General features: G+C 32.4%; 2 protein-coding genes and 1 pseudogene across 2 annotated transcripts; 1 reads left to right on the top strand and 2 right to left on the bottom strand.

Annotated features, from left to right (window-relative positions):
- Positions 1-58,901: 58,901 nt before the first annotated feature.
- Positions 58,902-219,996, bottom strand: LOC143195399 (lachesin). The gene is made up of 6 exons (XM_076402478.1): positions 219,771-219,996; positions 139,882-140,084; positions 117,796-118,012; positions 88,783-88,894; positions 83,512-83,687; positions 58,902-59,146 (listed from the first exon to the last, which is right to left on the bottom strand). Exons 1-6 carry the CDS (start codon positions 219,856-219,858, stop codon positions 59,028-59,030), a joined length of 915 nt encoding a protein of 304 aa, XP_076258593.1. The 5' UTR covers positions 219,859-219,996; the 3' UTR covers positions 58,902-59,027.
- A 23-nt stretch (positions 219,997-220,019) lies between these two features.
- On the bottom strand, positions 220,020-228,351 carry LOC143196377 (uncharacterized). The gene is made up of 4 exons (XM_076404040.1): positions 227,949-228,351; positions 227,394-227,664; positions 227,169-227,336; positions 220,020-220,081 (listed from the first exon to the last, which is right to left on the bottom strand). Exons 1-4 carry the CDS (start codon positions 228,198-228,200, stop codon positions 220,020-220,022), a joined length of 753 nt encoding a protein of 250 aa, XP_076260155.1. The 5' UTR covers positions 228,201-228,351.
- A 20,309-nt stretch (positions 228,352-248,660) lies between these two features.
- Positions 248,661-248,757, top strand: LOC143196775 (uncharacterized; annotated as a pseudogene).
- The last annotated feature ends 39,601 nt before the right edge of the window (positions 248,758-288,358 follow it).

Genomic DNA, 288,358 nt, shown 5'->3' with positions numbered 1-288,358 from the left:
TAAAGTCAATTTTGAACAAAAAATACAGCGTTTTCTTTGTTAGGTCCGAGACTTTTTAGCCCATGTTTTATTGGTGTAGTTTTATTTTGTATAGAGGTATGATATATATAGATGTTTAATGATAATCGTAGAGTAGCTATTTACTACATAAATTTAATCAATTAATCACTATTTCTCACTATCTCATATTTATATTAAGTTATACTTATTCAATACGGTCAATAATAGGCCTTCATATTAATAAATTTTCGCACTTACATCAAAATTAATATTAAATATTCTTCAAAAAAGAAAGTAAAAATTGAAAAATATCATTTATAGCAAACACACAGTAAAGTAAAATGCCGCCGGGGAAGGTATATACGCAGGAAAAAACTTTCCACATTCACGTGCAATCAATAAAACTCGTACCACCTCGTTGTTCTTGAATTTTGCTGCGCCATGACCGAATACGACGGACGAAGATCATTTGTATGCCGATGGAGTGTTCCGCAAACTCGCAGATAACGATATCGAGAATATGCGGAATCAATTTGCGGTTTTTTATTGAACGCCCGAAAGGGTTTTTGTGGCGGCGTCGCTAAGTTAATTCAGATATTTTGAGTATTCAGCGTCTTCTGTTGATAAAGCGTCGATATAATTAACTGGCGTATTCAATGTTTTGTTCTGTATATAAACGATTGTGCTGATATAGTGTTGAGATGTAAGAGAGAAAACAATAATGTATATAAAATACACTTTATATTCTTTTTTGAGTAAATTAATACCTAAACACAAGATGTTTTATTTAAATTAATAATAAAATATTATATATATATATATATATATATATATATATATATATATATATATATATATATATATTATACATATATATATATATATATATATATATATATATATATATACATATATATATATATATATATATATATATATATATATATATATATATATACATATAATATATATATATATATATATATATATATATACATATATATATATATATATATATATATATATATATATACATATATATATATATATAATATATATATATATATATATATATATATATATATATATATATATATATATATACATATATATATATATATATATATATATATATATATATATAATATATATATATATATATATATATATATATGTACATTTAAAGATTTACAGAAGAGAAGAGATCAAGGATATGATTTAGATCGAATATACCTACTGAGAACTAAAGTCAAAGTCTGGTTATAGATAATATTGGCAGGAATTCTACTGGGTTTGATTATCGATACTTATTTTATTCAATGTTTATGTTCGATGCGATTAAGAATACTTTCTTCAATTCTTCCAATAGTACTTTCGTCAATTCTTCTGACAATACTTTTTACGTTACCTAGAGTTTAACGTGGGCACCGAACCATGGTTCTCGTCATTAAACCTACCGACTGACAACTTTGAAATCAACCCAGAATGCATCGGATCTTAACCAGCCTGGTTACTTCGGATTATTTTCCTTCACGGATTTAACTCTCTTGCCTAAGGACAATCACAAATTTACGACTATGCCCCAGCTCCATTTGAACCCGCGACTATCGCAACAGTAGGAGAACCGTACTGTCGCCTTTACTACTGCGCCCACCAAGTCGCCGAATACAATACTCACAGAAGAATACTGGTGATGCCAATCATTCTGGCTCGATATAAAGGCTCTGAATTAGACAAATCAACTAAAATGTTCTAAATTTCTCTCACATATTCTGCAGATTTAGCACCCGAGAACTACTGGATGTTGTAGACCATCAAAAAAAAAAGTCAGTTTATTGCAATAATTCAAATAAAACTAGATAGCTAACAGATATATCACCCCTGAAGGGGTGATAAGTTAAATATAACTATAAAAATGTGATTAATACTTCTTAGATAAAATATATAAGGTTCAAATATAAACATAATGTACCATTTGTAACAACACTATGACGTATTTATTGTACTACCATTGTAACCCAGGTTCACTTAGGCCCCTCTCTGGTTATTCTCCTCAGTGTCCTTGCTTTCCATATTTTCTTTACCTATGTTGCATGTCTAATGCGCTAGGAGTGCCCCCATCAACTTAGTTGTCTACTTTCTGTGTATTCTGATACAGATTCATTATTGAGGTCTTTGGTTATTTCATTACTTCTATTTCTGTCTATCTTGTCTTGCAACTGAATGTATATAGTTTTGCCTTTTTATTAGTTAGTTTGCAATTTATAGTGAACTACACATTCATGGTTTTTCTAATTCTGGTAACCATTTCCATTTCCTGACTTCTATTACTTCCAATGGATTATAGAACCCAGTTACTTAAATGCATTTACTTGTTCTAATTTATATATATCACTCGTTATATCACTCATACATCATTCCATATTATCTTTGTATCATATTGCATCTATTTTTTATCAATTTCTAATATTACATAATTTGCAGAATATCCTACCAATATATATATTTATATATATATATATATATTTATATATATATATATATATATATATATATATTTGTTCCATATTTTATATCCTAAATCTAGCCCAGTTTTGCAGACTCTGTCTGCAGTGACGGCATTGGTATTTATATCATAAATTTCTTGATGTATCTTCAGTTCTAGAAATCTGAATCTAATCTAAACTATAGAATAGTCTTTCTACAAATAGTCTTTTGTGGGCAAAATACTAAACGATTATATATTTCTATGTACTAAGAACCTCATTTTTGTCTATTTAATTTCTATTTCTACTAAACGAAACTCAATAAATATTTTGATAGGTGTAAATGTTATCTGATAATGCTTCCATGTTGTAAAATCTCTTTGTCGTGTCTCTGTTTGAATATTACTGATGCCTTTTTTAAACGTGAACCATAATCTTTCCCGCAAAAGGAGAAACATCCTAGGAAATCTTTTATAGCAACGAATATCTCAATACGTTTCCTTCAAGCTGTTTTATATCCCTGGAAGATATTTCTCAATTCATTTAATAGACTATGTAAATTGTGCTTTACTGAACTAAGCATTTAATTGAAATGAAGTGAGGGGGAGTTCCCCAAGTTCCCCTAATCTTATCTGTACGAACTCGTGGGAAATATGACGGCACAGTCCTTCATTTACTTCCACACCAACATTAAATTGTATCATCAGTTTTAATATAGCATACATCGGTTCATTGAAAAATGTTTACATATCTTTCAACATTTATATTAATTTTTTTTTATTTCAATGTTTTGTGATTCAACATAATTTTTATTATGTACAAAAATGTTGTATTTCTTTAGTTTAGCTATAGAAATATATAGAAAAAATGCATTAACAATTGTATTAAAATTTCCACATCACTTTACACCTTAAACACAGGTTTAAAAAAGAACATGCAGATGCAAATACGAAACCGGTGTTGAGATATAAATTAATTATTTTAACCAACATTTACCTTGACGCATTATATCGCGACAAGGAAACGAACGGAAACTCCCGCGGAAGGCCCGAGAAAAGATGGGACCGTTGCCAGCTCAAAAAGCCAGTTTGCATATAAAACAACGCGCTAGGCTCGTCCTAATAAAACAGAATATGAATTCTTCATTTTAATCTTCACCGTTGAATCTGCATATTTCAGCTCGGGTAAATAGCGACGGATTAGTTCTAACGGGACAGGCGAAAAAGGATAATAAGTTGGATACATACGGATGCGGCCACGGACCAGTGGCTTATTCCGCGCCGGAAACCTCTAATTGAAATACCTACGTTTGCTCGGTCGTTTAATTTCGTATGTAATTAAGTTAATGAGTGTGAAAAATGAATTGGAAAAGTTGAAACCGCCTGAAAATGTGGTCGAATCCACTATTTTTGACTAAATTAAGACACAAGGAAACGTAAGATTATTTTTAATTAAAAGCTGATACTACGGATTAAACACTTCAGCTACCATTTTCTAGCAAGAATCTTAATTTAAAAATAAATGTTCTACTACTGCTGTTGTACTTGCATTAATAGACCGGCAAGGCGGGTGTGGGTGTATTATATTAGTATGAATCATAGAAAAAATAGACATTTCACGGTATAGGCGACCTTGGGGAAATGTTTTGTTTAGTTCAATCAACTGTAGCGCTGCGATCGCAAATTGTGATTGGCTAGTTTAAATTCCTGGTGCCGTCACAAACATAAAATGTGATTGGTCGATCAAATTGTGTGAAATCAGCATTTTCTATGGGCGTCCATTTTTATGTTTGTTGTTTGTAGGTTATGGTTTTTGTTTAGATCACGAAATTTTCGTTTTACGTTGCGCATATTTTCTGTTTTACATTAATTATTATGGAGTAATAATATAAAAATTGATGACAATGCGTCAGTGTAGTAAAAGATGTAGTGTACCGGGGTAAAATCCTACTACGGAAATTAGACATCGTTTCCCAAAGAATGATCTCGCTCCTTTCCAAAAATGGGTTGATCAAAGAGTAGTAAGTTACCTGGATAAACCATAATGCAAATATGTCAACGTCATGGTGTTTGTTATGGACATTTTAGTGAAAAATTTAGAATTATCCTTCCTTCACGAACAGGTATAAGGGTAAATGCATATGCATCATTGGTTTTATCAGGTACATATAAAATTATCTATCTACTACATGTCTGTTTATATATTGTTTGTTTACAGAAATTCAAAACCTTATGAAGATGTTAGTAGTAATAAAATTCAATTAATCTACCAAGTTGTTCATATGCTATCAGTGTGATGTCTCTACATAAAGAAGTCTTACAAGAAGGTATCAATTAATATAACTGGATAATTAGTAGTAGTAAATACTGCTTTTAATTGTAAAATATCCTTAAAATATTTGCAATACTTTAACTTTTTAGAACAATCAGTCTTCAATCATTTTATAGTAGAGGAATTATATATTTAAATTTGATTGCCTTTTTAAGAAAATATTTGTTATGGTGCCGTCTATAAATTTAATTGCTATTTTTAGGGGATTTATTACCTTAAAGAAATCTATTTTGTCTAAATTTACAAATAACTACATTTGTTTAACCAAGATTGCTTAAAGAATTTTGTTGGATCTATTAGAGCTCATGGAGGTAGAAACAGCATCCTTCCCTTAGTATGTTCGAGAAATTTTTAAAAGGGACCATCACTTCAATTTTTTCACATCATTCTCCCGGAGAAAATTGTGAAGAAGATGAACATTAGATAACAAGATAACAAGAAAGTTAGATATCTTATATTCTTTTTTAACGGGAGATCTAGTACCACTTGAGGTTGTTAAATCACCAGTTGAGTCTATATTTTCGGTTCCAGAGAATTTTGCTCTGAGGAAAACGAGTCTAATATTGTATTTTAGTCTTATTTCAGGCTATTTAACGAAACTTCTGAAAAAGAGACGACATGCAATATTTGTCTATATTCTATATTAAGTAGTTCCACGGATTAAATACTCTAAAATCTAAATATTTTAAAAAAACACATAAATTTTTAGTGTTTCAACTGTCCAATTCATTATGATTTTCTCAGTCAGTATACAATTAATATACTTTAACTGTAGGAAATTGTATTATAGAGTGTAAAAATTTTATGAGTATATATGTTATTGTTCAGAATATACACCAACGTTTTGTTAAAATGTATGAGGGGAGAAATAATACTCTTTTGCAGATATGATACATGCATTAAGGAGAATGCAGTGATTAAAAGTAGTTTTATCAAGAAATATGTATACAGGTAGTAACAGGACAAACTAAGGAGAAATATAGTAATATCAAAAGACTTTACAAGGAAACATTTTATAGAAGGGAACAAGAACTAATCATAAAAGGTGTTACATTTACTAAGCGCAAAACAATTGTTAACTAGGTGAATTAGGCTTCCAGGGGATACAACTACATAAAAATCGCGCCTAGAACTCTACCTATAGCACTATGGAAAAAATTTTAATATAAATATAATAAAGCATCTCTAACTTACACATTAAATTTTTACATACAACATTTAAACATATTAACACTACACTATACATCTTCGTGATTTGATTTGCTTCAATCTTCTGATTTCCTGCGTGTTGTCCAGTAATTTTGTTGCTTCCACCTTGCTGTGATTTAATAACTTTATTTCATGTTATAACGCGATGTCTTGGATACCTGTAACTGCATTTAATTTCGACATCGTGCAGCTGATAATTTTATTTTAACAGCGTTGGATTATTCGTTGGTTTTATGTTTTTACAACCCCATGTGTGCATCTCATAGCTCCAAAGTAGTAGTTAAATTATGTGTGCAAGATTTGACGTGTTTTAAGTTCATGTAGAGGATAATAGCAACGAAAGTTACTGGACTAGATAGTGAATAACTAGTTGTGACATATGCTTTTAAATAGAAAATATTCCATAATAGTCAAATAAATTTTAAAATCAAAAGACAATCGACGTTTCGAGCTAGATAAATCACCGAACTGTAAACGCCAAGGTGGCACCAGACCACATATATCTCGCGAAGATATTTACCATTGTTCGAATTCCTGAAACGATCCGAACCGAATTCCTCACATGTGCAAAACAGCGTCCAACTTCCTTGGCGGCAGCGGCGACGTGGGGTCCTGCCGCGCTCGCGACCATTCATTATGGTTTCGGCTGTCTCGCGAGATAAATAACGACGGGGAGAGTGCAAGAGGTGCACGTGTTTTCGGCAGAGGGCGTTTTTGTCCTTTATTCGGTCGCGGGGTATGGGTAATTAATCATGGAGATGAGGCACGCGGACCGGCTATTTTTCAGCTGGGAGACGTCGGTTTCGCGGTTTGACGGAATTCCCGTCCCTTATCCTCGTGAATTTAGTAATGAGTGGCAAAGAATAAATACTCTGCCCGTAACGTGCAGCCGTGAAAAGGATTTGTTTAATAACCTCTATAATACGTCTATATAACATAGTCTATTCAAAGTTTTTTTATATGTGCGTCATTGAAATTTCTGATGTCAAAACATGGCAATGTTGCCGCAATCAACTCTGAGCTTTAGTTCAGTTTGACTTTGACGTACAACAAAATTCTAATCTAATTAAAATAATTGAACAAGAATGTTACCAAATATAATTTATATTAACATTATAACAGGTCAATTGAAAAGTCCCCCGCCTACCATAGTAAAACACATATTTTTGGCAAAATTAGTTTCTTTTTATTCAATATAATTCCCGCCAAGGGTGATACTCTGATTTTCGCGACCCTCCAAATTTCGATGCCATTTTTGTAGTACGATTGGTCCTTTGCTTTAAAATAAACCTCCTGCGAGCATTCTTTTGAGATCTGATGGCAGGAAATAGTGGCTGGGAACCAGATCTGGAGAATACGGTGGATGAGGATGTAATTCGAGGCCCAATTCATAGATTTTTGCCTTCGTGTTCACTGACTTATGACACGGTACACTGTCTTTGTGAAGCAGCACTTTTTTTTCTTCAAATGCGGCCGTTTTTGGCGATTTCGTGCTTGAAGCAGTCCAATAACGCTATGTAATAGTCAATGTTGATGGTCCTTCCTTTTTCAAGGTAGTCAATTATTATTAATGCTTGCTTTGCTGCTGCAAAATTATTTTATGCGCATCCCAAAATACAGACGCCATAACCTTGCCAGCCGACTGTTGCGTTTTCCCACTCTTTCGAGCGGCTTCATCGTGTGCAGTCCACTCGGATGACTGTTAATTGGACTTTAGAGTGAAATAATGGAGCAATGTCACATATCGACGCATAAACTCGTGTTTATTACGCTTGATCATGTTCAAAACTGCTACGAATTATCAACTCGTCGTTGTTTTTGGTCAAAAATTAGCTCGAGCAGCACCCACCTTGCAAATCAATTTGTATTTTTTTTTAAATGTTGTCATCGGTAACCACCTCTTTTGATCATCCACACCCTTTTCGATGCTTATTTCTCCACGTCTAAACTTAGCATACCAATCCCTGATGGTTGATTTTCCTGGGGCAGTGTCCGGAAACTCGGCATCAAGTCGAATTTTTGCTTCAAGTGTATTTATTCCCTTCAAAAAGCAATATTTTATCAACACACGAAATTCCTTTTTATGCATTTTATCACAATAACAAAAGTTGCTTTACTCAAAATGCTATAATTCACAAACTAATGGTCCGCCAGCTGTTAAATTTATACACGCATCTTTTGAGGGTTAGGCCCAACTAAAGAACATATGAATTTAATTCTAGTAGCGCCATCTATGTGTCATGTCGTGGACTTTTTAATTGACCTGTTAATTGTGGTCGATTTTCGACGACCACAGGACCGAGCACTAATAAAGTAGACAAGGCGAGGGAAACAAATTTAGCAAAAAATAGATAGCTCAATTAATATTTCTGCAGGATGATATTATAATTACTATAGTTACAATATATAAAAACATTGTTCTTGATTACTTTAGAATACACTATGTTAAAAAATATATATAGTTGGCTGTGTTGAATTTCTTTGACACAAAGAGAAATCAAGTTTTGTCTGCCCTATTTTTAATTAAATATTACTGATGCTGTACAACAATAAATTGAACAACAGGGTCCAATAAAGAGTCAGACTTTACCAATATAGCCGCACTGTTAAAAAAAGGTTCGAAGACAATGGCGGGTTTCATTCGATTTATCCCAAATTTCGAATACTACAATACATTTAATTTAGCTTAATCTTATTATCTTAGCGAGCCCGAATATCTAAATTAGTTCGGTCCAGATTGCGTCAGGCCCAAGTCGCCATTGTGCCCGGACAATACCCCGACAAATTGTTGCTTTTCTTTCGATTCAAAACACGCCGCCCTTAATACACTGCTGGTGACCAAAGCCACAAATGTTAGCGCATAGACAGACGCAAGTGTGAGAGCAGCGTGTGGGTCTAATACAATAGAGAACGAAAGGCATTATAATTTCGTTTTGTCAGTTTTCAGATTGCTTAATTCTTATTTTGTCTGATAGTGAACGGACTTTTATTAAATTAGATTGTTGCTGAATTGTGGAAATGTTTGGCGTGGGCTCACATCACGAAAAACGTCGGAGATGGAGAATGTGTATTATAAACAATTTGATTTTCTTCTGTTTGAGTAAATATTTGGGTAACATAAACTGGCATGGCTTCAGTGTTGTTAAACTTTCGTATAATAACGTTTGTTTCTATATTAACTTGAAGCTTTAGCAGACAAATGACATATACTATCTTTCCACTAGTATCGGTGCAGATCCAGTGTTAATTAGCGAACGGTATTAAAGTAAATTTAGTTAGTAGTGTGTATTCTGAACAGTCTGTTACATTAATAAGGCATTATTGTTTATTCTGAGGAATTGGTACAAAATATATTAATAATTTTTCACAATTTTATCGCAATTTCTTGACGATACCATGTCAAAAAAAAGATGTTGGTTTCTCAGTAATTCTATAATAGATACATTTTCGCAATTTCTTAGTATTTTAAAACCGTGTGCAAGCAAAGTTGTTCTGGCAGCCAATAACAGTGTATTATTCACAACTTCTACGATCTCTGATCGAATATTGTCATGCAAGAGAACAACTTTGTGTCTGTTACTTGCTATGGCTGGTTTTTTTCCTGCACAAATACGTCGTTCAATTTACTTAAGTACATCACTGCAATTAGCAGGCGAATAATAATTTGAGGAATGTTATTTAAAAAAAAACTCTTATTTTACTTAAAAAAAACTGTTTTATTTTACGGAAAAGAGAGGTGACTGGTTGAACGGCGATACAAAGCGACACTGAGGGTTCGTGTCAATTAGAAAAAAGACCAGCCTGTCGCGCTCGTTTACCATTCAAGTAGTTTTTAATATATGTGGTCGGATAGTTAGAACCGTATAACTTAACATCTCCCTTTTAGGAAACGGCTACAGGTATATACGTGCTCGTTGTTCCGTCTGAAGAGCCTATAGTTACATAAATTGTATTTGAGGTTGGATTGTACCTTAATTCACAAATTCCTTTGAAGATCTTGGCAAAGACAATGGTGCTATACAAATTTCCATGGTAACCCTCTATATAATAGTTTTCTAAATTTTAGTGACCCCATGTTCCAATATTCTACGGCTGAAAAACCGAGATACTACAATCCTCCTATGGTGGCCTGAGACCTTGAACTATGATGCAAGTACCGGCAACACATGGACCTGGGTGATTCTTACTTCAAATAATTTATGGCTGTTGGTCGTCCAGATAATAATAGTCCAGAATAAAATGTTGCGAGTTATCGTCGATGCTCCATATTACGTGTCCACCGAGTATGATTCGGAGTGTTAGTGCGAAGTACTCTGGAAGACTATTAATGCATCCCAATGAACTCACCAAAGAGTTCAATGTGCGCGATGACAGTGTAGACATAATAGACACATAGATTGAGATTTAACAATCTCTATAATAAGTTATAATAGTTTTTAGAACATGTTAGCATAGACTTTAAAATAAATTAGAATAATATCTAGAATAAGATTTAGATTATAAGTTGTACGGATCACTTACTGTAGTAATCTTCTACATGTCAGGATGGTTATATTATATATCGGAAATCATATAATAATACTTAATGCCCACAGGCAGATTGTTGATGGTCTGACAGATTAATAAAAAAATCATAATAGTGTAAAAAAACATTAAGGAAACCAAACTACGGAAAATAATCAAACAAGAAATGACCTTAAATTAAAAAACTGTTTTTAAATATATTTTATCCTAAGTCCTTTTATCAACTAGGGTTTTATCCGGAATGAACCCACAGTTTAACGTGGGCTCCGAACCACAGTCCTCAGCATTAAGTCTACCGGCTGGGCGAGTGACCAACTTTAGAAATCACCCCAGAAGAGATCCGGCCTTACCCAGCCCGGTTACTGGCGTGACTGCGATTATTTCCCTTGTCGGATTTTACACCCTTGCCCAAGGCAATCACAAATTTTAAACAATCACAAACATAAATTTACGACCAAACGTTATCGTATAACGTTTGACGTTATCGCAAAAATAGGAGGACCGTCCTATCGCCTTTACCACTACGCCACCAAGCCGGCTAAACAATATTTTTATCATTACTTCTAGATCGAATTCAATATTAACAAGCATAAATCAACGTCAGCAAATTTTATAACAGAAGATATAAATCACGGCCGTGTACTTTAGCGACGGTGCCGACAAAAATGTTCCATATTGCCGCAATTCCCCAGACCCGTCTAACTTGGAAACTTTTTTTTTAAACGATTAAAAACTGTCTAGCCTGTTTTCCAATAAGTGTCGTAAATCCAAGACCGTTCCAGATTGATCTGGGATTGATAAAACTTTTTTAACACTTATAACGGAGACAGTAAAATAATTTAATTTAAAAAATTGATTGGCCTACAAAGTTTTCTAGCAGATTATCAGAATCTAGTTAGTTTTTTCAGTTCGTAATAGTCACAGATTGCCTTTCCACACTTGTCAATAATTAAATTATTCGTTCTTTAAAATTTCCGTTAACTTGTAACGTAACGTAAATCTCTATCAGCAAGTGATGACTATAAGTGGCTATATTATATATATACACATGGATATAGATCCTTATAAATTTTATTATTTGCTTGTATAGCAGCATCTCAATATGGACAGATAATTTAGATTTTCTTCAAAATTAACAATAATATCTAATAAACTTCTTTGTTCTTTATTTCGTAAGAAAACGCGTGGCAAAAGTCCCCTACCCTTTTCATTGCCTATCACTTCGCTCAAAAACAAGATAAGTAAGTTTGGTTTTCAGAAAAATTTGGTCCTTACGATTTCTTTTCGGTACGATTATAAAAATTATATCGACTAAATGGTAACCGCAATTTGCTATGCAACTTTCGGCTCTTTTTGAGAAACTTTTCACGATATCCTGCAACATCTGCGGCTGAATTTTTTCAATTTCGTGACGAATATTGTCTTTAAGATGTTGAATCGCTTGAGGATTATTCACGTAAACATTTGATTTTAAAAACCCCCATAAGAAGAAGTCTGGTGCTGTTAAATACGGAAATCTGGTGCTAAATGCTAAATCGCCCGTCATTCAATAATTGAATTATTAAACGCACTGTGTGTGCCGCATCTTGCTGACACCACATGTCCTCTAGTCCTTGCGCTTCCATTTCAGGCACAAGAAAATTTGAAATCATGTTCTGGTACCGTTCAGCAGTAACAGTAACGGCAACAGCATGGTAATTTTCAAAAAAATTGGGATCAATGATGTTTCCAGAATTGAGAGTTGTTTTTACTGGATGCAATAATAATTTATGAATTAATTGTGTATTATATGTTCCCCAAAACTGACTGTTTATTGATGTAGCCACTGAGAAGGAAATGAGCTTCATGTTATTACCAATTTCAACGTTAAATCTTCAATTTTACAGCCTTAGGATTGCATTACTGTACTCAACTTGTTGATCAGAATCTCTCGATAGTAAATTCGCGGTAAACTGCGTGCAGAAATATGTAACTAGGAACCACGTCTCCTCATTGATGATTGTGGAGACTCTATGGCACACCATCGAGTCATATTTTCCACATTCCACATCCATTGTCTTCTAGAACGGGGCCTGTGTGCTATCGTATTGTACATTAAAATAACGATAAACTGTTTTTTTTTGTGAGATTTTGGACGTTTATGATATTTTTTGCGCAATTTCCGCTGATTTGCAATAATGGAACGATTATTTTCCATCAATGTCGTCACTACTTCTTCTCGTTCTTGTTGCGTATATTTATACATAATAAAATTTGGACGTCTACACAATACAATAGTTAAAGCGAAATTGAACAAAATGATAGCAGGACTTTTGCCCCACCACTTCTTTATATAACCAAATTTTATATGATGAATCAAATCTTTAATATTAAAACATTACTGTAAAACATTTTACAAAACATAGTTTTATATTAAATCATGATACGTTGAATGAAACTTTATCTAGAGGATATCTAAATACACCTTAAGCGCTAAAAAAATGTAAAGGTAAATCCTCAATTAAATTTTTAACAATAATTATTGAAGATATAAAATAGATTAAATTAATACAAAGGCAAGTTTTTCAACTATTGCTTAATACCATCACAATTTTTGTCGATAACAAAAACATTAATTAAATGTTTTATTATTGGAACAGATATAAATATAAAACTAGCGTGGATTGAAAGGGTGTGCGTGCTCAGTATCACTAAATAGTGGGAAAAAGTTTTCTCATTTATGCTATGGGAAACTACATTACTTATTATTTGGCTGATAAAATTAACTTGATAAAAATTAAAAAATCTATACAAAGGTTTGTATTTTGTATAAAAATCTATACAAATCTAATATAAAGGTTCTATTAGGTGCTATTGATATTGGTCAATTATTTAGCCAGCCATAGTTGAACTTCTCTTATAGTTTTCTAATTTCATCTGTCCTGACCAGTTATCTATACACATTTATGATATGTTTTACACATTTTTCATTATATGCAAACTGTTGCTATATATATATATATATATATATATATATATATATATATATATATATATATATATATATATATGTATATATTCGTTCTACTATAACGTTCTCGAAGCCCAAAACAAAGACTGAAAGACTCATTGTATGAAAACCCCGCTCAGTATCTCAAATCATTTTTAAGCAGCTTAGTAATCGATAAATAAACTATTTTCAGAGATTCGTTGAGGACCAAAAGGAGAGAGAATAGCTACCACACGAAATACTGAAAACCGTATTCACAAAAAGAAGTATTCATTAGCTAGCGATTAAAGGGGGTTCGTTAGCCCTAGCCCTCCAAAGATGCGTATATTAATTTGACAGTTGTCGGATCATTAATTTGTGAATGATTGCATTTTGAGTGAAGCAACTTTTGTTATTATGAAAAGAAGAAATTTCGCGTGTTGATAAAATATTGCCTTTTGAAGGGACTAAATACAGTTGAAGCAAAAACTTGGCTTGATGCCGAGTTTCACCGATGTTCGGACACTGCTCCAGGAAAATCAACCATCAAGGATTGGTATGCTAAGTTTAGACGTGGTGAAATGAGCATTGAAGACGGTTAATGCAGTGGACGCCCAAAGGAGTTTGTTTCCGACGAAAACATTTAAAAAATCCACAAAATGATTTTGACTGACCGTAAATTGAAATTGAATGAAATAGCAGATATTCTAAATATCAACTGAACGTGTCTATCATATGATTCATCAATATTTAGGTATGAGAAAGCTCTGTGCAAATTGGGTGCCGCGCCAGCTCACTTGATCAAAGACAACGACGAGTTGATTGGGAGCAGTGTTTGAAGATAATCGAGCGTAATAAACCCGAGTTTTTGCGTTGATGTATGACAATAAATGAAACACGGCTCCACCATTTCACTCCGAAGTTCAATCGACAGTCATCCCAGTGGACTGCACACGATGAACCCTCTCCAAAGCATGGGAAAACGCAACAATCGGCTGACAAAGTTATGGCGTCTGTAGTTTGAGATGCGCATGGAATAATGTTCACTGACTACCTTGAAAAAGGAAGGACCATCAACAGCGACTATTGCATAGCGTCATTCACCGTTTGAAGGACGAAATCGCCGAAAACGGCTGCATTTGGAGGAAAAGAAAGTGCTGCTTCACTAAGGCAAGGCACAGTATCACAAGTCAGTGTAAATGATGGCAAAAATCCATGAATTGGTCTTTGAATTGCTTCATCATACACCTCATTCTCCAGATCTGACTCCTATTGAAAATTTCCTGTTCTCAGATCTCAAAAGAATGCTCGCAGAAACTAAGGCCTATTTTGAGGCAAAGACAAATCATAGTACAAAAATTGTATTGAAAAGTTGGAGGGTCGATATAATCAGTGTTTCACCCTTGAAGAGAATTATGTTGAATAAGAAAGACTAAATTTGCCAAAAAAATATGTTTTACTATGGTAGGCTGGGGACTTTTCAATTGACCTATTACAATGCTGAAGAAGGGCGAAAATGGATTGATAATCGGATCGCTGCCAAAACAATAAACGGAAAAGAGTTAAATTATAGAAAATACTTTTATTACTAGACATTGTACAAGTTGTTCTCAAATATTGCCTTCTTAAAGTGAAATAATGATCAAAATACATAATCTTCCAATTAGACAAATAACAAATTAGGGTTAAAAATTATAAGATTTCAAATAATATAAACAACAAACCAGTTTGTAAGACTAAAAAATGACGTTTAATCAGAACAATTCCCTATATCGAGCTTATTCGTCAGATTTAGCTCCCTCTGACATCTCTGTATGATTGTAAACTAAAAAGTTATTTTGGATTAAAAGTAGATATTAGATGTTGTACAGAAGTAATTTTCAGGCCGTACGTGCAGAAATAGTTCCAGAGTAATTGCAGGAAACTTGCAATAATTGCAGTAAAGAATAAAGTCACTTTTACTATTATAATTTTGTTTTTTCGTTTCTAACTTAATAAAAAATATGTGCTCTCTCAAAACGTGGCTATGTAAATGTGAAAACAAGTTTTAGAAATCGAAATTCAAGTGAATATTCATGAATATAACTTCGTATATTTTCTCAATGTTATATGAATATTTACTGATAGTTTTAACAAAAAGTGGCAAATAGAAACAGTTCTGTTTTACCAATTATTATAATTCACAATACAAAGATTAAACTCGTCATCGATCATAAGCCAGATGCCCGGCTACTGTAAAATAATAACGGAAATACTGACCAGAAAAATCCCCTCATCATCAAAATAAGGGCAATAAAATCGGCCTGCATAGCGATATTAAAACGAATTTCAACTGGTTGGATAATAAACGGACGTACGAATGCGGCAGGAAAAGATGGTTTTTTGATTTGCTCTCGATAGGAAAACCGTCGCAGGAACGGGTCCGGTCCTTTGTGGTCGAAGAGGCTCGTTAAATACGATTTGGGAGTTTTATGATTATTTGCGGAACTAAGCAAAGTAACAATGGAAAAGTTGCAATTTTTGTCACAGAAAATATAGCTAAGCCAGACGATGGGATAACAACTCTAATATGAAGAAAGTTATTTACGAGCTACAAATTGGCAATTATTCGTTCATTTAAAGGTATGGGGTATTTAGAAAAGATGATATAAGCTGTGTTATAGTTGCTCCATTTTTATAATGTGTTATTGCGTCAAGTGTACTTTGAATCCCAAATATTATTAACAATTTACTTAACAAATTATGACCTTTATTAACCAACTTAAGGAGTATTAAATATTTTGTTATTTTATTATGTTACTTTATTGTTATATCGCTTCTTACTCTAATAATCTTACTCCATAAAAATAATATATGAAAACTTAGTTCTAAAAATACCAATGATAATAAAGCTTCCTTCCAATCTAAGAAAGATAGAAATACTAGAGATAGAAAGAACGATGTAAATCTGCGTCCAACTTGGCGTGGTATAATGAATCTTTTATCTCTAAAGATGCAACACAAAAAATCCCCTTAAATATATACATATTTTTTAATTATGAATATGTGTGTTATATCGCGCGACTATCTAGTGCCCTGGCTACAAACAGTGATGTGGAATCAGCGTCTTAAGAATGGTGTATCGAGAGAGGTGTCTAAAAATAGATGTCAATAGATGCCAACAGTTATTTTTATATTAGTGCTGCATTTTATCACCGATCAAAAAGTCATCTTTTCTTTCCCTATAGTAATTTTTCAAGTAAAATAACAGTATTTGTATTTTAAACCCTTTCCCATTCTATAACTGTGACAATCGGTACTATTCTGGGGACAGGTTTATGCTATTCTCAGTTGAGTGCGTTCAACAAACCAAAATCAGATTAATTATCAAGAAAAGAACGCAGGTCGACATCAAATTCGCATTTGTTCCACAGTTACTAGAAGTATTTCTTGGGGAATGATAGTTAAGTATGTATCTGACAAAAGTATCGCAGCTGAAACTATAAGGTTACAGAAGGTGGAATGAAGGTGTTCAAAACTCCTAGCTACTACGTGTGAGAAATATCCATGATTCGAAAATGATCCTAAATCCGTGGTTTTTCGAAACAATTATAATAGCAAGAGTGAAAGGACCGCAAAGACGAACTGAAGTGACTGCGAATTAACGTAGTCTAACGGAATTCGGACAACAGTTAGATCCAGTCCAAGGTGAACTTCAATTAAAGCCGGACTGATTGATGTTGTTGCCATAATGCAACAGAAAATCATTGAATAGCAAATTCCTTAAGAAGACATTCCTGAAGCATAAATTAATAGAAAACAATGCAAAATATAACAGAAAACTGGGCCGTACAATGTAATTAAAAACTTGTAAATATAACTGAATTTAAAAGTTACATACCTTTTAATATATTAGGGGTTTTATTTTAAGAACAACCTTTTGTATTAAGGTCCTAAGATTAACAGAACAGAATAATAGAATATACAAGGGAGCCAAGCAAGACGAAGAACTTTGTACGCCAAGGCAAGAGTAAGAAAATAACTAGTAAAAAAACTAGTAAGTTCTATGTATCTGGAATATTTCGATTCCTCTGGCTAGGAAAGGACGTGAAATAAAAAGCGATTGCTTGCAAATAATAGAACATTTCAGGTTTTCTGTTTTTGAAAGTTTATATTAATTTTTCATTATTGCATTGTTCTTCAATTAATTAATATACTTCAAATATTAATATTATATAACCCGAAAAACTGAACTAAATGATACCACTATGAGAATTTTAGAAACGGAAAGGAGAGGGTAATAGCTATACGGTGGATTCACAAGAACTTGTCAGTCAATATATGTTTATTTTTACGATGCTATTTATTATATGTGTAGCCTAACCTTGTCTGATGTGATGAAAAACAACATCTTTCCTATTAATCAATTCTATCAGCTTTTTTAAATATATTACCTCAATTGCATTAATTGGTAACAGCAGAGAGTCTACAGAGAAATGTCAAGAGGGAAAGGAGCAAATTAATTTGGATATCGTTCTGCATTTTTCGGGCTCTCTCATTCTTGCTTTCCTTTTTGGGAAGTAAGAATGAAAATGTGGCCATTTTGGCCTCCTGGAGTCTCTATTTTTATACAAATTTTTCACAATACAAACGAATATTGCTTATAACTCTACATTTCAAATGTTGTTTACCTTTCAATAGCACTATGAGACGACTTCATTGAATAAGTCTTTCAATCACCCCAAAGCCAAAATATTATATTTCACCACTTTTCATGTACTAACCATATCAATTTTTTTCTCTAAAAGGTTCAATCTCCATTAGTGCGGCTCGTCTAAATTTTCTCTAGTTTTAAGTCACCATTTTTATTACCATTTATTACCCAATATTTACAAGTGCATCATGTAGAACATGGTACTCATAAGCATTAATGCTAAAAATTTAATACAAGTGGATCGATCTCTTGTTAAATAACAAAAACATGTTGAAACCAATTATTTTGTTATTAAATAATTATATTTAATAAGAGATTTAATTGATAATGATTTAAATCTGTGTATTTTACCGTATACTTTTCGGTAACCATTAAGAATAATGATATATATTATTTCCTAGTATTATCACCATCCGTTTTCTGAAACAAAAGAAACTCGAAACCGTATTAAAACCAGAACAGGTGCAGTATCCTGAAAAGGCGCACGAAGCAATTTTGACGGCGAGTGTATTGCAAGCGATGCCGTCAATAATTTACGTCCTCTGTGCTCCTGGATATTGTACTCTTTGTCGGTAAAGCAGATTGTATGATACCTGCATTTGGCTGGTAAGGTAAAATGCGAACAACGTAGTTGTGTTGACATTGCCAGCGTCTCGTGCCCTTATTTTACTTGTTAGCTTGGAGGGTGGACAAACAGAACAGCCGTACTACATTCTAATATATCGTCTCGTATAGGACTACTAACACACAAGCCCATCTGAATAACAAAACATCAAAGAACCGTTCGGTTTAGAGAGGTCCTCGGAATCAATAAAATAGTTAGACATAAATGAAGAATATAACAGAATATTAATAAATGTTCATAACTCAAAATATATATAGTCTATCCAAAGTAGCAATGAATACGCGTCATCTCATTCTATGACGTCAAGACGTCGTAATGTTGCCGCATTTAACTTATAATATGTTAGTTTGTTTCAGCCTTGATTAACAATATTCTAAAATATACAAAATAATGAAACAAAAACGCTACAAAATATAATTCAGATTAAAATTATGGTAGGTCCAAGGGATATATTATCGAAGGATTTAAACTACAATTAACTAAAAGCCTCTATAGTTTGTAGGTTAGAGTTAGTTCATTAAATTTACATTAACTCTTTCCTAAACCACGTATGGTATTCTCTGGCTTCCACCTAATTATGTGGTGATAATATAATGCTAGTGAATATTAGTAGGTAAAGATGTATATATATATATATATATATATATATATATATATATATATATATGATGAAGACTTCATTGTCCTTAATGTCATATCTGCACAACAGTTAGTATATTTGTCAGTTTCTTCTTCTGTATGTCTGATGGGGTTTATCCAAATCGAATGTTATTGTAGACAATCCTTTCCACATATCCAGACAGTTCTTGCTTGTATATTTTTCTCTACCTGCACGCTTACTGTACTTATCCTTTGCCACATCCAGTGATAGTAAATAAAGTATAATATAAAAACGGCAATAAAAGTGGCAATTTTAAATAATTCACTCTTTAACATGGCATTTTCGAAAACTTAAATTATGTTTTGCAAGCCATTACTTAAATACAGCTTATGCCGACCAATTGTTGGGCTATTTTTGATGGATTCCTCTTTTTAGTTTGAGGAACTATATATCTATAATAAACTATTGAAAATATTATGATTTACAAAACCTAATTAAATGTTATTTTAACTATTATCTTCTCCATCAACTTTTGTTGTCTTTACCTTCCTTTTATTAGCATCTTATCAAGGATGGCCTAATGTTGCATTGAAATACCTGTCTCTGTACATTGAAATAACAAGTCGGTCTTAATTTTATTATATGCTGTTCAAAACTATATTTCAAATATCTATTCTGTTGAAGGAAATGTCTGCATTGGACCTCTTCGTGGGTTATGTTTATACAATTTAAATCATATGTTTTTAGCAGTTGAGTGACGGTGATGAGTGACGTATATCCTTAAATAGAATCCAAAATTATATTGCTTTGTTTTTTTTTTCAGATATTTCTCAACTCAACTATTTCCATTAAAAACCTGATATATCTTAATATTTTATAGTGTCAAAAATTATCTGTCTAACATTTTACTTGTAAGAACGGGCCTTCATTCCTACAGATACTTAATCTGTCTCTGACTAACTATTCATTTGTCTTGAGCATTTGCAGCCAAAATAATCACAAATATTAGCAGAGATTTGAAATTTATCAGATCAAGCAAAGAGCCAAAACAACTTTTGCTGGTCTATAATCACTAGTATCTTGAATAATTTTGTAGCCATTTGGGAATCGAACAACTCTTGCAGGCTGACTCGGTTATATGTTCGAACGTATCAGACAGCATTGTATCTATTTTTAGGTAGAATAAATTGAGAAAGAAAATATTGTCTAGTATTATAACGAATTTATAATCTGCAATAGGCAATAAATTTTACATCTTGATGACGTAACTACTTTGTGTTTGGAATATTGTCTCATTCTTGTACCAAGATATTGTTTCCCATAACGACTCAATTATGTGAATGTACTGGTGAAAAAAATAATATTCGAAAACATAGAAATCGATAATATTCTGAAGACTGAAACTTTGCTGCGTTTGGGTGCAGTATTATCGTGCAGTTGAGCAATGTTTGGACTTTGTACGAAAAACTTCATCATTAGCTAGATTGAGATATCAATTTGGAGTAATCCAGCCAGTGATGTGAATGAGAGAACTGAAATACACCAACTTAATACAACTTTGTCGCCAGCAAAATCATAACGGAACCTCCGATAATTTTCCTTTAAAGGTTTCACCAAATAAAGCACAAAAATATTTTTTCTTCTTAATTAAAATATAAGAATAGTGAATATGATGCACGTTTGCACGTCTACATAGATCGCCATGAACCTATAATAACTCGGTACACATTTTTTTCATCTGAAACAAATGGTAACTATGAATTATGATTCACCACATCAATACTAAATCGATGTTAGATTTTAATAACTGTCATTTATATTGGAATAATGTCAACAAAAGGGTCTATAATTTTCAAAATATTTTTCAACTTTCGATATAACGATGCATGGGTAAACTTAGTTCCAATTATGGCAACAAAACGCCATTGTAAAATATTGTTTATTGATAGTTTGTTGACTTCAATCGCGGTGGCAGTTCGGTAAACAGAAAATGAAATTTGTACAGATCTGTTATGCTTTCCGGCAAATACGTGATGTTTTGTTGATATGTAATTTGTAACGGTGGTGTGGCAGGTATGTATTTTAGCAGGCGTGGCGCATATATAACATTATATGGTCGACAATCATGACGAAAATGAAACCCATTATAAATTAGCGTAAATTTCCTATATTTGAACCACTCTAAAATTGGTAATAATATCTTCTTAAACGCTGCTTAATCATCTTCAAACGCTGCTCCGAATAATCAACTCGTCGTTGTTTTTGGTCGAAAGTGAGCTCGCGCGGCACCCACTTCGCACGGAACGTTCTCATACCCAAATATTCGTGAATAATATGACGTACACGTTCAGTTGATATCTTTAGATTGTCTGCTATTCTATTCAGTTTCAATTTACGGTCATTCAAAATCATTTTTGTGGATTTTTTAAATGTTTTCGTCCTTAACAACTTCTGTTGGGCGTTCACTACGTTTGCCATCTTCGGTAAAGTTATTTACGAGCTACAAATTGGCAATTATTCGTACATTTGAAGGTATGGGATATTTAGAAAAGATGATAAAAGCTGTGTTATAATTGCTCCACTTTTATAATGTGTTATTGCTTCAAGTGTACTTTGAATCCCAAATATTATAAACAATTTACTTAACAAATTATGACCTTTATTAACCAACTTAAAGAGTATAAATATTTTGTTATTTATCTATGTTACTTTACTGTTATATCGTTTCTTATTTTAATAATTTGACTTCATAAAAATAATATATGAAAACTTAGTTCTAAAAATACCAATGACAACAAAGCTTCCTTCCAATCTAAGAAAGATAGAAATACTAGAGATACAAAGAACGATGTAAATCTGCGTCCAACTTAGCGTGATATAATGCGTCTTTTATCTCTAAAGATGCAAGACAAAAAATCCCCTTAAATATATGCATATTTTTTAATTATGTATATGTGTGTTATATCGCGCGACTATCTAATGCCCTGGCTACAAACAGCGATGTGAAATCAGCCTCTTAAGAATGGTGTATCGAGAGAGGTGTCTAAAAATAGATGTCAATAGATACCAAGAGTTATTTTTATATTAGTGCTGTATTTTATCACCGATCAAAAAGTCATCTTTTCTTTCCTTATAGTAATTTTTCAAGTAAAATAACAATTTTTGCATTTTAAACCCTTTCCCATTCTATAACTGTTACAATCGGTACTATTCTGGGGATAAGTTTATGCAATTCTCAGTTGAATGCGTTCAACGAATCAAAATCAAATTAATTATCAAGAAAAGAACTCAGGCCGACATCAGATTGGCATTTGTTCCACAGTTACAAGAAGTATTTCTTGGAGAATGATAGTTAAGTATGTATCTGGCAAAAGTATCGCAGCTAAAATTATAAGGTATATACAGAAGGTGGAATGAAGGTATTCAAAACTCCCAGCTACTATATGTGATACTATAGAAATATCCATGATTCGAGAAAGATCCCAAATCCGTGGTTTTTCAAGCAAGAGTGAAAGGACTGCAAAGACGAACTGAAGTGACTGTGATCTAACGTAGTCTAACGGAATTTGGATAACAGTTAGATCCAATTCAAGGTGAACTTCAATTAAAGCCGGACTGTAGTAGTTCAGTTTTTAATACCATAGTCTATTGCAATTCCTCGATATCATTTCCTCCGTTTTCGTCCTTAACAACTTCTGTTGGGCGTTCACTACGTTTACCGTCTTCGGTGCTAATTTTACCACGTCTATATTTAGCATACTAATCCTTGATGGTTGATATTCCTGGTGCAGTATTCGGTTCAATATTTTATTTACACGAGAAATTTCTATTTATCCATTTTTTTCACAATAACAAAAGTTACTTCACTCAAAATGCTATAATTCACAAACTAATGATCCGACAACTGTCAAATTTATACACGCATCTTTTGAGGGTTACGGCTAACTAAAAAACATATGGATTTAATTCTAGTAGTGCCAGTAGTAGAACCTCCCTGTAGACCAAGCGATATAGCAACAACTGCTAAATCAGCACGGACTTTCCAGTTGTATTTTTTGTTTTCAAGTTTAGTTTTTTGTTAAGCACAAAATTATTTTATTCAAGTTATAATAGGTATAATAATTAATTTTAAGTTTTAATACGTTTCTTTGGAATTACCGAATATGTAATAGGTGTGGAAGGATATCGGCTGGTGTTGTCGAGCAATGCAGCTTTTAAGCGTAAGTAATTTTCACACTATTACTAAAAAATTGTCATGTTAACATACCCGTAAAACATTTCTTTAATAATGGAACATGGAATTCAAAACAAGTAATTTTATTTATGTTAGAGAAATTGTGTCACACAGTATTACTAAAGAACGCTAACAATTTTTTTCTCTTAGCCAATATTATTGTAAATAGATCCAGAAAATATATTTCTAAAACGATAATTTTCCGTTTCTAATTTAACATTCACAATAGCATCTCGCCGAAAAGCGACTAGTCCCGAAGTAGTAATATAAAATGAGAAACCTGCCGATATTTGAGAAAATAGAATTTCCCTCCCAATCTAAGGAACTTGAAAATTATTCTTTTTATTCCTATTTTCCGCCCTAACGATTTGGCAGCTTCATTAGAATTTCAGTCTACTTGGTAAATAATCTCGGAGTAAGACGTTTCTTTCAGACGAGTCCCTATGTCGACGACGCTGCTTATATTAAATTAGTTTCTTAATTAAATGAGATAATATTGAACTGTCACGAGAAAAATACAATGAGTGGAATTTTAAATTAAAATGAACCTAATATAATCTATAGAAATATTTCGCTTAAGAAAAGATTTTCTATCGTCAAGAGAATTTGTTTATATTTTAAAAATATTTACCTGTCACCCATTTAGTGTACTGCAAAGTATTTTTATGTTCTTAAATTATTCTTGTTAAAAATATACAATGTTGTTTAGTGCGTCCGAACATGTTAGATAATCAGTCTATAAAATTCGCGTGGTTGACAAATGTTTTGAAAATATTAGTGATAATAAATGTTTTTATTATTTAATTATTATATTGTTACTAGTCGTAACCGACAGCTATAATCGCAGTATCATCAGCAAATGTAGCCATCGTAATATTCTCCATTTGTGGTATATCATAAGTGTAGAGTAGATAAAGGAATGGCCCCAGTATACTTCCTTATGGTACACCTGCTTTAGCTTCTTTTATAGTGATAATAATGAGAACCAACAAAGGTTATTTTGGAACTTTGCTTGTTTTAGTAAATATTAAGCAGAAAGAGATTGTGTCTCTAATCAGTTACTCTGAAAAAGAATGAGACAATGGAGCCTCTCTTGCCAGTAAAATGTATTATAGAGGTAAGTATTGATAACATTAAATATTAAGTTGCTATGCTTTTATTGGAAATATATGTTAGCGTTTTACGGCTGCACTGAATATTAGTATCGGCATGCTGAACAAAAATCGCTAATAAGAAACACAGTAATGAAGTATTAATCGTTCCCAATGAAAGCGCGCGATGAATCAAGATCACCTTAATGTTAGATATATTCGAGATCAAATTTATAAAATATCCATTCATAAAAACATCAAGTTATTTCAATATAAATATAATTTAATACATATTAACAGAGAAAACTGTCAGTCGGGTTCAAGTCATTAAGTCATCCTTTCCTAAACTATGAGGAAACATAAAATTTAAGTGGTATAGATGTTATGATGAATGTGAAGAATATGGAGAATAGTAATGTCCTTCTATCTGGAAAAAAGAATAGTTTTATATTTGGAGTTAAGTTGGTGCATACCTCCAAGTCCAAGGGCAACTACACTAAATTTTTATATTTTTATTTATTGATATTTATTGATATATTTTTGCATTAAACCCAAATATATATTTTTAAAATCGATATTGCTATCACGCCACTGTAGGTATATGTAAGTGATTCAAAAAAATCCTTTGAAAGCGACTCAATAGTGATATTTTATAGAAATGTCCACATATTGTAGAACTATCATTAAGAAAACGTACTACTTTGATTTAACCTTCTTTAATGTTTATGTGTAACTAACCAATTTCTCATCATTCTTAAGCTTACACAACATGTACTAATGTTTTCTTCCATCATTCGTCCGAGCAAAAGTAATTGTTTCATGGAAAGAAACAACTCGTAGAAAACCGAAGAAATTAAGTTTGTTTCATAGAATTTTTTTTAATTCGTTTGATATCCAAATTATCCAAAAAGTCCTTGAGAGCAAAGAGCCTCTCTTGCCAGTAAAATTTATTATAGAGGTAAGTATTGATAACATTAAATATTAAGTTGCTATGCTTTTATTGGAAATATATGTTAGCGTTTTACGGCTGCACTGAATATTAGTATCGGCATGCTGAATAAAATCTCTAATAAGAAACACACTAATGAAGTATTCATCGTTCCCAATGAAAGCGCGTGATGAATCAAGATCACCTTAATGTTAGATCTATTCGAGATCAAATTTATAAAATATCCATTCATAAAAACATCAAGTTATTTCAATATAAATATAATTTAATACATATTAACAAAGAAAACTGTCAGTCGGGTTCAAGTCATTAAGTCATCCTTTAATAAACCATGAGGAAACATAAAATTTAAATGGTATAGGTGTTATGATGAATGTGAATAATATGAAGAATAGTTATTTCAATTTGTGTATCTGTGTTCAATTATTGTATAAATAATGTTTTTCAGGCGTTTTGGTTGGGGATGTATGGTCCTTCTTGATGGAAAAAAGAATAGTTTTATATTTGGAGTTGAGTTAGTGTATACCTCCAAGTCCAAGGGCAACTACACTAAATTTTTATATTTTTATTTATTGATATATTTTTGCATTAAACCCAAATATATATTTTTAAAATCGATATTGCTATCACGCCACTGTAGGTATATGTAAGTGATTGAAAGAAATCCTTTGAAAGCGACTCAATAGTGATATTTTATAGAGATATCCACATATTGTACAACTATCATTGAGAAAGCGTACTACTTTGATTTAACCTTCTTTAATGTTTTGGGATTAATTTTCATCCGTAACTAACCAATTTCTCATCATTCTTAAGCTTACACAACATGTACTAATGTTTTCTTTCATCATTCATCCGAGCAAAAGTAATTGTTTTAAATTCGTTTGATATCCAAATTATCCAAAAAGTCCTTAGAAGGTAGTTCATTTATTCGCCGAATTTTATAATTTGGGTATATTTTGATAATAAAGAAAAACTGTTTCATTAAAAAAAAGCGTCAAAGAAGCTTTCTTTTTTGGAGCACTCTCTACTGTATATTTAATGTATCGTTGTAGCCACGTTAACGATAAAAATATGCTTTAAAATTTTTTCAGAGTATGGAAAAAATTACTGGATCAAATGGCACAAGTATAAATGTGGGGAAATCAAAATATTATTAATAGACTGGTAACTAATTAAACACTGTTCGATAGACTGTTTCTCTTTTAGTGATGGGAATTCCATAATTCTGTAAAAACCTTTTGCCTCCTATGGATCACCTTATTATTTGGAGCCAATTTAGATGTCCATTAATTACTATTAAAAACTTGGTGATGCTGCTCCGTCATATCCCACTTATCGCTTTTGATTTCAATGATTTAAACGTAATTATTCTGATGTCAAAGATTATAAATGAAACGAAACCAAGCCCTACTCTCAAGAAATTTTAGACAAGTTAATAATTGATGTATTAATTCTTTCCAGATATGTATATGTGATGGGACAGATCAATAAGTAAAGGAAATAACTACAAAATTAATTTATTTCAACATTCAGCTTTCTGTGGCACATTTTGTCTGGAGAGTGAACAGTGGATCCTACTGCCATTATTCATGTTTATGTTCAGGAGAGCATCTGCATGGACACTAAAGCAGAATATTATCGACCAAGAAGTCTTTCTGTACATATAGTGACCTCATAAAGGTGTATTGTATTAACAGATGTTTTGTTGCCGCCGCAGAAAATACGAATTTTTTCAAGTTACAACCTTAAGTAACTTCTATAAATTTAGGTAATATTGTAAATTAGGTTCACTACGTTGAAGAACTTTTACCTGATTTGCAATCTCTTATTTTAAAAATGGATAGATAATAATATGTCAATTGAAAAGTTTCCAACCTGACACATAGATGTCGCTACTAGAATTAAATCCATATATATTTTAGTTAGCCCCAATCCTCAAAAGGTGCGTGTATAAATTTGACAGCTGTCGGATAATTACTTTGTGAATAATAGCATTTTGGGTGAAGCAACTTTTGTTATTGTGAAAAAAGTGGATAAAAAGGAATTTCGCGTATTGATAAAATATTGCTTTTTGAAGGAAAAAAAATACAGTTGAAGCAAAAACTTGGCTTGATGCCGAGTTTCCGGACACAGACCCGGGAAAATCAACCATCAATGATTGCTGTAAATTGAAACGGAATGCTAAGTTATAACAGATTATTGACGAATATTTGGGTACGAGAAAGCTCTGTGCAAAGTGAGTGCCGCGCGAGCTTACTTTTTCCCAAAAACAACGGCTAGTTGGTGATTCCAAGCAGGGTTTGAAGATGATCAAGCGTAATTAACACGAGTTTTTGCGTCGATACGTGACAATGGATGAAACATAGCTCCATCATTTCACTCCGAAGCCCAACCGACAGTCATCCGAGTGGACTTCACATGATGAACCCGATCCAAAGCGTGAGGAAAAGCAACGGTCATCTGCCAAGTTAATGGCGTCTGTATTTTGGATGCTCATGGAATAATTTTCATTGACCACCTTGAAAAAGGAAAGACCATCAACAGTGACTACTACATAGTGTTATTGGGCTGTTTGAAAGACGAAAACTCCGAAAAACGACTGCATTTGAAAAAAAAGGATGTGCTGCTTCACCAAGACAATGCACCGTGTCACAATCAGTGAAAACGATGGCAAAAATCTATGAATTAGGCTTCGAATTTCTTCCTCATCTACCGTATTCTCCAGATCTGGTCACCAGCGACTCTTTGCTGTTCTCAGATCTCAAAAGAATGCTCGCTGGAAAGAAATTTTTGTCGAATGAAGAGGTGATTTGCGAAACTGAGGCCTATTTTGAAGCAAAGTACAAATCGTACTAGAAAAATTGTATCGAAAAGTTGGAAGGTCGCTATAATGTGTGTATCTCCCTTGAAGGGAATTATGCTGAATAAAAAAATAATTTTCCCAAAAAAATGTGTATTACTATGGTTGGCCGGAGAGTTTTCAATTGACCTGTTATGTAACATCATAATATATAATTATAAATAAAAAAGGCAATAAACTAGCCATTCATAAAATCTGATACACAGCCGACAAAGTGTAAAATTAACTGATTTCATCCCATTATTTTTTCATTCCCTTTTTTTTAAATAGATCCATTGTTGAGCGAATCCCAACAGCAGGCCGAATTGCCATCATGTCCCTATTCAAAAGTGTTGTTTAAAATGCGTCAGCGCGTTGAACGTCGACAAAGGCCCGGTAAGCCATTTAATCCTCACCAACTTATGCATCTATTAGTTTTCATTGTTTGGTAATACGGCAGCGGCGGTCGGTGGCTAGACGTTGCCCGGTGCGACGCAGGAATGTGAAAGTTTCACCGTTTGTTTGGTCGTATTTTTACCGTCTTGGGCGAGCGAGCGTGTATGATTTACGAGCCGAATTGTCGAGGGATTGTCAGCGCAGACGAAACGGACCGAATAAATTAGGCAAATTACTTTGTCCCCGTCCTTCGCTACAATGCAGTGGACAGTTTGCATTTACACCAACATCCGGATTTATTATCCTCGCATGTTACATACGTTTAAATCACGATCCCTTAATTTTTTTTCCGGAAATTTGTGAAAATGTAAATCTACAACTCGCGAAACAACTTTAGCACACTAGGGATATATTTCATTTAAACTTTTCTCTGACAAAAAAAAGTGGGCGAGAGCTCGATCAATGATAATCAGTAGAAGGCTACGAGGTTTTCAGACCACCTGGAGAGAATGTGGCAACCCCATAAAGTGGATGACGTTAAATCATTACCCTACGATTAGACAGTATAAGATGAAAATTACATTTATCAATTTGACCGAGGTTAAGAGTGAAATATATAATACGATTTTGATTTACCAACATATATTGAAACTAGTGTGGAGTTATTGTGTTCAACTCTGGTGTTGTACCAGTCAAAGCAAAAGAAATATTATAAAAAGATTTCAAAACAAGGTACTGCGAGATATTGTTGATACTCCATGGTGCATTCCTAACATCAATCTGCATAAAGACATGAAGTTATAAACTGTCGATAAAGTTATCAGGGACTATGCCTAAAGACATGAACGAAGGCGTCATCAGCACATAAACATTGACGTTCTCCAACTCCTAGATAAGGAAGACTTAGTCAGATACAAATCAGTGACAGAGATGTTAAGCCCAAAATGTCCATCGAAGAATAAATACTTTAGTTAGGCTTGTTTTAACTATAACGTTGTAAATATGAAACTGAAAAATGCAAATCACTTTGTTTATCTTTCATGCAGTACACAATTTCGCTCTAACTACTTCTATAACTACTTAATAGTATTTAATAAAGCAATAATCGTTTTAAAATTCTCAATAAATTACAATCTTAGATTGTTTTTTATCACATATATCGCATTTCGACGCAGCTTTAAATATTTTTGGCTTTTCTGTAAAAAATTCAACTGAAATCATTCCAAAAATACCCTTTTTACCGAATTTGCCTTTATTGAAGTTTATAATAAATGGATTTTATAATAGATAACTGATTCGCATTTGCAACCAAAGGTTTTATTATATTTTCGGATCAATATTTTTATCAATTGCATTCAATATACAATTTTGCCCGCTTGGTGGCGCAGTGGTTAAGGCGAGAGACAGGTACCCCTACTGTTGCGAGAGTCGCAGGTTCCTATCCTGCAGGGTCATGGATGTAATTTATGTTTGTGATTGTAGTTGTAAATATATTTATATGCAACAGTGGAAAATCGAACAAGGAATAACTATCCGAGTCACGCCAGTAACCAGGCTGTGTCAGACCGGAAGTTTTCTGGAATAGCCTCTAAGTTGATGACTGACCAGTCGGTAGGCTTAAAGCCGACGACTATGGTTCGGAGTCCACGCTAAACAGTCCAGATAAACTCTTTATAATCACTTCAATATTTTTACTGCTTTCAATATGCGGTTTTGCCGGCTTGATGGCGCAGTGGTTAAGGCGACATAGTGATTCTACTACTATTGCGAGAGTCGCGGGTTGGAATCCTGCTGGAATGTGGACGTAATTTATGTTTGGCATTGTAGTCGTAAATGTCTTTATACGCAACAGTGGAAAATCAGACAGGGGAATAACTATCCCAGTCACGCCAGTAACCAGGCTGGGTAAGACCGGAAATCTTCTGGAATAGCCTCTAAGTTTATCACTGACCAGTCGGTAGGCTCAATGCAGAAGACTGTGGTTCGGGGTCCACGTTAAACAGGAGGTCCTGTCCGGATAAACCCTACTTGGTAAAAAGGAGACTTTGTAATATATCCAAAATAAATATATACAGTCTTTAATTAATTTGGAAAACCAGCACTATAATGCTAGCTGATCAACACGGTTCCTTCCTTAAATCTCATTCCAAACTGAATTCAAACAGCACGATGTCGGAAGTACGTTCCTAATGAAAGTCGTGTATCGCAACCAATAAAATATTTATAAGAAAGCAAAATGCGGCTTATTTACCTCAAGGAAATTTTTCCGAAACAAACAACCTACGTAAATCAAGCGGCCAAGTTAACTATTCAAAGTTGACTCGTCGGAATTCCCCTAATTCTGACTTATTACCCCTTGAGGGAGAGCGGCACCATTAATATTAATTTGGTTTCGTATGCAGATCAAGTGGAAATCAGGACATTTAAAAGACCAGATGTGGCGTTACGGGGGTTATAAAAGGAGGGAGGGTGCATGTTTAAAGGGTCGCCGATGCGGTCGGTCCTGATAGATTTATTGGATTTTTATTTGGGACACGTGTTACGATAGCATTCGACTTGACATGGGTATGCGGAATGGGGGGCGCGCGCGGACTTTATAGGGTGTCTGCCGTTTGCTCTCTACCGAGGCTAACACGGAGGGGTGTTTTATTTTAAACCCACCTCCTTGTTTTATCAGTATTAACCATCATTACTTTCTACAGCTTTATTTTACACCACATTATTTATTTGAATGACTTTTAAGCGATTAACACAAAGTGACACCTCCGTTTCTATAAGGTACGGTGGCTAAATATCGTCTTTTTTAACCGTCTTCAAGGAGGTATATATATGTTACGCTGTATATATTCTTTTACATGTAGGTTCACCGATTTATCCTCCAATTATGAATCGATGTTCAAAATTCTTCTTTTATTCGAAAGAGTGCGTTTCCCAGGTGGTCCCATTGGAACCAAGTCAGGATCTGGTCGGGGAAAGGGGACAAATCCCTCTATTTCGACCAAACCAAACCAAACCCCCTAATTTCAAAGGCTCGTATAAATTTTTTAGATATTGTTTTATCTAAATTAATCAGATATTTGTGTATAATGTTATTGCTGAACTGATATAACGAAAAATTGGAAATAGTTCCGTATAAAAGCCATTCAGTTTGCTTTTTAAGTATTTTCCATATCATATGAAACGTTGTAGAGACATAGCTAGCAATTGTCTATGGTGTAATGGTTAGAATGTCAAGCGCAGAGGCATCAGATTTTTTTAGTTCGGTTGGATAATTCGTCAATCACCTAGACTAGGTAGTGAAACTCGGGGCCTGAGGCGTTCCTTATTTTCAGTCATTGTTCCTTTATTCCCATTTTTCCTTATACGGACTCCATTCTTGAGTAGCTATCCATTATAATACTTAATAAAATAATATTTTATTCAGTAAATATCTAATACTAAAAACAGAATAATAAAATATTTTTAATAAAAAAATTGAAGTGACTTCATAAAATAAATATGGAACTGACTAAAAATTAAAAAATAATCAAACTTAGATTTTTCGCACAAACAAAAGCGTTTTAAAATATGTACCTAATAATCGTTGTAATAACTAAACAAAATTATACATTATATTTAACCTATCTACTAAACATATTTTATATTCTACTATATATACACAATTTAGCTTAATACCTAACTAAACCTATTTATCTGTTTACAATAGTATTTTAACTATTACCAACTATTTAGTTTGATGTCGGTGTCGAGCCCAAACAATTTTTTGTTGTAAAAAAAATGTAGAAAAGAAATATTGAGTAAAACAGTAAATAAAACTTCAAACCTTAAGTACTTCCTTATGTATAAAAACATTTGTGTATCTATACGGATAGATCCATTGATTATGTGGGCGCTGCTTTTTTACATCAACGTTAATCACTTCCAAAGCTTCCCTCTCTACCGGCCATATTAACAGCTGAACTAATAGCGATCTACAAAGCTCCAAAGTTTGTACAGAAATAAATCTTATAGTGATCGCTTCCGGCTCGATGAGCTTTCTGCAAAACCTTAATTTGTTACAACCCCATCACCCATTAGGGCCACTCATCCCCTAATTGACTGAGAATAATTGAACGAGAGGTATCCTTATTGAAAACCGTCCTTTTCTGTAGTGGAGATTTAAAATATCTTACTGCTCTGCTCCTTAGGCAACTCGATCAGCTCGAATGGGACCTGATGGAGAACAATCAACTATGGGAAGTAAAGAGAGAGTTCTACTAGGGCCTTAATACTGCCAGTATTAGCAGACTGCCAATACCAACTATCTATATTTGCACGTCTTCGAATTAGCAATTGTTGGTTTACACAAAAATTTCTTCACTGTCATGCAATCAACGCGTAGAGCGGATCATCAATGACAGTTTGACATGTTGTGTTTGCATTGACTATTTTATATATTAAATTTTATAAATATATATATAAATATAAATATAAATTATTTTCCCTTATATATTTTACTTCTTTATTTTTATATTAATTTTTATATTATTCTTTTATGTCTATGTAGACTTCTATGTCTTATATTTGATAATGCTATACTATATTATGAAAGTGAGAATAGACCCTAAGTTATCCAAGAGGCTGATGTGGTATTAATAATCAACAATTTCGTAACTCAGTTACAAATTCTGTCAAAACAGTTTGAAAAACAAAGCACAAAGCCTACAAATATTTTTACTACCAAATTCTATCCCAGGAATAATATTGACATCATTATAATCACTAGGCGAAGTTAAACTGTTCTCATAAAAAATTAAATTTAGTATTTAGCATTCATGTTATAACGATTTAATCACACCTCTGTCAATTATTAGTATTAAATAATTATAATTTTCCAGCCAAGCTCAATAGGGTCTTTATTTATTTTGTATGTTTTCGTGAAAATTTGTATTAGCTTATGGTCGTTTATTTATTTCTATTGACATCATATATATATATATATATATATATATATATATATATATATATATATATATATATATGTATGTATATATATATATATATATATATGTATGTATATATATATATATATATATATATATATATATATATATATAATTTTGTTATGGTAGATTAAATTATATCTTCTAATCAACAATTTATTTTCCTTTTCTGTCCATTTCAATCAGCTCGCGCGTTATGCGGCCATCGGCAATAAAATTTGACCTCAGTGCCAGTCACCATCTGGCGCGTGACAATTTTGAATGTGAATATTTTATTATTGTAATCAGAAAAAACGTAGTCAGCTTCTAGGGTAAGTATTTGATCTCAAATCGGCAGAGAATTTATTAAGTAATTAAATGTCACAAAATAGTGGAAAGTGGGGACTGGATGGAATGAAACACTTATTTAAATGACTCATCAAGTTCATATACTTTTTCTAATATGTTTTCTCAGTGCTTTTTGATGTGCGCTCTTTGCAATAACAACAAAAAACCGTATCGTTCAAAAACAAAATTGGACGCTGGACATTTTGGAACCATTGTTTTTTACAGCTTTGTACGTGATCTGACAAATAAACCGTCGGTCCATTATATATTCAAACACTCGGCTTTGAGCTGAAAATAAACAGTTCAAAGTCAAATGCGCAACCCATAAAATATAATGGAAATGCATTTGCTGAAAATTAGCTCAGTGCAGATGCAAATCTCGTTAGGGTTCGGTTTGGCGGATTGGGCGATATTCCGAGAATTTTCGCTGTAATCGGAAAAGCTCGGCGGTTAATTACGAAAGGGAAAAGTTGAGGAAAATTCCGCGTTCACTTTTGAAATTATCGGAGATTATACCGTTTCGCAAATCATTCCGCTTCCCGGCGATTTTCATATTGGATTAAGATACTCGTTCTGCGAACATTAGCTTTTTTCTCCGCCTCATTACCTTACACCTTCTTAAAAGTAATTCGAATTAGCGGGATAAATTACGAATATTACGGTACTTATGCCCGTGTATTTCCTGAAATTTTTCATAAAATATAATGCGGATAATCAATTTCTTTAAAATGGAAAATACAACAATATAGGAACCATTCTTTAAACTGTGCAACACGTTATAAAACAGGTTTTAGTGGATTTTCCTTGTATACAGTGGAGAAAAGTCCTGCTACCATTTTGATTAAGCGCCATATTGATCATGTAACGTTCAGCTCAGTTTTGCTTTAACCATTATATTATGTAGACGTCGAAATTTTATTATGGATAAATATGCGCCACAAAAACGAATAGAAAGAGTGACGATATTTATTGAAAATAACCCTTATTGCCATTCAGCAGAAACTGCGTCAATGGCAGTGAGACTTTGGCACGACTCTATAAATCTAAAACATTATTACTTGTTTAACATTATTAAGTGACCACCCAAATATGTCAAAACACATCTCTAATCTCAAAAATATTTTTTTTAAATAATAATATAAAGACTATAGGTACATCATACTAAATACATTTATTTTTAAATTAAGTGGGATTACTAAGATTTTATCTATCACAACTATCAGAAATTTTACGAAATATTGACGTCACTTACCATCTCTTGATATTTATTTCTGCATTTCAAAATTTGAAGCTTTTGGCGCGCTTCGATTTTATTTGAATTACTTATATTTTACAGTTAAAAATTCCGTTTTGTGCAACCAAGGCAAAGAAAGCATAAATGATAAAAAAGTAAGTTGGATTTATCAAGACAAATAACCTTAATTTATCCCCAACTGATTCATCGACAATTACTGTATTGTATGACCGTAACTGAAACAATGATTTCAAAGAGAATACCTGAACTGTTTAGAATTAAGATAACTGAGTACTCCAGATACAGTTATTATGAAATGTCGTAGAATACTGAAGAATATTAAGCAAAAACACTATCACTATTAGCAATACTTGGCAAGAAAATTAATAAATAAGTCTAAAGATTACCCAATAATAGTACAATTGGCAACTTGGCAACTGTGAGAACAGTAATACTGAAAACAAGTGCCCTTTATTTGCTAAGAAGAATCAAAATTGTATCGACGATAAACCTGCTGAAAAGTTTAATGATGCAAATGTATTTGATACAGCTAGCTAAATATTGATTTTACTTACTATAACAATTAAAACACGAAAAGGATTAAGTTGAATACATTTGTTTAATATAATTTATAGTAATACTTTAAACATTTGTCAACTTTTAACAGCTCTGCATTGCATGCAATTACCCTTAAATATTTTGGCAAATAAAACGAATAATTTGTAATTTTGAAGTTGTTGTTTTAACGTATCAATTTATTCTATGAATTCTTAAACTAGATATCTGCTTAGTGTCTTTTACTGTACACGTAAATATTGTTCTAAATGTTTGAAATTTCTACTTTCCATAACACACGTACTAAGCTATAAAAACTTGATAAAAAAACATTATTCAATCAAATATGCATCAAGTATATCACATCGAACTACTTGATGTATAAGAAAGCACATATTGGTTATTGGCTTTTTCTAATCTAACTATGGTGGCATTTGGTTGAAATTTTACAATTTAGTTAATATTTTTGTTCGTATTTTAAGAATATATGGCCATCAAGTAATGAGCGACAGTGAATGTTCAGTGAGTTCAGTTTGAAGCCCATTTTACTCTGTCTAGTATTTCAATCTTATAGAAACATATACTGACTTCATGCGCAGTTATGCGACTTAATCATTCGCATTTGATAACTGAAAATAGAATAAAATTATTACGGACTTTTGTACATAATAAATAAAACAAATGAGGCCTAACCTCAAATGTTATTAACAGTATTATTTACCTCGAAAATACGTTAGTTACACTTTAGACATAATAATTGTTACTTAAAATAGTAAACGTACCGATGTCACGGTATGATATACTGGCTCATTCTTACCTTGCAAGATGTTTAGGTCTTGGGACGATAATACACTACTTGTTTAGGATTATTTGCACAAGTCGTGACACCATCGATGCACGATATAATATCTATAACACAAAATTATTAACCGTCCAGTGCAACTAAAACCACTACGTCGCGCGCAGGTTTGGAGCGTTTTAGAAAGTATTCAAAATTTCACAATTTCAAGCGTTAATTTTCCTTCAAAAATAGTCATCTAACCTATTTGAGGAAGTTTCATTTGTACAAAAATCAGACACTGCACAAATTCATTCCGAGAAAAGCTAAAGCTGTTTTAAAGGTAAGTTAGTAACTCTACACCTTATTAACGAATAAATACTGTATATATGTCAGAAGTTCCTATTATTTTGTTCGTCCCATGTATATTGAATCATATCGAAAAGATTACGCAGTATTACATTCAAAAAAAAAGTCCAATTCTATATACGGAATAAACAACTCTTTGTTCTTTATACGACCGCCGACAGTATATTATAGGAAACAACTGAAATAATACTGTTTAATACTTAATCACAATAATGGATGGTATTTTCGAATTTAACCTTATCATAACCTAATATAAGGACTGTATATATACCTTTTAAACAATATATTTATTGGCCAATATCGCGAATCTAATACGATAATAACCGTAATAGATAATGCCATAATAGCTAATTTATGTCCAAGATAATGACGGGAAAGAATAACGTGCGCTTCCCACGCAATCGTTTTTGATCGAAAGCCGAATATAAAAAGAACATAAAATGGATACTGCGGCATTTAGCGGTGGTGTTAAAGTAGACCGAAAATAAAACACGTTAATTGAATAAAAGGTTCTACTAGAATAATGAATTCATTTTGAGATATTCACGGTAGGCTAAGTGTTGCTAACAATCGTCGATTAAGGTTGTCGGCCAAGGAGAAAAATATCGAAATATCGATAGACTTTTTGCAAGAACCAGGAAAAACATCGGTATTAAAAAATCATCAGAAAACAAAAAAAAGATATATGGGACCAAGAAATATATAAACCGATATTTCAACTAAGCGTTAAAATTAACAGATCAATTAAAAAGTCCCCGGTCTGACACATTGATGGTGCTACTAGAATTAAATCCACATGTTTTTTAGTTAGCCCCAACCCTCAAAAAATGCGTGTATAAATTTGACAGCTGTCGAATCATTAGTCTGTGAATTATAACATTTTGAGTGAAGCAATTTTTGTTATCGTAAAAAAAATGGAGGAAAAGTAATTTCGCGTGTTAATAAAATATTGCTTTTTGAAGGAAAACATACAGTTGAAGCAAAAACTTGGCTTGACGCCGAGTTTACGGACACTGCCCCCGGGAAAATCAACCATCAAAGATTATTATGCTAAGTTTAGACGTGGTGAAATGAGCACCGAAGACGGTGGACGTAGTGAGTGCGGAAAAGATGTTACCGACGAAAACATTACAAAAATCCACAGAGTAATTTTGAATGGCCCTAAATTGAAATTGAATGAAATAGCAGATACTCTATTGATATCAACTGAACGTGTATGTTAAATACCAAAACAGCCTTGAATATTTAAAATTAAGTAACAAACACTTAATTTTCATGCTGTTTTATATACTATATTATTTATATTTTTGAAAAAATATCGATATATCAAAAATTTTTCAACATCTCAATTGCAAGCGTCACTCACTCAAAATTCATGTTAAATTCAGTATGTGAAGAAAGAAGTTCAGTATAGAAAGCTAGCCATTTCGCAGTTAACGCTAACTTGCTAAATATCAATAAAAATGCAGGGGTAGAGCAGTGATTAGACGAAATATTCTTCAAGAATGTCATCTAATATAATATTGTATAATTAATAATTTATTATATAAAAACCCAACGGCTGTTGAATCTCAAATTATGTATTAAACAACAACGTTAATCATTCTTCATAAGTAGAGCACATCAAAAAGAGATATTTATTGGTTATTTGGAAGAAGATTTAAATTATTCATATATAATGAGTCGCTAGTATAAAAGCAGTAGCCAAAACCTCTAAGGACGTTCGGAATTCAGTTGTGGAGATTTTCGGCGAATCAATATAATTCATGTATTTCTGAATAAAGTGCTGGGAAGTGTTGTGGATGTCAGGTTTTCTAAATATACTCATCAGCCACATTAAAAGTCAGAGTAAGAGCTCTGGCATCAGATTAATGATTGTATCTTTATATTATTATCTCTCTATCTCCTCTCTTCTCTATTCTCTTAAGCAACATATTATTTTATAAATTTAAAAAAGTTTTTCATAATTCATTTGTTATTGTGCAATTGATGTTTTGATTATAAATAGTAAAAAACTTCTGAAGCAGTTTTGTATGACGAGGCATATGAGGAAATGTCATCCAGGTCCGCGTATCCGTTCATGTTGTTATTTTAAATTAGCTTCAATTAGCTAATTAGGTAGTATTATATACCAAATTGATTATATTTTCGGTATAATTGAGCCTCTGAAAGTAAAAGTTCAGAGGAATATCAGTTGATTAGCTTTAGATGAGCCTAAATCAAAATCACAGCTCACTGATTATATAGGGTCATTCTGCATCATTAAAATTGGACAAAATATATTGCAGTGTGGAATGTTAAGTTATAAATAATAAATATTCTCATATATAAAATTCTCATGTCACAATGTTCGTTCCCGATACTCCTCCTAGATGGCTTTACCGATTCTTATGACAACCCCTGCTATTTAATAGTCATTTTAATAATTTTATCATTTTTTATCCCGCTCGATAACATCGGTAACAGCCGCCGAAATTGGTAACTCTGTCATTTTACCATCATCGTACGTAAAAAGTCCACGTCATATGCAAGAGTATATACAGTTTATTCAAAGTTTTTTTAGTAATTTTTAGTAATTTTATTTTAGTAATTTTTTAATGTTGCCGCATCAACTATGAGTTTTAATTCAGTTTGGCTTTGACATGCAACAAAATTCTAATCTAAATAAAATAATTGAAAAAAATGTTATCAAATATAATTTATTTTAATATTATAGTATATCTAATACATATATTATCGAATGACTTAAAACTACAATTAAGAACACGGGTATAATAGTTTGTAGGTTAGATTTGTTTTGTTTACATTGAACTCTTTTCCACACAATCCACGAGGTAGAGTTTCTAGGCGCGTTTTTTATGTAGTGTTATCCTCCTGGCGGCCTAATCAACCTATTTAACAATTGTATATCTGAGAAACGTATTTTACTTTCATTCCAAGGCCTATTTACTTTTTACGTTTAGTTCTTGTTTCCTTCGATGGTGTGTTTATTAGACCAGTGTTTTTTAGCTAATGTTAAGTCATCTTGGTATCACTGTATTTTTGTTTCTTCTGCTACTACCTGTGTACACCATTTTTTGTCAAATTAATCACTGAATTATATCTAATGTATTTACCATATCTACAAAACAGTTAGTATTCAGTTTCTCCTCATACGTTCTAACCTAATGCTTATGTTTAATTATGAACAATTACATATCTGTCATATCTGTGCACACAAAATTTTCACGCCCTACAGTACCATTTTCTACAGTTATATTCAATTAATTATGTGCATACCTTTAGTTAATTCCAGTCTCATTAGTCTGTGTCAGAAATTTCCAGCATTATCACATATCCTGAAAGTTTCCTTCAGTCAGATTCATTTTACGACTCACTGTCCAATTCAATCACTAAACTGTTAATTTCTAATCTGTCTAAAATATATTCATGATTCCACCATTTATCAATTACTTCCTTTGTATGTCTTATCGAGTTCATCCAAACCGAAGGTGTTATGTTTGACAATGCGTCTTTACACATATCCAAACAGTTTTTGATGGAATATCCTTCTCAACCAGCAAAACATCTGCAATTAACTATTAATAAATATAATGACCAACAAAACCCAATTGAATGCTATTGTAACTTTTACATTTCTCCATCAGTTTTTATTGTCTTTACATTTTTTTTGTTAGTGTCTTGCCAAGAGTGCCACACCGAACCATTTTCCAATATTCAAGTTCCTTATATTATTTTATGCCTTTAATTCAATTATTTTAAGGTAATGTCTGGAAGTCCCATTAAACTTCTCCGAGGGTTATCTTTACACCATTTAAACCCTATGCCCTGTAAGAGTGTATGAAAGGATATCTTACATCCTTCAAAAAGCTGCATGTCCCTAATTTTTTTAAGTATATTTTGGAGAGAGACAATTTTTTTTAAATAATTTTATTAAATTATGTTTATATCGACGAAATAGTTTGTGTATTACTGTTTTTAAACATTTCCTCAATTTGTGACACAAAATATCTATTGTCTTCGACATTTTTTTAAAATAAATTATAATAAATTAAGAAAATTAATGTTTTGTGTTATGTTATTTTTATATTCCCTCGTCGTTCACAGCGTTCGATGCCTTTTTCACTCAAATATCACATCCTTACACACTTCCAATAAGTTGGTTTTTTTTACACTAGAAATTCTCTAGAAATTATTTACATGGAAAACAACGTTTGCCGGGTCAGCTAGTATAAATCTATATGTATATAGGGATTGATAAACTTTAAAATTTAAAAAAAGCCTCAATAATGAAAATTTAGGTTATTTTGTTAATTCTAGATAGTATATTCTATATATGTTATATTCTTCAAATAAACGTATAATTTACAAAAACTGGCAAAGTCTCAATAACAAATTTGTATAAGCATACCGTGTGTCTTTATGGGTAGAGTCTTGTTAACAGACCCTGTACACATATTTAGTCTAGTTCAGTCAAGTAGATTACAGACTGGACTACAGATGCTTGAACTAAGAAAATCTAAAAAAAAATATTGCCGGCTCGGTGGCGCAGTGGTAAAGGCGATGGGACGGTCCTCCTACTGTTGCGATAGCCGCGGGTTCGAATCCTGATGGGGCATGGTCGTAAATTTATGTTTGTGATTGTTTAAAATTTGTGAATATTCTAGGCAAGAGTGTAAAATCCGACAAGGAAAATGATCCCAGTAACGGCAGTAACCAGGCTGGGTAAGACCGGATGTCTTCTGGGATAATTTCTAAAGTTGGTCACTCGCCAGTCGGTAGGCTTAATGCTGAGGACCGTGGTTCGGAGCCCACTTTAGGCCCAGTCCAGATAAACATATAGTTGGTAAGAGGAAACTTTAAAATATATATAAAAAAAATAAACATTAATATTTTTGCAGCTATATAATATTTTATGATGATACGAATTTATTATAGAATAATAACTATACAATTTACAATATCAATTGTCTTGATGAAATTTATTTGGAAGTGATTAATTAAACAAAGAGACGTTTTCGCTTTTATTTAATATACAATTTCATATCTCTCCCTAATATCAATCTCACGTCCTCTTCGTTGTTTGTTAGCAGTAAATGATGTTGTTATATTAAAGGCTGGCACAAAAAGCGTGATAAAAACGCGGTCATTAATAACGTTATGATAATCAGCGTTATTTTATCTGAATAATGGCGGAAAAGAATAACGCTCCCCTGTCATGCAATCTGTTCCTGACCGCGGCGTCCCGACAAAAAAGAAATATCCCGGTGTCCAGTTGCATCGAGTCACCCTCTCGCCGCCGAACCGATAATTTACATTTACGACCGAGGCAGAGGGGGTGTAATTGTGTCTTCTCATCTTGCGTCGCCCTATTTGTTCCACCATTAAGTCGACAATGGGCAGTAAATGTTGCTCTTGCAACGAGATGGGACCCGATCGAATATCTGCAAATGATTAATGTTGACCTGCTGCTATCAGCAACCGTAAAATTAGTGAAGTAACTAGAGTACTATTGTGGTTTATTTATAGTACAATGCAGTTCACGATTTAAAATATAATAATATTTATATAGCCCTGAATATATCGCCATTTGTTACAAAACTATCTGAATGATGAATGACTGAGACGGGTCGGTCTGTTTTCTAATAGATAAGAACCTACCGTGTCGCTTTGTATCGTCATTAAACAAGTCGTCTTAACTTTCCATAAAATAAAGAGAAGAAAGGGTTTTTGTTTTTGTTATTGAACCCCTTTCATGTATTATAACTGGCGTAATCTGTAGGATTTAGGGAAGATCATAAGACGGTTCTATTTTGAAGTCATTCAATTAACAGAAATAGAATTGATTACAAAAGAAGACGGAACTTGAAATTTGGACATAAGTTTTCAGTTTATTGTGAACGACCACCTAAGATTGATTGTAGTATCTTAGTTTAGCCTTTTTTTTTTGTTCTGGCCTAAAAACCAGGCGGTGGAATGCATGACGCATACCTGGTCGCTTGCCCTGCAGTGACAAGTTGGACCGGGTTATGTGGGACTGCCTCTGGGCTTACCAATACACTAAACCGAAACCGCCTCACAGTTGACCCCTGTGGATCACTACTGCTACTGCATTAAATTTGGGGATATGGCACCCGCTGATCGGGCAGCCGTTATTGGGCACGAGGGCCCGGCGATTCTATTGATTCGCAAACCTGAGTTAACACACAACTGGCTACTGTTGTATGGGGGCAAAAGTTATGACTGTAGCGACGGATGAGGTCGTTTCAGCCTGGAAAAGGGGGGAGCTTGGTGGTGACGCGGTGCTAAGCTCCCAGCATGTCGACCAGCTCGCGAACAAGCGCGTTTTCAGAAGAACTTGAACTGAGTTGTTGTTTGTGGAATTATTGAGATATGAAGTGCTTGATTTCTGGAGTGTCAGTTTCCCTACGAATTTGATTTTTTCTGACAAACCATGGAGCGTTTAATATTCTCCTGAGGAGCTTATTTTGGAAAATTTGAAGCCGTTTGACCTGGTTGGGTGTAACAAACTTGAAGTAGACAATAGATCAGTAGAGGAGTACGGACCGAATTAACATCTTGTAAAATAAGCATTTGATGGAAATGGGAAGTCTGCTAGAAGAATCAGAGAAGATAGCAGGTTTGCTATCCCCGAACCTTTTTGGATTGCTTTCTGGATTTGGGAATGCCAACCGAACCGCCGGTCGAAGTGAAGACCTAGGTACGTGACGTTATCCAGCCATGGAATTATTGCGGTGTCGATCTTAAGTTGCGAGACGCGCAGTGCGTAACGCTTCTTATGGAAAATGATGGCCTGGGTTTTCAGGGGGTTGATTTGCATCCTCCAGAATTTGAACCACTTGACCGCATGATCGAGCTGCTTCTGTAAACGTTCATGAATTGTAACTTCGAACCTAGCGGCCGTGAAGAAAGCAGTGTCGTCAGCGTAAAACGCGACATCAATGTGCTCTTTTCTCGGCAGATCTGAAATAAAGAGGTTAAATAAAGCTGGGGCCAGCGGGGAACCTTTCTTAGTTTAGCCGTAGACAATTGGAATCTAGAGCTACCAAAATTTGGAGACCCATTTTGTAAAGAGATACCATGCAAATTTGGATAGAGACAGTGCCATTTCGAAGATCTTCAAACGCAAACTGGCGGACGAAGGTACTCAAAAATTATTTTTATAATAACTATAATATATTTTTGAGGCAATTATATATCAAATATTGGAAAAAATATTGAGCGGACATTAAAAAACAAATTAGGAACTCACTAAAAATTAAAACATAATCAAATTTGGATTTTTTACACAAAAGAAGCAGTTCAAAACAAAATATGTACATAGTAATCGTTGTTATAACTAAATGAAAATAAACAAAAAACCATATTTAACTTATCTACTACACGTATTTTATATTCTACTATATACACACAATTTGGCTTAATAATATCTACCTAAACCTATTAATCTATTTAATCCTATTTAATCCTATTTAAAATATTATATTAACTACTGCCATCCAACTACTTTGAAGTCGGTGCCGAACCCAAACAGTTAAATTAATTTAGATTTGTTTAGTTCGTAATTAAATTTTGTGTATATGAAACAAAATTGCATTTATTATTTTTGTATTGTTTGGACTCGGTACCGACTTCAAAGTAATCAGTTGGTAGTAGTTAAAATAACATTGTAAATAGGTAAATAGGTCTAGGTAGGTATTAAGCTAAATTGCGTGTATATAGTAGAATATAAAAAAGTGTAGAAGATTACAACGTAGAAGTTATTACAACGACTACTATGTTTTATTTTATTATGTTTTTTGTGTTATGTATCCAAGATTGATTATTTTTTAATTTTTAATGAGTTCCTTATATTTTATTTAAAGTCAGTTCAATTTTTTTCTTAAAATGATTTCGTTTTTCTCTTTTTAGTTTTAGTTTTATTTAATATTACAATGGGTAGGCCAAGCATAAACACAGCCCGTATGAGGAAAAATAGGAATAAAGAATCAATGATTGAAAATAAGGAGCGCTTGTCCCTGCCGGCAGTCGAACCCGCGATCTCCGTTTGCGAGCTAAACGCTTTATCCATTACACCATAGAAATAGTTGCCTACGATATTTCTATGAGATCTTATATGCTATTGTTGGTGCTTAAAAAACAAACTGAATGGTTTTTGCATTGAACGACTTCCGATTTTCCGTAACATTAAGTCAGAAATAACATTATAGCCAAATATCCGTTTATTTTAGATAAAAAATATGTGAAAGCTTTGTACGTAACTTTGAAAGTTGAGCATTTCTCTCCATTCATAGTGCAGGTTAAACATGCGACGAAAGTATTTCTATTTGGAATGTAATTTAAAACATGTAGAAAAATATATAAATACTAAGTCATACCTAATTTATTAAAATTATCTTATATACTCCTATTTGCTCGTCGTTATACAACTTCCTTCAAGATTTTTCGTTCCACTTGGCTTTGGATGGTGTTAAACGACGCTAGAAATATCTAGTTTGAGTGGGAGAAGCTTTCCATTATTCGAAGAGATTCTATATCGTCGCCGAGTTTATGGGTCCATTGTAAACTTAATACTAGAACAAATGAGACGTAAAAACGACAAGAAGACACAATTACACCCTCCGCTCGGTCGTAAATGTAAATTATTGGTTTGTTTCGGGCGAGGGAGCCGATGCAACTGGACTCCGAGTTAATTTTTTATTTTCGGTCGCCGGCTGGCTGGCAGAAGCAGATACTGCACGACGGCATGACAGATAACGGCGTTCTTTCTGATCATTATTTCTTGCTATAAATTACCTTCTATTATCGTTTATGATGTTAGGAATTTGCAGCAGCGTTTTTAACATGAGAACAAGAACCCTAGAGACACGAAGAACTGAGATGTAAATGAAAGCTTATTATTGATAATTCATTGATCATCTTTTCCATATTAAGCAGCTCGTTTTTTTGTTATATTTTAACTCATGTGGGATCCAAACTACAGTCCTCGACGTTCGTCAACTTACCGACCATATCAGAAGACATCGGCTCTTATCCAGCCTGGTTACTTGCTTGACTGGGATCATTTTCATTATCGGTTTTGCACTATTGCTTTTTGGACAATCACAAATATAAATCTAAGACTGTGCTCTAGCAGGACTCGAACGCGCGGCCCCCGCAATGTCAGGAACACCCTCCCGTCGCCTTGACCACTATGTCAAGAAGTTTTTTGAAGAGTCACAATTTAAAAACCTTCAACAGCTTTTCTTTTGAATTAAGAAAGATGTTTGTTATATTCTGCTTCCTTGTTAAAGACAAGCAGGAGAAAAACTAAAAGCCAAACGAAGAAAGTGGAAGACAGCCAAAACATCGGCACTTTTCCTTATATGAGACTTCTACGATCTAAAATAATTTAGTATACGTATGAGATTTTTAATGTCTAACTGTTTTTACAAAAGCCAAGTATATTCTTATTTCTCTGATTTTATTGTTAGGTTTATATTTATATGTAATCCTCGTACTTTGTATAACCACAGCTCTACAAAATAATAGAATATCCTAGATATTCATAAGGACAGAAGCATTGCACAATTATATATTGTGGTTAAAATAACGATTGCTTTTCTTTCAATTATTTAGCCAATTTCAGTTTGTAGCGATATTTTATTATGGTTAATCCATAACCGCTAGTAGATACAAAACATTTTTCAAATTGTTTTGGTTAAGCATCCTAAAGCCAATATATTTATTTAGATACATATTCCAAGTACTTATTTTTAATTGATAGTAAAACACACGATCATAAATTTCCTTCATACTGAATGACTGGATCATTTTGGAATCTTAAATATCATAAATCCATTTTCTAAAGATAGCCGAATACTTCATCAAACGAAAACGATAATGCATTTCTTTACTATCTGTGTATACACAAGGCTTCGTAGATCGAAGATCCATTATACTTCTATTTCAATTCCGACTAATACGCTAATGAACTATTTCTTAATAGCTTAATCACTAAACCTCGCCAAAAACTAAACAGTCTCTTGCTTTCGTAAGTTACCCTAATAAAATATTTCTAACAAAAAAAATTAACCGACTTCAAAAAATAAATAAGGAATTCATTAAAAAGTAAAAAATAATCACACTTAGATTTTCAACACAAAAAAAAACATCTTAAAATAGAATATATAAATAATAATCGTTCTTCTAACTAAATAAAAATAAACAAAAACCTTATTTAACCTATCTACTACACGTATTTTATATTCTACTATATACACAATTCGGTTTAATACCTATTTAAATCTATTTATCTATTTACAGTACTATTTTAACTGCTACCAACTGATTATTTTGACGTCGGTGCCGAACCCAAACAGTTATATTAATTTAGATTTGTTTTGTTGGTAATTTAATTTTTTGTATATGTCACAAAATTATATTATTATTTAACACATTTATTATCAAAACATATTAAGAAACATCATTTGTTATTAATAGAACATAGAACATAGAACCACCTTCTTTTTCGAAATCGGATAAAAATGGTGCAAAGCAAATAAACGACTAATTCGACGAATATCGAACGAAATATCTTCGCGACTCAACATAGCGATTAAAACAAATAATAAGTTCAAAATTGTAGCATCAAGATATTCATTTATTCATTATTTTATCACCTATAACGGATACATAGCAAAGAACAACATACTCAGGAGGGACAAGACCTAAGTATATCAAAGAAACGTGGTAAAGTGATTCTTGTAATAATTTTCGTATAATTAACTGTAGTTTTTAGATATAGTATAATGTTAAAATAAATTATATTTGTTAACATTTTTGTTAAATTATTTTAGTTAGATTAGAATTTTCTTAAAGCCAAACTGAACTAAAACTAAGAGTTGATGCGACAACATTGCAATGTTTCGACGTCACAAATAACCACGACGCATTACTAAAAAAACTTTGAACAGACTATATCTCGGTTTCCGTAGCCATAGATCAAAATTAGCTAATTTATTCCGTTGGGCTCCTGGGCAGGTTCTTAACCATGTCGCCTTCTAGGTAAATGACGACAGGTGGACAGAAGGGGTAAATGTTTGTCATAAGAGGGATTGTGTACGAGTGTAGTCAGGATGAAATAAAACACAGCTGTTGCCTGTTCGGGTTAGGAGCGTCAACGTTCTCGCATCCCCATAAATGATAAATGTATTTGGTCTTTCCGTTTTATTGTCGAGTTTTTCCGGAGCGGTTACGCGAAATCTGGATAGAGTCGTTGTCCTATAGCCGGATGAAAATTTATTGTACCTTCCATTTGCTTGCAAGCCGACCGTTTAAAGCATTCCGGATTCGCTAGGTCTCGAAATTATTAATTAAACACCCACGAAAGTGTTTTTTGTTGAGGACCTTCGAATAATGCTCTATTATATAAAAGGGTTTTATTTTTGTCCTCAAATTTATTTATGAAAACTTGCTTTCGACATAAAATTAATTTTAACTAATATATAACTTTTGATGTAAAAATTAGCCATTACCATAACATTAGCCATAGTTCAATCTTCATATTTTGCATAAGAACATATAATTTTTTTATTGAAATGATTTTATTTGACAACATAAAGTGAATATAAATAGAAGTCACAATCTACGGTCCAATATGTCCAAATATGCTGTCGATTGGATTTTGTCCATTGTCACATATCGACGCAAAAAATCGGCTTTATTTCGCTTGATCGTCTTCAAACACTGCTCCGAATCATCAACTCGTCGTTGTTTTTGGTCTGCTATTTCATTCAATTTCTTTGCACAGAGCTTTCTCATATCCAAATATTCGTGAATGATATGAAGTACATGTTGAGTTGATATCTTTAGTGTCTGTTACTATTTCATTTAATTTCAATTTACGGTCATTCAAAATCATTTTGTGGTTCTTTTAAAATATTTTCGTCGGTAATAACCTCTTTTGGGAGTCGACTGCGTTCACTGTCTTCGGCGCTCATTTCACCACGTCTAAACTTAGCATACCAATCCTTGATGGTTGATTTTGCTGGGGCAGTGTCCAGAAACTTGACATCAAGTCAATATTTTGCTTCAACTGTATTTTCCCCTTTAAAAAGCAATATTTGATCAACACGCGAAATTTCTTTTTATCCTTATTTTTTCACAATAACACAAGTTGCTTCACTCAAAATGCTATAGTTCACAAACTAATGATCCGACAGCTGTCAAATCTATACACGCATCTTTTGAGGGTTAGGTCTAACTGAAAAATATGTGGATCTAATTCTAGTAGGGTGTTAGGATGGGGAATTTTCTATTGACGTGTTATGCCGATTTTTAATTACAAAACTTCTTACCATTGCTGAGTTTTATTTCCTAGAAAATATCGCATGTCCTTGATCTATCCGAATAACATTTATTCAGCCATTCATTTATTTTTTTATAACTTTTCCATGTAACCTTGAGTTTATACTAAAACATTAGTTATCGTATATTTTTAAACATTGACTTCTGACTGGATTTATATCATCTAAATTTCAACTGACATAATTAAAAAAACAGATAAATAACCTAGCTTTGGTCCAGGGGCTGGTAAAATATTTATGGGTTTTTATTTTCGTTTGTAAGCGGATACTCGAGAATTTATTTAGGAGACAACCGTCATCTCGCAAACACAAATCCCACTAGAGTTTTAAAGAAAACACAAAAATAACTACGGAAGGAAATACTGGAGAGGCATACGAAATATCGTCCTGTGGGACGACTGCTCTACCAAATATTATATAAAGAGCCGTCTGAGATAGTCGACTATTGAAGTGCCAAAATTGTTAGGTCGGCGAAAATAGATAATGATAATATATACAATATAATCATTAAACATTAATACTACAATTTTCCTATATATATTTTGAATTAAAAAGCACGTTGCGCATATTTTCAGTATGAAAAACAACTTTATCTTAGAAACGAAGGAATGACTCTGATATTTAAAAGCATAAATATTTGACCCAAAAAATTAAATATGAACAGCTGCACCTTATGGTGAGTGTACTTAAAATAACAAACGCCAATGCTCTTAACATCTGATAAAATAAGGTTGCGTACCTTTCCAAGGTACATTTCCATAAATTGTTTTTTCTATCTGTTTGAACTATATTACCAAATCGAATGATTTTAGGATTCATTTTCAAGGATTTTTGATATGATGACAATTTCTTAACAGTAGTCAAAATTAAATAACTGTATTTCTTAGGTGGAAAGTACACCCAACTTGAATTGACTTGACAACTTGACAAAGCCTATTTGCATCTTTAGAGGTGCTAATGTGAGGATACATATTAAATCAACGCTACCAAAACAAAGGTCTGCGATAAGCTGATAATGCTTACCATAACGCAACCAACGAAGTACTTCTCCATGACTTCGAAGTCAAATGGATACACGGAGTTACTAAGATTATTAGGTCTCCCAGACGACCTAACCGTTCTAATCAACTCCTATTTATCAGACACATCTTTCCATGTCAAGATCAAGAGAACACTGTCCAGTCGTAAAGAAATCGACGCTAACATAACTCAAGGTTCCCCGCTGGCCCTAGCCTTATTTAACCTCTTTGTTTCGGATTTACCAAAAAGAGAGATCATTGACGTCGTGTTTTACTCTGACGACACTGATTTCTTTCTGGAAGTTGCAAATCAACCCCCTGAAAACCTAGGCCATCCTTTTTCATAAAAAGCGTTAAGCACTGCGCGTCTCACAACTTAAGATCGACACCGCAATAATTCCATGGCGGCATGACGTCACGTACCTAGGTCTCCACCTTGACCGACGGTTCGGTTGGCATTTCCAATTCCAGAAAGCAATCCAGAAAGGTACGGGGATAGATATAACCTGCTATCTTCTGTGATCTTCCCTTTTAGCAGACTTGCAGACTTCCCATCTCCATCAAATGCTTATTTTACATGTTAATTCGGTCCGTACTTCTCTACAAATCTAATGTCTACTTCAGGTTTTTTACACCCCACCAGATGAAACGGCTTCAAGTTTTCCAAAATAAGCTCCTCAGAGGAAGCTTAAATGCTCCATGCTTTGTCAGAAATAATCAAATTCACAGGGAAACTGATGCTTCAGAAATCAAGCACTTGATATCTTAATCCTTTCATAAACACAACTCAGATCAGGTTCTTCTGAAAACGCGCTTGTTCGCGAGCTGGTCGACATGCTGTGAGCTTTGCACCGTGTCACCGCTAACTTCTTCTTTTCCAGGCTGAAACGACCTCATCTGTCGCTGCAGTTATAACTTTTGCCCCCATATGACAGAATCCAGTCGTGTGTTAACTCAAGTTCGCGAATCAATAGTTAGTTTCACTTTCTGCTTTTTCGCCGTGTCCTCGTGCCCAATAATGGCTGCCCGATTAGCGGGTGCCATATCCCCAAATTTAAAGTAGTAGCAGTAGCGACCCACGTGTGTTGGTAAGCCCAGAGGTAGTCCCACATAAGCCACAAGTCCCCGCCTGGTTTTAGGCCAGAACAAAAAAAAAAGATTTGGGTATGAGGCTTGATCTTACCTACCAGGATGTCAAAATGAGTTAAACCACACGTACTTTATCCAAACTTTATACAAATCAATAGCAATAATCACTTAATTTATCATTAAAATTATACTAAGCCTTTCTAATAAATACTATTATGTGAGATGCTTTATTTATGTCGTACGGAACGAAGTTGTTATTAACAAACACTATCAATACAGATAATGCGATTGCAAGTGGCAAAACGATAATAACTTAAGCATAAACGACATGCGCAGTTTTTCAACAAGCCAATACACAGCTAATTATATATCTTTCATACATATATGTATATATGTTTCATATATACATATATATGTTTATATGTTTATATGTTTCATGAAGCCAAACACTACAATGGTATGATTTATATCAACTGCCAATTTACATGCAAGAACAACAGAAGAAATAATTTATATATTACGAATATACAACAATAAGTTGACGAATAACATCAAAAGTTAATTGGTTGATTAACAATACATCCTGAATTGTATAAAATTAATTCACAACTAAAAATTGGCTTCAAATTTTGGACTTTTACAATGCTAAAACAAAAGCCGACAAAAGGCAAACAAGATAATAGGCGAACTCACAAAACGTTTCAAAAAGGTATTCCATTTTTTCAGGAGATGCAGAAGGACGTGACGTCCCTGAATGATAGTCGTGTGAGGAGGGGGAGAGGGAGAGCAGGAAAGAACGGTAGGGTCCACGCTCACGTCAGTGTCCACTCGTTAGCTTGAAAAGGGATTTGTAAACAGTGCATCAACGAGGCAAATTTTGATTTAGGCCGAGGAAGCCTCCTCCGAATCTGATTATCTGATTTCGTCCAGGTCCTAGATAAATATATTTGAGATATAGGACCGGTTTTGCATTTTGTCTTTTTATCAGTTCGTATCAAATTGTGGTCTGTTTGCAGATTCGTTTCAGAAACAAAATATATCGTTTAATAGTCAGCGTTACAATAATACAAAAATTATCAGCCTAGTTAGTAAGTTATGAAAAGTGAAGGATTTGAAATAACATCATTCTTTATTTCACTAATAAACTATTTAATTTTACGGAAAAAGCCGACTGTTGAATGATGAACACAAAAAGGGTTTGAATATATTCTAACGTAACATAACACTTATGCCTAGATATCTCACTCATAAATAGGGTTCGCCAGAATATTAATTACTTGTGATTTTTTAATTATTATTCTCTTAGAATTCCATAATCTGCCAAATGAGCAATGCGTATTTGATGAGATTTATGTTATATACCGATATGTAGAAGATTGTTTGCATAAGTGATGTTATATACCGATATGTAGAAGATTGTTTGCATAAGTGATCTCCTGTAGAAACAGATAATCTAGAATTGTAATTTGGAAACATACTTGGCACTACTAGAATTAAATCCATATATTTTTTAGTTAGCCCTAACCTTTAAGAGATGCGTGTGTAAATTTGATAGCTGTCGGATCATTACTTTGTGAATTATAGCATTTTAAGTGAAATAACTTTTGTTATTGTGAAAAAAAATGTATAAAAAGGAATTTCGCGTGTTGATAAAATATTGCTTTTTCAAGGGAAAAAATAGAGTTGAAGCAAAAACTTGGTTTGATGCCGAGTTTCCGGGTACTGCCACAGGAAAATCAACCATCAAGGATTGGTATGCTAAGTTTAGACTTGGTGAAATGAGCACCGAAGATGGTGAACGCAGTGGACGCCCAAAAGAGGTTGTTATCGACGAAAACATTAAAAAAATCCACAAAATGTTTGCGAATGGCCGTAAATTGAAATTGAATAAAATGGCAGACACTATAAAGATATCAACTGAACGTGTACATAATATCATTCACGAATATTTGGGTATGAAGAAGCTCTGAAGCTCTGTGTAAAATGGACGCCGCGCGAGCTCACTTTTCGACTAAAAACAATGAGTTGACAATGATGAAATGTAGTTGACAATATGTGACAATGGATGAAACATGGCTTTATCATTTCACCCCGAAGTCCAATCGACAGTCATCCGAGTGGACTGCAGACGATGAACCCGCTCCAAAGCATCGGAAAATGCAACAGTTGGCTGGGCAATGTTATGGCGCCTGTATTTTGGGAAGCGCATGGTATAATTTTCAATGACTACCTTGAAAAAAGAAAGCCCATCAACAGCGACTATTACATAACGTTATTGGACCGTTTGAAGGACGAAATCGCCGCTAAAACGGTCGCATTTGAAGAAAAAAAAAGTGCTCCCTGGGAAGAAATTTTCTTCGAATGAAGAGTTTATCGCCGAAACTGAGGCCCATTTTGAAGCAAAAGACAAATCGTACTAAAAAACTGGTATCGAAAAACTGGAGGATCGCTCTAATCAGTGTATCACCCTTGAAGGGAATTATGTTGAATAAAAAAAATAATTTTGCCAAAAACTGTGTTTTACTACGGTAGGCCGGGGACTTTTCAACTGTTCTGTTCATATTATATATCATAATACAGGCTTATAACTGAAACAAATATTTTTTGAACTTTTTTTAGAGAGAATAGAGACAATTTGTTTATGCAAAACCAAAATCATTTCGTTAAAACTAAAGTAAAGAATGCTTTAAAGAAAATCAACATATCTAATACACAATATATACCAAAGAGGTATCTTAAAAGTCATTAATATATAGAACACTCTCAATTTCAGGATTATTTTCCAAATTATCATCTTCCGACATAAATCACGTTTAATCTTATTTACACTTTTTTTGATCGCCCTTAACAATATTTAATCCTGTTGAGTCGCTTATAATCACGCTCAATCATATTTTATCCAGCTTAGTCCGGTTTAAACCAATTTAATCACTCTTGAGACAACACACCATATAAATATTGATTTATCGACCGCATTGGGTGTTATAGAGAGTCAATTGTTTTATAAATACGACAACTTTTTTGTGTACACTACTATATGTGATTGACAGGAGGGTAACTTAAGCGATATAGCGAGAAACATTTTTTGCATAAAAACAATAAACTTTAATAATTACAGAACTATGGCTACACGATCTGTAAACTAATTTTGACGCACTAACTACATATTAATTGTTATCTCTTTCAAATGTAAACAATACAAATAACAAATATAAAAAAATGGTTCTGTTAGTTAAAAGTAGTGTTGGGAACTATCGATTGAAATCGACTATCGCCTGGTTAGTACTTGACTACTTTTTACTATCGAATATTTCAGTGGATATTTTTGGTTCTACTAGTTTCATTCGACCGATTTTAAACGTTCTGGCTTTGTCGTCCTACTCGCAACCTTGACAAAAATGTACCTAATTTATGCTTACATAGATTTATATGTAATATATATAATATAAGCAATCTTCTACTTATCATTAACAGGTCAATTGAAATCCCTATTTTCTTTAGTTAGCCCCAACTCTCAAAAGATGCGTGTATAAATTTGACAGCTGTCGGATCATTAGTTTGTGAATTATAGCATTTTGAGTTAAGCAACCTTTGTTTTTGTAAAAAAAAAATAAAAAGGAATACCGTATGTTGATAAAATACTGCTTTCGAAGCGAAAAAATACAGTTGACGCAAAACCTTGGCTTGATGTCGCATTTCTGGACACTGTCCTGGGAAAATCAACCATCACGGATTGATATGCTAAGTTAGACGTGGTAAAATGTGCACCGAAGACGGTGAACGCAGTGGACGCCCAAAAGAGCGAAAACGAAAAAAAATATTTTGCATCACCGTAAGTTGAAATTGAATGAAATAGCAGATACTCTGAATATATATATATATATATATATATATATATATATATATATATATATATATATATATATATCAGGTCGGCTGGCAAGGGTATATTCAAGGGTCTGTATTTTGGGATGCACATAGCATAATTTTCATTGACTACCTTGAAAAAGGAAGGACTATCAACAGCGACTATTACATAGCGTTATTGGACCGCTTGAAGGATCAAATCGCCGAAAAACGGCCGTATTTGAAGAAAAAGGAAGTGCTGATTCACCAAAAAAATTGAGAGTGAGAACGATGACAAAAATCCATGAATTGAGATTCGAATTACTTCCTCATTATTTGCACAGTATTCTCCAGATCTGCCCCCCAGCGACTATTTCCTGTATGATCTCAAAAGAATGCTCGCTGAGAAGAAATTTTTGTCGAATGAAGAGGTGATCGCCGAAACTGAGACCTGTTTTGAAGTAAAGAGCAAATCGTAGTTCAAAAATGGTATCGAAAAGTTGGAGGGTCGCTATAATCAGCGTTTCACCCTTGAGGGGAATTACGTTGAATAAAAAAAACTAATTTTCCCAAAAAATCTGTTTTACTATGGTAGACCGAGGATTTTCCAATTGATCTGTTATTAAGATAAATTCTGAGTGTAATTGTGTTATGTAAGGATTTTGTTTATTTTTATTTAATTATTACAACGATTATTACGTGCATATTTTGTTTTAAAACATTTCTTGTGTGTTAAAAATCTAAGTTTGATTATTTTCTACTATTTAGTGAGCTCTCTATTTATTTCTTGAAGTCTGTTCAGTTTTTTGTTAAAATTATTTGATATGATGGCTTTCCTGGTTTAGGAAACACAAATATTTTAGCCGTCTTGCTTTTTCACAAGAATCCTTTAAAATTAATTATTTAACCAAATATAATAATAAAATAACGTTATATGAAACCTAAAAATGAAATAGTAAAAAAATGTATACATAATTAAAACGGAAGTAATTGAGATAAATATCTTCACGACCCGAACCTTTAACGTTTCCAATCTACCCTAATCAACCAAAAAAGGACTACAGCCATTTTCATCGTAAAATAATTGAGATGCCGAACGCACACACTTGAACTTACTCCCGAGAACCCCCAGCTCATTATTAAAGCTTCCCCTCAGTGTCATTTCTTCCGCCTGGTAAGTTTCGCAAAATGAAAGGCCCTCAGATATTTTCAAGTTTTATTTCCCTTAAAGACAGACAAATGTTTTAATCGTATAACGGTCATATCATCTACGAGATTGTTTGATTGATCCGATGTGATGTATTTAATATCTGCTTTTTTTACAAAAATGTACATTTTATATACAATTATTTTAATCTAAAACAATTGGCACATACAATAAATAATATTAACATAAAACACAACTATATATGGTGCTTTTCAAAATAAACAGGACTTCTATATGTGATATTCCATAAAAGATTGGAGGCTTAAATGGTTTACTAAAGTTCTCTCTAAAGATTTTTTAAATATTTTTTTGGTTAAATTCTAGAATATACTTTTTACCAACTACGGTTTGTTTCGACATGGGGTGTTGAACTACTGTCCTCGACATTAATCCTGCTGGTTGGTGAATAACCAACTTAGAGATCATCGAAGAAGTCGTCAGATCTTACCCAGCCTGGTTACTGGCGTGACTGGAATGATACTCCTCATCGGCCACCCTGGCCATATGGACAATCCCAATTATGAACAACCACAAACATAAATTTACAACCATGCCCCAGCAGGATGCGAACCCGGAAATATCGCAACAATAGGAGGGCCCTGTTTCCATATTGACTACTTTGCCAAGCTAGCAACTCATAATTATTTGACCACCTAAATCAAGTAAATGAATATAAACAAGAAATTCCTAAGAAAGGACTTTAGAAGCATTAGCTTTTCTGAAGAGGTATATTTAAAGAAATAGACAGATATTACTTAAAAATAAGCTTTTTGTTCTCTTATTTTTTAAATTATTCTGCAAGAATATTTTTTAGACACTTCTTATTCAAATCAATCCCTTGAATACAATATTTTATAGCGCTGAATCGAATTAATTTTATTAAGTATTCAACTTGCTACAACTACAATAAGTCCATGAATGTTCATATTAAGATAACAGCGAAGATGCCAAGAATGAGCAAGGAAGAAGCAATCAAAATATGTTGGAGCTTATAGAATATCTGTGGTTTTAATCGGTATCCTTACTAGTATCAACTTACCATAAATCTTATATTAATTTATTATTTAACAATTCATATGTTGCGACGCAAATTTATTATGAATGGTTGGAACAGCCCTGTAAAATGTAAGTTACTCTAATTGTAGAATTATTTCGGTTCTATTGTCAGAGGGTCTAATTTATTAGACCTTTTAAATGAAGTTTTTAATATTTATGACACGGAAAAGAAATATGACCTGATAAAAACATAACATTCCCAGTATATTGAACATCTGGTAAATATAGACAGGCAAAAAGATACCAAGTAAACAGAACAGACGTGTTCAACAAGGATGATTCCCATCGGCAAAGAATTGAATGAGCATTAATTGAAGAAATCGTTGTACTAATTTAAGTAATATTGAAAGCATACAATTCCTGTCTACATTAGCCAATCTACACTTTTCGGTGGGTTTATTGTAACTTGTGACAAGAAATAATACTTTATAGGTTAACTGCAGTCGATAAAAGATTTAAATTGCTGAATTAGTCGCTATCTCTTGAAGGAAATAAGTAAAATTTGTTCAAAGTAATATCGTGATTCTAGTTTTTATCACTTTTTAAATTTTAAATATCCTGATTATTTTAGAATGCACCTTAAGATCTACAATGGTATATGTTTCCCTTCTACAATGATTGTTCAATTTCAGTTTGCTTTGTGGTTTTTATCGAATACTGGAAACTGGTTTTAAGTTGCCCAATATCCACGCACCATAAAACCAAGGAAAATGTTCAAAATTTGATTGAAATATTGATTTATATTTATCGAATGTCGAGTAATTAATTGAAAAAATTACTGAGGAAAATGTAACATATATCTCGATTTATCAAAATTACTATATTTAAGTTATGTTACCATTTTAATGTATACTTAAACAGTCACTGTAGATTTAACATTTTATGTGTATAAGTTAGTAATGAAAAACAAATTGGAATTTTATGGAAAACTTACAATATTTAATAGCAAGAAGAACTATTTACAGAATAAAGATCTATGTAGCACTTCAAATATGGTTATATATATTTAGATCGTTTATTTATTATGACAAATTAATCTCTTGTTAGTATTAGACACTATTTTAAATATTAAATAAACGAGTTACTCAGAATAAAATGTACATACATAAAAATAAATATAGACAGGAAAAATATATAAAATAAGATGGTCTATGACTACATTCTGTCCATTAGTATGTATATAAATAAAATGCATTACTTAACTGAACTGTTATGTTATTTACTGGTATGTAGAAAGTCAATAAATTTCTAAATTTCCAATTTACCACATGTCAGAATGATATGCAACATTATTAAAATAAGTGGTAGAAGCCAGTATCCTGAGTGGATTGGAGTTTGATTGTGCATCATTGCTGCTGGATTCTCCTCTGTAACAAAAGAAACGTTTTTTTAATACACTAAATTTAATAGCGACGAAATTGCTTAAATAAGTATGTTAATTGTTTTATTGGTTTATAACATAAATCCAATATATTATTTTAAAAATAATTAATAGTTATGTTGATTATTATAGGTTAAATATCATAACGGTTATAGATCAGTAAATTTTAACATAAAAATATATACTTTGTTCCATAACAATCTTCAAAATTAGTGTTATAAAATGATAATATTTTACTAATAACTCATAACTTATACACTTATTTTCATATTATCTGTGGCTAATTTTGCCTATGAGATAATTATATTACCTGAACAAAATGTAAATACAAAATTAACCTAAAAATGACATCTAGGATATATTAGAACAAGTGCGCATATGTAGTCTTCTAAGGCCCGATCCACACACGGCGTTTTAGTCTGGCCTCTTTGTCACTATCAGCGTTGAAAGGTGAATTCTATCGATAATTTTTCTAGATACATAAAGTGTTGATAACTAGTTTGCTCGTTATATCTGCTTTTGTTGATTTCCTCTGATTCTAAACAACAGACGACAAAAATACCCTCATGTGTGATGCTTGCATTGCGACGAAATAATGAAAACTTAATTATATCACTGAATGGATGCCCGATTCCTCAAGCATAATCAATTAAGTATCTCGGAATCCATGTTGACGGTGGACTAAATTGGAAACAATATGTTAGACAAAAGGCAAAACACATTAGATACAAAATAAAACAACTATACTGGTTAGTGGAAAGATACTCTCAACTTGATCTAAAATCAAACAGGTTGATTTATCAAACAATTATAAGGTCAATTTGGACCTATGGCGTGCAAGTAAGAATTGCACTAAACATTCAAAACAACTAGTCATTAACATTGTCAAAGAAGGTTCTTCGAATGATCACATTCGAACTGCACGACGACCTGAAAATCAAATGGATTTGCGAAGTTATTCAAGATTTCGCCTTGAAACACGAAATAAGATTATTAAGTCATACTAAAGTGGAAGCAATACAACTGCTGGACTGCGCGTAGGATATCAGAAGATTGAAGTGAACCAAACCATACGAACTTATATGAAGTGTATACTTTTAGTGTAAACTATAGCTCAAGTTATTATAATTTTATAATTGAGGAATACATATTGATGTATTTTCTCGCACTCGTCTTGTGTTTGAATCAATCCCAAGTACAAATTAAATGTAGTAATAAATTAGATTATAATTAAGATTATACTAAGTGTATCTAATAAAGATGTTATCAAAAAAAATGTGTGATGTTTAGATAGAATTATAGAAAAACTAGCGACCCGCCCCGGCTTCGCACGGGTGCAATGCTGATACTAAATTAAATACACTACAGAAAAAATATGAACGTTGTATATAAAAACATAGCGGCCCGCTCCGACTTTGCACGGGCATAAAATATATATGTCTATGACACTCAATGAAAACAGGATTAAAATCGATCCAGTATTTTTGGTTCATTTTTGTAGACCTTTTTATGGTGTACAATACTGTAGTACATTAATTTGATCTAACTCGTAGGGTTAGGCAGCGTTTTTGCTAATTGCTAAATAAGCCTAAAAAAATAGGTTAATTTACGACATCTCTTTAGAAACCTCTAAAATTAGCAATGTTGCCTTAGTATATTATGCATGTATTATACATACAAACCTTCCTCTTGAATCACTCTATCTAGTGAAAAAAACCGCATCAAAATCCGTTGCGTAGTTTTAAAGATTTAAGCGCACATAAGGATATAGGGACAGAAAAGACGACTTTGTTTTATACTATGTAGTGATAACGACATATTGATTTTCGATAAAAGACCATTCTTAATGAAACTAAAGTTGATTAGTAAAGGAGCACTCTCCAAAATTTCTAACTTCTACTACCACGTAAAGTTCATTTAATATCGCCGCACATAAAGTTGGGATTGAAAAGAAAAGATGGAGTCTATTTTAAGTCAAGATTCTAATAGTGGGGACGCGCGCGCTAGTGCATTGTATTCAATCTACGGTAATTTTTAATGAATCCTAATGTCTTACGTGTCTTCAATTATAGAATGTTTTCGATATTGCATTCTGCACTCACTAATATAAATTGGTTTCAATTCAGTTAAACCTTTATACGATTCGTAAAACCATCTAATTCAAAGAACTACTTGAAATCAAAGCACCCTCCCGAAAAAAAAACCCTCCAGAATAACGGACAAGGTGAGTCTAAAACAGAAAATAAAAACCGGGCTAACTGCATTAGACTAAATTAGAAGTTCGGAAAGTTTCGACGAAACCTAACCTTGTAGAATCGAACCGAACGGCTTACTTATCCTTGGACAAATTGAATTCCGGCCGGAGAACACAAGTTAATCCTGCAGATATTCGGGTGTATCCTTCCTGCTGAGAGCAATTCGTCATTTGGTTACACACGTCAGACGGCCGAACGATGGTAGCGAGAGTCGTGGAATGGACGGAGGCGGGGGGAGGCGAACGGATGGGGGGTTGGGATAAATTGTTGGGTCGAACATTAAACGACGGACAGTGATGCTTGCGGCGGGAGATCGGGGGATCGGCGTGGAGGGGATGCGGAAATGCCCCGGTGGAGACGGCTACACGTAATTCCATTCCGTGAGGAAAGAAGACCTAATGGAGTTGCAGGAAGTTTCCGGGAAAGAGTTGAGTACTTAACTTGCGACAACCCGTTAATGTTGCACTTTTAATTTCAAGTGGATAAATAAAATTAGATGTATCTCTTTATGTATCTTATTAATTAAATCTCGATTATAAAGGTTTACCTCGTACTAGCAGGTAAATCGTTGAAAAGTCGATAAAATTTTTACACATATCGAAGCAGACCGACATAACGTCAATTGAAAAGTCCCCGGCCTACCATAATAAACACATTCTTTAGGCAAAATTAGTTTTTTATTCAACATAATTCCTTTCAAGGGTGATACACTGATTATAGCGACCCTCCAACTTCTCGATACCATTTTTGTAGTCTTCATTCGATGAAAATTTCTGCCCAGCGAGCATTCTTATGAGATCTGAGAACAGGAAGTAGTCGCTGGGGACCAGATGTGAAGAACACAGTGGATGAGATAGCGATTCGAAGCCCAATTAATGGATTTTTACCTTTGTTTTCACTGACTTGTGACACGGTGCATTGTCTTGGTGAAGCAGAACTTTATTTTTCTTCAAATGCGGCCGTTTTTCGGCGATTTTGCCCATCAGACGGTCCAATAACGCTATGTAATAGTCGCTGTTGATGGTCCTTCCTTTTTCAAGGTAGTCAATGAAAATTATTCCATGCGCATCTCAAAATACAGACGCCATAACCTTGCCATCCGACTGTTGCGTTTTCCCACGCTTTGGAGCGGGTTCACCGTGTGCAGTCGACTCGGATGACTGTCGATTGGATATTTCACTCCGAAGTCCAATCGATGCAGTCATGTTTCATTCATTATCACATATACATGCAAAAACTCGGGTTTATTGCGCTTGATCATCTTCAAACACTGCTCGGAATCATCAACTTGTCGATGTTTTTGGTCAAAAGTGAGCTCGCCTAGCACCCACTTTGCACAGAGCTTTCTCGTCCCCAAATATTAGTGAATGATATGATATACACGTTCAGTTGATATCTTTAGAGTGCCTGCTATTTCATTGAATTTTCATTTACAGTCATTCAAAATCAGTTTGTGGATTTTCTGCGTTCACCGTCTTTGGTGCTCATTTCACCACGTGTAAACTTAGAATACCAATCTTTGATGGTTGATTTTCCTGGGGAAGTGTCCGGTAACTCGGCATCAAGCCAAGTTTTTTGCTTCAACTGTATTTCTTCCCTTCGAAAAGCAGTATTTTATCAATACGCAAAATTCCTTTTTATCCATTTTTCCACAATAATAAAAGTTGCTTCACTCAAAATACTATAATTCACAATCTAATGATCCGACTGTCAAATTTATACACGCATCTTTTGAGGGTTAGGGCTAACTAAAAAACATAACTATAAACATATAACACATTCTAGTAGCGCCATATATCTGTCAGGCCGCCCGTGACTTTTCAATTGACCTGTTAGTTCATCTTAGAAATAGGCTCCGGAACTAAATGTCGACATTAAAATAGTTTTATGACCTTTATTTTACTACCTTCCATCACCACAATGTTAGTCCACATCCTTAGGGGGTAGGCAAAAACTTTAAGAAATTTTATATGAAATTTTTATGCGTCTACAGTAGAGTCTGAATCCTGTTCCGTACGTCTACCATTCGTTCTGATCTTTGAAAACTTTTAATTAAACATTCTATTTATTTTCTCAAAGATATTCTAGTGCGCCATGACAGTTTTTGCAGGAACATGTCAAAAGGACATATATCCTAATTATTAAAATATATATTTGTACATTCTATATACATTGTATATACATTGTATCTATTTTCTCTTGGTACACGTATAAATTTCGTCTATTTTTCTCTGTCACTGCTCAGCATTCTAGCTTCGGCTGGTATTTTATTCTCTTATGAAGTATTTCTCTAGTACTTCCTCCCAGATTCACTTAGGTTTCCCACTGATATTCTGGTATTGCTTCCTTGTCCTTACCTCCCATATTCACTACACTTTTGCGTCCTTCATTTGTTGCATATAAGTTTTATCGCCATTTCAATTTTCTGAGGCCTTTTTATGTATTCTTTCACTAATTAAATATCGAGATCTTTTCTTATTTATTTACTTCTCATCCAGTCCATCTGTCTTACAATCCAAAATTTCTGCTGCCTTTATCTTACTTTTATGTCTTTTTGACAACACTTCAGTCTTGAAACTGATAGATATTTTTGTCATTTAGTGTTATCATTGTATGCTTCCTTTTATCAATGAATTTATTATCACTACATAGTATAAAACAAAGTCGCCTTTTCTGTCCCTATATCCCTATGTGCGCTTAAATCTTTAAAACTACGCAACGGATTTTGATGCGGTTTTATTCAATAGATAGAGTGATTCAAGAGGAAGGTTTATATGTATAATACATGCATAATATACTAAGGCAACATTGCTAATTTTAGAGGTTTCTAACGTGATGTCGTAAATTAACCTATTTTTTTAGGCTTATTTAGCAATTAGCAAAAACGCTGCCTAACCCTACGAGTTAGATCAAATTAATGTACTACAGTATTGTACACCATAAGAAGGTCTACAAAAAAGTCCGCGATGGTATATGTTTATCTTTTAGGGATAACCCACATTAACCATTTTTATTGTTTACTTTTTACGTGAAAAAAATGGCTTATTTACGAAGCTATTTTAAGCAATACGGCATTAATCCTTATCGAATTAAGTACCTTAAATACAGTGTGCAATTAATATAGATCAATATGGTTCCTTACAGCATGTAAATTAAACAAATATTTTCGGAGATATTACAAATTTAAAATTTGCGTTTAAAAATGTGTAATGTAATAAAAATTGTATGAATTTAGATATTCCAAAGATAGCAGGAAATCTTCATAGTAAGTATAGGGGAAGAGGAATTGTTTTACTCCAAAGTTAATGCGTGCAGGCCAAGGACAGTAATGAATGAACCAAAAACACTGGATCGATTTTAATCATGTTTTCATTGAGTGTCATAGGCATATATATTTTATGCCCGTGCAAAGTCGGAGCGGGCCGCTATGTTTTTATATACAACATTCATATTTTTTCTGTAGTGTATTTAATTTAGTATCAGCATTGCACCCGTGCGAAGCCGGGGCGGGTCGCTAGTTTGTAATGAAAAACAAATTCGTCCATTCTAAAATAAAGTTCCTTCACCATTTTATTGCAAAATTATTCAAACTACTACCCGAATAAACCGTTACAAAGACACACAAACCAATTAGCGAACTTGAGCATAGTTTATCATCGCCGGCGTCAAACTTGCGTATTAATAATTGTGTAAGTAAATGCTTCTCTAAACGGGAAAACTCCATCTAATAATGTAGATACGAGTACGTCGTCGTCGTCGTACTTTGGTATGAACTCTCGAGACCGGGCTGCGTCTTGTTGCAACGGTTTTGGCATATTATTGAAAGCAAGTTTTGCAGTTTTGAGGGGTCGCGAAGCGCTCCAAGTGTTAGTCGAGTTGGCGGTAGTTGAGAACCGGCGAAGGAAATGTCTTGTGTCGTTTCGAGGGGTTTCCCAGATATCTTAGTTATAAGTACAAGTTTGACAGAGACTAATGCAGTGGGAGAATTATTAGTAACAAGTTTTAATATATCAGTAACATGTTCCAGTCGCCAACTGTTCGCAGTAAAATAAAATAGGAATATATCCCCAATACTTATATATCTTTGTATGCATAACATCATTACTTCATTACAGTTTTGTGACTTCAAGACCCTCTATGACTTTGTTACAATCTGAATTTTAATCACAAAATTGGTATATTAGGCGAAATAGTGTGAAATGATCTTTTGAAATATATTTATTATTTTTTAAATAGTAACTGATTGCCTAACTTGTTGCCTAATGCTTAATTATTAATAACATTTTCAGATCCCTATTTCCCGTGTCAATTAGTCAAAATTTCCTATATATGCCTTTCTTCATGTAATTTATTTCATTAGCATTCATTTTAATTTTTTCCCGTGCTATCTTTTATTACGAATGTGTTTGTGGCATTTGAAATCAAATTAACTATTAATTCGTTCTGGCAAACATAATATCATCAACGTATTATTATATGAAGCCACTGCTAAATAACTCTGCACTATTTCACATAATGTTATCTTTCTCCCAATCATGTTTTACACAATTTCACTTATAGTGCAACATGATTTAAACTAACTGAGTTTATAACAAATTAAAATACAATTTTTTTAAATTTAAATTGAAACTCCTCAATGTCACTTTCGTGAATAAACTTATCGAGCTGATTTTTTGGTACATAAACATTTATTTCTAAAACCTCGTTCACTATCACTTCGAATACAAGAACCGTCAATATTTTACATTATTTCGAGCATATTTCTTAGTATTAATAACACTAAATAACTCCATGTGTATGCCATTGGTTATACTAATTGGTTTAAACCAAATTTATACATCATTGTTACCTATTATTTAATAAATGATAAATTAGTGAATACGACAATCTAATTACTTAGTTATATTTAACATTGATTAATATATAAATAAATATATTAAAACAAGAAAACTGGATACTAAAATAGAGCATAGCATGGCGAGTATAATTGGCAACTAGGTATTTCATTGATAGAACGTTTTCAGATCCCTATTTCCCTTGTCAATTAGTCAAAATTTCCTATATATGCCTTCCTTCATGTAATTTATTTCATTAGCATTCATTTTAATATTTTTCTCCCGTGCTATCTTTTATTATGATTGTGTTTATAGCATCTAGAAGCAAAATAACTATTAATTCGTTCTGGCAAACACAATATCATCAACGTATTATTTTATAGCCACTGCTAAATAACTCTGCCCTATTTCACATAATTTTATCTTTCTCTCAATCATGTTTTACACAATTTCACCTATAGTGCAACATGATTTAAACTAACTGAGTTTATAGCAAAACAAAATACAATTTTTTTAAATTTAAATTGGTACTCCTCAATGTCACTTTCGTGAATAAACTTATCGAGCTGATTTTTTAGTACATAAACATTTGTTTCTATAACCTCGTTCACTAATACTGCGAATACAAGAACCGTAAACATTTTACATCATTTCGAGCACATTTTTTAGTATTAATAACACTAAATAACTCCATGTGTATGCTATTGTTTCTCTTAATTGGTTTAAACCAAATTTATACAACATTGTTACCTAATACTTAATAAGTGATAAATTGGTTAGTGAATATGACAATTTAATTATTTAGTTATATTGAATATTGATTAATATATAAATAAATATACTAAAACAATTAAACTGGATACTAAAATAGAGCATAGCATAGCGAGTATAATTGGCAACTAGGTATTTCATTGATAGAACGTGACCAGTTCTAAATTGACTAATTCCTTAAATTAATTCCCATTAATTAATACTAGTAACACTTAATAGATATTATTAGATATATTACTATCTACAATAAGATCTATATTAACATTTTGATTTTAATAATAGTTTCTCAAGCTGTCTTTACTACTATTCAGTATTGTTTGAGTAATCTATATTCAGTGGTTACATATATATTGATCATCGATTTTTATTAACCTGATCTAAACACTACATTTGTTGGTTTTTATATTTCTCTACATAAAATAACAATTTTTAATTTATTGTTACTGAGTCGTTCATAGCTTTTGTTACTTAATATTAAGATATCTGCTGGCAATGCCATTGATGTTGGGACACACTTTGTAATAGTTCTAAAAAATATAATGTTGCAGCTCGCAATGGAAGTTCTGCCCCACAAAGTATAATCATCAGGCATAGTGTTGAATGAATATGACTTGTTCAGATTCATTTAGTACAGCTTGATTGATACAAGTAATTTAAATTCTGAAAAAGGGAGAAAGGAAATTGATGATTGTATCGCTGCCAAATTAACATCGTTTACGTGCTTGGTTTCGATTTTTCCTTTATGATTCACATGTATAACAGAGTTGTATATGGCGGGAAAAACTACCGATATGTCAGGCCCTTTCGTCCTAAAGGTGGAAAAATAGATATGAAACGTGCCCTAACTTTACAACAAATATTCAGGCAATCGTATTTCAATTTACGACTTTGGTTTGTCTGTCATAAAAAGGTTCCTAAAGCTTCCGTCCACACCTACTTCCAAAGCTGTTATCAGCGAACATATTTTGAAAATACGAGAGGAAAAGGAAGCAGGAAACGCAACGAAAAGCAATGTAAAAACTGTTATTTACAAAAAGAAGAAAAGACACTATTTATGTATGCACTGCATGTTCTGGATATCCTGGTTACTATTGCGACTCCACAAAAATTAGTTATGGGTGACCTCTTATGACTTTTCTGAATAGCGTTTTTATTTATTTTATGAGTTGTAGTGAAAATGTGTATTAGTTTATGGTCATTGATTTATTTCTATTGACTTGAACTCAATTAGCTTGGTATATATAGAAAAAACGTCGTCGGATTCTAGGGTAAGTATTTGATCCCAGATCGGCAGAAAACGTTATTAACTCATTCTTGAGCTTGGATTATAATAACTAAAACAAAAAGAAACTTTTTTCGAGATAAACTGATGAGAGAGCATGACATTAAAACGTAATCATGGAATGTTTTATGTCTTTACCTACACTGCTCGTTTTTAGCCCCTGAGCCCTACATTTTATTTAAATCCCAATTATGAGGCTTTTTCGGATATAATTTTATAAATTGTCGTATTTTATCCCGAAATCCTCGCATTGTATAGTCCTGCTAAATAAAATATTAATCCTATTACTGTTACAGACCGACTGTAATTCCTTTTTGTACGTGCTTTTAGTAAAACAATTTATTTGCTATAAAATAATATTCAATAATATTTTTAGTATTTCATGCGATGCTGCCTTGGGTGATCGGAAAAAACAACTAATATCAGTCTGTGAAATTGGTGAATGAAGTACTTAGAACTAAGATTTTCATTTATATTAGAATATAATTTGGATTAATTCTAATTCTAATTCTACCAACAATTCTAATAAAAACTAAAATAACTATTTTACGATAAAACTAATTCTTTTAAAAGATTAAGGAAACTCAGTATATATAATAATCTATATAAAAATAGTATATATAGCAGGTTTGAGATGAGATATATGGTAATATAAGCAGAAAGTCGATATCGACTAAAAATGTATCCATTGAAACTGTTTTTGTAGTATTTGTGACATGGGAAAATGATTTGAAATAATATAAAATATCGTTTTGGATCGAATGTATGGTAAAGCCAGACCAAGGTAGCAATGTAACCGAGCAAAACAGAAAACACAGAGCTAACTAATATCTCATCGGCTCGTTGTCTAGTGTTCCGAATAATGGGAATGCAGACACCGGGGCTAGGCGAAACGTCTAGATTTAGTAAAAGAAACTTTATGGTGGCTATAACCATGAACTTCAAGATGGCCCGATATCGTTCCATGCGCATGAGAAGTTCCTAGTTGGAAGAGTCTTTCCCTCTCCGAAATTTTGAATGAATCAGGATAAAGAAAAAGGTTTTTTGAACCAGCCTTCTCAGCCACCACGTAAAGCCCGAGGGAGAAACTTTCGCAGTAAAACATGATGCATCAATAACCAAGAGTATCAAGAGTGGAAATCAAGAATCAAGAACAATCAGAACAGTCAAGAAGAGTGTTGTGAGTCTAGAATAAAGAACAGTCAGAATATTCAAGAACAGATAAAGAACGGATTAATATTAGAACTGAAACAAGTATCAGAATTACGAAGAATGAAAAATTCATCGATAATAATGAATAACCGAAACATAATAGTTAATTAGATAAAGAAAGAGCCAGAATAGAATCGACATTTTCATCAGACTACAATCTCATATCAAGAAGAACAGTATCGTTCTTATATATCGGCAACATTATCGGCATTAACCAACCAGACATACGATTTCGAAAGCCATTTCAATTTAATTCATAATTCTTTTCACTATTAGGTTTATTAACAGGTCAACTGAAAAGTCCCCGGCCTACCATAGTAAAACACATATTTTTGGAAAAATTAGTTTTTTTTTATTCAACATAATTACCTTAGCTTTTCGATACCATTTTTGTAGCATAATTTGCCCTTTGCTTCAAAATAGGCCTCAGTTTCGACGATCCCCTATTCACTCGACGAAAATTTCTTCCCAGCGAGCTTTCTTTTGAGATCTCTTGAGAACAGGAAATAGTCGCTGGGGACCAGATCTGCAGAATACAGTGAATTAGGAAGCAATTCGAAGCCCAATTCATGGATTTTTGACATTGTTTTCACTGACTTGTGACACGGTCATTGTCTTGGTGAAGCAGCACATTTTTTCTTCAAATGAGGCCGTTTTTCGGCGATTTCATCCTTCAAACAGTCCAGTAATGCTATGCAATAGTCGCTGTTGATAGTCCTTCTTTTAAAGGTCGTGAATGAAAATTGTTCCATGCGCATCCCATAATACAGATGACATAAACTTGCCAGCCGACTGTAGCGTTTTCCCATGTTTCATGCACTGTCGCATATAGACGCAAAAACTCGGATTTATTACGCTTTGTCATATTCAAACACTGCTCCAAATCATCAACTCGTCGTTGTTTTTGGGGAAAAGTGAGCTCGCGCGGGACCCTCTTTACAAAGAGCTTTCTCATACCCAAATATTCGTGAATGATATGATGTCCACGTTCTGTTGATATCTTTAGAGTGTCTGCTATTTCATTCAAATTCAATTATCGGTCATTCAAAATCATTTTGTGATTTTTTTCAATGTCTTCGTTGGTAATAACTTCTTTTGGGCGTACACTGCGTTCACCGTATTCGGTGCCAATTTCACTACGTCTAAAAATAGCATACCAATCCCTGACGGCTAATTTTCCTGGGGCAGTTTCCGGAAACTCGGCATGAAGCCAAGATTTTGCTTCAAGTGTATTTTTTCGCTTCAAAAGCAATATTTTATCAACACGCCAAATTCCTTTTTATCCATTTTTTTCACAATAACAAAAGCTGCTTCACTCAAAATGCTATAATTTACAAACTAATGAACCGACAGCTGTCAAATTTATACGCATCTTTTGAGGGTTAGGGCTAACTAAAAAACAAATGCATTTAATTCCAGTAGCGCCATCTATGTGCCAGACCGGGGACTTTTCAATTGATCGGTTATTTCTATTTCGCTTCTTTCATTTTATATATTTTATACATTAATCCTTCAAATAAATAAATTCGTCTATGCTCATTAATTTACGCAAAAAAAGAGATAAAATAAATTGTGTTTTATTTACAACATTGTTTTGTCTCCTTGATGCTCAATATTGACATTTGACTGCTTCTCCTGCTGAATATTTATGTCAAAAAAATGTATGACTACGCTCAAGCCATTTTTTGCTTAGCTAAAACATAACTAAAATAAACACGAAACATAACCATTAAAATACATAACACCCTGAAATACATTTTTAAATATTAAAACAATAAAGTAAAAATCTCAGCAACAGCTCTTTATTTATATTTATATTAAATAAAATAGAAATTATTGCTAATTGCAAATCACAATTTGTACATGTGTTATCACAACGTCCGTGTCTAGACCCTTTGTATACTTTGACTTCTCGTTCTTTGATTTATCTTAATATACGCTTAAAGCTACAAAAAAGTAATCAAAGGTTATTTGTACACCCTTTGAAAATAGACTTTACAGTACAGCACTTTAATTGTTATAAGTTTGCACCGGAGACACCCAAAACAACTTACAGATTCCCACCGACTCCTAACTTTTCGAGTTCTCGTAACAGTTAGCTCATTATAACATCCGACAAAACAGTCAACTTGTTCGATAAACCCTCAACCTACGTACGATGAGATGCATAATGCAGCTCCAGCAACACTGTCGCCCAAGTTTGCGAGAGGAAAACGCTCATTTCCTAATGCACTTCAACCTCCTTAAAGACACGAACACGTATTTCCATCTTTTCGTCCAACAAACTTACGTAATTACAATTCTACCAGTTGAGCTTTTATCTTAAATATGCGTAGTTATTTATGATGTGAAAGTAGCATTGTCAGTTTTTATCATTTACACTAGGTCGTGGAATATTAACAGTAAAATTTATAACATAATAATGAGTTAAAGGAAAATATTTTTGGTTTTTTTTTCATGGTTAAAGAATTTTTTGTATAACCCCACTGTAGATATTCTGTAGAGATAGCTGCGGGAAAAGCGCCGTTCCTATAGAACAATTCTAGTCGATTTGTTTAATTAATTAAAGTTTAATTAAGTTAAGTTTTGATTTATCGATTAAAATGCCTTAGATGTTGTAGTAGTAAACAATAGAATTAATTATCTAGCCAGGTTAGAATAGCTCATAACTAAAATTTCTGCCCACTCCCATCAAATACTTGTCAAACATCACTGCAGCCTTTGTAGTCCTTTCTTAGACCTTTAGCCATAACGCTTCGCGGCATTATCGTCATCGTTTCAAAAATAACTGGATTTCGTTTCATTGCAAAAGTAATTTACTAATGAAAACACGATTTATTAAATGTTTAAACATTTTAAACATTTTCAAAGAATTGGCTATCTAGGATGAAGGTCATTTTTGACATCAAAATTCGATAACAGATACACGTGAACCAATTATGACGCATTTATTGAAATACTCATCATCATAAAGACTGCATATATTTAGACTAAGACTGCGTTTTTTTGTCATTTTTGCATTGTAGTTTTAGAGTTCTATATACTATATGAATCTTAATCAGCGGTACCTATTGGTGAAAACAAGAAGCAAACATATAAGTAACCTAACCTAACTATTAAACTCGATCATTTTGACATTTGTCGACATAAAATATCAGTTTTGCATTTAGTATTATTAAGTTATGCGGTGTGAATTAGCGTAATTCTACTCTAATAAAATTGGCTATTCCGTTAGTTGAAGAGAGCCATCCTCATCGATATAGAAACGGACGTAAGGCAATTCTATCTGGTGATATAGAAATTTTTTTCTCAAAATTGATAATGAGCGGTGAAGCCCATTTTCTTCTTAGTGGCCACCAAAACCACCAAATTTTGTGGAACACAGAAATCTCAATTAATTGATGGAACGTCATTGCATTCTCTAAAAACAACTGTATGGTGTGGTGTTCATACTGGATAAATCGTTGGTTCCTATTTCTTTTTGAAAATGACCACAGTGTTGCTGTTACTGTTACTGCTGAACGATACCAAGACATGATTCGAAATTTTCTTGTGCCTGAAATGGAAAAGCAAAGACTAGACGACATGTGGTTTCAGCAAGATAAGGCCACAACACAAAGTCGCGATTTAGCATTGCCAGTCAAATCTCTGGATTTAATAGCACCAGACATTTTCTTATGGGGTTTTCTAAAATCAAAATTGATGTGCATAAGCCCCAAACGATTCAACATTTTAAAGACCATATTCGTCACGAAATTGAAGAAATTTAGCACCAGATGTTGCCGGATGCCATGAAAAATGCCTTAAAAAGAGCCGAAATTTGCGAGAGATCACCATTTAGCAGATATAATTTTTCGATCATAACAAAAAAAGTGGAGGGACTTTTGCACTACATTATACATTAAAGTCCCTAATAGAGAAAGAGTTATTGTTAATATTATTTCGCCATCATCAAAGGCAGAAAGACACAACAATAGCCGGAAAACGTCGATCTCCATTAAAAGCGCATTTTTAAAAGCCTTCAAAAGATATAAATCTTCCCCAATCCGCCCACACACGAAATCAGAAATAGAAAGCTTAGGCAGATAACGTCGAAATTATATTCGCACTTTACGGATCGCTTCTGTATAAAAATAGAAGCGTCAAAAGTTTCGGCCGAGGTTTCGATAGACCTTTTAGTCGTTTTTTCCATCGATTCGGTTCGACTGGCGTTAAAATTTTTCGGCCGCAGGTACGATACATTAGCCTTCTGCTAAAACTAGAAACTATGAACTTGTCATATCGACTTTTCTTTAAAATATAAAGCGAATGTCAGCGGCGAGAATATTTATGGAAATATAGCTTTAAACAGGGGCGGTTGGTGCATAAACGGTGTAGCGCTGCAGAGCTCCCAAAAAAAACCTAAAAAAATCCCAGAAAATAATTACGTAACCTCACTAAAATACTAAAATAGTTTCTAATATTCACCAAAAAGCAAATACCACATAGCATTCGCGAATTCTTGTAATGATTGATAAAAAAAACGGCTAGCTACGGAAGTAACGTAGACCTGTAGAAACACCGTCGGAAAGCTACTGACTCACCGAATAGCTATCACTATTATTGATCTGGACCACACGATCGTGCTCTGCGAGCCCCTTTGTACACCCGCGCGGCACTCCGCTTCCCACGTGTCCGCCCAAAACGGCCTAAAACAAGGCCGATATTTAAGTGGACATTTCGCTGCATACAGACCAGCGCTCTGTAGCTCCCATGTAATATTGGTTACCTGTATCGATATTTTACGTGACTTTCGGCCAGTTAATAATAATACTAATAACAGTGAATATGAAAGTGGTCTCTTTTTGAATTAATGTGAAGACTTTTTTTAAGTATTCTTACGAAGAAAAGATGGTATGTAGATATTATTATTAAAAATTTCGGTAAAAGCGGAGGGAAAAGTTACACCTGTAAAATTGATAGACACATTTATTTAAAAAATTAACGAACTTGTGAATGTAACAAAAAAATACGTTGAATCGTGTTTGGGGTCAACTAATATTAGCACTTAATTAGATTCTGTGTATTGGATATACAGAGACATAATGAAAGTGTGCCAAAGAATAGGTATGTTTTATCAAAACTCATAAATTACATAACAATTTGTGGATCGTCTGAATTGACCCTTTGGGGACATCATGAGAGCGATACTTCTATTTTTTTAGATGGCTCTAACCCTCAAAAGATGCATGTATAAATTTGACAGCTGTCGGTTCATTAGATTGTGAATTACAACATTTTGAGTGAAGCAACTTTTATTATTGTGAAAAAAATGGACAAAAAGGAATTCAGCATCTTGGCTTGATGCTGAATTGCCGAGCACTGCCACAGGAAACCATCAAGGATTGGTATGCTAAGTTTAGACGTGGTGAAATGATCACCGAAGACGGTGAATGTAGTAGACGCCCAAAAGAGGTCGTTACCGACGAAAACTCTGTGCAAAGTGGGTGGCGCACGAGCTCACTTTTGACCAACAACAAGGACGGGTTGATGATTCGGAGCAGTGTTTGAAGACGATCAAGTATAATAAACCCGAGTTTTTGCGTCGATATGTGACAATGAATTTCACTCCGAAGTCCAATCTGCAGTCATCTGAGTGGACTGCACACGATGAATCCGCTCCAAAGCATAGGAAAACGTAACAGTCGGCTGGCAAGGTTGTAACGTCTGTATTTTCGGATGCGCATGGAATAATTTTTATTGACTACCTTGGAAAAGGAAACACCATCAATAGCGACTATTACATAACGTTATTGGACAGTTTCAAGGACGAAATCGCCGAAAAACGGCCGCATTTGAAGAAACAGAAAGTGCTGCTTCACCAAGACAATGACCGTGTCACAAGTCAGTGAAAACGATGGCAAGAATTCGTGAATTGGGCTTCGAATTGCTTCCTCATTCACCGTATTCTCCAGATCTGGCGCCAAGCGGCTATTTCCTGTTCTTAGATCCCAAAAGAAAGCGCGCTTGGGAGAAATTTCCGCCGAATAAAAAGGTGATCGCCGAAACTGAGGCCTATTTTGAAGCAAAGGATAAATCGTACCATGAAAATGCTAACAAAAGTTGGAGGGTTGCTATAATCGGTGTATCATACTTGAAGACAATTATGCTGATTAAAAAAAAAACCAATTTTGCTAAAAAAATGTGTTTTACGGGGAGTTTTCAATTAACCTTTTATATTATGGCTTATTGTGTATATTGTGGCATCAGTGGGGCTTAGTACATTGAAACCCTATCATTCAGATATCTAAAGACGTCAGTTGAGTAAATTTAACAACATACTGTTGGAAAAAAGACAATCAATAAAGAATAACAGACGCAAAGTGAGAAGATTCGATCACTATCATTGAAAAAATATGTTAATTAGTTAATGTCTCTTTAAAGTTAAATTACTGGTGTCATAAAATAACTGTATTTGTTGTACCTATTTTGAAATTCTAAGCACTCGGATACCGAAACGAACAAAATTACAAAATAAAATTATGCGAATTACTTTCTTAATTTATTCAGGATATACTTTATACCCGCATATTATATCGCAAAATGAATTTTCATCCTTTTATTTCAAGTTAAATATTTACTATTCTCTCATCTACGGTGATTCGCCGCAACATTGTGCAAATTAAATCCGACCTCGATAATATTTCGTCTGATATTTTCGCTGTTTATTTAGTCTCGAATATTCGGCCATTAGTCGGGTATTTGTTTTTCAAATTCTTTATTGTTTAAAACCATTTATTAACCAAATAATAAGTGCTCTATACAAATCGATGGCTCAAAGAATGATCGACTTTTTTGACGATTTGTTATTCAATTTATATTTTGAAAATACTTTAGATATCATTTTTGTTGACAGAGACGTATCAAGATGTTATGGAGCTACATACAGGGGATGCCAAATGCCCTGATTGATATCAAATATTTATTTATTAATTACGTTTGTTATTCATTGCACCACTATCCTTTAATGTAGCTGAAATTCTTGGAAGCTACATGGACTATAGTCTCATTCTTGTACCAAAAAATTCGCCAATTTTTTCAGTGATGTTGTAGATGAACATTTATTTCCCTCTCTCTGCTCCAAAGCAGCCCATAATGAACAAATTATCTGAAGGTCTGGCAATTTTGTTCATCAGAGAAGAAGCTTGATGATATTCTGATGTTCGTCAAACCAAGACTGAACTTTTCTGGCTATGCGTTTGTACAGACTATCAACTTGGATCATGACAATGTTTGAAATATGCAAGGAATATGCTAGTTAAAGCAAGAACTTTACCACTGAAGATGTCGAACGGTTCATTCGCAGTAATCTGACCAACGATCTGAAGTTACGTGAACGACAGCACCACCTGAATACTACTATATTGCTCTCAAAATCTGAACGAAAGCAATCCTTGATTAAATATAGGAAGCAGTAAGCCTGAATCGTAGCCTAACTTCTACGGTTCTATTTGTATAAACACAGCCCTTTAAAGATAATATTTCAGTTGCCGTTATTATTGTTATGGACCATGCATCATACCTTAGTGAAAAAGATACCAGTAAGTTAATAAGCAAATGTTTTACTTAAGAAATGTTTTGTAATTGACTTTTTTAAATCTAAACCAGACATAATTACACGGTAGATCAAATGATGTAACAATATAGCCACAGACAGTTCCAAAAAAACAATGCAGGTCGAGAAAGATATACAGGCAAGAACGGTTTGGATATGTGAAAAGAAGAATTATCTATAATAACATCAAAAACAAGAAATTGACAAATGGCGGAATTGAAAACTAGTGTTCACAAGTTAACAAGGGAACACAGCAACTAATGATATAATAACTAAACATAGAAAGTTAAATATGCTCTCTAATGAAAGTAAAATAAATTACTTGGAAATGCAATTGTTAATTACGTAATATATTGGGTAACACATAGTTTAAACGAAAGACACACTGTCATTTCAGAGCGAAAATAGTTTCTCGCGTTCATTTAACGATACACCGTGGATATATTTCAAGTATTTTAAGCTTAAATCATCTGAAAAATGGAAGAAGGAAACATGTCTCGAGAATATAAGAAACGTTTTTCGGAAGGTCAGTAACAAAATAGATCATTTTACGAAGAAATAACTGAAATTCGCCCCATAAATGTTGGAATACTGTTCAAAAACCATCCGCCGAATACCAAGTTAAGTATCAGCAGAGGAATGTCGAGTGAAAGCTAAAATTGTAAAATAAAATCGCTAGGCACAACGCACCTGCATTCAAAGCGAAACCATAGTTCAAGAACGTCGTCGTCGATGTATCTGTCGTGGTTCATGTTTATTTGCAAGCGGATCGGATATCTATAGAAGTTGATCGTCGAAAATCGCACCGGGGAAATGGGGAGAGATGCAGTGATTACATCTAATTTTATCAAGATAAATGTACACAGGTATAAATGAAATAAATTATAGCGAAATATAGCGATATCAAAATAACTTATCAAGGGAACAAAGCAACTAATGAAACAGAAAATAACTATAAAAAAGCAAATAAGACCTCTAATGAAATTAAATTACATTACTTGGATGTTTAGAAAAGAGTTCCATATAAATATAATAAAACAAATCTAATCTACAAACTACTGTAGCTGTAAAATTAACTGTAGTTCAAGTCCTTCGATAATATGTGCACTCGATGTAATATAATGTTAAAACATATTATATTTTATAATATTATTTGTATTTCTTTATTTAAATTACATTAAAATATTGTTATATATCAAAGGCAAAATAAACTAAAACTAAAATTTTGATACGCCAACATTGCGACGGTTTGGTGTTCACTGTTTTCTTAGATAAACTATATACCGTATTACATATTAGTTAGAATTGTGTGTGGATGATTAAATGCAAGCATATTGGGTAACACATAGTTAAAACGAAAGATACACTGTCATTTCAGAGCGAAAATAGTTTCTCGCCTTTGTTTAACGATGCACCGTGGATCAAGAATTTTAAGCTTAAATCATCTGAAAAATGGAAGAAGGAAGCATGTCTCGAGGATATAAGAAACGTTTTTCGGAACGTAAGTAACAAAATAGGTCATTTTACTAAGAAATAACTGAAATTCGCCCCATACCTGTTGGAATACTGTTCAAAAGCCATCCGCCGAATACCAAGTTAAGTATCAGCAGAAGAATGTCGAGCGAAAGCTAATATTGTATAATAAAATTGGGGATAAAACAACTATCCCGTCGAAATGCTTTAATTGCCAGGTTTGTTTGACATAGAATAACGCAAAGCAAAACGCTAGCATCAGGAACGTCGTCGTCGATGTATCTGTCGGGGTTCATGTTTATTTGCAAGCGGATCGGATATCTATACAAGTCGATCGTCGTCGCACTTGGGAAATGGGGAGATTTGCCATTATCGTATTCGGATTTCTTACGAATTCGAAACTTCGGCATTCCTCTCGATAGTATTACTACAATAAATTGCATAAAGCCGTTTTTATTGTTTGTTTTGACGACGGAATATTGATTTTGTTTGTTTGTTTCCAGATATATGACAAAAATTAATATAATGTTGAAATAAGCTATTTTTAGAGGACTGATATATAATTTTGATTGTTAGAATGAAGAATTTAAAGTATTTATTGTAATAAATTACAATTATGTTCGTAACATAAATAATATTTCGTATTTTAAATTTCTTATTCCATTATAAAAAAAACATTGTCTATTGATATGTCTACATATCTATCACATCACGTTCCTCACTAAACCTGTATTACTGATGATCTTCCATATCTATTCTATATTCAGTGATTTAAAAAAGGAGGTATGAAAGCATGAAACTAATTTTAAACTTAATCAAATACGAAGAATCCCACTGTAAAATCTATGGTGATTTAAAATTTCTTGCTATATTGCTAGGACTACAGGGAAGTTCCACGAAACATTGTTTTTTCTCTGTTTGTAGGACAGTAGCGACACCAAGTAATCTAAATTAAAAGATGCCATTTTTGTTGGCCCACAAATAAGAAAACTTGTAAGAAACAACGAATTCGACGAAAATCTTACCGCGAAAGAGCTAGCGGCTTGGTTATCTCTGTAGAAAGTAATCCATTCATCTTGTTACCGACGAAATCATTAAAATTTTCCACAAAATAATTTTGAATGGCCTTAAATTGAAAATGAATGAAATAGCAGACACTCTAAAGATATCAAATGAACGTGTACATCAAATCTATCACGAATATTTAGGTATGGGAAAGCTCTGTGCAAAGTGGGTGCCGCGCGAGGTTACTTTTGACCAAAAACAACGACAAGTTGATGATTCGGAGCAGTATTTGAAGATGATCAAGCATAATAAATCCGAGTTTTTGCGTCGATATGTGTCAATGGATGAAACATGGCTCCACCGTTTCACTCCGAAGTCCAATCGACAGTCATCCGAGTGGACTGCACACGATGAACGCGCAACAAAGCGTGGGAAAACGCAACACTCGGCTGGCAAGTTTATGTTTTGGTATTTATTTATTAGTCCACTTTTTGGATACGCATTGAATAATTTTCATTGACTACCTCGAAAAAGTAAGGACCATCAACAGCGATTATTACATTGCGTTATTGGACCATTTCAAGGACGATATCGCTGGAAAACAACCGCATTTAAAGGAAAAGAAAGTGCTGCTTCACCAAGACAGTGGACCGTGTCTCAAGTCAGTGAAAAGGATTGCAATTGCTTTCGAATTGCTTCGTCATACACCGTGTTCTCCAGATCTGGCCGCCAGCGACTATTTCCTATCCTCGTATCTCAAAAGAATGCTCGCTGGGAGGACATTTTCGTGGAATGAAGAGGCGATCGCCGAAACTGTTTTGAACCAAAGGACAAATCGTACTACAGAAATGGTATCGAAAAGTTCGAGGATCGCTATAATCAGTGTTCCACCTTCGAAGAGAATCATGTTGAATAAGAAAAAACCAATTTTGCCAAAAAAATTTGTCATTCACACTGCCATTCTAGTGGGGAGCACTCTAAAAATAACTGAGTGAATTACCTAGAAAGATAAATAATTACATTTAATAAATATTATTTTAAATTCTATTCCAACAGTTTACTAAAACACACAGCAAATCTATTTCCATCTAGAGAAACATTACACTATCACTATTGTTCCAAATTAATCAGCGCCAAAGACTCTGACAAACCACTGACTCAAAAATTCTAAAACAAACGACTGAAATGTAGTGTACATACTAAAAAAAAAAACTGTTAATATTGGTTTGACGTTAATATCGTTGGTCTTTATGGTACATTATGCCCTATTAACAATTTTGATCTATATAGCATATTAAACAAATATTTGGTATTTATTTATTAGTCCACAAATATTATATCATTATATCATCTACTTTACTTAATTAACATGAAATAATATACTAATAGTCTAACGGACATTCTTTTTAGCATTTAGATGCGTCTTTTAGTATACTTTTTAGAGTCTTTTTAGATAATGTTATATGACACCATGCCATATCGATCGAAAACCCGAAATTTATTTTTCCATCTTATACATATTAACTAAAAATAATTGTTTACATGTCGTGCAATGCTTTGTCATACAAAGTCTTCATTAAATAGCATTTGATCCAAGCGTTCAAGTGTACTAATAAGGGGCAATTTCCGAACTAATGATTATGTGTCAGTCGGGCCATGACAACTTAATTAATTTCGATCCTTAACGAAACTATACCTGCCACTAGTAATTTAAATATTGTGTGAGTGGCACCACTTCATTCCCAGACACTACAATTATTTATAGTTTCGATATTAAGTATTATACGTAAACACTTATTTAAATAAATGTGCCACTTATTAATTAAATCTATAACATCTATATCTATCAACTTAAAAATTTGTATATCGCTACTGTAAAAGAAATTTCGTAGCTGTAAAAATGACTATTGTTGGTTATTAGATAATGCATTTTATTTTAATGATACATTTTTATTTTGAATGATATATTTTGGAAATAAAATAATGAAAATGTCAAACTATATTTTAAAAAATCCCAATATTCTATCAAATATATCAGATCGAAAATTGGTGTAAACAGTGCCATTTTTTGCTAATAAGAACATTTTAGCTTCTACGTTCGGTTTAAGATAATTAAACATATTTATAAAATTATGTTTTGATTTACTCTAGTAGTTCTTTGAGGCTTACGTGCAGCTCAAAGCTAAATTCCTATAGTGTTATATAGAGTTACTATTGTCTGTTCATATGCTACAGATGCCCCTTATCTTCCAAAAATAGTCACTTTTAAGTTCAATAAAATAACGATTATTAATCGTTAGGTTGATAATGCTGCTTAGTTAGAATATATTGGATATCTTTAAACCAATAAAGAACCCTTATTGACCAAACAATTATAAATAAAAATATTATTCATTATTGAAATTAAGCGTTCCTAATGGGTCAATTGAAACTTCGCTGGCCTGACATATATATGGCACTACTAGAATTATATCCATATGTTTTTTAGTTAGCCCTGATCCTCAAAAGATGTGTATATAAATTTGACAGCTGTCGGACCATTAATTTGTGAGGTATAACATTTTGAGTGAAGCAACTTTTTTTATTGTGAAAAAAAATTAATAAAAAGGAATTTCGCGTGTTGATAAAATATTTCTTTTTGAAGGGAAAAAATACAGTTTAAGCAAGACTTGGTTTGACTTGGTTGACTTGGACACTGTCCCAGGAAAATCAACCATCAAGGATTGGTATGCTAAGTTTAGACGTGGTGAAATGAGCACCGATGACGGTAAAGGCAGTGGACGCCCAACAGAGGTTGTTATCGACGAAAACATTTTAAAAATTCACAAAATGATTTTGAATGACTGCAAATTGAAATTGAGTGAAATAGCAGGCACTTTAAAGATACCAACTGAATGTGTTCCTATATCATTCACGAATATTTGGATATGCGAAAGCTTTGTGCAAAGTGGGTGCCGCGCAAGCTCATTTTTGACCAAAAACAATCACGAGTTGATGATTCGGAGCAGTGTTTGAAGATAATCAAACGTAATAAACCCGAGTTTTTGGGTCGATATATGACAGCGAATGAAATATGGCTCCATCATTTCACTCTGAGTCCAATCGACTGTCATCCGAGTGGACTGCACACGATTAAACCTCTCCAAAGCGTGGGAAAACACAACAGTCCGTATTTTGGGATACGCATGAAATAATTTTCATTGACTAACTAGAAAAAAATAAGGACCATCAACACCGAATATTACATAGCATTATTGGACCGTTTGAAGAACGAAATCGTCAAAACACGGCCGCATTTGAAAAAAAGGAAAGTGCTGCTTCAGCAAGACAATGCTCCGTGTCACAAGTCAGTGAAAACGATGGCAAAAATCCATGAATTGGGCTTCGAATTGCTTCCTCATACACCGTATTCTGCAGATCTGACCCCTAGCGACCATTTCTTGGTATCAGGTCTCAAAAGAATGCTCGATGGGAAGAAATTTTCGTCGAATGAAGAGGTGATCTCCGAAACTGACGCAAATTTTGACAAATCGTACTACAAAAATGGTATCGAAAAGTTGGAGGGTTGCTATAATCAGTGTATCATCGTTGAAGGAAATTATGTTGAATAGAAAACACTAATCTTACCAAAAAATATGTTTTACTATGGTAGGCCGGGGACTCTTGAATTGACCTGTTAGTAACTATAAGTTTAGATCAATTTTATTTATTAAAAGGGTTTTAACACTTTTCATCAGTAGATATTAATAATTAATATAATTAGTAACATAATAAAAAATATTTAGCACCAAATAACCAATTTAAATGAATTTTCATTAAATTCAGTTGGATCTTTATATTTGAAGTATGTTTTAAATATGTAATTTTAGACAAGCTTAATTAATTAAGTACCAACGAAATCACCAAGAACAATGATGAACGTACCTTCGGTGGCGTTTAGAACATGGACGTTGGCGTAAGCTGGTGTAGCATTTGACGGATAGCACGTGTAGTTGCCACTGTAAGATGGATCGACGTCCTCAATCCTTAAGGTGCTGCTGGTTCTGTCCGCCGTGACCAATACACCCTGGTCATGATTAATCATTCGTTGATTGTGATACCTGAAATACATATAAAAATATCTGATAAGTAATCTAGTATTTAAAAATAAATCCATTTTGTCTATAGAATCTATTTAAATATGTTTCTCATTCAATTCTAATACAACAAATGTTAGAATTTATAATATTAATGTTAATTTTGAAGTAAAATAATAAATATTGTCAATAACTGCATAGTTATATCGTTAAGGAGCAACCAGCAGAATTACAGTGAGTAAATTTAGTCAACCTAAATTCGTTGCAGATATTGAGGAAATCCTAACCAAAGGACAACACCACTTAATAATTTTTCTTAATTAAAACAAATATTTTAATTTTCACGGGCAATTTTATCAACCAACCAACGTGAACTACAAATAAATCAAACAGTGAAAAAAAAACAAATCGAAATTTATCCAAATCATCCTTGTGATACATCAGAATAAGAAATTCTCAGGTTTGGACCATGCCATAAAAAATCAACGAAGTCAAGAAAATGATTCTGAATCTTCATCCTAAGCTAAAATGGATATACATTCAAATGAGACTCGGCCTACCGATTACTTACTCGAAAAATAGAAGTATTTCTTGACTAATAACTTATGGACAACATAAATACTAATTAATTGTTTAATATGGTATATAGATAAAATATGTTTAACAAGATATATTGTAACATAAAGACCAACGAAATTAACGTAAAACCAATATTAACAGTCAGCGTTTTTCAGTGTATACACTTTGAATAGCTTAATTTAGAATTTTTGAAACATTTGGAAACATGGCGCTGATTAATTTGAAACAATAGTGACTGTCATATTTCTCTGAATGAAAATAGATTTTCTGGGGTCTTTTAGTAATCTTTTGGAATTAAAATTAAACATATTTTTTATTAAAAGTAAGTAGCTGCTTTTATAGAGAATTCAGTCAATAAGAGGATTAACTATTTTTACAATAGCTATACATTACAATCTACATTGTCGAGTGATAAGTGTTAGAGCTCAAAAAAATTTGGTTTAATTTTGGCTTTAGGAAATATATATTAATAAAATTAATATTAGTAAAATTATATTAGGTGATTATATATATTCTGATCATTTTTCCACTTTATAATGTCATTTATTGACAAAAATTGGTCTAATTTATATTAATCAATATATTTGACAATTTTGTCAATACAAATTTTCATTTTATAAAAATGTTTCCAAACTCTCTGACAACATGGAGATATCATATAGAAAGAATTTTGCAGATTTGGTATTTTTACATATCTTCAGTACTTTCAACTGTGTACCAATGGAGCTATTCTGCATCGATCTAGACAAATTGTACTCGGAAGACCCTATACCTGAAGAATGCGCTAGGTGCGCCAGGCGAGCAATAAATTGGATTTGTTCTGTTCGTCTTTTAATTCTGTGTATATGTCACCAAATTATACCATTATTTTTGTATTGTTTGGGCTCGACTCTGACTTCAAACTGATAAGTTAGTAGTAGCTAAAATAATATTGTAAATAGATAAATATATTTAGGTAGGTATTAAGCTACATTGTGTGTATATAGTAGAATATAAAATACGTACAGTAAACAGGTTAAATAAGTTTTTTGTCTATTTTTATTTTCGTTATTTGTCTATTTATTTTTTCGTTCAAATCTAATTAGTTTAATAATATTTTACTTTTTAGTGAGTTCCTCATTTATTTTTTGAAGTCTTGAACCGACTTGTTGTTGAACCATTTGCTTTTGTTAAAAATAAATATTTTTTTTTCTTTTAGTACTAGATACAATAACATATATGCTATACTATACTCAATAAATTACGCAGTTATTTTATTATGTATTACTATGGAAAGCCCAAGTAAAATTGCAATTGTATGAAGAAAAATAGGAATAAAGAAACAATGATTGAAAATAAGAAACGCTTCAGGCCCCGGGGTCCACTACATAGTCTAGGTGATTTGAGAATTGCTCCAACCAAACTAGAACAAGAAACGTTGCTGCCCCCATTGGAAATCGAACCCGCGACCTCCGCGTGTGAACTTAACGTCTTAATCAATAAACCATAGAATCAGCTGCATGCAATATTTCTACAACTCCTCACATGATATAATTAGTGCTTAAAAAGCAAACTGAATGGTGTTTTTACTGAACTATTACTAACCGATTTTCCGTCACATCAGCTCAGCAATCACATTATACCCAAATATTTGATTATTTTAAATAAAAAATTTTAAAATTTGTTTTCCTTCAATTAGCCTCCCTACTCCCCCCCCCCTTTCACGCATCAGATCCTGACTTGGTTTCAATAGGACCACCTTGGAAGGGCAATCTTTCGAATAACAAAAGAATTTTGAAAATCAGTCCATAATTGACGGAGAAATCGGCGAACATTCATTAAAAAAAATATGCAGCCGAACATAGAACATTCTTCTTTTTCGAAGCCGATTAAAAATGTTCAAAATGCCTTAGATTTCTTTTGTCCCCAATGAACTAAACTGTTTTAATTAACCATTCTCTCATTAAGAACCTAAAGAAAATAGAGTTGTAAGGTCCTAACGCAAATCGCCCAAAAGCAAAAATCGATAACCTCCTAATAATTATTATCGTATTAACTAGATTAGCCCGAATCTGTAAAACGTCGTGTTAGGAGTATCCGCTCGCCGACCGTTGGCGGATATAATTTTTTTTATCAGCATGTTCCCGTGGGAAACGCTCCGCCATCGATCCGGTGTACCGTTCCTGATCACCGACGTCGCAGAAATAGGCTAAAAAATTGCTTTACATCATGCGGTGGGGAGGGATGACGTGACTGACGGGGGGTAATAACCTTTGATGGAGAGGGTGATTTAGTGGTTGTTTCGTGATACCTAATCTCGGCATTATTCTTTGCGTATTCCTCCCGTATCTGCGGTAATAAAACGGGACGGGATTGATTTAGGCGAGGGATACATTAGTCGTACAAATATATTTACGCGCGTTTGTTTTGACCACTGTGTTAGTTTACGATACATTTTCAATATTAGATTTACTATTGGTTTTTCTGTTTTTCAGTTTTACGCAACTTCTCGCTAGCTAGACTCTTATATATTTTCGGCGAGAAATGTGGACAAACCGGAAATAAAAGATATGGACTATATGAATACGTAAATGAAATAATGAAAATATGTAGGACCTAAAATGAAACTAACTATATAATTTGCATAGATGGAGTGCATATGACGAATACAAGATATTACGAAATAATCGTTTGTGCTTTTTATTTTATTTTCTTTTTATCGCTCATGTCTACACAGTCCACCTATAAGAGACCTATGTGGGTATCGGGCACGTGACAATCACCAAAAAGCAGAAGCATTTGCTGAATATCTAGAAAAAACTTTCAAACCAAACGAAACTAATATTGAACATAATTTGCCGGACATAGAAGCTGAAACGTCGATGATTGAATTAGTCACGCCCAAAGAGTTAACCAAAGTTATTAAAACTGACATTAACCCCAGGAAATCACCAGGCTATGATTTTATTACAGGAGAATTATTACAAAAACTACCAAGAAAGGGAATTATAAAGCTCACCAACTTAATCAATACACAGGCACACCAAACGAAATAAAGGACTATAGACATATACAACTGCTTCCAGTAATATATAAGGTTTTTGAAAAACTCCTATTGAAAAGAATAAAACCGATCATAGACCGAAAAAAACTAATACCAACACACCAGTTTGGGTTTATTAACAAGCATTTAAAAACTGACCAGGTCCATAGAATAACAAATGTAGTTGAAAAAGACTACGAAAGTAAAATGCTCAGCCATATTCTTAGATGTAGCACAGGCCATCGCTAAGTTTGGGAATAATATCTAAGTTTGGCATGAAGTCTTTGTTCATAAACTACAGAAAATATTAACAAAAGAACTCACCGAACTACCAAAATCGTACATTAGAGCCAGAATGTTTAGAGTTAAACAAGAATAAGCTTATTGTACAATAAAAAAAGCTTAAGCAGATGTAACACAAGGAAGTGTACTCATGCATACGATATTTTATCGACTCTACAATTGTGATTACCACAAATGGAGAATATTACGATGACTACATTTGCTGCTGATTACAATGTAATTATATTTGTCGGACAATAGGGAACACGGAAATTACAACAAGCAAATGAAAACATAAATAATTGGAAACAAGGTTGGAAAATAAAAATTGACGAAAATAAATTTATTTATGTGCAGTTCACCTATAATCAGACCGTAAAAGCACCAATAACATTAAATAATATTATGATTCCATATAGCAACAACGCTAAATATCCCGTAATGAATATTGATGCAAAACTTCGCTGGAAGGAAAATATAAAGAAGAAAAGAAAAGAACTGGAATTGAAATATAGGAAAATGTATTGGCTAGTTGGAAGGAAATCACAGTTATCAGTACATAATACAGTGCTATTATATAAGTAAATATTGAAACCTATATGTATATAGGGAGTTCAATTATGAGGATGTTCTGCAAAGAGTAACATAAACAAAATATACATTTTTCAGAACAAAGTCCTGCGAAATATTGCGGGTGCACCCAAATATTAAAGAACTTCAGCTATCCACAATCACTCAATAAATCAACATAATTGCAAGGGCGCATGAGCAAAGACTCCATTCTCATGAGAATATTGAAGTATTACACTTTTTGGATACCACCAGAGCAGGACACAGACTCAAAAGTATCAAACCATCTGATCTTGTGAAATGTTGTGTAGTGAGATGCCTATAATAAAAAAATACAGCAGTGACATGTATAAATATTATTTCACTCCTATTTATATATCTAGATATAAAATTCCATAAGTACAAATTGTAGGTTAGTCGGAAACGACTAGCAATAATGTAATAATTAAATAATAACAATAAAAATAAAATTTCCTGTTACTTAACTTTCTTTCTAACTTAAATGATATATAATCATACTTGAAAATAGGTAATGAAATCATCTGTTACTTATATATTTTATTTATAAGATTTGTTTCAAAACTGTACAACAGCAAAAACGATAAAACATTTATGGGGCGAAAAAAAAACATTGAAACAGGCGGAAAGAAACTGGCGTGTCCTTACCAAAAAACGTAATCCGGCGGCTCGGTGTTATGACGTAAGCGGCACACAATCCTCATCCGAGAGCCTGCCCGGATATGAAGGTCCGGGGACCCGGAAATCTCCGCCACGGCCTCTGAAACAATCGGAAAGCTCTGGTGAGAAACGAGAAAGTTTTAATAAACAGTTAATATCGGAGCGAGAGCCCAATGGAAGAATACTATGGTTGGATTAAAATTAGACAGTTTCTGTCATATTGATAACGTGCAGAATTTAATATCAATAGAAATGTATTATAATAATGCTGCATATTACACGTTAAGTAATAGGGAACACAGAAACTAGCATTTTTATAGTATTTTTATAACATTTAGTAGACGATAATAGTGTTGATTATGGATAATTATAAAATAATTTTTACTCTTGAATTACCGAAGTAATATAATCGAGAGTGCTGTGTCCTAATAGGTATAAAAATCCTATGAATCCTTTGAATCCAATATTTTACTAAGTTTTGTACTGTGTACAGCATCTTTGTAGTATAATTCACTGATATAAACTGTGTTTTTAGTCCATAATATAACGGAATAATATACAGAATTTAATATAAATATAAATTTACTAAATAGGGAGATAACATATTTTTGAAAATATCGGGGCAGCGGACCTAAGGCTAAAATTATCAATTTTTTAAGACACTGGTATAGGTAGGGTTCTAGGAGCGTTTTTGTATGTAGTGGTATCGCCCGAAGGCCTAATCCACCTAATTAACAATTGTATATCGGAGTAATGTATTTTACTTCCATTAGAGATCATATTTATGTTTTACAGTTATTTTAAAATTTAGTTTTCTTTTAAAATAGAATAAAATGAAAAGGACAATATTGTCTAACTGTAAAATGAATTATCAACTTTGAACATACACATATTGACACACGTGTCACTACTGTTTTGAATTGACTATATGTATATTTATATAGTTAATTATAATTATTAATTATTTAAACAACTAAATATTGATGAATATAGTTTCCTTTCAAAATGAAATATAATTCTGAAATTTAATATTTATAGAGTCTATTGTTCTATAAACTGGATAGAAACATATTCCTCCTCGCCTCTATCTGTCTAACCGTCAAGTTCCATTACTATCAATGTACGATTTGTTTTAAAGTTTGGAACTTTCCACGAGCTATTCCTTAAAATTTACACCGCATAAAAGTTGTATTTAGTTCAAAGAAAATACTGTTAGTGCATTCTGCAATGAACTCGCTACAAAAGTTCGAGTATTAATCTTAGACCGACCAGAACTTTCTGAGTGCTAGATGTAGAAGATGTTATTTTGGTAAGAATTATCGTGCGTACTCGATTTTGTACCATTGTTACTTTCTTTCGAAAAATATATGGTCTAGTTTCTTGACGAAGCTACTGACGCTACGTCCGTATACTGGTTTAAATAATTATTTACTTATTCAAAATAGTTAACTCACTCTATTTTTTTTTGTGGGAAATATTTAAATTATATATCTGTTAAATATTTTCATTTTCGATTCAGTAAAATGATGCAATTTATTACGTTAGGAGCTTGGTGTTGTCTATATCAATATAATAACTACTTCAAAAGCAAAATATATAAAAAAATATACCATCATATTAACATTACAATATGAATGGAATAATGACCTCTGAGATATATATATATATATATATATATATATATATATATATATATATATATAGCACTAATAGTCTTTCAGAGTACTTCGAACTAACACTCCGAATCACACTCATTATGGGTTCCATGGGGTTATCGCGCTGAATCAGTTTGTTGGACACCTAATACGGGGCTTTGACGATGACTCGCAACACTTTAATCTGGAACCTCTGGAGGATATCTACGTTAGATTTGCTAGTAGTACCCCACAGTTCAATACCATAGGTCCAAATGGGTCTAAGTATTGAATTATACAGCAAAATTTTGTTATCTAATGATAATTTAGATTTACGCCTTATAAGCCAGTATATGTGGTTTAGTTTGAAGCCAAGCTGTTTGCGTTTTGTCACTATATGTCTCTTCCATGTCAAACGCTGATCGAAATGTATTCCCAGATATTTAAAGTTGTCTGATTACGAAAGTTAATGATTATTCAATTTTACAGAGGGATATTTTCTTCTACAAAAAGTGAATGTCAAATATCACATGGATAGATTTTGTCTCATTTGCTTTTATACGCCACGTTTTCAATCGCAACTTGACTTTGTTAAGATGAAGTTGGAGGTTTCTTGTAGATAATATTGGATCCTTGAGTGATGATAAAACCACTGTATCATCAGAATATATTACAACAGTAGTGTTTCTTGAGGTCGATAAGTCAGCTGTATACAATGGACATAATAATGGGCCAAGAACACTAACCTGGGGAACACCCGAATATATTGGATGTAGGTCAGTGTATTCGTCACCCTGTTTGACAATAAAATGTTTGTCTGTGAGGTATGATTTCAGCAGTTGAATGTGCGTATGGGGTAAAATCACCAGAGTTAACATTAAAATTAGGCCACCTCATGTTTACTTGATAGACCTTAAAACATAGGTTATACATTATTTCATTTATCAACTGTTAGTTTATAGCCTAATTTTATAAGAAAAAAATACGCATAGGTCTAAAATTAATAAGCCCTTCGTCAGAAAACCGAATCGCCATCGCGTATTTACGCCCGAAGTATCTTAAAAGAAATCATAAACATGCTCCGAGTTCATTGTTCACAAAATACCATTTCAATTAAAGTTCCGAGAAGTTATTAAAATTAAGACGTATCCATGCATAATATTTTTTAAGAAGTTTAAAATACTTGTTATAAAGTTTCCGTACTAATAAAGCTCCGAAACTCTTCGGGACTACGTGAAACTTTATCGACCTACACGAAACGTTACACGTCGTCATCAAATATGAGACAACCAAAGCGAATAAAAAATTTTGCATAGTTTAGAAACGAGAGTAAAAATAGTGGTTATTATTCGTATAAGGGAATTTTTTGTAAGTTCGATGTTGTTTAAGTAGTAAATATACGAGATTCCTGGACTTTTTTTGAAAAGTTGTTTTCAGAAAATAGCTACCAATACAGATTAAGGCTACAGAACAGTCCACCTACTGTTGCGATACTCACTAGATCGAATCTTACTGGGGATTGTAAATTTATAATTATGACTGTCCATAAAGTAAGAGTACAAAACTCAGGTGCCAATAAGCAGGCTGGATAAGACTGGATGTATGATCCAGCACTAGCTATGAGTTTATGAGAGATATGAATCTTTGACATAGTATACAGCCCAAAAAAGCCCTTTTCGAATATTTATATCGAGGCAATTCCAGAATTGAACTAAATTTGTCTTGGAGCTCTCGACTGGAACAAGAGGTAGTTAAGATGAGTAATGACATGATGGTTTAGTTCAGTTTGATCTTTCAATTCCACTCCTTCATGTATTTTCAAGTTAGTAGTATATTGTCTACGTTTGATGTCACATGAATCATTTTAAAATTGTTTTACTTCAGTTATCTTTATTATGTTACCATTACTTACGTTATACCGGCGCTTAATCGGTTCAAGGTCTAATAAAAGACAATATATTTTATGATAATACTTTACGAAGCCATCTTCATAAGATATTAAGGCATAGTACAGTATTTAAGTAGAACAAATTTTAGTGGATAAATCTATCAAATCTATTAATCGTCGTGGTATTGGGAAAATTGATTGGATAGAATACAGTTTATAAATCAGAAGAAGTAGTAAACTGTTTGAACATTATAGCGTGAACTGGTTGGGTGGAAAAAAACTTGTTCTTAGAAAAAAACATGATCGAACATTGTTATATTAACAAATTATTTTATGATCACTTGAAAAGAGTTCAATTTTATTTCAATGAACATCAATTGTTTATAGAGGAAAGTTCCTCTATGATGCTTTATAATTAATTACGATGTAGCTAATAGTGTATTTAGAAAAAATAGGAGATGAAAAGAATACTCAAAGATATATATTTGACGTAATGAATAATAGATAAGATTTATTATTCTCTAATTTTTTACAATTTAAGTTGCATAGGACTAAATATCTGCATTTTTTTTATTTCTTCATATTACTATTACACAGATTAAACCTGAATAGAACTAAAGTTTTATTATATAATTTTACCCAACGAAATTTTATTCCATTACACTGTGAATACTTTGCTTTTAGAACCACAGTTGATGTAAGTACTCATATACTTCTTCTTAAAATATGGTCGCAAAATGTCGATAATGCAAATTCCATTATCAAACTGAGAAACACAGCGAAGAACATTGATCTGAAGCAATTTGTATCTACAAAGAATTAGGACCTGTATTATTTTGAGTAATCGCTTAAAAACTGTTACATATATAATAAGAAATGTAAATATAGTAGCGATATGACAAAGATAATTTAATGTAGTAGGACTTTTCTACTTTTATATGTGTCTACAACAGAGAGGTTGTCTGATCAGCTAACACTTTTAAGCAGTAGATATGTGCTATACGAACCAAAAATAATGAAATTGCAAACCCGGTTGTTTGTTCTGAGATAATACTCCTTCTCGTCAATTGTTGTTCATTAGCACTCATTCAGTCATATTTTCATTAATTTATTTTATTGATACTGATTTTGGATCTACCTCTGAATCCACTTCTGCTACCATTTGAGATGGATTACCATTTGGATGGAATTGATTGAAATCCTTACTTCAGCGCATTTAAAACACAGCATACTTATGGTGAATTTGTAATAATATCCTAACCTCAAATATATACAAATTGGCAAAGTTAATCTTCGAGAGAGGTGAATTTTAAATTTGATCACCAGATGATCTATAGTGAATCGAACGTAACTTTGTAACTTAGATGTTTGGTCATCATATGAAAACTAAATTAATGCTACCCCTAACTATATTCTTAAAAATTAATCAGTATTATTAAAAGATTAGTTAATTATCTCGAAAACGCGAATCCATTTTTTAATATCCTCACTGAAACGTCCACTCATATATCCTGATAAACTTTAATGTAATCTTGGAGGTTTTTAGAAGCTATATTAGTTTTAAAACTAAAACAGGTACTTTCAACTCTTTTTCAACTGGGTGGATGCACTTTCCTTTTAGATACTTTCCTCGACTTAACTTTAATGGAACTGTTATTAGTGCGGAAATTTAATTTCGAACGGCTTAGAAGTAAGTCGTAGAAGCCGGAAATAATATAAAATTCCTGGTAATCCGACGAAAAGTAAAATGGAAATAATCGTATTTGTTTCATATATTACTTGATTTAAAGTTACATTTAATTAAACTAGCAATAATATGGGGTAACCGTAGATTTTGTAAATTAGATATTATTTCACTTATTTAAAATAATATCTTTGAGGCTTCACACGAGCTGTTTTTTAATATAGTCTCCTATTAGATCGATACACTTGACCCTGCGATGCTCCAAATTATTTACCTCGTGTGTAATATATATTTTCTCGAGGTCTGCAAAATGAGCCCCTCAATTCTGTCTGGTGAGTGATATTTTTAAGTTCAGTAACAAAAGGAAGTCGCACGGGGCCAAATATGGAGAATATGCCGATTGGAACGGCTGTGGCGAGTGCGGTTTTAGACGGTGCGTTGTCATGGTGGAAGAGCATGTCTTTCTTCGCCAACTGAGGCCGTTTTTTCTGCTACTCAGCATCGAATCGCCCCAATAATTGGGCATAACCTGTGACAAAACAGCCATGTGATCGTTTTGCCTTTCTGTAGGCAGTCGGCGCCGGTTATACCTTGTGAAACTCAGGAAACGATGGCCATCACCTTTCCGCCCGATAAAACAGTGTTCGCCCTCTTCGAAGCACGTTCGCCGAGTGAAGTACAATTTTTCGACTGTTTTCTGGTTTCTTGGTATCTAGACGGTCACGAAACGAGGCAGAAACTCTTTGTATTGCATCTAAATAGTGTCAAATAGTACTCCGAAATGGTCTCACGGTTGCACTTGTTGTTCGGAGTGAGCAAAAACCATCGTTCAGCCTTCTCAAGCACAAAATATTATGCAGGATATGACCTACGCGGTCCTTTGAGATGCATACTGTCTCAGCTATCTTGCGCACTCTCAATCTATGGTCCGCCAATACGAGATCGTCGAATTTTGTCATGTTATCCTCCATTGTAGTCGTTTTCTGGGAACCGGGAGTTACTTCATTAAACCAATTATTGACGGTCCTCATCCTAGGGAAGGAGTCACCGTACATAGCATCTCGCACTCTTTGATTTTGCAGCGCGATTTCCCTTCCTAAAATAAGAATCGATCACCGACCGATATTGCTCTTTTTCCATTTTTCAAACATTTAACAGTAGCCATCTAGAAAATGCACTACACGATTCTAAATTTCTCTTGCAATGGTAACGCCATCTTGCTGTGGAGCTAAGTACTTGTCGGACCGCGTCTAATAAGATCTATGTAATCTAAAATCTACTAAAAGCTGATTGTAAAAACGTTTTAGGCTAAAGTTACCACATATTACCCACAATTCTCTCACCATAGGAAATCGTGTATATAGTCCGTACAATAAAACAGTGAAACCATTCCTGTTTCCAACATGAAGAGAACTAATCAATTCTTATTTCAATGTTTACCTATTTCCATCGACTTTTGTTGTCTTAAAACTATTTTTATTATCATCTTGCTATAAGTGACCATTAGATATTTTGGTCCCATTCTGAAATATCCATGACTCATCTAAATACAAAAATTGATACGATAAGTCTTCCTTGATTTGATATATGCTTTTAAAAATTGCATTCTTTTAAAAACAGTGTCTGTTAGGCGTCTTCGTGGGTCATTAGGCCTATATTACACAAGAGCCTATGAGAAGATATTCTACAAGATGTTCCGTCAAAGAGCTGTATATCTCTAAGCTTTCTATGGATACTTTCCAGACAAACAGTTTCCTCTGAAATATTTGTACTAAATTATGTTTATATTGAAAGTACCCCTAACTATTTTTATACATTTCATATATTTGACTTCTGATAGAGCTAACATCAAGCTAATTTTGGTTCGTTACCCGCTTCCAATGAGGACGATTTCTTTTCAGTGAATCCAAGATTATACTTTTTATTTTTTCATATTTAATTTGATATCAGTAACCATTGTCATACTAATATTCAATGCATCTGTAACACGCTAAAAAAATGTGCAATACAAACAGCTGCAACTTAATATTTAACAGTAAAAATGCTTGCCCCTCTAAGGAATTTTACTGGCGATAGGAAACCCGCATTATCTTGTTCCTGTCCTAAGTTAACTGATTAGGGACGCAATCTGTTCTGTTTGGCTTCGGCATTGTCAATCAGAGTAAAAATTAGCAGCAATTTAAAGTTTATTAAAACAAGCAAAGCGTTTAAACAAAGTTTGCCGGCTTATAACCTGTAGTTTAATATTTCGAAGAGTTTTGCTGTTGTAGTTTGACAGACAGTTAGGACGACTTTTGTAGATTGTTATATGTTCGAACTCATCGGACAGAAAATATTGTTTGATTCTAAAGTGAATATACAAATTGCGACAGGCAATACATTAAACACTGATGGTTGACGACGTGAGTTCACTGTTATTTCGAATACTATACTATATGTTGTTATGTAACCATGATTTTATGGCTGCGTCTTTTATCGAAAATATAACTTCTGGAACGATCTATTATTTAACATAGGCTAACAGTAAAGTTAACAAAAACACTGACGATAGGAATCTATTCAAAACCGAGCCGTATCATATGACATTTTAAGGTTCAGTAACGAAGAGAAGTCGCACGGGGCCAAATATGGAGAATATGGTGATTGGAACGGCTGTGGCGAGTGCGGTTTTAGACGGTGCGTTGTCATGGTGGAAGAGCATGTTTTTCTTCGCCAACTGAGGCCGTCTTTTCTGCTATTCAGCATAGCGGCCCGCTCCGACTTTGCACGGGCATAAAATATATATGCCTATGTCACTCAATGAAAACATGATTAAAATCGATCCAGTATTTTTGGTTCATTCATTACTGCCCTTGGCCTGCACGCATTAAATTTGGAGTAAAACAATTCCTCTTCCACTATACTTACTATGAAGATTTCCTGCTATCTTTGGAATATCTAAATTCATACAATTTTTATTACATTACACATTTTTAAACGCAAATTTTAAATTTGTAATATCTCCGAAAATATTTGTTTAATTTACATGCTGTAAGGAACCATATTGATCTATATTAATTGCCCACTGTATTTAAGGTACTTAATTCGATAAGGATTAATGCCGTATTGCTTAAAATAGCTTCGTAAATAAGCCATTTTCTCACGTAAAAAGTAAACAATAAAAATGGTTAATGTGGGTTATCCCTAAAAGATAAACATATACCATCGCGGACTTTTTTGTAGACCTTTTTATGGTGTACAATACTGTAGTACATTAATTTGATCTAACTCGTAGGGTTAGGCAGCGTTTTTGCTAATTGCTAAATATGCCTAAAAAAATAGGTTAATTTACGACATCACGTTAGAAACCTCTAAAATTAGCAATGTTGCCTTAGTATATTATGCATGTATTATACATATGAACCTTCCTCTTGAATCACTCTATCTATTGAAAAAAACCGCATCAAAATCCGTTGCGTAGTTTTAAAGATTTAAGCGCACATAGGGATATAGGGACAGAAAAGGCGACTTTGTTTTATACTATGTAGTGATACCATACTATATGTTCTTATGTAACCATGATTTTATGGCTCCGTCTTTTATCGAAAATATAACTTCTGGAACAATCTATTATTTAACATAGGCTAACAGTAAAGTTAACAAAAACACTGACGATAGGAATCTATTCAAAACCGAGCCGTATCGACGCTGAAAACTGCAAAGCGAGTAGGCAAAAGTTCAAAGTTCATTCCGACCCCGACACGTACACTAAACAGCGACAGCTCCGCGCCTCGGTTTTCTTAAAATTACACCTGCAATGACGGATCTGTTCTCGGTGGCGGTAACCGTTCGAGATTGTTAATTTAGTTCTCGAAAGTTGGCGGCGCCCGAACCGCTCGATCGCTCTCCAGATCTGACACTAACAACGAACTAAATCGTTCGAAAATAAAATTAAGCCCGTTTGCGCGCGATAACGAAAACCCATCGAACTAAAATTGATTGTTTAATGAGTTGTTTGACAATTTATTTCGCCGATGTAAATTCGTAAACTTCGCGTAATTGCCGGGAGGAAGCCCGAATCGCTCCGGGATTATGTAAATGTTTCCCGTTTTTATGGAGTAGTTAATTTGGATCGGGCGTTGTTTATTAATGTTAGGTTGCATAGTCGCGAAGCTGGCCTTATTGGTGTTTTCGTGTTTTTTTTTCTCGTATTGCCTTCTAAACTGTGTTTTCTTACAAGAAAATTTTATATATTCGAAACATAATCCATGTTGTTAAAATATTAGGTGTAAGAATAAGTACTAGTAATCGCCCTATGGTCGATATTGCCCCACAATTTATTAAGCTAATGATATTTCCATCATAACAGGGTAAGGGCTATAATTTCAAAATGATATGTTACTAAAACTTGTTTTTGCAATACAGTATATAAATATCTGTAAACTAAATCTAATTTTTATTAAGTTTTAATAAACAACAATGTATTGATAAGTTAAATAACTACACCACTGAAAATTACAACAAAATAGCATAAGTAAAATTATTTTCAGAGCTGTAACTACTTCAGAGATCCACCGACATAAAAAAAGGGGGAGGTTCTATGTTCGGCTGTATATCTTCTTTTAATGTATGTTCGCCAATTTCTCAGTTAATTATGGACCGATTTTCAAAATTCTTCTGTTACTCGAAAGAGTGTACTTCCGAGGTAGTTCCATTGGAACCAAGTCAGGATGAGATGAGGGAAGGGGAAGAAATCGAGCATGTACAAAGTTTTCACATATTTTTTATCTAAAATAATAAGATATTTGTGTAAATTGTTATTGCTGAACTGATGTAACGGAAAATCGGAAGTCGTTCAGTGCAAAAGCCACTCAGTTTGTATTTTAAGCACTAACAATATCATATGGATACAAATACCGTAGGCAGCGGCTTCTATGGTATAATGGGTAGAGCGTTCAGCTTACACGCGATGTTCACAGGTTCGATTCCCCAACGGGGGTAACAATTTTTGTTGCTGTAGCTTGATTAGAACATTTGTCAAATCACCTAGGCTAGCTAGCGAACACCGGGACCTGAAGCCTATTGTTCTTCATACGGGCCGAGCTTTTACTTGATCTACACATTGTAGTATTTAATAAAATAATTACGCAATTTATTGGGCAAATATCTAACACTAAAAAGGGAAAAATCAAATAATTTTAAGAAAAAAAATTGAACCGACTTCAAAAAAATAAATAAGGAAGTCACTAAAATGTCACAAATAATCAAACTTAGATTTTTAACACAAATCTAAAACGTTTTAAAACTTTTGTTTTTTATATTATATATTTTTTACATTATATATTTTATATACATAATAATCGTTGTAATAACTAAACAAAAATTAACAAAAAAATTAACCGACTTCAAAAAAATAAATAAGGAAGTCACTAAAATGTCACAAATAATCAAACGTAGAATTTTAACACATAACTAAAACGTTTTATAACTTTTGTGTTTTATATTATATATTTTATATACATAATAATCGTTGTAATAACTAAATAAAAATTAACAAAAAATTATTTCACCTATCTACTACAAGTATTTTATATTCTACTATATATACATAATTTAGCTTAATACCTACCTAAACCTATTTATCTATTTACAATAGTATGTGAACTACTACCAATTGATCAGTTTGAAGTTAGTGCCGACCCCAAGAAATATAAAAATAATAGTATAAATTTGTGACGTATACACAAAATTAAATTACGAACAAAACAAATCTAACTTGTATTTCTGCACCATTCGGCTTCATTTGCAAAATTGAAAAAGCTACTATACTCCTTAACCTACTTAACTACCCAAGTCTAGTTTTTATATCAATATGTCAAAGTTAAAGTATCATTTTTAAAATAAATGCCTAATTGGTTTACTTTACAAGATTTCACTTGTCTGTACGTGATATATACTTATTTTGATCTCAAAGCCTTCCTTTTTCAGAAATGACACTTGTTTTGGACAAATGTAATACCTAAACATACCGTGGATAATTAGATAAAACTATTGTGACTGTGAACGTATGTTTCATATCATAAAACTGTGAAAATCCAGATAATTTTTTAAAATAGAAACATCACCTCAACAGATGTTGCTGCCTTTAACTATATTTTATTGACTGAATAGTAATGGTACCGCAAGAAATTAAGACTATTAACTATAAGCAAAGAAAAAATCTCGAAAACTAGAAACAATGCTGGGTCACGGTTTTGTTTTCAAGACTCATGTATTGCCTCATTGCTTTCATTCATTTTGAAAGTTTCAAGACCAAAAATTTTGCACAGGCTACTAATTACTAAAAACATCAAAAAAAAATCTGCTCAAATCTACAAGAATCCAGTAACATTATTATAATTACAAATATGTTGAGAAATAACTACATCATTAATAAATCGCATTAGTGTTTTGTTACCCCGCGATGAGACACATATTTCTCTAGACGCTCGTCAAATATTTTAAAACTTGATTTATCCTTTATCACATCCGACGTACAATATACTAACATGAAGCCATCTTTATCATTTTATTTTTCAACGTCATACAATAATTTTAACAAGATTATCGACTTTTGTATATTATTCTCAGTCTGGTAGATATTAAATTCCTGTACTAATAACGGTTCCATTAAAGTTAAGCTGAAAAAGGACCAAGAAATATACCATATCTTTAGAAAGAGCTGCATATACCTGTTTTACTTTTTAAAACTACTACAGCGAGAGCAACCTATAGGATTATGTTAAAGTTTATCAGCATGTATAAAGGGAGGAAAGTACACTTTAACGTTTATAAAGGATGGTAAAACTTTCTAATAGCATTATAGCTGTTTATTTTCTTATATATTTTTTGATGTAGATGGTACTTGAAAAAGGTCAAGAAACTATTTTTACCTTAAACAATTAACACATTTTTTTCTAAAGATATTTTAGAGGGAAATATAATGGATTGTAAAATATTTAATACATTATATATAAAATAAAATATATATACAATAAATTACATATAAAATATGTTATATGTTATGTAATATGTTATGTAATATGTTATATTATATGTTATGTTATATGCTATGTTATATGCTATGTTATATACTATGTTATATGTTATGTTATATGTTATGTTATATGTTATGTTATATGTTATGTTATAGGTTATGTTATATTTTATGTTATATGTTGTGTTATATGTTATGTTATGTGTTATGTTATATGTTATGTTATGCGTTATGTTATATGTTACGTTATATGTTATGTTATATGTTATGTTATATGTTATGTTATGTGTTATGTTATATGTTATGTTATGTGTTATGTTATATGTTATGTTATATGTTATGTTATATGTTATGTTATATGTTATGTTATGTGTTATGTTATATGTTATGTTATGTGTTATGTTATATGTTATGTTATGTTATATGTTATGTTATATGTTATGTTATGTTATATGTTACGTTATATGTTATGTTATATGTTATGTTATATGTTATGTTATATGTTAAGTTATATGTTACGTTATATGTTATGTTATATGTTATGTTATATGTTATGTTATATGTTATGTTATGTGTTATGTTATATGTTATGTTATATGTTATGTTATGTTATACGTTATGTTATATGTTATGTTATATGTTATGTTATATGTTATGTTATATGTTATGTTATGTTATATGTTATGTTATATGTTATGTTATATGTTATGTTATATGTTATGTTATATGTTATGTTATATGTTATGTCAAATTTTATGTTATATGTTATGTTATATGTTATGTTATATGTTATGTTATATGTTATGTTATATGTTATGTTATATGTTACGTTATATGTTACGTTATATGTTACGTTATATGTTATGTTATATGTTATTGTATATGTTAAGTTATATGTTATGTTATATGTTATGTTATATGTTATGTCGTATGTTATGTCATATGTTATGTCATATGTTATGTCGTATGTTATGTCACATGTTATATCATATATTATGTAATATGTTATGTCGTATGTTATGTCATATGTTATGTCATATGTTATGTTGTATGTTACGTCATATGTTATGTCGTATGTTATGTTATATGTTATGTGGTATGTTATGTTATAAGTTATGTTGTATGTTATGTTATATGTTATGTTATGTGTTATGTGGTATGTTATGTTATATGTTATGTTGTAACCCTATTGCTGATATCAACTTTCATATTAGCCAGGTTTTTTCTCTCTGACTTTCCCACACTCCACTCCTATTTCTATAATGAAATTTATAATGAAAATAGTAATAGCGGTAACATTCACATTATAAACTTTAAAAATTATCTAAAATAATAGAAACAAACCATCCATAAATTAAATTTTGATAACAAATTCAAACTGTGTTGTTCTCTATTTGATTATTAAAACAAACAGGAACCATTCCTTTCTTATGTAAATTAGGGACTCATTCTATTTGTGTGTATCGGTTCCGTACTGAAAGCAGTACAACGCACAGCGGCCGATGTGGAAGCGTAAAAAAATCAATTTTCAACGCCGACCACGACCGAACCGCATTAACGGCCGAAATCTTAACGAGACCGCCACAAAAGAAATCGCCGTAAAAAACTTTTCACTCTCCCGATAATAATAGGATGTAAAGGGTGGAGGTTGAGGGCTTAATGGTCTCGGACGGGGCCTAACAATAGAGATTTTTGCCTTTGTTTTGGCGAAAAGAAAGGCCGAAAACTGGAAAAATTGCTGGCACCTTTTCAGAAGACGGAAATCCCGATTGTTATTGGAGCAGTTTTTTCTTTATTTAGGTACTATTTTGAGCGGGAAATACTTTTTTATGTATATTTAAATGCGTAATGTACATTCACATTAGTCCTTATAATTGTTCGAAAAATATAAGCCTTAACTTAGAAAAGGTCAACAAGAAGTTTTATTTTATTTGTTATGCAAAGACATTTAGATAAGTTAAGTTTTAAATTAAAATAATAAAAATTTGCTTCATTTCCTATCAGCTGGGCCCATTTTTTATCACCTATTAAATTATCAAAATGTAATAATTATTGCCATAGTTATTTTTGTAATTAGAAGAAAGTCTCCATGAATGAGAAAGAGTACACTTCGATGACACTTCCTTTTCCTATAGAGCAACCAAATGCCAATAATATTTACCACAGTAGATCATCTATCATATCACTTTGATTTGGATTCATTAAGTATTACATTTCTTTTTTTTTTCTAAATTAAGAAATCAATCACTCTTCAAATAATTCCTTTTCAATCAAATTATGAAGGCAGATCTATCTTGAATTGTCTCAATTTCCCGTAATTGAATAACGTTTAAAGAATACGGTATATTAGAAATGAGAATATCCACAAATATTAGATGATAGGAACTGTCAGCGAAGTATCTAAACGGCTTGCGAAGAAACATCAAGACGGATTGCGTGAACATAAAAACGTGAAGGTGTAAGAAACCAAATCTCTACACTAATATAGTTAAATAATATCTTTAATTGATTGATCCATTATTGAAGCAACTGTTTAACTAAATAATAAATAAGTGTTTTGTATATATCAAATGTTAATTTTATATTATCTTCCGTATGTTCAAAGAATTCTTGGTTACACTGGAAATATGTTGAAATAGGTTGTTAAAATGTCATTGATGTAAAAATACTATCAAATGCTTAAACACTCCCTACTAGTAAATTCCTGGAAAAATGATGTATCTACTGTAAGACGCAAGATTATCTGGAAGTTTCAGGCAGAAAGGAGAAGTAAGAAGTAAGGGGAAAACGACAGTCACAACAAAATTAGCATGTATAACAGAATTAGGCAGCATTAGGAACAAAAGAAAATTCAAAACGGCTAAGAACTGTCGAAATTAAGAACAGTTAAAAGTCAAGTAGGAAAAAAACAATCACGATCAATGAAGTCAGAACAGTGTCGTGTATATAAGCATCAGTAAGGTCCGATGACGAAATTAATTTTATGCCAAACCAAATAGACTACTAATAAGTCATTTCCATCCAATTCATATTTCTTTCACCATTACGTAATAAGTCAATTGAAAGGTCCCCGGCCTGACACATAGATGGCACTACTAGAATCAAGTAAATATGTTTTTTAGTTAGCCCTAACCCTCAAAAATTCGTGTATAAATTTGACAGCTGTTGAATTATTAGTCTGTGAGTTAAAGCATTTTGAGTGAAGCATTTTTTGTTATTGTGAAAAAAATCGATAAAAAGTAATTTCGTGCGTTGATAAAATATTGCTTTTTGAAGGGAAAAAATATAGTTGAAGCAAAATCTTGGCCTGATGCAGAATTTCCGGATACTGCCCAAGGAAAACCAACTATCAATGATTGGTATGCTAAGTTTAGACGTGGTGAAATGAGCACCGAAGAATGTGTACTCAGTGGACTCCCAGAAGTAGCTGTTACCAACGAAAACATTTAAAAATCCACAAAATGGTTTTGAATGACCGTAAATTGAAATTGAATAAATAGCAGACGCTCTAAAGTTATCAACTGAACGTGTACATCATATCATTCACGAATATTTGGGTATGAGAAAGTTCTGTGCAGAGTGGATGCCGCGCGAGCTCACTTTTGATCAAAAACAACGACGAGTTTATGATTCGGAGTAGTGTTTGAAGATGATCAAGCGTAATAATCCCGAGTTTTTGCGTCGATATGTGACAATGGATGAAATATAGCACCCTCATTTCACTCCGAAGTACAATCGACAGTCATCTGACACACGATGGACCCACTCCAAAACGTGGGAAAACACAACAGTTATGATTATGGCATCTGTATTTGGGGATGCGTATGGAACAAATTTCATTGACTACCTTGAAGAAGGAAGAACCATCAATAGCCACTATTAAATAGCATTATTGGACCGTTTAAAGGACAAAATCGCCGGAAAACGTCCGCATTTGAAAAAAAGGAAAGTGCTCCTTCACCAAGACAATGCACCGTGTCACAAGTCAGTGAAAACGATGGCAAAAATCCAGGAATTGGCCTTCAAATTGCTTCCTCATCCGTCGTGTTCTCCAGATCTGGCCCCAAAGGAATGCTCGCTGGGAAGAAATTTTCATCGAATGAAGAGGTAATCGCCGAAACTGAGGCCTATTTTGAAGCCAAGGACCAATCCTACTACAAAAATGGTATCGAAAACTTGGAGGGTCGTTATAATCAGTGGTGGGACCTTTGAAGGGAATTATTTTGAATAAAAAAACTAATTTTGCCAAAAATATGTGTTTTATTATGGCAAGCCAGAGACTCTTCAATTGACCTGTTATGAATTTAGCATCTTCCTATTTATATAATCTATATATTATTGATTTAAATAAACAAACTCGTGCTTGTACATTAATTCTTATTATTTTCTCTTCTTAGCAACTTGACTGTTATACTGGAAACAGAATGGGGGTTAAAATATCATTGTTATAGAGGAAGTATCAAATTCTTAAAGGCGAACACTGGTAAGTTACCGGAAAAAGGTTACCCAAGCTTGGCCAAGACAGTAAAGCACCCATTTACAACATTTATTCAGTTGTAACGAAAATCACGGCCACAAAACCACCCTTAGTCTTATTACCCCGCCCACCACCATCATTATAAACAACCGCCCGAAGCCGTAGAAACGATTGGGAGTAATTCAAGCGACCGTTCGTATTTTCTTGACCCTTTTTTCCGCAGAATTGCGCATTATAAAAGGTGAAACGTCGGCGGGGAGACGTAAATATATCCGGGGATAGAGTGTTTCCGGAAATTCAATTACTCGGCCCGGTGTATCGGAAAGCACTAAGCGAGACAGATATTCTGATGCATGGCGGTGGGCCCCATGCCGTTTCGGATCCAAGGCGGGCGTACGTTTTGTGCGGCTCGGGCGAAAAACAACCCTGGAAATGGACCTTTCGGTTGGAGTTAAGACCGGTTTTACAATGCCTTTATGGACGGCGGGCAATTTTTGTATTATCCATTTATTCGGGAATAAAAGTTCGGTCTCGGGAAGCCTTACACTTTCGTTTCGATCGTTAACCGTCCGGTCAATGACCTATATAGGCAGATGTACAAGTTATTAGTGTACTGAATTTTTTTTTCTGTGCAAACTGGCTATCACTACATACTATAAAACAAAGTCGCCTTTTCTGTCCCTATATCCCTATGTGCGCTTAAATCTTTAAAACTACGCAACGGATTTTGATGCGGTTTTTTTCAATAGATAGAGTGATTCAAGAGGAAGGTTTATATGTATAATACATGCATAATATACCAAGGCAACATTGCTAATTTTAGAGGTTTCTAACGTGATGTCGTAAATTAACCTATTTTTTTAGGCATATTTAGCAATTAGCAAAAACGCTGCCTAACCCTACGAGTTAGATCAAATTAATGTACTACAGTATTGTACACCATAGAAAGGTCTACAAAAAAGTCCGCGATGGTATGTGTTTATCTTTTAGGGATAACCCACATTAACCATTTTTATAGTTTACTTTTTACGTGAGAAAATGGCTTATTTACGAAGCTATTTTAAGCAATCCTTATCGAATTAAGTACCTTAAATACAGTGTGCAATTAATATAGATCAATATGGTTCATTACAGCATGTAAATTAAACAAATATTTTCGGAGATATTACAAATTTAAAATTTGCGCTTAAAAATGTGTAATGTAATAAAAATTGTATGAATTTAGATATTCCAAAGATAGCAGGAAATCTTCACAGTAAGTATAGGGGAAGAGGAATTGTTTTACTCCAAATTTAATGCGTGCAGGCCAAGGGCAGTAATGAATGAACCAAAAATACTGGATCGATTTTAATCATGTTTTCATTGAGTGACATAGGCATATATATTTTAGGCCCGTGCAAAGTCGGAGCGGGCCGCTATGTTTTTATATACAACGTTCATATTTTTTCTGTAGTGTATTTAATTTAGTATCAGCATTGCACCCGTGCGAAGCCGGGGCGGGTCGCTAGTATAGCATATGAAATAGCTATAGGGACACAGTTTATAGTCCTCATAGAAATAACTATAGCGGAATGCCAAGCCAATCGATATTTAGGTACCTGAGATGTCCCTTTCCCCTTCTTAGGACGTACGAAAAGAAAGAAACATGTTCAGTTGAAATTCTACAAGCTTAGTGAACAGACTATAAAATATACACTGAAAGTGAACAGAAAATATACAAAATTAATATTAATTATTAATATTATTAATATATTAAAATATAATATAAAAATAATACATTAATAAAAAAATTGTATTTAATCTAAATGCAATGGCTGTTTCATTGAGTTTTAGACAGTATGTAGAAATTTAATTGTTTTATTTTCAAGTATATTATTTATATTATGTTTTCAATATTTAAAAAAAATAGTAATAAATAAATTTTAAATTGTTTATAGTAGAGTCACCCCCTCTCAGAGTAATAAAGATTTGGAGAAAACATTCGAAGGAGAAGAATGTGATGATGACTGCATGTTGGATAGTAGTGATGATGAATATTTTCCCCCGAGTCCGGCGGCAGCTTCGGATTGTGCTGATACAGGTAATTAACATTTCTATTTTCTCTTGTGTACGTTGATAGTTATAACGTATTTTATGTTATATAAATTGTATATTTTATTCATAATAGATAATGACATTTTTCTCAATAATGAAGATGAAGATAAAGAATGTGAAGATGGAGAGGGTAAGGATGAAGAAAGTGAAGTAGAAGCGACGGCATCTGGATGACAGCAAAAGATGGTACTCAGTGGGCTGGGATATCACCAAGTGAACATCAAGCTGGGAGGCGTAATATTGTTCGAGAGAGATGTGGACCTAAAAGGAACACCAACATGCTGTCAAATCTAGATACGTTAAACTAGAAAAATATGTTCGGTATGTGAGAACCCTATTTGTGACGAACACTGTATTACAACCACGACATGTGAAGGATGTACGAAATAATTTAATGTACTTGAATTTTTATATGGCACTGTATCATAATAAATAAAATAATGTAAATAAATAAATAGTAAAAGAATGGAAAACGATATTAATAAAATAAAATAAAACGGAGTTATGTATATCTTACTTACTTTTTTGTTATTGTTTAATTATTGTTTAAATAAAAAAAATTACAAACTATATTGTCTATTATCAATTTAAAAGTCAAATTAACTAAATACTTTAATAAGCAGTCTGTGACGTATATATAAACCAATCGTTCATGTTTTTACTATTATAATTTGGATTGTTTCTCCAATACATTCATCCCCTATCGCAAAATAATCTATATATAGTCTATTCAAAGTATTTTTAGTAACGCATCGTGGATTTTTGTGACCTACAAACACTACAATGTTGCCGCATCAACTCTGAATTTTATTCAGTTGGCCTTGATATACAAAAACATTCTAATTTAATAAAATAATTGAACAGAAATGTTATCAAATATAATTTATTTTAACATTATAATACATCTAAAAACCACAGTTAATTATACAGCCAAAATAATTTATAGGTAAGAGTTAAAACCTCTTGTAACCATTGTTTTCAAGAATTTTGCATACGTCTGTTAATTCGTTAATCTATTCAAGATTAAATTTATGAAGTGAATGAAAACGGTGAGTATTTTTTTAATTAAAACATAATTTAATATGATTAAATTCCTTCCTAATAAAATTAAATTAACTAAGAAAAATTCTTGTATTCATTATAGAAAAATGTCAGAACCAGTTTAATAATTATTTATATCGATAGTTCACATTTTCACCATTTTCATTATCTGACATAGCTGATTAAAATACATACAATGACCCAATGAAATATACTAAAACCATACCAACATCAGTAAATAAATATTCCTTAAATAAGCTCGTAGCAGTATTATTTCGACTAGCGATACCAGTATTTTACCAGCTGAAAATAATATCGGTATCCAAGAGAACGAAGAAAAAAACTAACAAAAATCGCTAAAATAAAATAGAAAAATATGGAAACTCGTACTCACGTACATCTTCATAACCTCGTTTCACATAAGGGGCAATAAATATATCCAGATGTCTCAAGTTTCCCTTTACGAAGTATATTTATTGGCGAGGAGGCTACAGGTGGATAAACTACGGGGGAAATTTGTATTTATTTATCTGTTGAGTCTCCCCTGGCTCCTCTTCGTTTTACATCGTTGTTTTTTCAACCGAAACAAATATTATGCCTGTTCGCGTAATACGCACTTAGTTCTTTTTGTTTCGCCGCCTCGGCCCTACAAATATGATATACGAGCCTGAGGACCTAATTGAATAATATCCTCGAGAATATTCTCCAAAGAAAAGAAGACTCCTGGAAATTTGAGTATGTAATAATACTATTTACCAAGCGTAAACTAAATGTATATACATACATATATGTATATTATATATTTTAAAAAATTTATTTGAAAAAAATTGAATTTTTTTATAAATACATCAGTGGTAACTATTTACAATCATATAACAGAATTAAGTTAATAATTCAGAAGGAGATTATTATAAAATAAGATTATACAATATGATTTCTTCGAAACAAGTATGGCTATGAAACTATTTTTAATAATAACAATAATAAAATTTTTAATAATAAAATATTAAGCAGAGTATGCCGCAAAAAATTGACTTATTTAGGTTAATTTTACGAAAGAGACTTTGAAATTACTACATTATGTATAGAATAAAATGTTGTTGATATATTAAGTTATATTAATAACACACTAACAAAAATACAAATATTAAAACATTTTATTCAGTCAACGCTTATTAAGCGTTATTTCAAATCCGATAATCTCGAACCGATGTATATTTAAAACATATTATTTACGTAGTAATTAAGGCATTGCCCCTTTGGAGCATAAACAGATCCATACCTAAACCCGACAATAGTGCTAGATTTTGACTTGTGGATAGAATGTCAGAAATAAATAATATATATATATATATATATATATATATATATATGTATATATATATATATGTATATATATATATATATATATATATATATATATATATATATATATATATATGTATATATATATATATATATATATATATATGTATATATATATATATATATATATATATATATATTATATACTTTATAAAAATTATTTGAAAAAAATTGAATTTTTTTTTAAATACATCAGTGGTAACTATTTACAATCATATAACAGAATTGAGTTTATAATTCAGAACGAGATTATTATAAAATAAGACTATACAACATGATTTCTTCAAAACAAGTATGGTTATGAAACTATTTTTAATAATAACAATAATAAAATTTTTAATAATAAAATATTAAGCAGAGTATGCCGCAAAAAATTGACTTATTTAGGTTAATTTTACGAAAGAGACTTTGAAATTACTACATTATGTATAGAATAAAATGTTGTTGATATATTAAGTTAAATTAATAATACACTAATAAAAATAAAAATATTAAAACATTTTATTCCGTCCACGCTTATTAAGCATTATTTCATATCCGATAATCTCCAACCGATGTATATTTAAAACATATTATTTACGTAATAATTAAGGCATTGCCCCTTTGGAGCATAAACAGATCCATGTCTAAACCCGACAATAGTGCTGGATTTTGACTTGTAGATAGAATGTCAGAAATAAGTAATAGATAGTCCAGCGTATATATATATATATATATATATATATATATATATATATATATATATATATACGCTGGACCCCACCTTGTATTGCAAATACATAAAAATGCATGTATATGAATTTTTTAAAATAATTTACGCCTCGGTTTTCCCCTTAAAAGTTGTTATTTTTTTAAGTTTTATCGTTAAAAAGCTAATTTAAATCAAATTATTGTTACCGGATCGAGTGGATCTCGGATTGTCATAGTTATGACATGGAGCTAATCTTGTATTGCATATGTATAAGGTATAGGATCATCAAAAACGGACTAAAGTTGATGTAAACCAACCTGTTTTACTGAAACTTCGGCAAAATCCTGCCACCAAAGGCGAACTGTAATACATCAATTGCTCAACTTGGCATGGATAAATTTGAAAATTAAACAGATTTGATGTAAATTAAGTATTTGTTTTAGATCCAACATTTCATAAAATACATATAGCGTTCTTCCTTATAATATTAGAACACTTCTAACAATATCAACAAAGCGGGTGAACAAATGTTCAAAATAAGTAGGATGACCTGAATAACCTAGAGAAACATAGTTTGATTTAGAATGATTTCTCAACAAAAGCAAATCAAACAGGCACAAAGACTACGTCGACATAAATAAGAAAAAAAGAATCAGAAAAATCTTTATGTAAAAGAAATTTAAATTATAATATGATAATCAGAATTAACAAGAAATATTACAAAAATAAATAAACTAAACAAAATTTAACATAGGTATAATAATTAGTATATCTCCCTGTAAACTTTAAAAACAAAACGCTTAACTGGAACAAATAAACCTACAGACAACGACACACAACACTTGACAAAACCGTCAAAATAGCAAGACGAGAGCTACAGAGGTGATCAATATCTGAAGATGATATGATACAAATATGATAATGATGAGTATACATGTTTATATTTTAATTCTTTTTTCCTTTTGATAGATAGAATATGCAATGAACGCATTTAGACTGAGATTTACTGGCCTCTCTTTTCGATACCTATCAACTTCCTTCATAAACCAAAAAAATCTATAATTCGAATCATTATTAGCAGATGATCATTCTTTCATTTATCGAAGATGAGCAGAAGATCGTTCGATTTTGTTTCATAAAATATTTAATTAATAAAAACAAAAATACCTATAAGGATAGGTTAGTGAAGACGAAGGTTTGTAGAATTATTGCTTAAGTCTATTTCAATATAAAATGACAACTTTGCTATATAAGTGTGTCTACAACATCAACATATTCTTTCATTTATTTTGTATGATATTTGTCAACATTTGAATCATATACACAACAGCAATATCCAGTGACATGAAAAAGGACTCCTGATTTGCAAGCTTTAAGGCGAATATATTGATAAAAAAAATACACATGTGTATATACTGAAGCTTATATGTACACTAAAACATTAAAGAATTGGAAACTTTACGTATCTTCAACAGTACTTAATATTACCTTAATACTTACCCTCATATGATTTTAATATCGGAATAGCAGGAATTAAGGTGGAAAAAAAGTAGGCTTATAAAAAAAATTACAATTCCAATATCGTAAATATCAAGTATATCTTCATGTATTTTGCAACAAATGACAAATATTTTTAAATAACATTCAGTTCGAATTTCTTCCATGGTAACTAAGACAGTTATGGCAAGTTTCTTTTCCTTGATATCGTTAAATACGTTTGTACCAGGCACAGAATATCATATCGAACGATTGCCTGTTCTATTCTCCACAAATATTTATAAATTTTCCAGAACTAGTCTTATAAATTTTTGAAATTCGACTTCTGTGACATTTATTGTTCAATTTTCTATATCTAATTTAGACTACGAGTTTATCTGATTGGTTGAGATATATTTATACACCCGATGTCATAAGGTATGATAAAGGATGGCATACGGGATTGCAGATTAAACTAAAGAAACTTCTCCCTCATCCCCAGATAATGAGCTACTAAAATATTACATAAAAGATCGTCATTTTACTGTAAAAGAAGGCAATGAACATATCAAATTACTTAAAATAAACTCAGAAATTCGGCAAGATAGTGTACTGGGTCCAGTAGTATATATTCTGTATAAAGACGATCTAGCCTCCTATTAATATCCAGCCACAGCACCAATTAACCTAAATCAAATTAATACAAGCCAACGATAAAAAATCCAATCATACAAAATTTACTCTCCGTAGAAGAACACCAGTCTAGGTCAATGATTTTCAACTTCAGCAAGCTGAGGACGTTAAATATTTCGGTATGCACATGTATATTCATGTTTCAAATGAAGTGATATTCCTCTAGAACTAATAACGAGTGTAATTCAACGTGTTTGTGTGAAGTACTTTAAAAAAGAATCAGTACATCCCAATGTACCTGCTAGTCAGCTAAATAGGCGAAGTGACTATGAAATACGTAGACTGAAACATCTAACACCATCCAATCTGATTATTGGACATATATAGACTTTACAATAAGCTTTAAAAAGAATAATTAATTAAGTAAAAATGCATTTATTTCTTTTCTGTTCGAAAAAAAACTAGATATGTAGAAAATAAATTTACAGACATTCGAAAACCCTGAGTTAAAATTGACATACCCGTGAGAAAATTACTATCAAAAAAGCTAAACAAATAATAATAAAATAGATTTATTGAATAAAATCCCTAAGATGTGATAACTGGGATAACGTTACAGTAACTATCAGGGAGGAGGTAAAATTAATAACATTAATAGCATTTGGAAAGGAACCTAAAATAATCATGATTCTCTAGTCCGAGAAATACCAAAAACTATAGCGAAATATATAATTACAGCATAAAAATACAAAAACGAAACTCTCTCTGATACCATATATCTAGTCATAAACTATAAACGGCATAAATAATGTTAATGCATAACTTCGACTAATATATCTTAATGATAACGATCAATTTCCATTATCCCTATCTCGATATTTACGAGGACTTCCGATTGAAAATTATGTTATAAATCGGGACCACAATGCTTCTAGGATGGATTATTCGCTGATCTGGATTAAATCCACCCAGCAGCTGAATGCATAAGCAATTAAGAAGATAATCTAGATTAGCTGCAATTAAATCCCTATAAATTCGAACAGTCTGATTATGATTATATTTATGGCACTCCAAACGATTGTTTAGTAAGTTTTACAGCATATTTTAGTATCAGTAATCTGTATAATTAACGGTAATTCTAGATATAAGGTGTAGTTAATTCATGGCGTTTTTATGGAATATAATTTATGTAGAAATTTTGTTTTAATTGTCCAATGGGCACTATAGATTTATGATCATAATATAGCACAGAAAGACTCTAAAAAATGTGATCAGGAAATAAAATCATAAAATTTAAACATTTACCATATTACGTCAAAAGAACCAAGAAACATTATGAAACATTTACGTCACAGAGTGTTTTCTAACCATCATTTCTGCGTCTCCACGTGTGAATATTTTGGGGCATTTGCATGGTTAATTTTTTATTTCACAGTTACAAATTTGGTTTTGTGCTACCAAGAGTAAAAAAACACATACGAAAAAATTTGGCTTTTTATTAATCCAATTTTCTTTACCAAATGAGACTATATTTATATGCTAGTATAAACAAAATAATATAATACTAAAACTATTAATAAAACTGAAGTGAGTGTTCCGGGCTATGAAATGTGGTAAAATATCGAAGAAAATCATGTACCAAATACTAATAGTATTACACTTGGTAAGACTATTTACATGTAAGAATACATCAATGGATTGCCAAAGAAAATTATGCAGAAGCTGACTGCATAAGCAATTAAGAAGATAATCTAGATTAGCTGCAATTAAATCCGTATCAATTCGAGCTGTCTGATTATGATTATATTTATGGCACTTCAAACAATTGTTTAGTAAGTTTTACAGTATATTTTAGTATCAGTAATCTGTATAATCAGTTAACGGTAATTCTAGATATAAGGTGTAGTTAATTCGTAGCGTTTTTTATGGAATATAATTTATGTAGAAATTTTGTTTTAATTGTCCAATGGGCACTATAGATTTATAATCAAAATATAGCACAGTAAGACTCTAAAAAATATGATGAGGCAATAAAATCATAAAATTTAAACATTTACCATGTTAAGTGAAAAGCACCAAAAAACATCATGAAACATTTACGTCACATAATGTTTCCTAACCATCATTTCTGCATCTCCTCGTCTGAACATTTTGGGGCACTTGCATGGTTAATTTTTTATCTCACAGTTACAAAATTGATTTTGTGCTACCAAGAGTTAAAAAAAAACACAAACGAAAAAATTTGGCTTTTTATTAATCCAATTTTCTTTGCCAAATGAGACTATATTTATATGCGAGTGTAAACGAAATAATATAATACTGGAACTATTATTAAAACTGAAGTTAGTGTTCCGGGCCATCAAATGTGGTAAAATATCGAAGAAAATCATGTACAATATACTAATAGTATTACACTTGGTAAGAATATTAACATGTAAGAATACAGGTAATAAGTATAAAAAGAACTTATCAATGAAGTGCCAAAGAAAGTTGTGCAGCAGCTGACTGCATAAGCAATTAAGAAGATAATCTAGATTAGCTGCAATTAAATCCCTATAAATTCGAACTGTCTGATTATGATTATATTTATGGCACTCCAAACGATTGTTTAGTAAGTTTTACAGCATATTTTAGTATCAGTAATCTGTATAATCAATTAACTGTATATCAGTAATTCTAGATATAAGGTGTAGTTAATTCATAGCGTTTTTTTATGGAATATAATATATGTAGAAATGTTGTTTTAATTGCCCAATGGGCACTATAGATTTATAATCATAATATAGCACAGAAAGACTCTAAAAAATGTGATGAGGAAATAAAATCATAAAATTTAAACATTTACCATATTAAGTCAAACGCACCAAGAAACATTATGAAACATTTACGTCACATAATGTTTCCTAACCATTATTTCTGCGTCTCCACGTCTGAACATTTTGGGGCACTTGCCTGCTTAATTTTTTATTTCACAATTACAAAATTGGTTTTGTGCTACCAAGAGTAAAAAAAAACACAAACGAAAAAATTTGGCGATTTATTAATCCAATTTTCTTTATCAAATGAGGCTATATTTATATGCCAGTGTAAACTAAATAATATAATACTAAAACTATTATTAAAACTGAAGTGAGTGTTCCGGGCTATGAAATGTGGTAAAATATCGAAGAAAATCATGTACAATATACTAATAGTATTACACTTGGTAAGACTATTTACATGTAAGAATACAGGTAATAAGTATAAAAAGAACTTATCAATTGAGTGCCAAAGAAAATTGGGTAGAAGCTGACTGCATAAGCAATTAAGAAGTTAATCTAGATTAGCTGCAATTAAATCCCTATAAATTCGAACTGTCTGATTATGATTATATTTATGGCACTCCAAACGATTGTTTAGTAGGTTTTACAGCATATTTTAGTATCAGTAATCTGTATAATCAATTAAGTGTATATCAGTAATTCTACTTAAAAGGTGTAATTAATTCATAGCATTTTTTATGGAATATAATTTATGTAGAAATTTTGATTTAATTGCCCAATGGGCAATATAGATTTATAGTCATAATATAATACAGAAAGGCTCTAAAAAATATGATGAGGAAATAACATCATAAAATTTAAACATTTACCATATTAAGTCAAAAGCACCAAGAAACATTATGAAAAATTTACGTCACATAAAGTTTCCTAACCATCATTTCTGCATTTCCACGTCTGAGCATTTTGGGGCACTTGAGTATTCCGGGCCATGAAATGTGGTAAAATATTGAGGAAAATCATGTACAATATACTACCAGTACTACACTTGGTAAGAATATTAAAATGTAAGAATACAGGTAATAAGTATAATGAGAACTTATCATTGGAGTCCCAAAGAAAGTCTAAGGAATTTTCAACTATATCAGTTGGAAGAGAGTACTATAGAAATCGAGTGTCTCATATTTACTAAGACATGTTAAAATTGTATCAGTGGCAAAACTACAGAAATATATTTTTGATGATAATTTTAAGATACAGATGGAAATATATTTTATAGGGCTACAACATGTTAATTTTATACAGTTTATAATGACTATAATACAAGAAAAGAAAACTTAGAAGAACTTTTTAAATTGAAAGAAAACATGTATTTGACGGTGAATATTTGACAATCTTTAAATTTTAGAAGTTCTGTTAAAAAAGTATCCAGTATTGTACCAAATAATAGTCCTTACAAATTTAGAAGAGCACATGCAACAGCAATAATACTCAAATTCTTTATAAAATCATTATTTAGAAATGCTTTAAAATTCTATTATCTTATGAATTTTTAAGATAAATCTGTGATTGGTTTATTTCGGTTTATTTATATTTATTAATATTTTTATTTATAGATGGTGGTTCAGTAGTGTTGGAAGTCAATTTTCTTCTGACTGGTTGGCATTTAAAACTTTTAGGAATTTCTTCTGACTTCATGCACACTTGTAAAACTAATGCTTAATGAATAAAGTGATAATGTAATTAAACATAATTGTCTATAGTGTTATATGATTGAAACAAGAACAAAATTATTATAAAATCATATAACCACAAAAATATTGTCAACAGTATTATATAACTTTGAATTACGCCAAAAAGACACAAAACACAATTAAAGGTAGTCCAAACTTACATGAAGATGGTCCTTAAAGAATTAAATTAATAATATTCAAGTTATACGGACTTGCAAGATGTAGCCACGTTCCTCAAATGATTTTCTGTCTTGAAGTGAAAATAAACAAAGATATTTGGACATTGTTCCAATGTATTATTACATTTATACTAATAATGCTTGTAACCATACAAACTTTCAGGTGTGGTGAAAATAACTACATCTAAATACATTAATAATTATACCTATTCTAGTTGCTATCTTTCTTTTCCCATATTACCATCTATGAGACGCGCAAGACGATATATACATAATGGGTAAATTCTATTGCTTCACACTATATAATACAAATTGGCAGATCAAATACGAACCTGTAACTTTTAAATCGATGAAAATACTGGTGGTGGGATGGGTCGAAACTTGACACTCGTAAGTTCCGGCATCTGACAACTGAACATGCTTTATAACCAAGCCCCAGTTCTGCAGATGGCGCGCATGTTCCACCAAAAAGCGCTCGTCGGCTATGTAGGTGCTAAGTCCCACCGTCAGTATTGTCGGCGGGGAGTCGTTTTTCCTTATCCACGAAACCTGGAACAATGAGACGGACTGTTAGGATCGAACTCGATTGTACTCGATGCAATAGAGAGAAGGGGACATTTGGACGGACCAATTTTGTAACGCTGTATTAATTCCAATTCAAATTGGATACTTATATTTTTGATACATTTGTTTTCAGCATTTCATTAGAGTAACAAAGAATTTTTAACTATCTGCAGTTGTTAACGAACATACCATGTTATCCTGAAAGAGACAGACTCTAATTTATGTTATATCATGTTGACATAATTTAAGCATATATGATTGCCAGTTTAATATTCTATAAGCTAAAAAACGTGTTCGATATAACTCCGACGATGCATACTCAATTATTCAAGCTAAAATTATGATATTGTATACAGTATTATACTATATAGTATAAAATACCTGCAGATATATTCAAAAATCAATATTCAAAACCTATCTAGAACAGGCTTGACAGCTAACATTTTGCGTGTAATAGATTAGTGCCTAGTAGTTTATTAATAACCCCAAATAATTGTGATTCAGTGCAGCAGTTTTAATTCTTAATAATAGTAACTAAAGTTATTTTGTCGCACATATAGGGAATTACAACAATCACATTTCATTCAGCACTGGAATTAGGTGCTTTAGTTTCCAATGCTACTAATATAACCCAATCATTCTTTTTGGTTACTTATAACTGTTATTTATCATCAACACGATAACATCAAAATTCTATTCTATAAACATTTCATTAACATATTTCAAATTGTAAAATATAACAATTAACCAGTTATCTAGGTCATAAAATAAAGACCAATGATCCAATTCTGTTATGTATGTAAGCAAGTTAAATTAAAAATTGTTAAATATGTTAAAATAAAATTATTTCAAATAATTTAGGAGCAGGAAATTGAATTTAGAAATCAACTGAAATTATTTTAGGTTCGCATAATTTAAGCAAATATGATTGACATTTATTTATTTTGATTATAAAATTCTTCATATTTGACAACATAATTCCGATATATATATATATATATATATATATATATATATATATATATATATATATATATATATATATATATGATATTCAGTTTAAATATTTTGATAAAACCAATTCAATTATCAATGATATTTTGTTGACATAATTTGAGCGTTTATGATTAACACTTCCTTATTTATTTAATTAATACTTCCAGTAATACGTCTGCTGAATAAGAAGATGTTCTTAACAAACTAAATATATATATATATATATATATATATATATATATATATATATATATATATATATATATATCAGTCAGTTTAAGTAATAATTTAGCTGTCAGCTGGTGGTGGCTGGTAGTATTTAAAAGGGATATATGTTTTGAAGAATTCGGTCAGCAATTTATTTGAAACCAAATCATATTCATTGACATTGTTCAAATATTTTATCACTAAATTCAAGTCATTTGGAGAGCTTAAATTGAATTACGAATATGTTCGTTTTTAGCAGGATTTATATTTTTTTGAGATATGGGTGTTTTACATAAAATAGAGGTTATAGAACATTTCCTGGGCTGAAACTTATAAATCAGAATAACCAGAACAAGTGTATTAAATTTTACCAACTTACCGAATAATCTGATATATCGTAATAAAATCTATAATTTAACGTAAAAGAGCATTCAATCTATATAAACATGATCGAATACAACTGTAAATGTTCTCTGCTGTTAAATAATTCCCATCAAAGCAATCGGAAACAAAGAACGCGAGGTTTAAATTACCATCACTAACTTTCCCATTAACGGGATTAACCGCGTATTAAACTTGCAACTGCTCCGGCTGCAGCTCGAATTACCGGCATTGTTCCTGAGGTGTCAAATCACCTCCCGACCCCATTTGAATACCAATAGCTTTGGTGTTAAACAATTTTAATACTAAAATACCATCAGTTGGTTTCGTTTGATGTTTCTAGTGAAATTGTACCTGTTAATGTTTTGAAATTATTGTCTACATCCTTCAATTTTCATATGTTTCAAATATTGTTATCAACCTGAACACCCCATTTATCTAATTCAAGAATCCCTATCTAGGAGAAGCACAGCATACCCAGTAGATCTTATTATTTTATTGTTTTTGAAGGAATGGCCTTTTTCGATGTGGTTCCTTTCTTCATCATTTCTTGTTTTCTATGCTACAAATTCGTAGGTTATCCCTTCAATTTTTAAGGACAAGAATCTTTACCACTCAATTAAGTTGTGCTGGGTGACAGTACACTTAGAAATGTCTTTGAAGGATGTAGATCTCTTGAAGCACTGTTAGAAAACATAAGTTTTAAATAGCGCAAAGATGAAGAGGCTAATGAAACTTCCGAAAATAGCATTAGCCGAAAAAAGAATCCAAATTCTCAAAAGCGCAAAATAAAATCAAGAAATATTCGTTAGTTAAATTTGTGTGTATAGAAAAACTGTTATTCAAAAATGGTATATTGGGCTCCCATAGCATAGTGCTAATAAAAAGAGTCTAAATATTTAACTAGGTTCTGTTGGTCATAATGTTTTTAATTTTTTTATTGCAGATATTTAAAGTAATTCCTGGAGCGTGTTTAGTATTTTCTTCCCAGTCCAAAGACGGCTATCATGCAGAAACCAACCGAGAAGGACATGTTTTTGTTCTGGATTGAAAATCAAGGGTTAAGGAACTTGGAGGAACCATCAGTTAATGGTATGAAAAATAAATGGTGCCATAGGATACTGGTGGAAAAGATCCCAAAAAATGGATCGCCGAACAAGTATGAAATTAAAAATAGCTAGCAAGACATACATTTTGTTGAAAAAGTTTTAAGGATACCAGGTTGGAGATTGAATTATTAAAAATATATGTAGCTATTTGAGAGATGTAGAACATTTATTCATACACTGTTGAGTAATATAGAATTTAAGTGGTGCAAAGATAACCCACGAAGGTGTTTAATAGAACTTCCAGAGATTGCTTCTAAGAGAATACAATTTTTAAAAACATATAACAAAATCATGGAAGAATTATTATATTAATTTATGTATTTAAAGGAGACATAAATATTTCAGAATGCATTGGGTTGCTCATGGCAAGATGAAAAAAATATAGTGTAAAGATAGCAAAAGTTGATGGAAAAAGGTAAACGTTGGAATAACTATCGGTTAGGTTTTGTTGGTCATAACATTTATTAATAATACATTGCAGACATATATTTATTCATCCTAAATGCAACAGGAATGGTTTAATTCCTGGTGCAGAAATCCGGTGTTTTCCTCTAAGTCTATATAATATATATATATATATATATATATATATATATATATATATATATATATATATATATATAAATATATAAAATATATAACATAGTATGGATCCCAACAAGGTTGCAATTAAGGCATGGCTTAAAGTACATAAAATAAGTTTCGAAGAAATCATGTTAAAGAATGAATTATTTCAAATTGGTATTCGGTAAATATATATGAAATATTTAATTGCATTACATCTAATTTACTTTTTTAGAAATAAGCCTGAGAAAACAACATGGCAGATCAGATTACTGAACGTTATGGCAGGGTATTATGTCATGTCTTCCTCTATATCACTGACATCACTCCATAGATATTTAGGTCGAGAAGGATATTCAAACTAGAACTGTCTGGATTTATGAAAAGAGGCATTGTCGAAATAACACCTTCGGATTCTGTGCGCTATATCAGACATATTCAAGAAGAACTTGAATGGTAGAATCTTGAGAAAGTTTTTAATGGGTTGGAAATAAACAGCTTAGTTATTAACTTGATTGGTGTTTCTGAAAGAGATCGTGATTGAATAAAACTTAATGAATGTTGGTTTATGATCCATTGCTGACAATTACCAAGACAGGGTGATGAAAGAGGAAACATTTAAAGGTCAGTATACAATTAATATACTTTAATTGTAGGAAATTGTATTATAGAGTGTGAAGGCTTTATGGGTGTGTGCAATATTGATTTTGTTATTGTTCAGAATATACATGAACATTTGGTTAATAGATACGAGGAGAGAAGTAATGTTTTGCATATATGGCAAATGTATTAAGGAGAATGCAGTGATTAAATGTAGTTTTATCAAGAAAGATGCATACAGGTAGTAACAAGACAAACTAAAAAGAAATACAGTAATATCTTAATGAATTTACAAGGATGCATTGCATCGGAAGAAACAAGAACTAAGCGTAAAACATAAATATGCTCTCTAATGAAAGTAAAATACATTACTCAGATATACAATTGTTAATTAAGTGGATTAGGCCTTGGCGGATACATGAAAAAACGTATCTAACCCTACCTATACTAGTGTGGAAAAAACTTTAATGTATATATAATAAAACAACTCTAAACTATAAATTATTGTGGCTGTATAATTAATTGTAGTTTTAAGTCCTTCAGTAATATATGCATTAGATGTACTATAATGTTAAAATAAATTATAATATCTAACATTTTTATTTGATTATTATATTTAGATTATAATTTTGTTATATGTCAGAGCCAATATGTACTAAAACTCAGAGTTGCTGCGGCAACATTGCGACGTTTCGACAGGTCTCCCATGTCACTGCTGTTTTGTAGTGTAACTGTACTGTAACTGTAAATCAGCAAAAATGAATGTCTAATTCAAATAGTGAGAGTGAGTGCTTGAATGGAAATTTCTGAATGTGGGCTAATGACCCAATACTGACAATTGTCCAGAAAAGGTGAGCAGAAACACCTAGGAGTGAGAATATAATTAATACTGAAATACTGTAGAAAAGCGTACTGAAAAAAAGATATAAGATTTATGCGCAATTATTTTGCAAATGAAATGTTATTTAAGTGTTTAATTCAAAATATGTAGAAGAAATATGTAAGGTTTTATGAAGAAATTTGCAGGGGTAGTAATAGACGAGAAATAAGAAGAAATACAGTGACATAAAAATGACCTGACAGGAAAACGTAAACGTAAAAGGGTAATACATTATCTCTAAAGAAAGTATAATATATTACTTGGACACAGAGATTAATTAAATGAATTAGGTTTCCAGAGGATATCACTACATAAGAAACGCCTACAAGTCTAGCTCATATGTTGTGTGGAAAATGTAAACAAAATAAAACTATATTTTGGCTGTATAATTAGCTGTAGCTTACGTCCTTCGATAATATATGCAAGATGTACTATAATGACAAAATAATTTATATTTGATAGGAGTACTTGTTTAATTATTTGATTTATTTTAGTAAATTGCTATATGGCAAAAGTCAAAATAAATCAATAGTCAAATTTGATGCGGTAACATTGCGACATGCTGACATTATAAAGATGTCTTCTTTTCGGACGAATATTACAAAACCTACAGCATTCTTTGAACAACGTAATAATTAAGGCGACAATTAATGAGATATAATAGGGAAATAATATATTATATATAATTGTTCATCACAAAATTAACAGATTTGCAGCTCATATCCACAGATCAACTTTGTAATGAGATAGCTTTCCAAGCTTATTTTTCTCTATCTGTACCGAGGTTTGTGAAATTTGTGGAGCTAGTAAAATAAGTTTTAATAAAATGAGAACGAATTTTTAATTAAATTACAATATCAATTGAAGAGAAACGTTAACATAAATAAAATAAAAAGCGAACGCGGAAACACTGTAACTACTGGACCGTCATTTGAATATATATATTACAAAATACATTATTAAATTCATTAGGACCTAATTATTACTAATTTATCATATAATATATATCTGTTAACAGGACTCGTTAAACAAAACGGATTTATTAATTTTATTAATTAATTTCTCGTTCCTTTGATCTCGTTTAATAGTTTATATGCAAAAAAGCGAGCTGCGAAACGATCGAGGAGGCTTTTATTTATATTTTGGCATTTTAAATTGTCAATTAACGACAGAAACAGATACGTACCTATATCGGAATATATGCAACAACAAATATCATATTACATATCGCTACTGTTTTTTCCTCTTTTAGATTGATACATTAAAATATGATTTATTTAACAGATGTTTAAAATAGGCAATCGTTTTGTAACAGCACCGAATGCATTTCAATGTTCCATTACCGTGATGCGACGAAGTCACGCAATGTTTTTGAAATGTGTTTTAGAAAATTGACTTTTTTGTCGGAAAAATATTATTTATTGTTAGTAAAATCAAAACTTCAATAAAACATAAAATCACGCTGACAAACTCACTATTACACGCCATGTCCGTTTGCATTTCAATATAACAAAATACCAGGTTTTTAAATAAGTTAATGACGAACCATGTGTTCTTCTATAGTGATTTCAATAACTGATTCTACTTATATTTTGTACATAACAACCGTCAATTTATATCTAACGACATACGGCTAATGAGATTTTACTGATAATAATACTAGTTAAATTATTTGCGGAATTATTTTTATCAATTTCTAAAAACTTCAACAATCCGCCCGTAGGCAATAAGCATTATTTTATGTTTCCGTTATACTATATAATTATACTGACATGTAGAAGATTATTTTAGGAAATCTTAGCCTAGATACTATTCTGACTTATTCTAAAGTCTATCCTAACTTACTCCAAACACTATTCTAACTTATTCTAGGGGTTATTATACCTCACCCTATGTGTCTTTTAGTTTGCATCTGAGCCTACGCACTTCAGTGTTATCGCACACATTTAACGATCTGGCGAGTACAATGGCATGCACGAAGAGTATTTCAGAGTACTCTGCATTAACACTTGGAATTAGTCTATTGACGTAATATTGAGCCACGATCCGCAACACTTTATTCTGGAACCTCTGAAGGATATCTATGTTAGATTTGCTAGTACTACCCCACAGTTCAATACCATAGGTCCAACTGGGCCTAAGTATTGACTTACACAGCAAAACCTTGTTATCTATCAGTACCGTGCTTATCAACCAGTACATTTGGTTTAGTTTAACCCCAAGCTCTTTGCGTTTTGTCACTATATGTTTTTCCATGTTAAACGTCGATCAAAATGCATTCCCGAATATTTAACATTGTGCGCTTGTGGGAGTTTATAATTATTCAATTTTACTGATGGACAAGTTCTTCTACAAAGAGTGAATGTCACATAGGTACATTTTGTCTCATTTACTTTGATACGCCATGTTTTCAACCACAATTTGACTTTGTTTAGATGAAATTGGGGGTTTGTTGTGGCTGATAATGGATCCTCATGCGATAATAAAACCGCTCTATCGTCAGCATATATTGCAACAGTAGTGTTTCGGTAGGTCAGCTGTATACAATAGATATAACAATAAACCATGAACATTGATCTGCGTAACAATTACATATATTGCATGTAGGTCATTGTATTCATCATCCTGTTTCTCAAAAAAATGTCTGTTTCTGAGGAAAGGTTGCGGGGAAACATTTTAATAAATATCGCTTATTAAGATATTTCCTAAGACCCTAATAAATATTTAATGCATTAAATTTAAATTTCGTTCTAAACGCTTTAAACTTTTGGACATGTAGTCTTCATGGTGGATTGATTACTAGTGGCTGACAATATTTTGACCACTATTTCATATTGTGTTAGAACAATCAATTCTAGAATTCACTAAAGTAACAATAATATGGATTTAGAATACCTCATAATTATCACGTTAATATGGTATAGATGTTATTCAATGGCATGTTGAAATCCATTTGCTGAGGTGCTATTGTACAGTATATTGATAAAAAGGTATAGAGAATATTTTGAATTTACTATTGATTTATAAAATTCCTTTTAAACCTAGACATTTTTTAGTTCAGTTACTTTGACTTTTATAACACATTTCGTTCCATAAAGTAAAATTAAAGATTCATAATTCTATTTAATGTAATATTTAAACAAATATACAGAATTGAAAGTTTGCTAGTTCCAGGCTATACATTTAAGAAATAATCATATAAAAGAGGAAGTACAAAAATGTTATACAACTGAATTTTCTTAGGTATTAAACATACCAATGATGAGTATATAAAATAAGATAAAATATAAAATATATAGTAAAAATAACACGGGGTTACCATGAAGTAATAAAGTAATTAAAATTTGTCAAATAGCGTTTGATTGCTCTTTGAAACTGAGTCCTAGAGTGTATAAAGCCTCTATTTTTGAGCTTACGACGAAAAATAGCTGCTTGATGTTTTAACCGAGTTTTTGTTAATTTGGTTGACTAATCTATGTATTTAAACAATAGTTCCGTGTTTATTACGGATGCCAAATTAATGGTCTGGAATAATATTACTCTCTTCTGCGATTATTTTGAGTGTGTAAATAACTCTTAATGTATAGTTTTTCAAAAAGTTTAGAGATCACAGGTAGAGGTAACAGGCTTATAGGACGATAGGATTTTAAGTAATATAAGTCTTCTGATTTTTTCCCAGATTTAAGAATCATAATGATTTCAGCTACTTTTCAAGTGCTTAGAAAGTTATTAGGTCTTAGCAGGGCATTAAATGTGCATGTTAGTAATTTAGCTCTTAAGATTCTTCCAGTAATTAGGTCAAAACCAGGAGCTATTTTAGCATTGATTTCTTTAACAATTGTTTGTTTTACTTCCTTAACAGTAAACTTCATGTGACAGATCCATTTGAAACGGATTATTAAGAAAATCAACTATGATATTTTCTTCTGTTGCGAATATTTCAGACGGGTACGGATTAAATACTGTTTTTAAGTATTCAGAGAAAAATTTCGCTTTATCTTTATCATTCCTAGGCCAGGTATTGTATACAACATCATTAAATTAATTGGCGATTTTGGTTCAAGATTATATCTATGTAGACTATGTTTTTTGTGTAAGATTCAGACACTATATTAATTAATTCTCTAAAGAATTGCAACTGTTCTAAAGGCTAATTGTGGTTCAATACCTTATTAATAAACAAATATTGCGTATATGTCAGATGTTAATATAATTTGATCCATACTCTTGTATTGTTGATAAAGATATTGATAAAATATATTATTACACATTTTTTGGATACATTCTCTATACACAAACGTCCGACATAAAGTTAGAATTTAGAGCCAGCATATTTTTTCCCTCGGAAAGAAACGCGATACCGTGAAATAAGTGGTATTCATATCCCGTGAAGCATCTTTTTCGATTATATATGAATAAAGACGATTTCTCTCGGCGGAAAAGTCAAAATAAAAAAGAAACAAAGCCCAACACTGACAGACTATTTATATGATAATGCCAATATCGTAGAAAAGGCGAAACAAAGGAAGGACCAGGCAATGAGAAAGCACGCGAATGGATAAAGGACAAGTGCGAGCAATCGGTTCCCTTTCTAGATGTTCCAAAAATTCATGGAAACTTTTCTATTTTGGAGTGGACCATCTTATTTGCAAAAAATTAAAGTGAAATGTTATGTTATGTTGGCGGGCCGATTTTATTTTATTTTATGTATAGTGGGATCTAAACAAAAGAAACCGTCAAAATAGCGAAAAAAAGCGAATTGGATAAATGTCAGCTAAAATACATTTTATTCTGGTATCGTATTTTTGTTGTTTTTATGTCGATATTCTCTTAGTTTTTGCCACTTTTACTTCATAACGTTCGGACAAATACTTAGATTTGACAATTTTTTTTATCATCTATAATATAAGAAGCTATATAAGCTGATATAATGGGTTGAAGAAAATGTATCTAAGCGCTTTTTTCGTATATATATATATATATATATATATATATATATATATATATATATATATATAATATAATTGGAATTGTGTAAGGTTGTATTATATGAGTGGAAAAGGCATGAAGCACTGTAAACGATGAGGGAATAAAAAAATAACAAAACACCAACCATTAATTTTTTTAATTTATTAAAATTTACTTTAAGTAATAATTATTTATACCATTAATTAATTACATAATATTAATCTCTTAATGCTACAGCGTGAACAATATGTTTTGTTAACCTATCTTTAACTAATTAAAACAAACTTGATGGTTTACCCACTCGAGAGCATGCAACGTATAATTGTCCGTGTGAAAAACATGGTGTGCTCAAATCTTAGCCAGAAACAGATATTTTTTGGAAAATTTACAGCTTCAGTGGCATCGCAAACTGTATCAATAGATGTATATGATCCCAAAGGGATAGTGTATTACAAAATTTTAAAATAGCATGAGCATGTAGCTGCAAAATGTACACTAACGGCAGTTGAACAAATTGAAAGGCGTATATACGAGACCCACCATACTTGCCATGCATAGCCCTTATAGACAATCATATAACCATTTTTTCTAACACACTGTTTCAAAAAACTAAGGAAAAAAATCGTTCAAAATCATCGAGTCAACATTGTTCTCTCAAAAAGATATAGTCATGCTGCCAGAGAGATGGAAGAAACGTTATACAAAATATTTTCCAATTTTTCTCAATAAATTCAAGAATTCAGTGAAAGAATACTTACAAGGATTTAATATTATATATTTATTTATCTGCGCCCTATAAAATATTAAACGCATTTTAATATAATAGTTTGTTTTTAATGCATTTATTTTAACTGAATGGCTAAAATTAAGAAGCAGAACAAATAACATTAATTAATATTATAACCTTTATTAATGGTGATTGTAGTATAATCTCTCTATAAATCATTAAGTAGATGCGCCTACAGTTAGTCGCGTTACTAACTTCAAAATATTCTTTGAGCTCAAAGTTGTTTTGGAGAAAAATGCATACGCGGAAAGACGTATCACGGTCGGTATTTATTGCCAGATAGCACGTATCCAGAAAATATCAGATGCTGCCTCTACGTCGCGAATAACGAATACGTGCGATATTGCCGGAAATATAAAAAGCGCAAGTTTCATTACAAAGGCTGCCGCTTCCCTTTATGCATTTCCCTTTGACTTGACACAGGTGTACTAGCTACAGAATCAACCTATTACTCTTACGTTACACTCGACGTGTCGATCCGAAGCCAGCTTTCAAAAGGTAAGCTAACAGAGGTGCTTTTAAATCATGCAAATCTAAAACACAATTATACCAAGTACAAAACGAGATATTTTCAGAAGTAATATTGTGTATGTGATACCTAGAAAATTTGAATAAGCACAATTAACAGTATTTATTTATATGTGTTTAGCATAACTTCTTGTCTGATTAAGTTCGCTATCATCACTATTATATCAGTATGTGTTAGATGTATTTACAGAAATATTTGGTTCGTATATTGCGGATTTTCAGTCAGTTATCAGACAGGGTGGAAAAATCCGAAAACTATCCAAAACAAGCTAAAGAAAAACAAAAATGAGTAATTGGCTCTTAAGAATTATAACATGGAAAGCAAATGGACCAGATCAAAAAGTCCGGGAACTAGAATTATTCATTAAAACAAGTAACATAGATATAGCTCTCGTAGCGGAAACATGTTTTTCTAAAAAAAATACATTAATAATCGGAGTTATGATGCTTACTGGATAATACACCCCAGCGATCGGGTTCGAGGCGGAACAGCTTTAATAATTAAACAAAATATACAACATTTCGAACAAGAATATATTAAAAATGAAGAAACATAAGCTACGATAGTTAGTATCGAATTAAATGGTGCTGAAATAAATATTGGCACTATATACTATCCAACAAGACATAAAATGATACAACAACAATATAAAGATACTATTGGTGGAGACTTTAATGTTAAACATTCAGCTTGGCGTTCGCGAATAATAACACCTGGAAAAGGAAATAATTAACTCAAAGCCATTAACCTTACCATTATCTTTCATTTACTTTATCATTCAGGGCGCGAACCCACTTACAAGCCATGAAATTTCTAACGTCAATCCTAAAAAGGCACCTGGAATAGATGACATTTTACTTGAACTATTGAAAGAATTGCCACAAAAAGCAATCATCAAGTTGACACATATATTTGATGCCTGTGTAAGACTGAAGCATGTTCCGGAATGTTTTAAGGTGACACAAATAATTATGCTCAAAAAACCTGCCAAACCTGCGGAACAAGTCGAATCTTACAGGTCTATTTCGCTGCTACCTGAATATCAAAAGTATTTGAGAAACTAATATTTAAACGTGTTAAAAATTTGGTAATAATACCAGATTTCCAATGTGGTTTTCGAAATCACCACTCAACGATCGAGCAAGTGCACAGAGTAACTGCGACTATTGAAAAAGCATTTGGGGAAAAGAAATACTGCCTTGCAATATTCCTGGATGTCTCGCAAGTTTTTGATCGGGTTAGGTATTTGGGATTAATCTATAAGTTGAGTAAAATGTTACCGCGTAACTATTGTCAATTGCTGGAGTCATATCTCTGCACAGGGCAGCAGAAAAAGTACAAGTGGCAGTCAACAAAACCTATAAATGGACGAGAATTTGGAAAATTCAACAAAATAGCTCCAAATCTGTCTCCATCCATCTTGACAGTAAATTGAATTGGAAATATCATGTTAGACAAAAAGCAAAACACATTAGAACCAAAATAAAAAAACTATACTGGTTAGTCGGAAGATACTCTCAACTTGATCTGAAATCAAAGAGACTGATTTCTCAGACAATAATAAAGCCAATTTGTAAAAACATCGCTCGCATCCAACGCTGTAAAAACAAAATTCTTTGATTAATGACCAATGCCTATCGCTGCATAATGAACAAAGATCTGCACGATGACCTGGAAATCAAATGGATTTGCGAAGTTATATAAGATTTCGCCTTAAAACACGAAATAAGATTACTAAATCATACTAATGTGGAAGCAATAAAACTACTGGACAACGCGCAGGGTATTAGAAGATTGAAGCGAAACAAACCATACGAACTTAACTCTTAAACCTACAGACAATCACTCATAAATACTAAGCTACCAAGCCCATATATTGAAATACCATTAGATAATTAGTTTAGCATTAATATAATTTTTTAAAACATTTAGCCCTTCTAACCTCTACACACTATTGAAGCGTTATCGCAATGAAGGGAAATCTATCAGTCTCCGGCAATTACTAATTTATAAATATAACTAAAATTTCTTGATTAAAATAATACTTCCCATATATTTTGAGGCTGCAAAAATTAATTGAAAGATCTTTGAACTTATCTTAATTATTTAGTAGCTCAGTTCGTCATACTTCATAAATTATGTGAACAGAGTTGATTCTAAACTTTATAAAAAATGCCATATATCAAAACACAAATTGTAAACAACAAACATATTCCGAAACAATATCCGCGAAAGCATTGCCTTTGCCATTTTCTCTTCCTTTTTTAGAAAACGCGTGTGGCCAAACTACTTCACGCAAACTTCATGTCAAATGCAATGTTTCCGTTGACAGTTATTAAGTTACATTAACTCAACACGCAGCCTGTAATTCGATTTATATTAATGAAAAAGTTATTAAGCCAGTCAACTGAAGCTGCACCAGCTTCGAATGGCTCCCAGTATGGTGTAATTTATTGCTTTAGGTAGAGGTTAAATTACCATAACATGAACCCATAGATTTTTAGTTCACCCAAACAGGATCGTGTAACACAGTCATGCAGAGCAATAGTCTATACACTGATTTCATTATTTTGGTTGCTGTTGTTCTATTTAGCTTTTTCATAACGGTTACAGTTCTTGTACATATTACTACCTTACCAACAGCCAAATTCATCACTCCAGTGGTTACTTTTATTTCATAAATTTCCATTATTCCCATTCTGAAAGAGATTTGCGATTTATCTTTCATTTATATACCATACAGTCGATAACAATCCACTATTATTTACACTATCGCCTGAACTCTCATATCTATTCTACTCTCATTATACTACCACAGTCAATCAGAAAAATTAACATTGTCTTGGCTAGTTCTATATATTTAAATCTGTATCGTTTAATGTTGATATAAACATAATTGTTAATATTACGCAATCTATAAAATTACTGTAGATTCTAAAACTTATAAGTTATCAGCTAATTTGATAACATCTTCTATTAAAAAAATTCTGCGACCAATGAAGCACATTAAAAGGAAAAAGACTGCATTTGAAATATTACAAATTAATTGGTTAGCTGAAATAAATTCTAGATTGCTCACATATAATAAGAAAATTTCATCCATATAGATTAACGCAATTCCAGCTTCTGCTTACAATGTATTGAGACATTCACAAGCAGCGTTTTTAAATTTATAATAATAACATTAATCAATCAATTTTCAATATTAAGAATTTCTAATAATTGATCTGTTCAAAACAGAACAGCTAATTGCTCTAATAGAGGAAATTGTAAAAGTTATTAAAAATTTTCTGTAAATTTTAGTATTAAATCTTAGTAAACTTCTAATAAATTTCAGGTTTCATTAATAATGGACTCTGTAACGAAGCACCAACGAAGAAATGAATGTTGCAAAGTATATTTACAATTATAAAATAGCTTCTTAGAATTTTCATTCCTCATTAGTTGATGAGTTGTTAGTTCCCATGTGGAAAACAAGTAGAAAGTGGTTCCTACAAGTGCGAGAGTCTCGAGTGTTATGTAAAATAACACCATGAAATACTTATATTTACTGACAAGAAGAAATATAGCAATATAATATGACAGAAACGAATTTAAAGGTCAAGGTCAAATTTTATTTAAATATTTAGGTTATAAAAGAAATTTTATTAGAAATTATTCTTTTATCAAATAAGTCTGGTATATTTATTGTTTTCCAATACTTAACAGTTCAATTGAAAAGTCCCCGGCCTACCATAGTAAAACACATTTGTTGGCAAAATTAGTTTTTTTATTCAACATAATTTTACTGATTTTACTCTCCAACATTTCGATACCATTTTTGTAGTACGATTTGTCCTTTGCTTCAAAATAGGCCTCAGTTTTGGCGATTACCTCTTCACTCGATGAAAGTTTCTTCCCAGCGAGCATTCTTTTGAGATCTGAGAGCATGAAATAGTGGCTGGGGGCCAGATCTGTAGAATAAGGTGGATGAGGAAGCAATTCGAAGCTCAATTCATGGATTTCTGTCGTCGTTTTCACTGATTTGTGACAAGGTGCATTGTCTTTGTGAACAACAGCACTTTATTTTTCTTCAAATGCGGCGGTTTTCGGCGATTTCGTCCTTCAAACGGTCCAATAACGCGACGTAATAGTCCCTGTTGATGGTCATTCCTTTTTCAAGATAGTCAATGAAAATTATTCCATGCGCATCCCAAAATACAGCCATATCCTTGCCAGCCGACTATTGCGTTTTCCCAAGATTTGGAGCGGGTTCATCGTGTGCAGTCCACTCGGATGACTGTGGATTGGACTTCGGACTGAAATTATGGAGCCATGTTTCATTCATAAACTCGGGTTTATTACGCTTGATTATTTTCAAACACTGCTCCGAATTATCAACTCGTCATTGTGTTTGGTCAAAAGTGAGCTCGCGCGGCACCCATTTTACACAGAGCTTTCTCATACCTAAATATTCGTGAACTATATGACGTACACATTCAGTTGATATCTTTAGAGTGTCTACTATTTCAGTCAACTTCAATTTACGGTCATTCAAAATAATTTTGTTGATTTTTTTAAATGTTTTCGTCGGTAACAACCTATATTGTGCGTCCACTACGTTCACCGTATTCGGTGCTCATTTCACCACGTCTAAACTTAGGGCAGTATCCGAAAATGAAAATAGCAATATTCATAAAGCAATATTTTATCAACACGCGAAATTCCGTTTTATCCACTTTCTCACAATAATTAAAGTTGCTTCACAAAAAATGCTAGTAACGCAATAAAATATGTAACAATAACACTGATTTTATTTTTGGGACTACAAACAACTGTTTTGAAGAATAGAACTTAAATAAATTTACATATAAAGGTCCCCTTTACTTTATCACATGTCTTACTATCTATATTCGTATATAATACGAAAATATCAAATTATGTATCGTTTATTACTTTTATGTAAAACATCCCTTACACTCCCATTTGCATATATATTATGAAATGCATTTGGAGAAAAGCACGCGTATTACAATTTAATGAATAAATAATCCGGACAAACACGAAATAAAATATCCCATATTTACTTTCGTAATATTTGTAAAATACATCGAAAATATATCAACTACAACCCCAACTATTTGCGCGCCATATTAAATTTAAAAATAAACAAATTTGCATTTCGAATGTTTCATCTGAAATAATGTTCAAATGGAAACACGCGAGGATGGACGTATTGTATTATATTTCGAGAGATCCAAGCGGCGTTTGTAGTATTGAAAATTATTTCATAAACGTCCATTCAAATTAATTTCAAAAACGATACAATTATGATGAATCCATGTGAGATAGACGGAAATATACATTGACGAATTCGAATGCATTTTTTATACAATCATATTTTTTTAACATTTCAATATTAAAATATTAAAAAGAAAATAAGATTATGAGAATAATTCCAGGGAGAATTAGTCCGAGATGTTGATGTTACAAGTAAGATAAGCCCAAACTTTAAAATTAAGTTTAACAAAACACAACAAAAGTCCCGCTACCATCTTGATTGCCTATAACTTTGCTCAAAGAAAAAATAAGTAAGTTTGGTTTTCATAAAAAATTCTTTCGGGTCCTTTTAAGGCATTTTTCATGACATCCTGCAAAATCTGAGGCTGAATTTCTTCAATTTCATGACGAATATTCTCTTTAAGATGTTGAATCGTTTGGGGCTTATTCACATAAGTTTTGATTTTAAAAAACCCCATAAGGAAAATCTGGTGCTGTTAAATCCGGAGATCTGACTGGCCATGCTAAATCGCCACTTTATTCTTTAGTCTTTGTGGAAAAACGTCATTCAATAATTTAATTGAACGGGCTGGCTGTGTACGCTGTGACCCCGTCTTGCTGAAAGTACATGTCCTCTAATCCTTGCTCTTCCATTTCAGGCACAAGAAAATTTCGAATCATGTCTTGGTACCGTACAGCAGTAACAGAAGTTGCAACACCTTGGTCATTTTCAGGAAAACTCAGGCCCAATGATGTTTCCAGTATACCACACCATACAGTTTTTTATAGTGGATGCAATAATATATCATGAATTAATTGAAGATTCTTTGTTCCCAAAAACCAACAGTTCTGTTTATTGTCGTGGTCACTGAGAAGGAAATTGGCTTCATTGCTCATTATCAATTTAGACGAAAAATCTTCAATTTCCCCAGGTAGCCTTAGAATTGCATTGCTGTACTCAACTCGTTGATGAGGATCTCTCGGTAACAATTTTTGGACTAATTGAATTTTGTAAGGGAATATTTTCAAATCAGTTTTCAAAATTCACCATAAACTGCTTGCAGAAACGTATAACTGGAAACCACGTCTCAGAATTGATGTTTCTGGAGATTCTTCAGCACTATCGCGCATCAAAGACAAATTTTCAGCGTTACAAGACGTCCGTTGTCTTCCAGAAAGAGACCTGTCTGCTGTCGTACCGTACTATCGAAAATTCGCATGTAAACGATAAATTGTGGTTTTATGAAGCACTGGACTAATATAATATGTTTGACGCAATTTTCACTGAGTGGTAATAACAGAGCGATTATTTTCAATAAATGTTGTCACTATTTATGCTCATTCTTGTGGCGTATATTTATCCATAACAAAGTTTGGACCTCTAAACATAATGGTTAAAGCGGGATTGAGCTAAAGGTCCCACAAATAAAATGGTAGCGGGACTTTTGCCCCATCTGTTAATATGGTTTTGTACAAGGGATCGACAAGTTAATATGAACACTGTGTAACATAATACATTTTCCTACATTTTGGCAACATTTATTTTAAAGTAAAGCTTTGTACAGTCTATCCAAAATAGCAGTGAAATCTCGTCATCAAAACGTTTTAGTACCAGACAATACTTTCCTTCTCATTTTATTCAAGTTAAAAATAGATACAATGCTGTCTGATATTTTTGAACATATAACCGAATCAGCTTGCAAAAGGCGTTCGGTTGTTATTCGGTAACAGTTTGGTTACTCTGGTTGAAAATGCTGAAACGAATAAGTAGTGAGTTAGAAACAATTTACGACTCTAATCAGTAACTTCGAACAGGAAAGAGGTAATATGGGCCTGTTCTTATCAGTAATATGCGTTAGAGAGATAAGCATTTATCTGCTAGGATTTTGACTATTAGTATTATCCATTATTTATTGGTAATAATTTCAGAGAATAATAAAGATATAAGTCACTTTAAACACTATTAGCAATGCAATTTCCAGAACAATGATTTTAAGAGAATACAATTTTTTAAAAGCTCATAATATACTTAAAGGAAACTGGTTATTTCAATCTATAGCACAGCCGTAGGTATATAAAAATGGAACGTTAGGCCACCCTTGGCAAGAGGATAATAAAAAAGTATAAAGTTAACAACAGTTGATAGAAAACGGTAAAAATTGGAACTGAATCTGACTAGGTATTGCAAATCATAATATTTTTTAATAATTAATTTTAAATATGTTTTTATTTATGCTAGAAATAATAAAATGTTTAATTGTGTTTTAAGTAATTTACATTTATTAATATGTTAAATGTCTGAACAATATGGCCACACCGGGTAATAATATGCTGTGAAATCGAATTACTGTGGGATGCGGTAAATATCTAAAATATATTTGAAAGTCGACAAAGATATACCTATACTTGTAGGAGGAAAGAATGACTACAACTATTATACAGATATGGTAAATTCATTAGGGAGAATGCAATGATTAAAATCTAATTTTATTAAGAAAAAGGCACAGGTAGTAACAGAAGAAACTAATGATAAATACAGTGATATCAAAATGATTTAACTGACTGAAGGAAACAAGAACTAAACATATAAATGTAAGTATGCTCTCTAATGAAAATAAAATATATTACTTGGATACACAATTGCTAACTAGGTAGATTAGGCATCCAGGGGATACCTTAGGTGATTTATAAAAGAGTTCATTTTATTTAGAATGTTGTTATATATTAAAGCTAAAACAGAATAAAAGACAAAGTAAAAAGCGACAACAAAAACAACAACTTTTTAACGTCATAAGTTGAAATGACATGAGTTCATTATTACTAGTTGGGTTAATTTCGTTAAATACTGGAGATATTAATTACTTATATACCTATAAATGTAGGAGGAGAGAATGACTACTAACTATTACACAGATATGGTCAATTCACTAGAGAGAATGCAGTGATTAAAATCTAATTATATTAAAAAAAGGCACAGGTAGTAACAGAAGAAACTAATGATAAATATAGTGATATCAAAATGATTTAACTGACTGAAGGAAACAAAAACTAAACATATAAATGTAAGTATGCTCTCTAATGAAAATAAAATATATTACTTGGATATACAATTGCTAACTAGGTGGATTAGGTATCCAGAGGATACCTTAGGTGATTTAGAAAAGAGTTCATTTTATTTATAATATTGTTGTATATTAAAGTTAAAACAGAATAAAAAACAAAGTAAAAAGCGACAACAAAAACAACAACTTTTTAACGTCATAAGTTAAAATGACATGAGTTCATTACTAGTTGGGTTAATTTCGTTAAATACTGGAGATATTAATTACTGTTTTATATAATTTGTATTTCGTTTAAAGTTAATGTTCAACTTTTTAGTTCGTGTTTAGGTGGCAGTGAGAGACATCGCCCTCTATACGTTATTTATATTTGGTGATTACAGAAGCAATATTTATTCCTGCTTTGTATTATATCGAAAACGTATTAAATGACAATAAGTTTAAAGTTGCGCGTATTTCATAGATATGAAATTCGTTGCACTAACAAACATAATTTTCGAAACAACAGGAGGGAAAAAACAATAAAACGGGCGTTCGACGTGCCCGGAATGGTTTTTGTCGCGGCCGAATATTGGACGATTTTTCATAGACGAATGGCTGTTTTTCGAACTTTTTTTCGAGAGCAGATACGTATTAGCGCAGGCAACCGTTCGATTTAATTTCGCTATTAATCACACATGGAGAGTCAGGATCGGTCGGTCTCCCGGTCCGCGGCGACGGTTCGGTACAAAAAAAGCTGCGTGTCCGATCGCGAATCGCCCGAATTATTCCGAAAATATCGTTTTTAACTGGTGGCGTCGCTTCAGAACATATTTCGACTCGTGTCGTTATCAAATTGAATTAATATTAATACATAAAAGTACTATAAATTATGTCCAAATGCTTAAATAAACAAAATTAAAAACCACCAGCTGATCTGAACGGTACAATATGGTACTGTTTAAATAATACGACGCTCATAACCGGACAATTGAAAAGTCCCCGGTCTACCATAGTAAAACACATATTTTTGGCAAAATTAGTTTTTTTATTCAACATAATTCCCTTCAAGGGTGATACACTGATTATAGCGACCCACCAACGTTTCGATACCGAAATAGGGCCCAGTTTCAGCCATCACCTCTTCATTCGACGAAAATTTCTTACCAGCGAGCATTCTTTTGACCTGAGAACAGGAAATAGTCGCTGGGGGGCAGATCTGGAGAGTACGGTTCATGAGGAAACAATTCGACGCCCAATTCATGGATATTTGCTATCCTTTTCACTAACTCGAGAAACGGTGTATTTTCTTGTATATTATGCTATGTAATAGTCGCTGTTGATGGTCCTTCTTTTTTCAAGGTATTCAATGAAAATTATTCTATGCGCATCCCAAAATACAGACGCCATAATCTTGCCAGCCGACTGTTGCGTTCTCCCGCGCTTTGGAGCGGGTTCATCGTGTGCAGTCCACTTGGATGACTGTCGATTGGACTTGTGTCATCCATTATCACATATCGACGCAAAAACTCGGATTTATTAAGCTTGATCATCTTCAAACACTGCTGCGAATCATCAACTCGTCGTTGTTCTTGGTAAGAAGTGAGCTCGCACGGCATCCACTTTACCCAGAGCTTTCTCATACCCAAATATACGGGAATGATATGATGTACACGTTCAGTTGATATATTTAGAGTATTTCATTTAATTTCAATTTACGGTCACTCGTAATTATTTTGTGGATTTTTTAAATGTTGTCATCGATAACAATCTCTTTTGGGCGTCCACTGCGTTCACCATCTTCGGTGCTCATTTTACCACGTCTAAACTTAGCATACCAGTCCTTGATGGTTGATTTTCCTGGAGCAATGTCCGGAAACTCGGCATCAAGCCAAGTTTTGCTTCAACTGTATTTTTTCTCTTCAAAAATCAATATTTTTTATCTAATTTTTTCACAACAAAAGTTGCTTCCCTCAGAAATCTATAATTCCTTTTTATCCACTGTTTACCGGACCTACTGTTTAACGTGGGCTTCAAACCATGGTCTTCGGCATTACGCCTACCGATTGGAGGATTAGAGTGACCAACTAGGAGATAATCCCAGAAGACATCCAGGCTTTTTCCTTGTCAGATTTTGCACTCTTGCCTAGGACAAATTTACGACCATGCCCCAGCAAACAGAAACTTCTAATATTAATCTATCTAGAAAAAAAGCTAAGCCATGATTATCTCAATTGTTTCTGAAACGTAACACAATATATTATTAAATATTCTTGAGATATTCAGAATCAAGAACTTAATATTATAAGAGTAAAGCATTTGGGAGACTCTATTTCATTAATATCAGACCAAATCGAATTAAAAAATCAATACTTGGCTGGCACCTAAATACTCTTGAACTACCAGAAAATAACTATAAGTACGAAAAGGAATCAATCATATATCAATTAATTAGATAACTTTTGTCACTATTGCACACAATTTCCAATTAAGTTATATTATTTTTCATGGTATTAAAATATATTAATATACTTACCACTACATTGTTAAATTTTCTTATTAAGCATGGTAATTTAGCTGTACCTCCCATTTGTGCTACCACTGTAGACAAATTTTGCGTCAAAAACAAACCATCTTGTCCCGATTTAACTAATGAATTTGCCGAACTATGGTCTTTCTTTCGCACTGGGTAACTTCTTACTGATCTGATATTGTCCTTGGTATTATCACTGATATAGTCTGAAAAAAAAAGAATATATCATTATAAAAACTAGAGTAATCAACAGTGTTTTATTACAGAGTAGTATTTTGCTTTAGCTGGAGACAATAATAGCATTTTTGAGCAGGATGACTCCAATACAAAATCAAAATCCAACTACAAAAGCTGTCTAAACACTAATTTAAAACATTACTAAATACTTAGTTAAAGTACCAGTACATAACCTTCTTGGCCTCAAATTAATTGGGATGGGGTTAAAAGTATATATTAAATAGCATACATTGTTGTCAGTTGTTTTCTATTAATATAATATAATATAATAAAGACACATATGGGAAACACTCTATAAAATAACTGTAAGATATCTTTAGGAATCTAGAATTTCTTTATATTACTACGCAACGCTATAATCAACGCAACTAATTCTCTCATATTTCAAACGCTCTTATTGAATAAATTATAACAAAATATTTGAATACGTATTATATATGTACTAGTATTTGGAATGTGTATGAATATACATTGATACACGTATTTTATAGAATAAAAAATGAAAATCCTATAAAACGTATGTTGGCTGAATTATATTTATAATTTATATTAATATAATAGCATCACGTTAGACAAAAAGCAAAACACATTAGAACCAAAATAAAATAACTATACTTGACTATACAACAAAACCAAAGAGGTTGATTTATAAGACAATTAGAAAGCCAATTTGGACCTATGGGGTACAAATATGGGGTTGCACTAAAAATTCAAATCAACTAGTCATCCAACGCAGTCAAAACAAGGTTCTACGATTGATTACCAATGCCTCTCTCTATGTAACCAACGAAGAACTGCATGATGAGCTGGAAATCACATGAATTTGCGAAGTTATCCAAGATTTCGCCTTGAAACACGAAAGAATATTACTATATCATACTAACGTGGACGCCATACAATTGCTGGACAGCGCGCAGGATGTCAGGAGATTCAAGCGAACCAAACCATACGAACTTATATAAAGTGTATACCTTTAGTGTAAACTACAGATATTAGTTATTATAATTTTATTATTTAGGAATACATGCTGATATATTTTCTCGCACTCGTCTTGCTTGTATTAATTCAAATACAAATGAAAAGTAGTAATAAATTTATGTAAAATTAAGATTACACTAAGCGTATCTAATAAAGACGTTAAAATATATTAATATAATAATATAATAATACTCAAAAATATAAATTTAACTCTTTCCTAAGCTTGCAATATGCCAATCCAAGATTATCGCATCGGTATCAGAAAACCAGGTACTATTACAATTTGCCGAAAAAATCCACGATATTTATATCATATATTGCGATATTTTTTATTGTTGACTATTTTATAAAATGGTTTCTGTTGAGTTTATAAAAACAGAAATCGTTTAGGTCCAAAAATAGTTTATAACAGAAATAGAAAGTTTGCATTGTGAAAATATGAAACACATTTATTAAAAAGATATATTTCAATTGAAATATGTGCCAAATATGATATATATCTATATACAATGTAAACTACACAATATATAAATAGAAATGTACACAATATTTCAATTTTATTTGACACATATAATATGAAATATTATTTCATATAAAAATCGTGAATGTCCCTGAAACGTATAGGAATTTTATATTGAAAATAGAACTCATGAACTATAAGTGCATGAAAATGTGTTAAAATTCCTACAAAAGTAGAGTGAATATTTCACGGTCTGGCTTAGAGATGGCTACATTGATACTGTGTATATTAATCAATATATATCGCCGATAAAATTGCATAAAGGCACCTAATAATTTTAAATTAAAATCCATACCTAGTGATATTAATGTGTATGAAGTGTAACTTTCGACATATAACCCCAAATGATGTATGTCCTATTAAACGTAACAAATACGTGCGCATTGCAAACGTAATTTAAACATCTAGTTCATAACGTAATGGTTTTATTTTAAATGAGGGCATCCGGATGCTTTGATCTAGACAATTTATTTGCATACACTAAATATCTGTCTATAGCCCTAATTAATTGCTAGCTATTTAGCATCAATGGAAATTAAACCGATATAATGACATTCTGCGGCACTCACAGAAAGTCAATGGTCATTTTCGACATTTTGTTTTACAACAAGTCAATCAGATAATGTATTAATTTCTTGTTTTAGCCACAATTATATGTTTACTAAAATAATCTACTGCTAACTATTATGCAGGAACATTACACACTCATTATGATAATAAATTTGCAATTATAATATATTCCTTCTTAGATAACACTATATTTATTATCCATGATGTAAAAATAGTTTGAAATGAAACTATCAATGGTTTAGGAATATTCATTTTCATGTTATACAAGCACAACAAACCTATTATTACTTGTCACATTTTTATTGAAAATCGTTATTGTTCAAAGTCCAAAGAGAGAAATCATCTATAATCTCTTTACTTCCTCGTCTCCCGGTATCTCAAGTCTTCTTATACAGATCACGTAGCCCTTTAACACCCCTCCCCTCCCCCACAGTGTTCATACTACTGTACATAATGGACCTAGTCTCTGATATTTCTTTTAGGAAGGCAAAATACTTTACTAGGATGTGTCTTGGATTAAAACTAACCTCTATTAGCACCTTTCCTACTTGCTTAACCTGCTCTAAATTATTTACACCCCGCATGCCCAATTACAAATTTGTAATAGCTGAAATGCACTTCCCTAGTTTGCCGTTTATCAATTGAACTCTTGTTATAGATATTTATATTCGCTCCGACATGATTAACCAAAAATATATCATAGTTATTGACAAATTGGTGTAATTTATGATAAATCTGCAATATTTTTATCAAACAGCAGTACAAATTAAAAATAACAGGTTATTTAAAATCTTATTCTCCCTCGTATTTTTTGTTTTTTTTTCATTTATTATATTGGCTATAGTATAATTTTGCATAAGCTATTTAAGAATAATGTTCAACAGTTCATACAAAATTTATACAAACGAACTATCTCATATATATTTTTAATTAAAATCTCAAAATATATGTACGTAATCCAAAATAACTTCAAATTTAGGAAGGATTAAAGTGACAGTGAAAGTATGTAGTAAGAAGGAAAAAGGAAGAAAAAACCTTTAAAAAGAAAACCGATGGAATCTTCAGAAATAACCTAGATAATTAGTGAGTTTAAACAGCTCGTTACAAAGCTAAGTAGAGTATCAAAGAGGGCAGAATCTTTTCAAAAATATAATGAAAAAATTGGGAAAAGCGACGGCAAAATAGCTTTCTACTAGTGTGGAAAATAAAAATAATATTAAGGTAAACAATAAAGGACTAAAATACAGAGATAGTTCGAGAATAACATGAAAAAATTATTATAAAAATATAGAAAAACGAACAAAAAACAAAAAAAGGTATAACAGTGAGTTCAAAGTAACAAATATAACAATAAAATCAAAAAATGGAAAACGATCACAAAACTCGCCAGAGACAAAGAATAGAAACATAATATTAAGTAAAGATCAAATGGAAGGAAAAAATCAGAACAAACACATGAAACATTATATATTACTTCCTCACTATTTTCACTTACATAGTTTTCTACGATGTTTCTTTTTATTATAATATTATTACTAGCCAATGCCGACTAACTAAAAAATAAAATTAAATTTCAGTCAGTGTTTTAAATGGTAAAAACATACACTTCAGTACAGAACTACCCAAGATCACATGGTTTGATATTCTTGAGTCTGCGTCTAAGTTCAGTATTAACCAAGAATTTGTGAACTGGGGTTTTTCCTCATGTCACAATCTGTTCCATGTCAGTTGGAATCCAACGGTCTCAGTGTGGGCAATTGTTCCTATAATATATTCATCCAGAATATTCCTCAGAATTTTATACTCAATCACTAATATAGGGTAAGCAAAAGTCCCGCTTTTTATTTTGATTGCGCACCATCTTGTTTATGTGACGTTTAGCTCAGCTTCGTTTTAACCATTGTGTTGTGCAAACGTTACAATTTTATTCTGGATAAATATACGCCATTATAAGGAGCAAAAACAGTGACAATATTTATTGAAACTCTATATTATGTTGCTATCACTTTCACCAGAACATCTCCAAAACTGAATTCAAGTTATAGGTTTATATAGGTTTTAGTATTTGCTTGTAAAGCAGCAACTTACTAAGTATGGATAATTAAATTTTCCTAAAAATAACCAATACATTTTTGTGCTTTAATTCCATTTTTATTGCAAGATTCGTTTCATCCCAAAGCACTAATGGTTTTTATTGTATGGTATAATTGTGTTATTCATATTTATAGGTAAATGAACAGTTTGGGTGTATGTGAATTGAATAAGCGCTGATTTAGACTCGTTGAAGAAGAATTTTATTCTCCACGTCTAGGACTTATTTATATCATTACTTGCCTGTTGCAGATGCTGATTGCTCCTTCGCTATTCGCAAATATCGCAGTGTCATCAGAAAATGACACACATATAGAGGACCCAAATAATAAGTTTAAAATTAGTTCAAGAGTAATTTAACGTACTCACATATTAACATTAAAATCTCTATATTTAATTCTTTTTTCCTACATTCTGACTATCAATTACTAAAATCGTATCTTACTGTTCCGCAAGGTGGTGTACTGGCTTCAAAACTATAACTTCTATATAGAGCAGATCTAACCACCACAAAAATAATTACTGTGGCAATATACGTACACAACACAGCAATCTTAGCATCTCATGAAGATACAGTCACAGCATCAGTGAACCTACAAACCAACTGGATCAAATACAACTATGGTTGAAGACATGAATCATTAAAGCCAATGAAACAAATCCACCCATATAACTTTTACCCAGCGTAGAAGAACATATACACCAGTGAATATCAATCACTGTCAATTCCCCCAAACAGAGGATGTTAAATATATTGGTATGTATTTTGATCCACGCCTAACCTGGAAGTGGCTAAACAAAAACAACTTGAACTTAAATTACACCAAATGTATTGGCTCATTGGGGCCACATCCAAGTTATCATTAGATAACAAGATATAGCTGTATGAGTCTACACTCAAGCCTATTTGGTCATATCAAATCCAACTATGGGTTACCGCTAGCAAATCAAATATATCCATGTGATACAGCGCGATAGTCCTCTAGAACCCATAATGAGTGTAATTGAACGTGTTTTTGTACGAAATACTTCGGAAGAGTGTCAGTGCATCACACTAATCAGCTAAATATGCGACGTGATAATGAAATACATAGTTTAAAACGTTTAACGCCATATGATTTGACTGATTTAGAATAAGACTAATTAATTAAGATAGCATTTTATATCACTTAACGAAGTGATTTTCTACATGCCGTGTATATACATAATAGAAATACAAGAAATACTTATTACCTATTGGACAGATTGTGGAACTACTAAGAGTAATAAAAAAAATTCTTTGTATTTCTTAAGTTCATCTAACCTGAAAAATAAGTTAATTATTTAAGACGCCGAGGCCCTAAAGCACCTGAAAACGCCACACACACAGCCGGGAGCTAGGAGAAAAAGACTGATAAATCATTATTACGGATGAAAGGAAAATTAAGGGCGGGAAATAATATGTCAAAAAAATTTAACCAACTTGTACGATGTGGAAATAAGCGAGGGACCAGGCCGCAGTGAAACGAGACAGTAAAAATGTGACGGCGGCCATTTCCCGTGCCAAGTTTATATTATTTTCCATAAGAAATAAGCCGGAAAAATTGAAGTGGCCCAAAATAGCGAGCTTGCGACAGAGGCTCCATAATGAAAACTCGTCCGTTCCCATTTCGGTTTAGGTTTAGATCAAAATCGCTGGCGCGGGAAACATTCCCGACAAAATACGTTGTAAAAGGGAAAATGAGCTGTAGTCTATGGCGAAGACACGGACTTTTCATGCACCTATTTTCTGTTATTAAAATATCTGCAATATGCATAGACATTTTCTATGAGTACTTTACAACTACTTTCGTCTGTATAATAAAAGACTAAAATGTTTTTTGAAAGTTATACCTGTGTTTCCTAACTATATATTATTATGTGTTTCCTAACTGGCTATGGTACTGCTTTTATTACTTTCAACTGCTAAAATTTTATTATTGGCCTATATACGAGGCTGGTTCAAATTTGATGGAGACAAACGCTGTAGATGACGCGCATGTATGTTTTTAAGGTCGCAGCTTGAGTATGTGATAGCTAGGTCCCTTACAAACAATGTGGCATAGTTTTCGTCGGGAGCACATGTTTCACGCCCGTGCACGACCATGAATGAACTCCAAATGCCGACCGCCCTAGCGCAACGAATTGACATTCGTTTTCTAGTGTGGGAAGGCTTTAAAAAGACGGAAATTTTTCTGCGTTTGCGAAATCAGTTCGGTAGTGAGTGCCTGAGTAGGGCTTACGTGTTCAAATGGGCCAAAGCATTCAAGGATGGCCGCGAAACTGTCGAGAATAAGCCGCATGATCGTCGACCGCGAACCAGCTTTACACCAGACAACATTCGCCGTTCATTTTGGAAGACCGTAGGATGAATATTTAAGCCATTTCGGCTGAACTCAAGATCAGTATACCTTCAATATCGTTGTTGACTGAGTTGAACTGTTGAATTTCGAGCAAAATTTTACGCGGCTGAAAGTTTGTCGCAGCTTACTGACGCGATACGAGGCAGAGGGGGACGGTTTTTTAACGCGAATCTTCACTACAGACGAGATATGGGAACATTATTACACTCTCGAATGTAAGATGTCGTCAAAAGAAAGGAGGAAGAACGAGGAAGGGGCGCCAGTCAAAACGAACACAACCAGGTTTGCGTTCAACCAGGTAAGATGTTCTGGGACTGGCGGGGCGTGCTGTACGTGGATTTCCTGAGCATCCAACGTACCATTAATGCCGCATCATACTCTAACCTTCTGAAAATACACGTGAAACCCGCTTATCGCTCAAAACGAAGCAGCATTCCAGTACAAGGTGCGATTCTTCTCCAGGATAACGCGCCCTTATACCGGTCGTCTTACGCTCGATGCAATATCGGAATTAGGGTGCAAGATACTGGAACACCCCCCCCCCTACAGTCCGGATTTATCACCCTGCGACTGCCACATGTTTGGACCACTGAAAGAAGTTAAATGTAATCTATTTAGAGTATTGTCCATCTTTTGAGGCTCTCTACGAATCGACCCATAATTTGGTATATTCAACTTAGACAGGTTTCGACTCATATATCGGATCAATTAGACACCAAAAACTGTCAGGTCTGGAGAATATGGCAGGTGGGGTAGAACTTTCCATTTTAATGCTTCCGAATATGTTTTACAGGCTTTGCAACATGTGGTCGAGCGTTGACATGCTGATTAATAACATTTTTGCTCGTATTCCGGCCGTCTTTCACGTAGTACTCATCTAAAACGCGTCAATTATAGTCGATAGGGATCGCCACTGTGAATTTGATCGAGTAATGCCTTTAAATCCTTGTCTTCATATTTTTTTGGTTGTGCAGAACGCTCTTTGCTTCAGTGTCAAAATCGCCACTTTTATGATGCTGAAACCAGTACTCATGTATTGAAATCGATGAAGTATGGTTGCTATAAGGTTCACACAGTACTCGAACACCTTCAGTCATCTTTTCCTTTAAACTGAAGTAAAAAAATTTACTTCCCACAAATGCGATTTTTGCGGTACCAAGTCAGACACTTTCCTGAACATCCAACGTACCATTAATACCGCATCATACCTTCTGAAAATACACGTGAAATGTGCAAAATGACACATAAGTCGATTACAAATATACCCGATACGATTTAATCCGACACATCAGACAATATTCTATCTCTTTCTAACTAGGATAAAATGAGAGAGGAAAATCCGCTCCGGGTTTAAAATGAATTTTACATTTTTCCAAATAGCAATTAGCAATATATTAGACCTCATCTATGAAATACATTATTAGATGTTTTAATAGATCAGCATATATCAATTCATAGTCTTAATTTAAAAAAAAAGTAATAATTATGATCTGGACGGTTTCTTAATTAATTTAAGATATTGACTATTTTTTGATCACTAATATATACTATCTAGCAGTATACAATTACATTAATTAGATTATTTGATTGTTATTATTGAATGTATATGATTTAAGAAGAATTTTTTACTAAATTTAATTTTATTCAACAAAATACCATATATATTTTCAATATTTTTTTTGTTTTCATCACTTTAGATTTCTTTGTCTGGCTACAGTTCACTCAATTAACGATATTTTTATATGCCACATAACTATTTAAGAAATTATTTTTTACGTTGCCTGAACTTTTCCAAAAAAGGATACCCTTATTATCTTTGATACAATATAAGCACGCCCTGTAACATGCAATAAACAACTTGAGAAAGAACTTATACATGCTCAAATTTTTGTATAAAATTGTTAATTATGATATATTTTAGGAAGTTCACTAAATCATGTAACCTTATTTTACGATTTTTCAAAATTATTTTTTATAAATATTCATATTTATATGTATATATAGATAAGTTAAATAATTTATAATCGATAGTTAGCGCTTAGGCAGTGAATACTGCTCTAATATGCTGCAGTTGCTACAACAGCATTTTAAACGTTCTCTACTAAATATAGCAACTATTGGGAATCTGCCGCAGCAGTTCTTTCCTTATGATTTACATCACTTTCTATGTTGCTCAGCTGCTTGCTGCACCTTGTATCCAAAAATTGGTCAATTTCGCCATTGAAGTCTGTAAGTAATTATTTCTGAATAAAGAGAAATATGTAAACCATTGTAATTTGCGTCTGTGGATTTACTCCATAACTGTAACATAATGAAATAAATGTCTTAATAGAATCCAAGACCATAAGCTTACAGATATTATATGGTAACGTTTCGGAGCCATTTTAGAGGAACAAAATTCTCCTCAAGTCCATCTCGACTCATTACTTCAGGGATCAATGCCACTTTTTCATCTCTATTTCTGATCGAATGTACATGAACTTATACACTTAATCCTACAGGATTACTTTCATTCTACATTAACGAACGACCAGTTAGTTGTCAATACTTTGGTTTCTTCTTCATTTATTTTCAAGCCATACTGGTATGTAAGGAAAACTCAAACTATGTAACCATAAAATATTCTTGAAGAACGAAAATGTTTACAAACGTAGTTTCAGCAGACTTATCAAAAAGAAACCAACAGATAACCTAATGGAATAAGAGCCGATTGAATAATAAATAATTTGCACTAATACCAATCTCCTCTAGACTCAAAATGCGGCTACGAAATAAACTTCGTTTCTTTTTCCCGGCTCTAGCCACACCAGTCCAGACGAACGTTTTTTTCTCGAGCTCTTGAAAGACTAATTAAGCTAGGCAAAAAGGCTTTCGAGCAAATTTAAACGCGAAATATCTTTTTTTAATGTCGTTAAGCGGCTTTTTTAATACAAGAACCTCGCGCGAGTGAAAAGAATAATTTAAAGCGTTTAGGACTGATTTTTTTTTTCATAAAAATGCATATTAAAATTTTTCTTTTTTAATTAACGTAATGTCTCACTTAAATGCTAATTCCCACAATCCGTATATTGAGTTCGTTAATTAAATTTGTCGGTTATTTTACGGGTTTATTTTGAATTTGTGATGATGGTTAAAACATTATAAACGATAATTAGTTATTTATGAAGAATTGAGCAATTATTGTGTAAGAACAGAAATTTAGGTCTCAGTAAAAATATTATCTGTGGCTTGTTACCACTTTTTCCGATCTTTTTTGCAATATAAATAACGGGAAGATAATTTACCTTCATACTGATGTTGCTGAAGTAGCGTATGCGCATGCACTAGAAATAAGTAATAATCAGCTATTTCTGAAAAATGTGGCAGGTAATGTGATATATTTTATTTAAAGGTTTCTGTAGATATTTCCATAAATTTTGCAATATATTATCAAATGTCAAAATGTGTTTCAAAATAATTTGATAAGGTTTCTGCTAAATAAACGGTTGTTATTATCAATACCATCTAACATATAGCTATCTCCCATGATGGTTTTGTTCTACTGGAATTTCTATTTCTGCAGCCCTGTATACTTTAGGACTTCCATGTTTCATGCCTACGACGTCAAATCACTGACTAAAGTATTTGGTACTAAAGTTACTTAATACCCTTTACTATCAATCCATGTTTATCAACTACAAAAATTAAAGAAGGTTCTCAGTTATCACCTTATTAGTTCTAAAAAATAGATAAAAAAAGGTTGCTAGCAATCCATAATAGGACATCCGTCATTGTAGATGAACCCATCCACCTTTCTCACTCAAAATCACTCACCCAAAATATCTATTAATATACTGACTACATCATATTAAAGTTACAATAATACAACGTGGGGCAAGAGTCTCGCTAAAATTGACGCAATTTCCGCTGAGTGGCAAAAAATGAACGATTATTTTCAATAAATATTGTCACTGTTTTTGCTAGTTTATAATAAAATTTGGACATCTGCATAATACAATAGTTAAAGCAAAACTGAGCTAAACGTCACAAAACCAAGATGGAGCACAATCAAAATGGTATCCGGACCAATATATATCTTGATACATTTTTACATCAGATGCTACAGATGGATCAGGTAATTTAAACATAATCAGGATTGACTGAGTGAGTCATTCTGTGAGTTCTATTATAACAATAACAATTACAATAATCAACAACAATTACAATCAATTGCCAAATGAAATACACAACCGATGACGAAACCAAATTAAAATTACTTAAAGTATTTAAGTCACTCAAAAGTATGTGTTATATGTTACCAGTAGTTGAATAGTATGTAATTACGTCAATTAAATAACAGTTAATAGTTGTTCATTCAAATTCTTCGGTGGAAACTGGTAATGCTATCACTCAGTTTTAGCACTCGCAAATATACCATCCTTTATTCATTGAACCAAATGTAGAGCAAGAACTTGTGACTGTGGATATTACCTTTCCGATGTGATGTTGATGACTTTTGTCTGTTGACAATTTTCTATGTTTGATATTTCCTCGACAGATACAATACTCTACAGATGACTTTTGGTCTGCAAATTTATGTCTATTGTGGGAATTATTTTCAATTTATTTTTGAACTTGTGGCCGTATGAGATATCTTTTTCGCAAACTTCAAAATAACTAGTCTTAAACAGTATTATCGTATGCTTCTGCAGTTCTCTACGAGTTCTACAGGTCTTAGTTAACATATGTATATAGAAAAATGATGTGAATCTTCGGACATTTTATACCCAGAAAAGGATACAGTGTTATTTTGCTGAAAAGAGGAAAAGAAGTTCAATAAAACGAATTAGGCACTCAATGTATTAATACCCGAACTGAACATACAGTTCCAATGGAAATCGAGTTAGTGAGTGGATATTGTCATTTTATGTACTCGGTTAGTAAATAATTTTCAAAATGGGACAGCTTTTAGCAACTGGAAACACTGAAAATAGCAATAAAATAATTTTCTGACACTTGTAAATAAAAAAATGTAAGCCTTGATTTTCTGAAGAAAAATTTAAAATGTACTTTTTTTCCGTTTACTGGTGCTTTTTCTCTGAACTATGTAGAACTACTAAATTAGTTTTAAGTGTTATCAATAAATACATCACTACATGTTATCGATACGAAACGGACAATTGACTTACGTCGCACCACTCATCCACATTTCCTGCATATGGCTGATATGGGGCTTTTATAACACACGATACGATACGTTAGCTTCAAAGAGCATGATATAGAGGCATAAAGGGATCTCCGAACCGTATTCGAAATAAAACGCTGGTTGGATGTTTCCAATATTCTTTTCTTAAATAAATCGTCGGTGGAAACGCGGGAAATATTGAATATATCGGAAAGAGGGAACCGGGTAGGGAAATGAATGTTTTCTTTCGGGGAAACCGACCAACTGCATCGGCAGCGAAGCGATTGATATTTATGAGATATAAGGATGACGTACAGCAATTTAGGAAAAAAATAGAATATCGAATCCAATGTATTTATTTATCTTGCACCTGATGGCTCCCAGAAGTATTTGGTTCTGCTTATAGATGGCAGTTATTGTATGTAAAAAGTTGGCAATATTGCTCATTGCTTATAGTCAGTAAGAGAAAACGTTAACAGTCACGAGAGGTCGACAATTTGGATCTAGCCGGATTAATCTTTGTAGTAATTGTATTTAGTCCTTATAACTTACCATTATAAAAGGAGGTGTGCCTTAATGTAGTGTTTTGGGGCCTACTCGTTACATTATAATACATGTGATTTAGCACCAACAGAAAATGTCACTCCGGCTATATTCAGCGAAGAAGCAATCTTGAAACAACAAGACGCAAGTAATAATTTATATAAGTGGATCAAGATATGGGAAATTAAAATCAAAGAACATCAGTGCATATTTAATTCACCTACATTTGAACTGGTCATATGTTGAACTGAATAATATCCTGTTTTATAATAGACAATATAATATATATAGACTGTAATAATAATAGACTGTTTGTTGAGGAAATTAAGAAATTTGCATCAAGACATGAGGAACTAATCTCACGTTAAAACCGAAGTTCTGCAAACCTTTGAGAATACTGAACTGGGACAATAAAACCACGTAATATTGCATAATTTTATAACGAAATTTACTTTTTATTATCATCTTACTTTATTGGAGATTAAATAAAGGCCCATGGGCCTTTCAGTTAGTCGGCAACGACTGGTAATAATATATCTATAAATAAAAACTATATATTTAATACCCTATGAAGAAGCATTGCTGCTTCTAAAGATTTCTTCTATAATCTTTAGAATGAATCATTATCCGTCTATATGGTTTTTCTTTTACTTGTGTAGTTATTATTCCTCTTATTGATATTTTGCAAGAAATCATATTTCACATCATCCATAGACGCGGGTCTCCTACGACCATCCGTTCTTTCATTCTTCCAGGTTCGAGCATAGTTCTTACTTTCTCCTTGCTTATTTTAGTTTTTATCCCTTTCTTTCTTATTTTCTTCATTCTTTAACTTCTTCAGCTTTAACATTTTTCATTTAGTTGCGTGGGAGTAAGAAATAATTTGCCAAATTCATTACTTTACAGCCTTCAAACGACGAATTGTTTCTGCTTCAAGCATACGAGTAAGATGCGACATCGTAAAAAAATCTAGATACAAAAGAATGCAATCCTAACAGACATCCATGGCGACATTGGTCTTTAGGATGACAGATGCAGTATCAAAAGGAACTGAACCGTAAAGAGTGGTAATTTGGTAAAAATGTAGAGCCGTAAAAACAGAAGACTATTGATTGATGATTATTTATCACTGTATTAATTTTAAGATGTATCTTACAAATCTTATGGTTAATTTCAAATCATCTGATTTATTTGGTCATTTTAGACCGTTGTTTTAATTTTCCTTGAGCTTTAAAGAGTTAATACAGCAGTAACCATGGAAACATATATCGATAATATTTTGAGTTCATATTTAAAATATGGAACTCAGTTGTGATATGTTTCTAACTATAAAAACATATTTTCTTTATCGAACGGCATTAATTATTGAACATCTTATTGTTAGTTCTATTTTTTGACAATCAGGGAGGGCATTAAAATATTTTCGACTTAACACCACCATTTGAAAGTTTACGGATTATAAAATACACAATTGACTCGAAATTTCATCAAAAAAATTTACGTCCAATTTTATGAATAACTATTTCGGGCATTTTCGGATTTATTTTCTGTTTTTTCTTGATTATTTCGTGCGACGGGATTTTTTGTTAGCGGCAGCCAGTTTATTACACAAACATTAACGCTTTTATGGTCGATTTTACGTTTTTACGTTCTGCAAAATTTAATATACTTCAAACAGCGAATGTTGTCACATTTGGCGTGACTGTTATGAGCAAAAAGAATTTTTTACTTCATCGTCATGAAAAGGATTTTACAATTTTATACGAGGGTCAAGCCACAATAATCCAAAAATGAAAGATTGATAACTATCTTTACTTTTACCTGCTTTAATAGCATGTTGTAGTACAGAAACCAGTAATACATAACATATGCAGAAATGTCATAGTAACCTTTAGAACTACCTCTAGTACAATGATATACAATTTCTCCAGACTTGTAAACAAAAAGTACATACCATTTTTGTTATTCTTGAATTTATATTCTTAGATGTACAACTTCGACAACACTTCGATAAGGTTTGGCATGAAGGCCTTGCTCATAAACTACAGAAAATGTTACCAAAACAAAAACACCGAAATACTACTTCGTATATTAGAGCCAGAATATTTAGAGTTAAACAAGAAGAAGCTTACTCTATAATAAAAGAAGCTAAACCAGGTGTACCACAAGGAAGTGTACTGGGGCCAATGATGTATCTACTATATACTTGTGATATACCACAAATAGAGAATATTACAATGGCTACATTTGCTGATGATAATGCGATTATAGCTGGCAGAGACAATACTGAAGAAGCCACACGAAAACTACAACATGCAAGTGACAATATATAGAATACAATCAGACCGTACAAGCACCAATAACATTAAATAATACTACCATTCCATAAAGCAACAATGATAAATATCTCGTACTGAATCTTGATGCAAAACTTCGCTGGAAGGAACATATAAGGAAGAAAAGAAAAGAACTGGAATTGAAATATAGGAAAATACATTGGCTAGTTGAAAGAAAATCATCAGTACATAATAATTTGCTATTATATACGCAAATACTGAAACCTATAGAGAAATACGGAGTTCAATTGCAAAGTGTAACATAAACAAAATACAAATTTTTCAGAACAAGAACAGAAGAAGTATTGTGGGTGCACCCAAATACTACAGGAATGGGCTACCTACATCGAGACCTTCAGATACCCCAAGAGAATTGGAAGGAGGCATGAAGAAAGAGTCCATTCTCATACGAATGTTGAAATATTTCAACTATTGGATACCACCACAGCTGGACACGCTCTCAAAAGAATCAGATATTCTGATCTTGTGTAGTGTTGTGTAGTGGGGTGCATATATTAAAAAATTCAGCAGTGACATGTATAAACATTATTTCACCAGAGACTGGGATAGGGCCCATGGGTACTCCTAGTTATATACCTAGATTTAAGTTATCATAAAAGCAAATCCCAGATTAGTCGGAAATGACTAGTAACAATGTAATAATTAAATGATAATAAAAGAAACTCGAATTTTGTTAATCTATATTGGGTCGAAATTTTCGCCTATCTTGAGTTTTTCTTTCACATTTCTATATACCTTCAGATAAAGCGGAGAAATTAATTTGTTCTCTTTAAAAAAAATATAAAATATAAATTTACCTAACACTGTTCTAAATTAAATAACCGATTAAATAATATTTAATAATGTTTTAACGCATTCACCTACCAATTTAATATCGATTCAAATATAAAATCTAGGGTTGTCTTCCGACATTTGGCGGTACAGTGCCGCCAGATTTTTATTTTAAAGATGATGCGCCCGCAGTTCGTTTACAACAGGAATAATGATTAATCCACCGTATGAGAATTGGAGGTGGTAGCTCGTCGGTCAGAGCATACCATATTTGTTTATGTATTTTGTATCACAGATCTGATGCTTATTGCCGATTGCTTGATTAGCGCGTATTTCATTTTATTGCAATTTATTGATTTCTAACCAAATATTACATAAAAATTCCTAGTCCTAACATCCTTTCTTGGTACAAGCTTTAACCGTGCTAAGGTTCACGTCCCCCAGTGCCCCCGTTTCCTCAAAGAAGATGCAAAATGTTCGCTAACCAGATTAATATATAGAAGAAGATTCTTTTAAGCTAATTAATAATCCTAATAATTTTTTCAACATTCCATCATAATTCGACAAGGAAAACGGCGAATAAATGACGAAAAACACATACAAAAAGAGAGAGATCTGGCATTCAAATTATAAAGTAGGTTTTCGGAAAGCCCTTCTGGTGATTAATGTTTTCGTAAAATTTAGCAGTTTCTAGAGAAATGACGAATTGAAATATTACCCGAGACAGTTGAAAAAACGCTTTCCGAGCGACGTATAGTTCTGGATAAGGTAGTGATAAATTGTCTGCCAATTTATCTTCTGTTTGGTTCGTGACTTTATTAACAAACTCACGTTTTGTTCTCTATTTATTTTTTTGCGTTTGCTCGTACGACGTACATTTGAATATTGAACGTTTGTGTAAACAGAGAATGTTTCAAACTTATAATATTTCCACGGAGAAGTTTTTTAAAACTTTTTCTTCGTCTACCATATCCGTCTTTAAATTAACCGTTCAATATTTCTTATTGAGATTATTTATTACAGCTCTAAAGAAAGATCACAATCTCTTTATAACAGGTGGGGCAAAAGTCCCGCTACCATTTTGATTGCGTGCCATCTTGGTTATGTGACGTTTAGCTCAGTTTTGCTTTAACCACGATGTTGTATAGACGTCCAAATTTTATCATGGATAAATATGCGTCACAAGAACAAGCAGAAAGACTGACAATATTTAATGAAAGTAATCGTTCCATTATTGCCCCTCAGCGGAAATTGCGTCAAAAATATCCTAATCGTCCAGTGCCTCACAAAACTACAGTTTATCGTTTATATGCGAATTTTCAACAGCACGGTACGGCAGCCGACAGGCATCATTCTTGAAAACAAGGGACGTCTCGTAACGTTGAAAATGTGGCTCTAATGCGCGATATTGTTGCAGAGCCTCCAGAAACATCAAATCGCCGTCGCCCCCATATACTACCAAGAGTTCCTGATCAACGAGTTGAGTACAGTAATGCAATCCTAAAACTGTCTGGTGAAATTGAAGATATTTCGTCTAAATTTATAATAAGCGATGAAGCCTATTTTCTTCTCAGCGGCCTGGCCAATAAACAGAACAGTCGGTTTTGGGGAACACAGAATCCTCAATTAATTCATGAAATATCATTGCATCCTACTAATTTTAGTCGATTTCACTATTTATCCGATATAATTGTTCATTAATAAAGAAGAAAAAATTAAAGACTAAATAAATTATCTATGAATTCATGAAACAACATGGTTTTACCACATTTCTTTCATTTTTTTAACCTAACTTTTCTATACATGTCAATCGTTCGATCTAATTACGTCGAGGGCATCCAAAATACAATAAATCATAGAAGAAAGAAATACTGCCCATCGACGTATAAACCATAAAATAATAAAAACGTTTTCATAAATAAAGACGCAAAACCTGTCGCAATTTGTAAATTCGTTTTAGAATCAGACAATATTTCCTTCTCATTTTATACGAGTTAACAAGAGGCAAAAGACGTCGGGTTGTCAAGCGTCACCAAAATCTTTCAAAATATTGATTGTAATAACTACAGAGTATAAACCTACAAAGATTGTTTTGTTAAATCAACAAATTATCATTATTGTCAACAAATCAACAATTAAATTGGTTGTTGTGTCATCTAGTAATTGGATATGGCGACACATTTCTCCAAAGTTGTTCCAAAAGTTAATTCTGTATATTCTCTTTGATTAATACTCTACATTATCACATCATCCAGATATTCCAGATTATGTGAAGCATAGCAAATAATTGTTTGAGAATTTTGAGTATCATCTGATAAGTACCACAAATTGTGCGATAACAATATCGGTTGTCCTCATTGAAACACGAAATAAATAAAAAAGAGATTGTATGAATAAAATATATCAATAAAAAAAAACTTAAATTCCAATTGTTAGTTCTCATTATCTAAGAACATAATTATATCAGAGATAGATCTTAAAACATAGTGTTATAGGAATACAATAATAATAATATATACATAATATTAAGATGAGTTATATATATATATATATATATATATATATATATATATATATATATATATATAATAACAAGGAACCGATAATAGATTATAACAGTAATTCTTTAAAGAATGCTGTTAAATTTAAAATAGTAATTTACATTTCACTAGATTAAAACGTCTCTAACTTTAAGATCCTGGAATTTAAATGACTGCTATGATTATCTTGGATTACCTTATTATAGCGAGTAAGGAATTATAGACTGTTTATAAGGAGGTTCCTTAATCCAAACCCCAAGGATATTCGACGCAGCTGTATTTTGGTGCAAACAAACATATTTTTGAAAACTGTTATAAATGGCTTTGAATGTCATAACGTATTATGTAAATGTTGTAAGATATTTTTATTGCATTGTAGAATATAAAATCTTACATAATATATACTGGCTGATGGTATCATTTTCAGAACATACATACATCTCAGAACAGTACTTTATGTGGGTTTAAAGAAAACATGTTATTTACAACGGATAGTTTAATTTTTCTGTAACATATTTTAAAGTATCCTTTTTACCAACGAGGGTTTATCTGAGTAGACCTACTGTGGGTGTAAAGTGGGCACCTTAGACTTTAGGTCTACGGAATGGTCAGTAGCCAACTTAGAGACCATCCCAGAAGATATTCGATCTTACACAGACTTATTACTAGCCTGACTGGGATCGTAATTCCTTGTTGGATTTTCCACTGTTTACTGTACAATCACAAGCAGAAAGTATCTCGATAGTAGAAGGTTAGTCCTCTCCCCTTAACCACTACGCCACCAAGTCGGCTTAGTCAATTATTAAATAGTCGTCTTCAAGCGATAGTTCTCGTGAGACGGTATATAATATATATTAAACAAAGGTGACACGGTCTGTTTTTCGTGCACCAATATTGTGTGCAACAGCCTATTAAATGAGAATTTTGGTAAAAGATTCCGGAGGACCGGTTGGTGACTTTCCTTCAGGCGCCGACCACGGCCTCGCCCATCTCCGTCTAATACAGGTGCGAATTTGCATTTTTATTGCTTAAGCGAATTTAAATTGCAAAATTCGACCGTTATGAAATGCATCAAATGCATCGAAGCCGAGGAGGCGTCGCTGACGTCGTATTGCTTCGAATTAAATTCCAAATTGAAAAGTGACGACAAAGAAAACATGTATCGTTTACCTTCGAGTTTATCGTTTCTCTTTTTCCATCTGGTCTTGAAACATAGTAACCATTTAGGTCAAAAAAGTTATGGCGAGAGAAAATCTGGAGGAGATAATGAAAAGAAAAACGAGATTTACGACATTTATTTCTGGGAAAATTTCAAATATTAACAATCCGAATAAAAACACATTGGTTTAACATGAATCTTGATAGTGTGTTTTACTGATTGTCGTACTCTGAACAACTGGAAAGCCGATGCGTAAAAATATTTGTGCCAAAAGAAAGATTCAAACTAGTCTCATTAAAAAAAATATTTTTATAAAAGCAGTTTTAAAACATATGCATGTATACATGCATATATATATATATATATATATATATATATATATATAACATATATATATATAAAATCTGCTGCCAAAGTGCATCAAACACGATTAGAAAAAAATTGCTTGGACCGAAGATTTTAAACTAAAGATTTTGTTGTTAATACTGAAGAACAGCCTAAAGAGTCAAAAATGTTCAACGAATTGTCAGACTTATAAGACGAAATTCCTTAAAGAACTCTCAGACAACTTAATGATTGATGGATCGACTATTTTCAAATCTATGACCGGGAAGAAGAAGATCAAAAGGCAGTAAATGGCTGACACACTAAATCGCATTAGGTGTTCTACGGCATAATGTGATTATCGATGATAAGTGGGTCTTCTACGACAATTCCAAGCCTAGAAATTATTAGTTAGTCCGGGAAAAACATCTAGATCGAAATAAAAACAAAATTCTCATAACCATAACCTAGTGACATCAATTGAATAAATAGTATGACGCTATTTATAAATTTATAATTAATTACAGCTTCTGAGTCAAAATAAAATAAATACAAGTTATAATGTCAAAGTTCATCATAATGAATTAAAAGATACCATTGAATGCTACCAAAAAGTCCGTAAACAATTGGTAAAAGCGTTACAGGTGAATTGAAAAGTCCTCGGCCTACCATAGTAAAACACATTTTTTTGGCAAAATTAGTTTTTTTATTCAACATAATTCCCTTCAAGGGTGATGCTCTGATAGCGACCCTCCATATATTCATGAATGATAGTTCAGTTCAGTTCAGTTCAGTTTCAATTTACGGTCATTCAAAATTATTTTGTGGCTTTTTTAATGTTTTCGTCGGTAGCAACCTCTTTTGGGCACCTACTGCGTTCACTACCTTCGGTACTCATTTTATCAGGTTTAAACTTAGCATACCAATCCTTGATGATTGATTTTCCTGGAGCAGTGTACGGAAATTCGGCATCAAGTTTCAAAAAGCAATATTTTATCTACACGTGAAATTCCTTTTTACAATAACAATTTTTTTCACAATAACAAAAGTTGCTTCACTCAACATGCTATAATTCACAAACTAATGATCCGGCTGCTGTCAAATTTATACACGCATCTTTTCAGGGTTAGGGCTAACTAAAAAATATATGTAACAAAAGATGAGAAGGTGGATGGGAAATGGAAAATCGAAAAGTCTTCTGCGAAATGGTACATCAAAGGTATGATCGGAAGCCATTTCTGCGTCGAATGAAGTGACGGTGAATTTATTTTGGAAATCCTAAGCCCAAAAAATCATGGTAACCGCCTGGCTAGGACGGCCGATCGACTCCAAGGCCAAATCGTTTTGGTCGCAAGACAAATGCTCTATGTTGGTTGGGACTAGAGCAGCATGATGTATTACGAACTGTTGAAACATGAGCAAACAGTTAATAGTTATTTTTGCCGATAGCAAATGGCCAAATTGAATCACGCCTTGATCAATAAACATTTAGAATGGACCCGAAGACATGATAGAGTGCTTTTAGAGAAAGATAACGCGCCGTCCCCATAAGCCTATAAGCAACGTTAAAGAAAGCGTTAAAAGCACTTGGACGGAACATATTATCGCGATAGTCTTCAGACCTTACCCCATCAGACTATCAACTTTTCGCATCAATGGGATACATACTTGCAGAGCAACACTTCACCAATTTCAAGAAGTTTTGCACATAGAACGAAGGACCTTTTGGGTTGGCATCCATAAATTACTTGAAAGATGGTTAAGATATATAGATTCAAATAGTCAATACTTTGAATAAATAAATTTTTCCATTTTTCGAAAATTATGTTGTATGCCAGGTAAGCAGGTGCAGGAGTTTCCGGTACACCTGCTATATGCCAGGTCTCCATAATATTTAACATATATTTAATGAAATCTTGTTATCATCTACTGAGCAAAATCGGCTTTACTCATTTTTATCGTAATAAATCCCCGAGGACCTCAACACAAATATACCATAAAAATCTGAAATTATAAACGTCCGACAATCTCTGTTATGTCAAGCTTAACATCGAACATATTTAATAACCGCCCCTTTTCCCTCCGCACTCGTCGAATTCTCCATTGTATCGGTTTAATAATACGGCCAGGGCGAAGAATGCCGGATCCCCATACGTCCCTCGTAATTTATTAAATTTATCGACTAAGGGTGCATCTAATCTGTCACGTTATCGTCAAGCCGCCGAAATGAAGGAGATACGGCGGCGGCTAGAGAGAGATCGATGGTGTCCTGATAACGGAGCGGTAGACGGGCTTCGAAAAATTCTACACATTCATGAATTATTGATGAGACGACTGAAGGAAATCTGGAATGGGGACAACGCAGAACCAGATATTACGCGTTAAACTTAATTTTTTCATTAAATATAGCTTCAGTACAGGAATCTTATATATAGTCAATTCAAAACAGCAGTGAACCCGGGTAATCTGTCAAAACGTCGCAATTTTGCCGCAGCAACTCCGACTTTTAGTACATCTTGACTTTGAAATAACAAAATTCTAATCTAAATATAATAATAAAACCAAAATATTATATATTATTATTTATTTTAACATTATAGTACATCTAATGCATATATTATCGATATATTTTTTCCACACTAGTATAGGCAGAGCTCTAGGCGCTTTTTTATGTAGTATCACCCGAAGGCCTAATCTACCTAATTAACAATTGTATATCTGAATAATATATTTTACTTTCATTAGAAAGCATATTTACCTTTTCCGTTTGCAATACCTCATATCAATTCAATTGTATTAAATATGCAGTGATAGAGAGGAAGACGCAATAGTATGTGGCCATAACGTTCACCAATCTTATCTACCATGTGTCTTTTCTTAAGCTTACTTCTAAAAAAAGTAAATTATTTAAAATGCAATTAAATATTTCATTTATATTTACCGAATAACAATTTGAAATAGTTCATTCTTTAACGTGGTTTCTTCAAAACTTATTCTATGTATTTTAAGTCATTCCTTAATTGTAGCCTTTGTTGATGCACTCGTTGGCATCTTCTCCACCAGCGTACTATGACATGGTGACATTATTCATAAGAATAACTGATGGTTCCTTCAATGTTTTTGAAAGCTGAATTTCAAACCACTGAGAAAACAAGTTACGGTTCATTTTTCCAGGAATTAAAACATTCGTGTTTCCAGCATGAAGAACTATATGTCTGCAATGAGTTATTAACAAATATTATGATTAACAAATCCTAATAGATAGTTATTCCAATGTTTAACTAGCATGAACTACTCTGAAATATCCGTGTCTCATCTAAGTGTACAAATTGATATAATTATTCTTCCTTGATTTTGTCGTATATTTTTAAAATTTATATTTTTTTAAAAGCAATGCCTGGAAATTCCATTAAACCCTTCATGGGTTATATTTTCACTTAAATCCTATATTAACCCAACAGTGTATGAAAGGATATTCTACATCCCTGTTGCATTGCTGCATATCTTTACGCATTTTAATGAATAATTTCCTGTATAACAATTTTCTCTAAATTCTCTGAAAATCTGTTATATATTTCGTATATCTCATCTCTGATACAGCTAACATCAAGATATTCTTGATTCGTTACCTGTTTTGCATAAAGACGATTCCTTTTTGATGAATTTAAGATTTTATTGTTTATTATGATTTGAGATATTTTAGTGACCATGTCCATGTCAATATTCGGTGCAGTTGCAACCCGCAATTTTTTTTTTATAAAAACCGCGGCGATTTGAGATTTATTAAAACAATGCGTTAAAACAACGTTTGCCGGTTTATAAACCGTAATTATAATATTTTGAGGAATTTTACCAAAAAAAAAAAAAAATATATATATATATATATATATATATGAAATATAACAGAGTAGCATCACTATAAATTTATTAATGTGTTTGATGGATTTATAGAACTTTCTTACTTTTTATTTTAAATTATTTATTGGTGAATTTTTCCAAACAGAATCAGTCTTTTCAAAGGTTGCGTTGTCATCATAGGATTATTTAATAAAACATAAAAGAATGATAGGAAAAGTTTGAGCTGATCGAGGATACTAATTTAATAATTTATATATTACTATTACTAAAATACTAGAGTAGTGATGTTGTTAGGTAGAAAATCTTTCCGAATTGTTAAACCCTTAAAGCCTGATATATCATTTTACCGAATCTGAACAGAGTGTTAAATATCACAAGCAACTCAATACTTTTGTAGTATTGAGTTGCTTGTGAACAGTTTGTAACCATTTTTTCAAACAAATGCTTATGACCGCTGAGTCATGGATCCTGTACGATAATAAGGTTTGGAAAATATCAAGTTCGAAGCCAGAAAAGCTTCATAAATTACGACAAGAAAGTTATTCTAAGTGTTTTGAGGTATTATGTGTACAATAATTGATCATGAGCTACTTAAACTTCAAGGCCAAATCATTAGTTCGAGCTTCTAGTGTGAAAATTGATGACGGCAATTGAAAAAAAGGATCAATTCTATCAATATGGAAAGATTATCGCTCTTATCAAGAAAACACTAAACCACATATATCTTTAATGGCATCACACAAATTAAGATTAGATGGGATGCATCTATCCAGCTCTGCACGACTCCTTAATTACTTTCCACAATAGTGGCTAAATTTCATCAGTCAAAACGGCGGCAATGATATATAGTTGAAGCCCATGTAAATAAATTCCCTTCTAAAAACCGATAATAATTATTCTTCAACCCATTAAAAATAAAAACAAGTATATATGAATTATAGAAAAGAATCGTCGTCATATCATCCTGAACAAATAGACACAAATGCTGAAATTTCAGCCCTAGATATGCAAAATTAATGATCAAGGCAATTTCGCTAATCAGGACTCTAAAATCTGATGTGAGGGCATCTCCGACACAGGGGCGCCGAATAATAAGATTACACTGAATAATGAAAATAACGTTCAAATAATAATTTCCCTTCTTTTGTCCTCCGGGCGTTAACCTGAGTGTTTTGACCTTCCTGCTACATCTAATTATATACAAATTATGAAAACAATTATTAAAGGGAACTGAATTGTTAATTACATCCTTTCAAGAGGACGGAATCTTTATTCTACACAACTTAATTGAATTAGCCCTAACAATGTATTTTTAACACACAATTATCTATTTATATTTCATGCCGTAACATATTTTCTTATTAACTGACATAATGATGGGAAATTCTAAACAAATTTTGTATAAAATAAATTAGCATTGGGAACTATCGACTGAAAACAGTCGAAATAGCGACTGAAAATTGTAATTAGTACTTTCAGCAAAAAATGCACGGTTCGACTGTTTTTTTTATTCGTGGTGTCAGGCGAAGATTGAAGAAGTACGAATGCTTGTCTGTATCAAAAAGTCTGTATAAATAGAGATAGGAAAGGACGGAGATAAATGCTTGGAGCAGTTAATTTTAAATGTCTTTATGTTCTCCAATGGTAGTATAAGCGAGACAGAGATGTATTCATTGACGTGATAACTTTACAAAAGAAAAGCAAAAAAATCAATTTCTATTATCATGTAATAAATAATATAATTTGGATGTGTAAAAAGGAATGGAATAATAATACCACAAATATTTTATCGTGTTTTAATATATTAATTGCTATTTTTAAATAACATAGCATAATAAATATAAATAGTACAATACAACTTAAATAAAACCTAAAAACTAAAGATGTTCAATAACCATGAATCATTGAAAAATCTAATCCATGATGAACCTAAAAATGATCGTACAATAACTACCAAACCATTTTTAAATAAAAGTTTTATTTATTTTTGAACAGAAATATTTTTAAATTACTGTGATTATTATCATGTTCAACTTTTCTCTCGTGAGGCGATTTCTTCGATCGTTAATTATTTTCCCCCAGATTTTGAAAAAACTCGTTCCCAGGGGACAGATGTTGCGGGTATAGAGGAATATATTACGTTTAATTGATATAATTCAGGTAGTTTCATTTTATGGGTTTGCCAAAAATCCAATGGGTTTTCTAAACGCCCAATTAATCGAATTTCCTAATACTGCTAAATCTGTAAAGTTGCTGTAGTACTTGGAGTAATTATTTCTTTCATTCTAGCCATTTTTTTATCAAAATATCTCCAGATGTCAATACATTCTTGGTCAGTAGTTTTGTCTTGAATTTCGAGTTGTGGAACTATATTCGTATTTTTTGAAGTTAGAATGGAAGATACCTCTTTTGTAATAACTTTTTGTATCGCCTCAGCATTATTTGCAATATCAAATCCTGCTTTTTTAAATCTAGGATCTAAAAATGTGGATTTCCCGCATATCGTATTCATTTCTAAAATTGCCAGTCTTTTATTGGTGACATCTAATAGACAATTTTATAATTTTTTTCCCATTCACTTGTTAAAATCCTGAATTTGATGGAATGATGTAGTCCTCTTATTAACCGTATAATTAAAGACATCGTTGGGATATTTTTCACCAGACAACTCGGTGCTCATTATTGAATATTAAAGTAGAGTTTTCCTATCAGAAAATGTATTTATTACAAATATTTAATATACTTTATTCACCTCTTTAGGGTTAATATTTTTAAAAGAAATTTAACAACTGCTACTGTAAAAAATTCTTCAAATCGTTTGGATCTATGAAATTTCTGAAACCTTTGGAACCTTATTTTAGTTTTCAAGATATCAGAAAAAAAGTTTCGACAAACAAGAGGCTTGGACAAAAATCGTGAAAGTGTATCAAAAAAGTATTATCTATTATACCAGTCCAAAACATTACCTATTATGCCAGTCAAAAATATCTTACTATTTATCATTTAAAATTTAAATTCCAAGCGTTCCAAAATGCTGCTATATTAATTTACAATATATATTCATAAGCAAACTACAAAAAAAAAACATAAAACCACAAATATTACATATAAATCTATATAAGCCTAAATTCAATTAAAAGCAAATACAGCGCTATCATTATCAAAAATCAGATCGGATCGATTGGTATAATTACATCCACTATTGTATTGAAAATCAGTCAAGAGACGACAGCTCCTTTTTGAAAACTATCTTGGGTCCGAAATGAATTAGATAAATAATTTCGTAATCACACTCAGCAAGAAGTTTAATATATTTAGGGAAACAGGTTCAACTTCCAAACTGTCCAAATTGAGGGTGAGTATATATAGTGAAAACAGAACAAAACTGAAGAATTACTATAATCGTAGGTTTTTCATATCTAATATATACCTCCATAAATAGGCAGAGTACGAAAACCGTATCATTACGACTGCAATTCGGTCTGCGTCTAACCTGCTCTCATCGGCTTGTGTCTTTTTGGGCCCTTTGAAGTATAATTTGCATGATTTTCAAAGATTCAGCACCAATAATTGATAGGAGACTTGTTCCTCGGTAGTAATTTAATCATTTTACCACAACCTCTTTCCATACTGACGGTACTCTCTCGCGATTAGCAAATTAGATTGGCAAAACAATGTTTCTCTACCATCTTTGATAATTTTTGTCGACACCAGCGATCTTACCACTCTTCAATGATTTTATTGCCATTCGCAATTTGTCTATTGCTGGATTGTCATCAAGAAAATAAGTTTATAACTCATAGGCCAGACCCAATACATAGATAACGCTAGTTTTATTTCATAGTTTCATTTCTAACTATTTCAGTTATCACTAAAACCTTCCAAAGCAAGCTGTTAAAATTTCATGATATTCTTATTGATTCATAACTTTTTGTGTTTTAATTTTACACTGCTTTTTGATGGGAAAAAATACCGTTCAAGCGAAGCTATAGCTTGAAAAGCGTTATAAGGACTCCGATCCATCAAAAACAATAATAAAACGTTGGTTTGCTGCCTTCAAACGTGGTCGTAGAGACACCGATGATGCAGAACGCAGTGGACGTTCAAATGAGATAACCCTAGAAAACATTTAAAAAATCCACAAAATCGATTTCAATGATCGAAAAGTAAAGTTGTGTGGGTTAGCTAACATCATAAAGATATTAAAAGGACGTGCTGGTTTTATATTGCATGAGCATTCGTCTATGAGAAAGCTTGTTCAAAGTGGATGCCGCGTTTGCTCAGTATTGATGACCAAAAACAAAAACGTGTTGATGATAGTGAGCAGTGTTTGGTCATATTTAAATATAACAACCATTGTTGCCTCGATATGTCACAATAGGTGAATCATAGATGATAACAGACCTATTTTAAGGCAAAAGATAAATCGTTCTTCAAAAGGGGTATTAAAATGTTAGAGCGGCGCTGGAATATGTGGCTCTTGATGGAGAAAACGTTGACGAATAAAGCCACCTTTAACAACGAACAACACCACCTGGCACTTTTCAGCCCATGTATTAGTGTCAATTGAGTTACTTCTTGAGTTACTTAATCATGTAGTGGATCAAGATTGTAATTCACGGGGAATATCCTCTGTCGTTCCATCAGCCTTTTTAAAAAATACAATTGGTAGATTTATTTCTCTTAGGGTGGGCATATGGCCAATCAAAATTAAAAACGATAAAATAAATACAATTCTCTCCAATAATGTAAAATGTACAATTCCCCTATTCAGAGTATCCTATCTTACCTGACGTATTCACCAAATATGGCTTCTTCTGACTACCTTCTTTTGTCAGTAATCCACTAATGATTTGGTCGACCAACACCTAACCTAACTTTTTACGAAGAAGTCAGATATTAGGTTAATTCTTCAAACTGCCTCAAATAGGTGGGGTTTTTTCAGTACTGGCGTGACTGGGATCATTTTCCTTGTCGGATTTTGCACTCTTGTCTAAGGAAAATCACAAATCTTAAACAATTACAGATATAAATTTACGACCATACCCCAGCAGGATTGGAACCGGCGACTATCGCATCAGTAGGAGGACCGTCCTGCCACCTATACTACTGCGCCAACTAAGCCAGCTAAACACTCTATTAATAATTGAAGAAATATTGTCTTAAAAGTTTACTACAATTAATAATTTAACAATTATTCTAAGATACCAATAAGAATGTAGGAATATTCGTCTGGTCGGTCGGAATGCGTGGCTGTCGATGCGATTGTTTGTCCGAACACTCACTACTATTTTGTGAGGAATTCACACAAGAACTGAAAACACTGGTTGAATAAAAACTTGTTTATTTCGATATTGAATGATACATATGGTCGACGGGACACTGGACAGGTTATTAGGTTAAGTAAAGGAAGTACGGTAGCGCTGTGGAAGTGGTACTGTTACAAGGGGGTAGAGAAAAGAAAAGAGAGCGAGACGTCGTCGTGGTGGCCACATGGTACAGCCTGGAACCGCATGGTACCAATGCATCAGCGTTGCTAACCTTTGACTTTGTTGTAGGTGAATGCGTGGTGGCCTAGAGGGTTGTAGCGGTTGCTATTAGACTAATATTCCATTAAAATTAAATAAAAATAAAAATTCTACACCAAACTTTGCTTTCACTTATATCAAACGGATCCCCCGTCTAAAACATTACCCAAATTCCCCCGCGCATATCTGATTACGGTTTTAATAAAGTGAACGGAGGAGAGAAAAAAAAGAAGGTCCAATCAATCAATAAGGGGACAAATCAAAGGGCTCCGACATTAAAGAAAATTAAAAACGAAAAATTTCGATTAAAAAAACGAGGAGGAGAAGTCGTCGATCCCGTCGAAAGTGAAACTTCCCGACAGGACCGTCCAGGAATATTATCAAGTGTAAAATTATTTCCCTCGGCAGAGCGAAATTGGAATTGTGTAGGTCACTTGGGTTGGGCTTTCTTCGAACGCACTCGACTTGAATCGATATCCAGGAAAGATTTATGGGTCCCTGGGCTTGTAGTTGTCCGTGGTTTGATTTATATTTTTCAGAAGAAAAAACGTTGTTCTTTTAATTAAATTTCCGCCGGACAGACTGTACGGTTTACGTTCTCGAAAAAATGCGATTCTGGATGTATGCTCGTCTGATTCCCCACAATCAATTTCGTTTCGGACAGTGTTGATCTACGAGGGTCGGTCAATATATACAGCAAACATCTATTATATGGTTTCATAACTTAAGGGAATATATCAACTTGGAATGTTTTTCCAATAATTTTATTGGCTTAAAGTTTACATAAACTAACACGAATCATAACCCAGGAGCTATAAGGTGCTTGCATTTATTTTATGAAGAAAAATGTATACAATATAAATTAATCAAAATATTTACTACATAATGTCGAAAGAAGGATGGCAGCGATGCGTTCGCACTTCTTCGGCATTTCGAAACTGTGTGCCAGCCATATCATGCTGCATCAATTTCAATAATCAGAAGTAATCAGATTTGATTAAAATAAATGCATGTCTGGTGAATAACCTAGAGGCAGAACATGCCCTTCGAGATTCAATGGTGTATCTTTCATAACTTTTACAACCTGTTGCCAATCGTTGTCAAGCACTATTACTCGCTATTGATGCAACAATATATTATTCAATTTGTAAGTTCAATTCAATTGATGCAGGTAGATAACAGGACCCTCCAACTTTTCGATACCATTTCTGTACTATGATTTGGCCTTTGCTTCAAAATAGGCTTCGGTTTCGGCGATTGCCTATTCATTCGATGAAAATTTCTTCCCATCGAGCATTCTATTGAGATCTGAGAACAGGAAATAGTCGCTGGGGGCCAGATCTGGGAATACTGTGGATGAGAAAACAATTCGAATACAAATTGTTGCGTTTTCTCACGGTTCATCGTATGCAGTCGAGTCGGATGACTGTCGACTGGACTTCGGAGCGAAATGATGGAGACATGTTTCATCCATTGTCACATATCGACGCAAAAACTGGTATTTATTACGCTTGATCGTCTTCAAACACTTCTCCGAATCGTCAACTCGTCGTTGTTTTTGGTCATAGGATGCGCTTGGAATAATTTTCATTGACTACCTTGAAAAAGGAAGGACCAACAGCGATGATTGCATAGCGTTTGGACCGTTTGAAGGATGAAACCGCCGAAAAACGGCCGCATTTGAAGAAAAAGAAAGAGCAGCTTCAACAAGACAAGGCACCGTGTCACAAGTCAGTGAAAACGATGGCAAAAATCCATGAATTGGGCATCGAGTTGCTTCCTCAACCACCGTGTTCTCCAGATCTCCAGTTCTCCAGCGAATATATCCTGTTCTCAGGAATGAAGAGGTGATCGAAGAAACTGAGGGATATTTTGAAGCAAGGGACACATCGTATTACAAAAAAATAGCTTGAGGGTCGCTATAATCAGTGTATCACCCTTGAAGGAAATTATGTCGAATAAAAAAAACATAATTTTGCCAAAAAAATATGTTTTACTACGGTAGGCCGGGGACTTTTCAATTGACCTGTTATATTGTCTCATAATTATTTTCCCATGTCATAAATATTACAAATAAACAGGTAAATGGTGTAATAATTTAGACCCTCAAACTGTACTTACGTAAGCAGTGAGCACCAAATAAACTCTACCAATAACAACATAAAAAAACACTCGACAGCTTAAAAGAACGTAATAGCTAAGTATATGTAAAGACCGATGCTGCTTGTCGCAATTAATCAAAAAGCGCTTCCATTCTTACGAAGATAATTGAGTACAATTTTTTGCAGAAAGAAACATAAAACATAAAATAATTAATGTCTTATGTATAACACTCTAAGGTATATTCAGAAGCACTACGTTCAACAAAATACGTTAATATTTCACCGGAAAGTTCAAGTTCAATTTTATCTCACACATTTACCTTGTTACCTTCAAGAACGTTTTATACATAATTCTCAACTCTAATAAATCTCGCCGCCGAGGCGCTGATTTTAATTGAAGAATTTTGATTAAATTCGAAACCACTCTGGCGCGTAAAATCTGAACTAATATATCCAGGGAGGAATCTAGAGGCACTTCAAAAAGACGGACAATGGATAAACTAATTATCTAATAAATACGTCTATATTAAATTGTTGGCTCGGTCTGATTGTGTAGTACGTAAGAGTTCCTAATAAATGTTCCCTCACTAATAAACCCTAAAGCTGATATTCACAAATAAAACAAAACGCGTTGTAAAGAAGTATTTATCTATTACAATTTTTAATTTTAACCGGTTTTACATTTTTGTACGATATATGTAAATTGCTTGAAAAACTATTGTCTAATTAACAAAAAAATATATAGTCATAACAGGTCAATTGAAAAGTCCCCGGCCTACCATAGTAAAACACATTTTTGGCAATTTTTTTTTATTCAATTATGTTGAATCATTCACGGTTATTCCCTTCAAGGGTGATACACAGATTATAATGACCCTCCAACTTCTCGATACCATTTTTGTAGTACGATTTGTCCTTTACTTCAAAACAGACCTCAGTTTCGGCGATCACCTCTTCATTCGACAAACATTTCTTTCCAGCGAGCGTTCTTTTGAGATCTGAGAACAGGAAATAGTCGTTGGGGGCCAGATCTCGAGAATACAGTGGATGAGAAAGCTATTCGAAGCCCAATTCATGGATTTTTACCATCATTTTCACTGACTTGTGACACGGTGCATTGTCTTAGTGAAGCAGCATTTTCTTTTTCTTGAAATTCGACGTTTTTTCGGCAATTTCGTCCTTCAAACGGTCCAATAACGCTATGTAATACGCTGTTGATGGTCCTTCCTATTTCAAGGTAGTTAATGAAAATTATTCCATGCGCATCCCAAAATACAGACGCCATAAACTTGCCAGCCAACTATTGCGTTTTGCCACGCTTTGGAGCTTTGGATCCCATGTGCAGTTTACTTGGATGACTGTCGATTGGACTTCGGAGTGAAAAGATGGAACCACGTTTCACCCATTATCACCTTCAAACACTGCTCCGAATCATCAACTCGTCGATGTTTTTGGTCAAAAGTGAGCGCGCGCAGGACCCACTTTGCATAGAGCTTTCTCATAGTCATTCAGTTGATATCTTTAGAGTATCTGCTATTTCATTCAATTCGAATTTATGGTCATTCAAGAATATTTTGTGAATTTTTTAAATGTTTTCTTCGGTAACAAACTCTTTTGGGCGTCCACTGCATTCGCCGTCTTCGGTGCTCCTTTCACCAGGTCTAAGCTTAGCATACATATCCTTAATGGTTGATTTTCCTGGGGATTATCCGGAAACTCGACATCAAGCCAAGATTTCGCTTCGACTGTATTTTTTCCCTTCAAAAAGCAATGTTTTATCAACACGCGAAATTTGTATATCCATTTTTTCACAACAACAAAAGTTGCTTCACTCAAAATGCTATAATTCGCAAACTAATGATCCGATAGCTGCCAAATTTATATACGAATCTTTTAAGGTTAGGGTTAACTAAAAATGTATGGACTTAATTCCAGTAGCGCCATCTATGTGTCAGACCGGGGACTTTTCAATTGATTTGTTATATATAAACTAAAGTTCCCTGATATTTCAAAAACTAATCCTTCAAAAACGATTTTAAACTGGTTCAAAATCCATTAGACAATATGAGTAATTAAGGGTATGCGTTGAAGTTCATTAGGGTGTCGCAATAAACTATTGAGGTCGCTTTCGATTTCCACTATGTCTATTGCTGGAATATTCGAAATAAAGGACACCTCAAACCTTATATAATGTTTTAGCCATGCTAAAACTTGGTTTATATGACCTGACTTGCAAAACTCACTGAAAACCATCTTTAGTATATTCTCATAAAATTTTTTCATGCAAATTCTTATATTATAGAGCATGATTATCTCTCGATAAAACATCATCTTGTTCATCTGGATACCCAGCGAAAACGGCATACCTAAGAACGAACTAGGTGATGGACTTGCCAAAAAACTATTATACTGATCTGTGTATTAGTTCTATTGTTCCGTGTTTATTACGGAAACCAAATTGATGTCTGGAATAATAATTCTAATATTATATTGTATTTGTCCTCCAGTGATGTTAACCTGTCTGTATTTATTCCCAATTTGTGATCACGTAGAAACCATTAAATCCAATCCCAGTCATTGTTTCTTCGTAAATCCAATAAAACGGATCGGGAAGGACGATTTTACGACCTATGCAAACAAAAACGACAACAAACTACTCCGATATTCGCCACCTCCCGCTCTATCCGTCGACTCGCGCGATAAACCAATCCATATCCTGAGCCCGTAAAAAACGCGAGAGCTCGAAAAAATAGCGCTTAATATTTATCGGTCCGATCCCATCGTTCCATCTTCTGCGTAACGATCTGGACGGTTTCGGGATTTTATGCACGCCATATTATGCCGTAAAATCTGGAGGGTTCGGTGCCGCTATCGGCCCAGATGTGCCGTGTCGATTTCGGCGATTTCGACGGTGGATGTTGACGCTATTCATAAACAGGCGCCAATTCCGACGCGAAATAAGGGTAGACTTTCGATAAAAGGGCCATTTCGGGATCTACGGGATATCTGGATAGTTTTTTCCGAGAGTATCCTGTAAATGGAATGGACATTTTTTAACTATCATGCTTATAATTTCATTCTGAAGAATGTATAAGAGATGGTGTTACTGTATATTAATTCGCATCAGGCACATTTGTTATCAACTTCATATTAAAGCCTAACCGACAGGCTCCAATTTTTCGTCGAAATCTGAACCATAGAGTATTATATGCCACTTTTTGGATTGTTTCATTCGAATTGTCCTACAAAGATATTTGATTAGCTCCTTTTTATAATGCGATTGTTTACATTGATTGTTTGTTTGAGACATTTTGGTGTGCCTGATATAAAGTAGGTTCAGCATTTTTGTGACTTAATTATAATCACTATTTGTGAAATTTATGACGTCAATACGTCGCAATATTGCCACATCAACCATGAATTTTAGTTGTTAGGCTTTGGCATACAACAAAAGTATTATATAAATAAAATAATTGTACAAAAATGATATTAAATATAATTTATTTTAACATTATAGTATATCTAAAAACTACAGTTAATTATACAGCCACAATAGTTTATAGGTTAAAGTTATAACCTCTTATCACTATTGCTTTCAAGAATTCTGCATACGTCTGACAACTGGACAAATTTGACAGACTCATTAGTTTACGCGTTCGAACTAATCAACCAGCATTGTATGTCTTTTTAACTAGAATAAAATGAGCAGAAAAATATTGTCTATAACGAATTTACAAATTGCGGTAGGCAAAATATTAAACATCATGATGACGCATATACAAATAAACTTTGAATAGACTATATATCTTCAATCACAAAAATGTTGTGTATCCAGTGTAGGTACGGAAATAAAAAAATTAGATATCGTATTCCTTGGTGGAAACAGCGGAAGTTATCTAGATTAAGAATGTGTGTCTAACTCAGCATTGTTTTTACATGGTACGTATGCAATTATTTATATAGAGCATTTGTGTTCATATATATGTGTATCGTTTTTTACAGGAATGCAACAGAAGAAGTCATGAAAATATTATCCACAGTTTAATCCCAAAATATACCCAAATGGGGCGATGGCAAAATTACATTGCAGGTAAATTTGGTTATACTACATGAATAGTTTTAGAGCAAAGCCATTCAATATATATAAAACCAATTTTTGTTGCCTTTTAAAAAATTATTTTTAAAGTTTAGCCAATTAAAAAATTAATTATTTTGATGGGGTTTTGCAAAAAATGCATTAATACAAAACCAACAAATTACTACAATTCGTAGACCAACAAATTTATACTAATTTTATAGACAAGATAGAATCTCATGGTTATTTTATTGTATTGTTAATACACACATAAGCTGTTTGTTTAGCACCTCTCCCAAGTTTACCTTCATAAGAGCACAGCAGTAATTTTGATACATATCATACATTTAAGTTTTTTTGTTATTATTTAAAGTATTACTATATGGTAGGTTTTCTCTATTCTAACAAATATTACACAATTTAACCGTTTTAATTATCCGCTCCACAATTTTCACAATAACATTGTAAAAATAATTAGAACTTGCCTATACCCTATAATTATAAGTAACCTATTTCAGACACAAACTTAACAAAACGATAAGAACTTTAATAAATCTTATTTAAATTGGTAGCACTAAAGAAATATGAGAAAGAGAAAAGACGCCATAGAATAAAAATAGTTAATTTTTATTTATTTATATACAATATTTTATTTATAACATTATGTAGATGTATGTATGTGTATCCATTTTTTAGAGTAATTACATTTGGGTTTTATTTCAAATTTAATCGGTCAATAAAATGTGATCAGAGGTTAATCATGTGATGCGTATGAAATCCCCAATAAATAAAATGCCTTCCTAATAAAATTACCGATATCTACAATGATAATTTAAACTATCCAATGAAATGCGGCGAAATGGCATTCTCGGCGCCTTTCTGCTGAGACCACTCAAAATAATTCCGATATTATCAAGTATGTATCAAGTTCACCGTATTGACAAGTTTTAGTCCTGATTGTAATATATCATTTGTCCCACAGGCACTATTTTAGAGAAACAAAAGGTGTATCTGTGACCTTGAGTGATCTTTACCGTATAAGTAAATATAGCACAATTGTCAGCAAATATCAGATCGGATAAGGAGTTTTATAGCATCATATCAAACGCCTTGTTTGATCTTAAAAAGAGTTAGAAGAGATGTAGTCTATTCGGTGAATACAACAATTAACTAGACATTTTAATATTATTGGTGCTACAAAATCAATTATCCAAACAGCAAAATTATTAACTTAAAAAGCTTAAGAGCTATTTTTAGCAGTAAATTGAAATTTAACTCTTTAAATTTCATAATTAAAAAGAACCCCGCGGTGATTATATTGAAATATAAGAGCCAAATTAATTGTGACGTACGGAGAAAGAGTCATAATAAATAAAATGCCAAAGAGCGCTGCATCGAAAACTTCAACTAATTAAAATATCGCTCAGGACCTGTCTCGTCCTCGTTTATTTTAGTTCAAAAATTTATCGGATTTAATTAAATTCCTTTTTTGAAAAATCGTTATAGTTGAATTGGCAGAAAAAATAAAATATTAACAAAAAAATCGAACCGACTTCATAAAATAAATAAGGAACTCACTAAAAATTAAAAATTAATCAAACTTAGACTTTTAACACAAAAAAAATATGTCCATAATCATCGTTGTAATAACTAAATAAATATAAAGAAAAACCTTTTTTAACCTATCGAGTACACGTATTTTTTATTCAACTATATACACAAAATTTACCCTAATACCCACCTTACAATATTGTATTAACTACGACCAACTGGGTACTTGGAAGTCGGTTCCAAACCCAACTAGTTATATTAATCTAGATTTGTTTTGTTGGTAATTTGATTTTTTTTGTATATGTCACAAAATTATATTATTATTTTATACTATTTTTTATAAAATTAATAATACCAATAAATAAATATGATTTAAAATTTTAACACTCTATTTGTACACTTTAATATTTCAATTGATAATAACTTTACAATGGTAAGTGTTATAAAAAATCCGTTTAATTTTTAGTGTTCAGCAGATACAGTTAAATGAAAGGGCAAAAAACCCTTTTATTTATTTTTTTAGGACAAAAAATTGTGTAATTATAATTGAAATGTTTGTTATTGAGATAATTTTATAGATATATAGCGTTATAGATATTAATGAAAAGTTCACGAAGATAAATAATACACTTTTGAATAAATATAGTAATAGAAGGACTGTCCCAGTTGATACGCAAAGTGTTCAGCAGATACAATTAAATAAAAGGGCAAAAAAACCTTTTATTTATTTTTATAGGACATACAATGGTGTTATTATCATTGAAATGTTTGTTATTGAGAGAATTTTATAGATATACTAGCGACCCGCCCCGGCTTCGCACGGGTGCAATGCTGACACTAAATTAAATACACTACAGAAAAAATATGAACGTTGTATATAAAAACATAGCGGTCCGCTCCGACTTTGCACGGGCATAAAATATATATGCCTATGTCACTCAATGAAAACATGATTAAAATCGATCCAGTATTTTTGGTTCATTCATTACTGCCTTTGGCCTGCACGCATTAAATTTGGAGTAAAACAATTCCTCTTCCCCTATAGTTACTATGAAGATTTCCTGCTATCTTTGGAATATCTAAATTCATACAATTTTTATTACATTACACATTTTTAAACGCAAATTTTAAATTTGTAATATCTCCGAAAATATTTGTTTAATTTACATGCTGTAAGGAACCATATTGATCTATATTAATTGCACACTGTATTTAAGGTACTTAATTCGATAAGGATTAATGCCGTATTGCTTAAAATAGCTTCGTAAATAAGCCATTTTCTCACGTAAAAAGTAAACAATAAAAATGGTTAATGTGGGTTATCCCTAAAAGATAAACATATACCATCGCGGACTTTTTTGTAGACCTTTTTATGGTGTACAATAATGTAGTACATTAATTTGATCTAACTCGTAGGGTTAGGCAGCGTTTTTGCTAATTGCTAAATAAGCCTAAAAAAATAGGTTCATTTACGACATCACTTTAGAAACCTCTAAAATTAGCAATGTTGCCTTAGTATATTATGCATGTATTATACATATAAACCTTCCTCTTGAATCGCTCTATCTATTGAAAAAAACCGCATCAAAATCCGTTGCGTAGTTTTAAAGATTTAAGCGCACATAGGGATATAGGGACAGAAAAGGCGACTTTGTTTTATACTATGTAGTGATAGCGTCATAGATATTAATTAAAAGTTCACAAAGATAAATAATACACTTTTGAATAAATATTTTAATTAAGATTAACAAGAGGACGCGAAACATAAAAGGGAATGTGGCCCTTTGCAACATAAAAAATAATATCGGTCATAATTTAATCAAGGCCTAATTACGCTTTTATATGCAGGCGCGAGAGTAAAAAAAATAACCAGATAGGAAACGAAAAGGCGTAACGAAAATATATACAGTGGGTAATACCGAAAAATGTACTCTGATAATGTTTTCGGTATAAAACTGCCCCACTGGTCGTTACGAATAATGGTTATGGGCCAACGTAATCTGAGTGAGGCTAGACGAGAGAATTGGTCGGGCACGTGTATTATTTAAAACCCTCAGGCCAAATATCTGCATATTTATCGAATGTAAATAAAATCGCCGACGTAGTTCATCGATAACAGGGTCGCTTCTCTTTCTCCAAGGATCTGCACGAGGTCTTTTACATTTATTCATTGGTTTGTCTCGTATCTTACTTGCTGGGTATGTAAATGATGTCAATTTTATACAAAACCTTGGGTTTGGTTTTTTATTGTTACATAATGAAACAGAATTTTTAGTATATATTAGACATTTGCAATTATTGTAGCCATTTCTTACTTTAAAGGGGCCTAAATTGAGAAAATTGGTTCAATATTTCCCATCTCTCCGGAAATCTAGCAATAATGTGTCGAGATCATCAATCATCAATCCATTTTATTCGTTCTTCTTGTGATGAGTAACCGCGGTACGTATTTTTCCAATTGCAATAGTGTTTCCTTCACCATTCTTGTAATATAAGAAGATATCTCTGTGTCTGTTATTCATTGTAGCTGATTCTCTTAAACCATAAGTCCTTCAATTTGTTTGACTGGCGTCGCCGAACACCTACAGTATCAGTTTCATTTGTTCTTAGCAATACGTAATACACTAGACCTTGCTGATCCTATCACAAAACTGTATAGCCATAAATACGCCGTTTGGTGTTGTCGCGTTTTTTATTGTTACATAATAAAAGAGAATTTTTAGTACATATTAGACACTTGCAATTATTGTAGCCATTTGTTACTTTAAAAGGGCCTAAATTGAGAAAATTGGTTCAATATTTCCCATCTCTCTGGAAATATAGCAATAATATGTCGAAATCATCAATCATCAATCCATTTTCTTCGTTCTTCTTGTGATGAGTAACCGCGGTACGTATTTTTCCAATTGCAATAGTGTTTCCTTCACCATTCTTGTACTACAAGAAGATATCTTTGTGTCTGTTATTCATTGTAGCTGATTCTCTTAAACCACAAGTCCTTCAATTTATTTGACTTGACGTCGGCGAACACCTGCAATATCAGTTTCATTTGTTTTTAGCAGTACGTAATACACTAGACCTTGCTGATCCTATCACAAAACTGTATAGCCATGAATACGCCATTTGGTGTTGTCGCGTTTTTTATTGTTAAATAATGAAACAGAATTTTTAGTACATATTAGACACTTGCAATTATTGTAGCCATTTCTTACTTTAAAGGGGGCTAATTTGAGAAAATTGGTTCAATATTTCCCATCTCTCTGGAAATCTAGCAATACTATGTCGAAATCATGAATCACCAATCCATTTTCTTCGTTCTTCTTGTGATGAGTAACCGCGGTACGTATTTTTCCAGTTGCAACCGTGTTTCCTTCACCATTCTTGTAATACAAGAAGATATCTTTGTGTCTGTTATTCATTGTAGCTGATTCTCTTAAACCATAAGTCCTTCAATTTGTTTGACTGACGTCGGCGAACACCTGCAGTATCAGTTTCATTTGTTTTTAGTAGTACGTAATACACTACACCTTGCTGATCCTATGATAAACATCACAAAATTGTATAGCCATGAATACGCCGTTTGGTGTTGTCGCAGTGATCTTCTCCATTTTTGAACCTCCATCCTGCCTCAGAGTCCGTTGAAGGTTTATAACTATTTTTTTGTCAAATAAGATTTGCAATTCATTATATTTATCCCTTTTCAAAGGTATCCACCTCCAAAGATAACCTATAATATAGTTTTATGACAGTGGTGTAAAAGCAGTGCAGATCAGGATATAAAACAACACAAGGATATAACACGAAAACTATTAGGTATAATTTTCAAAGCATCTAAGGTTTCAAAACACTTTTCAAAACCCGTAGCTTACACTTACATCAATAATAAATAATACTTGAAAGAATCTTAAGATTAATACATTTCAGAAACCTTCTGTAACCTGGTATATTGAAATGCTGTATGTCATTGGTCACTGGTATATTAAGAGTTATTTTTCAAGTAACTTTTTTATAGTGGTGGCATTTTTTTTTATTTAGACTAACACACGAAGAAGTCGAGTACTATCTCTAATGTCTGAGTGAATTTAACAAGACACCACTTCTGATTCTTGAAATAAGTTTGTTTAATTAAAGTAAACGTGTTTTCTTCCCAATACAAATCAAAAGCAATATTGTCACGAATATATCAATTTTTTATAGATAATTGAAGTATTATGCCATATTTTCATTAATTTCATAACATATTCATTTGGGGCATTTTATGATCTCTTGTGGATGAGAAACTATACTTTTTTAGTCTATAATCGATAGTCTAAACTGATATTTGTTAAATATTTTCTTTACATATGGTACCACTTTTGAAATATTTTGGTGGAATCGGTTAAAGATTGTAATAATATATAAATTGTAAGTTTGAGAGTTCTAAACATTTTTCTTTCTCGTATTTTAAGTATTACTTAAGTTGATAGTGTATTCCGCAATTATAGGAAATGTGAAAATCATCTTTATTCAGTGGTTTAACGAAATTATTCATTAAGAATTATTGTATTTTTGTTATTATATTGAGCCTGCTTTTATTACTAAAACATCACCAAGTAAGAGTACACAACAACGTAATAATTTAATATCAAGTATACTTCAAGATATTAAGAGAAAATAAAAGAACTGCAATTCCTGCATCACATTTCCCATGACATTTCACCCATAAGAAGTAATAATGGACTTAAGACACGGCAACATAAAACAAAAAACAAAATTATTTCTAGCTAAATATGGCATAGTAATATATCTATGGTAAATATATTTCTATTATCTTATTTATCATACATATTGGTATATACTACATTGGAAACGTATCTATGGCATTTATCTATTAATCTGTTTATCTGTTAACCTTACCAAACTATTTAGCATAGCCATAAAGAAATCCATCAAGATAATTTTCGTAGCATAAGCAATATGACCAAGTTTGCCGCGAAAAGTTGAAATAAAAACTAAAAGAATGTTTCAAATGCAGTATCTAGAAATATGGTAATCCAATATCTGCAACGGATGCTTCGGGAATTCAAGGACAACTGCACAAAAAAAATTAAAGATGTCACAAAATTACTAGATGAAAATCGAACAGTAATTAAGTATGAGGAATTTCTCATCAATGAAGATTAATTCACAAAATTTAAGACCTGAAGAGACTGAGGGAGAAAAAAGGGGAAAAGCAACAAAGATGCCCAAAAGATAGAATAATAAACAAAGGAAAACAAGGTGAAGAAGTGATTGGAAGAAGCAGAAAAGGTGGAATAAACAGAACAAAGCAATATAGAAAACAAAACATTCCTTCTATAGGTTTCCTACCTTGCGTCCTTTTTATTAACCGACTTTGGAAAAGGAAGAGGTTCTATGTTGCTGTGTTCAGGGCGAAAGCCATTCAGTTTACTTTTTAAGTCGTCGTAGAAATATTAGACAACTGTTTCAATGGTGTAATGGTTAAAGCGTTTAAAAAAAAGCGTTAGAACTTTTTGTTGTTGCTTAGTTAGAACATTTGTCAAATCACCTAGGCTAGGTAGTCGACCAGGGCTAGGGGCCTGAAGCGCTCCTCATTTTTAATTAATGTTCCTTTATTCCTAGTTTTCCTTATACGGACTGCACCTTTACTTCATCTACCCACTGTAATATTAAACAAAACAATTGCGTAATTTATCGACCAAATATCTAATACTAAAAAGAGTAAATTAAAATATTTGTAACAAAAAAATTGAACCGACTTCATAAAATAAATAAGAAACCCACTAAAAATTCTAGTAAAAATTAAATTACCGCCAAAACAAATCTAAATTAATATAACTGTCTGGGTTCGGCACCGACTTCAAAGTAGTCAGTTGGTAGTAGTTAAAATAATATTGTAAATAAGCCGGCTTAGTGGCGTAGTGGTAAAGGCGATAGGACGGTCAACCTACTTTTGCGAGAGCTACGGGTTCGAATCCTGCTTGGGCATGGTCGTAAATTTATGTTTGTGATATCATTTGTGATCCCAGTAACGCCAGTAACCAGGCTGGGTAAGACACTCGCCAGTCGGTAAACTTAATGTTAAGGACCGTAGTTAAACTGTGGGTCCAGTCCAGATGAACCCATAGTTGGTAAAAGAAGACTTTAAAATATATTTAAAAAAATATTATAAATAGATAAATAGGTTTAGGTAGGTATTAAGCTAAATTGTGTGTATATAGTAGAATGTAACATACATGTAGTATAAAGTACAGATGTTTTGTTTATTTTTATTTAGTTGTTAAAACGATTATTAGGTACATATTTTATTTTAACATTTTTTTTTATGTTAAGAATATAAATTTGATTATTTTTTAATTTTTAGTAAGTTCCTTATTTATTTTTTGAAGTGCAATATTTGTTTGTGTGTTTTTTGTTCAATATTTTTAGAATATAAAAATGTGCTCCCCACAGTTTAAGGCTCAGAATCAAACAAAAATAATGTGTAATATATATTAAATCAATCATTGTATTTATGTCCAAATTAGGTAACTACTACACATTTTAACACCGGAATCGGACCAGTGGGACCACACGAATGATTTAAGTAATGCACTGTATTCAGCAGTGCAAAATAAAAACGCAAATTTACAATAATTACTTGGTGTTTCATCTGTTAATAGTAAAAATATTGTAAATAGATAAAGAGGTTTAGGTAGGTATTAAGCTAAATTGTGTGTATATAGTAGAATATAACATACATGTAGTATAAAGTACAGATAAGGTTTTGTTTATTTTTATTTAGTTATTACAACGATTATTAGGTACATATTTTATTTTAAAATGTTTCTTTTGTGTTAAGAATCTAAATTTGATTATTTTTTAATTTTTAGTAAGTTCCTTATTTATTTTTTGAAGTTCAATTTATTTGTTCGATATTTTTAGAGAATAAAAATATGCTCCCAACAGTTCAAGGCTTAGAACCAAACAAAAATAATGTGTAATATATATTAAATAAATCATTGTATTTATATCCAAATTAGGCAACTACTCCACATTTTAACACCGGAATCGGACCAGTGTGACCACACGAGTGATTTAAATAATGCACTGTATTCAGCAGTGCAAAATAAAAACGCAAATTTACAATAATTACTTGGTGTTTTATCTGTTAATAGTAAAAATATTGTAAATAGATAAAGAGGCTTAGGTAGGTATTAAACTAAATTGTGTGTATATAGTAGAATATAACATACACGTAGTATAAAGTACAGATAAGGTTTTGTTTATTTTTATTTAGTTATTACAACGATTATTAGGTACATATTTTATTTTAAAATGTTTTTTTGTGTTAAGAATCTAAATTTGATTATTTTTTAATTTTTAGTAAGTTCCTTATTTATTTTTTGAAGTTCACTTTTTTTGTTCAATATTTTTAGAATATAAAAATGTGCTCCCAACAGTTCAAGGCTTAGAACCAAACAAAAATAATGTGTAATATATATTAAATCAATCATTGTATTTATATCCAAATTAGATAACTATTGCACATTTTAACACCGGAATCGGACCAGTGTAACCACACGAGTGATTTAAATAATGCACTGTATTCAGCAGTGCAAAATAAAAACGCAAATTTACAACAATTACTTGGTGTTTTATCTGTTAATAGTAAAAATATTGTAAATAGATAAAGACGTTTAGGTAGGTATTAAGCTAAATTGTGTGTATATAGTAGAATATAACATACATGTAGTATAAAGTACAGATAAGGTTTTGTTTATTTTTATTTAGTTATTACAACGATTATTACGTACAAATTTTATTTTAAAATGTTTTATTTTGTGTTAAGAATCTAAATTTGATTATTTTTTAATTTTAAGTAAGTTCCTTATTTATTTTTTGAAGTTCACTTTTTTTGTTCAATATTTTTAGAATATAAAAATGTGCTCGCAACAGTTCAAGGCTCACAATTGTATCATATCTCATCAATTGAATGCTCCCATTGTATTTATATCCAAATTAGGCAACTACTGCACATTTTAACACCAGAACCGGACCAGTGTGGCCACACGAATGATTTAAATAATGCACTGTATTCAGCAGTGCAAAATATAAACGCAAATTTACAATAATTACTTGGTGTTTTATCTGTTAATAGTAAAAATATTGTAAATAGATAAAGAGGTTTAGGTATTAAGCTAAATTGTGTGTATATAGTAGAATATAACATACATGTAGTATAAAGTACAGATAAGGTTTTGTTTATTTTTATTTAGTTATTACAACGACTATTACGTACAAATTTTATTTTAAAATGTTTTATTTTGTGTTAAGAATCTAAATTTGATTATTTTTTAATTTTTAGTAAGTTCCTTATTTATTTTTTGGAGTTCACTTTTTTTGTTCAATATTTTTAGAATATAAAAATGTGCTCCCAACAGTTCAAGGCTCACAATTGTATCATATCTCATCAATTGAATGCTCCCATTGTATTTATATCCAAATTAGGCAACTACTGCACATTTTAACACCAGAACCGGACCAGTGTGACCACAAGAATGATTTAAATAATGTACTGTATTCAGCAGTGCAAAATAAAAACGCAAATTTACAATAATTACTTGGTGTTTTATCTGTTAATAGTAAAAATATTGTAAATAGATAAAGAGGCTTAGGTATTAAGCTAAATTGTGTGTATATAGTAGAATATAACATACATGTAGTATAAAGTACAGATAAGGTTTTGTTTATTTTTATTTAGTTATTACAACGACTATTACGTACAAATTTTATCTTAAAATGTTTTATTTTGTGTTAAGAATCTAAATTTGATTATTTTTTAATTTTAAGTAAGTTCCTTATTTATTTTTTGAAGTTCACTATTTTTGTTCAATATTTTTAGAATATAAAAATGTGCTCGCAACAGTTCAAGGCTCACAATTGTATCATATCTCATCAATTGAATGCTCCCATTGTATTTATATCCAAATTAGGCAACTACTGCACATTTTAACACCAGAACCGGACCAGTGTGACCACACGAATGATTTAAATAATGCACTGTATTCAGCAGTGCAAAATAAAAACGCAAATTTACAATAATTACTTGGTGTTTTATCTGTTAATAGTAAAAATATTGTAAATAGATAAAGAGGTTTAGGTAGGTATTAAGCTAAATTGTGTGTATATAGTAGAATATAACATACATGTAGTATAAAGTACAGATAAGGTTTTGTTTATTTTTATTTAGTTATTACAACGATTATTAGGTACATATTTTATTTTAAAATGTTTTTTTGTGTTAAGAATCTAAATTTGATTATTTTTTAATTTTTAGTAAGTTCCTTATTTATTTTTTGAAGTTCAATTTTTTTGTTCGATATTTTTAGAATATAAAAATGTGCTCCCAACAGTTCAAGGCTTAGAACCAAACAAAAATAATGTGTAATATATATTAAATCAATCATTGTATTTATATCCAAATTAGATAACTATTGCACATTTTAACACCGGAATCGGACCAGTGTAACCACACGAGTGATTTAAATAATGCACTGTATTCAGCAGTGCAAAATAAAAAACCCAAATTTACAACAATTACTTGGTGTTTTATCTGTTAATAGTAAAAATATTGTAAATAGATAAAGACGTTTAGGTAGGTATTAAGCTAAATTGTGGGTATATAGTAGAATATAACATACATGTAGTATAAAGTACAGATAAGGTTTTGTTTATTTTTATTTAGTTATTACAACGATTATTACGTACAAATTTTATTTTAAAATGTTTTATTTTGTGTTAAGAATCTAAATTTGATTATTTTTTAATTTTAAGTAAGTTCCTTATTTATTTTTTGAAGTTCACTTTTTTTGTTCAATATTTTTAGAATATAAAAATGTGCTCGCAACAGTTCAAGGCTCACAATTGTATCATATCTCATCAATTGAATGCTCCCATTGTATTTATATCCAAATTAGGCAACTACTGCACATTTTAACACCAGAACCGGACCAGTGTGACCACACGAATGATTTAAATAATGCACTGTATTCAGCAGTGCAAAATAAAAACGCAAATTTACAATAATTACTTGGTGTTTTATCTGTTAATAGTAAAAATATTGTAAATAGATAAAGAGGTTTAGGTATTAAGCTAAATTGTGTGTATATAGTAGAATATAACATACATGTAGTATAAAGTACAGATAAGGTTTTGTTTATTTTTATTTAGTTATTACAACGACTATTACGTACAAATTTTATCTTAAAATGTTTTATTTTGTGTTAAGAATCTAAATTTGATTATTTTTTAATTTTAAGTAAGTTACTTATTTATTTTTTGAAGTTCACTATTTTTGTTCAATATTTTTAGAATATAAAAATGTGCTCCCAACAGTTCAAGGCTCACAATTGTATCATATCTCATCAATTGAATGCTCTCATTGTATTTATATCCAAATTAGGCAACTACTGCACATTTTAACACCAGAACCGGACCAGTGTGACCACAAGAATGATTTAAATAATGTACTGTATTCAGCAGTGCAAAATAAAAACGCAAATTTACAATAATTACTTGGTGTTTTATCTGTTAATAGTAAAAATATTGTAAATAGATAAAGAGGCTTAGGTATTAAGCTAAATTGTGTGTATATAGTAGAATATAACATACACGTAGTATAAAGTACAGATAAGGTTTTGTTTATTTTTATTTAGTTATTACAACGATTATTACGTACAAATTTTATCTTAAAATGTTTTATTTTGTGTTAAGAATCTAAATTTGATTATTTTTTAATTTTAAGTAAGTTCCTTATTTATTTTTTGAAGTTCACTTTTTTTGTTCAATATTTTTAGAATATAAAAATGTGCTCGCAACAGTTCAAGGCTCACAATTGTATCATATCTCATCAATTGAATGCTCCCATTGTATTTATATCCAAATTAGGCAACTACTGCACATTTTAACACCAGAACCGGACCAGTGTGACCACACGAATGATTTAAATAATGCACTGTATTCAACAGTGCAAAATAAAAACGCAAATTTACAATAATTACTTGGTGTTTTATCTGTTAATAGTAAAAATATTGTAAATAGATAAAGAGGCTTAGGTATTAAGCTAAATTGTGTGTATATAGTAGAATATAACATACATGTAGTATAAAGTACAGATAAGGTTTTGTTTATTTTTATTTAGTTATTACAACGACTATTACGTACAAATTTTATCTTAAAATGTTTTATTTTGTGTTAAGAATCTAAATTTGATTATTTTTTAATTTTAAGTAAGTTCCTTATTTATTTTTTGAAGTTCACTTTTTTTGTTCAATATTTTTAGAATATAAAAATGTGCTCCCAACAGTTCAAGGCTCACAATTGTATCATATCTCATCAATTGAATGCTCTCATTGTATTTATATCCAAATTAGGCAACTACTGCACATTTTAACACCAGAACCGGACCAGTGTGACCACAAGAATGATTTAAATAATGTACTGTATTCAGCAGTGCAAAATAAAAACGCAAATTTACAATAATTACTTGGTGTTTTATCTGTTAATAGTAAAAATATTGTAAATAGATAAAGAGGCTTAGGTATTAAGCTAAATTGTGTGTATATAGTAGAATATAACATACATGTAGTATAAAGTACAGATAAGGTTTTGTTTATTTTTATTTAGTTATTACAACGACTATTACGTACAAATTTTATCTTAAAATGTTTTATTTTGTGTTAAGAATCTAAATTTGATTATTTTTTAATTTTAAGTAAGTTCCTTATTTATTTTTTGAAGTTCACTTTTTTTGTTCAATATTTTTAGAATATAAAAATGTGCTCGCAACAGTTCAAGGCTCACAATTGTATCATATCTCATCAATTGAATGCTCCCATTGTATTTATATCCAAATTAGGCAACTACTGCACATTTTAGACACCAGAACCGGATCAGTGTGACCACAAGAATGATTTAAATAATGCACTGTATTCAGCAGTGCAAAATAAAAACGCAAATTTACAATAATTACTTGGTGTTTTATCTGTTAATAGTAAAAATATTGTAAATAGATAAAGAGGCTTAGGTATTAAGCTAAATTGTGTGTATATAGTAGAATATAACATACATGTAGTATAAAGTACAGATAAGGTTTTGTTTATTTTTATTTAGTTATTACAACGACTATTACGTACAAATTTTATCTTAAAATGTTTTATTTTGTGTTAAGAATCTAAATTTGATTATTTTTTAATTTTAAGTAAGTTCCTTATTTATTTTTTGAAGTTCACTTTTTTTGTTCAATATTTTTAGAATATAAAAATGTGCTCGCAACAGTTCAAGGCTCACAATTGTATCATATCTCATCAATTGAATGCTCCCATTGTATTTATATCCAAATTAGGCAACTACTGCACATTTTAACACCAGAACCGGACCAGTGTGACCACACGAATGATTTAAATAATGCACTGTATTCAGCAGTGCAAAATAAAAACGCAAATTTACAATAATTACTTGGTGTTTTATCTGTTGATAGTAAATATATTGTAAATAGATAAAGAGGCTTAGGTATTAAGCTAAATTGTGTGTATATAGTAGAATATAACATACATGTAGTATAAAGTACAGATAAGGTTTTGTTTATTTTTATTTAGTTATTACAACGACTATTACGTACAAATTTTATCTTAAAATGTTTTATTTTGTGTTAAGAATCTAAATTTGATTATTTTTTAATTTTAAGTAAGTTCCTTATTTATTTTTTGAAGTTCACTTTTTTTGTTCAATATTTTTAGAATATAAAAATGTGCTCGCAACAGTTCAAGGCTCACAATTGTATCATATCTCATCAATTGAATGCTCCCATTGTATTTATATCCAAATTAGGCAACTACTGCACATTTTAACACCAGAACCGGACCAGTGTGACCACACGAATGATTTAAATAATGCACTGAATTCAGCAGTGCAAAATAAAAACGCAAATTTACAATAATTACTTGGTGTTTTATCTGTTAATAGTCCCGAAATTATTCAGAGCCACACGACGCGAATACGTTCGACTAATTTGAGAGTACTAATATGCAGTTTTTATAGGGCCAATTTGGATAATAGTGATAAAACGCACCACACTACCACTTTTAGGAATATTAAAATGGGAAGGCCATAACCGATCCCAACTGTTTTGACCCTCTGTTTTTTGTTCACTTTTCGAACGTATCGCGAGCTTTTATATTTGCCATTTTTGAGCGTTACGTTTACATTTATTGCTAACAGATAATGGTAAAAAATTACTCTACAACAAATATTTATGCCATCGAAAAAACCGGATGAAAAACAGCTGTCGGGCGTAGATAAACAAAATTAGAATCTCATTGCTGCAATTATCGTCGATCTATTTGTGTTGAATTATTTTTATTGCTTCCGCTTTGCCTAAAATAAACATCGTGGTTTTTTGTCCCGTCGCTTTTTATTTCGTAATTGTGTTATAGTCGTTGTTTGATTAGACCATATTAATATTAACTAGTGATCGGTTTTGTCCACAATTTATTAAGTTAATAATGTTTCTATCATCATAGAATAAAGAGAATAAAAACAGATAAAAGTATATAGAATTTTTGATTAAATTTATGTTATAAACATAAACAAGGAATATTAATAGTATTACATATTTTTATATAAAATGAAATAATAAAATAAACAATTAAGCATTGTATTATTACAATATATAAATTATGTTAAAGTAATGTATATATAATATTGACTACTCAAAACTCACGCCTATAAAATAAATATCTAAATTAATTATTAAAAGGTTCAAAGAGTACATTTTCATATAGTTACATATTTTATAGAATTAATCGTTAAACTTAATACTTATGAGCCATTTAAAATATTTATTAAATTACCGTTAATAATTCATAATTTGTTTAATTTCTTCCATCTGTTCATCTAAACCAATTATGTAGTTAGTTCCGTTCAATCTACGTATATTAATTACTTCCTTTATGTTTTAATACGTAATAATATATAATTTAAATATATACTAAGAAACAATATTTAAAATTTTAAAATAAAATTGGATCAATAACAATCCATAATAATAATATAATCTTTAAAACAATAAGAGTTCAATTGAAAAGCCCCCGGTTTTACTATAGTAAAACACATTTTCTGTCAAAATTAGTTTTTTTTATTCAACATAACTCACATACAACATAATCAACATAATATCACCCTTCAAGGGTGATACACTGATTATAGCGACCCTCCAACTTTGCGATACCATTTTTGTGGTACAAATTGTCCTTTGCTTCAAAATAGGCCTCAGTTTCGGCGATCACTTCTTCATTTGACGAAAATTTTGCCCAGCGAGCGCTCTTTTGAGATTCTAGGAACAGGAAATAGTCGCTGGGTGCCAGATCTGGACGATATTGTGGATGAGGAAGCAGTTCGAAGCCCAATTCAGAGATTTTTACCATCGTGTTCACTGACTTGTAACACGGTGCATTGTCTTGGTGAAACATCACTTTCTTTCTCTTCAAATGCGGCCGTTTTTCAGCGATTTCGTCCTTCGAACGGTCCAATAACGCTATAAAATAGTCGCTGTTGATGATCCTTCCTTTTTCAAGGTAGTTAATGAAAATTATTCTATGCGCATCCCAAATTATAGATGCCATAACTTTGCCAGCCGACTGTTGCGATTTCCCACGCTTTGGAAATCTACTCGGATTATTTTCGACTGGACTTCGGAGTGAAATAATGGAGCCATGTTTCATCCATTGTGACATATCGATGCAAAAACTCGGGTTTATTACGCTTGATCATCTTCAAACACTGTTCTGAATCATCAACTCGTCGTTATTTTTAGTCAATAGTGAGCTCGCGCGGCACCCACTTTGCACAGAGCTTTCTCATACCCAAGTATTCGTGAATGATATGATGTACACGTTCAATTGATATCTTTACAGTGTCTGCTATTTCATTCAATTTCAATTTACGGTCATTCAAAATCATTTCCTGGAATTTTTAAATGTTTTCGTCGGTAACAACCTCCAATGCGTTCACCGTCTTCGGTGCTCATTTCACCACGTCTAAACTTAGCATCCTTCCAATTCCCATTTTTCAAATTTGTATTGATAATAATTGTTTTCTGACAATGCCATTACATCAATTTCGACACATTCTGGCATAAAGCCATCTAACTATTTGTACAATAGGGCCAATCAAACACCATTTATCATGGCAAATTTTACTTTTTTGAAAAATTAATACATTTAAATCTCCGCACACATATTATTTTAGTTCGTTGGATATTGAAAATATCGAAATTATAGCAATGTGCTGCGTGCAATGTGCAATAGGCTGCGTGACTATTCAAAAAAAATTACCCTACATTTTAGCGCTTGCATACACGGTAACTAAAAATAATTAACAAATACATTTTTCTGATATTTAGATTTTTTCAGATATGTCTATATATATATGTCTGTCTATATAGTCAGATATAGAGATATATAGAGATATTTACTATTGGAGACGAAAATAATTATAGGAAGTAATCAAAGGAAGATTACCTTCCATATTTCAAACTCTCGGATGACTGTCGATTGGACTTCAGAGTGAAATTATGGAGCCATAATTCATTCGTTGTCACATATAGACGGGTTTGTTACATTTGCTTCGAATCATGAACTCGTCCTTGTTTTGGGTCAAAAGTGAGCTCGTGCGGCACCCACTTTACCCAGAGCTTTCTCACACCCAAATATTCCGCAACGATATGATGTACACGTTCAGTTGGTATCTCTAGAGCTTCTGCTATTTCATTCAATTTCACTTTACGGTCATTCGAAATCATTTTGTGGATTTTTAAAATATTCTCGTCGTTAACAACCTCTTTGGGGCGTCCACTGTATTCGCCGTCTTCGGTGCTTATTTCACCACACCCAAACTTAACATACAAATCCTTGATGGTTGGTTTTCCTGGAGCAGTGTCCGGAAACTCGGCATCAAAACAGGTTTTGTTTTAACTTTATTTTTTCTTTCAAAAAGCAATGTTTTATTAACACGCGAAATTCCTTTTTATACATTTTTTTCACAATAACTGAGCTGTCAAATACACACATCTTTTGAGGGTTAGGGCTAACTAAAAAATATATGGATTTATTTCGAGTAGCGCCATCTATGTATCAGGCCGGGGACTTTTTAATTGACCTGTTAATTCGTTATATCTTTCTTCCTAGAATATTTACAGCGAAATAACTAAATGCAGCTAGAAATTTATATGGATTTCGAACTACATCGTTGTATAAAATAAACAGTGGCTTATTTGAACTACTACCCCTTCTGTATCCCAAACAAACACGTTTGTTTATATAATATAGCTATATTTAGGGTCGACTGTCTCGCAAGAAGGTTTTTGATTAGGTCGAAGGACAACAAAAATACACTAATTTATTCCTTTTAGGCCGTTTCTCAAAACTGGTTGCGAGTTCTGGTCGTAACAAAAGAACGCCAACGGTTCATAATGGAGCTGGATGCACCGTCGGTAAATGAACAATATTTGGGTCGCATACGAAATACGTCAATTACGAAATGAAGTCTCGTGTCGTGTATTTTCATCTTTTGCCATGACAAAATATAATTTTGAAGCCAGAATAACCAATTTGTTGGGGTACACGCGAATTCGTTCGCTATTGAAATGCGAAATTACGTTGTCGGGTACAAAAAATCTGTAATGAAGCTATACTAGAGCTACGAAAAGGACAGACTCCTTACTATATAGCATATTCCCCCTAAAAAATATTTTATTTATAAATTATATTATCAGTAATTCTTATCAATATTATCAATTGGTTGCAATACAATAAGACCAAAATCCCAACAATTCAAAAATAATTTATATAAAAAATAATAACATAATTTTCTGACATATACACAAAATTAAATCACGAACAAAACGAATCTAAATTATTGCTCGGCACCGACTTCGAGTGATCAGTTGGTAGTAGTTAAAATAAAATTGTAAATAGATAAATAGGTTTATGTTGGTATTAAGCTAAATTGTGTGTATATAGTAGAATATAAAATACGTGTAGTAGATACGTTAAGTAAGGTCTCTGTTTATTTTTTTTAGTTATTACAACGATTATTATGTATTTATAAAACTTTTGTTTTGTGACAAATATCTAAGTTTTATTTTTTTTTTTACTTTTTAGTGAGTTCCTTATTAATTTTTTGAAGTCGGTTCAAATTTTTTGTTAAAACATTTTCTTATTTGTTTCACATCAGCTACAATGAACCTCCAACTTCATTTCAAAAATATATTTATGGTTGAGAAATGGTATAACAAGAGACAAAACCCCTCAACTGACGTTCACCTTGCAGAGAAACATTTTTCCCCTATTAAGATTATCAATTTTGAAACAGCTAATATTAAATATGTGGGGAATGGAAACTGAACCAAAATTAAATTGTCCTAAGATAACAAAATATAGCTAGACAAGTGAATTTCTACGTATGTTATCTAACTATAAGGTACTATTAACAAATCCTACTAACATATCCCACCTTGAGAGATTTTAAGATATAGTAATGCGTGATCCAAAGTGGCAGTGTCAAGTACCCTGAAAAAATGCACCCAAAGACAGTCGCCAAATAATTAGGGTAAGTACATATGCTAAAACGTTTACCTGATCTGATCGATAGACGCATACAATTTTTAAGAATAATATTTTTGTTTAATTTTCGACAGTCCATTCTTTTTTGTACTTTTCGGGAGTCATTAGATGTACTTGTAATGGTTTTCAACGACCATGTCCCATCATATCTTACTTCTTTGATGTGCTTCAATATCTTAGATGTAATTATTTTAATACTAATGTGAAGGAACAGACAAGATGAGTTGGAAGTCAACAACATTTGAGCAGTTTGTAGATATCAAGTTTAAATGTATAAAGATATTTGGAACAAGCTACTGACTGATTCAAAAGAAAACCTATACTTAAATATACGTCTACTATGATAATACAAAACAAAGGAAAAATGTAAGCTACTATGGAAGAGACATAAACCTTACCAAAACAATCTAAATATCTAGAAAATGTAAAATCGACAGTCACAATCATGTGTTCCTGTAAATGGTCAAATTGAACTTGCATTAGTTGGCCAATAGTTCAAAAGATCGATCACAATAAATCCCCGCCGGCTTGGTGGCGCAGTGGTAAAGGCAATGGGACGGTCCTCCTATTGTTGCGATAGCCGCGGGTTCGAATCCTGCTGGGGCATGGTTGAAAATTTATGTTTGTAATTGTTTAATATGTGTGATTGTCCTAGGCAAGACTAAAATCCGACAAAGAAAATGATCCCAGTCACGCCAGTAACCAGGCTGAGTAAGACCGGATGTCTTCCGGGATGATTTCTAAAGTTGGTCACTCGCCAGTCGGTAGGCTTAATACTGAGGCCCGTGGTTTGGAGCCCACGTTAAGCCACGAACCCATAGTTGGTAAAAAGAGACTTTAAAATATATATAATAAAATAAAAACAATGAATCCCCTCCCCTTTACAAATGTTTCTATCTACAATGACCATATCGCATTCGTGTTTCTCCAAGAACGAGGTACCCTTTGAAATCAAAACTGAATTTTTCTCCACCCCTCACGTTCCTTCCCTTCATCACCATGCCGCAGCTCTCATTCGACTGATATCGGGTCGCTGTCGTTTCTCGCAGAGTCACTTCTTGACTTGGAGCCCGCCTGCTCACTGTGGGTTTTGTCATCTTGCCCTTAATTCACTCTACCACATATTTGCGACTGTCCAAGACTCACCCAGATTAGAGCTATGTATAGGCTGCAAAATTTTAGTAAATCATTAACAGGCAAAATCGATTCCCTTCTATATTGTTATGGTTGTGATTTTTGACTTGGATTTGTGTCCATTTTTTAATTGAATATACACAATTTATACTTCTATTCCGCCCTGTTTGTGTTATTAATTTAATTTTATATATTAGTTCATTATTCTATATATACACTTGTATATCGCTGTCCCCTGCATATCAACACACTACTATAACAGTACTATATAATAGTCGCGAAATGATGACATCCGTCATAGCGACGAAATAAATAGTTTCGAATATTTCCATAAGATTGAATGCTAAAAAAATCTCAATACTTGGGTTCTACAGAGATCTACTATAACAGTCTTAAAATAAACGCAATATGGAGATTAGTACCGGAGAACCAAGGATATGGCACGAAGCATCAAGACAAAAAAAGAATGTTAACACAAGTTTAGAATGGTGCAATAGATGAAACCAATAAAAGTTTTTCCATTATTATCAACTCACAACTTATGACATCGTTATGATAATCGATAGAGCCCAAAGTAACTGATTTTTCCGATAAATATTGATATTGTATATACAATCTAATAACAGTAACTATGTAAAGATTGCAAATCAAACACAAAGACAATCAAACTCAAACATAATTTAATATAAACGCAACTCAATCCCATTAAGTATTTGTAAATGATCGAAAAGTTCATGAATTAACAATTGAAGTACATTAGCCTGTCTTGAGAAAACTCGCATAAGAGAAAATATCTACCACCAATAAGTTTTTGCAATAATAGCCAACAAAAACCTGATGTTTGTACCTGATGATGAAAAATGACCACATGTTCATGAGTTCGAAAAAAATCTCCAGATAGTAATGAAAACTGAATATATACAGCACTTTAAAAAGTCCCCAAAAAATGCATATATAACACATATATTATAAAAAGTACATATAACTATTACGGAATCCTAATATTCAACTTTTATTATATAGTTCCAATGTTTGTATGGTTTTTTCTTTTTCATCGTAAAAACTAAAATGATTTCCATATATAGAGTACTTTGTGGGCGAGCCTAGACTAATAAGTCTTTCTGTTCTATTTGTTTTTTTTTCACTGCACTATTATAGCTTTTAGGTAATATATACACGTCATTCATATATTGCTTTCATTTTTGCTTTTAGTATGTTCACGTAGATTTTTTACTAATCGTAGTTATCTGACATAAAATTTGCTTTTGTGAACTGAAAGCCAATTATTTTTATATAATGTCTAGAAATAACTAAAAAAATGGAAAACCGAACGTGTAGTAAATATAATATAGTAGTGTAAAGGAGTAAATACAATCAGTGACCAGATTAATCTAAGATTTTTTTTGAGAATAATGCTAATTAATGCAAATAAAGTATTCCAGATAGTCTAGTTAAATATTATTAATACTATGAAAGTATCTTAATAGATAGTTTTCTTGTATTTATATATATCAAGGTTTGCTTTAAGTTGGCTTCAAGCTAGCCAAGTTTGGTTAGGCGCGCTATACTAGTGCTTTGAAAATAGAGGTTCCTTATATTTTAAAACCATATCTGGCACATTCAGTAGATAATATTCTCTTTTGATCTGGATTATTAAAAATTATATGGTGTGCTTGGTGACTAATGTTAAAAGGAGCGACATTGTCCGAACAAATCAAGATAAAACACTAAGTATCGTTCCGAAATTAAGCATCACTACATAGTATAAAACAAAGTCGCCTTTTCTGTCCCTATATCCCTATGTGCGCTTAAATCTTTAAAACTACGCAACGGATTTTGATGCGGTTTTTTTCAATAGATAGAGTGATTCAAGAGGAAGGTTTATATGTATAATACATGCATAATATGCTAAGGCAACATTGCTAATTTTAGAGGTTTCTAACGTGATGTCGTAAATTAACCTATTTTTTTAGGCTTATTTAGCAATTAGCAAAAACGCTGCCTAACCCTACGAGTTAGATCAAATTAATGTACTACAGTATTGTACACCATAAAAAGGTCTACAAAAAAGTCCGCGATGGTATATGTTTATCTTTTAGGGATAACCCACATTAACCATTTTTATTGTTTACTTTTTACGTGAGAAAATGGCTTATTTACGAAGCTATTTTAAGCAATACGGCATTAATCCTTATCGAATTAAGTACCTTAAATACAGTTCCAAAGATAGCAGGAAATCTTCATAGTAAGTATAGGGGAAGAGGAATTGTTTTTCTCCAAATTTAATGCGTGCAGGCCAAGGGCAGTAATGAATGAACCAAAAATACTGGATCGATTTTAATCATGTTTTCATTGAGTGACATAGGCATATATATTTTATGCCCGTGCAAAGTCGGAGCGGGCCGCTATGTTTTTATATACAACGTTCATATTTTTTCTGTAGTGTATTTAATTTAGTATCAGCATTGCACCCGTGCGAAGCCGGGGCGGGTCGCTAGTTGACTATAAAACAGTATTAAAAATTTTAATTCATTAACTCATTTGGATAGAGTCGGTGAAAATTATCAGTAAAAAAATGAACGGACCGACTTCCTATTTGGGAATCGCTATTGAACGAATTTTTCAAAAAAATCAGCAAAAAGATCATAGTAAAAGCTCAGATAAGCCAAGCGCTCATCCACTGCGTTGTTAGGAAAGAGGAGAAGAACTTAGAAATTAGGATAAACTCTTTTTCTACGGTTTTTTAATCACTGTAGTAAGCTTTCACAGTTTCTACAAAAATTACTTAATCTACATTTAATTTATAATTTAAAGTATTTTAAAAATATAGCTAGCAATGAACAACATTTTTAAAGACTTGAATAATAATTCACACTTCGTATATTTTACATATATATAAAGGAAAATACTGATTGCCAGGAATATACATTAAAAAGGTTTTAGCATGGATGGTCTTTTTATCTCTCATGAAAGGACGATGATGGCGGCCAAAACTGCAGCGAAATTAAATTTTAGATTGTGACATCGATGGACGGCCCGGCGCTAGAGGAGAAAGAGAAAAAGACCATTCGTCGGACAGCGTCATGTTTTCGACCGAAAACGTTTGGATGCATTTAATTAGAATATTTAGATCATGCAGCTTTTTGCGTTCTAGATAACGGTCGCAGTTTATCCGTGGCTGGTCGGTTGATATAATTTTAGAATCTGCTGTTTTAGATAAGAGAAAATTAACAGGGATATGACAAGGACGGACTTAGATTTACTTTAATATTTTGTAAGTTGTGACATATAAATGACTTTACGGTTTTATTAATAATTACAAAATAATATAAACCACTGACATACCCACCATATTTATTAATTAATAAAGTGTTGAGGCACCATTTCCTTTCAAAACAGCTTCAATTCTTCGCAGAATATATTCGTAAAGTGCCTGAATAGTTTTCACCGAATTGTTATTCCATTATTATGCCAGAACATCCTCCAATTATTTCATTGAGTAATTGAAATACACACCTCACATTCTGGTACAAAACTCCCCATAATTCAATTATGTTGAGCTTCGGCGATTGTGCTGACCATTGAAGATATTCTCATGTTCTGTAAACTAAGACTAAACCTTTTTTCTTGTGTTACCACTTTATGATCTTGAAATATGTCGGCGTTTGGCAGGAATATGCTGGTCATAATAAGAACTTCAGTAATGTGATGTTTTAATGTTTGTCAGCCTCTGTCCAGATAGCATTGGGTTTGGGTCGATATTCCTCTTCGACCGAGATATTTTACCATGTTTTTAGTGTACTGTCGTTACACATTTCACGTATCGCTTGTTTTAACCACCGTAAAATTAACGTAAAAATGACTATTCCTAGTAACCGTTATATTGCAATAATATCAATAATTTATGATTATTTATATACGTTATATATTCTAAATCTTAAGTATCTACATTACACACTTGAACATGTAGTTATTCTCTTATCTTCATTTTCTACCTGAAAACGTATTAATATAAGGCTTGGAATTTTCGTCCATTAAATTTTGCAATTATTTATATTCGAAACTTTTTGGTCCTCGAGATATTTCCTTGTCCCATTAAATAATTAAACCACAAATTCAGATATGATGGAACAGCATCACCATATGTTTTTAAAGGTGTATTATGAGACTTGCACGTAACATGCATGACCAATTTATCAACATCTAGTTATCGTTTCATCTCATTTCTTACTGAAAAATGTGTTAAAACTGCCGGATAGATAAATGAGTAAAAATGCTATTTATTTTTGTAAAATTCTAATATTTATTTATTAATTATTATTTTTTAATTTTTCTAATTTTGTTATGGCTGTATGTTCAGGCGTTGACGGTCAGTATTTAATCATTTTTGTGCCCGCTACATGTCCTCTGGCTTATTTCAGATATGGAAAAACCTTTATAATCGAAGGCGTGACGTATAGTCCTCCTTAAAGAGTTCGAATTTGGAGTGGGATTACTAGATGGTTTGGTGTCTTACAACCCAAAATATATACTTTATAGGTTCAAATTGGCTTTGTTGTTGACTGATAAACCAATATCTTTCATTTTAGGTTAAGTTGAGAGTATCTTCCGACTAACCAGTCCAGTCTTCCACTCCAAATTAATTGATAATATATTTATTTTCCCTTAATATTAATATTCCGTTGTTCACTAAGGAGTGGTTCAAAAAGTGTTCTCTATTTTGGAGAAATATTTTCACTCTTTGTCCACTTAGTAGTATATGATTATAATTTTTATTTTCTATTCTCTATTTGTCAATCCTTTCTCTTTTACCTCTGCTCCATCTTCTTGCTTGGGTTGAGATTTTCTCTCTGATTTTTCTCCTTTCTTTGTCCATACTACGAATATTCTATTTAACTGTTTTGCTTCCTCCATGCCTACTAGTGTCCACACAAACTAGTTACCTCCTTTCTATGCCTTTAGTTCACTATATTTCCCATCCTGTCTTTGTTGCATTCTTGATTCTTCTAAGGTGTTTTAGGCTGCTTTTATTTTACTTTTATTTATCTTTAACAATATCCATATTTCGCAACCAAAACCCATAGTTGGTCGTAACTTAATTGCATAACGGCTCCGTTGAGAAATAATAATTCTAAGTATTAAAAATTAATAGTAAATAATATTCATTTATATATAAAACAATTTACAAATCAAATCACAGATACCTTTAGCGACGTAAAAGTGAAACCAATCGATCTGCCAGTTGTCATTTGGACACATTTTGCATGGGAAAATGTTTTTTCCGTTAGTTTATAATGTCGTTTTTTGTGTTAAAAATTTAAGTTTGATTATTTTTTATCTTTAAGTGAGTTCTTTATTTATCTTTTGAAATTGGTTCAATACTTTTGTTAAAAATATTTTATTTTTCACTTTTTAGTGTTAAATATTTGCTGAATTAATTACGAAGTTATTTTATTAAGTATTACAATAAATAGGCCATGTAAAAGTACATCCCGTATGAGGAAAAATAGGAATAAAGTCCGCTACCTAGTCGAGGTAATTTGATAAATGTTCCAATGAAACTAGATCAAAAAAAGTTGCTGCCCTTAGAGCTTAATGCCCTTCAACTGTTACACCATAGAAACAGTTTCCCAGAACGTTTCTACGAGGTCTCATATGATATGTTTAGTGCTTAAAAGCAAACTCACTGACTTTTACACTGAACTACTTCCGACTTTTCATCACATCAGTTTAGCAATAACATTATACACCAATATCTGATTGTATTAGATAAAAAATATGTAAAAACGTTGTACATGCCTTTGAAATTTGAGGTTTTCCCTCGATTTCGCTCCCCTCCCCCCAACGGATCCTAACTTGTCTCCGATGGGACCACCTCGGAAGTGCACCCTCTCGAATAAAAACAAAATTTGACAGTCGGTCCAAAATTGACAGAGAAATCGGCGAATATACATTGAAAAATATATACAGGCAAAAAAAACGCAATGTAGAGTAATGATGTAAACCTGCGAAGTAAATCCAACCCTCAGTTTTTAATAAATAAACCACAAAACAAATCCATACAATGACATATGAGACAATATGAATCACCACCCTATGACCGGCGCCTCTTCAAAATACACTGATGCTACATTCTCTCTCACCCCAAACTTCCAAAAACTACGAGCGCCCCTAACCAAAACCCGCCCCACCCGGCACTGTCAGCTTTCAGGCCTACTCATCGACAGAACAAGTGCTAAATAATGACCGATAAATCATAAACGTTCAAATATTGATTTCGTCTTTAGCCCGTTAGCTAATGGCGAGCCATACATCAACGTGGTATTTAAAGATTTGCGGATTTGTGGCTGTTTGATTAGTTTTTGGGGTCGTGAAGTTCGAGCCGCTGGGTGCCGAACGACGCGTGAACAACGTTCGTGGAACGCCGGCGACGGGGAAGAGAAAAAGAGGGGAGAGGGGCGAACGGTGAAGGTGAAAGGCAAGCCGGTTGAGTTTTTGTTTTGGCCGTATTATTAATGTATTTTCGGGACTGATGGAAAACATGGATTTCTACTCGAGACCCGATAGGTCGGCGAGGGAGGGAGGATTTATTGAAATACTTGATTTGTTATTGTAGAAGGTTCGCTCGGGATGGGAAGGAGAGCCTGGAAACGAAGCGTTCGGCCCGGAATATCTACGGATCTAATGAGACAAGCCCTAATTGTTTTGTGTTGTTTGTTTAGGCCTATCGATTCGACGAAATGATCTACTGATGGCAATTACTTTTACGATAACAAAAATATTAATTCATTATAATATAGAATTTAATTAACAATTTATAATTACTTATTTAGATTATTTGTTTTATTTTTACTAGTCGATTCTAACAAACCTACAATTTATCTCTACAACAGCTTATATCAAGGTATACATCTAAGAGGATCTATTAGAACTTTTTAAAAATATATTTTAAAGACTCTTTTTACCAACTAGGAGTTTATCTGGACTGAACCTTGAACAGTTTAACGTGGTCTCCGAACCAGGGTCATCGGCATTAAGCCTAACGACTAGCGAATGACCAACTTAGAAATTATCCCAGAAAACATCCGGCCTTACTCACGTGACTGGGATCATTTTCATTGTAAGATTTATTACATTTACAAATATTAAACAATCACAAACATAAATTCAGGACCATACCCCAGCAGAATTCGCTATCTATCGCAACAGTAAGTGGACCGTCTTGTCGCCTTTAGCACTGCGCAAACCAAGCCGGCAGTATTAACTTAGATCCTAATCTAATATTTATGTTGTAATAGCAGGTCAATTGAAAAGTGACCGGCCTACCATAGTAAAACACACTTTTTGGATGATACACTGATTATAGCGACCCTCCAACTTTTCAATACCATTTTTGTAGTAAGATTTATTTATCCTTTGCTTCAAAATAGGTCTCAGTTTCGTCGATCACCTCTTCATTCCACGAACATTTCTTCCCAGCAAGCATTCTTTTGAGATCTGAGAACAGGAAATAAGCGCTGGGCGCCAGATCTGGAGAATAATGTGGATGGATGGATTTTTTCCATGGTCAAAACGATGACACTGACGATTTCGTCCTTCAAGCGGTCCAATGACGCTATGTAATACTCGCTGTTGATGGTCCTTCCTTTTTCAAGGTAGTCAATGTCACTCGGATGACTATCGGCAGGACTTCGGAGTGAAATGATGGAGCTATTTTTAATAGATTATCACATATCGACGCTAAAACTCTGGTTTATTATGCTTAATCATCTTCAAACACTGCTCCGAATCATGAACTCGTCGTTGTTTTTGATCAAAAGTGAGCTCGCGCGGCACCCACTTTGCAGAGAGCTTACTCATACCAAAATATTCATGAATGATATGATGTACATGTTCAGTTGATATCTTTAGAGTGTCTGTTATTTCATTCAATTTAAATTTACGGCCATTCAAAATCATTTTGTGGATTTTTCTAATGTTTTCGTCGGTAACAACCCCTTTCGAGCGTCCACTGCGTTTACCGTCTTCGGTCCTCATTTTACCAGGTCTAAACTTAGCCAATCCTTAATGGTTGATTTTCCGGGGGCAGTGTCCGGAAACTCGGCATTAAGCCAAGTTCTTGCTTCAACTGTATATTTTCCCTACTAAAACATATGGATTTAATTCTAGTAGCACCATCTATGTGTCAGGCCTGGGACTTTTCAATTGATCTATTACTGCTGTATTCTCTTTTAAATGCATCTTATCACGTTGTACCTAACAAGTTCAAATGGTTTGAGTAAGAAACCTCTGTTCTGATGTTATATGATACTTGTAATTAGGCGATTTTGATATGAGCATAGAGTTTCTCCTCATATCTTCTTTCCGGTGTAATTAATCAGTCCTATAGTGTCTGGAAGAGCCTACTAATCTATATAATATATTGTGTAATAGAAATTAATTACGTACTAATAATTGTGATTCCCTTCCAACTAGTCAATACAATTTCTAGTTAATATATTTCAACCCCAGCTCTTTCTTGTAACTTGTTCTTTGTAGCGAAGATTTACAACAAGAATAATTTCGAGATACTTAGCATTATTGCCGCTGTTACTGGTGTTATTGGTGTTTGTGCTGTTTGATTATACGTTAAGTACGTAATGCACAGATTTACTTTACACTGAATAAAATACTACTAACTTTTCAATTAAATATTTTTAAAATATTTGAAAATCTACTGTCAGACTTTACAATTTTCGTTTTTTACAAATATGAGAAATGTTTTATTACTACAGTAATATATGTTCTATTCTATTTTTAACAGACTTTGAAAAAGAAGGAGGTTCAATGTTCGGCTGTATATTTTTTGTAATGTATGTTCGCTAATTTCTCCGTTAATTGAGGACCGATTCTCAAAATTGCTTTTTTTTATTCGAAAGAGTGCATTTCTAAGTTGATCCGATTGGAACCAAATCAGGGTCTATTAGGGTCTATATGTACCTAATAGTCTATTAACGACTATTAGGTACATATTTTATTTTAAAAAAATGAAAGAAAATGAATCAAAATATACTACCTTTTCTATGACCTTATGTGTAACAAAATTCAATATAATATTTTTTATATTTTATTTTCTTTGATCAATATTTTTGATATGTATATAATGTATATGCAAATATTACTGAAATACGATGTATTTCTCAACTTTTGAGAAATATATGTTACTATCCTATATGATGTTCGTCTCTCCTTTGAGATAGTTAATTACCAACATCAGTAATAGCGCTGGTTTACATAATCTAAATTCGTGGCTGTAGATACCAGATATTTGCAAAATTCTCCAAGCTCAAGTTTTATTAAAATATAATCAGTTTGCTTTAAACTAGGTACTACAACCAAAATTTAATATAAAATAACACTGTGGACTTGACCATTTTCTGACCTCGATGCTTATCACTTAATGCGGCTCGACCTTGATAATACGATATGCTAAATCAATAGTCAGTTGTAAAATATAAACGTAATGTACACATTAATATTTTCAACAAAATGTATATATCGAGAAATATCGCATCAAAAAAACTAGAAAATTTATTCAAAACAATCAATTTTCCGACTTATTAAATTAACCAAACTGAAACGGAACCTTTTCTGAACGCTGACCGATCTATTTAACTTTTTTTTAGTGAAAAATCCATCGAAAACGCCCGCCGAGAATTCACGAAAAAGGCAATTACGACTAAAGGGGATTTTTCGAAAGCAAAATGTCCCGAATAATTACCAAATCCATCAATACTTTAATCACCAAGAGTGGCAGACGAATGATTCGAATACGGGAAGGTGGCCCTTTACTCCCCCTTCCTGCTCCCCGCTCGCTAGTCTTTGAATATGCAAATGGTTTTTTGTGAAGGCCTCTTAAAAGCCTTATATTGGGAGCCAATATAAAATTTACATTTCAAATCGCGTTGGCGTTTTTTTTTCGGACCGGATATTATTCATAATATTAATATTTTTTGTGTTTATAACGGAAGATAGCAAACTAATTAACTCTTAATTGTGGTTAGAGTAGAATACGTAGTAATATACTGCAGATATTTTTTAAATGTAGGGGAAAATATGGGCTAACATTTGGTTTTCGAGTCAATACTAAAGAACTTATTAAAAATCAACATTTTGTTCACGTAATATTAATCAGTCAAATATTTTTACAATAAGATACAATAAGAACAAACCCAATAAGATTTGTATATTTCTCTGGAAAAACTATATTATCAAAATTGAGCACTGAACAAAATTGCAAAATAGATGCTAAATATAGAACAGTTCTTCAAATATGTGCTATAAATGTGACCTTAAGTATCTTTGAAGAAAATAATATTCATAAAATACTTATCTAGTAATAAACCAAATAACGTTGGTAATTGTAAGAAATAAATTGTTTTAATTGCAAATATTACATATCCAAGTGTCAAATTCTTGCCATGCAAAGTCATTATGTGCTCAAAGCCTACACCTCAAGCATTTAACCTAGTGTTGTCCTTTTGTATCTTCCGAGAACTTTGCTGGCGGTACATCAATTATGCGTGTACAAAGTTAAAAGGGCTTCATTCCCTATTATAGCACCTGGTTCAGTATCTGAATAAAATTTTCTTCTCTTCTCTTACGTCTATCACTTTATTGTAGTTTTTTTTTCTTATTTCTAGCCTTTTTTTCTGTTCTTTATCTTTATTTTTCTTTATTTCTCGCGTCCAAACATTGGAAAAGTTTGTTCTTGCAAGTGTAGATGCAAACCTACGTTCCTGTAGGTTTTCTAAGTGACAGTTTATTTTTGTATCGTTTCAGATATATTCTTAACCATGTTTTACTTGATATGCCAGATGCACGGAATGGATTTTGCAGCCCTTGTTAATCCAAAAACTTACATTCCATCGTCAAACATATTACACTAAAACATTTTTCAACTGTGTACCTAACACAGCTGTCCTACCTGATTTTGTGGCAGCCGCTTCTTCTGGAGAAAGCTCAATTTTTCAATCTTAAGCATTTCAAAGTCATTATCGGTACTTTGGAAGTGTTTACTGCTTTTAGGGTACCCATTTTATTGACCCGAATATTTAAAGCTTTAATATTTTGTTTTACATCCTAAATTTCCTTGATACTTTTGATTGCATCGATGCCATTCTAAAAAAGTAAAATAAAAAACACTACGAGCAGATGTCTAGCCACCCAAGTACTAGTACCTGAATATGGGCTAGCCCATGTTTAGGACCATAGTGATATTCGAAATTCTTGATCGAAATAAACTTGATCTTGTACTTTACAAGTCATATATTACAAACAATATCATATAAATAAAATTTGTTACAATGTTTAGCACTAATTTAATAACATGTTTGAAAAAAAAACATATTTTACGTAACTAACGACAATGTCTTAGTTTGTCTTGTCTTTCCATTGTTTGATATTGAGAATCATTTCTAGTCCACATTTAGTAAAATAAATCAGAATTAAGTGACATTTGTGATAAGGTGGGTAAGACTGGTTTTTACGAACAGGGACAGTGATGAACCACACATGTAGAGTCGTCAAACCCTTTTCAAATATAAAAACGTGTTCATTTAATATGACACAAATTTGTGCTAATCAGCACCTATGAAACGATTGTTTTATTTAGCAGGTTTTATTCATTCCTTAACTTGAACTCTGTTTGTTTGATAGTACATTCAAAAATCTAGCGTTCATGAAAGGAAATTCTTCTTTTTACTGATTAATAGGCTGAATAGAAACAGAGGACTCTGTATTTTGTAATATGTATTTTACTTAAAGCATTTTTGCATGTAACAGGTGAGAAAAAAGCTCCGCTACCATTTTAATTGGATATAACTTTGCTCAAAGGAAAGATAAGTAAGTTTGGTTTTTATAAATAGTTTATTTGCTCTCAATTTTTTTTTCGTTAAGATTGAAATTAGAAGAAGAATATTTATTATAGTAAATAGTAACCGCGATTCACTAAGCAACTTTCGACTCTTTCTAAAGCATATTTCATGACATCCTGCCACATCTGAAGCTGAATTTCTTCAATTTCGTGGCATATATTGTCTTTAAAATGTTGAATCGTTTGGGGCTTATTCACGTAAGCTTTTGATTAAAAAAAACATAAGAAAAATCTGGTGCTGTTAAATCCGGCGATTTGGCTGACCACGCTAAATCGCCACTTTGCGTGGAAAAAGTTCATTCAATAATTGAATTGTTGAACGAACTGTGTGTGCTGTGGACCCATCTTGCTGAAACCACATGTCCTCTAGTCCTTGCTCTTCGATTTCAGTCACAAGAAGATTTCGAATCATGTCTTGGTACCGTTCAGCAGTAACAGTAGCTGAAACACCTTGGTCATTTTCAAAAGAATAAGGACCAATGATGTTTTCAGCATGAATACCACACCATACAGTTGTTTTTAGTGGACGCAATGATGTTTCATCGATTAATTGAGGATTATGTAAAAATAATAATAAATAATATAAACCGACTGTTCTGTTTATTAACGTGTCCATTGAGAAGAAAATGGGCTTCATCGCTCATCAATTTACACGAAAAACTGTCGAAAATTCACATTTAAACGATAAATGATTTTGTAAGGTACTGGATGGTTAAGATATTTTGGAGGCAATTTCCACTGAGTGGCAGTAATGGAAATATTACCTTCAATAAATATTGTCACTATTTATGCTCGTTTTTGTGGTGTATATTTATATATCATAAAATATGGACATCAACACAACACAATGGTTAAAGCGAAACTGAGTTAAATGTCATATAAAAAAAATGGTAGCGGGACTTTTGCCCCACCTATTAATTTGTCAGATCTAGTTACACTTATTATCAGTAAACAAAAATCAATGCCAATCTCGAGAATTATAGGCCACAACATGAACTAAATAACTGTAGTTTAGTTCTTCAGTCATTAAGGTCAATGAATTTATCACTGTAAAAAAATAGCCACAAAGATTTGTTTTGATAAATTTGTAATTTAATAAAAAATGAAAACGGGAAAGCAACGAATTGAGAAGCAATTTATTTCAATTTGCCTCTGACGCGCATACACATACACAATACCGGCAAATTCGATCACGATAAAAAGGGAAAAAATCTGAAGGGATCTTTAGCTGGTAGAGCGGCAGAACTGCCAGAGAAATGCCACTAAATACAAATTTAATAAAAACGTTGACAGATCTAATGCGGTTTGATTGAAAACGTCTCTTTTCTACCGCGCGTATGAAAAATTGTCGTTTTCTCGACTGGTTAGATGGATGGAATAAAATATTATTCTTTGCGGTGTTTATAACACTTTTATAAAGTTGTAACAAAAAGCTGCCGGAGTTATAATTTGAACGAACTCATTTTTCAACTTATAACCACCTTTTTTTAAATCGTATAAAAGGTTTATATTATTTATTCGATAATTACTTTGTGTAACAATTTTGTTTGTTTTTCAACATTATATAGAAAGACTTTTTTGTCAAATTGTACCTGCAGGACACAAAAACTTATATAACTTAAAGTACTATAAATAAGTAAAAACGGTATGAAAAATTTAGAACATATTTATTTATTTATATTATTAATTTTATTAAAAAATAATAATATGTATTTACAAACAGACAATGAATCAAAATAACTCAGGCTTAAGAGTGGTCAATAGAAATAGTGGGTAATATTTTCTGAAAGGAAATGACGAAATATTAATTTTTCCTCTTGTGAACAGTAGAATCCTCTTCCATTACAAACCAGCAGTAATCTGCTAATATTTTATCATTCCATCTCCCTTGATAACGCTCTTCTATTTGTTTCACATCCTATGAAAACGTTCGCCCTGTTCTTCATTCCAAGATTAGGGGGAAAAATCGAAATGGTAATCGAAAAAAAAGTCATTCAGTATTCGACATTTTCAGCTTTAAGATTGCCTCAAAATCCATAAATTGTTTTCTTTGGAGTCAACCAAGCCACTAACTGTTTCGTAATATTTTCGTATTTAGTAATATTTTCACAGAATTCATTGTTTTTTGTATGTTTTCTTATTTGTGGACTAACAAAAATGCCTTCTCTAATTTAACTTCACTTAATTCTGAGAACACAGATATCAAGTATAATCATCCTTAACTGTTTTTATCCATGGCGGGGACAATTTTTTTATATTAAACCAAGTTATATATATATATACATATATATATATATATATATATATATATATATAATATATTATATATATATTTAACTTCACGGTCGTTTTTGGTGTCTCTACTGTCCCTCTGTTTCTACAAACAGAGAAAACAAAAATATTTCCTGAAACCTTCTTGTTGTCCAAGCGATATAGCAACAAATTTTAAATCAACACACACTTTCCAGATTATTTGTATTTGATTACGTCTAAAATTAGTTTTGTGTTTTCATACGTTTCTTTTAAAATCACTAAATATGTAATAGGTATGGAATAATTCAGCTTTTAAGCGTAAATAGTACTCACACTATTGTAAAGAACGAGAACAATTAAACCACCATCTCAACAGACAATCTTTTTTACAATGGAATAAGAAATCCAAAACACGTAATATCATTTACGTTGGAAAAATTGTGGCACACAACTTTATTTATACAAAGGTTTCAAAGAGCTTTCAATTAGAAATAAAGAATAGAATCTGGTTCGAAACATAAATCATTATGTTCAATATATAATTATAATAATCGTTCAATAAATGTTCTCATTTATGTATGAGATAATACAGGTGTACAACAAATGTGCAACTGAGTATTTTCAAGTGATCTCTATGCATTTGGGTATGATAAAAATTAAAATAATATCTAAAAAAATACCAAAACGTCCAGAAAATTTGATAAATATATCAACAATGCTAAATAGATGATATCTAAACACAGCCATACATAAATATATTGATATTGTATGTTATTATTGATATTATATATTATTGATGATATATATAATTATATAATATGTTCAGTATATAATTATAATAAATCTTCAATAAATGTTCTCATTTATGAATGAGATAACACAGACTTACAACAAAAATAGCTGTGGTGGTAGTTTAAAATGATCCCTATGCATTTTGGTGTGATGAAATTGAAAATAACATCAAAGAAAAACCAAGACGTCAGTACAATTCGATACAGCAAAATGGTTTTTTTTATAAATACAGCAAAAAACTTTTCATGTCTGCATAAGATGGAAATTGTATAGAATATTGCACAATACTGTAAGATAAAATAACGTCTTCAAAATTAAGACAAAATATACAATTTAAAATTCACCAAAATAATTAATAAATATTAATAATAAATAATTTAAGTAACATTGAATTACATACGACAGCAAAAATTATAACGATATCTAGTAGAGGTTACCTTAACTACTTTAAACCCATTAGAATTAACAAGCATTAATTAGATATAAAGAGTGTTTAATTACGTTCATTTTCACTCAGTAGATAAACATCGACATTATTTAATTTCATAAAATCAAAATCAGTTTCACTAATAATTAATATCAATCATTTATCTGAAAGGATCGTCTTTTAAAGGGTTTGTTTCTCCATATTACCAGCGCATCCTAAATCAACAATGCTAAATGGATGATATCTAAACACAGTCGTGCAGAAATATATTGTTATTGAATGTTATTATTGATATTATATATTATTGATGATATATAAGAATATATTTTAAATTAGTTCCTCTAAAAAGTAATAATACTTTTAATTGAAATACTATTTACGTTAGAAACTTCCTGGAACCCAAATCTATTTATAGTATGGGTTCAAAGAGATTTAAATTAGAATTAAATAGATTAGAATCTAGTTCAAAACATAAATCATTATGTTCAGTATGTAATTATAATAATTCTTCAATAAATGTTCACATTTATGAATGAGATAACACAGACTTATAACAAAAATAGCTGTGGTGGTAGTTTCAAATGATCCCTATGCATTTTAGTGTGATGAAACTGAAAATAACATCAAAGAAAAACCAAGACGTCAGTACAATTCGATACAGCAAAATGGTTTTTTTTATAAATACAGCAAAAAACTTTTCATGTCTGCATGAGATGGAAATTGTATAGAATATTGCACAATACTGTAAGATAAAATAACGTCTTCAAAATTAAGACAAAATATACAATTTAAAATTCACCAAAATAATAAGTAACATTGAATTGCACACGACAGCAAAAATTATAACGATATCTAGTACAGGTTATCTTAACTACTTTAAACCCATTAGAATTAACAAGCATTAATTAGATACAAAGAGAGTTTAATTACATTTATTTTCCCTCAATAGATAAACATCGACTAAATTTAATTTCATATAATCAAAACCAGTTTCGCTAATAATTAATATCAATCATTTATCGTCTTTTAAAGGGTTTGTTTCTCCATATTACCAGCTTATCCTAAATCAACAATGCTGAATTGATCATATCTAAATATAGTTCGTTCAGAATTATATTGATACTAGCGACCCGCCCCGGCTTCGCACGGGTGCAATGCTGATACTAAATTAAATACACTACAGAAAAAATATGAACGTTGTATATAAAAACATAGCGGCCCGCTCCGACTTTGCACGGGCATAAAATATATATGCCTATGTCACTCAATGAAAACATGATTAAAATCGATCCAGTATTTTTGGTTCATTCATTACTGCCCTTGGCCTGCACGCATTAAATTTGGAGTAAAACAATTCCTCTTCCCCTATCTTTGGAATATCTAAATTCATACAATTTTTATTACATTACACATTTTTAAACGCAAATATTAAATTTGCAATATCTCCAAAAATATTTGTTTAATTTACGTGCTGTAAGGAACCATATTGATCTATATTAATTGCACACTGTATTTAAGGTACTTAATGCGATAAGGATTAATGCCGTATTGCTTAAAATAGCTTCGTAAATAAGCTATTTTCTCACGTAAAAAGTAAACAATAAAAATGGTTAATGTGGGTTATCCCTAAAAGATAAACATATACCATCGGGGACTTTTTTGTAGACCTTTTTATGGTGTACAATATTGTAGTACATTAATTTGATCTAACTCGTAGGGTTAGGCAGCGTTTTTGCTAATTGCTAAATAAGCCTAAAAAAATAGGTTAATTTACGACATCACATTAGAAACCTCTAAAATTAGCAATGTTGCCTTAGTATATTATGCATGTATTATACATATAAACCTTCCTCTTGAATCACTCTATCTATTGAAAAAAACCGCATCAAAATCCGTTGCGTAGTTTTAAAGATTTAAGCGCACATAGGGATATAGGGACAGAAAAGGCGACTTTGTTTTATACTATGTAGTGATGGTACGTTATTATTGATGTTAAATCTCATTGATATAATACGGTATATATTTTAAATTAATTCCTCTAACAAGTATCACTACTGTATGTTTATAAAAATACATGAATTTAGGTACGAAAAATATTGTACCATATTTCAGTAACAGTAAGATATTTTTTGGTCTTTCACTTTAAATTCTTCCAATATTTACATTACCAATATTCACGATTTGACATTCAATAAGAGCTGAACGTTTTTCAACATTTCTTATTTAGGATGTGGTATATTAAATTTAAAGGAAACACAAAAGAAATAAAAGTGAAAAAAATAAAAATCAAGCAAATTTCATTATAGCTTAGAAAGATTATGTAAAATTTCAAGTAAATACCTTCAGTGAACACGAGATATCACGTCAACCATCTCGAAAAATGTAGTTTGGAGAAAAACACGTTCAAAATTTCGTTTTTATGCCACGTCACACAAACTTTATCTCCGAAAATAATTGAAACCTTAAACGGTTAACCTTGCAGAATATAAAGAAAAAAACAACGTGTTTAATTTTCTTAAGTAGAATACCCCTTAAGCATTGATAATAATAATTGCTATTATTTATTAGAAAACATTTATAAATAAGCACCATACACACCCAGATATATTTAATTGCAACTAAAATAGAAGAGTCTTCAGCTGATAAAATACAATATTAACCGAATACAATCAGCCAACAAGTCAAACAATGTATAGAAGTATATAGAAACATATATGCATGTTCTTTAACAGAAACGTTAAAGCAGGCGCCATATTCAAACATTAAAGGGTAAACCAAACAAGCCGAAAATTCAACAAGCTAATAAATAGAAAATAAACAAAGATTACGTGGGTAGGTTCTAATCTGTTCTACGGCTCTCTCAGCGAGGCCTTCAGGAAAACGGAAAGTGTCCATAAAACGTAATGGACTCTCGAATATCCAGATTTAATTAGTTGGTCAGCGGACCACGGAACAAATAAACGGTTACTGCCAAAACAACGCTGAGTCTTGAGTATATAAGATATTAAATTAATTGTTCTTTTGTACATTTTATCTAAGTTCAATGTTTTAGTATTATTAAATTACTCAGAAGCTATATTATCCATTTTAACAGCCATAACAAATGTCAAAATAGATTAGCTTCAACTACATGCATAGAGTAACAGGTCAATTGAGAAGTCCCCAGCCTGACACATAGATGGTGCTACTGGAATTAAATGCATCTGTTTTTAGTTAGCCCTGACCCTCAGAAGATGTGTGTATAAATTTGACAGCTGTCGGATCATTAGTTTGTGAATTATAACATTTTGAGTGAAGCAACTTTTGTTATCGTAAAAAACAGGTTAAAAAGAAATTTCGCGTGTTGATAAAACATTGCTTTTTGAAGAGAAAAAGACGGTGCCATGCCTTGGCTTGACGCCGAGTTTCCTCCAGGAAAATCAACCATTGATATGCTAAGTTTAGAGGTGGTGAAACGAGCACCGAAGGCGGTGAACGCAGTACTCGTCTAAAACAAGTTCTAACCGACGAATCAATAAATGGGGCTTCGAATTGCTTTCTCATCCACCGTATTCTCCAGACCTGGCCCCCAGCGACTAGTTCCTGCTCTCAGATTTCAAAAGAAAGCTCGCTGGGAAGAAATGTTCTTCAAATGAAGAGATGATCGCCGAAACTGAGGCCTATTTTGAAGCAAAGGACAAATCGTACTACAAAACTGGTATCGAAAAGTTGGTGGGTCACTATAATCAGTGTATCTTCCTTGAAGGGAATTACGTTGAATAAAAAAAAATTTACCAAAAAAATGTGTTTTACTATGGTAGGCCGGGGACTTTTCAATTGACTTGTTATATATAGAGGTTTTACTTAAATAGGCTGATACTGAATACGATCGGCTTTTTTGTACTTTAATTACAATCACTATTATTTGATTATTATGTATCTGCTTTCTAAAAAATATTGTGTATCCAGGGTATCTGCGGAAATAAAAAAAAACAGACATCGTTTTCCTTGGAAGAAACAACACAAGTTAGCCAGATTGCTTTTATCTAGTACGTATATAATTGTTAATACAGAGCATTTTTATTCATATATATTATTATTTACAGGAATACAACACAAGAAATCATGAAAATATTACCCACACTTTAAAATCAAAATGTGTACAAATTGGGAGATGGCAAAATTACTTTGAAGGAAAATGTGTATATACTATATGAAAAGTTTTTGTTACCCTTTAAAAAGTTTTTGTAAAGTGGCATCAATAAAACAATTATTTTCAAGGTGTACCGGGATTTAAGTGAAACCAATCTATGTTGGTTAAGATACTCATAATAAATATTTTGGTTTAACGCTCCTTCATCGATAAAAAATTTTCAACAAAGATGTTGAAAAAATACATTAATACAAAATAAAATAATAAAATTTGTAGACCAACAAGCTGAGTTTGATAATATAGACAAGAAATTATCTCATGATTACTTTATTATATTGTTAATAGATCCTTCAGCTCTCTCTTTATCTCCTCGATTTTACCATAATAAGAGCACAGCGGTAATCTTGATATATATCGTATATTTAATTTTTTTCTTGCTGCTCCTTAAAATACTACTTTTTGGTATGTTTTCTCCATTCTGATCATACAATTTAACCGCTTTAATTATCCGATCCACAATTTTCACAATAAAATTAAATCAAGACTCAATCAATTTGAGTTGTGTTATGTTTGTGTTGAACAAGCATTTTAAATATTAACAGAAACAGACTTTCATCTGTACTGCTCTGCGTTCAGTATGATGGAACAAAAAGATAGAAACTTTAACTAATCTTATTTAAATTGATAGCACTAAATAAATATGAAAAAGAGAAAAGCACTATAGACAATTTCAATATAGTAGTATAGTATATATACTTATATTTTAGCTTTTTGATATTTTATTATATTTGTCTTTATAAAGAATTCTATTTTGAGAAATTGATTTGAAAAATGACATTCGAGGTTTATTTCAAATTTAATTGGTCAATACAATATGACGCCAGAGGTCGGTCACGTGATGCGTATGAAATCTTCAACGAATGAAAGGTATTCTTGATAAAAGATTTTCTTTATAGGCCCCTGTAATGGTAATTTAAACTAACCAATAAAACGCAGCGAAATGACGTTATCAGCGCCTACCTGCTGAAACCACGCAAAACAAAAATTTTGAATTTAAATATATTATGTTAACACTCTATATGATTACTTACTCTATGACTACGGGGGTTATATAGGATAGACAAATGTATAAGACAACCATACAATATAGTACGTGTTGTTATATGTTAGCAACACTGTTTCTGTATATATATACACCGAAACATATGTATGGCTTCGTCAACACAATTAATACATTGTGGGGACTTTTAGAGCAAAATGAAGAATTAGCAGATGTCTTGTTATAAGAATGGGATTTCCATTGAAAACTATAATGATCTGATTTAAAATGAAATTATTACAATATCCTAGTACTGACCAGATTTAAGCCACCTAGATATGAGATTCTGCCAAGAAGAGTAATAATTCAGCCATTTGAAAGCTAAATATAGTGGAATTATGTTAATTCCCCATGGTACTTAAAAGAAGGTGGGATCCAGAGAGACTAGGAAATGGACACTATTAACCTGACGATTAAAAAACCTACCCAAAATCAGAAACGAAGACCTATGACACATCAATGTCAGGGCAGTTGGACTTCTTGACGACTCAAAAGATCTTAAGTTTGTGTAGTATGGTTTTTTCACAAAAGCAGAGCTATGCAAATTTTAGTAAGGAAATTTTTCATTTATTTTGCATAGTTTGTAATAATTTGAGACAGCAATAATACTACTCATTGAATTTCAAGTAATTGTTGATATTATAGTTATAATATTTAACCACTAATCCATTATTTAACGTAAAAAATATCTCAATACTACATATCTAACAAAAATTGATAATAACAGACATGAAAACATGTTTAGGCATACAGTGAAATCCCACGTCAACAACGAAAAATGTAGTAACCAACTTTGGCAAAGAAAACTTTAGAATACTAATTCCATAGTTTCTGAACCGAAACTAGACTGTATATCGATCAATCACAAACATGCCAAAAGGTACACAATAAATAATTTATTTTAGTGAAACTACCAACAACAGTATCTAATAAATATGTAGAAAAGTTTCCACGCGTAACTTTTCCCGATAACAAACTTTTTATATTAAAAATATTTTATGTAAAAGTTAAAAACTCATATCTCCATAGAGGCAAGTTACAGCCCTTGAAAATGAAAATAAAATACGTATATTTTTCACAAAGTTTAAATAAATACTATCAAATATATTTGTCTTAATAATGTTACCTAACTCTAAATTTAAGATGCCAAAACTAAATTTAAACTTAAACCGTCTTCGATTGATGACTTCCATTAATACCCTCCAGATATGTTTAAAACTCAATTATTTTTGCTCAATAATTTCTATAATATGCGGTGTAACTTAACTACACTAGCTCGGGAGATCATTGTTATGTTCACAAATGTGCTTTAAATTCTTCATTATCGTGACGTAGATATCATTAAATCTTTGTAAATATCCTCATTTCTATTCTCGTAACTATTTGTTTCACTTTAAAAACGTATTTTATTGAAAAATATTGGTACAACATATATTAATTAAAATATTTTCCATCATTATCTAAAACTCCCATTTTTCTAATAACATGGAGATACCACATAGAAAGAACAATATGTTGGTTTAGCAACATTCCTATCATCCATGCATTTTCGTACTCTTTCAGTCTTTAACAGTAATCAGTCTGTAGATAGTTGATTCAGCAAACTGTTATGCTGCCTGAAAGTTCTTTGAGCGTTTGAGATGAGTATTCGTCCAATACGTCTTTTTGGATGTAATTAACACCAGTGAGACTGGTTGCTGAGAGGTCATAACCACCTGGTTAAAGGATCATAATAAGGTCAATAATCTTCCACTTTGTAGCAAATAATTTGGAGCTCGCAGAAAAGATTTGAATAGATATAAGTTTTATGATACCTGTTCTTAGTAGCTACTTTAATATTTAACACTAGTTGGATAAAACTAATAAAATAGTTGAATTAGCATTTTATATTCACCAAATACACAAAAAAACTATAATGGCTCTAGTTTAATTAACAAACTTGAGGATATGTCAGCATGATTCACCATAAAGTGTTATCACCAACTAGCCAATAAATTTTAATCGACCATAAAGACTCACCTACCTCAAGAAACATGAACAAACTAACAACAACAAACATTACTTATTTAATTTAATCTATTCTAATATGTATTTACGACTAAAGCTCTATACCAAAATAATCTCTTTTAATTTTGATTTTGTTATTTAAGTAAGCAAGATGAATGAAGATATTTTGCATAAATTTATTATAATTTTTTCAATTGTTGTTAAATTATACTTTTGCGTACTTGCACTTGTTCTATAGCTCACTACTGTTATTTGTTACTACAATAAGATAGGGGAGGCATTGATAAACTGAATGGTGTAATTTGATAGAGGATGCATGTATTAAACTAATAAATATAATAGAGTAGTGTTGATTTCTTCAGCAATTGTCTATCTGCATTTCAATATCATTGTATCTTATTTTTAATTTCACTTACTTTGAGCATATTTTAATTCGGTAAAAGGATACTTTCTGCCTATTTAGAATGTTTTGTGGACAAACGAACTCCATATAATGGTACTACTAGAAATATATTTGGGCATTAAGGATATGATGATGATAATTCGATGATTTCATCTCATATATAATTTTGTACCTTTACAGATAGTAACAAAGTTTATAATAATAATTGAGCGTGTCTTTTATATACCAGTACTAAAGTTATGAATGAATTATTTCCGATATAAAATTCTTCTGCATTTGAAATATATTACATTACAGGCGAATATCACACCGAATAATAAAACTTTAACCTCGATAACGGAAGGTATCAGAAAGAATTATCGATTTCGAATTAAACGAAATAGTTGTACAGCGCCTTTTTGATATGCCAAAGTTATTTATATTTCTCGCCGGTTCAATGGAAAAAGCCTTTATCGTTATAACTTTTAAAAGTTCTTTCACATGGTCGTTAAGCATGCACACAAAGGCGTATAACGTGTAGAATTTTCTATACATAGATATTCGAAAAATAAACATGAATAAAGGAAATAAGTAAAATATATTAGAGGTATATACAGCTTATGTGCTTCATCTATAAATAATAAAATATATTTTTAAAAATTGTCTGTATTTTAGGATGCGCATGAAATAATTTTTATTGGCTACCTTAGAAAAGGCCATTTGAAGGACGAAATCGCCGAAAAATGGCCGCATTTGAAGAAAAAGTCAGTGAAAACGATGGCAAAAATCCATGAATTAGGCTTTGAATTGCTTCCTCATCCGCCGTATTCTCCAGATCTGGCCTCTAGCGACTATTTCCTGTTCTCAGATCTCAAAAGAATGCTTGCTGGGAAGAATTTTTGTCGAATGAAGAGGCGATCCGCCGAAACTGAGACCTATTTTAAAGCAAAAACAAATTGTACTACAAAAATTCACCGTACCGTACCAAGACAATTCACCGTATCGCAAGTCAGTTAAAACGATGCCAAAAATCCATTAATAAGGCTTCGAATTCCTTCCTCATCCACCCTATTCTCCAGATTTGGCCCCCAACGACTATTTTCTGTTTTCAGATCTCAAAAGAATGCTCGCTGGGAAGAAATTTTCATCGAATGAAGAGGTGATCGCCGAAACGGTCTATTTTGAAGCAAAGGGCAAATAGTACTCTTCAATTATGTTGAATTAAAAAAAAAGTAATTTTGCCAAAAAATGTGTTTTACTATAGTAGGCCGAGGACTTCTCAATTGACCTGTTATTTAACATCAATAAATCATCCAGGGAAAAAATCAGCGTACACTCACCTGTAAAATAGTCCTCGTCATCCACCGCCAGAGCCTCGCACACACTAAACACCAAAACCACCGTGAAAACAATCACCGATCGTCTCATTGTCACGGCACGATCCCAGTGAAACAATTCAAAACAAACCGACAACGGACGGGTCACCAATCACCACCGAACCGAAAACCGAGCGGAGCATCACGTCGCATCTCGGACACATATTACGGCGGTCCTGCCGGCGGCCGTATCGTCACGCGTAGCCGAAAATTTCAGCAGGAAATCGTAACGAACGGGCCGGCATCGTTTTCCGGTCGTTTGACAGTCGCCGACTCTGTAACAACAAATTCACATTAGTCCTACGATTTTCGTGTAATTGAAAGTGTTATGTCTCAGGACCGCAACGGATAGGAAGGAGCAGAAGAATGGGGAAGGGATGTGGAGGTCACGATAAGAACCGGTGTTAAGCGGAAGAAGAATTTTACGGTTATGTAACTATATTCCTTTTTTCAAACGGTAGGAATATGACTGAATAATACATTTAAATTTACATATAAAAGAAAATGTATCACCGTTTATTAAATTACATTTTTTTCACGTAAATATATCTGTTCAATAAACGATATATAAGTTTAAATTTTCCCTAGAATTAATCTTAAGAATACTAGTGATCACCCTGGTCGAAATTTGTCCCCAATTTATTAAGTTAATAATTTTTCTCTCATAATAGCATAAAATCTCTCAGATATAAGTATATATGATATTTATTTATTTTATGTTATATCCAGAAAGTGTATTGGGACCAATGGTTTATTTACTCTACACTTGTGCTATACCACAAATGGAAAATATTACGATGGCTACATTTGCTGATGATAATGCGATTATAGCTGTCGAAGACAATAGTGAAGAAAACTCACGAAAATTACAACAGGCTAGTGACAATATAAATAATTGGACACAAGCTTGGAAAATAAGAATTAATGAAAGTGAATCTGTACATGTGCAGTTCACCTATAAACAGACCGTACAAGCACCAATAACACTAAATAATAATAATCAATCCATATAGCAACAACGCTAAATATCGGAATGAATCTCGATGCAAAACTTCGCTGGAAGGAACATATAAAGAAGAACAGAAAATCACAATTATCAGTACATAATAAATTGCTATTATATAAGCAAATACTGAAATCTATATGGACATATGGAGTGCAATTATGGGAATGTTCTGCAAAAAGTAACATAAATAAAATACAAATTTTTCAGAACAAAGTCCTGAGAGGTATTGTGGGTGCACCCAAATACTATAGGACTGATTACCTACATCGAGACCTTCAGATATCCAAACAGTCAGTCAAGAAAATCAAGAGAATTGTAAGGGGGCATGAGGAAACACTCCATTCTCATACGAATATTGAAATATTGCAACTTCTGGATGCCACCAGAACAGGACATAGACTCAAAAGAATCAAACCATCTGATCTTGTGTAGTGTTGTGTAGCAAGGTGCATATATTAAAAAATTCAGCAGTGACATGCATAAACATTATTTCACCAGATACTGAGATAGGACTGATGGGTTATATACCTAGATTTAAGTTATCATAAAGACAAATTGTAGGTTAGACGGAAACGACTAGTAACAATGTATTAATTAAATAATAATAAAAAAAATTTATATCAATCCTACATCCAATATATTCGGGTGTTCCGCAGGGCAGTGTTCTTGGCCCATTGTAATATCTATTGTATACAGCTGACCTATATATCTCAAGAAACACTACTGTTCACTGTACAGCTGTCTTTTTATCACACAACGATCCAATATGAGCCACAAGAAACCTCTAAATTGATCTTAACAAAGTCGAATTGTGGTTGAAAACGTGGCGTATCAAAGCAAATGAGACAAAATCTACTAATGTGACATTAACGTTTTTTAGAAGGATATGTCCCTCAGTAACATTGAATAAACATGAGCTTCCGCAAGCAGACAACTTTAAATATCTGACTGCATTTTGATCGACGTTTGACATGGAAAACAAAACCTAAACAGCTTAGGCTTAAACTAAACCAAATGTATTAGCTGATAGGGCGTAAATCTAAATTATCATTAGATAAAAAGATTTTGCTGTATAAGTCAATATTTAGGCCCATTTGGACCTATGGTATTGAACTGTAGGGTCCAACTAGCAAATCTAACATATCTAACCTCCAGATCTTCCAGAATAAAATGTTGCGAATCATCGTCGATGCTCCATGTTACAACTCCAACAAACTGATTCAGCGCGATATCCCCTTAGAACCCATAACGAGTATGATTCGTTATGGGTTCGAAGTGTTAGTGCGAAGTACTCTGAAAAACTATTAATACATCCTAATGCACTCGCCAAACGCAAAGTACCATACGAACTGATTAATAGGCACATAGAGTGAGATTTAATAATCTCTAGAATAAGTTAGAATAGTCTTTATTTTTCTACGTGCCAGGATAGTTATATAACGTAAATCATATAATAATACGTATACGTACATAAACGAACAAAATTATTCACTTTATTTTTACAATAAGGTATACTGAAATTGTGTATTTATAATAATTAAAAAATTATTAACTTCTCGAAACTTAGGTTTATTAGATAAATAACTTAAACAATTGATGCAAGATTCAAAGAGTAAACTGTCATATAGTTACATATTTTATTGCATTAATCGTTAATATTACAGCTAATATTTACCAAACTACTGTAAATAATTCAAAATTTCTTCTATTGATCTTATGTATTCCATCTACGTAAATTATGTAGTTATCTACATCTTTTCGTTATTTCATTCATGTATTAATATAACCTTTATCTTTTAAACATATTTTTCACCTAAAATATAAACTTAATAAAAATAAAGTGAATAAAAAACCAGGCTATTTTGATAAAACTATAATTTCTATATCTACATTTCAAAATAACATTTCGTCGTTCTTTACATATTTATTGTATTAATTAATCTTTAAAACAGTAACTCTCATATTCTTTTTCCTGTCAGTTTAAGCTATCACTTATATAATATTCTGGAATCTCACATGGGGTCTAAGAACTCACCAACAAATGAGGAATTAAATTTCTACAAATTATTTTATAATTATTAATATTCTCTACAACATTCATTTCAACTATTAATACTAAAAACTACATGATTTGCATAAATGGAACACCTAGGACGAATAGAGGAGATTATGAAGTATTAACAGTAAATTTGTAAACTTTTTAGAGCATTGAGATTGATATTAAGGTATTTAACGATTAGCGTAATATGATGTGATTATATAACATTTTATATTTTGAAATTTGTATCAATTATTTTAAACAGTTACTTAATAGGTTTATAAGTTTTTAAAAAATAAATAGTTGTAAGTTCATTCCTTTAATAAACATTTCTAAATTGTAAAAAATCAATTTCTTATTTGTTTCCGTTATTATTTAATATACTTAAAGATCATGAAGGTCAAAAGATCAGAAAGTAAAGAAAGATCATTTTTCATACTATGAAGTTGTTACAATTCTGAAAATAATCTTACTTATGATACTTTGTTACAATGTTCAGTGGTACAGAATTTTAGACGTATCAATACTTGATTATTAAAACTTGCAATTATTGATAATATTGGATGGAAATTAGGTTTAATTAAAGGCCATTTAGAAAAGATTAGATGCGGCTAGTCCTTGGAAGAGTTACTTTAGTATATTTTAATACACAGACATTTCTTATTTTAATTAACGTTATATATCAAATTCATTTCTGATGATCTATTGAAAATACTGTGAAAAACAAGCTTTAGTAACATATCATTTTTAATAATTTAAATAATTAGTAGTTTCAATATTTCATTTTTAATTTCCCCTTTACATGATTAACTTTATAAATTGTGGTCGAATTTCAAGTCACCAGTTTTGTTAAATGAACAGTTTTCTAGTCGGTTTTCGCGTTTACTTCTATTTCTTATATTTTCCCTAAAGCCACTGATTATTTTTGAGGGCTTAGCAGTTTCATCGACGCCGACTGCTGCTTATTTATTAACAGATCATCATCGCGTCTGTTTACCACCGCGAATAAATGTTTCGAGCGTTGATTTTTTCCACCCAGATGCGATTATTTAATTTGGTTGTCAGTCTGGGTAAACAATCGCGGCTAACGATTCAGACTTTATTATTCTGTGTACCCGTCTGAATAAATAGCGAAAAAAAAAGCAGTCCGTGAACGATTTATAGAAAATTGTGTGTTTGGTTTTTATTGGAAACTAGCTGACCCGACAGACTTCGTCCTGTCAAAAAGATTTGTAATGTGGCAGTTTTTGTGCCTACGTATTTTAAAAAATTCTCCTGAACAGAACCATCACCCTGGTGATAGGGCGTTGTGAATAAAAAATAATTAAATAAAACATATATAAGGATTGAAAAGTAAGTAATCGCTTTATTGTTAATCATGTGAATCATAATTATTATTATTATTATCATTATATTGCTTTGTGGTATACGATGTTTTTTGTTTGATTACCTGGCGCATAGATAAACAAATCTGATGGTTTTCCAACACGGGAACAGGCAACATACAATTGACCATGTGAGAAACATGGGTTTTCTAGATTAATACCACAAACACTTAATGATTGCCCCTGGGACTTGTTTATAGTCATAGCAAAAGCAAGCCGTCAACATGTCTATAGGAAATTTGCCATTACCAATGTCAATGAGTTGTTTAGAGAATATGTTTCCAGATTGGTCATTTTGCAACTCGACACGCATATTCTTGCTTAAATGAAGTACTTTAACATGTTTCCACAAATTGGAGGACTTTAGACATGCATTGAGTTCATCAGCTGGCGTTGATCGTGGAATCACTGGCAATGTTTGACGAAAATCTCCTGCTAATAAAATCATTGCACCACCAAATCGGTTATTATTGCTACGTAGATCTTTTAAGGTTCTGTCTAAAGCCTCCAAAGATTTTTTATGTGCCATCGTGCATTCATCCCAAACAATCAATTTACATTGCTGCAAAACCTTTGCCATTGCAGAGTTCTTCGAAACGTTGCAGGTTGGAGTTTCATTGCTTTGCATATTTAATGGCAATTTTAGTGCTGAATGGGCTGTTCGACCACCTTCAAGCAAAGTTGCTGCGATTCCCGACGAAGCGAGTGCAAGTGCAATTTTATTTTGTGAGCGAATTGTTGCTAATATTAATGAAATAAAAAAGTTTTTCCTGTACCACCAGGTGCATCTAAGAAATAAATCCCTCCAGTTTCATCATTTGTTACTTTCATAAGAGTTTCAAATACATACTTCTGTTGTTCATTTAACAGTGGAAGATTTGTTTGAATTTATTCTTTCAAAGCGTTGAGATCATACAGTCTTTCTCGATGCAACTCTTGGTTAAAAGCGTCATGCATTGGACGATTGGGCGCGGTCAGGCCTAATTGAATTAATAGTTTGTTTGACATTATCAAGCACATGTCCTCAATTGAAATCAATGCTTCATTGTAAATTTCTTCACTGATTTGTATATTTGGATTTCCCATTCTATTCCGTATTTGATACAAAATATCATCACACATATAATCTTTGTACTTCATCCACAAATCAATTGGGTTTGATGGGAAGCATGTAGATATGATTATAGAAAACAATGTTCGTATTTGATGAGTGTGTGATGATATTACAGCATCATTGAGAGTTTGATCCCAATGAGCGTCATTTTCAAGCAATTGCAAACGTTGACAGGCTTCTCTGTAGGATCCACACAATTCACCATCAACAGTTCGTAACTGTTGGAATGATGTTGGGCCACGTACATTGACTAATAGCAGTCGTAAATAAAAACATTCATCATTGCTTGGATGTACTGAATAAATCCGGCCAATCGCATCGGTGGAATATACATCTGTATATCCTGGAACTGGTTTTCCTTGTTTCCGTCGTATAAATCTCCTTGAGGATTGATTCCAGGTATAATATTTTGGCATTTCAGAATATAGCAATGTTTGTGCGAAATCATCGTTTTGGCATGTCTCAAAAAAACTGGTTAATGTAGTAGATGGTGGCTGAGCAGCTCTTTGTACTGCGTTCTGTGCTGTAAAATACACTCTTTGTCCATTTTCTAAATGCACAGCTAAGTGAACAACAGAAGGGTGTCTCTCATGAATAGGAAAAGAAAATATTCGCCAAACTGCTTCATTACTACTGACATAGCGGCCCATTTGGTATTGGGTAACTTCATCATTAGAATTCTCTGCACCAATTTCAATCACAGCCATATCACTCCCTTTGCTTACATATTTGCAAATGTATTTAATCGATTTCACTGAATGGCAAGATTCAACGTTGATGTGTGCTTTGAATGTCTTTGATAAAATGGGTGAATATGGAACAATCCAACGATTATCTATTTCAATATCTTGTTAATTTAATTTGACAATTGTTGATTTTCCATTGTCTGCTGTCGATCTGCGACGATACAATGGATAACCGTCATTACCAGTAATTGTTTCCGATATTAATGTCCGTGGATATCGTTTTGAACATTTACCATCCATCATACACGGTGAATTTTGATTAAGAGTTCCACAGGGACCATGTATCATGTTTTTGATAACTACCTCATGCAATCCAGGATCTACTTGTACATTAGGGATTTCAGCTGATATCACTGCATCAACTTCATTTGGCCTTATCTTTTCAACCAACCAAATCAAAATGTGTGCATGTGGCAATCCTCGTTTCTGCCACTCCACAGAATACATCCAGCAGCGTGTCTCACCAAACACATTATGTTTTACGATGAAATTCATTAAAGATTTCAACTTTTGTCTAAAGACTCTGGCTGTAATATCATGACGATCAATGGATGATTTCCCAGGTAATAACTCCTGCTTAATTTCTATCCATTGCGGATTGCATGTAAATGTGATGAACAAATCTGCTGTACCATAATGACGAACATACGACATGGCATCTTGAGCATATTCGTGCATATGCCGAGGGCTTCCGATGTATGTTGCTGGAAGAATAGTCATCCGACCGACATTCTGTGCATTTCCATCAGTATTAATCGCATCTCGAAGGTGAATATACTCTTCAGATCGGAGTTTGGTTTGATTCAACCTGATGAATGTTAATCTCTCCGTTTCAATTTTAACATACATGTCATCAACATATTTGTGATATAATCGCCGACATTTCAATATGCGATTATCTGCATTTTCCCGAATCATTAGGCGGTATGAATAATAGTTCATTGAACTGACTTTTTTGTTGGTTTCAGAACCTGTAAACAGATTTTGTTTTAATAACATTCAAATATAAAATTAAAATACATAATATAGTGACTGAGATATTATCGCCATAGCTAAACTAATATTTTAGTTACCTGTAATGGGATTTATCATTTTTATTGATAAATTGTAGCCATCTTCACCTTGCCAAAATATAATGGGATATTGCAGTGCATCATATGAGCGGTGTGTTTCCTTTATAGGTTGTAATTGAAAATTCCGACGATGTAAAACAATATCACGGGATTCCAAGTTTTCTCCAACTACAACGATAGCAACTTCATCAATAGTTGGTGCATTAAAACGTCTTGTATGTTGACCTGCAGGTGTTTTATCAGCTCTGATTACAATTTTGTGATTATCGGATGGCATCAGATCCAGGGCAGTTTTAAACAATATAATCAATTGATTGTGTTGATGAAATAAAGTTTGTAATTGTTCTACAATAGACCTTTTTACTAAATTGTTATGTGCACAACGCAGATCAATTTCTTGTGGTGAATTGCCCATAAAATAAATTTGCAGGAATTTGTTGTCGCTATCTGACACTGGTAACAGTGAACCTGCTCTGTGATATATTTGCCCTTGTATCTGTAAATAAAAAAAATATTATGGTGTGGTATAAATTAATGGATTGTCAATGATCAAACTTAAATAATATTTGATCTTAAAAAGTATATATTTAGTTTTAACTAATATCTATCAAATATAAAATATAATAAAAGTGTCACTGAAACTGAATCACCATATAATATGATGACTAAGTGATATATTTCGTAATGATTAAGAAATTGAAGATTAGTAACACATCTTAACTTTGGTGACAGAAAATTTTGTTCGCTAAAATAATTATGAGTAACTGCTATAATACATACCTTGAAAGTTGGCATAAAATTTTCCCGAACTGCATTTGTTGCCCCAAATGAAGTCATTTGAAAGCAATTGTTATATTGTTGAATATGTGTCAAAAAGTGTATAGAATCTGTTCCTATTCCTGAAACCAATGAGTACAATGGTTCTGGTGGTGGATCCAATTGTATCAATTTCACTTTACCATTTGCGCAACACAATCCATTGGCTTCGTTTTTGTATTTTAATGCCTTACAGTGTGAGCAAACCAAGTTCATAGATCCAATAACAACACATTGGTAGTTACTGTAGTCAATTGACACATCGTAACTGAAAGCAGCTGGATTCAAACTTGCGCGATTATTAGTTGAATGTCGCGCTCGCGCTCCACGCGAATCAAATATAAATTATTTTTTCACTAATCACGAACTAAACAAACACTAAATAATTTGAATTAAATTTTAAACAAATAAAAAATTTTAAATAAATAAAACAATTCGTACGGATTAAAAGGATTTGAGTTCAAGTCATATCAAATTTAAAAAAAAAAGTTGTCTGTTACAGATGACTTTTGACAGATGACAGATGAATTGTCAACTGATACACGAAACAAATTCAAACAAAAAGGGCTATTTTTAGGGTTTTTCCAGCAATAATTCTAATTTTTCTCGCCGTAAAAACCATCCCTGAACTTCAACGAACATTTTAAAAAAAGATTTGGCCAAATTGGTCCAGGCGTTGTTGAGTTATGCGCTTAGGAACATATTTTGCGATTCATTTTTATATATAAGATGGAGGAGGAGCAACGTTACGTTTGTTGTGGTGAGGTGTTGTTAGTTCAAGAGCTTTGGAAGGTAAACAAGACGTTCGAGAGCAACATCTGGCTAATGGACCAGCAATTTCTATATAAAATTTACGAACCTTTTTACTTTAAACTGTTTGTTTTTATTTATTTTTTATGCGTCTTTTATGTAGTCGGGTTTTCCTTCGATGAATACTCAATAAAGGGAAAGTGGGCGTAAATGTTGGGAATTAGTTTAAACTCTATGAATTTTTATTGATTATTTTGGTAATTATTTTTTAATTTTAGCCGTTACCGACTGTCTAGCAATTTGTCTTTAAGTCTTGAAATATTTTGTGAATTCTGAATTCCTAGAATATTATAGAGAGGTTTAATTTAAATAGGCGAAACCGAGGAAATGTTTTGCCTGGCCCTATTAATGCAGTCAGAGAGACCACATGTTTTATTAGTTCGTTTGACATGTCTTACAAAGCATTTTATTTTCTCATTTCTATAATCCGATTGTTTGTTTTTTTAGGTTGATTCAGTTTATTTATGAGGCCATTTTGTGTGCTTTATATAGAGTACGTTTAACATTTTTGGGACTTCTTTATTGACTATCGACTGTTTCTTGCCTACTGACAGTGTTCTTGGCCCATCGTAATATCTATTGTATACAGCTGACCTATCTACCTCAAGAAACACTACTGTTCACTCTACAGCCGTCTTATTGTCACACGACGATCCAATATCAGCCACAAGAAACCTCTAAATTGATCTTAACAAAGTCGAATTGTGGTTGAAAACGTGGCGTATCAAAGCAAATGAGACAAATTCTACTAATGTGACATTCGCGTTTTGTAGAAGGATATGTCACTCAGTAAAGTTGAATAATCATGAGCTTCCGCAAGCAGACAACTTTAAATATCTGACTGCACTTTGATCGACGTTTGACACGGAAAAATCATATAGTGACGAAACCTAAACAGCTTGGGCTTAAACTAAACCTAATGTATTAACGGATAGGGCGTAAATCTAAATTATCATTAGATAACAAGATTTTGCTGTATAAGTCAACACAACAAATCTAACATATCTAACCTCTAGATCTTCCAGAATAAAAAGATGAATACTCAATAAAGGGAAAGTGGGTGTAAATGTTGGGAATTAATTTAAACTCTATGAATTTTTGTTGATTATTTTGGTAATGATTTTTTAATTTTAGCCGTTACCGACTATCTAGCAATTTGTCTTTAAGTCTTGAAATATTTTGTGAATTCTGAATTCCTAGAATATTATAGAGAGGTTTAATTTAAATAGGCGAAACCGAGGAAATGTTTTGCCTGGTCCTATTAATGGAGCCAGTGAGATCACCTTTTTTATTAGTTCGTTTGACATGCCTCACAAAGCATTTTATTTTCTCATTTCTATAATCCGATTGTTTGTTTTTTTAGGTTGATTCAGTTTATTTATGAGGCCATTTTGTGTGCTTTATATAGAGTACGTTTAACATTTTTGGGACTTCATTATTGACTATCGATTGTTTAGTAACTGATTATTTTTTACTATCGACTGTTTCAATCGCTACTTTTGGACTGTTTTTACTACTTTTTACCAGTGACTGTTTTATGTCGCTATTTTGGGTCCGACTGATTTTGTTACTATTTACTATCGACTGTTTCAGTCGTGTATTTTCAGTTACTATTTTTGGTTCTACTAGTTTCATTCAACTGATTTTTAACGTTCTGACTCTGTCGTTCTAGCTACGGCCTTTTATATGTAATATATATAGTTTTATGATTTTTTTGGTAGTTTGCTTGTAAATAACAATATATTGTATATCATGTAAAAAGATTAATATGGTGAATGATAAATAGTAAATTAGTTTTGACTGGTTTAATGACAATAATACGTAATATTTCGATTACTCTCTGGATTTTTGTTGAAATATTTCCGTTCATTAATAAATAAAGTCGCTAGTTTTTTGACTATCCACTGTTTCGACTGTTTTACGACTATCGACTATTTCGACTGTTTCAGTTGATAGTTCTCAACGCTATTTATAATACATCTTCAGTCTCAAAAGTGTTGATATAATAAATAAAAAATGAGACATCGTATTCCTTGGAAGAAACAGCCCAAGTTAGCTAAATAAAAGATGTGTGTGTGTAACTAAGCCTTGTTTTTACCTGATACATATATGTTACAATTATTTATATAAAGCATGTAGGTTTATCTATATATATATATATATATATATATATATATATATATATATATATATATATATATATATATATATATATATGTATATATATATATTACTACAGTAATATTTTTGGTATGCTTTCTCCATTCTGACTGATTCATAAGTTGTCTTAATACGTTTTTGTGTCGAACAAGTAAATGAAATATTAACAGAAGTAGGCTTCGTCTGCTTTCAATATAAAGGAACAAAAAGATGGAAACTTTAATATATCTTTTTTCTAAATTGATAGCATTAAAGAAATATGAAATAGAGAAATGGCGGTTTTAGACAATATTTATAGATTTGCCAGAATATATGTTGTGTTCACAATTAGTATGAACATTTTTCTGTATTTACATTTATTTATTTTTTATCCATATTGCATTAAATTTATATGTATACATTAGATATACTTACATTTTAGCATTTCAATATTCTATAATATTTGTATGTCTGTATAATCTTATTTTAATATTTTTTTAGGAAATTACATTTGGGTTTTATTTTAAATTTAATTCGTCAGTAGAATGTGACATCAGGGGTCCGTCAAATCAGATGCGTGTGATATCCTCAACCAATGAAATACCCTCCCAATAAAATATTGTTTTTACAGGGCCCTATAATTATAATGTAAACTAATTAATGAAATGCAGCTAAATGGCCTTCTCAGCTCCTTCTTGCTAAAACCACGCAAAAGAATTCTGAAATTAAATGTATTAAGTTAACACTTATCATATTATTGTATGTCTGAAATCTTCTGAGTATTTTGAACCGATATTATTACATTGGCGAATTGTTAAACGCCCGAAAGTTAATTTTCTGTGCAATTTTCCTTCCACAAAGAATTACAAAAGTTACTGATTATAACTAATCTACCGATTATTGTAAAAAAGAACACACAAAAGAAATATCAGTTCAGTCACATTATTTATACATTAATAAATTCAGTTTTGTATGTGATATTAAATTCGACAAACAACCACTACAATAGAGTTTGGATTTTATTCTCCTATTTATGTGGTTAAAATCTGGAGTAAAAACAAACAGCTTTTGAAAAGTAGTATGTTTGTATTATACATGGTTATATCGTTGTTAACCCGAAGTTATGGGCTTCGGTTGGATGTTTGAACTTTCAATAATAAACAGTACAACCCACCAGCTGGAATGGGGAACGTAGACGTAATTTATGGCTCTTTTCCCTACTAAGGTGTCTAATTTTATATTCCTTTGTAAGTTTCTAATGGCGTATCTTTTTTAGTATACGTCATTACAAAACTTCGATATTTTATTTACTAATGAAGACATATATTGTGTGTTAAATAATTAGATAAAATGCTGGCGGATTAATTTTGAAGATATTATATAGATTCGGGGGTGATTCTCCGTATTGAGCCTTTTTGTGACTAGAATTAGTCGGAATGTTTTGTAGACACTTCTTAAAAATGTTTGGAACGATTTGGAAAAGGATTTATAAGAAAAAGCTGCATCTATGAGTTCCAGACGAGCTAAACCAAAAAAAAACCTAATTGAGCTAATTTTCAGCTGTAAATCGGTGCAAATCGACCCATTTCTGAAGTGGAAGATACTTGAAGACGAGTAGTAGATCACTTATGGTAATGTTAAGCTAATATCATGGCCGAAGTGCGATAGTCCACGCAAGGGTCGACCAAGCCAGGATTTACAACCAGGAAAGTTTTTGTGCACGTTTGGTGGAATTGACATGGATTCATGTAGCATATAGTGCCATGCTCGTAATTTGAACATATACTTAATTCCGCCTAAATTACATTTTATCCCTGGAAAGGATCTACACTATATAACCTATGACTGAACAATATAGTCACATAGCATTTCTTGAAATGCTACAACAACGAAAACAATAAATAAATGAATAAGTAAAGTATATAACTTAAAAGTAACGCAAAGTATAAACAATTGTTAATTAGGTGGATTAGGCCTCCGAGAGATACAAGTACATAAAAACGCCTAGAACTCTACCTCATAGGTGGTGTGGAAAAAAGTTTAATGTAAATATAAGAAAACAAAACCCTAACCTACAACCTATTATGACTGTATAATTAACTGTAGTTTAATTATGTCTATAACATCTGCATTTGATGTACTGTAATATTAAAATAAAGTATACTTGATAATACTGTTTTTGTGTATATATATTTAATATCTGTACTGTATATATTGACTGGGTCTACCTCTAGAACCTGCGTTCTAGATTACAATACTACAGTATGAAGGATCAGCCCAGCAGCTTGATATTGCCTAGCAAAGTTTGCATCATTAAGATAGTTATGTCTTGTCGGTTTTTAAAATTTCGTCTATACAGAGACATATACGTCTACTATATATTTTTAATAAAATTAATATATATTTTTAAAATTAATTTTTAATTATTTATATTTAATTATTACAACGATTATTGTGTACATATTTTATTTTTAAATGTTTTTTGTTAAAAATCTAAGTTTGGTTATTTTTTAGTGCGTTCCTTATTTATTTATTTTTTGAAAGCAGTTTAATTTTGGTTCTTAAAAATATTTTCTATTTCTCTTTTTAGTGTTAGATATTTTACTCAATAAATTACTTAATTATTTTATTTAATATAACAATGCTGGTAGCTCTAGCAAAAATGCGGGCCCTATGAGGAAAAATAGGAATAAAGAAACAATGATTGAAAATTGGGAGCGCTTCAGACCCGGGGTTTGCTGTCTAGCCTAGGTAACTTGACAAATGTTCTAACTAAATAACAAAAAGTTGCTGTTTCCGCCGGGAATCGAACCCGCGACCTCCGCTTAAAAAAAATTACAGCCGAACATAGAACCTCCTCCTTTTTCTAAGTCGGTTAGAAATAAAATATATTACATGTAATTACACAAAAAATTAAATAAAAATGTACATTTATACCCAGCTCCATTCTAAGACATTGGTAACAATCAGCAAGAAAAATATATTTAACAAAATGTTATGGAAAGCTCTTCTCGTATTTTTCTACAAATATAATTATCCAACTGTTAGCAATAGACTAGAAACCTCACACTTTGACCTTTTAACATGACATAAGAACTTTCAACTACCTAGAAATCATGGCTTAATTAATATCAAGACAAATATTATTATATCAAGAAAGAGCCAAACTGTATGCAAACTATGCTACAAAACAGATAATGAAGGAAACAAATTTTAATTAATAGTTAGGAACTTAATACTCCAAAAATCTGGAGTTATTCACAACAAACAAGTCAAGATGAATCTTAAAGGAGCTATAAAAGGAAATCGGAAGAGTTATATAACTGATAAATAAAATCGTTATGTCTTTTTATCTAACAAATATTATTACTAGAGATTTAATTAAAATATTTCCACTAATAGTTTTGATTATTATTATACTTTCAAGAAGCATTTTCTTATTAAAATAATATGAAATCTAGTATAGCAAGTATTTTATGCAGCAGTCACAAATAACTATAATTTAATAAAAAATTACGTTTAAATGAAAATGTATATGTCTAAAATTAAATACTATTTAAAAGACCCATTTTTTAACTTATTAACATTATGTGATGTTATATGAAAGTGAATAAAAATTGTACTTGATATTAACATTCCGAGAAAAAACATTAATTTTCGTGTTTTTTTTTGCTTTAATATTACTTCATATAGGAGAATTTTTTTTTTGAAAAGTTTGTTTCGGATCAAAATTGTTACCTCCAGAATAACAAATCACCTACTAGAAAGAAGACTCACAACGCGAGGTAGTCTCTATCTTCATTGTATGATTAAAACAAATTTGTTTGTAAACTCTTAAATATGTATAAAATATGTTCTCGAAATATCAATAAAGTTAATTTGTGATCTTAATTTGCTAAAAACATTATAAAAATGATCCGAATAAAAATCTAGTAAAATATGAATAGTAAAAATATTATATGATTTTTTATTTAACTTTAAAATATACCTAAAATTCATACCTCTAGACTAGAATACTCTCTTAATTTATATTTTATATTTATATTAGTATTTATATTAGTATTATTTGAATAATACTTGAAAATGACTGAGAAATACCTGGGACGCACAAAACAATACACGAAAATTAATAATGTTTATTAACAGAGCGATGAGAAAACATAGACTAAAAGATATTTTCTCTCTAAATTGCTACGGGCTTATTAGATTTTCCCTTTGTCGCTTGCAAATAACTATGAACAGTATTTCAATTAACGCGACATTCTTTTCAAAAGCCTTTCAGCAGCCGAACAGAAGACCCGGCACATCAAATAATAACTGCTACGTAACTAGAATACGACAGGATAAAGCGTTAGAAAAGTTCGTTTCATTTTTATAGTCCATAGGAACAAAAAAATGAATGATATATACGTTCTGTTCAATTTTTGTAGACATTAATTCATTCTATTGAATGTATACGATTTTGATTTAGCAGCAGACAACAACAGACTTTTTAATGAATACATTCTCATGAATGTATCATTGACGAAGTTGTTGTCCTAGATTTTACAAGTTTAGGTATTGTAGACGTGCTATTTTCCATTTAGCTTATTCGGCTCGAGTAGGCTAGATGGCTTTAATAAAAAATTACAAAAATATTGATTTATAATAAAAATGTTCTATAGAGGGATCATTCAAAATACATATTTTTTGAAATCAAAAGTGGGATTATTGAAGACAACTTTGAAGACGGCGCCCAGCCTAAACAATGCAAAAATAATAACATAATTTTGTGACATATACAAAAAATTATATTACCAACAAATAGTAGTAGTCGGTTGGTAGTGGTTAAAATAATAATGTAAATAGATAAATAGGTATTAAGCTAAATTGTGTGTACATAGTAGAATATAAAATACGTGTACTAGATAGCTTAAATAAGGTTTTTGATTATTTCAATTTACTTATTACAACGATTACTTATTACTGTCTTAATAATCAAAGTTCGATTATATTTAATTTTTAGTAAGTCCCTTATTTATTTCTTGAAGTCGGTTCAACGTTTTTGTTAAAAATATTTTTAGATAGTTTCTTTTACTTTACTTAACATAAGTAACATCATTTGGATTCATATATTGTCGGTACGTAGGTATTCTTCGAAATGTTTGAAAATTCTGTCCATAACACACATACATTGGCATTGGCTTTTCGAAATCAAGCCCTAATGGCATTCAATTGATACTGATGGAAGGCTTATAAATAATTAATATGTTTCTTTGTATCTTGAGAATATATCGTCGTTCAGTAGTGAACCGCAGTGAATGTTCCTTGAGGTCAGTTAGAAGCCCATTTTCTTCCAAATCATTTATATTATATTAAATATAATCTTCTATATTTTGGTAACTGAAAAAATAACAACATTATAAGTACTCATATACACAATAAACAAAACAAATGAGGCCTGAATTCAAATGTTATCAACAGAAGTTATTATTGAACTCAAAATTAGACATAGATAAAAAGGTGCTTAAGACAGCAAGTACTTCCCCCCTTGAAGGATTTCATCACTTTTTTCGGCAATGGAACGAAAATACACGATTTATTTGAAGTTTTATGTATATTACATTAGAGACCCTCACACCATCAAAACATATTAAAGTGACTAATTATGACACAAAATTACTAAAATAATGTATAGATAAAACCTGTACCCCTCTAAACAACCAAGCAGTTATTCAAATAGAGCCATCTAGCCTCTTGTTGAAATGATTAGGTAATTTCGCTAAAATGTAGAATTGACATGGACAGATTTTGAACTAATAATTTGTATTTTTCATTCTCCTCAAGTATTAGTAATCGTGCAAGTAGCAATCCTTTTGATTACTGTTAATCATAATAAGATCTTAGACTACTCAATATATAATTTGCTCACTATTTCTCAATTCAATTATGTTTAACTTACTGGGCATACTAGTGTTTAAATTATTTGTTAAATATGTTTGTTTAAAAGCAAACCAATTTATTTAGAATATCACAGAGCGGATCTCAAAGATTGAACATCGAATTTTTCTTGAGGCTTGGGATTTTCTAGGGTTATAGGATCCAACGTAATTCTCTTAAAGTAGATTGAGTATTTCGTGGGTTTTGCCTTTGGTATCGAAACCAACGATAGCTCAACCTACATTACCTAAATTTGTTTCCACTTGCACTTTATTTAAACTAAAGAATGATGTAGGTGAGGAATTACTGTTTTTTATGGCTGAAAAATCTTCGGTTTTATTTTGATATTGATGGCATTCTCAATAAGAAATCCAAATGACTTTGATTAAAAATGCTAGAGCTTTAACAACTTGTATGCTTTATTATAGGTATAACTCGAAATAAATGATATTTTATGAAAATACTACATTGAATTTTCAAGCTTATATCTACATAAAATGATTACTATTCAATATTATTTCTCCTTTATAACTATACAATTATAACTAAAATTATTTTTCTTTAATTAATATACTTTCGTTCGTTCCCATATATTTTAAATATTCTGGTAGCAGTTCATTTTCGCACCGAATAACGTATAATATATATTAAAATGAACCCATTTTGCGGCACTTTCTTGACATATAAGCATTAGCTAATACATTAGAACCAACAGCATAAGAATACTAGAAGAAACTACACCTTGAATTTGAATTAATTGCCTTAAAGCCTGAAATGATGTAATATTTACTAATGATTATATTCGCTGATGTAGATTGAGGTTTCTAGCATTATTAATGGAATAGTTGAGAATTAAGGATAAAAATACTAAATTTCGCATAACTGCCTGATCAGTCAGCGATCGCCTGTTGCTGTAAATCTTAACGAGGTCCGATTATAACAAGTGCAAGAGATCAAATATTACAATCAAGACTAAAATCCGACTATTTCGAACGTTTATTTTGCCAATACTTCTGTTTGGCTCCAAAACTTGGAGTCTGATATCGGTAAGCTTGAGGTTTTTAAATTCAATGCCTACAGCAAATTCCACATATCTCTTGCCAAGTCATTCATTTAAGGTTCCAAATTCAGTCCTTAGTTGAGGAACAAATTCAGAGACGCTAATTACAATAGCTTGGATATGTCTACGAAATGAAAGGTGTACGAATTAATCACCAACTTCTGTGGCGAAATCGACCTTATTGGTGTGAATCGCAGCGATGAACTCCGAAAAAGACTTGTGTTAAACTCTTAAAAGCGATCTGAAGAACAGAATACTCCATTGTCCGAAGTCAGAACAACTGCGACCGATTGTCAATTGTGACGAGGTTTAGTGAGGAATTTTTATGGTCCCTCGACACTGGCAACATATTGGTTAGGAAGTAGATGATGATAGATGAAATTGATGGAGACAATGATGAACAACTCGTTCGGTACCAAGCAAAGAAGCAGTTCTTCAATATATAGCAAGAGATCAAGAGAAAACTAACTGCACGGACACAGCGAAGAAAATCAATCAAAAGTATTGTTGTTGAATTTAAACAAATTCATCTACCACGTCACACTGGACTGGATTATTAATTGAAAATATTTTTCTCGGTAAATAAGTTTATTGTTTTTATGGTCAGTACTTGAAAATTCAATATTATAACAAGAATGAAGAGAAATATAATAATTGGATGTATAAAGCGTGAACCAAACTATGAATATGGTACAATGATTGTTGGAATATATAATGAATGACAATAACCTACATGTGCTACCTTGCGATTGATTCCTGATTCCTTATTGCTCTACAACAATTTGCCACTTCCTTCAGTTAAAATAAAATGGCCTATAAATTAGTTTTAAATCATTCATTTTAATTTAAAGCATTATTATTAAAAATCGAGACAACAAGAACGATGTGTCTTTTGTGGTTATACACCACAGCTACAGAGACATCACGACTCTTTTGTCTAAACAAGTACTAATCAGGAGGCGCAAGCTCTGGACAATACGATGTATGGGGTAGCACTTCTCATTTTAATGTTTCCACGTATGTTTTTACCAGTTCAGCAAGACGTAGTCGAGGATTATCATGCTGAAGAATAACATTTTTGTGTCCTTGCTCATACTGCGGCCGGTTTTCAGTGCTCGGTACAAACGCATTAATTGTAGTCGATCGCGATTGATGAATAATTTACTCATCCACTAATGCCTTCAAATCCTTTTCTTTAATAGACAAGACGACTAGTTTTAAAAAACCACTTTATAAAAATCCTACTGATTTATTTATTAAATAAATATAGCTTATTTCTGTAAAAAAATCAAGTTTAAAGGAAACTTGGGATTTGATATAATGAAATTTTCGTTCTAATACAAAAATATCTTACAAGGCGGGAACCGGCCAGTATAGTTCGTACATCTGCACTTTATTCACAGCAAAAATATCATTCTAGTGAAAGTATTTACTATTTTAAGCACCTTTCATTATTTTTAAAGTATAATTAACGTAATATCAAGGTAAATAACCTTGTTGACATTTGAGATTAGGCCTCATTTGTATTGTTTATTGTATATATGAGTACCTAATAATGTCAGTAACCAAATAATATATGAAATTCTATTCAATATAATGAAAAAGTTTAGTTCTACTAGTGTGCATGAAGTCAGTATATATTTCTACAAGATTTGTATGTCAACTACACAGAAGAAAATGGGCTTCTAACAGAACTCACCCAATATTCACTGTTATTCACTACTGATCATATATTTTCAAAATACGAGGAAACTATTCATGGATATATTACGAAAGTCCAATATTAAATAACTAGTTTCTTGCAAATCAAATAGTAATATGAGCTATAGTTCACCAGGTTAAGCACGTGTGCCATATATTTTATTGAAAAATATGATTTTATCAACTTTTGCAGCCCAGTATGTCGGGTATTCGAATAATACATACGCACAGATAATATATAAGCAGATATATAGTTAAAGAATTCATAGGAAAACTTGATAAGTTAACGCCTGTCTAAACACAGATTTTGTTAATTATTTGATGAAGTCTAGTCGAAATAACTGGAAATTAACTTTAAAATTAGTATTTATTAATTTTGTTTACCCAAATATTACAAAGAGCTTTGATATAATGCAGAGCTGGACTATAAGATTTATATAACTTAACATTTTTGTGTTGGAGTAAATAAAACTATTGGTAATATTTGAGATTGTGCCTCATTTGTTTTGTTCATTGCGTATATCAGTCCGTAATAATTTTGTTCTAGCTATGTAAAATGAATATATTGGTAGCCCTCTCAAATACATTTGCATCTGTATCTATATATGTTCTTCATTATCTACCACGTTTAATAAGTAGTATTTCTGGAAAGAGTATGAGTATTCACTTAAAGTGTTTATGAAATTTCTAGTATTCTGTGTAAAATTATTATTACAGTTACGGTCACAGAGCATAGTCATTTTGGACGAATTGGTTATCGGAAATTTTAGGTTATATTCTTGATAAAATCCAATGTTTCATTCATCTTTTCATTCTGTCGGTTGCACAAAACAATTTTTTAACTACTATCTGACCCGGCAGACTTCGTACTGTCTCAATACTATATACTCGCTAACAGAGATATGAAAATACATAGTAAATAAGATAAAATGTTATGGTATATCTTGAAAGTGAGCATAAAATTGTCCTGTATAATATGTGTAGAGCCAAATGATGTCATCTGGAGACAGCTGTTATATTTCTGAATGTTTAATGAATGGCCAAGAAGTGCTTAGAATCATTTCCAATCCCAGAAAATAAAGAGCGTAAAGGATCTGGTGTTGGGACCAAGTGTGGAAATTTTACTTTGCCTCCGGCACAACATAATCTACTAGATTCACTACTGTATTTTAACACATTGCGATATTTAGAAATTATTGGAATTTCCCCAATTGTTACCGATTTGCTGGCACAATAATCTATTGCCGCATCATAGAGAAATGCAGGTCCTTCCAGGATCACAGGAGCACCGTGTCTGCGGAATCGCTCAATATCATTATGTCGTGCTCGCTATTGTTGTGTTTAATGTGCACGAAGTCGTTGCATTCTAAGCCCATGTACTTCATTGTCACTCTCTAAAGAACGCAATTCTAACATAGCAATACGACTATTTTCTTGATCTGTCTCTCTCTGGTCATCAGTGCGGTTAGCACATGAGGTAGCTCTTCGCACATTTGATTGACTGCGTCAAGTCAGGTCGTTTTCTCCTCGACATCGTAAATTATAATTAATGAAAGTGAGAAAAGCCCTCGCGCACTTAGCAGTACAGTAAATTGTAATTAATCAAAGTGAGACAAGGTCTCGCGCACTTAGCAATAAAGTGTCACTATCACAAAAAATCAACAAAAAAAAGAGCGCATAATTGGAAATATTGCTATCAAAAAGGATCACCGAACTTAAGAAAGATCTGGCGCACGTAGCGGTAATCGTCACTCAAAAAGATACAAGGATGCACCCTTTGTCTGATGTATCCATCGACATAGAAGATGGATCGACATATTAATTGGTTTTCAAATGTCAAATATTATGGTTGCCTTCAGAAATTTAATTCGTGACAAAACCTAAGATTTATCAATCTATATAAAAATAATATGATATATAGTTAACAACTGTAATTAATCTACATAAAAATAATCGGATAGTTAACAACTGTAGTTAGCTAAATTTAAGTTTATTTTTTTCCTCCTGAGAATAAAGATATAAGAATTCTAATTAGTTAACCATTTTAATCTATTCTATCTATTTGATTTCTGAACGACAGGGGATACATCAAAGAAAAAAGAAAATGTTGTTTTTGTTCAATTTCGAGCATTTTCATATCTATTCACCTTTTAAACCTTCACTAGACTGCCATAAATAATTCAAGGTCATTCAAGAGAGCGGGAAAATCAGAAGAAGAAAGAGAGAGCCGGGAACCGCATGGTATCAATCCACCGGCGTTGGCAAACTTTGAACTTACTGTAGATGAATGCCTGGTATGCAACACGATCTGTTGTAAATCTTTAAAAATTAGTTTATTCCTACTACTAAACATAAATAAAATCAATACTCTGTATGACAAATTTGTATGTTTAAATAGTTTGCAATGTTTAAGCAGATAAAAAAAATTCTCGAACAAATGTTGACCAAATTTTGAGGATATCAGTTCAACATCCTCAGGGAATTCTCGCATTATTCGACGTCAACGACAGGTGTCTCTTAAAAAATATTACTCACACCATACAAATCCAAAAATAGACGAAAAGAAAAATAGAGTTCTAGGTAGCGAAATAATACAAAGAGCACTCATGTGCCCTTTAATGGTGGACGGTACAAAAAAAAACACGAGCGCAGGTCGACGCACCCTCGATTATCAGATATATTTTTTACCATTTACAAATCTACCCCGAACATCAATTCAATTAGGGAGAAAAATCTCTCCCGAAAGCCTTTCAGCTCGGAACGATCCTGACGCTTCAAATAATAACCCGGTCGTATCATCGGGAGGAAGACGAGGACGAGAACTTTTTTTATATCCATTAAAAGCGGGTCTCGAGAATCTGCCTCCGCGTAATCCCTGTGCCCTCTCGCATCCTCTAGACAAAAGTTCGCGGTCCGTTTGTTTGTTCTCGTGTCCGAGGGAAGTTTCGGTTCGTGTTCCGGCTATGTCAAGGGCATAAATGTCATTGTTTATTAACACAACGACAACGAGATATATTATAAATACGAGTAGAAAAAGTTTAATATCAAACATACAGAAAATATATTACTTTTCTGTATTTCTGTATGAATAAATAATTCACGAATTTAACGTATAAATATAAAATATAATAAGTTTCCTTGAAATAACTTTTATTCGGCAATGCCAACACCAACGGGAAAAAAAGGAAGAAAATGTATTAATATTAATTTAGACCTCTTTCTCAGAATGGAAGCACGTTTGTGCGCTTGAAAATTATCAAAAAAAGTAAATAATAATCGTTCTGAGAAATAATTTTATAAAAGACATGGTAAAATCTGTAAGTAAAATTTTAAATGCATATAACAGATAAATTGAAAAGTCTCCGGCCTATATAATTTATAATTTTAATATTTTTTTATTCAACATATTTCCCTTCAAGGGTGATACACTGATTATAGCGACTTTCCAACTTTTCGATACCATTTTTGTAGTACGATTTGTCCTTTGCTTCAAAATAGGCCTCAGTTTCGAATGAAAAGTTTCGATGAAAATTTCTTCCCAGCGAGCATTCTTTTGAGATCTGAGAACAGGAAATTGTCGCTGGGGGCCAGATCTGGAGAATAAGGTAGATGAGGAAGCAATTCAAAGCCCAATTCATGGATTTTTGCCATCGTTTTTACTGATATGTGACATCTTACATCGTCTTGGTAAAGCAGCACTTTCCTTTTCTTAAAATGCGGCTCTTTTTCGGCGATTTCGTCCTTCAAACGGTCCAATAACTCTATGTAATAGTCGCTGTTGATGCAATACAATACATGCAATACATGCGCATCACAAAATACAGAAGCCATAAACTTGCCAGCCGACTGTTGTGTTTTCTCACGCTTTGGAGCGGGTTCATCGTGTGCAGTCCACTCGGATGATTGTCGATTGGATTTCGGAGTGAAATGATGGAGCCATGTCAATTGTCACATATCGACGCAAAAACTCAGGTTTATTACGCTTGATCATCTTCCTACACTGCTCCGAATCATCAAGTCGTCGTTGTTTTTGGTCAAAAGTGAGCTCGCGCGGCTCCCACTTTGCACAGAGCTTTCTCATACTCAAATATTCGTGAATGATATTCAAATATTTGTGGTTAATATCTTTAGAGTGGCTGATATTTGATTCAATTTTAATTTACCGTCATTCAAAATCATTTTGTGGATTTTTTTATGTTTTCGTCGATCACAACCTCTTTTGGGCGTCCACGACGTTCACCATCTTCGGTGCTCATTTCACCATGTCTAAACTTAGCATACCAATCCTCGATGGTTGATTTTCCCAAGTCAGTGTCTGGAAATTCAGCATCAAGCCAAGTTTTTGCTTCAACTGTATTTTTTCTCTTCAGAAGGCAATATTTATCGACATGCGAAATTTCTATTTATCAATTTTTTTCACAATAACAAAATTTATACACGCATATTTTGGGGGTTAGGGCTAACTAAAAAATATATGGATTTAATTCTAACAGCGCCATCTATGTGTCAGGGGGACTTCTCAATTATTACAAACACTTTTAGGAGTCTTAGTTTGGATTGAATTTATATATCTATATCTATCTATGGTAATAAAACACAAACATGTTGGAATATGAATATCCACTGACCAAAACAACATCCAAATTATTGCTCATATTTTGTAATCCAATACCATTCACAGTACAAAAACATTATTGAATTTTTTATCTTTTTGAAAGAAATGTTATATACATTTAATGAAAACATCTCTACAAACATCTCAAACTGTAGGATTGAAAAGAATGTTTTAAATCATCCGAGCAGAAGTTCAAGGAAATAATTTACGATATAGATATACATGTAAATAACGTTGCTCTTGGGAAATGACTGTTAAATACGAATTAAACGAACTCTTACGAGAAACTTTGCCAATTTGCGAAATGCCCGCTGCGGCATACGTACGTTACTGAAATGCGATTACAAATTCGCGAACATCAACTTGATAGGTCGCTCTCTTTTCCTGCTTCCAGACCGTCAGACAACCACTCGAATTTAATAAATTTGATGGAACTTTAACAATTTGTATATTTGCGTTCCAGTCGCCGTTGTGTTATTCCAGTTTGTTTGATCGGGAGGAAGCGAAAGCGCCCTATAAAGACGTGGAAATGCCGTTATATCGAGAGGCGGTCTCTATAGTATTTACTTCGATTAAGATAATGCAGCCATTATGCTTGAGTGGCTTTTGATATCAGTTTTCACCCAAAGTTATGCTTTAATATACGATAGGGGGTGTTTTTTTCGAGCGATGAAACTTTCAACATAGTTAACTGTCATTTAACGGATGAGGGAAGTTGTGACACGACAACAATATTCAGACATTATGGAAATCTAATTTGACGAAATTAGAAGTCAAAAGTTGTAAATTTGTTTTACAGTCAGACAATATTCTCCTTTTCATTTTATTCTATATAAAAAGAGATAGAATGCTCTTCGACAAGTTCGAACATATAACCGAAAGTGCCTGCAAAAGTTGTCCGTTTGTTAAACGTCTACAAAAATCTTAAAAATATTACAATTACGGGTTATAAACCGGCAAACGTTTTTTTAACGTTTTGTTTTAATAAATTGTAAATCCTCCCTGTTTTTATTGAAAATATTTTTTCGCGTTGCAGCTGCACTTACTGTTAGTACGGGCACGGTCACCACAATATCTCGAAAATTAAAAAACAATATAACCTTAAATTCATCAAAAAGAAACCGTGTTTATGCGAAACAGGTGACGAATCAAGATCAGCTTAATGTTAGCTGTATCAGAGATAAAATATACGAAATGAATAAAACAGTAAGTAGTTTTTTCAATCGAAACATAATTCAATAGAATTATTTCAGACAAAATTGTTAGTCAAGAAAGTATCCATAAAAAGCCAAAACATATACAGCTATCTGAGGGATGTAGTAGAACATCCCTTTATATACTGTTAGGTAATGTAGGATTTAAGTGGTATAAAGATATCCACGAAGGTTTAATGGAACTTACAGAGATTGCTTTTAAAAGAATACAATTTTTAAAAACATATAACAAAATCAAGGAAGAATTATTATATCAATTTATGTATTTAAAATAGACATAAATATTTCAGAATGGTACATTGGGTCGCTCATGGAAAGATGATAATGGTTTTGTTAATCATAATTCATTGCAGACATATAGTTCTTCATGCTGGAAAGAGAAATGGTTTTATTGGTTATGAAAACGTGCCTAGAACTCTACCTATACTAGTACGGAATAAAGTTCAATCTATATATAATAAAACAACTATAACGTATAAATTATTGTGGTGGTATAATTTATTGTAATTTTAAGTTCTTCAATAATATATGTATTAGATGTATTATAGAGTTGCTGCGGCAACATTGCGACGTTTTGACAGGTTCCTTGTGTCACTACGGTTTTGAATAGTCTATATATTTTGTCCATCTCTCAGGCACTCTATGGATGCCCTCCCAAAAAAACTGTTGTCCTTTGAGCAAAACCATTCATCGATCCTTATTATTATCTTCGAAATTGCCGAAGTGGTGCTTTGCAGGCGCGTGTTCCATTAATGCGAAAAGTTGAGGGTCGGACGGGGCACATTCTGGAGAGTACGACGGGTATGATACCATGTCCCATCCAGGTGTTGTCAACGTTTCCTTGGCCAGTTTAATCATGCTGTAAAATAACTTTACCGTATCTTTGAGTGCATTCTTGATGTTTTTCGATGGTTCAAATTGAACCTCTTAGGTACCAAAATATTTGGATTTTTCTTGAATATGTTAAACACAAAAGTTACTTCATGCCTTCTATGCATTTTTAAACTGTGTTATATTCAGATCATTATTGTTAATTCATTAATTCTTTATTTATTGGCTATTACAGTATTCTTGTGGCATTAGTATATTATTATATTCTATTGGTCAAAACTAGAGATCAATTTGTAATTTTCATATTTTTATAAATTAACCAATTAGATACACTTTAAAAAACTGAAGTTAGACCGATTACCTTAAGACCTTGAGGATATTAAGAGATTCTTCAGATAATACTATATTACCAACCAAATTTTGATCATTTTTTATCGTATTTTCGTTCTTCGGATAACTTCAGAAAAGAAGACAAGATCCTTTGAAAATAGTATAAATATCACGAATTGCTTACCCTTCTTGTCCCTAATAAATCGATGTCATAGTTCATAGCGAACCTCGCAGTGATTGGACGACCATTATTAAAAAAATTAATGATGTTCTTGCACATATGGCGGTAGAATAATCTTCTTAATTTTGAGACAACAAGAGCAAATGGAACACCAACATAATTTTGAGCTCTTTTGAATAACACAAAAGTGAATACAAATAGAATCTCAATATATGGAGTCCACATGAAGCAACAGTAAAAATTATTATGATCCTATTAAGTCCAGAGAAGCTTCACAAAGATGATACCCATATTGAATGACTTTCAAAAATTGCGAAAGATTCATTGGGAACCTTTCACCTTAAGGTAAATTTCTTCCGGTCTCTGAAAAAACTGTCTTAATGGCACAGAGCTGGCATCCGAAGAGACTTGTGAAAATTACTGACTGTAGATCTCTGTCAAGAAATCTCAAAAGCTCTACAGTGAAGGAATTAGGGTTTTTGCATCACGACACTTTTATATGAATAAATTTGCTTTGAAATTCCTATCACAACAAAATTACTTTATATGCAAGTTTATTGGTGTTAATATTGCATATACATTTAGAGAACTGTTTGGGACTTTTTACCAGCTTTTTGTTTTTCTTCAATTTTTCTACCTATAACCCTAAGGATATTAATGGGCCAATATACCTAGGTAATATGATATGATCTGCGGACCAGCATTACGGACACACCGGCTGAAAATATAATGGTAAAACATTCACGCTCGAGAAGCCTAGAGAGAAAGCCCCAAAATTAATCAACCCCATCTTAATCCACTTAATTGTAATTAGTTAATTCTTCAGCTGTAAACAACCAAGACGCAAAGTGAATCGATTGATTAATAAACAAATAAAAAGTCTCCAAAGGCAGTTTACACTACAAAGTTATCGAAAAGGTTGTCCAATATCGACAAGAGAACAATTTCTTCAAACCATTTTTGGTCCTTGGAGACGGCTCAATCCTCAAAAATCAATCATATCTTGATTGAGAGAAAACATTTTATATTCATACTAAATAAGATGATTAATAGTTGGTATTAGACAGGTCTCAAAAAACCTACCGGCCATATTTTATATTAATAATCGAGTATGAAAATGCAAAACTTGTCCGTGAACTAAACAACAATGCCACGCTAACTTCGACGCGATTTAACGCTAATTAAGTTAGCAGTTTGTACGTAGTACGTAGTATGACAGTAAATGACAAATGGGTTCACTAATGAATACCAAAATAAATAATTCGACATATATTTTAAAAACATTTTTATTGATTATACTACAAATTGTATTCTAAATATTTAAGAAAAAAGTATGCAACTAAATATTTTCTATTTTACCTTTAATGTTAAATCAAAAACACATAACTAAAAGGAAAAAAATTATTCCACACCGATTCCATAAATCCTTAATAAAGACGAATATAACATAAGTAAATGAGTATAATAAATGGGTAATATTACCTTGGTCAAATAACATTAACCACAAACAACCCCACAAAGTCAATCAAGCCGAACCAAAGTAATAAACGCAGCGTTTCGCCGTACGAGACACCAAAATAAAAACAAGCGACACACGCCACCGCCAACCACGACGACGGCCGTCAAACTACTAAACATTTGCCATGACTTCAATAGCTATTTATAGGATTTTATTCCCCCAATTTGTCGAATTATATGGGGGATGACTTCCATGAAAGGGACTGATTGAAGGACAACGTTGGGGTTTAATTAGTTGGTTTTTTCGCGATATATCCATCGGCATTTTAATAGTCATTTATTTTCTTTTATAAATATGCTGATTTAGAATGCTGACTATTAAGAATTATTTGTTAATACTATTTATATGTTACAACATGCTGTAAAGCTTTTTGGGAAATTGGGACGATACAGAAAAAATTAGCTGGCCCCTACGCAAAGATGACACGTGAAATCGTGCAGCGTTCCACATCTTTGAATGCTCTTTTCAGATGGTCTCACGGCATTCTGCTCTTCTTCGGATCCTAGTGAAGCTTCTGAGATAATGCAAAGTTATTTGAATGGACTTGCTCAGTGGACTCGGACAACTGGATTCACAAAGTCTACAATATTGCATTTTTGCCGAAAACTGTAGTGTACTAGATTGTTTTCTCAGTGTTTACTTCAACCAAACACTTACTTGAAAGGTGCATAATACAATTTGAGACAGAGAACCAGTAAGAACATAGCTAATCGCAAAAACTGATTCAACCGAGCTGCTGTTTTACAGGTACATAAATCTATAATACGTCTCCAACTTGCTTATTTGCAACACCTCTTGTACATACTATCTACGAATGCTTGAAGCAGTTCAAAATCATGCCCTGAGACTGGCTCTTGGAGCATATAAATCTAGTCAAGTTGTTAGTCTACAATGTCTTGCTGGTATTAAACCGCTTAAATATAGACGATTCAGGCTAATTCTTAGAGCAGCCTACATATTTTGCTACATACCAACAAGCAATAAAATAATAAATCTCCCCATTAGGAGACCCTTTACGCCTTCATGTAGGACATGATATTTCAAAGACCAGTTCTTTAAGGTTATAGACATGATTGACCTATAGATAAACTTAACGTTTCCAGCTTCACAACTTTCCCACTATGGATGTTTTCATCGCTGCCCACAAATATATCTCTAATAATTCACAGCAAGGATAATTCTTGGTTCTAGAATCTTCAAGGGCCTGTTTGGTAATCTTCTGTCGCTATATCCAAGCTATAAAGTTTTGCACACGGATGGTTCCAAGTCGTCCGAGGGAGTAGGCACAATTGTTTAAGGGTCCTCTAGAATAGAAACTTAGAAGCTTCACAAACATCCATCCATACTATTGGCAGAATTAATAGCTATCTGGAAGGCTCTACAGATTGTACTGGAGGTTGGGCCTGCGATTAGTTGATTCGTACTGATTCCTTGAGCTCTATCCTGGCTACTGAAAATGCAACTTCTACAAACACTATTATCGTTCGAATCTATAATATCTCTCACAATTTTGTTGAACGAAATAGAAGAATATAAATTGTTTGGGTCCCCAGTCATATGGGCATAGAGGGTAATGAGAGAGGAGACAAAGTAGCTAAAGAAGCTACTTTAAGTGGTAGATATATTCCTAGCTTTCCATATTATAAGGATCTATATCCCATTATTACGACTAAAATGGATAGTCTTGTTCAACTGGATTGGGACTTCCTGAAGAGCGATAATAAATTGTGGCTTATTATGCAAGAGCTTTTTAGTAGGGAGTAGGCACATTTGTTTATGGGTCCTCTAGAATAGAAACTTAGAAGCTTCATAAACATCCATCCATACTATTGGCAGAATTAACAGCTATCTGGAAGGCTCTACAGATTGTACTGGAGGTTGAGCCTGCGATTAATTGATTCGTACTGATTCCTTGAGCTCTATCCTGGCACAGTATTATCGTTCGAATCTATAATATCTCTCACAATTTTGTTGAACGGAAAAGAAGAATATAAATTGTTTAGGTCTCCAATCATATGGGCATAGAGGGTAATGAGAGAGCAGACATTTTTTATATTTTAGTGACTTCCTTACTTATTTAAGTCGGTTCAATTTTTTTTTATAAAAATATTTTTTTCGATATTTTTCTTGCAAACGTTTTGCTTGATATGTTAATCTTGACACTACCTTCTAATCTCCCAGTCCCTTGCCTTGTTGCCCTTAAATACACTACAGTATCTGTATTTAGTCGATTGCAGTTCTCTAAACATGTTCTTTTTCGTGTAAGTGTTATTTTTTCTACCTACTGCCTAGTAAAGACATCAAAATTTTTATGTTTAGAGACAAGTATCCCCCCGTATCATCTTTAAGGCGAAACACTTTCCCCAGTAGCATTTACCATCAATGTTATGGCCATGAAATTGAAGCCCATTTCTTTATAATCCCTTCACATGAGCCTAACATGTTATTAATGCTTGCTAATTTAATATATTATTATTATTATAACTAAGTACCATTATTAATATGAATAATATTATTATGTTATCAACAACAAAAATTTTATATAATTCAAATACTTCTGGTCCAAAAAATCAGTTCAAGCATTTAGGAGTCAAGTTACTTACACACGGACAAATTTTATATAATGTATGCAAAGATATATTATATTATTATATAGATATACTATATAAGTTATATTTGACAACATGTTTGTTCAATTATTTTATTTAGAGTAGAATTTTGTTGTATATCAAAGCCCAACTGAACTAAAACTCAGAGTTGATGCGGCAAAATTGCGACGTATTGACGTCACAAATTTAGATGACGTATATACAAAATAACTTTAAATATATAAATATGTTATAGAAATTATTTAAAAATATTTTATCTAAATTACTATGAATCGAATCTAAATACTATGAATGAAAATATCGTACATTAACTTTGAACAATAGCTGATTATCATTGCAGCAATTTCAAAAGGTTTGGCATGTATAAAATGAAAATTAATACATCGTAGATGGTGAGCTCGGCATGTCCATCAAAGTTGGACGTTAAATGAACTAGTTACCTATTGATTAATTCCCAGCATAACATCGGTTCAATCGAATTTTAGCTTTGTAACACATTGTATGACAATTATTGTTATAATTATCAGACCAGAGAATCCATGGTACATTAACGTTGTTCGGAAATCATAGAGATATTAAAGATTAACGTTATGTTGTAACTAGTATAATACGTTACAGGAAAACCTTTAGATGGAAATTAAGAGTACCACAAAAATTATTGTTTAGGGAAACCAAGAAATTTTTTGTTTTTCAATGTTGAATACGTTTTCTTGTTTAACTCTAAACATCCTGCTGAACATGTAAGAGCTTACGAGTTCCACGTATTACTTCGGTAACATTTTATGGAGTTTACAGTGAGACTTTATCGAAGGCTTGCTCTAAGTCCGAGAATATAACTGAGCAAACCTTTTTGTCTTCGTAGATTTTTTCAATAATGTCTGTGATTCTATACACCTAGTTAATTGTTGAATGCTTGTTCATTGAACCAAATTGGACATCATTAGGTATTAGATTTTTTCTATCTATGATTGGTTTTAATATTTTTAAGAGAAATTTGACAAATACCTTGGATAAACGCCTTTTTGGGTAGATTTTTCAGGACTTCTCCGGTTACCAAGTCATAGCCTGGTGTTTCCATTGGATTGATGTAAATATTTATAACTTGGAGACTTTTTTTGGTGTTTTTATCACTGATCAATCACTGATCGATTGATTATGATCAAACTCAGTTTCATTTCGTTTAAATATTTATTTCATTTAGAGTAAAATTATTGACGAATGTTTCTACTTTTAGTCAACCTGCATTTACTAAATATCTTTGCGGAAATGTGTTACTTGGTTTCCCTTTTAATCTGGGTTGTATTATTGCAAGAAACTTACTGGATATCTACCAGTTTTTCTGCTTCTAAGTTTACCGGAATACGATTGCCGAGTTCTCCTGCAAATATTTGCCAGTCTGTGTCGCTTATTTATTAGAGTTGGGCTCTATATATTCTATATATTATAAGTGCTATTTTATTATAATTTCACTTAGAGTCAGCATCTCTGGTGAATGATCTGAGCCTAGGTCATCGCTTTTTTCTACTTCCATATAGTTTATAGATATGCTATGAAAAAATAGAATCACAGATGTTTTATATAAATCAATCGGTCAATAAGTCCTTGTTTAGCAGCTTCTTTATGCAACTGTTTCTATTTTCTATCATTCTAGACCAGCATCTTATATTTTTAGTATGGAAATCACCACCAGTTACAAGATTTTCTACTAAATTGTTTAGTACGTTCAAGTAGAGTTCATGTGTTTCCTGAGTATAACGGCTGCCGCTGATATTTGGTTTTCTTAATAGTGAGTCTTGTTCCTTCATGGTGAGAATATTCCAAATTGCAGCTCTAATATCATTATTTGCCATTTGTGCTCGTTGGTGCCACTGCTCTATTATTTTTTTCTAATTTTGAGAATCTTTCAGAAAATTATGCAATTGTTCTGGGCTAAAACCAGGCGTTGAAATGCATGACGCATATCTGATCACGGAGACTTGCACTGGAGTGACAATTTGGACGGGATTATGTGAGATTGCTCCTGGACTTACCAATATATTAAACCGAAACCGATTCACAGTTGACCCCTGTGGATCGCTACTGCTACTGCATTAAATTTGGCGATATGGCTCTCGCTAACCGGAAAGCTGTAATTGGGCACTAGGAACCAGCGAAAAAACAGATAGTGAAACTAACCACAGATTCGCGAACTGGAATTAGTACACGACTGGATGCTGTCGTATAGGGGCAAAAGTTATATATGGAGCGACGGATGAGGTAGTTTCAGCCTGGAAAACGGGAGGTTAGAGGTGACACGGTCCTAAGCTCCCAGCATGTCGACCAGCTCACCAACAAGAGCGTTATCAGAAGAACTTAAGCTGAGTTAGTCTTTGTGGAAGGATTGAGATATGAAGTGTTTGATTTCTGGAGTGTCAGTTTCCCTGTGAATTTGATTATTTCTGATTAATTTGACTATCTGAAGATTCTCCTGATGAGCTTATTTTGGAAAACTTGAAGCCGTTTCACCTGGTTGGGTGTAACAAACTTCAAGTAAACGTTAGGTTCACAGAGGAGTACGGACCGAATTAACGTCTTGTAAAATAAGCATTTCATAGAAACGGGACGTCTGCTAGAAGGGCAGATCAAAGTAGATTGCAGGTTTACATTCCTTGAATTGGGAGTGCCAACCGAACCGTCGGTCGAAGTGGAGACCTAGGTACCTGTTACCATCCAGCAATGGAATTGTTACGTTGTCGAACTTAATTTGCGAGACGCGCAGTACGCAACGCTTTTTATGCAAAATGATGGCCTGGGTATTCAGGGGGTTGATTTGCAACCTTCAGAATTTAAACTGCTTTATCGCATGATTGAGCTGTTTCTGTAAATGTTCTCGAACGGTCACCTCGAGCCTGGGGGCCAAAGAGAAAGCGATTTCGTCAGCGTGAAACTCGACATTAATGCATTCTTTTCTCGGCAGATCTGAAATAAAGCAGTTAAATTAAGGCTGCGGCCAGCGGGAAACCTTGAGGTACGCCAGCGTTGATTTGTTGTCGACTGGAAAGTGTTTTCCTAATCTTACCCGGGAAAAATCTGTTCGATAGATAAGACTTGATCAGAACGGTTAGGTCTTCTGCGACGCCTAACCGCACGCATTTTGCGATCAAACCGTGGTGCCAGACTTATCAAAAGCTTTGGTTAGGTCCAGGGGGACTGCTCCAAGCTTTTTACGTTGGTCAAGAGAGTGATGGATATGTGGAGCAAGACGGGTGGCTTGATGGACGGATGAATGATGTGAAATTTGTGAAGGCATTGAGAGCGTAGAGCATTACCCTCTCGATATCCATATCCAGTTCACCCGTTGTTCATATTTTGACCATAGCTAACGATTTCAAAAACTTGACTAAATATTTTCGATCCTTTTGATTTGGAATAGAAAATATATTGTTTCCCAACGGCAACCCTGTACTTCAAGTGGTCCAAAAGGTTAAAGAATCTGCAAAATTGAAATAAATTTTATCGATTAGCTATCATGACCAGACACCGGCATCAAATATATCAATTATTTGGAAACCGTGTTCCGTTCGACGCTGAAATACGCCGATTTAATGATTCAAAACGAGGCCCTCTATTAATATTCGGTATTGCGGCCCGCTCGTCCGAATAAGAACGATTTTCGTTACGCAAAACGTAATTTTCACCAGAGAAAACAGTCGGCAGACGAAATTGATAGAGTTAGTTTGTTTTAATTATCGTTTTGTGAATGGCGGACGTTGGAAGCGACGGGGCACACCGACGGGTTATTAGAATCGGGACCCGCACTAAACTTCATCGAACATGGCGCCGATTTATAGTTAATTATCATATTATAATGGTCGACACTTGAATTTACGATTTTGTCAAGGGACCGAGCTCTAATTTGAGATAAGCGGCAATTCACAAGCATAAATGATAAACAAATGATACAATGATCCGATAGTAGTTTTTCATTTCAGTAGTTTCAAAACCTACTAATAATATACTCTACAGGTGTTGGTTCTTTTTACTAGGTATATACATGTATTCTGATCATTGTTCATTTTAAGATATATCTAATGTATAATACAATAAACACAATATTTTTAATTATTTTCTAAAATTTCTTCTCAGATATTTAGCAACGTGACATGTTAAAAGAACGACATTGATACATTTATTGATTTTCGCATTTCTTCATCATTTAGTGTTCTGCATTGATCAGACCAAGCATATGTAACAGATCAGTTACATGTGCAAAAGTCCCTGGCCTGACACATAGACGCTACTAGAATTAAATCCATATGTTTTTTAGTTACCACAAACACTCAAAAAAATGCGTGTATAAATTTGACAGCTGTTGGATTATTAGTTTGTGACTTATAGCATTTTAAGTGAATCAACATTTGTTATTGATAATAATAATGGATAAAAAGGAATTTTGCGTTATGACAAAAAAATATGACTTTTCGAAGGGAAAATATACAATTGATGCAAAAACTTGGCTTTATGCCGAGTTTCCGGATACTGCCCCAGGAAAATCAACCATCAACAATCGGTATGCTAAGTTTAGACGTTAATCTAAGTTAGACGAAATCCAATCGACATTCATCCGAGTGGACTGCACACGATGAACCCGCTCCAAAGCGTGAGAAAACGCAACACTCGGCTGGACAGTTAGCTGGCAAGGTTATGGCGTCTGTTTTTTTGGGATGCGCATGGAATTATTTTCATTGACGACCTTAAATAAGAAAGAGTCCGTTTGAAGGACGAAATGGCCAAAAATTGCCGTATTTCAAGAACAAGAAAGTGCTGCTTAACCAAGACAATGCACCGAGACAAAAATCTATGAATTGGACTTCGAATTGCTTCCTCATTCATCGTATTCCCTATATCTGGGCCCCAGCGACTATTTTCCGTTCTCAGATCTCAAAAGAATCCTCACTGGGAAGAAATTTCCGTCGAATGAAAAAGTGATCGACGAAACTGAGGCCTATTTTTGCAGCAAAGGACAAATCGTACTACCGAAAATGGTATCGAAAAGTTGGAGGGTCGCTATAATCAGTGTCATCACCCTTGAAAGGAATTATATTGAATAAAAAAACTAATTTGACAAAAAAATTTATTTTACTATGGTAGGCCGGGGACTTTTCAATTGATCTATTACGGCATGTATAGCAATAGGTTCATATTCGAGCTGCAAATGTTTATCCCTCTAAATTCTAAAACCTTTTAACTGAGCCTTGTTCACCATTCAAGAAAATGAATTGGCTCTGTCTCTTGGTCGCTATTGTTGGTGATTGGCTTTTTCTAAAAATACGTCGATAAACATTTATAGTAATAGTGTCGCGCATTACAACTCGCTGATACCATCATATGCACCTCAAGACATTTTTATTACATTGTTACTAGTCGTTGCCAACTAACCTACAATTTGTCTTTACTATTACTTAAGGTGTATATCTAGGAAGAGCCTTCAGCCCTATCTTAGTATCTGGTATAATAACGTTTATGTATTAGCACTGCTGAGTTTCTATCTAATGCACCCACTACACTACACTACATAAGATCAGAAGCCTTGATTATTCAAGAGTTGTAATACATCTTTTCTCATGGCTCCTTTCGATTATGCTGATTTCCTAAGTGAGAGTTAGTATCTGTAAGTAATCAATGCTGTGGTATCTGGATGACCACGACATTGTTTCCACTAATATGTATTGTATTTATATTAATTTTCACAGAAAATCCTCAAAATTGGATATAGGTTTCAACACTTGCTTTTATAATGGTAAATTATTATGTACTGATAAATGTAATTTTCTTCCAATTAACCAATACATTTTCCAATGTTTGAATTCCAATTTTTTCCTTTTATTTTTATATATTCCTTTCAGCAAAGTTTCTCTCAAAGAAACCTATTGCTTTTTGCCTGGCAGGCAATGGAAATGCAATGCTAAATCTATTAAAATGACGTTCAAAATGATGTTCAATAAGATTATTCAATTCATATGGTGATCATTTTCCCTTCTTTTAGATTTCACCTTTATCCATCCATCACATATATCCTCGATCACTTATAAATATCAAGGGACTGCTTATTTGTCCTCTGCCAAGTTGTTGGAAAATTATATGAGATTTTGAGCTGGGTATTTGATCAATTAAATCTTATAATGTATTGTCTTCGGATTGGTTCTCTAAGTTGTTCTTTATTATTGAAATCAAGGTTCCCATTTTTATATCATTCACATAAAAACCGAACGAGCAGCATCATATGTTTCCAAAAGTCTTCGGCAGCTGATTTCTTCAAGTCAAGCAACAAAAGTAATAAATGTTAAAATTGTGAGCATGAATGACTCAACAATACTAAACGACAAATTGTTATTTTACGCCAAAAAATACCAAAGCCTCGGAATTTTGTTCAATGAGGAAAGTTGGTGTATGAATATTTCTAATTTTCACCAATACATATCAATATCATGATAATATACAAGCAGCTACTGTACTCATCTTCTTCAGTAGAATATTTTTCCATTAATTGCATTTAACCTATAATAAATATGTTTCTTGTTCCATTGACAGTATGTCTAATATTAATATAAAAGTGTTTAAGGCAATTTTTTCAATATAAAGTAACCTAAAAACATTATCATCCAATATGAATATTCACTTACTTATCTGCTCATAAGCCAAAATTAACTAATATTTTTTTTGCTTTTCTGTGGAATATGTGAAATGGAGCCGAGTGACCTGGTGGGTGTTCTATGCCATAGGGTTTCATTGGAAAACTCCTAATATCCTTGCTGAGTTTCTAGATGTCATTGAATATTTTTTCATGAGATAGCTCAACTCGGTGCTTCATTATTAGTTGGTATATTTACACGATGATAGAAACGAATTTATAACCAGAACAGTATTTGTTGACACAGAAATATATACAGCAATATTGTTTTTAATAAAATGAGGATTTACGTATGCCTGAACACCTCTAATATAAGCTTAGCTCCGTATAATACAATAGTATTATGTAAAAAATTGACTATTTAACATATTTCTAAACAATTTCCCAGCCTCAACAAAAATAAGAATCTGTGTACAATATACAATAAACCTACAATCATTTCAACCAGGTATTCCAAAGATATTGAATATGCAAGATATATAAAAAATGTTATCAAAATTTGAAAGATTTCATATAGGCGATAGAATTAAAATTAAAATAAAATAAATGAATATTATGTAATTAATGTATATAACAACTTTCAACCTGTTATAAAGGCCGGCTTGGTGGCGCAGTGGTAAAGGCAACAGAACGGTCCTACTGTTGCGATAGCCGCGGTTTCGAATCCTGCTGGAGCACGGTCGTAAATTTATATTTGGATTCTCCTATACAAGAGTGGAAAATCCGACAAGGAAATTGATCCCAGTCACGCCAATAACCAGGCTGGATAAGATCGCATGTCTTCTGGGAGGATTTCTAAAGTTGGTCACTCGCCAGTCGGTAGGCTTAATGCTGAGGACCGTGGTTCGTAGCCCACGTTAAACTGTAGGTCCAGTCCAGATAAACACATAGTTGGTAAAAGGAGACTTTAAAATATGTTAAAACAACATGGTATAAAATAAAATAACTAAAAAATAACATAATAAAATAATATATTATATGATTTATCCTAAGATGAGTCTTGAGATTATAACAAATACTTTCGGAAGACAAAAACATCATGTTATCAACCAAAACTGATGCACTTTAAACACGGATGAAAAGATATCCAACAACCACTTGTTCCAAACAAGATAACAGTATGCAGACACCGTATTTCTTTGACGTATTTCCAGGCAAATCAAGGAATAGTTTATTTTATGTAAAGAGACAAAAAAAGAGAAGAAAAAGAGACCAGCACAAAATGAAATATCATAAACTAACAACAAAATTGGAGAAGCGACTTCACGTGGCGCATAGATAAGTACTACAAGTTAAAACTGAATCAGCAAATCGTGGGCAATTTATGAAATTGGAGGTTGGTATATCATTGGAAGAGAGGCCAACGAAAACCTCGATTCAGATCGCTAACGATATTGCGTGACTTACTTTATTTACAAAGTGTTTTATCAGTTTTCTCGTTACAATACCAAAACGGCCATGCCCCGGATTATCTAGCAATTACCGAATATTAGGTTCGTTCGTGTAGAAACTATTTAAATTTAAGTGCTATATAACTATTTAGCTTCATAATATTTCGAAAACACACTATACACATTAAAAATTATGACTCCCTTCTCGCTTGAGTTGTAAACGGTGTCAGTTTTTCTCTTATATCTAATTGATTGACACAAATTTAAATAGAATATTAGACTTTACATTATTATTTTATTAGATTAGTAATTTCTATTAGAAAAAAAATCGAAATTACTTTTTCGCCAACCTACTACTATATTAAATGAGTTTTAGATTGTTAGCCATAACACAGGAATGATCTACAGAGACATAGTAAGTATTTTTTTTGTAGCAGTTGTTAGATGCGCCACTTTTACCAACTTTTTTCAATTGAAAAGTCCGCGGCCTACCATTGTAAAACACGTTTTGTTGCAATTTTTTTTTTTATTCCATATAGTTCGCTTCAAGGATGATACACAGATTATAGCGACCCTCCAACTTTTCGATACCATTTTGTAGTACGATTTGTTTTTTGCTTCAAAGTAGGCCTCAGTTTCGGCGATCACCTGTTCATTCGACGAAAATTTCTCCCCAACGAGCATTCTTTTGAGATCTGAGAACAGAAAATAGTCGCTATAGGGCATATATGGAGAATACGATGGATAAGGAAGCTGTTCGAAGCCCAATTCACGGATTTTTGCCATCGTTTTCACTGACTTGTGACACGGTGCGTTGTCTTGGTGAAGCAGCACTTACTTTTTCTTCAAATGCAGCCGCTTTTCGGCGATTGCGTCCTTCAAACGGTCCAATAACGCTATGTAATAATCGCTGTTGATAGTCGTTCTTTTCTCAAGGTAGTCAATGAAAATTGTTCCATACACATACCAAACTACAGACGCGATAACCTTGCCAGCCGACTGTTGCGTTTTCCCAGGCTTTGGAGCGGATTCATCATGTGCAGTCCACTCGGATGACTGCCGATTAGACTTCGGAACCACGATCGATGCAAAAATTCGGGTTTATTACGCTTGATCAACTTCAAACACTTCACCGACAAATCAACTCATTGTTGTTTGTTGTCAAAAGTGAGCTCTTGCGGCATCATCTTTGCACAGAGCGTTCTCATACCTAATATTCGTGAATAATATGATGTACACATTCAGTTGATATCTTTAGAGTGTCTGCTATTTCATTCAGTTTGAATTTAAGGTCATTCAAAATCATATTGTGGATTTTTTGATGTTTTTGTCGGTAACAACCTCTTCTGGGAGTCCACTGCGTTCACCAACTTCGTTGCTCATTTCACCACGTCTGAAATTAGCATACCGATCGTTAATGGTTAATTTTCTTGCGGCAATGTCCGGAAACTTGGCATTATGCCTCTTACAGGGCATAGGGTTTAAATGCAATGGTGTAAAAATAACAATCGGAGAGTTTCATCGAAATTCCAGACATTACCTTAAAAAGAATTTAATTTTTAAAGGCATAAAATAGGACCAAGGAAGATAAACTATTTGAATTTGTGTATCTTGATGAAACTTGAATATTTCAAAAAAAAAATATATGAAGACAACAAAAAGTTACAATAATATCCCATTAGGTTTTGTTGGTCATTATACTTATTAATAATTAATGGCAGATATATTGCTGGTCGAGAAGCATTATCAACCATAACACCTTCTGTTTGGATGAACTCTATTAGACATACAGAGGAAGTAATTGATACATGGTGAACGTGTTTTAGACAGATTAGAAATTAAGAGTTTAGTGATTGAATTGGACAGTGAGTCGGAAAGTGAAAGTGACTGAAGGAAGCTTTCAAGATATGTGATAATGCTGTGTAATGCTGGAAATTCCTGATACAGAGTGATGAGAATGGAAACATGTAAAGGTATGCACACAATTAATTGAAAATAACTGTAGAAAATGATATTTTAGGGTCCGAATGAAAGATTTGTGTGCACAGATATGATTATAATTGTTCAAAATTAAGCATGAGCATTAGGTTAGAACGTATGAGCAGAGAATGAATACTAATATATTCAATTATATTATTTAGATCAGAATTCTTATGTGTTCTTATATGTCAAAACTAAACTGAACTAAAGCTAAGAATTGATGCGGCAACATTGCAATGTTTTGACGTCACAAATATCCATAACGCATTACTAAAAAACTTTGAATAGGCTATTGTTTGAGATATTTGGTAAGAATTGACGTGCTCGTATTGAAGAATGGCAAGTCTGTCTATAATTGTAAAGTGAAATCATAAACTAATATGAGTATATCGCAGCATATTTTAACACACAACTGTAATGAATAGGGCTGAATTTGCTGACTCACGAACTTCAATGAGTCGGTTTGTAGGATTCATTTCCAAATAAACCGTAAAACCGATAAACCCAAAAATATTAATATGTTCAATAAAAATCCCTTTTGACATATCCTATTGCTAGTTTAACGCTAATAAAACGTAACCGTCCTATAATGCCAATTATGTTTTTATATTATAAAAAAACCTACAATATAAAATCTGTAAAAACACATTCCTGCTAATAGAAGACATTCCTTTCGTGATGCTCTTGTTCTACAAAAAGAAACAAAAATCTCCTCCGGCTTGTCCTACTTTGATACCCTAAAATTAATCGAATTTCTAGAAGGAAAGGTCAGTAGGTAGTCCCCGATTTATTTTCTATCCGTCTGACTTTTGTCTAGGCGTTTATTTTTCGGAAAATTGGGTTAAACTGCTTCCACCAGTCTAATACGTATGAGGGCAATTGCAATTTCCTTTCCTTGCCAGAAATCCCGTTATTCGTTGTAATTTAAACTAATATCAGACCGTGATGGATCGCCAGTATCCATTTAATTAAATTAACTGTTCATATATCTTAATTTTAGTTGGTATAAAAGAAAAAAGCATAAAGAATAGTTATAAAATGTGATAGTAGGAGATTGTGTCTGAATTATTTTAATATATTTATGTTTTATATTAAATTATTTTTATTATACTGCATATATTTTTCTAAGATACCGCATACTAAACAATATATCCATACAGGGTGTTTTTTGCAAACTTGCATGTATTTCGATCATTTTTCACTCTAAATAAGCATTTGTTGGAAAAAGTAGACACAATATATTAATCAAGTACTAAACAAAATATTTTCTATCATCTTTACAATATTTTCCCTCTTTACTGTAACATGGTGGTACCATATGATATTGTTCTCGTGTTCTCCAACCAAACCATAATGCATCGATTTGAACAATTGATAATCAGAAGACCCTCTATATGGTGACTGCGCTGGATAATGCAGAACTTCGCCTTTGAACTGTAACATTGTATCCTGCACGATTCTTGCAAGATGTCGCCGAGTTGTATGACATCACAAGAGAATGTAGAAACATATTGCGTCAATATTTCTCAACAAATGCATATTCAAAATAAAAAATGATCGACATAACCATACGACAGCATCTAATACTTGAAGAAATAATGTTTTTCAAATAAACTATCAAATAGTGATAAATAAATCCTACAAAATTAATTAATAAATTTTACAGATAAAGAGCAGCTATATTCGCTAGCTCTTTAGGGCACGTTTCAATATTAATATACATTAAAATATTGCTACTAATTAGTATAAAATAAATACGTATCAGCTCAAAACTCAATATTACTAATTGGAAATATAAATTTACGTATTAATAATACTCACAATGTACTGTAAAATACTCTTGTGATGTATTCAAACGATTCGTTAATGTTTATTTCAATACTTTAAAATATGTGCTAATTAAGCAATCGATACTAGGTATTTAATTATATTAACTTGTTCAATTATTTTGAATGTATTCTCCAAAATGTTTAAAACATTTTAATTATCTATGAATTTTAAATCATTGTTCATGGCGTGTTACTCAATTTTTTGGAAAAACTTTGACAACTTGAACAATAGTTCTAACTTACATATATACATATTACTTATAATTACTAACAAGAGTTCCTATAATTGATATAGTTAAAAAAGCCGTGTTGCCAAGTCCGGTAAACAGTGAATACAGCAAGTTATGGCTCCAAATGCAAAAAATCATGGAATAAACTCCATCAAAATCAAATCAATAGATATGAGGTATAAACCCTGAATTTGGTGGGACTAGCTAGCCGTCATATATTAAGAGTTGTTCAAAATGAACGATGCCAAAACATATATGTATATATATATACATACATATATACATATATATATTAGTTAGTACATATATATATATATATATATATATATGTATATATATATATGTATATATATATATATATATATATATATATATATATATATATATATATATGTATATATATATATATATATATATATATATATATATATATATACACACACACATATATATATATATATATATATATATATATACATACATATATACATATATATAGAACCACACTATTGAAAAAGCATACTTACCTACATTCTTGGAAGTAACGCAAACCTCATGAATAAAGTACATAAAATATTATCAAGGCAATACGCTGGACCCTTCCTTCATCTCAGCCAGAACGTTTATACCCAATAATGAAAGAAAACAAATATGCAACCAGAAAACTGCAACACGTAAGTAAAACTATAAATATCAAACCTATAACCAAACTGTTCATATACCAATAAATATAATAATATTATTGATATGATAGAGTAACAACGCTAAGAACCTTGAAATGAACATTGAGGCACAACAAAAGAGAACAACTTAGAACAAAAATACAATTAATGCATTGGTTATTCAGAACAAAATCTTAAAATGTTAGTATTGAAAACTACTGTGGATGCAACAGATACATTGACCAGTTACTTAAGAGACCAAGTATTCCAACTTACATAGAGAACATTAAGAAATTCGCATCGAGACATGAGGAAGGACTTCCATGTCAACATCTAAGTGTTGCAACTCTTGAATACACTGAACTAGAACTCAAGAGAATCAGTGTGACCTTGTAGTTGGGTAGTTAAATGTACCAAATGGTAAAACACCGAATCGCGCTACTAACTTTTATTTTATTAGAGAGGGCTAATTAAACTTCCATAACTCATAGTTTTCAGTCACTCTAGAGACAAACCGTAGATTAGTCAGTTTTAAAACATATGATAAAAACACTTTCAAGATCAATTTATAACCGTTAACGAAATTACTCAAAATAACCTTCCTTTATTTCCCAACAGTTGTTTTAATATTAATTAGCAAGAAAGTAAAGTAATGGATAAATCCAGCTTAATCAGGCCAGTACCTATAATGGAAAATGCAAGACGGCAAAATCCATTCTACTTTAGAATCTTCCTAAAGCTGATCCGAACAAAATGCACATCTGACGCATTAAAGTTAATTTTCCGCGTTGCAGGAGACCATTAATTCAGGAAACGTCACGTCCGAGATAAAATATTATTTATTAATAATCCACGGAGATTAATAAATTGCCTCTCGTGATGATTTCACTTAAGGGGTTATTACCACGACAGTTGAACAAAAAAAAATTGGAGAAAGATTTTACTATTTCGGAACTGACATAAATTTAATGGAAAATGACATGGAGGAATACTAAATCAAGAACTATGAATTTTTGATCAATCTGAAGCATAATTATAGTGGGTGTGAAAATTTCAAAAGAAACTGTTGTTAACGGATGGTATAAAACAATATTTTCGTCTTCAAAAAACTATTGTTCTCTGGTGGACTGAAACATCAAATAAGCCACAAATAAAATATTGCTAACGTCATCTAATAGAAATATTTTATGAAAGTAAAAGAAATCTTTAACTAAATGTACCGAAATATTTTATTAGTTAGGCCCCTAATGAAAAACATTCTTAGACATCGCTGGGTATTCGCCCGACCAACTAAAAAAGTATAAATAATTGGGCGCCTTAATTAAGATTTTCCCAAAGTTTTTTTTCTAACATTACTCACAAACATTCAAAAGAACTTCAAGAAATAATTTTTATCTGAAGATATTATGTTTTACATAAATATTTCGAACATTCCCGAGAAAAACTTCAGACATTTCCAAACTACAGAACCTAAAAAACAAATATAAATGTCCAAGTTACGGTAAAATGAATCATTTTAATTCAGATTACGATGTAATTTAAAAAACACGAAAAAATTATGTTTTTTGTCTATTAAATATTCAATACGACTATAGAATATACCAAGAATTTCTCATATAGGATTTCAGATAGAATTTTTCAAACTGATAAATAATTATTATTTCCATACTTATACTTTCTCTATGCCTCTTCATAGGAGTTTTGAGTTGCTCAAAATAATACTGCAAATATTTAACAGGTTTGCATTTAACTGATACTGTTTTTCTAATAACTTTTACAGTATTTCTCTTCTGATATATATTTAAATATCTTTTCTAACAGAGTAGAAAATATACGTAGAATATGTAGAGTGTGAAAGATTTTTATAAATAGATATCTGTGTAATTGTTCAGAATATAGAGCAGGGTTTGGTTAAAATGTGTGAGGAAAGAAAACATATTAATCGTTTTGCAGATATGGGAAATGGATTAAGGAGGACGAAATGATTAAATCTAGTTTTAACAAGAAAGATGTAACATATACATGTACTAACAGAATATATTAAACAGTCTATACTACATACATCCCTATGAATAGACTCTATTTTATTTTCATTCTGTTGTATGTTGTATACATCAAATACTCGTTTTCCCTGCTTATAATTATACCTGTGGATGAATCAAACTATATTATTGCTTATTTTCTACAATCTACTGAATATAATATAATATACTGAACAAAACAAATCATTGAAAACATTATGCTCAAAAGACTCAGTTGAATGAGAGATCTCCATTCAAATAAGACTCGGCCATCTTTAGACATACCAATATGTTCCGCCAATAGAGAGTGACTAGGTTTAAAGTGAACTATAATTTGTGTTAAATGAATCTCGCTAATGCATCGCCGTTGATTCTTTACGCTACAGGAAACCATTAATTTAACAAATGTCACGCCTGCAAGATAGCGTTATTTACGAATAATCCCCCGGAATCGTAAATTTAATTTTACGATAATTAAACTTAAAATGCACGCCAAGCACTCCAATAAATAAATCATCATATTTTATTATTAAAATTCCGTCCGAAAGCAACATAAAATGTGGAGAATTTTTCTATTATAATATATATAGCTAAAATTCGAAATTACTTTTGTGACAAAGTAACATTCAAGTATTTGTCTTTACCATTGCAAGCCTACTATTAGGTAATATTAACAATAGTTTGCTTGCATTACTGGATATCAGAAACATATCTGCACGATGTGTGTCACATTTGTTAACAATGAATCAAAACCCTGTAGCGACCTTGAGGCATGCCGAATTTTACATCTTAGAATAGCGCTCTGTAGGTGTATTACGAAGATGTGGAAACCCCAAGATATTATTCAAGGGTAGTTTAGATCATTCAGTCACTAACCGTCGTTCAGTTCAAACCTGCCACCATCGACTGCCCAAGCCTCGTCTTCAGGTAAACCCAACGCCGCTCCCATTTACCTATTATCTATTTATATTTCCTAACATTTGATATAAATTTAATAAATAATGATCACATAATGTAACCATAACTATTTGATTTCATAACCCCATTCACCAAGCTAAAACAGCATTCAAATGAAACTACAAGAAGCTTTAAAAGAAGGTTATTAGTATCGTTTCATAACAATTAATGCCTTAACAAAACATCTTCTTACATTGAACTTTAACTATTCATGGAGATTCTTTAGAAGTAGTGTCTTGTCCTCGACAACACACTCATTATAGCTCTGCATAGGGCGGTAGAAAAAGTACAAGTGTAAGTTAACAAGATCTGCAAATATACTAGACGCAACGCGAAGTCATAAAAAGCCAATTACGTTACTTGACGGATGCCCGATTCCTCAAGCAGAATCAATGGCAGATTAAATTGGAAAAAGTAACGCTTAACAAAAAGCAGAGCAGATCAAATTCAAAATCAAATAACTGTACTGTTTAGTCGGAAGATTCAAAAATATCGATTGACTAGTCTGTAATGAAACCTATTTGGACCTATGTGGTTACACTAGAACATGAAAACAACTTGTAAACCAACGATGCCAAAACAAAATTATTCCCTTAATTACCAGTGCTTTTCACTACGTAACCAATGAAGAATAGGTTGATGGGAAAATCAAAGGAATTTAAGAAGTTATGTAAGATTTTACTTTAAAACGACAAATAAGAGTATCAAATCAAATTAATGATACAATATATTAAAACAGCCGGCTTGGATGGCGCAACGGTAAAGGCGCAAGGACGGCCCACCTACTGTTACGATAGTTGCGGGTTCGAATCCTGCCGGGGCATGGTCGTAAATAGATGTTTGTGATTGTTTAATATATTAGCTGTGATTATCGTAGGCAAGCGCTTAAAATCCGACAATGAGAAAGATTCTAGTCACGCCAGTAAGCAGGCTGTATAAGACCGGATGTCTTCTAGAATGATTTCTAAGTTGGTCACTCCCCAGTCGGTAGTTTTAAGGCCGAGGATCGTGGTTAAGAGTCCACGTTAAACAGAAGGTCCAATCCGGATAAACCCTCGTAGATAAGAAGGAGACTTTAAATTATATATATATATATATATATATATATATATATATATATATATATATATATACATATATGTATATATATATATATATATATATATATATATATACATATATGTATATATATATATATATATATATATATATACATATATATATATATATATATATATATATATATATATATATATATATATATATATTGCATTTCCATTCTTATATTACTATTTTTTGTGATCCCCCTACAAAAATACATGTAAATCGAACACATCAATAACGGAAATCAGTTCCATAAATAAATTTCGCGACATATGATTCAAAATAAACAAAAATTGTTCTCAAAAATAAGAACAACTAAATCAAACAAACGTGTAGTATATATCGAATGATAACAACAAAATAAAAAATAAAATAAATTTATATATTTACAACATTGTCTCGTTTTATGTCGTAAAATAAAGGAATATTCTGAGATTGAAATTACGCCGGGAAGCATCAGCGAACGAATCGATATTGTTGAAATGATGAAAGGGAAAAAATGCATTATTTTCTTGAAATCGTAACGATTTATGGAGCGTTGCTTATTAGATTTTTCCTTTGACACTTGAATATAACAGAAGTGTAATTAAAGTGATATTTCTGTTTCGAAGACTTTCAACTAGCTATTGTCACTTTCAAATAATTCAACATGTCAGTAACACCATAGTGATTTTTTATTTTAAAATTAGTGTTATAAATAACATGCTGATTTTCAAAACAAAAAATAGAAGGTTTTAAATATACACACCTCCAGTAATAAAAGTGTATGATTTAAAGTTTCTAACATATATAAGATTACGTGTTTTGAATTCCTTATTCTATGGATAGAAATATTGTATATTAATATAGTTGTCTAACAGGTGAAGTTCCTTGGTAATAGTTCATAGGGAATGAATACTAACAGTCCCGGCCTACCATAGTAAAACACATTTTTTTGCAAAATTAGTTTTTTTTATTCAACATAATTTCCCTCAAGGGTAATACACTGATTACAGCGACCCTCCAACTGTTCGATACCATTTTTGTAGTACATTTTATCCTTTGCTTCTAAACAAGACTCAGTCTCGGTGATCACATCTTCATTTGACGAAAATTTCTGTCCAGCGAGCATCCTTTTGACATCTGAGAAAAAGAAATAGTCGCTGGGGCTAGATCTGGAGAATACGGTAGATGAGGAAGCAATTCGAAGCCCAATTCATGGACTTTTACCATGATGGTCCTTCGTTTTTCAAGGTACTCAATGAAAATAATTCCATGCGCATCCTAAAATACAGACGCCATAACTTTGCCGGCCGACTGTTACGTTTTCCCACGCTGTGAAGCGGGTTCCTCGTGTGCAGTCCACTCGGATGACTGTCAATTGGACTTCGGAGTGAAATTATGGAGCCATGTTTCATCCATTGTCACATAACGACGCAAAAACTCGGGTTTATTGCGCTTGATCATCTTCAACAACAACAACACTGTTCCGAATCATCAACTCGTCGTTGTTTTTGGTGAAAAGTGAGCTCGCGCGGCACCCACTTTGCACAGAGCTTTCTCATATCGAAATATTCGTAAATGATATGATGTACACGTTCAGTTGATATCTTTAGACGGTCTGCTATTTCATTCAATTTCAATTTACGGTGATTCAAAATCATTTTGTGGACTCTTTTGGACGTCTACTGCTTTCACCGATGCTCATTTCACTACGTCTAAACTTGACATACCACTCCGTGGTGATTGATCTTCCTGAAGCAGTATCCGAAAACTCGGCATCAAACCAAGTTTTTGATTCAACTGTATTTTTTCCCTTCAAAAAGCAGTAGAGCGAAATTCCGTTTTATCCATTTTTTTCACAATAACAATAGTTACTTCACTCAAAATGTTATAATTCACAAACTAATGATCCGACAGCTATCAAATACACGCATCTTTTGAGGGTTAGGGCTAACTAAAAAGCCTATGGATTTAATTCTAGTAGCGCCATCTATGTGTCAGGCCGGGGACTTTCCAATTCACCTCTAATTGTTTTTTTCCTGCAAAAAAACGGTAATAACTTTCCGTTACACCTGGTGAACCAACAACAAGTTTTTGATCAATAAATAATGGTATTTGATCACAAATCCCGAAACATAAAAAACAACCCGGGTACAAGGTTCCGAAGCGATAATTACTTACTTTTAAATTTAGCCCTGCTCGACTAACGCATCAAAGTTAATTTCTCGCATTGCAGGAAACCATTAATCCGGTCGAATGTCACGGCCGAGAGAGAATATTATTTATGAACAATCCTGCGAGATTCATAAATTTCGTTTCGCCACGATCACACTTAAGAATAAGAGTCGGACGCGCCTATATATCAATTTGGATTTTTATTCGTTTTGCCCTCTCGAAACCGTCTCGGACCGGAACATCAGCGCCTCCCCCGAGATATCCGGCGACGAAATGAACCAGACATCTCCTCGAATACGCAAATTTTCCGCCGCAGCATTTAATAAACATAAATTAATAACGTTTAGATTAAGATTTTTCCCGGCCGAGGTTGGGATTTTTCTGTGTGGGATTATTATTCGTTTTTCTTCTTCTCCGGAAATATCAATGGAAGTTAAGGAAATATTTTGATTTATTTAGGATGAATTATGTTTTTTTAATCGAACGGCTAAGTTAGTTTATAATTAAAATTATAAATAATACAGTTGAAATAGCCGTAAAATATCTCGTTATGTTCTTAGTTCTTAATTAAGAGATAAAATCAAAAGAAAGTAAATGGTTTATTTTCAGTTTAATCCATGGTTTAATTTTCGTTTTTCATATTGAATCAAGAAAGGCCTTTTTATAAAAAAAAAGATAAGCACAATAATTTTGAATAAAGTTAAACACGAAAAATGGCTTTTCTTTGAATTAACATTTGAACATTCCTTCATGTGTTTCCCAATGCATATGCTTAGCGAATTATACACTCAAATACTTAACATATTCACGACATATTTTGGAGTTACAAATTTGAAAAATAACTTTTAAATCTAAAATATGTTTGTCGAAATACAGAAACCCATGAAAAATAAACAAAATATATTTATTAAACTTACTATATCATGGTAAATTATGAATTAGTGAATGACAATCCAGGCTACATACAAGGACAGTTTACAGCAATGTCGAGCGTCAGTAAATGTGATAGAAAAGTGTAATCAAAAACATAACAATTGCTTCAAAAAGAAAGAATAAGCATCTTTAATAACTAATTTTGAAAAATGGTCATAACTTAATAATATAAAGGCAAAAATGTATAAATAATTATGTAAATAAAAGAAAATATCAGGATTTAACTAACAAATAATCAATATTATCATTACACAAATTAGTATTACTAGTATACCTCGTGTACATTATTTTATGAAAGTATACACTCATTACCTTGTGAATTGAAGGAAGTACATGTTGAAGTCAACTAAACATATGTAAACGATCAAGAAGGCACACAACAACCAAAAATGTTCAAAAAAAAAATAATAAGCTTAAATAATTATTGCTACATACATCCAGTTCAAATTTATAAATAATCACAAACTTGTAAAAATATCTTCATGACCTAAAAAGAACCGAAAAGAAATTAAAAGACTTCTACAAGATTCATTAAAAATATAATTACAATTTGGGCCAGCAGTATTGCTTCTTCACTAGTCAGTCAAGAACTAAACGTTTTCTAGGACGTTATAACTAAAAGTAACGTAAGAGAAATATCCACAGCGTAAAAGAGTAGAGCACATAACATTAACATTAGTGTAGCTGGCTTGGTCGGTGCAGTGGTAAAGGCGACAGGACGGTCCATCTACTGTTGTGATACTAGCGTGTTCGAATCCTACTGTCGAAAATTCGCATGTAAACGATAAATTGAGGTTGAGTGAGACACTATTAGGATACTTTTGATGCAATTTCCGCTGAGTGGCAATAATGGAATGATTATTTTCAATAAATACTGTCACTATTTCTGCTCATTCTTGTGGAGTATATTTATCAAATTTTTCAAATATTATCTTATCTCATCCACTTTCTCAGACAGAATCTTATATCTATACTTGTATCTTAAAAATTAATCTGTCCAAATATATGAAAATTCTAAAAGGTATAAATTAAGATGCATACAAATATATTTACTTTCCATTATTATCTTTACTAAGATGACAGTAACTACTTTTTTCTAAGAAGACAAGTTCCATAACATGAATATCCCTTTGTTGGATTTTGTTTGAACGATGGGCATAGATGTTTTTTATTGTTTATTTATTATATTGTTAATAGTCATGTTCCGGTCTTATCTAAATGTTTTAGTACTTCGATATTGACATGATAATGGAGTCTCTCTTCGTGTCTCCATGAAATTCTCTTGATTTCCTGATTGACAATCAGTATCTGAAGGTATCGGTAAGTAATCAGTCGTATAGCACCTGGGTGTGTTTCTGGGTATGTGTTAAGAACACTTCTCAGGACTTTCTTTTGGCAATTTTAAAATTACGTTACTTTTCACTGAAAATCTCCATAACTTGATGCTGTATAATAGCAATTTATTATGTACTGATAATTGTTATTTTCGTCGAATTAACTAATACAAACTCCTATATTTGAACTCCAGTTATTTCCTTTTCCTTTTTACATATTCCTTCGAGCGAAGTTTTGCATCAAGATTCATTGCTAGATTCTTTGCGTTGTTGCTATATGGAATTATAGTTTTATTTATTGTTAACGGTCTGATTATACGTGAACAGCACACGCACAGATTCGTTTTCGTTAATTTTTATTATCCAGCTTTGGGTCTGAATATGTATGTTTTAACTTGCCTATTGTAATATTTGTGCGACTTCTTTTATTGTAGAGTAAGCTTCCTTTCGTTTGACTCTAAATATTTTGGCTGTAATGTGAGGTTTTATTAGTTCAGAGCATTGTTTCAATAGAATTTGCTGCTTTTTTTTGTGCTTCATAATTCTCTTCAAGGGTGATATACTGATTATAGCGACCCTCCAACTTTTCGATAGCATTTTTGTAGTACGATTTATCCTTTCCTTCAAAATAAGCCACAGTTTCGGCGATCACCGCTTCATTCGACGAACATTTCTTCCCAGCGAGCATCCTTTTGAGATCTGAAAGCAGGAAATAGTTACTGGGGTGGCAGATCTGGAGAATACGGTAGATAAGGAAGCAACTCGAAGCCCAATTCATGGATTTTTGCCATCATTTTCACTGACTTGTGACACGGTGCATTGTCTTGGTGCAGCAGCATTTTCTTTTTCTTCAAAAGCGATTTCGCCCTTCAAACGGTCCAATAACGCTATGCAATAGTCGCTATTGATGGTCTTTTTCCAAGGCAGTTAATGAAAAGTATTCATTGCGCATCCCAAAATACGCGATAACCTTGCCAGCCAACTGTTGCGTTTTCCCACGCTTTGGAGCGGTTTCATCGTGTGATGACTCGGATGACTGTCGATTGGACTTCGGAGTAAACTGATGGAGCCATATTTCATCCATTGTCATATATCGACGCAAAAACTCGGGTTTATTACGATTGATCTTGATCGCGCATAACCCACTTTGCACAGAGATTTCTCATACCCAAATATTCGTGAATGATGTGATGTACACGTTCAGTCGATATCTTTAGAGTGTCTGCTATTTCATTCAATTTCAAGTAACGGTCGTTAAAATCATTTTGCGGATTTTTTAAAAGTCCTCGTTTGTAACAACCTCTTTTGGGCGTCCACTGCGTTCACCGTCTTCGGTGCTCATTTCACTACGTCTAAACTTAGCATACCAATCCTTGATGATTGATTTTCCTGAGGCAGTGTCCGGAAACTCGGGATCAAGCCAAGTTTTTGCTTCAACTGTATTTTTTCCCTTCAAAAAGCAATATTTTATGAACAGGCAAAATTCCTTTTTATCAATTTTTTTCACAATAACAAAAGTTGTGTAACTCAAAATGCTATAATTCACAAACTAATGATCCGACAGCTGTCAAATTTATACACACATCTTTTGAGGGTTAGGGCTAACTAGAAAACATATGTAATTCTAGTAGCGTCATCTATGTGTCAGGCCGAAGACTTTTCAATTAACCTGTTAGTTAAATATACATTTTTACCATCGTAGGCTTTGTTAATTACATCTGTTATTCCATACACCTAATCAATTGTTAAATGTTTGTTAATAAACCTAAATTTATCTAATACAATACAATCGATCCAATAAAATATCTCTATAATAAGATATGTATCACCAATTTCCCGGAGCAAAGCTTCAAATTGACCAAAATTATCTTCAACTTATTTGCACACTCTATAAAAGAATCTCGTTGATCCATACTATTATTCGCAATGTTTAATGTGTGTATTAATCATGGTGACAAGATACCCTACAAGAATAAACATCACGCCGCGATAATTCAAAAACGCGCCAGCATTTTCTTAGTCGTCTATTAAGTTTATCTAAAGCATATTTATTATGTCGAAAAAGGATTTACTATAGGCGCGTGCCAAATGATCTGGTACGGCGCCAGAAAGTTCCGAAATTTATTAGGCATCGAGGGGGGGCCGTACAAGGAAACCATCGTTCTTTCGGTGGCGCGTTGTTGCATCATATTTTTTCTCGATAAATTAACTTTTCCGGTAGGATGGGGAAATGTCTAATATACGCGAAAGCCGATCCTGGGTTATTTCTAAATATTTAACCAAGCAAAAATTTCTCAGTAAAATTTTCACTAAATATTTTGTAGGATCCAATATATAATTCAACTAATTTTTTCCTGCTATATCCATTTATGTATTAGTGATGTATTATCTGGCAGTACTTTTTCTTTTCTCGCTAATTCTGCATCTGATGTTACTTACTAATGTCTTATTCACTTTTTTTTGAGAATTTGGAAAACATCTTATGCACTCTATTTTTAATATTTTGAGAACTAGTTTTATAAAATTATTTACAGTTCTTGACTGCTTTTTAGTGATTTTACTTACTGAAAATTCTTCCTTCGTATAAGCTTTACCAGTGCCAAGTTTCAAGCATGTCGGTAGTCCCTTTTTCCTCAAAAAGTGAGGCAAAATGTTTGCTAAGCCGACTATATGTAGATAGATAAACCACTAAAAAAGTCTTTATTTAAATATTCCAAACATATATTTTGTTTATTTGTCTGATCTATATTTTCTGCATATCGATTTTGAACAATTCTCATAAAATATATTAGAATAAAACGAACCGACAGTCTGCTCAACTCGGAAAATTTATTTGATACCGTGGCGACGTACTTGTCAGTCGTTTCCCGGTTATCGAACGTACGCACACGCGAAAGTGACATTACTTTCCGGTACGGTCTCGAAATAAAATCGTATTCCGATGCGAATCAGTGCTATATCCATTTATGTATTATTAATGTACTATGTGGCAGTACTTTTTCTTTTCTCGCCAATTCTTCATCTGATTTTACTTACTAATGTCTTACTCACTTTTTTTTGAGAATTTGGAATCTCTTTGGAAAACATCTTATGCACTCTATTTTTAATAATTTGAAAACTAGTTTTATAAAATTATTTACAGTTCTTGACTGCTTTTTAGTGATTTTACTTCCTGAAAATTCTACCTCCGCATAAGCTTTACCAATGCCAAGTTTCAAGCATGTCAGTAGTCCCTTTTTCCTCAAAAAGTGAGGCAAAATGTTTGCTAAGCCGACTATATGTAGATAGATAAACCACTAAAAAAGTCTTTATTTAAATATTCCAAACATATATTTTGTTTATTTGTCTGATCTATATTTTCTGCATATCGATTTTGAACAATTCTCATAAAATATATTAGAATAAAACGAACCGACAGTCTGCTCAACTCGGAAAATTTATTTGATACCGTGGCGACGTACTTGTCAGTCGTTTCCCGGTTATCGAACGTACGCACACGCGAAAGTGACATTACTTTCCGGTACGGTCTCGAAATAAAATCGTATTCCGATGCGAATCAGTGCTATATCCATTTATGTATTATTAATGTACTATGTGGCAGTACTTTTTCTTTTCTCGCCAATTCTTCATCTGATTTTACTTACTAATGTCTTACTCACTTTTTTTTGAGAATTTGGAATCTCTTTGGAAAACATCTTATGCACTCTATTTTTAATAATTTGAAAACTAGTTTTATAAAATTATTTACAGTTCTTGACTGCTTTTTAGTGATTTTACTTCCTGAAAATTCTACCTCCGCATAAGCTTTACCAATGCCAAGTTTCAAGCATGTCAGTAGTCCCTTTTTCCTCAAAAAGTGAAGCAAAATGTTTGCTAAGCCGACTATATGTAGATAGATAAACCACTAAAAAAATCTTTATTTAAATATTCCAAACATATATTTTGTTTATTTGTCTGATCTATATTTTCTGCATATCGATTTTGAACAATTCTCATAAAATATATTAGAATAAAACGAACCGACAGTCTCCTCAACTCGAAAAATTTATTTGATACCGTGGCGACGTACTTGTCAGTCGTTTCCCGGTTATCGAACGTAGGCACACGCGAAAGTGACATTACTTTCCGGTACGGTCTCGAAATAAAATCGTATTCCGATGCGAATCAGTCGGTCGGGTTTGTTTCCGTTTTACACGCGACGACAGTCGTCGTCGGATTACGTCGATATCGGCCCCGACCTCCCGTATTCGCAACAAACGAAACGGAAAATCGAATTTTCCGATCAAAAGCGGCACCACCGGAACCGTCAGCGGTCGAAAACAGAACGCAGAACCCCGATTCTCGCACCTGAATAGGCCCGGACCGACGGATTAGCGTTCCTTTTGATCGGACAAGGTCCACGACCTGATTTGTGGCCGTTTTTACTCATTAAGCGCTCTTTGATCGAGAAGATTAACGACGAATGTATATTTAAAAGTATCTCTTTTATCCGCGTTTCGACGCCTATCCAACGGGCAATTTATCTTACATAAAAGAGAGAAAATCGATATTTTCATAACACGCACCTGTACAAGAAGCAGAAAATAAGTTCCACGGCAGCGGTCGCAGCGAAAAAAAAATTTATTTTCTATTTTCTTCACACCACAAATTGGTAAAAGTTTATTTTTCTTAATTTTTAATTATTATTTCTAATTTTGTTATTGTCTCTTTTAATTTCTTATATTATTGTTAAATTATAAATAAATTCTTACGCTTCACTACATAGTATAAAACAAAGTCGCCTTTTCTGTCCCTATATCCCTATGTGCGCTTAAATCTTTAAAACTACGCAACGGATTTTGATGCGGTTTTTTTCAATAGATAGAGTGATTCCAGAGGAAGGTTTATATGTATAATACATGCATAATATACTAAGGCAACATTGCTAATTTTAGAGGTTTCTAACGTGATGTCGTAAATTAACCTATTTTTTTAGGCTTATTTAGCAATTAGCAAAAACGCTGCCTAACCCTACGAGTTAGATCAAATTAATGTACTACAGTATTGTATACCATAAAAAGGTCTACAAAAAAAGTCCGGGATGGTATATGTTTATCTTTTAGGGATAACCCACATTAACTATTTTTATTGTTTACTTTTTACGTGAGAAAATGGCTTATTTACGAAGCTATTTTAAGCAATACGGCATTAATCCTTATCGAATTAAGTACCTTAAATACAGTGTGCAATTAACATAGATCAATATGGTTCCTTACAGCATGTAAATTAAACAAATATTTTCGGAGATATTACAAATTTAAAATTTGCGTTTAAAAATGTGTAATGTAATAAAAATTGTATGAATTTAGATATTCCAAAGATAGCAGGAAATCTTCATAGTAAGTATAGGGGAAAAGGAATTGTTTTACTCCAAATTTAATGCGTGCAGGCCAAGGGCAGTAATGAATGAACCAAAAATACTGAATCGATTTTAATCATGTTTTCATTGAGTGACATAGGCATATATATTTTATGCCCGTGCAAAGTCGGAGCGGGCCGCTATGTTTTTATATACAACATTCATATTTTTTCTGTAGTGTATTTAATTTAGTATCAGCATTGCACCCGTGAGAAGCCGGGGCGGGTCGCTAGTTTGTTGATAAATGTCTATTCGTGTACATATAGTTAACGAGTCCAAAGGCCTCACAAACGTTGGGGAATGCCGTATGCTGTATCCGCTAAGGTCGACTACAACCTGATTCGTGACCTTTTTTACTCATTAAGAGCTCTTTGATAGAGAAGTAGAATGTTTTCAATTTTCTCTTACATTAATTTGGTAAAACTTTATTTTCTCTGGTTCAGTCCTTATATATGATCAAAATTGATCTAATATTTATATCGTCTTTTTTACTTTCTTAGATTACTGTTACATTACATTAATAAATTTCAATTGGTATAAGTTAAGGAAGAAAAATAATGCGAATATTAAGATGGCAGATGTAATTCAGCAGCTACAAAAACCTCACAAACTCTGGGTTATGATGTATGCTGTATCGAACAAGATACGATGCCAAGGAAAAGATTCCCGCCTTCATATTGAACACACTAAACACGCAAAATTTTGTTATGATAAATTAGCCCCCTAGTTCCTTAAATATTGGCCCGGTAGACCCCGGTCATGAATTGTAATAACTTTTGAACTTCAATATTATTATTCTATCACTATTTTGAATTAATGTATAGTTGAATAATACGTGGTGTAAGATTCTATTAAATAAATATTTGTTTGAATTACAATAAAGGGTTTGTATTTGAAGTAGCATCAGAAGCTTGCTGCCAAAGCCCATTCAAAAGTTACATAAACTTATAGTGATTCTGACTCATTTTATCCCAATAATCCATTTTAATTTTAAGCAAATAATAATCAATTTTAGTTTTTTTGTTAAAAAAAGATTGAAGAAAGTAACTTGCGAAACTGATAGGGCAAAAACCCATCTCCAAATTTCGAGGAACTTTCAGACAACTTAGCAGATGAAGAATCAATTGTTCCAAATGCTTACATAGGATGATAACGATTCAAAGGAAACTACCATACGAATTGCTTGAAAAGTCAATTTACAGCCATTTCAATATCATGATTTCATTGTTTGTCAGGAAAATAAAAATAGTTTTCTATGTCGTATTGTGATTAGCGATCAAGGGTGGAAACTAGAACAATTTCAGCAGGAAAAAATTGAATACAATTAATTAAATTAAACACCATATTGGTGCAAAAAAATACCATTAATAGAGAGTAGAGGTTCCAAAATCATCCTCTTGCATGACAACTCTCGGCTTCACATTACAAAATTACGAAGAGTATGCTGTTGCAAGTCGTTCTGTCACACCCAGCGTGCTCAACGGGCCTAGCGCTCAATTGAATGCAATTAATTAAATTAAACACCATATTGGTGCAAAAAAATACCATTAATAGAGAGTAGAAGTTCCAAAATCATCCTCTTGCATGACAACTCTCGGCTTCACATTACAAAATTACGAAGAGTATGCTGTTGCAAGTCGTTCTGTCACACCCAGCGTGCTCAACGGGCCTAGCGCTCTCCGAGCATCACTTATTTAGATCGATACAGGCCGGCTAGTTCACGATTCGGAAATGTCAAAGATACGCGAAAATAAATCAATAATTGAATCCCAAACCAACATCGTTTCTTGAACACAGTACTATTGTCATATTTTCAAATAAATGCGAAAATATAGTAAAAGATAATTTAATATATAATATATTGGGTATCAATTGTTCTCCTCAAGTGTTCTTCGATCTACCATCTTTCAACTTCTAGCAGATTTATAATAGCTTCAGAAATCTCTAATACCTTTCATTATAACTACGAAATCTCACCTAATTTCAAGAAGTACCATTCACCTACAAACCCACCTGGAGCAAATACAATTATGGTTGAAGACATGGCGCATTAAAGCCAATGAATCAAAATCCACGCATATAACGTTTACCCTGCGTAGAAGAACATGTCCACCAGTGAATATCAATCATCGTCAACTTCCCCAAGCAGAGCATGTTAAATATCTTGGTATGCATTTAGATCGACGCCTAACTTAGAAGAAGCACATACTCTCTAAACGGAAACAACTTGGACTAAAATTATATCAAATGTATTGGCTCATTGGGCGCAAATCCAAGTTATCATTAGATAACAAGGTATTGCTGTATGAGTCTATACTCAAGCCCATTTGGACATATGAAATCCAACTATGGGGTACCGCTAGCAAATCTAATATATCCATCATTCAACGGTTCCAAAATAAGGTGTTGCGTGCCATTGTTGATGCTCCGTACTATATTTCAAATAAAGTGATACAACGCGATATTCCTCTAGAACCTATAACGAGTGTAATTCAACGTGTTTGTGTGAAGTACTTCGAAAGAGTGTCAGTGCATCCCAATGTACTAGCTAATAAGCTAAATATGCGACGTGATAGTGAAGTGCGTAGACTAATACGTTTAACACCACCTGATCTGATTACTGGATATATGTAGACTTTAGAATAAGCTTTAGAATAAAACTAATTAATTAAAATAATATTTTATACAGAAGATTGCTTAATGAAGTGATTTTCTACATGGCATGTATATATAATATAGACAAAAGAAATACTTATTGCCAATAGGGCAGATTGGACTCACGAAGAGTAATAAAAAAAATTTAAAAAAAAAATAAAAAAAGTGCCATTCTGTATTACCAAGGTTTCTTGGGTATAGACAATTACAAACTTACTGCAGCCTCCAAAAACTTAAAACTTCTATATTTTTCATGTAATAACTACTCAAAAATGTACTTAAAATAAATAAAGTTAATTATTACTTCGTATACCAAGGCATTATTGCGATACAAAAGGCAATTAAAAGGAATAAAAACGCTAAAACTATAAATAATCCTGGACTCGGTGGGGTATTCATAACCGAAACACGCCGTAATCATAACGCGAATTGTTTGTGAAGTCTTCTTTTCTTCTCTTTCAATTAATTTTTATTCAATTACGACATCGCGGACGCTATTGTACCCTTTATCGTTTTTAATTTGTATTCGTAAGGGAAACTTCATCGCTTTCAAAGCCCCAGTAACTTAGACCGGTTTTATGAAAGTTGCAACGAATGTTAGTAAAGTAAACGGATTTTCGGTCATAATACCCAGTGTAAGGCGGAGAGCCCGGAGATGTATAGGAGGAGAGGAAATTATTTATCTGAAGGCTTTTCTATTACATGGAATTAATTTATATTGAGTTATACCATCCGAAATTATACGTTAAAAATTTATTAAATTTAGCTAAAGTTAAATATAAATCATTCATATTTAACCGACTTCAAAAAAGGAGGATTCTATGTCCGGCTGTTTTTTAACGTATGTTCGCCGATTTCTCCGTCAATTATGGAACGATTTCCAAAATTATTTTTTATTCGAATGAGTGCCCTTCCGAGGTGGTCCCTTAGTTAAGTAGAATCGCTTAGGGGAAGCAGGGGAAATCAAGGGAACACCTCAAATTTCAAAGGCACGTACAATGTTCTCACATATTTTCATCTAAAGTAATCAGATATTCGGGTACAATGTTATTACTGAACTGATGTAACAACAAATCGGAAGTAGTTCGTTGTAAAGGTGTCAGGTTTGTTTTACCACTAACCATATCATATGTGAAGTCGTGGAAGCATGGTAGGCAACTGTTTCTATGAGATAGTAGATAGAACGTTAATCTTACACGCGAAGGTAGCGAATCTGATTCCCAACAGCAGCAACTTTCTTTATTCTACTTTGGTTGGAACATTTGTCAAATCACCTAGACTAGATAGCGGGCCCCAGTGCCTAAAACATTCCTTCTTTTCAGTCATTGTTTCTTTATTTCCTCATAGCGGCTCTACTTTTACTTGGGCTATCCATTGTAATATTTAATAAAATAACTGCGTAATTTATTGAGTAAATATCTTTTTTTTTATTACTCTTCGTGAGTCCACAATTATGTCTATATTATATATACATGGCATGTAGAAAATCACTTCATTAAGCAATCTCCTGTATAAAATATTATCTTAGTTAATTAGTCTTATTCTAAAGCTTCTTCTAAAGTCTACATATGTCCAGTAATCAGATCAGGTGGTGTAAAACGTTTTAGTCTACGCACTTCACTATCACGTCGCATATTTAGCTGATTAGCGAGTACATTGGGATGCACTGACACTCTTTCGAAGTATTTCACACAAACACGTTGAATTACACTCGTTATAGGTTCTAGAGGAAAATTGCGTTGTATCACTTTATTTGAAATATAGTACGGAACATCAACAATGGCACGCAACACTTTATTTTGGAACCGTTGAATGATGGATATATTAGATTTGCTAGCGGTATCCCATAGTTGAATTCCATATGTCCAAATGGGCTTGAGTATAGAGTCATACATCAATACCTTGTTATCTAATGATAACTTGGATTTGCGCCCGATGAGCCAATACATTTGATATAATTTTAGTCCCAGTTGTTTCCGTTTAGAGAGTATGTGCTTCTTCCTGGTTAGGCGTCGATCTAAATGCATACCAATATATTTAACATGCTCTACTTGGGGGAGTTGACGATGATTAATATTCACTGGTGGACATGTCCTTCTACGCAGGGTAAACGTTATATGGGTGGATTTTCAATCATTGGATGGTTATCCATCATCATAAGTTTGTAGAACTGATTGATGGACTTCGACAGAAACTTCCTTCGAACCAAACACAATTTTTTTTTATTAAACTCTTAGAACTTTAGCAATCTGGCGGTTATATGATTTCATACAATTATTTTTTATTTTATACAATATAACTATACTGACATGTAAAAGATCGCTTCAGTAAGTGATCAGCTGTACAAACTTTTAATCTAAACTTATTCTAAAGACTATTCTAACTTATTCTAGATATTGTTATATCTCACTCTATGCGTCTATTAATCAGTTTGTATGGTATTTTCGTAGTTTGCGTTTGAGCCTATGCACTACACTGTCATCGCGCACATTTAACTATTTGGCGAATGCATTGGGATGCACTAACAGTCTTTCAGAGTACCTTGAACTAACATTTTGAATCACAATCGTTATGGGTTCTAAGGGGATGGCGCGCTGAATTAGTTTATTGGGAAGGTAATATGGGGCATCGACAATGACTCGCAACATTTTATTCTGAAACCTCTGGAAGATAGCTATGTCAGATTTACTAGTCATACCATATGGTTCAATACTATAGGTCCAAATGGGCCTAAATATTGACTTATACAGCAAAACCTTGTTACCTAAGGATAATTTAGATTTACGCCCTATCATTTGTCTCATTTGCTTATAGACGCCATGTTTCAAACACAATTCGACTTTGTTAAGATGAAGTTGGAGATTTCTTGTGGCTGACATTAAATCCTCGTGTGATGTTAAAACAGCTATATCGTCAGCATATATTGCAACAGTAGTGTTTCTTGAGGTCGGTAGATCAGCTGTATACAATAGGTATAACAGTGGACCAAGAACACTGCCCTGTGGTACACCTAAATATATTGGGTGTAGGTCAGTGTATTCGTCACCCTATTTGACAATAAAGTGCCTGTCTGCGAAGTACGATTTCAGCAGTTGAAAGTGCATATGAGACAAGCCGTGGCAAGCGCCTAAATGTTGGTTTAAGTTTTAGTATAAATTCTGACTTCTGTTTTCCTGAATTTGCTGTATACAATGGGTATAACAGTGGACCAAGAACACTGCCCTGCGGAAAATCTGAATATATTAATAATGTAAGCAAAAATAATGAACGTGAAAATGCAATTTTACATGTACATAGAAACTGATTAATAGAATTAATTAATTTAATAATTAGGTTAGGTTTTTTAACGGTTTTTCACATTGATTCTTCGCATAGCATAGGAAATACAATTTTTATTTTCAAAATATATTTTTATGATATACAATACAGCATTATCTTTTCTAAAAAACTATCAAAGTTATTGAATATCAATCAATAGATTCTGGATAAATATTTAAGACTCATGGAAGATACTTAGAAAACATATAAATACCATGTAATCTTATACTGGGGATGAACAAAATAATATCAATATCTGACATATACACAATATTTATTTCTTTAACGTATAAGTTGTTGAAGCATCATTTCCTTATAAAACAACTGTAATGATTTGCGGAAAAGATTCGTAGAGTGTCTCAATAGTTTCCTATGGAATATAGAACCCATTATTATACCAGAACGTTTCAATTGCTTCAATGATGTTGAGGATGACTTCTTCACTCTGCTCTAAAACTGCTCAGAACGATTTAATTATGTTGAAGTCTGGCGATTGCACACGCCAAGGAAAATGTGTAATGATATGCTAATGCTCATCAAGACTGAACTTGAACTCAACTTTTTTTAGACGTGTTTACGGACGTATAATCATTTTAGAATATGGAAGTGTTTGTTTGTAATCAGTATGCTCGGTAATCTGGCAAGTGATATGAATAAGATAGCCATCTGAGTACTGAATCGTAGAATTCTTGGGTATACTCCAAGCAGAAACCCGGCTATTTACGGGAAATAATGTAAACGATGATTCATCGAACCATACGACATACTTCCAATGATCGAGGGTCAAAGTTTATCGCCACTTCTTTCTTCTTTTTTGTTATTCATCACAGCCTTTCTTTGAATGTTAGCTTTGTGGAGCTCTGCCGTACTGTGTTTGTCTAAACTAATCTCGACACAATCCTTTTTAATGTTCGTCGGTCTGTGTCAGTTAACCTTGGGTTTCCATTATTTCACTTTATTACGTTTTGTATATGCTGCCATTACCTATAACGTCGCTCTTAGAATACTAAACAGCACAAGAACAGATAAAAAATGGAAAATACCATGACCTAATTTGGTTCTTGTTTGTTTATCATCCATCTTATGAGGCGTTGTAATTATATAGTTTTAATTAAGTTTTTAAGTATTTAATACGATACCAAACAACAAAGGGCAACAGCTCTATTAGCAATTAAAATTGTATAACAACAATTAACTCACAAAAAAACACTATTTTATTCCAATAGGAACAGACCGCAAGCAAAACAATAGTGAAAAAAACAAAAAACAAACAATGCAATGAAATTATTAACATTATAAAATAATTACTGATAATTTTATTTCCCTTTTTAAGGAAATTGGCCGGTTGACTTCGTTATCTCGCGCAAATTTTAACAACCGCTCATTATTTTAACCCCATTAATTTTGTTTTGTTTGCTTTGTTATCCAACGGTGGCTTGATAATTGAATTAATTCTGATAACAGCTTTTAATATCGCCGTTCGCTTTTTTACTGTTGTTTTTGCGTCGTTCTCGTCGGCTGGAATTCTTAATAGTTTCTGATCAGAATATATTTTTTTATTCCTCTTTCCTCCCCCGAGAAAATCGAATTTTATTTCTTTAGATTTGATTTATTTATTTAAAATCGCCGTCTGGAATGCCAATGGGCTCCAACAACACGCCAGGGAACTAAAAATGTTCGTAAATGAACAAAATATTGACATTATGATGGTTTCCGAAACACACTTTACGGACAAGAATTATCTGAAAGTTCCTAAATATAAGATTTATCATACAAATCACCCTGATGATAAAGCACATGGAGGTACAGCCATAATAATTCGAGATGATATAAAGCATTTCGAAAAAGAAAAATTCCGCAAAGACTACCTGCAAGCCACCAGTATAACCATAGAGGAAGCCCATGGACCATTAACAATTTCTGCGATTTATTGCCCACCCAAACATAACAACAAGGCAGAACAATTTCAAGAATTCTTCAGTACGCTAGGTAATAGATTTATAGCAGGAGGAGATTATAATGCAAAACATTTAATGTGGGGTTCAAGAATAATAACCTCAAAAGGTAGAGAACTGCTCAAAGCCATAAGGAAAGATAACTTACAATATATCTCTACTGGTGAACCAACATATTGGCCTTCAGACAGAAATAAAAAACCAGATACAATAGATTTCTGTATTACAAAAAATATTGATCCAAAAAAGTGTCAGGCAGAATCATGTTTCGACCTGTCTTCTGATCATTCACCAATAATAGTAACAATTTCTTCAAAAATTACCATCAAAGATAAACCCCCTTCTCTGTGCAATAATAGAACTAACTGGCCCTCATTTAGAGAAAACTTAGACCAAAATATCTCTCTAAACTTGCCGTTACAAACTGAAATGGATATAGAAATAGCAGCAATAAATCTTACAAAAAATATACAGGAGGCAGCATATTCCGCGACTCCCAACAGTGAAACATTTCCAAGAAAAAATACACATATATCATGTACAATACAGAAAAAGATAGCAGAAAAAAGAAAGTTACGACGAAATTGGCAACAGCAAAGGACTGAAGAGAATAAAAGAAAATTCAATAGGGCCATAAAAGAGCTGAGAGATCTAATTCAAATTGAACAAAACCAAGGCATTCAAGAATACCTAGAAAACTTGACATCAACTGAGGCTACAGACTATTCGTTGTGGAAAGCAACAAAAAAGCTTAGGAGATCCCAGCAGCATAACCCACCTATTAAAACAAGCGAAAATAATTGGGCGAGAAGCAATAAAGAGAAGGCCGACATTTTCTCAAAACACTTAAAAAATGTTTTTAAACCTTTCCAGTCTCAGCTACATAAAGATGACGAAAATAAAATTACTAGCTTTCTAGATTCGCCATTTCAAATGGATTTACCGCACGAGAAATTAACGGTCAAAAAAGTTAAACATACAATAATGAGAGAGATTAATATTAAAAAAGCTCCTGGTTATGACTTAATTACTGGCAAAATTTTAAAAGAACTATCAGAAAAGGCTATAAAACTATTAACATATATATTTAATGCTATGCTACGAATTAATTATTTCCCTAGTATCTGGAAAGTAGCTAAAATATTAATGATACTTAAACCAGGAAAAATACCAGAAGATGTGACCTCCTACCGACCTATAAGTTTATTACCAATAATCTCGAAAGTTTTCGAGAAATTATACATAAAAAAACTAAACTATATAATAGAAAAAAGAAAAATTATTCCAGAACATCAGTTTGGCTTTCGCAATAAGCATGGGACTATAGAACAAGTGCATAGACTTGTAAACCAAATAAACGCTGACCTAAATGCCAAAAGATATTGTTCGGCTGCTTTTCTAGACATATCTCAGGCTTTTGACAAAGTATGGCATACGGGTTTGCAGGTTAAACTAAAGAAACTTCTCCCTCATCCGGACTATCAGCTATTAAAATCGTATCTCACTGACAGACATTTTATTGTAAATCAAGGCGATGAACATACCGAATTAAATCCCATATATTCAGGAGTTCCGCAAGGTAGTGTACTGGGTCCAGTACTGTATCTTTTGTATACGGCTGATCTGCCCACCACAAAAATAACTACTGTGGCAACATATGCAGACGATACAGCAATCTTAGCATCCCATGAAGATCCAGTCACAGCATCAATAAACCTACAAACCCACCTGGATCAAATACAATTATGGTTGAAGACATGGCGCATTAAAGCCAATGAATCAAAATCCACGCATATAACGTTTACCCTGCGTAGAAGAACATGTCCACCAGTAAATATCAATCATCGTCAACTCCCCCAAGCAGAGCATGTTAAATATCTTGGTATGCATTTAGATCGACGCCTAACCTGGAAGAAGCACATACTCTCTAAACGGAAACAACTGGGACTAAAATTATATCAAACGTATTGGCTCATTGGGCGCAAATCCAAGTTATCATTAGATAACAAGGTATTGCTGTATGAATCTATACTCAAGCCCATTTGGACATATGGAATTCAACTATGGGGTACCGCTAGCAAATCTAATATATCCATCATTCAACGGTTCCAAAATAAGGTGTTGCGTGCCATTGTTGATGCTCCGTACTATATTTCAAATAAAGTGATACAACGCGATATTCCTCTAGAACCTATAACGAGTGTAATCCAACGTGTTTGTGTGAAGTACTTCGAAAGAGTGTCAGTGCATCCCAATGTACTCGCCAGTCACCTAAATATGCGACGTGATAGTGAAGTGCGTAGACTAAAACGTTTAACACCACCTGATCTGATTACTGGACATATGTAGAGTTTAGAATAAGCATTAGAATAGGTCTAATTAATTAAGATAATATTTTATACAGAAGATTGCTTATTGAAGTGATTTTCTACATGCCATGTATATATAATATAAACAGAAGAAATACTTATTGCCAATAGGGCAGATTGTGGACTCACGAAGAGTAATAAAAAAAAAAAAAAAAAATGATTTATTTATTTAAATTCAAACAATATTGGGCAATAGAAGAAACAGAATACAGTTGTTTAAACTGTTTTTATATTTATATGAAATACTCTTAAATAATCTAATATATAGCCGGCTTGGTTGACGCAGTGGTACAGGCGACAGGACGGTCCTCCTACTGTTGCAATAGTCGCTCCAATCCTGCTGGGGCATGGTCGTAAATTTATGTTTGTGATTGTTTTAGGCAAGAGTGCAAAATCCGACAAGCAAAATGATCCCAGTCACGCCAGTAACCAGGCTGGGTAAGACGGATGTCTTCTAGGATGATTTCTATGTTGGTTACAAGC

The sequence above is a fragment of the Rhynchophorus ferrugineus genome, unplaced genomic scaffold (genome assembly GCF_030347505.1).
Source record: "Rhynchophorus ferrugineus isolate W39M unplaced genomic scaffold, kcgeb_rfMv2 rfM4, whole genome shotgun sequence".
Classification (NCBI taxonomy): domain Eukaryota; kingdom Metazoa; phylum Arthropoda; class Insecta; order Coleoptera; family Curculionidae; genus Rhynchophorus; species Rhynchophorus ferrugineus.
Note: the sequence above shows the minus strand (reverse complement) of the source record. Positions and strands in the feature narration are given on the sequence as shown.

Excerpts from the sequence above, each read along its gene's own strand:
- LOC143195399 (XM_076402478.1), bottom strand. The coding sequence starts at position 219,858 with ATGAGACGATCGGTGATTGTTTTCACGGTGGTTTTGGTGTTTAGTGTG. Across the intron at positions 140,085-219,770 it reads TGACGAGGACTATTTTACAG|ACTATATCAGTGATAATACC; the intron begins GTGAGTGTACGC and ends TTTTTTTTTCAG. Across the intron at positions 83,688-88,782 it reads CCGCCGGATTACGTTTTTTG|GTATCACAATCAACGAATGA; the intron begins GTAAGGACACGC and ends TATGTATTTCAG.
- LOC143196377 (XM_076404040.1), bottom strand. The coding sequence starts at position 228,200 with ATGAACTTGGTTTGCTCACACTGTAAGGCATTAAAATACAAAAACGAA. Across the intron at positions 227,665-227,948 it reads ATTTTATGCCAACTTTCAAG|ATACAAGGGCAAATATATCA; the intron begins GTATGTATTATA and ends TTTTATTTACAG. Across the intron at positions 227,337-227,393 it reads AGCTGATAAAACACCTGCAG|TTGGAGAAAACTTGGAATCC; the intron begins GTCAACATACAA and ends CTATCGTTGTAG.